Source organism: Sminthopsis crassicaudata, chromosome 1 (assembly GCF_048593235.1).
Source record: "Sminthopsis crassicaudata isolate SCR6 chromosome 1, ASM4859323v1, whole genome shotgun sequence".
In the NCBI taxonomy this organism is placed as follows: Eukaryota; Metazoa; Chordata; class Mammalia; order Dasyuromorphia; family Dasyuridae; genus Sminthopsis; species Sminthopsis crassicaudata.
Window position 1 is genome coordinate 439,484,344 of NC_133617.1, and position 230,105 is coordinate 439,714,448.

Consider the following 230,105-nt stretch of genomic DNA (forward strand, 5'->3'; position numbering starts at 1 on the left):
GGAGGAACAGACGCCGGCAGACTTCACCCCTCCCCCCACGCCTGGCTCTTCTCATACACGCCAACCGGGTGCCTAAACCCTGTGTATGTATGCGCAAATATGTATGTGTGTGCGTGTGTGCATGCGTGTCTGTGGTGGCTGCTGCTCCAGCTGCCGGGCCCGAACTGCTCCCCTTGTCCGCTCGTGATTCACTGGGGCCCTGAGTGGCTGCTGGTTGGCTCGCGCGCTGCTCCAGCCTCCAATCCCCCGTGCCTGTCCTAATTTCCTGATCCAGGGAACCTGCTGCCGCCGCCGCCGCCACCGCAGCTGCTGTGCTCTCCATACAGTAATTACTGTACCCTTCTGACTGTTCAGACGTGCCGTGGCCAAAACCAGCTACCGGTAGTAATTACAGAGGGCAGCTTCAGTCATTCTCCTGACCACCACCACCACCATACCTTCTGCCGGGCTTCCATACAGCTGCCCATACAGCTTCCATACAGGTGACTGCTGGGTTTTACCTACTGTTTTATGGATCAGCAAGCATCCTTCTACCTTCCTTTCCTTCATCTTCCAGGCGCTCTCCCCGACCCACAAGAGTGCTTAGTGCAAGTAGTATGGTAGGTAGCCTTCTTGTGCTCCCACGTTTTGGGTGATGGAGAAAAAGGGAACAGTCCATTTGGTCTAATCTTGCATGGGGAAGAAGATGCCTGTTAAAAGTACATTTTGGAATGGCAATTTACTAAAAATAAATGTCTTTGAGTTTCTGTGAGCATGTGGTTTGTTCTCTGTAATAGAAAAAAGACTAAAATAACTCAGGCTGGTATGGAGGAAGGTAATTGCTAGCTATGCATTCTCTCATCAAAGATTTTAGTTAATTGCTAATTGCATAAAATGATGGTTGGAGGTGCTGTAATTAAAAACTTAACCTTTTATTGAAAGGGGGAGCAGATAGATTTGTGCCCGACATACTTTGCTACATTCAATTACAAGGCTTTACAAATAAAATGAGTTTGGGAAGAGCCCTATTAAAATTTTTGTTCTCTCCTGATTTCCCTTAACTTCTTTCTTCCGTGTGACTTGTCCTGCTCAGCTGTGGCTCACAAGCAAAGTACTAGCGTTTTAAAGGACAACGCATCCTGCAAGCCTTTCATAGAAAAGAGATTCTATTATCGAGAAGATCTTTGAGAGTTTAATTAAAAAGAGTGGTGCAATTCTTACTAAGCTAAGCATTGAGTTTTCTGGAAACAAGTAATAGTTGAAACTTTTAAAAACATAGTCACTTATGTGGGGTTTGTAGAGTACCTTATTTTTTATTATTATTTTTTAAAATCATGTCAGGAAGGGGGTATTATGAATAACATACCTAATTGCTCAGTAGAGACTGAGAGGACATTTACTTACCTTAATGAAGCCAGAATATTCATTTTGGAGCTGATGAAGATTATGAGGTTTTAATTTCATAGATCTTAAATTGAATGTGGCTATTCTTCCTTACTGTATGTTCAGTTGTCTGGCAGGAGCTGTTCCTTTTGCCATTTATTTTCTGACTTTTCTCCTCCCCCCCCCCTCTCTCCCCACCAATTATTTTTAATGCCCTATATAATTAAGGTATGATTTAAATACTTGAATAATGGTAGATTTTAGAGAATACAGTAAAAATTCAGTTTTGAGATGAAAATAGAACATAACATGTTAGTGAGAGAAGAGGTTAGAATCATTAAATCAGCTTTTAAAACTTACATATCTTTCTATTACTGGTCAGATAGTTTTATATAAGTTAAATTCAAAAACAACTCTCATTTTCCTAGGGGAAAATATGCCTAGGAAAGAGACAATTTTGAGAGTTACTCTAGGAATAGTTTGTACTGCAGACTTTTAGTACTTTATCTAAAATTAAATATGCACTAAGGACTGAAATCTGATAAACTACCAAAAATAGTTTCTAACTAAACAGTTTCATTTGTTAAAAACCCCTAAAGATGTTAAAGTTCACACATCAATTTCAATCTCTTTACTTTGTAACCTAATCCGAAGCAAACAAAGTTTTCAATTTTACTATTGATTTGCTTTGTAATGGGAATTTGTAATGGGAATTCAACTTGTTTTTTGGTACTTTAGTTTTTCTCATATGTAAATTAAAAATCTAATCCAATAAAGGTCTCAATTTTAAATGCATAGAAAAAGGTGAAGACTTTATTGGTTTTGAATTTGACTTTGATTCTTAGCCAAATTCAAGTACATTTTATTTAAAGAACTGATGAATTAGCATTGCAAAAAAGGAAGCTGTAATTGGGCCATTCTAACCTAACATCACTGTCTTTTTTTTTTTTAAATGAGATTTCTATGCTAGTAGATTAGGGAACTGTTAATGGCTTGGTATCTTTGAGTTTCAGGAAGAAGTCAGGACAACTAAAGCAAATTGAGAACTGGATCAGACCGTTCTGGAGATGTAACAGTCTTTGGCTTTGTGGAATTCAATGTTTTTTTGAAGTTCAATTCCATTAGATGGAATGTTTATCAGATTTGTAGATGTCATGAAGCATTGTAAGAATGTTGAAGACACTAGAAGGCAGGATCCAAAAAGATTTTGACAAACTAGATTGACAAGCAGAATCCAATAAGATGAATTTGAATTGGGTTGAATGTTGAAAATCCTATTTGTGAATTCAAAAAACGTACTACAAAAATATAGAACATAGAAGACCTGGCCAGCAAATAGTTCCTATACAAGAGATTTTTAGGAGTTAAAAGGGGTGCAACAACAGCAGCAACTAAGGTGATTTTTAGACTTAATTAAGAGAAGTTGTTTTCACAACAAGGGAGATAAAATTCTCCTATTGAATTTTGTTCTGAATAGGCCACATCCAGAGGATGGCATTCAATTCTGTTTAAAATCATTTAGGAAGGGACCCAAATAGTGTGAGGATTAAGTGCTATACCATAGTAGGGACAATAGAAAGGAGGAGGAATGTATAGCTTGAAGAATGGAAGTTGCACTCCAGTGGGACATGATAGTTGCCTTCAAATACTTAAAAGAGCTTAGGTAATTATTCTTCCTGGTTTCCGAGAGTGAAGCTAGGGGCAATTGTTGGACATTGCAAAAAGGCATAGTTAATTCAATTTAATGGACATTTTTAAACATTTTATTAAAGAGGGCAATATATTTCCAAGTATGGAGTTGGAAGGGAAGAGAGTAAAGCTTGAACAAATTCATAGATGAGAGAGATGGAATGTTGAATTTAAAGAGTACCTAGCTCAGTCTGACTGGAAATAAGAGCTAGATTGTGAACAGGATGGGATAAATATAGAAATGTGAGGAGAGAAATGACATACTGAAACCTATGCTTTATTGAGATTGTTTTCCCAACTATATAGAGGATAGCTTAAAGAGAAGGAGAGAATGGCAACAGGGAAACCAATTAGAAGGTCAATACAACAGTCCAAGTGAGAGATGAGGGCCTTAGCTAGGGTGGCTGGGAGAGCAGAGGTGATAAATGTGAGAGATGATTTGGAGGTAGGATCACTACAATATGTTTAATTGGTTATTGGGACAAAGATGGTGAGGTCATGAATGTAATGACTAAGGTGGTGGTGCCCTTCACAGAAATAGGGAAGCTTAGAGAAGAGAGGAGTAGGTTATAAGAAGAGTTTCCTTTTGATCATTATTTGGATATCTAGTGGATACATATTTAGAGTTGCCTAGCTAGCAGTTCTCAATGTGGGAATAAAATTCTAACAAGAGATAGATAACTTTTGGAGCCATTTTCATGAATATAATTGAATCATTTCAAATGGTTGAGATTACCAAAGAGGGGAGTAAAGAGAAAATGGAGGCCTGGAAGCTTAAAAGAAAGGAGATGGATGATTCAGCAAAGAAGACTGAGAAGGTGGGAAGATTGAGAGAATGAAATCATGGAGGTTAAAGAAGGAAAGTATAGGAGGAAGAGTGACCAACAAGAGCAAAAGCTGCAGAGAGGTCAAGGGGCATATGGACAGAGGAAAGACTGGTAACATTTTGAAATGTGGTGGTATCTAAAAATAGATTACAAGGGGTTTTTAATGACTGGGGTAAAGAAATGGAGACAGGGAATGGAAGTAGTTAAGGAAGTTGAAAGTATTCAGAAGAAATAATGAAATAGCTTTTGAGAGGGGAGCATTATAGGGAATTGATCATCAGCAGGCCAAATGGAGAATAAGCTTCCTGGAATAGTATTCTTTTCACAGGATATTTTCCAAGTTTAAACTTTTGCCTATAACCATATAATATAGAGAAGATTCAGATTCAGGTTTGTTGGACTGGATGACTTCTGAGATTTCGTCCAATGCTTTGATTCTAAGAAAATTAATTAGAATGAGTGCATTCAATTAATACACTAACCACATAAATGGTTTAAAATATGAAGTTGTCCCTGTGATATCAGTATTAATGACCTGGCCTAAGAATAATGAACTCTGTGCTGCCTGATTATTTAGATATGAGTTATTTAACAGAATTTACTTGAGCCAATTTCTAAATGCATAATATATATTCATCCTTTTCAGCCTGTGCCCAGAGGCTCCTAAGATGATGAACAAATAAGTGAAATATTGGTAAGGAATATGCCATTACAGAGTGTTGATAATAATCATATTCTCCTATAATTCCTCATCAATACTTCTCCTTTTCCTCCTCAATCTTTCCCATCCCCCCAATTAAAATAAACAGAATATGATTAAGGTGTAGCTTTAGCCTGTGTTTGGGTTAGGGCTAATGAAAAATATTCTGGGTAAATCTTGCCCCAAACTGTTGGACGAGATTTGTGTATATTATTTGATCAGCAAAAGCAAATCGTCTTGAAAAGTTTTCCTGTACACTGTGTGTAGGAGGAGAGAAATAAAGTAAGGCACCCAATATTAAAATGTGCTCTCTTGAAGTATCTGGAATGTTAGCATGATTTTAATGGGTTACAAACTTTGTTATACTATGTAAAGTTAAAGTTCTTTAGGGAAATTTGGGGTTTCTTTAAAGTAATTGTAAGAATTATTCTTGATCACTTTTCCCCCTGTGTTCGTTTGTTTTTTCTTCCCACTATATCCACCTTTTATAGTACAGATTTGAGAGTTTTTTTTGTTTTTGTTTTTGTTTTTTAAATTAGGCGGTGATGAGGGAATCTTCTAGAACTTTGATTTTACTGGTGTAAGAAGATCTTGATGAAGAAGCCCATAGAGCTCCACAGCCATTATTAAATTCACTAATTTTAGAGAATTTCAGGAGAGGGGGGACTAATGGGTAAACTGATTTACCCCATATTACAAGACAGTATGTATCAAAAACCTAGGTTTTCCTGACAAAAGAAATTCAGTTCTTTATTGGGTCAGGTGACCTCCCTTAAAACGTATCATTTGTTTTTACATTACTTTCATTTCTAAAAATATAATTCTCACAAAGTGTCATTTTCAAAACTAAGTATTAAAAGGGAGGTGCAATTCAGCAAAACCATATCAACTCACAGTGCTTGCCTATGAGAGAGAAGAAAGGAAATTCATCTCTTCTTACTTACCCAAGCTTACTCATTATAATTACAAAGTGTTCAATTGTTTTTTTTGTTGTTGTTATTGTTTCTTCTTTTTACATTTCCATCATTATAGATAATTATTTTCCTTGTCTTGCTTACATCACTTTGTATCAGTTGATATATTTCCTCAGTTTATCTGTAGTGAATATCATATTCACTATTTTTTTCTTTTCTTTTTCTTTTCAAAACATGTGCAAGGATAATTTTTCAACATTGACCCTTGCAAAACCTGGTGTTCCAATTTCCCTCTTTTCTCCTACCTCCTTCCCTAGATGGCAAGTAATCCAATATATGTTAAACATGGTAAAAATACATGTAAATCAAATATAGGCATACATATTTGTACAGTTATCTTGCTGCACAAGAAAATCTGACCAAAAAGGAAGAAAAATGAGAGAGAAAATAAAATTCAAGCAAACAACAACAAAAGAAGTGAAAATGCTATGTTGTGATCCATATTGAGTTCCCACAGTCTTCTCTTTGGGTGTAGATGGCTTTCTTCATCACAAGATCATTGAAACTGATCTGAATCATCTCATTGTTGAGAAGAGCCACGTGCATCAGAATTGATCATCATATAATATATAATCTTGCTGTTGCCATGTACAATGATCTTCTGGTTCTGCTCATTTCACTTGGCATCAGTTCCTATAAGTCTCTCCAGGCCTCTTTGAAATCATCCTGCTGATTGTTTCTTATAGAACAATAATAATCCATAATATTAATATACCATAACTTATTCTACCATTCTCCAGTTAATGGGCATCCACTCAATTTCCAGTTAACATTCATTATTTCTTATGGTGCAATGTAACATTACATTTATGTACTATAGTTTAACCATTCCTCAATTAATGAGCACCTATTTTGTTTTCAATTTGCTGGTACTATAAGGTGTTGCTTTAAGAATTTTACTATTCTATAGGGCTCTATTTGAAACCCTTCTATCATTGGTCTTCTTGGGGTATATGCCAAGGAGTGAATGAAATCTCTGGGTCAAAGAGTATGGACATATTAGTTTCTTGAAAAAAAATCGAAATTATTTTTCAGAATGGTTGGAGGCAGATATCTTTTAAAAAATGAAATCAGCAGTTAAATTCACTCTTTTTAGGTAATGCCCATTCAGTTGTCACTCTACCCTTAGCTTTTCTAACATAGATAATTCTAGAGTCTGAATGAAATTAAGTCTAGGGAGTAAAGTAGCATTGAAGTCTGAGACATTTTGGAAAACATGCAGAAAAAGGTTTATTGAACAGATGGTGAATGGTGGAAGGCTAGTAAGCAAATTTTCCCCTGGGTTCTGAAATGGGTGAAGTGTCATAGAAGATTTATGAGGAAGGACTGGTAATATTTCTTTGGAATGCATCTGTGATAGTTTTTTTTTGAGGGGGAAGGGAAATGTTGAAAGTGGATTTAGGACTTGGTTTAAGTTGTCATGGACAGATTTTATTTCTCTCTGATGAGGGGAAAAAATGTGAATTGAGTTTTACTTGAAATAATGACTGATTTTTGTGAGCAGATTTGTAGCAGTAAAGAAATTTAACAGACCTGGGGAATGCAATGTAACTATGTTTCATCTAAACTTTAAATGAAAATTTATCAAGATTGTGTTATCAGACTAGATTTAATTAGCCTTTTTTTCTATATATTATAGATGTTTTGTTGCCTTTTGTTGTTGTTGATGAAGGGATTGTCTCTTTGGAAATCAAACAATTGTGTCAGTCTTTTTAGGGATACAAATTCTAATGATTACATTCTGTGATTTGGGTTCAAATTACATTGTCCCCTTTTTTGATAAAAATTAATTTATGTAAAATTTGGGATTTTTAGAATATAATAATTTAAAAATCTTATGCAAATAAGCTGGCATGAAAAACTGACTTTATGTGGCCTATGGAGCTAATTTTGATAACATAACTTAATTGCTTCTATGGTATCTTTATGTAGATAAGAATCATCTGTAAATTATGGGTAATAGAGCAAGTTTTCAAGTATTTGGCTATGGCTTATGGAAGCAGACAGTTGATATTCCTAATATGTTTTCTCATTCTTTTTGTCTCTCCCTCTCCTCCCCCTTTTCCCCCTCTGTCTCCTCCCCCTGTCTTCCCTCCCCTCCCTGTCTTCCCCCATGTCTCCCCCTCTCTCTTCCCCGTGTCTCCCCCTCTCTCTTCCCCGTGTCTCCCCCTCTCTCTTCCCCGTGTCTCCCCCTCTCTCTTCCCCGTGTCTCCCCCTCTCTCTTCCCCGTGTCTCCCCCTCTCTCTTCCCCGTGTCTCCCCCTCTCTCTTCCCCGTGTCTCCCCCTCTCTCTTCCCCGTGTCTCCCCCTCTCTCTTCCCCCATGTCTCCCCCTCTCTCTTCCCCGTGTCTCCCCCTCTCTCTTCCCCGTGTCTCCCCCCTCTCTTCCCCTTGTCTCCCCCCTCTCTTCCCCTTGTCTCCCCCTCTCTCTTCCCCTTGTCTCCCCCTCTCTCTTCCTCTTGTCTCCCCCTCTCTCTTCCCCTTGTCTCCCCCTCTCTCTTCCCCTTGTCTCCCCCTCTCTCCTCCCCCTGTCTTCCCTCCCCTCCCTGTCTTCCCCGTGTCTCCCCCTCTCTCTTCCCTGTGTCTCCCCCTCTCTCTTCCCCGTGTCTCCCCCTCTCTCTTCCCCGTGTCTCCCCCTCTCTCTTCCCCCTCTCTCTTCCCCCCTCTCTATCTCTTCCCCCCTCTCTCTTCTCTCTCTCTTCCCCCTCTCTGTCTCTTCCCCCCTCTCTCTTCTCCCCCTCTCTCTTCCCCCCTCTCTTTTCCCCCCCTCTCTCTTCCCCCTCTCTCTCTTCCCCCCTCTCTCTTCCTCCCTCTCTGTCTCTTCCCCCCTCTCTCTTCCCCCCTCTCTCTTCCCCCCTCTGTCTCTTCCCCCCTCTGTCTCTTCCCCCCTCTGTCTCTTCCCCCCTCTGTCTCTTCCCCCCTCTGTCTCTTCCCCCCTCTCTCTTCCCCCCATCTCTTCCCCCCCTCTCTCTTCCCCCCTGTCTCTTCCCCCCCTCTCTCTTCCTCCCTGTCTCTTTCCCCCCTCTCTCTTCCCCCCTGTCTCTTTCTCCCCCTTCTTTCCTCCCCTCTTTCCCCCTCTCTTTCCCCCCTCTCTCCCCCTCTCTCTTTCCCCCCTTTCTCCCCCTCTCTCTTTCCCCCCTCTCTCTTCCCCCACCTCTCTCCTTTGAGCTCTCTCCCCTCTCCCCCTCTATGTGTCTCTTCCTTTGTTTCTCTGTCTCTCTGGAAGTGGGAAAATAACACCTGGTTCAGGATACATATGGAATTACTTATCCATTTTTCCTAAGGAAATTTGTAATGTACTTAACTTCAATCATGTTTCTTAATGTGTGTTTGATTTCATTTCAAATTTACTTCAAAGGATCTATGATTCCATGGCCACTCCTTCTTCTGAGGCAAATCATAAGTCTTCTCTGCTTTAGTAAGTAATTCCATGATTTAGTAAGTTTTGGGGAAAAAGTAAATTTATGTCTGTCTCTCTCTCTCTAGTGGTAAACCTTCTAGTAATTGAGTCTTTCCAGATTTAGTAGGTATAACAGAAAGAGCCCTGGGTTTGGAATAAAGAGAACTGATTTCAAATCCCTATTTTGACCTTTCCTTTTTTGGGCATAAACATTACTTCTCTGTTTTAGATACCTCATCTATAAAATGGGAATAATAACATATAATCTTTCTCATAAACGTGGGTTAGTGGCTGGTATAGTACATCAGCAAAACGAAACTTTTTTATTTCCCATTTTAATATTTATTTCATTTTATTCATTATTATTTTTTTTTCCCCTGAGGCTGGGGTTAAGTGACTTGCCCAGGGTCACATAACTAGGAATTGTTAAGTGTCTGAGACCAGATTTGAACTCGGGTCTTCCTGAATTCAATGCTGGTGCTCTAGCCACTGAGCCACCTAGCTGCCCCCTTAATATTCATTTTAAACAAGTATAAAATATGGAAAGGGGAAAATACTGTCATGTACAGAGAAGATGCAATGAAAAGCAATAAATTTCAATCTTTCTGATTTTTTTTTAAAGTCGTAATTTTCAGGTCATCTGACTATTTTATATCATTTTTCCTCAATTTATTCTCCAAATAAACTTTTTTTTTGTGTGTGTGTGTGTAAGCTGCTTTGCATTCTCTTCTATTTTTTCATTCTTTTTATTTTGTTTTATTACTTTCGTGTCTCTCAGAATACATTAGCTTGGATTGCTCATTCCCCCACCTCCAATTTTTTCTTAATCTCTCATTTAATTTTAAAATCCCTTTTAATGTCTTCCAAGAAATCTTTTTTGTGCTTGAGACAGATTGACATTTGTTATTGAAGTAGGAGTGCTTTTTTAACTCCATTGTCTTTTTCTGAATATGGACCCCTATCTTTTCTCTATCCCCATGGTAGCTATCTATAGTTAGATTCTTTCTCTTTTGTATGCTGATTTTTATTTTATTTTGTTTTTAACAGCTATTGGTATGATTAAATTGTAGTCTTTAGACATGGAGAATAATGCCCAATGCCTCAGGTCCTTATTGTTATTTTCTGAAATCTACCCTGGGGTTTAACTTTGTACTCTCCTCTCTACTCCTAAGTCATGGCTAGAGAACTGGTTCACAATGTCTTCCAAATGAACTTACTTCTTGTGGTTCCTCTGGAGGCTGCAAACTCCTATTGTCCTCTCTTCCCTGGACTGAAATCTAAACAGACTCTGCTTTGTTATATGTGCATACAGCCAGTAAGTTCCCTGTCCCTATGCCACTGAATTGAATAGCTCCTTCTGCTATATTCCCTCCTGAGGATCATCCAGTCAGCACAATTGTGCTAGACATTCCTCAACTGTGGACTATCCTTCAGTCTTCTTTTCAGCCATCAGAACCCCAAATTTATCATGAGATGAAATTTTCTAAGGGTGAGGCTACCTGTCTTTTTTTTTTTTGTGGAGGAAATTTGGAGAGTCAAAACTTCTGACCTACTCCATTTCCTCGGAATCCTCTTTTACAATACATTTTTTAGCCCATATTTGGAGTCTTTCTAATTTGGTGAGACCTGTTAGAGCTTGTTCTGCCAGCATACTTTTGAAAATTGACTATTGTCTTCATGCTACAGTAAAGTATTAGAGCAGGTCTTAAAGCAGAAGCTCATTATGAGATTGTTTTCAATATATAGTTTCATATTCCTAGTCTTCTTGCTAATTAAAACTACAGTTATAATGCCAAATATAGTTCATTATAGAGTCACATTTGAAATTCCTTATATGTGGAGATACATTAAGTAAGACATTAGGAAGTGGGATATGTGTATGTTTGTGGGGAGGGGGTGGTGGTGGTGATAGTAAGAAAATTTGACGCCATATGTCTATTTGATGGATTTTGTCAGTTTTAGTAGTGCTTTTTAGAGTAATAATATAGACGAATGGGTGAAATCTATGAATTTAAACCTGAAAAATTTTCAGGGGAAAATCTGATTTGAAATTGCAAAAAAAGTTTAAGTAGACTTTTTGAAATGAACCATTGACTCTTGATGTTTGAAGGGACTTTAGTGGTCTTTTAATCCAACACACATCTAAGCAAGAATACTCTCTACAATTTTTCCAATAAGTGGTTATATAGCCTTTATTTAAACACTCTTAGTAATAAGGAAATGATTACCTATTAAGACAAACCACTGACTTTTGTATGGCTCTGATTATTAGAAAGATTTTTTTTTCCCCTACTCTCTTCTCTCTCTCCCCTCTCCTTTGCTCCCTCCTCTCCCCTTGCAAGTTGTGCTGTCTTTTAAGAGCATATGGCATATGAGCCCTTTGATCTCAGAGGCGAGATGAATGAGATGGAGACTCATAGGGTATGAAAAGAGCTCCAGTTTATTATGCCATACAGCCCTGTTGATATACATTTTGCAAGCATGATCAGCACATGGATAGTAGGCAATTCTAATCACCATTCAGAGAAGCAGCTCATCGGCTTTGCGTATGCATGGTATCTACCAATGGGAGGAGAGCTAATCCAGCAATTCAGCAGCTCCCTCTCAGGCAAAAGGCCCTGTTCTGGCATCCCTGTTCATGTAGCCACTGGCTGTGACCCTTGGCTTACACTTGTTCCCACGATCACAAATCAATGCTCCTTGCTCAACAAGAGCATTTCTGCAATGTGGCAGAAAACTTATTGTGCATCAAGGGTCAAGGTGGCCTTGGTACTCCCTTTCAGCAGAATTCCATATTCTTGCACCTGCCATTTCTACTTTTCCCCCTCATACTCACTCTAATTCTCTTAACCCTTTTTTTCTTATTTCTCCATCTTCCATCCTTCGCTCTTATTTATAGACTTTAGGACGAAATAAAACAAGTCTGAAAATATAGTTTAAAACATAAATACTTAATAATATGCTAGACATTGTTTTAAATGCTGGGGATACTTCCTGTATTCAAGCAGCTTATGTTTTAATAGCAAGACGCTTAAAAGGATTATAAAAGGTGAGGTAGAGAAAAGGAAAGACTTGTGAGTCAGTCAATTGGAGCATGACTTGGAAGACCTTGAAATATGAAAACTTCAAATATTTCAAGATACCTATTAGCTTTTCCTTCTCTCCATCCTAATATCCCATCAAATCTTGTTTTTTCCAGTATAAAACTCCTACTTTGAGGACTCAGAGCTAGAATTAACCTTAGAAGTCATCAAGTCCAACCCCCTCATTTTATAGATGAGGAAATGGTACTTTTGTCCATGGTTATGCCACCTGAAGATTGTTATGTCTGTTATGTTATGTCTGAAGAAGGACTTTTTTTTTTTTTTTTAGGACCAATAGGATTTTGGGATTTAGAACTGGAAAGGACCATGAAGATCATTTTTGTCTAACTCCCTCATTTTACAGAAAAAGAAAAGAATGCTCAAAAGTACAAAATGATTTGCATAAATCACATAGATAATAAATGAAAAACATTAAATTTGAACTCATGTTCTTAAACTCTAAATCTGGTGTAATTTTCTCTCCTTTTATATATGCTGCTGCATGTTTGCTTGTTCACTAAAAACACATTTTTTTTTCAAGTAAACTGTTTTGTAATCATATCCCTTTCATGTAGTACTTCTGGAGTTTAATTTTTATTAGTCTTAAATTTTTTCATCTTATTTGACTAAACTTACTGCCCTGACCTGCTAAGACCTTTCTGGATATTGTTTCTGTCATCCAAGACATCTGTCTTTTTCCCCTTCAGCCTCCAGTCCATGTCTTTCTCAGATTTGGTAAGCATATCATGTATGATATAAGCATTGATAAATATATTGAATGCTAAGGAGTCAAGGGCAAGCCCTTTATTATTTTATGAGATGTTCTACTCTAATGCTAGTTCATTGATCAAGATTAACTTCTATGGTGCAACTAGTTTTGGATACAATGTACTGTACTCATCCAATCCATAGTCTCCTGTCTCTTTCATAAAGATATTAGAAAAGATTTTGTCAAATGCCTAGACAAGTAACAAGTCAGTCTTTGTCCTCTGGATAACTGTGTAAGACTATAAGTATCAGAAAACCTGTACTGAGTTTTCTCACTTGAGAGTTCCCTGTTGTTCAGTTCAATCAGTATGACTTTTTATGATTTCTTGAACCATAACACACCTCCTTTGTCCCACCATCTCTTGAAGTCCAAGTTCATGTTAATTGTTCCTTAATACTATCTACTCATCTAATCCTCTGCTATCCTTTGCTATTCCTTTTGCCTTCAATCTTTCTCAATCCCCCCACCCAGTTTTCCCAACTTTCTTAGGGTCTTTTTCAATGAGTCCCATCTTCAAAATATTTGTTTCATTATTTTACCTTCCAATAAATAGCCTGAATTAATTTCTTTAAATATTGACCAATTTAAAAAAAAGACTTCTGGCCAAGATGGTGGCATGGAGGCAGATAGCTGCTTGAGCTCCGCATTTTCTCTCAGAACTTACTTCATGACAAGCCTCAGAATTAATGTTTGACTGGAAAAAAACCCCACAAATAATCACCAACAGAAGACATCCTTGAAATTCGCCAGAGAAGGTCTGTGTTTCCTCGGGGGAGGAGATGAACAGACTGGGCACAGACTGAGGGCAAGCAGAGAGAGCAAAGCAGGCAGCTCACACAGCTCAGACCAGAGTGGGGAGGAGTACAATCTCTTCCATTTCTACTAAAAGACTTTTACCCCAGTGTGGATGTTCCATCTTGGCAGCAAGCCAGGAGCAGCAGAGAGGGTGTAAACACCAGAGTTGAAGAATAAAACCCCCGGAAAGCTAGCGTCTCTCAGGACCTGGCCACCCCCACCCCCCACCCGTAGTGACTCAGCATGTTCTTAGAGCCTCCAAGCACAGACACAGCTCAGCCATCACTGTCCTGTTAGTGCCTCACTGCTGTCTCCCGAAGTATGTAGAGAAAACCTGGTAACACCATCCAGCCCCATCCCCCCCCCCGCCCAGAAACAGACCAATTGTTTCTCTTGTCAATTTGTTTTCTTCAAGTCCCATGCTGACACAATGAACAAAAACTTTAAAAGGGCTCTAACCATTGACAGCTTCTGTATGGAGAGAGAGCAGACTTCAAACACTGAGGAGACTAAAAGCAGTCTCCAGAGGAATCCCCTAAGGGGGATATGATCTGGTCCTCAATACATAAGACTCTCATAGAGGAAATCAAAAAGGCTCTCACAAGAGAGCTAGAAGAGAAATGGGAAAAGGAAAGGGAAGTGTGGCAAGAGAGTCTGGAGAAGTCATCCCAGGCATTTAAAGACAAAGTGGATAAAGAAAACAAATCATTGAGAAATAAAATTAGTGAGTTGGAAAAAGAAAACAGCTCTCTAAAAAAATAAAGTGGATGAAATGGAAAAAAATTCCATAGAAGAAAAAAACTCACATAAAAACCCAATTGGACAATTACAAAATGATATAAAAAAAGTGAGTGAAGAAAATACATCATTGAAAATTAGACTTGAACAAGTAGAAATGAATGACTCAAGGAGAAACCAAGAGGTAGTCAAGCAAAACCAGAAAAACGAAGCAATTGAAAAGGATGTCTATTGGAAAGACAACAGACCTGGAAAACAGATCCAGGAGAGACAATTTGAGAATAATTGGACTCCCTGAAAAATGTGAGGAAAAAAAAGAGCCTGGACACTATTTTCCAGGAAATTATCAAAGAGAACTAACTACCCAGATGGTTTAGAAACAGAGGGTAAAATAGACATTGAAAAAATTCATCAATCACCTACTGAAAGGGACCCTGAAATCAAAACACCAAGAAATATACTGGCCAAATTCAAGAACCACCAGACAAAGGAAAAAATATTGCAAGCTGCTAGAAAAAAGCAATTCAGATATGGAAGCCACAATAAGGATAACCCAGGATCTAGCAGCATCCACAATAAAGGAACGAAGGGCCTGGAATATCATATTCCAAAAGGCTAAGGAAGTTGGTATGTAACCAAGAATGACTTACCCAGCAAAAATGAGCATCGTTTTCCAGGGAAGAAGATGGACATTTAACGAAGTAAATGAATTCCATCTATTCAAGATGAAAAAACCAGATCTACACAAAATGTTTGATCTTCAAGTGCAGAACTCAAGAGATTTCTAAAAAGGTAAAAAGAAATCTTGAGAACTATATTTCTGCCATAAAGATATGTAAAGAACACATGTATAATTTGTCCTAGAAGCAAGAGGTAGAAAGGAAATTATATCATAAAAAAGGGTAAAGTGGTGGCAAATGAAGAGGCAAAGGTAACCTATTATATCTGAGAGAAAGAAAGGAGAGAGATGAACATAGTGTGTATCAATTGACATATTCAATTTATGGTGAAACTTCTTCCACTTCATTGAAAAGTGAGTGGGAAGGAGTAAGCTAAGGGGAAGGGAATACAGAAATTGTGAGGAAAAGGGGTAAAATCGGGGGAGGAATATTAAGGTGGTAAAAAGGGAGGGCTGTAAAAAGCAAGTGGTGTTCAGAAGTTTAATACTGGGTAGGGGAATAAGAGGGAAGGAAAGGAGAAAAGCATAAGCAGAGGTTAACAAGATAGCAAGCAATATAGAATTTGTCATTCTAACTATAAATGTGAATGGGGTAAACCCCCCCCCCCCCATAAAGAGAAAGCAGTTAGCAGACTGGATTAAAAGCCAGAATCCTACTATATGTTGTTTACAGGAAACACACCTGAAACAGGGTGATACATTCAAACTAAAAGTAAAAGGGTGGAGCAGAATCTACTATGCCAAAAAGCAAAGCCAAAAAAGCAGGGGTAGCAATCCTCATCTCAGATCAAGCAAAAACAAAAATTGATCTAATTAAAAGAGATAAGGAAGGGCATTATATCTTGCTAAAGGGTATCATAGATAATGAAGCAGTGTCAATATTAAACATATACACACCAAGTGGTGCAGCATCTAAATTCTTAAAAGAGAAATTAAGAGAGCTGCAAGAAGAAATAGATAGCAAAACTATAATAGTGGGAGATCTGAACTTGCACTCTCAGAATTAGATAAATCAAACCACAAAATAAATAAGAAAGAAGTCAAAGAGGTAAATAGAACACTAGAAAAGTTTGATATGATAGATCTTTGGCAAAAGCTAAATGGAGACAGAAAGGAGTACCCTTTCTTCTCAGCAGTTCATGGAACCTATACAAAAATTGATCATATACTAGGACATAAAAACCTCAAAATCAAATGCAGTAAGCAGAAATAGTAAATGTATCCTTTTCAGACAACAATACAATGAAAATTACATTCAATAAAAAGCCAGGGGAAAATAGTCCAAAAAATAATTGGAAACTAAATAATCTCATACTAAAGAATATTGGGTAAAACAGCAAATCATAGACATAATTAATAACTTCACCCAAGAAAATGACAATAATGAGACATCATACTAAAATGTGTGGGATACAGCCAAAGCAGTAATAAGGAGAAGTTTTATATCTCTAGAGGCCTACGTGCATAAAATAGAGAAAGAAAAGGTCAATTACAACTAAAAATGCTAGAAAAGGAACAAATTAAAAACCCCCAGATGAACACAAAACTTGAAATTCTAAAAATAAGAGGTGAGATTAATAAAATTGAAAGTAAAAAAAAAAAAACTATTGAATTAATTAATAAAACTAAGAGTTGGTTCTATGAAAAAACCAACAAAATAGACAAACCCTTAGTAAATCTGATTAAAAAAAGGAAAGAGGAAAAGCAAATTGTTAGTCTTAAAAATGAAAAGGGAGTACTCAGCACTAATGAAGAGGAAATTAGAACAATAGTTAGGAACTACTTTGCCCAACTTTATGCCAATAAATTCGATGACTTAAATGAAATGGAAGAATACCTTCAAAAATATAGCTTGCTCATATTAACAGAGGAAGAAGTAAATAGTCTAAATAGTCCCATTTCAGAAAAAGAAATAGAACAAGCTAGTAACCAACTCCCTAAGAAAAAATCCCCAGGACCAGATGGATTTACATTTGAATTCTACCAAACATTTAAAGAACTAACTCCAATGCTATATAAACTATTTGAAAAAATAGGGATTGAAGGAGTCCTACCAAATTCCTTTTATGACACAGACATGGTACTGATACCTAAACCAGGTAGGCTGAAAACAGAGAAAGATAATTATAGACCAATCTCCCTAATGAATATGATGCTAAAATCTTAAATAAAATATTAGTAAAAAAACTACAGAAAATCATCCCCAGGATAATACACTGTGACAAAGTAGGATTTATACCAGAAATGCAGGACTGGTTCAATATTAGGAAAACTATTAGCATAATGGACCATATCAATAACCAGATTAACAAAAACCATATGATTATCTCAATAGAAGCAGAAAAAGCATTTGACAAAATCCAACATTCATTCATACTAAAAACACTTGAGAGTATAGGAATAAATGGACTGTTCCTTAAAATAATCAGGAGCATATATTTATAACTGTCAGTAAACATCATATGTAATGGCGATAAACTGGAACCTTTCCCTGTAAGATCAGGAGTGAAACAAGGTTGCCCACGATCACCATTACTATTCAATATTGTACTAGAAATACTAGCCTTGGCAATAAGAGCTGGGAAAGAGATTTAAGGAATTAGAGTAGGAAATGAGGAAATCAAACTATCACTCTTTGCAGATGACATGATGGTATATTTAGAGAACCCCAAAGACTCTGCTAAAAAGCTATTAGAAATAATTCAGAACTTTAGCAAAGTTGCAGGATACAAAATAAATCCACATAAATCCTCATCATTTTTATACATTACCAACAAGATCCAAGAGCAAGAGAAACAAAGAGAAATTCCATTTAAAATAACTGTCGATAATATAAAATATTTGAGAATATATCTACCAAAGGAAAGTCAGGAATTATATGAGCAAAATTATGAAACACTTGTCACAAAAATAGTCATATTTAAATAATTGGAAAGACATTAAGTGCTCTTGGATAGGCCAAGAGAATATAATTAATTAAGGGCAATTTGCTGATAAATAGTTAAAGATTAGCCATACTGTGATAATTTTGGAGAAGCTAAGCTTGCTAGCTCTGAAAGATAGAGAGCTTAGGCCATTGAAGAAAAAAAAGGAAGCAATTTCATGGCATATGGTTACTTTACCTGTAGCAGAGAGCTGTAAGGGAAGAAGAGAAAGGTTTATTTTCTCTCTAAGAAACCTTGCAAAAGAGCTGCTCATCCAATGCAGGATACTGCATCTAGCAGAGTGAATAAGAGAGAGGTAGGAATATATCCTGAGAGGAGAGGATAGAATCAATTGTGAATTCAAGGAGAAATTATCCCTGCCATTTAGGAGTTAAGCTATGGAGATAAAAAGGCTCAGGTAATCTGACTTATTCACCCAGGAGAGACACTCAACCCCATAATTTGAGAATACTGTAAGAGAAGAGAATATTTGGATATTTTCTTATTTGAATTTTCTTGATATTTTCTTATTTGAATATTATTTGAATTTTTCTTAGTTAATTATTCGTTTTAAACTTTTTGTGATCCCATTTGGGGTTTTCTTGGCAAAGGTACTGGAGTGCTTTATCATTTCCTTTTCCAGCTCATTTTACAGATGAGGAAGATGAGGCAAACCTGGGTAAGTGACTTGTCAAGAGTCAGTAAGTGTCTGAGGCAAGATTTGAATTCAGGAAGATGTCTTCCTAATTTCAAGATCAGCACTCTATACTGTGCCACCTAGTTGCCTTGTAAATTTGTAGGGTTGACTTTCTTTGGCCACCTATGTTCCCTGTGTATCTAAGTATGATTTATATTTTGTGTATTTGTGTGAGAGGATGCTAAGTTTTATGGGGGAGGTATGTTTTTTAGTTATTATTTTATCTTAATAAATGCCTTTTCTGTAATGAATGAATGAATGTAATGAATTTTCTGAATGACTATTGAAGGTAAATACAATGGTGAGGAATCCTGAGATTTAGTTTTTTTGTTTGTTTTTTGTTTTTGTTTTGTTTTGTTTTCCCTGAGGCTGGGGTTAAGTGACTTGCCCAGGGTCACACAGCTAGGAAGTATTAAGTGTCTGAGACCAGATTTGAACTCAGGTCCTCCTGAATTCAGGGCTAGTGCTCTATCCACTGTGCCACCTAGCTGCCCCTTGTTACATCTTTCTTGAACCAACTTTCCTTATAGTGTTTGGCTGTGAGCTCTAACTATGCTTACCTAGAATTCCAGAAATATGCATTTTCATATAGAAGCCCAATATTATCATATCTATTGAACTCTAAAATGTAGTGGTCATATTTTTTGCTGTGACAACCAATTCCTTTTTATTTCTCAGAATTAGTCTTAGAATGTTACATGTTCTCTTCATTTACTCTATACTTTGAAAGATGGATGAGATATTGGAAGAAGGAATGACAGGGATAACCAACTACATTTCTCTCTTTTAAACTCAAATGACACTTATTTTAAAAACTTATTTGGCACTTATATTATACTATTGTGCATTCCCAGTTAAATTTTGACTTGTATGGGTCTATCTTATATTATCTTTATCATCTCTCAATTATACCATAAACTTTTAATTTTATTATTATTATTTTATTTATTATTATTTATTATTTTATTTATATATTTCTGTGTCTTTCATTCATCATATTCATTTGACTTATTATACTTTTCTGTGTCTTCTATTCAAGTTGTTACAATGTGGAAAAGGTAAAAATACTGCAAATAGATTCATTATTCTTATTATGCACGTACTCCTCATAGATTACCTTTATATAGTTTTAACTTTTTTAACTGTAAATGTTCCTCAGAAAGTGGAAGCTAGCTACAATTACACTATTATGTGTCTTCCTGCTGACTACCTGACAGGCGGAAAAGCATATTGCTAACCTTATTTCTTTAGAATTAGCCAAGGTTTTTTTTTTTTGTTGTTGTTGAGTACTTTATATGTATACCATTCTTGATAACTGGGATCCATGTTGGCAAAAGGAATATATTTTAAAGCTATTTTTATGTAGAAATCAAAGCTCTGCTTGCTGTGTAGTTATTGACATTTTTTTCTGTCATGGAAATTTATTTTGAATATTCTGCCAGTAATTTGTCAATTGAATGTCACAAACAAATTAATTTGTGAAGTGTTTAATTTATTGCTAGTATTTACAGTATGGTGAAAAGAGCATTACTAATAATATATGTAAAAAGACAGAATAAATAGATGCAGAATGAAAGTTAAGTGGACAAGAATTTAGTTGGGAAGTGCTTTTTAGAGAAATTAAGATTTAAGTGTAATTCTTTTTAAAGGAACACAGCATGGGAAAGGGGGAGTATTATGAACCTAAGGCAAATCATGAACTTATCTGATTGCTAGTCTGATTAGATAGTAAGGAGAAAGGAAGGGAACAAGCATTTATTAAGTGTCCACTGTGTTCCAGAAACTATGCTAAACATAAAAACAAACAAAAAAAACCCCACCTCACTTTATTCCTCACTAACACATAAGTGCTATCATTATTCCATTTTCTATATAAAGAAACTGAGACAGAGGTTAAATAATTTGTTCAGGCTCATACAAGTAGAGTTTGAAGCTTGATTTAAACTTAAATATTCCTAGCCCCAGATCCATTGCTCAATCCATTGCGCTACCTAGCTGAATAAAGTCAAATGGTAACTCAAGAGGAAATAGGCTAAGGTACCTAATGATACCTAATGGCAGTATACTTACAGTGAATGAAATTCTAGATATGAAGTCAGAGAACTTGGGTTCAAATCTTGGCTTTGACAATTATTACCAATGAAATCTTCAGTAAGTTATTTAACCTTTCTAATATTCAATTATTCATTTATAAAATTATGGGATTGGATTAAATGACCTCTAAGATTTCTTCTACATCTAAATGTATGATACTATGAATTTTGAGTTCTCAAAACTTTTTACCTAACTGATGAATCCAATCAGAGGGTGTATATTTCCAAAGCATTGTTTTTTTCTTTAATATTTTGTTTGCTGTTTAAAAACAAACACTTGTCATTTCCCAGTTATTCTCCCTTCCATATAGATGCATTTCCTATTAAAAAAAAAAAATCAGGTCAGACAAGTAGAATGATACAGTGATTCTATTTTATTCTGTACTTGTATCCACAACTTCTGTACTGAAAGGTGAGAGACATTCTTCACCATCAAGACCTTTGGCATAATAATTGATCATTTTCTCAAGCACAATTGTTATGGGCCAGAACTTGAAACAAGGAGCTAATTCTTATGTACTTAGTTTACACCTTTAAAGGAGTTCACACCTTTAGAGAACATATATGAGGAGGAGTTCATAAGTCCACTAAAGGACAATCCCACTCTTGGATTTCTGGAGATTCACAAGTCAGAAGCCCACAATCCCACTCTTGGAGGCAGAGTTAGATTCATTCCAACTTCCACCTTTGTGCTGGCTGGAGCCATTGGGAGGATAAGAGGCTGAAGGTGGAAGAGACCAAGGTCTAGAGGCAAGCACTCTTGGAACCAAGGAGAAAGATAAGTCTCTATTAAAGCTAACCAGAACCCAGGAGAAGAGACAAGAATAAAAGGAACAATAAAGGATTTGGATTTTAACTCCTGGATGCATTTGAGGTGATTATTGAACTGAACTGAAACTAAGGCTGCCTCTAGAAGCCCTCCAAGAAACCTGTTCCTAAAGAACATTATATTTAGAGAAGAACATTACACACAATCATATTTCTTTACCTTCATATATCATAATTTGTTCAGCTTTTGGAGTACCATATTTTATCTAGGTTTTTCCTATTATAAAAAGTGCTGGCCTAAACACATAAACACATATACATATACATACATGCACATTTATGCACATGTATATATGTGGACATATATATATATATACACACACACACATATGTATATATACATATTTTAAGACAGGAAAATTATATAATTTTCCATCATTTGACTTACTGGGTGTATTTGTCCAGTCATAGTATCAGTTAATTAAAAGTTTGTATAGTTTAGTCATTTTTATTTTAGTATAATTCCAAATTTATTTAATTTAGTATAATTCCAGATGATTTTTTTCAGAATACTTGAATTTCAGCTCCTCTAGTCTTATTATTATTATTATTATTATTATCATTGGTATCTGCTAATCTAATGGATTTGTAGTAAAATTTGAGTTTTAATTTTCTTTTCTCATCAGTGACTTGCTGAATTCTTTCAGATAGTTGTTGTTTGCCTTTCCTCTTGAAAACTTCTTGTGCATATCCTTGTACTAATCCCTTAGAGTGGTTTTTGTTTGTATATTTAAATCAGTTCCCTGTATAATTTAGACATTAGAGTTTTACTGGAGATTAACTATAAAATTTTTTTCCCTTTCATTTAAAAGCTTGTCTTAGATCTAGCTGCTTGTTCATGCAAGCAAAATTGTCCATTTATATTCTTACATCTTTTTTTGGTTAGTTAAAAAGTTAGTTAAAAAGTCTTCCCCTAGCTATAGTTGTGGTTTCTTTGCTTTTCCCAGGGAGTTGAATAGAGAATTAAGAGTTTTGTTTGTGTATTTGAAGGAAATTTTCACTAATGAAAATTTGCTTGTTTTTGAATTTGGAAGAGATGATTCATCAGTGTCATAGAAGGGGGGTGGAATCTAAAGGCAAAGGAAAAGGAGGGTCAGGCTGGAGGGAAGGGATCTGATATTATTATACTTGAGATCTTTTTTTTTGTCTTATATTTTCCTCCCTTTTTCTTCTGTTTTTCTCTATCACTCTTCCTTTTCCTGCTTCTCAGAATTTCTTTGTAATAGAGGCTTATTGTCTGTTTTAGTGCGATGAAAGTGATAAATTTATATAAGAGGAGTCTCAAAAGAAGAGTTTGATAATCCCAATCTCCAATTTGTAGACTATTTGGGAACTTTTTTTTTTTTTAAAGTAAGTCTTGTGATGTTCATTACCTATTTAGAAGATTTTTTCAGTTCTTTCTCAAACCCTTCTTGAGATAAATAGTTTGGAGAGTAATAGCTATAGATTATTAAAAATTCACCCATCTCTTCTTTTTTTTCACTTTAAAAGATAACTGACATTCCAGGGGCTTGATAAAATATAAGACTTGTTTCTGAGGAAGAAAATGTGGGGTAATACACCAAACCAAATAATCACAATTTTCAATAGATAATTCTCTAATATGGAGGGTGCTAAATTGTTGGCAAGTGCTAAATTGTTGACAGTCCTTAGTGGTAATGCTTCCATGAAGCCTTCATGTCTGAAGAAAGAGTCTAAACAAAAACATGTTGGGTATTTAGTACACAATGAGAAAAAAAAATTCTGAATTGTTTGCCACCTTTTTTCTTAGAAAGCTCAAAGTACTCTGTTAACATGACCTCATTAGTCCTGAGGAGGAAACTCTAGAATGACTATGAAAGTAATTATCCAGGGAGAAACTGAAGCAGACTAGCTTTGTCAACAGATTGATGGGAAAAGCCACAAATGAGTGGGATTATATGTCTTTGGCATTCAAGATTGGTGGTGGTAAAGGAAACCTCTTTGCTTATATATGCTGCATAGCTGAACTAGCTTTATAAAGTTTATTTATTTGAATTAGAAAAGATAATTTACAAAATAATCTTTTCTCCCTCCTAATGGCAATTAACCTTTTATGGGTTAAAAAAAAGTTATACTTAGGATTTGTGTTTTTAATTTTGACTTTTTCTAATAAAGGTAGCATGATACAGAAGCCTCAGTTTCTCCGGCATTTCAAAGAGAAAAGTGTAGTTTTCTTATCTGTAAAATGAGGGGATTGGACTAGATGATGTCTAAGATCCTTTCTGATTCCAAATTTATTGTTCATTGTGCCAAAGAACATTGGGAAAATATTCATAATATCATTTGCAGAATTTAGATCTGCAGGGACATCAGAGAATAGCTAGTCTAAAATTTTCTTCTTAGAGATTGAGGATTGAGACCACATAGAATTGAAGTGATTAATCTGAGGTCTACACTGCTATCTTGCACTTGAACTGGTATGTTGGATTCACATGGAGATAATTACTAAAACTCCTCTTAGGATGTTAAGGATGGTTTACTGCTACAAATCATGGGCCCCTACCAGTGTGCTGGCTTTCATGATTATTAATTATCCATTAGACAGACAACTAACTTTTAGAAAGAAATATTTGTGAAAGTGATATTATAAGAATAATTGATATTACTCATCCTTTACCTGCTTCCCAAAGTCTGTAGCATACCTTACCCTCAGTATATGTGGAATCTAGGGTAAAGTGGGCTCAGGCTTAGAGAAATATATGGCAAAGGGATCATTCACAGCTTCTTATTTCTGGAAGTCCTTTTTCCCATCTTTATGGGGTTGATTGTGGAAGTTTTCCTTAAAAATATCGCATAGCTTTTATTCAGGACTCCTTGGAGAATCTAAGAAGCTACCTTTCTTCAGAATTCCTCCATCAAGTTGCCAGATGCCTAAATAATGCCTGATTTTTTTGAACTGGTTTTATTTAGAAACCATAGGATATAACTGAATTACCTTAGCCAATCACAATATATATCTTTTGTCCTCTTTTCTTCTTCTTCTCCTCTTCCTCCTCTCTCATTTTTCATTTTCTTTTCCAGCTAATTTTACAGATGAGGAAACTGAGGCAAACAAGGTTAAGTGACTTTCCCAGGTTCACATTGCTCATAAAGTATCTGAAATCACATTTGAACTCAAGAAGAAATCTTCCTGACTTTAGACCTAGCATTCTATCTGTTGCTCACCTATTTGTCCCAAGGCTTAGCATCTTATTATTTCATCTGTGATCTGGATGATTGATTTATGCCTTACCCTTTACAGATAGAGCTTGGATTCAGACCTAGGATATCTAATTTCAAAACCAGGATTCTTTCCATAAAACCTTACTGTCTTTTCTTCCTACACCATTACTATTAGGGATAATGCAGGGAAAGACAAATTCTGTAGTATAAAATTTGTGAGATATATATGCACATACATACATATACTGACACTGAGCATTGAAAGAAAATCACAGAAAAGGAAACTGGCTTGTAGACTTCTTCATTATAATTTTTTCAATTCAGTCAATTTCATGGGAAATTTTGCTGAAAAAATATTGGAAATTATTATGACTAAGTAGAAGCAGAAGGTAATTGCCAGGTTCTTCAAGTCTATTCCCACATTTCTGTAGATCATTTCAACTGACTTTGGTGACAGCTGGGTTTCATTGTATTTACATCTGCCAGAATACCCTACCTACTAGATTAGCTAGATGATCAGAATCATTATTTTCCAAACTGCTGAAGAATATTTGGAAAGAAACATCATTAATCATTTAAATAAATCTGGCACAGTTACAAATCCTTATCCTGAATTTAGATTTAATGATAAATATAATTCTTAAACTATCAAAGAATTGAACACTTTATTTTATTCAATAATCTCTATTTGGATTCTTCTTTCTTCAACCCCCCATTCAAAACTGTAACATTTGTTTCCCTCTTAAAGTACCCCTTTGTTTCTCATGTTTTATATGCATGGTGGTACTGTGGGAGACTGTTTAAAGAGGAGGCTGCAATATTTATTACCATTGGTTCACCCTTTCCCCTGATCTATAGGATACACTGTTGCCAGATCAATCTTTTTAAAATATTCAAGGCAATCCAAACCCTAGCTCTTGTCTATTTATCCAATTTTTTTTGTAAACTATGATTTGCCTAAATTAACCTTCTGGTACAACCATAAGCTGGTTCACCAAACATGTTATATTTTCCAAACATGTGACAAAATATTTTCCAAACATCTTTGTGCCTTTACTCATCAGTTGTCGTTCTCATCTTTCTTCAATTGTATCTGTGCCTTTTCCTTCATGTCCAGGCTACCTCCCACTTTTCTATTTGGCCTTTCCTTATCAATCTTGGTCTAAAGCAATCATTTTCATCTAATTCTGGTGTTCTTGCTTTTCTGATTTATTTGACACAGTACATATTGCCTTTTATTATATTTACTTTTTATGTGTATTTTTATTATCATCATTTATTATTAGATAGGTGATCCTATACTCTCAGACCATGTCAGAAGAAAACAAGTTATGGCAAGACTAGTCAGGATGGAAGGGCTTCAACTATAAGATCAATGACCTAGTGAAGACCAATATCATGACCTATTGAGAGGCACTGGGGGATAGAGGAAGACTTGGGAGAATTAAGTTTGAATGCTGGAAGTAATCTGATATTCTAACTACTTGATGGTGATTAAATCTGGACTTTGTTTTTCTCATCTATTAAAAAAAGGGGGGATAATACTTGTATTACCTTCTTTTCTGAGATATTCTAAAAAATAGTTTTTAAAGCTTAAAATGAAAGCTAAATATGTGCTGCTTTCATATTTTAGAAAGAATAAGTATTGTGTAGGAATAGACTTAGTGTCTAGCCTCTTATATTTGCTCTGGAATAAAGGCTTTAAAGTTTTCTAAATTTCATTTTTCTTACCTGCATTATCCAGTTTACAGGGCTTATAAGGATTGGAACTGGCACCTGTGATTTCATTTTTGGAAGTAACTCTTGGATAAGGACATGCTTTCTACCAATGAGAGTAGGCATCTTCTCTGCAACCTAGTCTAAGAGAGGTGTATAGAGGATTGGAGGCCAGGTGTCTTGCTTGGGATCACCCAGCTTGTATGTGTTAGAAATAAGACTTGAATTCAAGACTTACTGGCATTTTGCAAGCTACTGCATTTGAAAAGAGAAAGTAACCAATAATAGGCGGAAAGAATTAGTGTTTGACCTGTGTGATGACTGTTGTATGAGCTTCTCCAAGGGCTATATATGGTTCCAGATACTTTTTAGGATAGACTCCAGGGAAGAAGAAAATGTGTCCAGGGACATATTATATAACATGTCCCTGATTTGCCATTTTGCCTTCTTATGGTCTTAAGAGATTTTGCCTAGAATGAGATCAGACCCTCTTATTTTGGTTGAGCTGAGATCTTATCTTAATCTCATTTTCTACATTGTCTGGTATATTTTAATCTGTAATGTCTCTAATTTGTTTGCAGATAAGTAGATTTACTGGCTATTTTATATTTATGATATTCTTTTATGTAACCAGAATTTGATGGGGAGAGCCAACCCCAAGGATGTAAGTTAAGGACTAGCAATTAGGGAAGCAGAATTTATTCTGAACCAAAATGGTACCCTTAGATACCCTTAAGGAAGCAGGAAAACCAGACAGAAAGAATTCTCTTCTAAGACCCCTCTTGAAGCTTTAAGAAAGGAGCAAGCACCTAGCCACAACCTTTCCCTTACTCCCTTGAAAATAATCTCTTTTGGAAACGGGAGGATGAAATTCTGGACCTCTCTATCAGTGCTAAACACCAATCTCATGTCTACATATTTAAACAACCTATTTGGATACAAATACATTTGACCTGTGCATGTGCTCTTTCTTTTCAGTTAGCTTGCAAGCCTTTTGCAAAGTACTTGACACATGAAAAAAATAATTGTTGATGATAGTAAATGTTCAAACTATATTAGTGCCTGTAAATGTCTGTGAAAAGCATGTTTTCTTGTATGACAATAGTATCCTTTATTCTTGGTAGTATTATGCCATAGTTCCTCAGTTTCTCTGGCATTACAGTAGCTGTTTAGCAAACATCAAATGTGGGCAGTTCATTAAAGAACAATGATTATCTATCTGAGGGAGGAAAGTGTTCCCTTCTTCCAGTCAGTCTCATATTTTCTTTAAATGATAAAATTTAAAAACAAACAAAAAACAAAACCTACATCATTTGGAATACATGTACAGGTCCCTTCAGATAGAAACTTAAAGCAAACTAGATTAGAACATGTATTGTCATAAAGACTGTCTTTATATATGTTTTTGAGGGGAAAATGCAAAACAAGCCTGATGTAAGTCTCTGATTTATGATGTGTTTTTGCCACTGCCAATATATAAATTGATTTAGCTGTGCCACTGTCTCTGTAATTTCTTTGATGGAGGATGTTAACCTTAAACAATAAAGACCATAACTACTCATATTTTCACTCATTCTGTACTAGACATTTAAACTTTAGAAATGATTGTATATTTGCAAACAAATATTCAATGTGTTCCACTGTCTTGGGAATGTAAGCTCCCATAGGGAAGGGATTATGTAATGTATTAGTGCTGGGGACACTTTGTGAGAGCAAAGTGTCTATTCTCAACCCATGAAAAGCAATTGTTTTATCCCCCAGGGCTTGATGAAGGGCTTGATGTCATCCTTAAAGCACTTTTACTATTAACTCTAGTCCCCAAACTCTGGAGGATCCCCATGGATAGAAGTGTGTAATTAAATATGAATTTATTGATTCCTTTTGTTTTTTCATTGTATTTGTTTCTAGTTATATTATAGTATATCTCCCTTCCAGTGAACTTTTTCTTTAAAAGAAAGAAAACAAAAAACTTTGGCAAACCCAACCAGCCCATTTACTTCATCAGAATGTATATACAACACTCTTCACCCATAGCCTCTCACTTGTCCAGGAAAAGGAGGGTATGGGATCATAAATGTAACTTGGAAAGAACCTGAGAGAGCTTTTAGTCCAGCCTCCTCATTTCACAGGGGAGGAAACTGATGCCTATGAAGATTAAATGAGTTACTCCAGATCATACAGGTAAGCAACAAAAGTGGGATTTGAACTTGGGTTTTCAGATGCTGAATCCACTATTCTTTTCATTGTATCATGTTGTCTCTTCCAAAGTCCAGTTTATTTGTTATAATTATGTCATATTCAATTGTATTGTATTATTTTCCCATTTATATTGGAGTAAGTTTTGCTTACTTCTTTTGCTCAGTGTCATTCCATATTTATCTAAATTCTTCTCATTTACTATTTCCACTACATTTATGCTCCACAATTTGTTTAGCTATTCCTTTTTCAATAATTATCTAATTCCCATTGATTTTCTACCACAAAAATTTGATGAAAATTTTGGTTCATATGAGATCATTTTTGATTTTGACATCCTTGAAGAATAGTAATATTGTTAGTGAGAGCTCTGGATTAAAGTAGTATAGACATTTTAGAAACATCTCACCTCACCCCCTGAAAAAGTCTAAATTGTTTTCCAGAATGAATCTATTTATAGTTCTGTCAACAGTATTAATACTATTTGAGTGGTCTAGATTCCTGGTGGTCTAGAGGTTAGTGGCTATGAGAGAGAGTTATCAAGAATCCCCATTAAATTGGCAGCAGGTTCTAGGAGTGAAAGAATTCACTCATTCCCAAATATTAGTTGTAAAATGAAAGTTTATTGTTAGGTAGAAATCAGTTTACCCAGAGACTGACTTCCATAGTGGCAGATCTATGGAAAATAAAGTTTTGCGCTGAGAATGCAGTTCTCAGGGGACAGAAAATTCCTGGCAGCCGAATAAGCTACCGAGATCCATCTGTATAGACTTTAGTTGATGGAAGCTCATTATATTGGTTGTCTTGGTGGGGGCTGGGACAATCGGAGCAGATCAGAACCAGTGGGGGCTGGGAGAGCCCAAATTGGCTCAGATCCAGTGGGATAAGCACGGATCTCCTATTGGAATTCAGAGGGATGCTTTTGACCAGGATTTGTAATTGAATCAAACGCTCTAGCATCCTGGACTGGGGAGGATATGCCTCAGCCAGGAGGGGGTGGGAATCTGAAAGGAATCACAGATCAATCTGAAAGGAATCAGAAATCAATAGGAAATACAATTTTGAGTATTATTAGTGTGCTTAGTTTTTTTGTAGCCCCTCCAACACTGACTTTTGCCATTGTCAGTTTTCTGAATGAAACATTTCTGGATGAAAAATTTTGCATTTTTTATTAGTTTGAAGCAATTTTCTTTCCTTCTTTCCTGCAATTGGGGTTAAGTGACTTGCTCAGGGTCACACAGCCAGGAAGTGTTAAGTGTCTGAGGTCAGATTTGAACTTGGGTCCTCCTGACCAAGGCTGGTGCTCTATCCACTTCACCACCTAGTTTGAAGCAATTTTCAAATTAAAAAAAAAATAATTTATAATTCTTCTGAGAACTATTTTCCTCTTTGTCCTTGGAGCACTGATATTAAAGTTTTAACATTTCATATGATCACAATTGTCTTTTATTTTACATGATCTTCTCTATCTTTTAAAAAATTTCTCCCCCAATCATAATTAAAGAAAGGAAGAAAGGAAAACAAGTATTTTAAAGTATCTACTATGTATGTCTGAAGACATTGTGCCAATTGCTTTAGAAATGTTTGAGGCAAAAAGACCTACCCAAATTGACTACTTAGAGATCACTCATAGAAAGCAGAATTATTTATTAGAATCTTGATAAGCAGACCCCATCTTGGTCTGTGAGCCTAATTTCATGGCAGGAGAGAGCCACTCCCATGAAAATGTTCACAATATTTATACATTTCAGACAAAGAACCCCCCAAATCCCACCCTCTATATGGTGTGATTGGTCACATAAGTCTATTCCCCATTTGGTCAGTGGAATGCAGTAGATGTCTAGCTTTCTCACCAGTGTTCTTCTTTGAACAATAGAATATAGTCTAGACCTTATCTAAAATTACATGCTTCCTCACCAGGGATCTTATTTTGGACAATGGAATGTAGTCCAGGCCTTATCTGAAATCACATGCTTCTTAAACTGAGGCCTTTAAAGCTTTAGATAACAGTCCTTGATCAATATGTGCTTAATCTGTAAATTCTTCATCTTTTTCCCCCTTTTCTCCCCACACAATCCCCCCTGTTATTCATAAATATATCTATATCTATATCTGTATATATAGATATTTCCTTTACAGAAGAATGAACATAGAAGGTCATAGAAGATAAAATGGACAATTTAGATTGGATAAGATTAAAAAGGTTTTGCACAAATTAAAATAATGAAAGTAAAATTAGAAGGGAAACAAGTGGAAAATATTTCCAGCAAATTTTTTCTGATAAGAAAAAAAATCCAAAACATATGTGGAACTGATTCAAATTTATAAAAGGGAATTTATTTCCCATTAGATAAATGATGAATCAAAGCTATCAGTCATATGAGAAAAAAAGAAACAAACAAAAATTTGTTCAGAGAAAGATACAAAAGTTTAATCAGAGAAATGCAAATTAAAGTTACTGAGGTGCTACTTCATACAAATCAGATTGAAAGGGCTGCAGAAGAGAAGAACTTATAATGGATTGTTGATGGAGTCGTGAAGTAGTTTAAGGGAAACAAAACCACAATAACTTGAAACTATTATTTAAAACTCACTAAATCTTGCACCTCTCTGAGATATCACTACTAGGCCAGTATGCAAGAGAGATCAAAGAAAGCCTATGAGGACCTCTATGTTTTAAGAAACTTTTTTTTTTTTTTTTTAGTGGCAAGGAACTGGAAACTAATGGTGTACCCATCATCTGGGGAAGTGGCTGGAACAATTGTGATATATTAATATAATGAGTTATCTTTGTATTTTAAGAAATGGACAGTTTTATAGAAAGTTGGGAAGAATTCAAGGCAAAATCGAACACTTTATTCAATGAAAATGTTATATTGTTATACCATTGAAAAATTCAAGAACTCTGATTATTGCAGTGAGCAACTATGATTCCAAAGGACCAGTGATGAAACATGTTACTAACTTTCTGATAGATATACTTGATTCAAGGTGCAGAAGTACACAAGTTCATTGTGGATATTTGTTTTGCCTTATTTTGTGTATTTATCATAGTTTTTTCTCTTCTTCTTCTTCTTTTTTTTTTTTTTTTTAACCTGGGATGAAAAGGAATAGATTCAAAGAAAAAGGAAAAGGAAAAGAACAAAATGTAAGGCCAGAAGAAATCACAGACAAGAAGGAATGTTTTGGATCTACATTTTGAATTAATTACATACTGCAAAATAAAAGTAATGGAAAGTCTCAATCTCATACACAGTTCTTTCCTTCTGTTCTACAATGTTTATGGAAATAATATTGTTTTGTATGTACTTTGTAATTTTAGAAAAATGTCTTTCTCTTACTGCAATCGCTAGCATTTCTGGACCTCTGCCAAAAAATAAGGGCTCGAAAATGCTTCCTTGTTTTACCCTCTTCCTTACTAAAAAATTTTCTAGTGTTCTTGTATTGCAAATAATTCTAGCTTTTGGTTTTAGATACATAGTTAAAAGTAGTAAAATGATTTTTATATGCCTGTGCTTTGTTTTTTTGTCATAAATGGGAGCTGCATTTTTGTGAAAAAATTTGTCTTTGTAAAAGTAGTGATGTGGTTTTGGCTGTTTTTGTTTTTAATCTGATTATGTTGCATTGTTAATGTTGAATTCATGCAAACCATGGTAAAATTCATCTTGATTATAATGAATATATTTTTAATCTGTTATCTTTTAGCTAGGATTTTATTTGAAATATTTATATTCATGTTCATTAATGATAATGAATTCTAGTTCTTTCCATGCTTTTGCTCCATGGTTTAGGTATTAAGACCATATTTTTCCCATAAAAGGAATTTAGTAGAATGTTTTATGAATCACTGAGAATATGTGAAATAGGGCAGCTAGGTGGTACAGTGAATAGAGTACCAGCCTTGGAGTCAGGAGGACTTGAGTTCAAATCTAACCTCAGACACTTAATACCTCCTAGCTGTGTGACCCTGGGCAAGTCACTTAACCCCAATTGTCTCAGCAAATAAATAAATAAAAAATAAAAAGAGAGAGAGAGAGAGAGAGAGAGAGAGAGAGAGAGAGAGAGAGAGAGAATGAGAATATACATGAAATAAAGGTATTAATGGGACTTCCGGCCAAGATGGCAGCTTGGAGGCAGACAGCTGCTTGAGCTCCATGTTTTCTCTCAGGACTTACTTCATGACAAGCCTCGGAATTAATGCTTGACCGGCAAAGAAACCCACAAATAATCACCAACAGTAGACATCCTTGCAATTCGCCAGAGGTCTGTGTTTGCTTGGGGGAGGGGACAAACAGACTGGACACAGACTGAGGGCAGGCAGCAGGAGCTAGACAGGCAGCTCACACAGCCCAGACCAGAGCGGGGAGGGGTGTGATCACTTCTTCTGCAAAACCACTTTTACCCCAGTGTAGAAACTGTAAACACTGGAGGTAAAGAAAGCTAGTGTCTCTCGGGACCCGACCACCCCCACCCCCACCCAGAGTGACTCAAAATGTTCTTAGAGCCTCAGAGCACAGACACAGCGCAGCCATCGCTGTCGTGCTAGTGCCTCGCTGCTGTCTCCCTCAGTCTATAGAGGAAGCTCATTAACACTGTCCAGCCCCATCCCCCCCCCAAAAGACCAATTGTTTCTCTTGTCAATTTGTTTTCTTTGATTCCCGCTTGCTCTGACAAAATGAACAAAATTTAAAAGGGCCTCTAACCATTGACAGCTTCTGTATGGAGAGAGAGCAGACTTCAAATATTGAGGACACTAAAAACAGACTGTCCTCAGAGGAGTCCCCTAAGAGGGAGATGATCTGCTCCAAAATACAAAAGACTCTCATAGAGGAAATCAAAAAGGCTCTCATAAGAGAGCTAGAAGAGAAATGGGAAAAGGAAAGGGAAGCTTGTAAAGAGAGCCTGGAGAAGTCATTCCACAAATTTAAAGACAGAGTAGATAAAGAAATCAAATCATTGAGAAATAAAATTAGTGAATTAGAAAAGGTAAACAACTGTCTAAAAAATAAAATTGATGAAATGGAAAAAAATTCCATAGAAAATAAAAACTCAATTGGACAATTACAAAAAGATATAAAAAAAGTGACTAAAGAAAACACATCATTGAAAATTAGACTTGAACAAGTAGAAATGAATGACTCAAGGAGAAACCAAGAAGTAGGCAAGCAAAACCAGAAAAATGAACAATTGAAAAGAATGTCTCAAGTACCTTATTGAAAAGACAACAGATCTGGAAAACAGATCCAGGAGAGACAATTTGAGAATAATCAGACTCCCTGAAAAATGTGAGGAAAAAAAGAGCCTGGACGCTATTTTCCAGGAAATTATCAAAGAGAACTGCCCAGACGTTTTAGAAACAGAGGGTAAAATAGACATTGAAAAAATTCATCAATCACCTACTGAAAGGGACCCTGAAATCGAAATACCAAGAAATATACTGGCCAAATTCAAGAACCATCAGACGAAGGAAAAAATATTGCAAGCTGCTAGAAACAAGCAATTCAGATATGGAGGAGCCACAATAAGGATAACCCAGGATCTAGCAGCATCCACAATAAAGGAACGAAGGGCCTGGAATATCATATTCCAAAAGGCTAAGGAAGTTGGTATGCAGCCAAGAATAACTTACCCAGCAAAAATGAGCATCGTTTTCCAGGGAAGAAGATGGACATTTAACGAAATAAATGAATTCCATCTATTCAAGATGGAAAAAACCAGATCTACACAAAATGTTTGATCTTCAAGTGCAGAACTCAAGAGATTTCTAAAAAGGTAAAAAGAAATCTTGAGAACTATATTTCTGCCATAAAGATATGTAAAGAACACATGTATAATTTGTCCTAGAAACTAGAGGAGGAAAGGAAATTATATCATAAAAAAAAGGGTAAAGTGGTGGTACTACATCTCATGAAGAGGTAAAGGTAACCTATTATATCTGAGAGAAAGAAAGGAGAGGGATGAACATAGTGTGTATCAATAGACATATTCAATTTATGGTGAAACTTCTTCCACTTCATTGAAAAGTGAGAGAGAAGGAGTAAGCTAAGGGGAAGGGAATACAGAAATTGTGAGGAAAAGGGGCAAAATAGGTGGAGGAACTTTAAGGTGGGGGAGGGATACTAAAAAGGGAGGGCTGTGAAAAGCAAGTGGTGTTCAGAAGTTTAATACTGGGTAGGGGGGTAAGAGGGAAGGAAAGGAAAAAAGCATAAGCAGAGGTTAACAAGATAGCAAGCAATATAGAATTAGTCATTCTAACCATAAATGTGAATGGGGTAAACTCCCTCATAAAGAGGAAGCAGTTAGCAGACTGGAGTAAAAGCCAGAATCCTACTATATGTTGTTTACAGGAAACATACATGAAACAGGGTTATACATTCAAACTAAAAGTAAAAGGGTGGAGCAGAATCTACTATGCCAAAAAGCAAAGCCAAAAAAGCAGGGGTAGCAATCCTCATCTCAGATCAAGCAAAAACAAAAATTGATCTAATTAAAAGAGATAAGGGCATTATATCTTGCTAAAGGGTAGCATAGATAATGAAGCAGTGTCAATATTAAACATATACACACCAAGTGGTGCAGCATCTAAATTCTTAAAAGAGAAATTAAGAGAGCTGCAAAAAGAAATAGACAGCAAAACTATAATAGTGGGAGATCTGAACTTGCACTCTCAGAATTAGATAAATCAAACCACAAAATAAATAAGAAAGAAGTCAAAGAGGTAAATAGAATACTAGAAAAGTTTGATATGATAGTTCTTTGGCGAAAGCTAAATGGAGACAGAAAGGAATATACTTTCTTCTCAGGAGTTCATGGAACCTATACAAAAATTAATCATATACTAGGACAGAAAAACCTCAAAATCAAATGCAGTAAGGCAGAAATTTGGGAAGAATTCAAGGCAAAATCGAACACTTTATTCAATGAAAATGTTATATTGTTATACCATTGAAAAATTCAAGAACTCTGATTATTGCAGTGAGCAACTATGATTTCAAAGGACCAGTGATGAAGCATGTTACTAACTTTCTGATAGATATACTTGATTCAAGGTGCAGAAGTACACAAAGTCATTGTGGATATTTGTTTTGCCTTATTTTGTGTATTTATCATAGTTTTTTCTCTTCTTCTTTTTTTTGCCTGGGATGAAATGCAGTAAGGCCTCATCTCCAAAATATACAGAGAATTGACTCTAATTTATAAGAAATCAAGCCATTCTCCAATTGATAAATGGTCAAAGGATATGAACAGACAATTTTCAGATGATGAAATTAAAACTATTTCCACTCACATGAAAGAGTGTTCAAAATCACTATTGATCAGAGATGCAAATTAAGACAACTCTGAGATACCACTACACACCTGTCAGATTGTCTAAGATGACAGGAACAAATAATGATGAATATTGGAGGGAATGTGGGAAAACTGGGACACTGATGCATTGTTGTTGGAGTTGTGAAAGAATCCAACCATTCTGGAGAGCAATCTGGAATTATGCCCCAAAAGTTATCAAAATGTGCATACCCTTTTACCTAGCAGTGCTACTACTGGGCTTATATCCCAAGGAAATACTAAACAAGGGAAAGGGACCTATATGTGCCAAAATGTTTGTGACAGCCCTTTTTTGTAGTGGATAGAAACTGGAAAATGAACGGATGTCTATCAATTGGAGAATGGTTGAGTAAATTATGGTATATGAATGTTATGGAATATTATTGTTCTATAAGAAATGACCAACAGGAGCAATACAGAGAGGCTTGGAGAGATTTACATCAACTGATACTGAGTGAAATGAGCAGAACTAGGAGATCGTTATACACTTTAACAATGATACTCTATGAGGATGTATTCTGATGGAAGTGGATATCTTCAATAAAGAGAAGAGCTAATACAATTCCAATTGATCAATGATGGGCAGCATCAGCTACACCCAGAAAAGGAACACTGGGAAATGAGTGTAAACTGTGAGCATTTTTGTTTGTTTGTTTGTTTTTTGTTTTTCTTCCCAGATTATTTTTACCTTCTGAATAAAATTCTTCCTTTGTAACAACAACAACAAAATTTGGTTCTGTACATATATATTGTACCAAGCATATATTATAAGATATTTAATATTTATGGGAATGCCTGCCATCCAGGGGAGGGGGTAGAAGGAAGGAGGGGTAAAATTCTGAACCAAAGGGAGTACAAGGGATAATGTTGTAAAAAAAAATTACCTATGCATATGTACTGTCAAAAAATGTCATAATTATAAAATTAGTAAAAAAATAGTAAAAAAGAGATAAAAATATATAGGTATTAATTGTTCTTTAAACATTTTATGGAATTCATATGCAAATCCTTATGGACCATGATTAGCTTTTGCCAACCTTTGGTACTTATGACATTTTCCAGTTGCACTTTCTGAGATTGAGAGTTTTTTAAGAAAAATCTATTTTATATTTTGTTGGACATTTTGTATTTTTTTTTACATAACCACTAATTTCCTCTAAGTTATTTATTTTATCAATATATTACTGTTTCCTAATAGATTCTGATTAATTTATGCCTTAGAAAGATGATTTTCATCTCAAATATTGAGTCAGAGTTCTTTTTTTTTGTTACATTTTCAAAGAACCAGCTTTTAGTTTTGTTCACTAGTTCTCTAGTCTCTTAAAAATTGTTCCTCCAAATGAATTTATGGCCAAAGAAGAACTAGAGATCATTATTGATCACAAAATAGAAAATTTTAATTATATCAAATTGAAAAGTTTTGTACAAACAAAACTAATTCAGACAAGATTAGAAGGGAAACATTATTGTTCTGATAAAGGCCTCATTTCCAAACTATATAGAGAATTAACTCTAATTTATAAGAAATCAAGCCATTCTCCAATTGAAAATGGTCAAAGGATGTGAACAGACAATTCTCACAGAAATTGAAACTATTTCTAGCCATATGAAAAGATTCTTCAAGTCATTATTAATCAGATAAATGCAAATTAAGACAACTCTGAGATACCACTACATACCTGTCAGATTGGCTAGAATGACAGGGAAAGATAATGTGCAATGTTGGAGGGGATGTGGGAAAACAGGGACACTGATACATTGTTGATAGAATTGTAAATACACCTAGCCATTCTGGAGAACAATTTGGAACTATGCTCAAAAAGTTACCAAAATGTGCATACCCTTTGATCCAGCAGTGTTACTACTGGGCTTATATCCCAAAGAGATCTTAAAGAAGGGAAAGGGACCTGTATATGCAAGAATGTTTGTGGCAGCCCTTTTTGTAGTGACCAGAAACTGGAAACTGAGTGGATGCCCATCAATTGGAGAATGGTTGGGTAAATTGTGGTATATGAATATTATGGAATATTATTGTTCAGTAAGAAATGACCAACAGGATGATTTCAGAAAGGCCTGGAGAGACTTACATGAACTGATGCTGAGTGAAATGAGCAGGACCAGGAGATCATTATATACTTCAACAACAATACTGTATGATGATCAATTCTGATGGACGTGGACATCTACAACAATGAGATGAACCAAATCATTTTCAATAGAGCAGTAATGAACTGAACTAGTTACACCCAGCGAAAGAACTCTGAAAGATGACTATGAACCACTACATAGAATTTCCAATCCCTCTATTTTTGTCTGCCTGCATTTTGGATTTCCTTCACAGGCTAATTGTACACTATTTCAAAATCTGTTTTTTTTTTGTACATATATTGCATTTATCATATACTTTAACATATTTAACAGGTCAACCTGCCATCTGAGGGAGGGGCTCAGAGAAAGGAGGGAAAAAGTTGGAACAAAAGGTTTGGCAATTGTCAATGTTGTAAAATTACCCATGCATATATCTGGCAAATAAAAAGCCAAATATATATATATATATATATATATATATATATATATATATATATATATATATATATATATAGTTCTTCCAGTTTTTTTTAGGATTTCTTCATTTGTACTTAAGTGTTTCTATTTTTAGAAAATTTGCATAGCTTATTTTTCATATTTTTCTGTTTTGATCATGTTTTCAAATATATATATATATACATTCACACATATATATTTGTATGTGTATGTATTTCCTATTTAACTCAAACCCTTAAAATGCTAATTTATTGTAGCAACATTATCATTCTTTTACATAGTTTTAAATTTGTCTATGATTTATTCTTTGAGAAGTTCATAATTCAGTATGTTATTATGTCTGTCTCCTTTGTAGGTCTATATTTTTTATAGATATAAAGAGAAAGGGGGAGAGGAAAGGAGGAGAGGATTACTTTTATTGTGATTTTGTCTATAAAGGAAGTCTAATGTTTTTGCTTTTTTTTTTTTTTTTTTTTTGTTGCTGAGGAAGTAATTGAGGTTGTTACTTGCTCAGGGTCACACAGCTAGCAAGTGTTAAGTGTCTGAGATCAAATTTGAACTCAGGTACTCCTGACTTCAGCTCTAACCATTGTGCTACCTAGCTGCCCCATATTTTTGCCTTTTTTACTTTTATAATTTTGGGTTCTAGCATTTGTTCTGTTTTTTTTTTAAAGGTACCATAGGTGTAGAGAAATATGAATATTCTTTAATTTATCTACCGAATAGCAAGAGAAATTTCAGATCTAACTTCTTCAACAAGTCATTTTATAGTTTATCTTTGTTTATGTATCTGTTAGATTTCTCTAACACATATTGATTGTGTGATCCTGAGTAAGTTACTTAACTTTTCAGATTCCCAGGTGACTCTTTAAAACTTTAAGTTGAAGAGAAGATCCTGACCTGCATTGGTAGAGGAAATTTCTCATTCAGGGAGTTCCCTGTGCCAGAAAAATCACAAATCTTGATCCTAATGTTGATTCAAGGTCTCTTTTTCTCCATCAGTCTTTACATGCTAAAGAAAATGCTTCCTACTTTTAAAGTAAGTGGGAAAAGGGGACTAATCACACCATCTTGGTATTTTATGGGCTTTTGACAAATAGATGAGGGGTGGGGATCAAATTTGGATAGTCCCTGTCTATAATTTGGATGAGGTAGGGCCTGTCCTTGCCAGGTACTTAGAATTAGTGTATTTTCTTCAAATATCTGCAGTCTTGCTCCCAGCGTGGCTCACAGCCAATATGAGTCAAAAGAAGTTTAGAGAAAAGAAGTGGTTTAGGTTTAAAGATGTTAGAAAGCACCACTTAATTAGCAGCCTGATTAGGGAAGTATTTATGGATAAATTGTAGAAAAATGCTCATTCTTCACCTTTTTCTTCTTCTTAATAAAGGAAGAAAGAATACTTGGCATTCATATGGATCTTTCCTGAAATCAAGGAAAAATTGTATTCGGGATAACAATTGTTTTAGTATATGCATGTGTTTTATGTCATTCTTTTGTGTCCAGGAATTGGAGTTTTCCAGTAGTTAATTCTAAACAGAAGTACACATCAATGTTTATATAATACCTGTCTCTTGGTTGTCAGAGAGCATTTGAAAATTTTATAGGTCACAACATAAAATTTGGAACTGAGTGGCAAATAAAAAAGTCCCTTAATCCAGTTCCTTCTAATGAATAAGTAACCTTGATAACATCCCTGGCAAGTAATCAACTGATTTACGCTTAAATATGCGCAGTGATGGAAAAATAACTATCTTCTGATATATCCCATTCCATTTTTTTTTTTTAGAAACTGTGTTTTTCTTCCCCCCCCCCCCAATCCTGAGTACAAATCAACCTCCTTGTAACTTCTATCCATTACATCTAAAACCCTTCCTCAGTTTGAATCTTTCAAGTTCCTCCAAATAGTTCTCACATAATGCAGCTTCTAGTCTTTTTGCCATCCCAGATGCCCTTAACTTTGTCATTCAATGCCTTTTTAAAATATAATGATAAGAACTGGACATTAGTTTTAGATTTTGAGATGTATCATGTGTGCCATAATGAATAGAGAGCCATCTTCAGGACATCCTGGACTTAAGGAGCAGTGGCAATTGTGGGGAATTCATTTAACTCACAATGTATTAGGTAACTCCCAAAGAATATAAATTACAAAGTACACGTTGGTCTTCTCTGGTAAAGTTTCTTCACTGGGAATTCTTTATGCCAATGAAATCACAGTTCTCTTCTAAAACAAAATTAAGAGTTTGAAATCTAGATCTTTGTCTAGTCAACTGCTTTCTAGCTGTTTCTCTTCACTCCTTAGATTAAAAAAAAGTCAGTTGTACCACTGTAGGACTTCCACTTGATGGACTTGTCCCATTGTTCCAACTAGTTTGGTTTTGTTTATGAATGCTAATTTAAGCATCTAATTTACTAGGTATTGATTCTATTGATTTATGCCATATATAAATCTGCTATTTACTATTTACATCTTTATCTCAATCATTGATAAAAATCTTGACTAAAACAGGACCAATCAACAGCTTTGTGGAGTTCCTTTAGAGACTACTCTGATGGCTGAACTTGAACCATTCATCATTATTATTATTTTGTTTTTTGAGGAGGTAGGGGCCTGGTAAATTAAATCTGATAAATTAAAGTTAACTATAGCCATCTAATTCTCCCAGACTTGAAAGATAGCATGAGTTCATCAACATCTCTGCTAAATTCAGACATATTTAGTGCTATAAATAAAACGAACTTGCTCTTATATGACTGAATCTTAATGAATCTATACTGGCTAATAATGATTGCCTTTTTTTCTAAATACTAAAGAGTCATTCGTTCCATGTCTTTGGTGTTCCATTGTAGTGCTTTTTTTTTCTCTTCTACGTATAGACATCAAACTTACTAGCTTATAGTTTGAATTCACTACCTTTTTTCTTTTGGGGGAAGAAGAGGGATCAAGACAACATTTACCTGTGTCCATTCTTATAGTGTTCTCATTCTCCTTGATTCTTCAGATATTGTAGAAAGCATTTCAGCAATCTCATTTGCGAGATTTTTCAATATATTATCTTCTGTCTAAGTCAAGCTTAAGCTTATCAGAGACAGATGGCTATTTTAAAACCTTCTTTTTCACTTATCTTGATGATCAGCTGTAGTAGTAATGGATTTAGATGTACTGATTCTCTTTGGTTGTATTTGTTTTCCAAAGGCTGTGTTTCTCCACAGGTCAGAAAGAAAAATCTGAACAGGAAACACACCAGAAAGTATGGATGGAGACTAGTGTTTTAATAGATTCCTATAATAAAACAGTTTATGAGTACTTGTTGTTCATATTGTTTACATAATCTTTTTTAAAGGTGGCACGCAGATTTTTCTGTATGAATGTATCAGCAAAATCAGTTAAGACAATTAATTAACTTTCATTTCCAGTTAGGTGGCAAAGTAGAGTACCTGGAGTCAGGAAGATTCATCTTTCTGAGTTCATATCTGGCCTCAGATACTTACTGTGTGACCCTAGACAAATCTCTTAACACTGACTGTTTGCCTTGATTTCTTATCTGTACATCTGTAAAATGAGGTGGAAAGGAAATGGCAAATCACTCCAGTATCTTTGTCAAGGAAACACTTTGTGGAGTCACAAAGAATTAGGCATGATTGAAAAATAATTGAACAATAACTTTCCTTTGGAATGATGGATGAATGGGTTCAAATACGTTGTTCTAAATTGAGGATGGAAAAAGGCCAAGGTCTCCCACTGCATATGGGCCATTGCCAATTGTTTTGACTTATATCTGGCCACTACTGATAATTCTAGAGGAGAGAGTGAGGCTGATGACTTTGCACAGCTCTGCCTTACTGAAATCCAATTTATTTGCAAGTCAAGATATCATCCTTCTCATGCCATTGCTTTTATTTGGTGATGGGCACAAAATATTAACAATAATAAAATGTAGATGAGTGACTTGGGACTTTCCAATAAGTTAATTCCTTAATGATGTTAACTCTTGTCTTTTCTGGAAGGATGATTCTGGAATAAATTTTTCAAAAGTGAAAACTAGAGATATCTAGAATGTAACAATTTTAGGCTTAAAGCTTTTGTTTCTTTTCAAGAAGGCAAAAAAAGTATATAAAATATTTTTTGGTTAAATAAAGCTTTTTTCCCTGTCAAAACGAATAGATTCTGAAAGCCTTTGCTACAATTTGCAATATTTATGAGTGCACAACACACATACACACATATGCATATACAAATAACTCTGGTATCAGCTTTGGTCTTTCCTCTTCTATATTCCCCATGTTGACCTGAGCAGCCTAGTGAGATTACAGGATTTTGATTTTATCCTCCTTAACTTAAAAGTGTCCCCTAAGTGGTTAATAGCTATATCTGAATCTAGTACCAAGCCAGATTCCACATAATAAAGAAAATAGGTTGTGTTCTATAAAAAATCCACAGAAAAGCTACAGTATGATTAAAGAGAATGAATTGAGCACCCCACAAGGGGTGGGTGGGAGAAAACTACCAGGTGTTTTGAGTTACCACACTTTGCCATACACTTTCCAAGCTTGAGCCCATTTTCTCTTGGTTTCTATATGGTGAAAGAGTTTGTGTCAATTGTACCAACTATAATCTACTATAACTAATTATATCTGTCTACCTAATTCTTAGTTGAAAATAGGTTAGGAGAGAAGTACTTCAGTGGGGTTTGTAAGCTAAGCTATATAACATTAAAAAAATTAACCCTGTCTCCATTGTGCCATCTTGATGCCAAGATATCAAAGCAGATGTTTATGTAGTTTATGTAAATCAACCTTATTAGTACCATATCATACTTTGTTTAATTATGTTCTTACCCTCTGCTTAGTATAGTGCAGAGCACATAGTAGAGTTTAATAAATATTTATTGACCTGAACCCCTCAGGGTTATCCTTAGAACCCCAAGGGATTTAGAGTGGCTATTCTCCTCTCAGAGAAGATTTTCTAGACTGTACTTAAGTTAGACTGAAGGAAAAAAAGAGTATATGAGATGCTATTTCTTCTCCCTCCCTAGCCTCCATTAAAATAAAAGCATCTTTAAATTCAGGACTAGTGGGAGGAGGGTTAACATCAACCTAGTTTAACATTCTATCTCCTTGATAAATGTACTTAAGTATTTGAAAGGACACAATGAAATTAGAAACCTTCAATTGATTTAATTAAGTAACTGAAATTAATGAGTGGATGTGTGTTGCCTGCAGTTAGAGACTGCACATTTAACAGTTGAAGAAAGTAAACAATCAATATAGCTTTTGGGATTAGTTTTCCTTTTCTCTCCAGCATTGGAATTTGTATATAAATAATTGGTTTTATTAAGGGAATGTTCAATTTTATAAGAAAGAAATCTATTTAAATTAGCAAAGTGGGTTGAATTTTCAAGATCTACCATTGATAAGCTATTGTCAGGTAGGTGTATCCCATCAAAATCAGAAATTGTAAACATAATACTATACCGTTTCCTTTACCAATCAGATTAAATATAGGGTCAGAGATTTAGAGCAAAATGAGACTTTCTTTAGTCCTTTTTCCATCCAGTCCATTTGTGTTTTGGGGCTCATTTTACAGATAAGGAACTGAGGCAAACAGGATTAAATAACTTGCCCAGAAAGTTAGTCTCTGAGGCTGGATTTGACTCCAGGGTCTATATTTAATCCACTGTGCTATTTAGCTCCCATGGAAGGGACCTTAACATTTAGCTAATGCTAAGAGCATGTTTTTTATTTTATAAATTATGAAATTTAAACTCAGGCAAAATTATCTGTCTATGGTCTACTGGTGCCTACTTCTTAGTATTATTGTTGGAAGAAGTGAGGACAAAGGTAGGTAGCAGAGTGGATGAAGTTCTGGTTCTGGAGTCAGAAAGATCTGAGTTCAAATCTGGCCTCAAACACTAGCTATGTGACGCTGGGTAAGACACAAACTTTGCCTCCTCAGTTTATTCATCTCTAAAAGAAGCTGGAGAAGGATATGGAGTCTCCAAGAATTGGACATGATTGAACAAAAAATATTCTACTTCTAGATTAAGTCTTTTTTTTTCTTCCTCATGATACTAATGTTTTAGCAGACCTTTTTTTTTGCTTTCTTTCAGTTTCTTTCATCATGTTTTTCCAGATTTGTTTGTGGGTTCAGTGTGGTAAGTAGTGATTCATCAATGGTCAAAAGAAAAAAAAATTAGTATTTTCTGTATCATCAGCTTTGAAAAAAAATTGATCATTTATTTACACTTTTATCAAATACCAAAGTGTTGTTATTGTGCATGCCAGAGAATATTAGCAGCTAACAATTGGGTGCTTATACTATGCATAACACTGAATTTTGAGCAGATTTTTTTTTTCTTTGCTTGCTCTTAGTTTTTGATATTTAACCAGGGTTTAGTGATGTTTTTAAATAGATAAAATAAGCATTTGTCAATCATTTGAAGATGACATACTAATTTATATGTTGGAACTTCATAGCTTAATGGTACCTGTGGTATCTAACCCAACTACTTCATTTTACAGGTGAAGAAACTGAGTCACAAAAATGAGTTGCATAAAGTCACCCTAGAACCAGGCTTTAAACTATTTCTACTATATCACATTTCCTTCACTTATTTGCTGCTGTGGGGAAAGAAGCTTGAGAGATAAGAAGAAAATCCATAGGTTACCTCTAGAAGAAATTACCATATTGTACACCACTAGTGGAATGTTTCCTGGAATAACAGTAGAACTATTATCTACTACTATTCTTCTTCATGTACTCTATCTTCCAAGTAAATTGTTATTACTTTAAAATTTTACTATCATTTCTTTCCCCATTCTAGGATTTTGCTCAGGCAGAATGGATTACTACCATTTCTACTTGTAGAAGGTCTTCCTGTTAAGTCCTTCTAATTAGGTGCTATCTTGACTTATCCCATGACTTTAACTTAGAAGATTTTTCCTTATAGCTGACAAAAATTGCTATGATTCCTTAGAAATAATAACTGTAGAAATAAAAGTGGTAGACATATCTTGCTGTTTCTGACCTGCCATATATCCAAATTTCATCACCTTTGAGCATTGCAGTTCATTTTGAATTCTAGGACCTCAAGCAAAATATGAAGTGAGGCCTTTACATTTTTAAAAAATTAATTTGTTTCTTTACTAATTTATTTTTTACTGAATGCCATGAAAGATCCTCTTTCCTTTTTAGTATCCTCACTCCTAATTTGGTTATAGAAGTTGTTAAGAAGTATCTTTATCTATTACTCATTTGTTTGTATGCCAATGTGACAGAGTCCCTCATTATACTCTAGTGACTTTGGCCTTATTTTACCCGAATCCAGTACAGCTTGTGGACACTTAATGAAATAGTTTAAATTATAGGGTTATGCAGGCCATTACCCTAAGTCATCAAAACAGCAATTAACTCATCAGCCATGATATTGGACCAGCTGTTTGTCTGAGACATTATATTAGAATCCAAACTACAGTATGTTTTGTCCTGTCTAAGAATGAGCTTTCATGAGGCAGAACTAAATGATGGTTAGAATCTATCATAAGGAGAAAGATAATGAAAGACAGATTTTTGTTTGATGGCAGAGAGGTAAAAAGGGGAAACCTTAGGGCTTAAATTTACAAATACTAATTATAGGTAAAAACCCATTGTCTTGGTGAGAATTCATAATGTAGAACATTGCATATGATATCTTTTTTTATACATTGATTAGATTTGCTTTTTTTCTCATATTTCTTTTAAAAGTTTTGTTTTAATTTATTAGTATGGTTCCCTAGGAAGATAGGGGACAGAAAAAAGGAAATTATAGCTGATGTGAAAATCAAAGATATCAAAAAAATATATTTTTAAAAAACAGAATATCCATTGTATTTTTTGCTACTTTGATCTTATCCTGAAGTAACTAGAACATTAAAAGATTTATAATAGTTAGGTATTTTTAAGGGTAAAGTTAGCTTTTTTGACTACAAAAGTTAGAACTTTGGCACATCCTGCTACCTTTCCCTGAGCACTTTCAGATATATTTTATTTTGTATAATAATTTCATTCCTAAAGAGTTGTGTGGAAATTTAATTTTCATAGCCATATTCCTAGATTAAAAAGTATTCATGCAGTGCCATGAAAGCTTATCTGAATTTTTCATCTCATGGTGTTCTCACAACTATAAGTATTTACTAAATATTCTTCGATTGGTAGAGGCCTTATGATGAAATAGAGAGCTGGACTTGGTCCCAGGAAGACTTGGCCAAGTCTTGCTCCTGACACGTACTAGTTGTATGATCCTGGCAATATCAGTTAACCTTTCAGTGCTCCAGGCAGCTCTCCAAAAATATAAGAGAAGGTGCTTACTAAATTTTAAGTGGAGTTCCTTATACCATGAGAGGACAGAATCAGTCATTTCCTTTGGTATAATCAAAAAATTCTATGGAATAACATTTTAAAATTATGATTAATTACCTAATTTTTTTAGCTTGATAAGTTTGGTTTCCAATATTCATTGTTTTTTTTTTTTTTTTTTTTTTTTTTCCAGGCAATTGGGATTAGCATTTGAGGCCAAATTTGAAGTAAGGTACTCTTGACTTGAGGGCCAGTACTGTTTCTATTGTTAAACACAGAGAGTCTTTAAAAATTAAGTATTACAACATGATCAATCAGCCAAGAAGCAACCTGATGGGGAAAAGGGATTGCAATTAGGGAGCATAGAGCTGTATGCCACTGGGACTACTGAGATATCCCCTGGAGAAGTGGAATCTGTCCCTGTCTGGCTTATAGATCCCTTGCTTTCAGGCACAGTAGGCTTGACCATTTCACCTTCTGAAAGTGCTTACAAAACAGTGTCCATGCATACACTGATGTGGGAAACTGGGGAATGTGTAGCTAATGTCCCAGTCACTAATACAGGTAGAAAATGTGTGATCTATCACCCCTGAGAAGTAGTAGCATCAGATTTACTGATATGCACTCTTGATAGGCAATCTGTTGATATTTACCCAGATTTTGACTCCCAGCAATAGAATCCAGGAATATTCTGGACTGAAGCTGTTAAAGCTGACCATCCTATGCTCACTATCTATGTAAATGGTATACCATTGAAAGGGTTGGTGGACACAGGTGCAGAGCATACAGTCATTAAAGGTACCAGTTGGCCAAGTCATTGGCCAAAGATTAAGGCAGACACCCATGTGTCTGGCATGGGAGGATCAATAGCAGCTGAACTTATTGCTATCCCTTTAAGAAAGAAATTTGAAGATAAAACAAAGGTTTTTACTCCTTTTGTAGTTAAAAAAAAAATCCCCATCAATCTATGGGGAAGAGACATCTTACAACAATTAGGATTACAATTGAATACTTTTGCTTTTTAGGCAGGGCTGCTGTTGTAGGCCTGCCAACACTCTCTCCTGTTCTCATTCAATGGAAAACTGATACAGCAGAGTGGGTGGAACAGTGGCCCTTAACAAATGAAAAAACTCAGGTCTTATTAGATACAGTGTAGGAGTAACTTGTCCAAGAACACTTATAACTTTCTCTAAGTCCTTGGAATTTCCCTGTATTTGCTATAAAAATAAATCTGGAAAATGGAGGATGTTGAGTGATTTGAGAAAAGGAAATGAAGAGATGGAAACTATGGGAGCTCTTCATCCTGGACTTCCATCTCCTAATCAATTGGCTACAGAATGGCCTCTTTGGATTGTAGATGTTAAGGAGTGTTCCAATTCTATCCCTCTGGATAAGGAGAATATGAAAAGATTTGCCTTTTCAGTGCCTAATGTTCATTTATCTGAGCTTTATAAAAGATTTGGATGGACAGTTTTGCCACAAGGAATGAAAAATAGCCCTACTATGTGTCAAATGTATGTGGCTGTTGCTCTTGCTCTTGCAAGAAAAGCATTTCCAAAATACATGGATGATATCTTGGGGTGTGCACCTGAGGAGCAAATGTTAGAAGCATGCCTACAAAAGACCATAAAAACACTAAGGAATTACCAATTGCATATAGCTTCAAAAAATTCAAAGGCATACTTCTTTTCAAAATTTAGGATATGAAATATATCCTAAAGTGCTTACAGTACAAAAGCTTTCTTTAAGAAAAGAGAAGTTGAACACCTTAAATGACTTTCAGTAATTGATAGGAGATAACTAATGGATGTGTCCAGTGTTAGGCTTAATCATTAAATGACATTTTTAGGGGAGACAATGCTTTAAATTTACCACGCCAGCTTACAAAAGAAGCTCAAGAGGCTTTGAGAGAAGTTGAATTGGCTTTATTCAGTGTATATGAAAGAGTTACTCAGAAACCCTTGGAAATATCAGTTTTTGCTACAAAAGAGGCACTCATAGCAGTCCCTCATCAAGGAGACAGTGTGATAGAGTGGATAACCCTCCTAGCACAACCAACTCAATGCCTTATTCCTTACACAGTGCTTGTGGTTAGAATTTTATTAAAGGCCATTAAGTGAGTAGTACAATTACCTGGGATAAGACCTGATAAGATATACATCTTTTATACCAATGCCCAAATTAATGTACACTGTGAAACCATCCCAGAGTGGCAAATTTTGTTGGCCACAACTCCAAACTTTACACATGGGTCTCTGTTAAAGATAACCCGGATATTACATAAGTGGCCATGGATTTTTGAAGAAAAGGATTCTAAGGTTACTCTTAAAGGACCAACTATCTTTACAAATGCATCCAAACATAACATTTTTGCTGTATACTCTCATGACTTAATTATAAAGAGAGTAATCAGAATTTCCTTTCAGTCCGTTCAGCAGAATGGATTGTATGCAATCATGCTAGCTCTTAAATTATTATCCAGGAGATATAATATCTGATTCAGACTATTCAGTAGGTAGGGTACACAGAATTGCCACAGCCCAAATAAAATTTGTAGCCTCCAATATATACCAGCTCTTTAAAGAACTTCAAGAATAAGTGAGAAATGGTCCAGGTAAGATTTATATTTTGCATGTCCACTCTCATAGTGGACTTCCAGGTCCTGTTTTTTTTTTTTTAATAGAAATTCAAAGGCAAACTTTGTTAGCTAATACTCCTTTATTTCAGGCAGCCCAAAAATCTCATTCTAAATATCATTAGGTTCCTTGACCTTTATATTTGCAATTTGGGATAACAATTTGGAAGCTAGGAGCATAATAAAAGCCTGTACAACTTGTCTTTCTTTCCATACTTCTATGCTCTCTCTAGGGAAGAACCATTGTGGTTTGAGACCCAATGAAATTTGGGAAATGGATGTTACCTATTATAAATTTTTTGGTCATCTGTCTTTTTTCCATGTTGTAGTAGACACCTTTTCAGGATTTACTTTTGCAATACTAGCAGCAAAAGTGACAGCCTGAGTGGTCATTGACTTCCTTATACAAGCTTTTGTAATTACGTGTGTGCTGCAAGCAATAAAAACAGATAATGGACCTGCATAAACATTTTGCACACTTTTGTGCACAGTATCAGATTTACCACATTGCTGGCATACTTTTTAATCCTCAAGGCCAGGCAACAGTAGAAGGAGAAACAGAGATATCAAGATTTTCCTCCAAAAACAAAAGAAATGGGGAGCCACAGGTAACCCTAGAGAACTTTTAAACTTAGCCCTTTATACTATTAATTTTTTGATTTTTTGATAGAGATGCACTGGGTCTGGCAGACAGGTTCCATACCCACTAGAAGGGCAGTATCCAGTGCCAGCAGCTCCAATGTCTTTAGATAATCACCAGGTGATGTGATGAGATCCAGAAAGTGGTGAATGGAAGGGACCAGATAGGTTAACTGCTGGGGGGAGAGGATTCGCTTGTATTTGCTTGTATCTCTAGCAAGATGGAAAAGGAACCCAATGGGTGCCAATGAGTCATATCCGCCTTGTCCATTGGAGAGAGAGAGACAGAAAATGAGAAGATTCTTAAAATGAAGGAGAAGAAACATTGGGTGTTTTCAAATCTGACTACATGTGCCATTGAAAGAACATGGCAGTTAGCCCTACGTGTATGGCAATTGACTCATGAGCATCAAAACTTGTTAAGAAGACTATTGTAGACTTCAAAAACTATAAGAATCATTGGATCCCCTGGCACATGAAATGATGGACAATAGATTGGTTTTGGACTATCTCTTGGCTGCTGAAGGAGGTGTAAGTGTGATTGTTATTTATATACCCTCCTTCTGGGACTCATAGAAATCTTTTATACCATATTGTTTCATGTTGTTACATCACTACTTGCATGTATAATTCCTCTTGCATATATAATTCCTCATGTTGATTCATGTTGTTTGTTATATACTATGATGCAGGTTTTTCAAGATCTGAACATGTGACAACAAGGTCCCTTTTGGGAAGGAACTACCAAAGTGACTTGTCAGTGCTTTTAATGCAGTAAAGTAGGGTAACTGAAAGCTCAATGTTGTCCAAAAAAAATAGTTCTCCTATACATAATTCCACAATTATCATACTGCACAAGAAAAATCAGATAAAAAAATTGGGAAAGAAAACAAAAAGTAAGCAAACAACAACAAAAAAGATGAAAATACTATGTTATGATCCACATTTAGTTTCCATAATCCAATTTTTGGATGCAGATGGCTCTCTCCATCACAAGTCTATTGGTACTGGCCTGAATCATCTCATTGTTGAAAAACGTCCACATCGATCAGAATTGATTGTTGCATAATTTTGTTGTTACTGTGTACAATGTTCTCTTGGTTCTACTCATTTCATGTAGCATCAGTTCATCTCTGTTTTTCTTAAGTATTTCTAATCTTGTGAATATGCTACCACTACAAGATTTATCTTATACATTTACAGTTAACAAGAGATCTCAGGACCTGTCCCCCTTGTTCATAGGAGAAAACTACAACTCAGTAAGATCAAGTCATCTGTGTCAGGTCACACAGGGAGTAAAGGAGAAGGCCTGTAGTTTGATCCCAAGTTCTTGGACCAACTCTAGTGCTATTTCCTCCTTCTAAATGTATGCTTATATTATTTTCTTTTCCAGCTCATTGCCCAGGAGGAAAAAAAATTAGGAATTAATTGTAGAAAGGATATTTTTAATCTTGTAAACTTAGATGATGATTCAAACCTTCTGTTGAATACTTCCTATTTTCTTTGCAATCACTCAGATAAAATCCATTTTTCTTACCACTAAATGTTTTATTACATGTGAGAAACAAAAACAAGCTTTTTTTTTCCACTTGTGAGTGAATCCAATTTAGTCTTGTATTTGAGATTTTATTCACTAATTTTACAATGCATCAAACTTTTATTAATTATATACTTTATACATAGGATTATGTTGAATGCTGGGAGCAGAGAAGAGGAAATACAAAATTCAGATAAAACATAGAATCATAAGATCAAGGCTCATCAGCTAGAAGGCTTCTCAGAGGCCATTTTTAAAAATTGCCCCATTATTTTACAGATGAGAAACAGATCGAGGCCTACTGAGGTTTCACATAGGTAGTAAGTATCAAAAATAAGATTTAATGGCTTGTAGAAACTCTTTTTGTAGTGGTAAGGAACTAGAAACTGAGTGGATGCCCCTCAGTTGGAGAATGGCTGAATAAATTATGGTATGTAAATGTAACGAAATATCATTGTTCTATAAGAAATGATGAGCAGACTGATTAGAGAAAAATCTAGGACTAATATTAACTAATGCTGAGTGAAGTGAGTAGAACTTAGAGAACATTGTATATACCAACAACAAGATTATATGATGATGAACTGAGATGGATTTGACTCTTTTCAACAATGATGCAATTCAAGGCAATTTCAATAGACTTGTAATTGAACCATGCACATCCAGAGAGAATTATGGTAATTGAATATGGATCAAAATATAGTATTTTCACTTTTGTTGTTGTTTGCTTTTTTTTTCTTTCTTTTTCAGCTTTTTCCCTTTTGTCTTGATCTTTCTTATACATCTTGATAAATGTGGAAATATGTTCAGAAGAATTGCACATGTTTAACCTATATTGGATTACTTGATGTCTAGAGGAGAGGAGGGAGGATAAGGAAAAAAATTGGAACACAAAGTTTTTCAAAGGTGAATATTAAGTTATCTTTGTATTTTGAAAAATAAAATTATTATTTTTTAAAAAGAAAGAAATATGATTTGAACCCATGTCCTCAGAACCCCAGCTTCCAGCAGGGAAACAAAGCAGCAATATGGATGACACAGTATTTCATAATAAGGACACTAGAGACAAAGCACAGGATGAATAGAGAACTGGACTCAAGTTGTGAAGATTTAAATTTATTGCTTATTTTTTAGAACATATTAATTTGTATAACTTTAAAAAAGTTATTCAGTTTCTTAATGTCTCAGGCAATTTTTGAAGTCTCTAAGTTATTAAACAGTTACCAATATCCTTTGGCAGAGGAAGTTTTTTCATCTGGAAACTCTATGTTGATGTAATTAGAGGTCTAGACTCTTCCCTTCTACTTTCTCTCAACCCCTAAAAGGAAAATAGTCACAAAACTTTCTACCTGGGACCTTGAGGGAATTCTCCTCCCACTTGTGGTACTCTTCTTTTCTTTTAGATCATCATCTATTAAGACTTTTAAAATTCGACTATAGTTTACTATTCTAGGAATAGTTCATATTATTAACCTTCATGCTGAAGGACTCATATTATGACTTGGGAGCAACACAAAACTTAAGTTTTAAAGGCAAACAGTGAAAACAAGCAATTAATGCATAGGGAGCTCTTTACAGTGATAAGGTGAACAAAACCAGTGAAGCACCCAATATTACAGCAGCCACTCCACAAACTTGCATGTATTGCATTTCTCATTTTTTTCTTTACTGTGCAAAACCAAGAATGTGTAGAGTTGCCAACAAGAAAATGAAAATGAAGTTCCTAATAAGATACTGTGAATTCTTGAAGTCACAAAAATTAAACACACAAATATGGGAAGATTGATTATATTAGGACTATAAAAATGCTTGTTACTTTGAACTGGAAGTTTTTTTTTTAAACTAGTCCTGGGCTTTAAATAATAGAAAAGAAACCAGATATGAGAAGGAAAGAAATTATTCTAAGCATAAGAAGCAAATTGAGCCTACACACCACACACACACACACACACACACACATACACACATACACACACATGCACACACACACACACAAGTGAATACAGAACACTATTTTTTTTTTCTTGTTGGAGTTCAAATGCAGATTGAAGCGTAACTTTTGTCATTATAGCTTTTTATTTACAAGATATAAGCATGGATAAATTTTCTGTATTGACCATTGCAAAATCTTTTGTTCGAATTTTCCCCCTCCTTCCCTCCACTCCCTCCCCCAGATGGCAAGTAGACCAATACATGTTAAATATATTAAAGTATATATTAAATACAATATATGTATGTATGCCCATACAGTTGTTTTACTGCACAAGAAGAATCGGACTTTGAAATAATGTACCATTAACTTGTGAAGGAAACCAAAAATGCAGGCAGACAAAAACAGAGGGATGGGAAATCCCAGAGTTCTTTCACTGAGTGTAGCTGGTTCTATTCATTATTGAACAAATGGTTCAATAATGTTCTGTGTTGTTCTGTGTTGAAGAGAGCCACATCCATCAGAACTGATCATCATATAGTATTGTTGAAGTATATAATGATCTTCTGGTCCTGCTCATTACACTCAGCATCAGTTCATGTAAATCTCTCCAGGCCTTTCTGAAATCATCCTGCTTATCATTTATTACAGAACAATAACATTCCATAACATTCACATACCACAATTTATTCAGCCATTCTTCACTTGATGGGCATTCACTCAGTTTTCATTGGCCAGTATAAAGAGGGCTGCCAAAAACATTTTTGCACATATAGGTGCCTTTCCCTTCTTTAAAATCTCTTTGGGATATAAGATCCAAAAGTAAGCTGGATCAAAAGGTATGCACAGTTTGATAACTTTTTGAGCATAGGTCCAAATCGCTTTCCAGAATGGTTGGATATATTCACAATTCCACCAAGAATGTATCAGTGTCCCAGTTTTCCCACATCCCATACAACATTCAGCGTTATCTTTTCCTGTCATCCTAGCCAATATGACAAGTATGTAGTGGTATCTCAGAGTTGTCTTAATTTGCATTTCACTGATAATAACGACTTGGAGCATGTTTTCATACGGCTAGAAATAGTTTCAATTTCTTCATCTAAAAATTGTTCATATCCTTTGACTATCAATTGGAGAATGGCTTGCTTTCTTATAAATTAGAGTCAATTATATATTTTGGAAATGAGGCCTTTATCAGAACCTTTGTAAAAATGTTTTTTTTTTGTTTGTTTGTTTATTGTTTCCCTTCTTGTCTGCATTAGTTTTGTTTGTACAAAATCTTTTCATGTGATATAATCAAAATTTTCTATTTTGGGATCAATAATGATATCTAGTTCTTCTTTGGTCACAAATTCCTTCCTCCTCCACAGGTCTAAGAAGTAAACTATGCTATGTTCTTCTAATTTATTTATAAACTCATTCTTTATGCCTAGGTCATGAATCCATTTTTGACTTTATCTTGGTGTATGGTGTTAAGTGTGGGTCTATACCTAATTTCTGCCATACTAATTTCCAGTCTTCCCAACAGCTTTTGTCAAACAATAAATTCTTATCCCAAAATCTAAGGTCTTTAGGTTTGTCAAATACTAGATTATTAAAGTTATTGACTATTTTGTCCTTTGAACCTAACCTATTCCACTGATCAACTAGTCTATTTCTTAGCCAATACCAAATGGTTTTGGTAACAGCTACTTAATAATAAAGTTTTAGATCTGTTACAGCTAGGCCACCTTCATTTGATTTTTTTTTTTTTTTTCATTAGTTCCCTTGAAAGTCTTGACCTTTTGTTCTTCCAGATGAATTTTGTTGATATTTTTTCTATATCAATAAAATAGTTTTTTGGGGGGAGTCTGGTTGGTATAGCACTAAAAATATATTAGTTTAGGTAGTATTGGCATTTTTATTATATTTGGTTGACCTATCCAAGAGCACTTAATATTTTTCCAGTTGGTTAGATCTGATTTTATTTGTGTGAAAATTGTTTTGTAGTTTTGCTCATATAATTCCTGACTTTCCCTTGGCAGATAGATTCCCAAATATTTTATACTAGTGCCAGTTACTTTAAATGGAATTTCTCTCTGTAACTCTAACTGTTGAATTTTGTTAGTGATATATAAGAATGCGATGACTTATGTGGGTTTATTTTGTATCCTGTAACTTTGCTAAAGGTATGGATTATTTCTAATAGCTTTTTAGTAGAATCTCTGGGATTCTCTAAATATACCAGCATATCATCAAAGGAGTGATAATTTGGTTTTCTCATTACCTACTCTAATTCCTTTAATCTCTTTCTCAACTCTTATTGCCAAAGCTAGCATCTCTAATACAATATCGAATAGTAATGGTGATAGTGGACAACCTTGTTTCACTCCTGATCTTAATGGTAATGGTTCCAGTGTATTCCCATTACATATGATACTTGCTGACAGTTTTAAATATATGCCCCTGACTATTTTAAGGAAAAGTCCATTTATTCCTATATTCTCAAGTGTTTTTTAAAAGGAATGGATGTTGAATTTTATCAAATACTTTTTCTGCAACTATTGAGATGATCATATGATTTTTGTTAATTTGGTTATTTATATAGTCAATTATGCTAATAGTTTTCCTAATATTGAACCAGCCCTGCATTCCTGGCACAAATCCTACTTGGTCATATGCATGATGCATTACCCTAGGGATGATTTCCTGGAATATTCTTGCAAATATTTTATTTAAGATTTTAGCATCAATATTCATTAGGGAGATTGGTCTATAATTTTCTTTCTCTGTTTTCAACCTAGGTATCAATATTTAGATATCAGTATCATGTCTGAGTCATAAAAGGAATTTGGTAGGAGTCCTTCATTCCCTTTTTTTCCCCACATAGTTTATATAATATTAGAATTAATTGTTCTTTAAATGTTTGGTAGAATTTACATGTAAATCCATCTGATCCTGGGGATTTTTTCTTAGGGAGTTGATTAATAGCTTGCTCTGTTTCTTTTTCTAAAATAGGACTATTTAAGCAATTTATTTCCTCCTCTGTTAATCTGGGAAGCCTATATATTTGAAGGTAGTCATGTATTTCACTTAGGTTATCAAATTTATTGGCATAAAGTTGAGCAAAGTAACTCCTAATTATTGCTCTAATTTCCTCTTCATTGTTGGAAAGTTTTCCCTTTTCATTTTTAAGACTTAACAATTTGATTTTGCTTTTTCCTTTTGCTAATCAGATTTATCAAAGGTTTATCTATTTTATTGGTTTTTTCATAAAATCAACTCTTAGTATTATTTATTAATTCAATAGTGCTTTTTACTTTCAATTTTATCAATTTCTTCTTTTAATTTGAGAATTTCAAGTTTAGTATTTCATTGGGGGTTTTTAATTTGTTCTTTTTCTAGCTTTTTAAGTTGCAAGCCTAATTCATTGATCTTCTTCTCCATTTTATTCAAATAAGCTTCTAGATATATGAAATTTCCCATTATTACTGCTTTGTCTGCATCCTACTCATTTTGGTATGTCATCTCATTGTTGTCATTCTCTTGGGTGAAATTATTGTGTCTATAATTTGCTGTTTCACTCAATCATTCTTTAGGATGAGCTTATTTAGGTTCCAATTACTTTTTGGTCTATTTACCCCTAGCTTTTTGTTGAATGTAGTTTTTATTGCATCATGATCTGAAAATAATGCATTTACTATTTCTGCCTTTCTGCTTTTAATTTTGACATCTTTATGTCCTAATATATGGTGAGTTTTTGTATAGGTTCCATGAACTGCTGAGAAGAAAGTGTACTCCTTTCGGCCTCCATTCGGTTTTCTCCAAAGATCTGTCATACTTAATTTTTCTAATATTCTATTTACCTCTTTAATTTCTTTCTTATTTGTTTTTTGGTTTGATTTATCTAATTCTGAGAGTGCAATCTTGAGATCTCCCACTATTATAGTCTTGCTTTCTGTTTATTCTTGCAACTCTCTTAAATTCTCTTTTAGGAAGTTAGATGCTACACCATTTGGTGCATATATTGATATTGCTTCATTGTCTATAGTACCCTTTAGTAAGATATGGTTTCCTTCCTTATTTCTTTTAATTAGATCAGTTTTTGCTTTTGCTTGTTCTCAGATAAGGATGGCTACCCCTGCTTTTTGGACTTCACCTGAATTATAATAGATTCTGCTTCAGGCTTTTACCCTTACTCTATATGCATCTCCCTGCTTTAAATGTGTTTCTTGTAAACAACATATTGTAGGGTTCTGACTTTTCATCCACCTTCTGCTTTATGGAAGAGTTCATCCCATTCACATTCTTTTTCTTACTCCTCTTACCCTACTTCCCAGTATTAAATTTATGGGCACCACTTGCCTCATGCAATTCTCCCTCTTTAGAATCCTTCCCACCCCCTTTCTCTTTTTTATACCTTCCCTTTATTACTCTTCTCTTTTTCCCTTTTCCTCTCCCAATTTTTAATAAGGCGAGAGAAGTTTCTCTGTAAACTAAATACATCAATTATTTTCTCTTTGAGCCAGCTCTGATGACAGTAAGATTTACACAATGTTCCTCCCTCTCTCTAAATTCCCTCAGATATGATAGCTTTCTTTTGCCTCTTTGTGGGATGTAGTTTCTTTCTTTTTATCCCCTTTTCCCAATACTATCCCCTTTCTATTTATACTTCCCTTTTTAATATTATATCAGTAAAATCAAATTATGCATGCATTCTTTATGTATATCCATAACAGAAATACAGTTCTTAAGAGTTCTTTTTACCTTTTTTCTGCTTCTCTCGAGTCCTATAGTTGGAGGTCAAATTTTTTGTTTAGATCTGTTTTTTTCATTAGAAACAAAATGGAATTCACCTGTTTCATTAAAAGTCCATCTTTTTCTCTGGGAGAAAATGCTCAACTTAGCCAGGTAATTTATTCTTGGCTGCATTCCACATTCTTTTGCCTTTTGGAATTTCAGATTCCAGGTCCTTTGATACTTTAATGTGGAAGCAGCTAGATCCTGAGTGATCCTTATTGTGGCTCCTGGTTTTTGAATTGCCTTTTTCTGGCTGCTTGTGATATTTTTTCCTTAGTCTGGTAATTCTGAAATTTAGCCACAATATTCCTTGTAGTTTTTATTTTAGGGTCTTTTTCAGAAGGTGTTCGATGAATTCTGTCAATGTCTATTTTACCTTCTGATTCTATTACATCTGGGCAGTTCTCTTTGATGATTTCCTGTAAAATAGTGTCTAGGCTCTCTTTTTCATCATAATTTTCAGGAAGTCCAATAATCCTTAAATTATCTCTCCTATATCTATTTTCCAGGTCTGTTGTTTTTCCAAGTAGATATTTAGTATTTTTTTTTCTCTTTTTTGTTCTTTTTCTTTTTCTTTTTTTTTTTTTTTTGCTTTTGTTTGACTGATTCTTGATGTCTCAATGAATCATTCATTTCTCTTTGTTCAGTTCTGATTTTTAATGAGTTATTTTCTTCATTAGCTTTTTTAAAATTTCTTTTTTTATATGTCCAGTTGAATTTTTAAGTGAGTTGTTTTGCTCTATGGAATTTTTTTCCATTTTACTAATTTTTCTTTCTTTCTTTTTTTTTTTTTACTGAGTTATTTTCTTTTTCCAATTCACAAATCCTACTTTCTTGGGAGTTCTTTATCTTTTCCAATTCATAAATTCTGTTTCCCTAGGAGTTCTTTACATTTTCCAATTCACATTTCAGGAAGTTCTTTTCTTTTTCTACTTTATCAAATTTTTCTTTTTGTGAGTTATATGCCTTTTCTGTGCTCTCTTGCAGATCTTCTCTTTCCTTTCCCCATTTTTCTTCTAGCTCTTTTTAAAGATCTTCTATAATTACTTCTAGGAGAGCCTTGTGTGATGGGGACTAGGTTACATCCCCATTTGGGTTTTTTTTTCTGGAGACTGTCTGCTATTAGTCTCCTCGTGGTTGAAAACCTGCTCTCTTTTTGTATAGAAGCTATCTACACTTGGCTTTTTTACTCATTTTTTAAAAAAGACCCTTAGAGTCTACCTTCATGGCAAGGAGGTTACCAGCTTCCTCTGCAGAGCAGGATAGGTATATGGACAGTAGCTGTCCTGCAAACGGGCTGCAAAGAGCAGCTGAGCTGCATAAGTGCTGTGGAAATTCTATTGCCCAGGGCAGAGCCCTCCTGCTGTGCAGATTTGTGGCTGCCCTGGTAGGAAGCCTACCCACCCCACCCCTTCTCTTCCTACTTCCTGCAGATTTGTGGTTGTCCTGGGCAAGCTTGTTGTAGATTGTAGCTCACAGCTGTGGTATGGTCCATGCTGAGTCACTTCCAGTCCTGGGTAGGTGTAGCAAGATCCTGTTAGATTCTGACATTTTTTTGGAGTACACTCTACCTTTGGCCTATTTGTAACTTCTCTGCTGATGTACTGCTTTGCAACCAAAGCAGAGCATTCAACCTGTGGTAGAGTCCTCCTTGCAAAATCTCAACCTGCAGAGAGCGCCCTTACTCCTGTCCATTCAGTATGCTAGCCTCTATGTTCTACCTCCCTGCCTGTGCTGGCCTGCTCCCACAGATCAGGACAAACTTTTTCTGGTGATCTTCCATATTATCTTCAGTTTGTCAATATTCGTGGATTTTACCAGTCAAGCACTGTTTCTGAGGCTGAATTTGGTACTTAGTAGTGAGGGTAGGAGAGGAGCTTAGAATAAAGCATGGTGTCTTTTCTGCCTTCTTGGCTCATCCCCCAACATTGGTTCATGGCAGGCAGTGGGTAGAGACTATAATGATACCCAATTTGGCCTTGATTGCCATACAGAAAAGTTTAGATTTATTGATTAGTTCATAAGGATCCAATGAAGAATTGTTAGCTTTGGAGTGATATTACTTATAAATAAGAAAGATTATTCTGTCAGTAGTGTGAGCTATGGAAGAGAATAGATGTAGGAAGATATGGCAAGAGACTCTGATGTCAGTCTTAGGTCAATGATAAAGAGGGCTGTGTTAGGGGATAGGGATGTATATCTCTTCTAGAAATAATTTGGAGAGTTGTTGCAAAGAAGGAATTCACAGGACCTGGTAACTGGATTTAAGAGATAAGGGAAAAATAAATCAAAGATAACTCCAAGGTTAAAAACATGGATGATAGAGTGATAAAGCCACTGACAAATAGTGGAATTGGGAAGAGGGATATGTTAGGAAAAATAATGAGCTCAATTTTGGATGTGTTCAGTTTTGAGATACTATTGAAATATTTAGGCAATTGGATCACTCAGTGTATAGAGTGGAGGACTTAGATTAGGAAAGGCTTGAGTTTGAACTTTCCTCAGAAATTTACTAGTTTTGTTACCCTGGGCAAGTCATTTAATCTCTATCTGCTTCAATTTCCTCATCTCTAAAATGAAGCTGATAATAGTACCTACCTCCCAGGTTGTTGTGAGGATAAAATGGTTAACATTTACATAGTACTTATAAACTTTAAAACACTATATAAATGCAAATTATTATTATTATTATTGATTTGGAAATATCCAAAGGAAGTTGGAGATGTGATCTTGGCATTTAGATGAGAGGAAAGGACCTAGGGATAAAGATTTTAGACTTAGGTATATACAGGTGGTAATTAAAACCAGAGGACAAAATGAATTATAAAGGGGAAGAGTTTAGAAAAAAATCAAGGCTAATACACTTACAGAACATCCATATTAAAAAGAACAGAAAAGTGATTACAAATCAAAAAAGAAGATAAAGGAGAAATTGGAGAGGTTAAAATACCATCAAAGTACATGTAATCCTTTTGAATCTGAAAGAAGAGAGAGTTTTCAGCAAGAGAAGATAGACAATAGTGTATTGAGGGGGAATATAAGAACTGAAAAAGCAAATCACCACCACCACCACAATAAAAGAAGCTATTCAATTAGACACAAAATGGTCACTGGTAACCTTAGAATAGATTAAATAAGAGTGTGAGGGGTTTAGTTACCCCAGTTGTTGAAAGCTATTCATTTTGCTTAAAGCATTAAAATATCAATTATGTTATTTGTGTAGTAATATATATATATGTATATATGTTTATACATGTATGAAAATATTCTTATAGGTATTTCAGCAAAGATAGATTGTATAGGAACAATATAGAACCAAGAAAATGTAACATAGCAATAATATTTATTAAATTAATTAGGGAAGGATGGAACATATAGGTACAGTGGATAGGTGCCTGGTGACTTTGGGTAAGTCGTGGGAGCTCTGTTTGTTTGTTTCATCATCTGTAAAAATAGCACCTGCCCCACAGAGTTGTTGTGAGGATTAAATGAGATAATAATGCTAAAGAACTTGACTTAGCACCTGGCACATAGCAAATGCTATATAAATTTTAGTTGCTGTCATCATCATTATGATGTAATGAAGTTAAACAAATATTTATCTCATCTACTCTGTGCAAGATACTATTGAGTGCAGGAAATGTGAAAACTAATTTGAAATGGTCTCTTTCCTCAAGAAGCTCAATTTCTATTAGTAAGATATTGGGATACATCAATACAAGGTTAATTGAATAGGGAGAAAGCATTAAAAACAAGGGTTAGAAATCAAGAGAATATTTAGTGGGAAAGGCTACACCTGAACTAAACTTTGAAGGCTTAATATATAAATATTTTGAGAGCTAGAGATAAATTCCATGAATGAGTAGATGCCAGTAATAGGGAAGGTTTGTAGAAATGTGGAAGATGGATTCCTGAACTTGAAGAATAGCTAATAGTTGACTTTGGTTTGAACAGAGCTTGCTTAAAAAGGTATAAAAAAGAAAGGTAAATTAGAATGACATTGTTGAGAACCTTAACAGTTGGATTGAGAGATTTGTATTTAATTCAAGAGGAAGTAGTGGGCCACAGAGAAAGTTGAGCTAGAATATAACATGGAATCCTGCCTTGTGAATATTATATTGCCAGCTAGAGGAGGAGGAGAATTGATTTTCAATGGGGAGAAACTATCAGGAGATTTTCATGGTAACACAAACAAAAAATAACAGAAAATGGCTTGAACTACGGTAGTACTGTGACAAAAGGGTGACATTCATTAAATTCCTACTATTTATTTGTGTTAAGCACTAGAATTCAAATATAAGCTAAGAGAAAGCTTAATGTGAATGGGGGGAAAAGGGATGTGGGTGTCTGCACATAAGAGGAAATTAAAAAGGAATTGGGGTGGACAGGAAAAAAGTGCTTAAAGGTATGTTAGAGAAAGTCTGGAAAGGAATGTAGAGGTGTCCTTTCCTTGAAATGGAAATGGTTCTGAGAGGAACCAGCTGGTCAGAAGAAAAACTACAGAGATGGAATGTCTTTCAAGGTAAGAAGTCCAAGGTTGGAGTGAATTTTTATGATGAGAAGGCTTCTGTGGAATGTAAAAGTAGTTGGAAGAGTCTCAGAATTACTGCCTGGAGAGGAATGAAGTTGAAAAAATATTGTTGGAATAAAATTAAGAATATAGGGCAACCAATTGAATGTGAGAGTGAAGAGATAGAGGAAAGAATGAAGGAGCATAGTTCTTAAATTGCAAACCTAGGTGTTTGGAAGATGATTATGCCCTTTACAGAAACAGGGTGATTTGAAGGAAGAGTAAGTTTAGAAAAGCAAATCATAAGATCACAGATTTAGGCAGAAAAAGAAAAACTTTAAGTCCTTGAGTTCAACTTCTTCATTTTGCAGATGAAAAAACTGAGGCATTGAATAGTTACATTATCCAGGTTCATATAGCTAGTAAGTCTCTGAAGCAGGACTTGAATCCTGTTCTTCCTGCATAGAAATCTTACCCATTTTATCATGCTTCTTCTCCAGTTGATTTTGGGATGCCTACAAGACATCCAAATTGAGATGCCTAATAGACAATATTTTTGCTAAAATAATATGTAATAGTGCTGACTCTAATGGACGAATATCTGCAAATGGATCCAATCTTTTTATGCAAAATAGTTTCCTATCCTATACAACAATAATAAGAGTTTTCTGTTTAAACATTTTAAGTGTGGTTTTGTTTTTACATATTTGTAAATATGTAACTTGTTTTCAAACTGGAAAAGATTCTGTATTACTAAATATGTATCAGAATTTATAGCTCCAGATCACTTTTGGGCTATTGTACATTGTTTAGATCATATAACATCTGAATTGAATTGGAAAAATTGTAAATTATTGCATAGTTTGATGTTTAAAATGTAGAAACTAAGGCTGAGTTTGTTTATAACTGAGATAAGTAAAATGACTTTCTTTTTTTTAGAAATAGTTGGTTTACTGAGCCATGAATACATAGATGCTGAAGACATTATCTTAGATGATAGGTTGCTAGCTTCTGCTTAATATTTTGACTTTGACTATTGGACTTAACATTGTACTAATTTATGCTATTATCCAGGATTTTTTATGTTTCCTGCTGAAACCTGGGCAAAAACTTGAGAATATAAATGATGAGGATGAAAGTTCAAATAGAAAGGGGATATTGTGCATATGTTTTCTAGGGATGGTCTGCCTTCTTTCTTTGCTTTGGAAAAGAATGAGGAATTTGGAAATGGCACTTGAAGCCAGAATCAGCTATGTGAAATTTATAAATCCTCAAGCTGAACAGAAGCAAAACTTGAATGCAAAATAAGTAATGATATTCTTGCTCAACACTATAATCATTGGCTAATCTCAGAGCTTTTGGGAAATAGATGGGTAATAGTTATCTTTCATACTTTACAGATGAAGAAGCTGGAAAAAATAATTAATTTTCTTTGCTTCAAAAGCTCTTATTAAATCCGCACTTCGTCTTTTCCCCCTTAATACAAGCTTTTTGCCTTTGTCGGTATCTAAGTGCCTGGTCTCTTTAACTTTCATCTTTAACTTCTGGTGCTGCCCATTAGGGACTTTTGGGGACAAATCTAATCCTACTCCCATATGATACCTCTTCAAATACCTGAAGGCAATGATCACATACTCTCCAATTCTTTGTGTGACATTTAAAAATCCTCTCACTATACTGCTCACCCTCCTTTGGAATATCCCAGTTTATTAACATTCTTCATATATAGTGGTGTCAAGCCCAGAATACAAGGACCCAGATATGTGGTCTAACCAGGGGGTAGAGTATACTAGAATTAATACCTTCCATGTTCTGGATAGAAATATCATGAATTTTAGTTCGCTTTTCTTTTAAGTTGCCTTATTACATTGTTGCTTTGTTTTTCTTTTATTCTACTAACATGCCCTCAATTTCTCTCACAAACTTGCTTAGACATTGTCTCCTTCATCTCATACTTGTAATAGCTCTGGTATAATGGAACTGAGAAAATAATTTGGAGCCAGAATATCTAGGTTCTAGATCTGACTTTGATAACTCTGTAAACTAGGGCAAGTTATTTTTTCCATCTGGGTCTATTTCCTCATTTAACATTGCCAAAATGGGAAGTTAGATATATAATCTCTGATATTCCTTTCCAAATTCCATGAATTTTTTTAACCTAAGTGTAAGACTATATATTTATCAATATCAGAGTATTTATAATTTCCATCTTATACAATTTAGTACCATGGCCTTTTTGAATGTTTATTTTGTTATTCAGTGAATGAAATATCTTAATTAGTTTTAGCTTTCTAAAAAAAATGATAAGCATGCCATCTATGCTTGCAACCTACTCATTAAAAAAATGCTGAATATCATTAAACCAAGAAAGGATCCCTGGAGATCATTCTTTCAAGTTAAAAATCAATTCTTTCATTACTGCTCTTTGGATTCAGTTATTCATGCAGTGCTGAATCCATTCAACTGTGATATAATCTAGTCTGGTTCTCTCCCTCTCTTTCTATATGTATAGCATGAGAGAAATTTTCGAATGCTAAAATCCAGGAATACTGTCTGTGATTTTCCTGTGATCCATTAATCTAATATCATTATATTACATGGTGTGAAGTTAATCTGATATGTCCTATTGTAGTTAAGCATTATTGGTTATTAATAATTATTGGTTTCTTTTCTAAGTGTCTATATAACCATCTCTTTCCCACACTGTTCAAGTTTATCATTCCCTTCTTGTGTGTCTTGCTGTTAAATTTGTTTAAATTGCTCTGAAAGAGCAATGTTAATAAATGAACAGGGGGAGAATGTATTGCATTATCTAGCTTCATATTTTGCTTATATTTATTAGCTGCCTCTTGTGGATTTGACTTTATCATCTATAAATCAGAGGTATGATTACCTACAATATTATAGAACATAGTAGTTAGCACTAATGTTAAAATATCAGTGAACTCCTGCAATTTCTAATATAAGGCCTTAAATTCTAATAAGATCCCTTATATAAGGTCCCTTATAAAAGATTATTCTGGGAAGTAAAGTAGCAATAAAAACACTAGTTAGATAATAAAGTCAAATCATGCTATTACTTTTCCATTTGAAACTTTTCTACCTGAAACTTTATCATTTACATTTATATCATTTACATTTACTTCCGCCAGCATAGTGGAGAGAATAGGAAACAAGATTCCTTGAGTGATTGTGCTGCCATGGGGCTAAACAGACATTCTTTCCTTATCTCTGAGGGAGCTTCTGAGTGGCTAAGTTATCCTAAATATCCTTGCAATAAATATGTCTTTTCCTTTCAGAGTAAACTCAAAGATGATGAATGCAGATATAATTGATGTATGGGATTTACCTGCTCCCACAAAATTTTTGTGACAATTAAATGAGATATTGTTCATAAAGCACGTTATAAATTTTAAAACATTGTATAAGCATAATCTTTTTTGAATTTCAGGTAGCTTTTCCTCTAAGAATTTGGTAATTTTGCTACTGTGTGTATGTGTAAATCATATTATGTGTGTGTTTGTATATATGTGTGTATATATAAATAGTGAAAAGAAAAAAAAAAGATTCCAACATTATTAAAGAAACTTTTGTTGTTGTTGTTTATCATAGGGAATATGCTCTGTTTTGCAAGAAAGATTCTATGCAAACCAATTAATTTCCTTTTAGGGGGATTTATTGTATTTTAACTTCTTTTCATTTATTGTTCTTTTTGAATAATTGTATGCAATTCAAGCCAATGCTTTAAAATTTGCATTTTTGCTAATATTAAAATATTTTACATGATACCATGTGTATAACCTATATCTGGTTGTTTATCATGCGGGGGTGGGGGGCAGAAAAGGAAGGAAGAAGGAGGGATAGAAATTGGAACTCAAAACCTTAAACAAAAACCCTGAATGTTAAAAAAATTGCTTTATATGTAATTAGGGTACATTTTCTTTCTACTTGTTTATAAGAGTCTTACAGAATTCTAGAATTTGTAAAATATATCTCTGGCTGAGATAATCTTGGAGTTCTTCCATGTCAGCATCCTATATATTCTTTTGATGTTTCAGTTGATAGGTTTATCTGTGATCTGCACTAGATTATCACTACTTCTTAGAAATTATCTTGCCTGATTCTTTGAAATATTGTGTTTATGGTTTGTTTCTTTATTTTTTCTCCTTCAAAGATCAGTAGTTCTCATTCTGAGTTCTCTTCTCCACAATATTTCGGTTTAAAGATATCTGGAGTACTCTTCTGTCTGAGCTGTTTTATTTTGCTATATTTGTTCTGACATTATATAATTCCCCACCCCTCCAACATTCTGCTAAGATTTCTTTGTCATTATTTTTGTTATGTTTCTAAGCTGTTGAATGTTATGTTTGTCTTTTTTTTTTTTTTTACTTTTCTTTGAAAGAACTCATTTTATTTCACCTATCATCTGATATGTCTTCTTTTATATTTATTTCTTTTTTTTTTTTTCAAAGCATTATGGAGTTCCTTGTGTTCAGACAGACCTCCCTTCTGGGAGAGGAATTTTTTGTTGTTGCTGCTGCAGTTTTGTTGTTTTTTATTTCTGTACATTTCTCCTAGTATTGTGTCTTACCATTATTTTGTCTCCATTTTCTTCTTTTAATATTTTATTCTCTTTTTTATTTCTTCATTTTTAATTTTCTTTCAAGTTTTCCCTTTAATTTCCATTCTCTTTGGGGAGAGGGATATTATTTCAATTTATTTGACATATTCGTTGCAACATTCTGGTGATAAAGACAAGTTGGACTAATTTGTAACCACTTGGCTCTCTTGATGGAATTCTTATTCTCTTTGACTTTTTAAGATCTCATACAAAACTTACCACTTAAATTTTCCAATTCATTCAATATTTAGGACAATTGTACCGGATAAGTCATTAATGGTGCTCTTATCACATCTTCATTTTTGTTTTCAATTCCTTGTCATAATTAACATTTTTATAACACAAATACTTTATAACAAAAATACTTTACACATATTATCTCATTTGATCCTCATAACAACCCTTTGAGGTGGGTGGTATTATTATCTTCATTTTACAGATAAGGCACAAAGAAGTCATGACTTTTTCTGAGATCACAGCCTATAAGTGTATAAGGCAGGATTTCAACTCAGGTCTTCTTGACTCCACAATACCACATTGCTGCTTAGCTTATTTGTTTTTGCATTGTGTTCCCCAGACCCAAGGTGAGGTTCCTTGGTGAAAAAAATCAGAAGCAAAATAAGAATTGAGTACTAAGGCATCAGCTCTGGTTCAGACCTTCACCTGTAGGGATCATTTTCTAATCATCTGTTTATATCTGTTCTTGTCAATTAACAGCACAGAGAGATAATCCCCAGGGTAATAAAACTCAATATAAACATCCACATACACTCTAACAATGATGGAAAGGAAATTGCTAATGCTGAAACTAATTGGGTGTTGTTTTAATTAATTGTTCCAATTAGTCTCTCTCTTTTTTTTCAGTTGTGCCTTTCCATAACAATGCCAGTTGGGATGTGTTTGGAAATAAAAATTGCTTTAATAGTCAGGTAGTCTTTGATTAAAACTCTTACTATTTGTAATTAGTTTTTTCCAATAATTTCATTATGACCATGGGATGTATTTTAAAAATTATAGGTAAGATTTTGCTCTCATTAAAATGATCACTCAGCACTTGTTTCCACATACTTTATTTTCTAAAAATAATTTGATTTGCATAGAAATAGGAATAAATTTCATTAGTATAGCAAATTTCCAGAGGAGAAAACTCCTTCCACAAACTCCAAGTGAATCTTTTCTTGCTACTTGCAGTTGTAAAGAATTGTCTGGAGCAGAGATATTAGAATGTCTTATTGCAGCTTAACCCAATATAATTGGGAAGTGTTTATCAGAATAAATAAAAAAAAATAAAATAACATAGATAATGTTAACTTGTGGTTTTCTAAGTCAATATAGATCTTCAGGGAAACATTTCTATTTGAGTTTGACACAAGTGGCCTAGAGCAGGGCTTCTTAAACTTTTTCCACTTTGCAATCCCTTTTTGCCTGAGAAGTTTTTATGGCATATAGATATGTAAAATAGGTATAAAAATCAAACATTTACTGATAATAAAACATAATTTCATGATCTCAGCATTCAGTTATGAGGCCCCATTAGATGATAAGGGGGTCTCGTAACTGAATGCTGGGGTATAGTAACCCTCATTCGCCACAGTTTAAAAAGATGGTGCTTGGAGCACTAAAATTGTAAGTAACTTACTTTGGATTATATAGCTAGTTTGTGTAAGACAGGATTGTATCCTGGTTTTCCTGGCTTCTAGGCTAGTTCTTTATCCACTGTTTCATACTGCCAGTCCAAATAGAAACTTAGATCCTATCAAATGAAGCTTCATTAATTTGGACTTCCCCTAAACAGAAAATTGTTCTGAGTATGATGCACCTTTTTGTTCTTTTTGAAGAAGGCTTGTTAAACAAATGAATTGTGTAACACCAGTAGAAAAAAAAACAGTTTGAGAAACACTAATTTTCATCATATTCAAATTCTGGTTACTTATTATTATTATTATTGTTAAAAAACAATAACCAGTGTCTTGTTAGGGATACTCCTAGAAAACATGTTAATGGGATCATTGATTTAGAATTCCATAAGACCTTGGAGGCGCTTGAGTTCAACCCCTTCATTTTATAGATGATGAAATTGAATTCTGGAGCTATTAAATTATTTACCCAGAATTACATAGCTAGTAAGTGCCATAAGTAGAATTTGAAGTGCTTTCTTTACTGTAAATCAGTACTCTATCTGCTATGCCACCACCTCCCTCAGATTGTTAGTTTAGTTCTAGATACTATGCATTCTATACACTAAAGTATTTTTTCTTTAAAAACTATCCAGGTGAATGATTAGAGAAATGCATATCAAAACAACTCTGAGGCATCACCTCACATCTCTCAAATTGGCTAAGATGACTGGAAAAGATAATGATAAATGTTGGAGAAAATGTGGGAAAACTGGGATGCTGATGCATTATTGATGAAGTTGTGAATTGATTTAACCATTCTGGAGAGCAATTTGGAACTATGCCCAAATGACTATAAAACTGGGTATGCCTTTTGACCCAACAGTATTGCTACTGGATCTGTATTCCAAAGAGATCATAAAAAAAGGAAAAAAATGACACACATGCAAAAATGTGGTGGCAAAGAATTAGAAAGTGAGTTGATGTCCAGCAATTGAAGAATGGCCAAATAAGTCATACTATATGAATGTAATTAAATATTATTCTATAAGAAATGATGAACAGACAAATTTCAGTAAAGCCTGGAAAGACATGAAATGATATTAGCAGAACTAGGAAAACATTGTGCATAGCAATAGCATGATTGCATGACTATCAATTATGATAGACTTAGTTGTCCTCCGCAATTCAGTGATTCAAGACAATTCTAATAAACTTTGGATGGAAAATGCTATCCACATCCAGAGAGAAAACTATGGAGACTTTCTTTTTCTTGTTTTTTTTTTTTTTCTTTCCCATGGTTTTTCCCTTTTGTTCTGATTTTTCTTTTCCAACATGATGCATTTGGAAATTTGTAAAAAAAAAAAAAAAAAAAAGACTGTATATGTATAACTTTCAAAAAAGAAATTAATTTTTAAAAAAGAAAAAAATACTATTCAGATGAATAACCTTAAGTTTTTGACTACATTGATAATAAAGATGATGTGTGAGCTCATTAATTTGCATATTACATTCATTAATAAAGATCCTTAAAAAAATAAGTATTTTGTTGTTTACTTGTTTTAGTTATGTCTAACTCTGATCTTTTTTATCTTTTTTTAATTTTTTTTTTTGTGTGTGTGATTTCATTTGGAGTTTTCTTAGCAAAGGCCCTAGACTGGTTTGTCATTTCCTTTTCCAATTACAGCATACAAAAACAATTTGCTCTCAAATAGAAGTGATGTGATGTGGAATAATTTATCTTGTGATCATTGTTCAGTTAATATATGATTCAGTTAATTATATGATAATTCTATGATTCTGTCAAGTGTTAAAGGGTAGAATTGTATTATAATGGATTTCTAACAATAACATTGGGCTAACCTGATGTTTATGAATCAGTAGGAGTTTTTGAGAACATACACTATGAATTGCACTTTTTTTTGTTTTTTAAAAATAATTCCCTTTTTTGTACTTTATTAAAGATTTTTATTTTCGGAACATATTAATGGATAATTTTTCAACACTTGTAAAACCTTGTGTTCTAATTTTCTCTCCCTTCCCCCTACTCTTTCCCCTTACTCCTTCCCCTAGAAGGCAAGTAATCCAATATATGTTAAATATATACAATTTTTCTATACACATTTCTACAATTATCATTCTGCACAAGAAAAATCAGATCAACAAGGAAAAAAATGAGAAAGAAAATAAAATGCAAGCAAACAACAACAAAAAGAGTATAAAATGCTATGTTGTAATCCACCCTCAGTTCCAACAGTCCTCTGTCTGAGTGTAGATGGCTGTCTTCATCACAGGATCTTTGGAACTGGCCTCAATCATGGGAATTGCATTTTATTAAATATGGTTGATATTATAAAAATGTATAATAACCCCTGCCTTCAGGAGTGTTGCCATTCATTGCCGGTTTAGCATTCACTTGTTAAACAATTAGAGGATAAGGACATAAGCTGTACTATATAACTTGACACTTAATAAGGATAAAAGGAGTCTATAGAAACAAGAGATAGGCATCAGGCACAGAAGCTTCATGGAGGTGATAAGATACGTACTTAACCTTCAATAACAACTGAAAAGATGATATTCCAATTAGGTGAAACAATGAATAGTGGGAAAAGTACACATTCTTGTACTACAAATTTACCCATGTGGATTGAGAATTCAGCATAATACAATAAACAGGTGCTAGGGGACTGTCGAGTTAAGGAAGTTCTTCTCTATGTTTTTAATGTTACCTTTGATTTTTGATTTGATTTAATGGTATTTTATATAGCACTTTTGCTCCTTTGCTGTTGTTGGCCTATACACTAGAGCTGTGCTAGAAATGTACCATAAAGATGATTCTGTCGTTTGCTGAGAACAGGCTTTCTTCTTGAGTACCTGCCATGTGTAGACAGTCAAATGAGAGGTATCCAGGAAATGAGAGTCAAAAAATATGTGAACAGATGTTTATCAAAAAGGATACTGAAACATGGCAAATGTACTCACTGAACAAGGATATTACTATATGTATAGACAGATGGTATATGAAACAAGATAGGTTTATGCCATAGTCTAGATAGTTTCTCATGTCTGTATTTGATGAAATACATTTTTTTTGTACACAAGTACCCATTCTTTGTTTATTTGATAAGATATTTACAAAGTGTACAGGAATTGGCAAATAAAATAAGATACAGTGCTTATCCCCTACGACTTTATATTCTAGGAGAGATGATACACAGGTTTGTCATACAAATTAAAATGTGATGAGTACATAAAAGAGATGCAAAGAAAATATTGCAAGAGGAGGGAAAGAATGTTTCCAGCTTAGGGACATAAATAAAAGGGTGGGACTAACTGAATTGGGTCTGAAAATAAGATTGTATTTCAATAGATGAAGGTGAATGGTGAGAGAAAATAGAGGTAAGAGATAAAGCTGGTGAATATGGACAGTAGCAAGTTGGTGAGAAAACAAGATCAGATGTGAGGAAAGTAGGCATAGGATCTCAGAAGGGAATTTAGAGATCATGTAGTCTGGAGATTTTTCTTTTTTTGTGTGTTAAGGATCCCTTTAGCAGTCTGGTGAAATTTATGGAATTGTTCTCAGAATAATTTCATTTATTGCATGAAATTTAAGAAATAAAATCCTAAAGGTTACAAAGGAAGTCGATATATTTTAAGAGTTTTCAAATTAAGAAAAGTAGTAAGTTCACAGATTCAACAAGTAGTAAATATCAGATTTAAGATCTAGGTCTTGCAACTACAGATTCCAGGTTTTTTTTTTTTTTTTGGACTGTTTCCAAGGCCAGATTGGCTGGCTCATAGAGTGAAAGAAGATGTAAATTAGGTCTAGAAAGATAGGATGGAGCCAAATTTTGAAGTCCTTTTTTTTTTTTTTTTTAAGTAAGTGAGTGATAGAAGAAATAGGACAACTAGAAGAAAGGCATATTAAGAGGACTTTACAAGTATTGAAAGAACAAGTAATAAAGACTTGAAATAGAAAAAGTATGCAGATGCAAGAGAATTGCAGAAAGAAAGTGACAATTGCTGGAATCTAACATTATTTGACATATAGAAGGTGAAAGAGGGAAAAGTTAAGAGTGATAAGTTTTTAAGATAATAGTGCTATTAATAATAGAATATTAAACTTGGGAGGAAGTTTTGGGGATTGAGTAGTTAAATATCTCCTTGTCACTAGAGTACCTCATACTGCCTGAATAAACTATATCCTGGGGTCCTGAAAGCAGATGTTATTGTGAGCCAGTGTTAATTTTAGATAGATCTTAGTAGATCCTGGAACACAATTATTAAATGGATAGTTTATGAGCCCATTTGTGAAGAAAAGAATAATAATTAAAAACCAACTTGTCTTCATCAAGAACAATAGTTTGTGCCAAATTAATGTTATTTCCTTCATTGATGAGATAATAGCGAGTATAAGTTGAAGGGGGAAGAAAGGAGAACTGTAGATCTAAACAGAGAAAAGATCAAAGCACATCATGTAGACCTGTGGACAAGATAGAGAAATGTAGGCTAGATGCTTGTACACTTAAGAGGAATTCAGAATTGGTTATAGGACTGAACCTAAAAAGCAGTAGTTAAGGTAAAGGAGGTCTTTAGTTGAGTGAGTGCTCCAAGAGTCTGTTCTTTGCTTTGTGCAGTCTAACATTTTTGTCAGTGACCTGGATCAGAGGCAAGATGAGATATCTATTAGATTTGCAGATGATATGAAATTGAAGGAGAGAGCTAACACATTGCATGAAAGAGCCATGAAAAGATCTCAACAGGTTAAAATGACATCTTGAATCCAAAAACATGAAATGATATTAATGAGGAGAGACATAAAATTTCACATTTGTGGGGTAAATTTTTCTCAGACCCAATTTAGGATGGAAGATCCTTTGTTAAGAATTTTTATGGGAAATAAGTATGAGGGTTTTATTGGACAACAAACTCAATGTGAGCTAATTGTGATATGGAAACAAGAGTAGGAGGGGGTAGACAGACAGACAAAGAAAGAGACAGAGATAAAACTCTCCTGTGAGGCATGATATCCTGCATGAAGGATGGGAAAATTATGCTAATACTCTGTCCTGAGTACTAGAGCACATCTAGGGTGCTATATTCAGTTTTAGATATAAAATTTTAGAAAGAACATAAAGTAGCTGGGATACATCTGGAAGAAAGCAATCAGGGTGGAAGAGGCCTAAAATTTTTAATATAAAGACTGGAGAACTTGAGAGTAGGTTTAACATGGAGAAGAGAAAGCTTGGGGATAGTGGAGAATCACAATTTGAAAAGCTATTAGAGATAAAATTAGGCTTACTTTGCTTAATAGCTAACATTTATACAGGATATGTCAAAAGTCTTAGTGCATTTAAAAGCTATTTTAAAGCTTAAACACTTCAAGCTACTAAAGTTTTAGAACATATGACTTTTGTGAAAGCCTGTATAATACGTTAGTGTTTGCAAAGTGCTTTATATGTACTGTCTTCTTTGATCCTCAGAAAAACTTTGTGTAGGTAAGTGTTATGATTGTTATCATAATCCATAATATATGGATGATGAAACTGAGCCCCAGGAGTTTTCTGACAAGAAAGGTCAGATAATTTGCCCAAGGTCACATAGCTACTAAGCATTTGAGTAGAATTTGAACTCAGATATTGCTAGATCCAATTTTAATTGGGTATTGTAGTGAGGCAGAGTTCATCTTCCTGTGTGGAAAAACATTAATAATTGGAGATGCACAAACATATGAGGGACTGCATATAGAAGGAAGTAGATCCCACTGCACTGGAACCTTCAAGGACAGAATTGTCCACTTATGATTGTTGTAGCAGCATCTTTTGTTCAGGTATAGATTAGACTAAGTGGCCATTGAAGTCTCTTCCAGCTCTTAAATACTGTATTCCTTAGGTACAGTCCACAACTGAATTCATATTAAATATGAAAGAGACCTGAAGCATTCAGAAGTGGGACATCTATAGAGTTTACTGTCACCAAAATATGTGGAAAGATCATTCAATATTTATTAAGTGACTATTATTTGTTAGGGCAGTAGATGGGAGTGCTGGTCCTGAAGTCAAGAGAACCTGAGTTCAAGTCTGGTTTCAGACACTTACTAGTTGTATGACTTTGGGCAAGTAGTATTCACTGAAATTTATATCCCTAAAAAATAAAAAATTCTGAAAAAAATTAACCCATTTGCTCCTTGAAACTATTGCTTCAATTCTATTCATAGTGAGGTACTGAATATAGTGCTGGGCTTGAACCCCAGAAATTCCTGATGACCACTTATTAACAAATTTTTGAGCAGTACATACCCAAATTTATTATTGTGACTTTCTTTTTTTAAAATTTATTTTAATATATTATTTTCTAATTACATGTAAAGATGGTTTGCAACATTCATTTTTACCAGATTTTGAGTTCCAAAAATTTTTTCACTCTCCTGTCCTTAGCTCCCTTCTCTCTATGCTAACAAGCAATCTGATATAGATTATAGATGTAGATTCATTTTTAACATATTTCCATGTGAATCTTTTTGGGAAAGAAACATCAGAACAAAAGGGAAAAATCACACACATATACACACGCACAAGGGTGAAAATAGTATGCTTCAGTCCACTTTCACTCTCATAGGATTTTTCTTTCTGAATGCGGATGGCACTTTCCCTTCAAAGTTTATTTAAATTGCTTTGGAACACTGAATTACTGAGAAGAGCTAAGTCTGTCATAGTTGATCATCACAATGACAGAATCATTTCACAACTGAATCAAAAATGCATCAGTGTCCCAGTTTTCCCACATTTACTCCAGCATTTGTCATCCTTTCCTGTTATTTTAGCCAATCTGATAAGAGTGAGGTGATATCTCAAGAGTTGTTTAAATTTGCATTTCTCTAATTAATACCACTTATTAGCTGTAACCCTGGACAAATAACTTAATTATATCTCTAAAGGAAGGTTTGAGGGGCAGTTAAGTGCCACAGTGAATAGACCAATGGCCCTGAAGTCTTGAGTACCTGAGTTCAAATTTGTCCACTTAATAGACACTTAATAGTTGTATGACCCTGGACAAGTCACTTAACTCCAGATGCCTCTAAAAATATCAAATAAATGAAACAAAACTTTGCATTTGATGACCTTTAATATATCTTCTAGCTCTAACTCTCTGATTCCATCACTGACCCAGTTGTAGAAATAACCATTTCCATGAATTATGAGCCTATACTAGCTGTTGTCCTCATAACTCATTTTTTTGCAATCTGACTTCTATTCCTACCATTGTCTCTAAGATAACCACCTATTACTTCCTATTATAAAATTCTATGACTTCTTTCACTGATCCTTTGCCCTCATTGCAGAATGTGACAGTGCTGACCACCTTTTTCCTCTTTGATTTCATTTGTTTATGAGTTTCTAAAGGGCAGAATCATTCTTATATCTTTGTTATATTCCCAATAGGTAGCACAGTGCTTAACACATAATTATTGTTGTTCTGTCATTTCAGTTGTTTTACTCTTTGTGACCCATTGGGGTTTTCTTGACAGAGATACAGGAGTTATTTGTCATTTCCTTCTCCAGCTCATTTTGCAGAAGAGGAAACTGAGGCAGAGTTAATTGACTTGCAGAACTAGTAAATGGCTGAAGCTAGATTTGAATTTAGAACCAGTCTTCCTGGTTTCACTCCTAGCAATTTATCCACCATGTCCCTCAGTTGCCTTGGTCATTGAGAAATGACACCAAATTTTAAATGTCAGTCAATGAGCTGAGTTAGGGTCAAAGTCTTACTAGACTTAGTGTGTAGTAAATGCCAGGCACTATGTAGGAAAACAAAGAAAGACAAAAGATAATTTCTTCCCTTGAAGAATTTACAGTCTAATGGGATAGATAACATATAAACAACTATGCACCACCAAGATACAGATAGGATAAATAGGAATAATCAACAGAGGGAAGAGTCTGGAATTAAAGTGATTTGGAAAGGCTTCTTATAGAAGGTGTGATTTTTACCTGAGGCCTAAAACCAGAGAAGCAAGGGAATGGGGATTAAGAGGGAGAGTGTTCCAGGCATGTAGGACAACCAGTGAGAGTAGGTGTTATATAAGAATAGCAAGGAGAGCAGTATTACTGAATGAAAGAGCAGCTGTAGGAGTAAAGATGTAAGAAGAGTGGAAAGGTAGGTATGTGGTGCTTTAAGCCAAACAAAGAATTTTATATTTGAACCTGGAATATAGACTATTGGAGTTTATTGAGTCGGAGGATAATGAAAGCAGCTAACTCCCAGGATTGTCATGAGTATCAAATGAGTTACTGTTTATAGTGTTTGCACAATACCTGGTACATACTAGGCATTTAATAAATGTATATTCCTTTCATTCTGTTTAAGTACTCTTCCTTTTATATAAGTCTAACCATACTAACTTTTTGTTCAAAAATTCTCAGTGCCTCTTTAATTTTTACTGAATTAAGGTCAAAGTCTAGTGGCTGGCTTTCAAGGCTCTCAATGATCTAGCACTCATACTCCCATGTACTCTATATTTTAACAAAATGAGCTTTCATTATCCTTATTTTATAGAGGAAAGAACTGAGGCAGATGGGCTAAATGACTTTCACACTATCACACATCTAATTAAGTGTTTGAGGTTGAATTTGAATTCAGGTCCTCCTGACTCCAGGATTAGTGCTCTATCCCCTGGGGCATCTAGCTGGATCAGAAAGGATTAGAAACTAGTGTTAGGAAGAACAATTAAGAGTCGTTTTAGTAGTTCAGGCAGGTGACAATGAAGGCCTGTAGGAAAGTCTTAACGGTGGAAATAGAGACAGATAATGTGGAGTTGAAATCTACCTAACTTGGTTACTGACTCCAAAAGCTGAAGAAGATTGAATCAAAGAGAATCCAAAGTTATTTAAAAAGGGGAAAGGAAGATTGATGTTGCCATGAGAATGAGTCAGAAGAAAAAATAAGATTGAGGGAACTATGTTAACTTCAATTTAATAAATGTTGAATTTTGATGATGGTACATCCAGGTAGAAATACCATGAAGGCAATTAGAAATTCTTGCTAGTAGCTCAGAAGGGAGGTGGTTGTTGAGTTTATAGATTTGAGTCATAGAAGTGGCAGCTGAAATCATAAGAGCGTCTGATGTCAGAAATGTCCCCATGTTGAAATGAAGGTGATAAATTACTTTTCAAGAGATTTTTATTTTTACAAAGGTATATTTAATACTAGGTTTGTGTCCATTTTATCTTTTTTTTTTTGCTGTTTCATCAGATATCCCTATTCTGTTAACTATTCTAATCACTAATCACACCATCTGCTTAAATTCATAGAAAAAAACAGCATTCTAAGAGCTTTCAGCTTTCTCTACAGGGAATGAATGTTAAAATTAGGTAAGGTAAAGTATTTACTTTAAGACCAATAAACTTTAGTGTTTCATGCTTTTCTCAGCACATATTATAATTATATTGTTAATTATCAAAGTGCTTAGTATGTTCAGGGTTCTGTGTGAGTGCCATAAGGAATACAAAGATGAAGCAAGCTAAAGTCTCAACCTTTTTTTCCAAAGGCTTTTTCTCAGAACTGTAAGTAGGAACTGTTTTGCACGTGAGACAAGAAGGCTTTAATAAAGATGCCCTTGTATGGAGTAGGGGACAGAGAGAGAGTCTGTTTAGGAATAAAGATAATCATCTAGTTGCTTCCAATCCAACAAGCATTACTGAAGAGCCTGTGCCAGGCTCTGCCCTTCATAACCTGGCTTATTTCTATTTATCCATTCTATTTGCACATCATTTTTTCATCCTTTCTGCCTTTTAGGTTGCTTGTCTTTGCTGTTTCTCACACACAACATCCCATCACCTAGTTCTGTGCCCACACTGGCTGTTTTCCCTCCCCTGTCTTTCCCAGCCCCTCAACCTTGGCATGCCCTGCCAACTCACCTCTATTCTTTTAGTCCTTTTGGCCTCAGGACTCAGCTTAAATTCTTCCTTCTACAGGAAGCCTTTTCCACTCCTCACTATGGTGAGTGGTAATTCCTCTCTCACATATCCTTCTATTAACTATATATCTTCTGTGTACCTAATTATTTACATCTTCCCTCACCCATTAGAAGATGAGTTCCTTGAAGGCACAGGCTCTATTTTCATATTTCTTTGTATCGCCACAGCTAAGTGCCTGGTACATAGTAGTCCTTAAAATGTGCCTTGATTAACCTTGGGGAGCAGGGTTTGAGGAAAGGATAAAATAGGCAAACAGATAAGAATATATACAGTAATGTGGTTTGTTATTTCATCATTATTAGTGTGGTTTCTCTATACTCTAATAACTTTTTGAATTTATTTATTTATTTGTTTGTTTATATATTTGTTTATTATATTATATACTATCCCTACCAACACTCATAATGGTTTCTCTATACTTTAATAGCTTTTGAATTGTTTTATTTATTTATATATTTGTTATTATTTTTATCAAACATCACTCTCCAGGTACCTTTTTTGACAATGAACCTCTCTGAATCTAACTTAGCTAGCCATTACATAAAAGACATTTAGGTCTGTTGTAAAAGCTATTCTATGTCTGTGGCATCTATCAAAGCTCATGTTTCCCTGCTATGCTCTCTGAGAATTTAAGATTATTTGCATTTCATGAGGCATTGGAATAGGAAAGGACTAATGAACTAAGAAGAAGTTTATTATTAAATCCATGGGGCTAAAAGGTCCCTTAGACCTTGCCAATTTCTTTCTTAGCACTTTTCTCTGCTCCCTAACTCTTCCCCCACCCCCAGGTAATCTTTCTGACTATTCCTGTTCTCATTTTTGCTTACTTCAGCAGCTGTAAAGAGTTCTCTTTTATTTTGCCAGCTCTTGCATTACTTCCCCACCCCCCAAGTGATTAAGTATGGATTTCAAAATAATCCATTATGATACAAAGGAGAAATGATTTATAATAAATTTTACATAATGAAACTTTTCAGCAGTTTATTCTGAGAACATCATGAAACAACTGACCAGCTTAACTCTGCCCTAAAACCATATAAATGGCTTTAATCTATTCAGAATGAAGGAAACCCTTTAATGAACTCTTTATACATAATCCCTGGCTTTTGGCCAAGTTTGGTCACCATGATCACACATGCAAGGTCACACATGGCATAGCTGTACAAGTTTTTTTTCTTTACCACAACTCATAAAATCTGATGCTCTTGAAAATAGAATATTTTAAAAGCTCATTTCCTGTCATTCTTTACTGCTATAATAATTCAAGGATCAATAGGATTAAAGACTCCAGAAGGGATCTTAGATGAATTAACCAGCTCATTTCACAATTAAGAACCAAGGCTAGAGGTACAAAGTAATTTGTTCAAGATCATGCTAATGTCTGAGTAAGGATTTGAATACATGTCCTCCTGACTCCAAATTCCATGCTCTGTCTTTTGGAGATTATGCTCCAATTTCATTGCTTTTGAGATCTCTGTATTATCAATAAGACAGCAGAGTAAGATTATTTTAGACCTGGAAGGGAATGAATCTGCATTGGCTGAAAATGCTTCCTGAATGGAAACTCCTGGAATCCTTCCTAATATATTTACTGGTTATTTATCCCTGGTCAAGTAATTTCATTTCTTTGGGTTAAATGAGAGGATTGGGCTTGATGACTTTTTATAGTCCCCAATTTTAAATCCATGTCCTATGATCTCCAAACCAATGAAACACAAGTCTGAATGAAAAAAAAAACAACAACAACAACAACAAAAAAAAAAAAACAACCCTTGGTCTTATTTGTGATGATGATAGGGAAAGGGATAAACAATGACAGCAAAGATAACTGAAATGTGAAGAAACCATTTAAAACCATTCACACTTAATGTTAGCTAAATGCCAAACACTTTCCTCATTAATTTTACTGTGAAAGCTATCATCAAGGAACTAATTGACTGCTTATTGCTTTGCTTTATTTCTCTGTATATCCTTTGATAAGCTATTAAGTTTTCAGAGAAGAATTTCTAATCATTCAGTTTAATTTAAAAACAAATTCTTAAAGCCTTGTTAATTTTTGGGAAATACAAGGTTCAAAATGAAATAGCTCCTGTTTTCAGGCAGTTTTAATCCTAGTAAGGAATAGAGCACATACACTAAAATAAACTTTGGAGTCCAAAGATCCACAGAATCACAGATCTAGAACAGGAAGATGGCTCAGGGGGCTGTATAGTGTAATCTTTTAATTTTATTGATGAGGAGATTATAAGCCTAGGGAAATTGCCACTTGCCCAGCATCATATAGATAGGACATCAGAGGTAGCATTTCAACTCACTTCCTCTGGCTCCAGAGCCATTGCTCTTTCCATTGAACCATAAGTTGTTTTTTTTTTTTTTTTTTTTTAACTCTTCTCTCTTATTCCATCCCCTTTCATTCACCCAATTGCCATATCTCTTAATTCTGTCTCTACAGTATCTCTAATATCTTCCCTTTCTTTTTCACTTTTGGTCTGTGCCTTCATTATCTCACATCTAAATTATTGTAATCTAACTGGTTTCCCTGCCACTGTACAATACTGAGTATGTTTATTCTGCTTGCAAAATATTCCCTACATATCTCTATCTGCTAAAATCCTTTATTTCCTTTAGGCTCAACCAGTAATTCCAGGAAATCTTTGCCAGCTCCCTCTAGCTAAAAATGATTCCTCCTTCAAGTCACTCATGTTTTTCTGTTTGTTTTTTTCCTCTATACTTACCACCATTTAAGCTATATATAGTTATTTATGTACAAGTCTTTTCCTCTTACTAGATTTTAAAGATAGAAAATTTCACTTTTTAATTTCCATTTTTTTTTCTCATTAAAGGGGGGGGATGGATCCCTTTGGCCATCTGGCATTTCTTCTTCAGGTGAAGTAAAAGCAAAGCAATAAACATTTATTAAATATTTGTGCAAAGCATTGTGTTAAACACTGGAGATACAAAAAAAGTCCTTATTCTCAAAAAGCTCACCATCTAATGGAGGAAATAATATGCAAACAAGTATAAATGGACAAGTTTTATACAAGATAAACTGGAGTCAATATCTGAAGGATTGTAGTAGCATAAAGAGGAACTGGAGAAAACTTTTTTTTAGAAATTATATTTTAGCTGAGAATTAAGGGAAGACATGATGTTAGGATTAGGAAGAAGAAAATTTCAGATACATGGGACAGCTAGTGAACAGACACAGAATCAGGAGATGGAGCATCTCATGTAAAGAATAATTAATACAGTCTCATTGGATTGTAAAGTACATAGAGGAGACTAAAGTGTAAGAAGGCTAGAAAGGTCAAAAGGGGATGAAGGACTTTAGAAGTCAAATAGATGGTTTATATTTAATCCTGGAATTATATGGAGCCACTGGAGTTGAGGAGAGGGTCACATGGTCTGACCTATGCTTTAGAAGAATAACTTTGATAGTTATATGGGAGATGGCCAGAATGGAAGAGATGAAATAGGGAGACCACATGCATAACACAAAATACATAATATTGTAAATGATGAGCTAGTTGATTTAGAAAAAACATGGAAAGACTTGGTTATGGGAAGGAAGATGCTTCAAAGAGATGATAGAGGAAGTAAGTATAGTACAGTCTTACATATATGTCTATGAATGCATAAGTGTATATATGTGTAGTATCTATTATATAGGTTTTTTGAAATGGAAATGTATTGCTTATATTGAATCCTTTCTGTGTTTTTCTGTATATAAAGTAATTTTTTCTTTCACAATTTGTATTTAAGTTTAAATTAATAAAATTTATAAAAAATAAAAATATAATATGAGAAATACCTATAAAAATAAAAAGAATAAATTTGATAGGTTGAAGTACAAAACATGAATGGAAAGTTTCTTGTCTAATCTGTTCTTAGGATTCTTATCTGTGCCCAGCACCACTCCTTAGTATTACAAAATTAAATAGAGATAATCATTAACCTGTCATAACTATGGGAAAAGAGGCATATAGTAATGTTATTCAGAAGCATGATAAGGTTCCTTCCCATATCTGGTAATTAGCTAGCAGTGATATCATCTTTTAAGGTATTTATATAATTAAAAAATGTATGACAAGAACTTTATTGACCATCTTCAACTTTAAATTCTCTACCTTTCATTCCCAGGCCATCCATCCCTAAATCTTTCTAGATATACTTTAGTTTTTCCTATTTTTTGTGATTTTGCTTTCATATCCACCAACAAGCTACTCTGATTCTCTTAATATCCTTCATGTTCCAATGTTCTGCTCAATTTATTCATCTGTTCTGTCTCTATCTTTTATTAACCAATGTCCTTCCTCTTTGTCATACACATCCTTGATGATGTTATTTATGCAAATCATTGTTGGTAATACCCAAAGGAGACCTATACCTCATTTATAGCTTTCCAACTGCCCTTCAAGTTAATGTGTAATATTTATTTTTCTGAGATCCTGGTATTGCATGATTTGCTGGTGATATGTAGGTAAAGTTGACTTTTCAAAGGCTATATCTGTGGCATACGAATTCTATCAGAATCTATTAATCTAGAAAGGCCTCCTCTGGGAGATTATTGAGAGCCAACATATGGATCACAGACTAATCTATGACCAGAGAGCTGGTAACCAGGTGACTTTTAAAAAGTTTTTTTTTTTTTTTTTGGATGCAAGATATTTTTTATGGTCTTAAAAAAACCTTTTGAAATGGATACAAAATGTTGAATGAAGCAAGACAAATCCTTTCTAGTAGTTAGTGTTGAAGTTGGAATCAGGAAGACATGAGAATCCTGATTTAACACTTACTCACCATCAGTTCTTTCATCTGTAAAATGGGAATGATATTAATAGCAAATACCTCACAGGATTATTGTGAGGATCAAGGAATTAGATTATCTAATGCACTTTGCAAACTTGAAAGTGCTATATAAATGCAAACTATAGTTATTTTTTATGATAGATGAAAGATGTATTTAGGTATTTAATGATATGTTCAGTTCATACATTTTTCAGTCAGGTTTGACTCTTTGAAACTCCATTTGGGATTTTATTGGCCAAGATATTTGAGTGATTTGCCATTTTCTTTCCAGCTCATTTTACAGATGAGGAAAGAAACTAAGGGAAACAGAATTTACTGACTTGCCCAGGGTCACACATCACTATATATTTGGGACTACATTTGAACTTGGGAAGATGAGTCTTTCTGGGCCACTTAGCAAATTACAATGAAATATGCAAGGGCTTTAAAATTTGGATATTTTTAACACTCAATTTAGCTTGAGTTTAGAAGAGATCTTAAATGTGCTCACATTCGCGCCTTCTTCTCCTCATAACATCTCATAATTTCATAACATTTTTATTTTTATTTTAGTTTTGACCACAGATGAACTCATTAATTACAGAAGTTAACTATAAAGCAACTTAGTTAACATGGCCTCTAAGGCTACAAATGACTCTTGTCATAGGGAGGTAGAACTTAACAGGTAACATTTCCAAGTTGGGTTAATTCAGCCTGTCTCAGGAATATCTAGAAGAAATTGATTTGAATTAGATGTATGGTCAGTGAGAGTAAAGTGATATTTATTCATTTTCATTTCAAATGAATAATACTTATCTTCAGTGCAAATAGTAGACAAATTGTGGCTAACTTAACAATAATTAAAATTACTTTTTTAGTGATGTGATCAGAACCCTTATTGAATTACTTCAATCAAAAGTAAAGATCTGTGACTCCTTGCTTCTTCCTTAAATATGAGACAGCAGTTTTTCCTTCTAAAAGAATGAAGGTTCTTAAAAAAAAAAACAACAAAAAACAAAAAACTTGAATCTTCTATTTAAAAGCTATAAGGGATAGCAATGGCTATCTAATCAAGCTAAACTCCAACAGGAAACGTCATTATAACAGGCTTGAACAATAGTCATCCAGACTTGCTTGAAGACATTCAAACAGAAGGGCAGAATTTCTTATTGGAATTTAGCTTGATTAGATGGCCACTGCTAATCTTTGCAGCTTTCAAATTGAAGATTCTGGTTTTTTCCCATAACTTTTGCTCATTCCTGAATTCCTCCTTACTATCACAGTCTTTTTAGAGAAGGAAGGACAAACAACAATTACCCTTTGAAGCCAAACAAAACAAGCTTAATCTCTTTTCCACATGAATAGTTATTCTACATTTAACAGTGTTCCTGTTTGCTTTGAGTCTTCTCTTTTCTGTAGTAAATATGTCTTGTTCTTTCAAATGATCCTCATAAGATGGACTTAAGTCCTTTTGCCACCTTGGTTTTACAATCCAGTTTATTAATGTTCATCCTAAACCAAGATTCCCAGAATGGAACTTAATATGCATCATGCAGTCAGTCCAGGAAAGAGTACAGAGTATTGCTTGATCACCTCCTTATCTCTGGAAGCTAGACTTCTCAGTAGAACCCAGGAGTGCATGCCACCACTTTGCTGACCCACTTTGTTGAATTTGTGGTCCACTAAAATTCCCACATATTTTTCAAATTGGTACTTAGCTATGTCTTTCTCATTTATGGCTATGAAGTTGATTTTTTAAATTCTTTAAGACTTTACAAGTATCTTTTACTAAATATAATCAACATAGGCCACTAATCTGTCAAGATCTTTTGGAATACTGATTTTGTCATTCAATGTGTTAGCCATCCTTCCCAGCTTTGAATCATCCACAAATTTGATAAACATATCTCCTATGTCCTTATTCAAAGTACTAATAAAAAATGTTAAGCAACATAGGATCAAGTGTAGATTCCCGTGACATTTTTTTGGAAGTTATTTCATTATTTATTTCACTTATTTATTTCTTGGCAAATTGACATGGAACTATGAATGACTCCTCTTTGAATATGACCATTTCTCCACTTGCAAATCATCTAATTGCATTATTGTTGAATACACACTTATTTCAGAGGGGCAGAGCCAAGATGACAGAGAGGAGACCCAAGTTTGAGTTCTCCCAGATGTCCCTCAAATTAACAGTAAATCAAGGCTCTGAACTAGTTTTGGAGCAACAGAACCCACAAATATTTAGAGTGTAACAAATTTCCAGCAGAAAATAATTTGAAAGAACTTCAGAAAACATCTGTTTCAATCGGGCACAGAGGAGGCAGACCAAGCACAAGGCAGTACAGAGACCCAGTGTGGTGTGGGTTGGATATTCCAGAGAATCTACCAGGAGGAATCTGTAGCAGTGTTGGCTACTCTGTTCTGAGTTCCTCCCCCTACTATTTCTGTATTCCCTTCTATTTAGCCTAATCTTCCCTTTTTGCTTTTCCCCTCCCACTTTTCAATGAGGTAGGAGAAGTTTCTCTGTAAATGTCTAATATTTTCTCTTTGAGCCAAATCTGATGAGAGTAAGATTCTCACAATGTTCATCCCTCTCCCTTTTTGCTTTTAGATATAATAGGTTCCTTTGCCTCTTTGTGAGATGTTGTTTCCTTCTTTTTACCTCCAGTTTTCCCTTTTTCTAGTATAATCTCCTTTCCACATCTAATTCCTTTTTTATATTATAACAGTAAAATCAAATTATACATGTGCTCTTTATGTATTCCCATAACAGAAATACAGTTCTCAAGAGTTCTCTTTAACATTTTATGCCTCTCTTGAGTTCTATATTTGGAGGTCAAATTGTTTGTTTGTTTGTTTGTTTTTGTTTAGCTCTGGTTTTTTTCATCAGAAATAAATGGAATTCACCTGTTCATTGAATGTCCATCTTTTTCCCTGGAAGAAAATGCTCAGTTTACCTGGGCAATTTATTCTTGGCTGCATCCAAGTTTCTTTGGAATATCCTTTAAAGTGGAAGCTGTTAGATTCTGAGTAATCCTTATTGTGGCTCCTTTGGCTATTTGAATTTTTTTTTTTTGTGGCTTCTTGTAATATTTTTTCTTTGGTCTGATAGTTCTGGAATTTAGCCACAATATTACTTTTTGTAATCAGTGAAGAGTAGCCAACATTGTGGTAGTTTCCCCAGAGATTTTCTGTTGCTGGAAACAACATCCTGCTCCTGGTCTGCTCAGTGTGAGCTGACCTCTGTGTTCTAGCTTCCTGCCTATGTCTGGCCTCCTCCCTTGCCCACATGATCAAAATAGACCTTTTCTGATGATGTTTGGGATTAGCTTTTGTTGGTAATATGTTTATTCCCAATATTTGTGGGTTCTGACAGTGCAGCACTAATTCAGAGGATGAATTTTTAAAATAGTTTGAGGATAGTAGGCAAGCTCAGAAAGACGTGTGTCCTCTCCACCATTTTGGCTTTGCCTCCTAAATTTTATAATCTAAGTGAAATGGAAGAATGCCTACAATATATAGATTGTCCAGATTAATAGAAGAAGAAATAAATTACTTAATTTTTTAGAAAAAGAAACAGAACAAGCTATTAATCAATTCCTTAAGAAAAAATCTGCAGGGCCAGATTGATTTACATGTGAATTCTACCCAGCATTTAAAGTAGAATTAATTCCAATACTATGCAAATTTGAAAAAAAATAGGGAAAGAAAGAGTCCTACCAAATTCCTTTTATGACACAGATATGGTGCTTATACCTAAACCAGGTAGGGTGAAAACAGAGAAATAAAATTATCAGCCAATTTCCCTAATGAATATTGATGTAAAAATCTTGAATAAAATATTAGCAAAGAGATTACAGAAAGTCATCCCCAGGATAATACACCATGACCAAATAGGATTTATGCCAGCAATGCAGGGCTGGTCCAATATTAGGAAAACTATTAGCATAATTGAATATATCAAAATCATATGATTATCTCAATAGATACAGAAAAAGCATCTGATAAAATTCAATACCCATTCCTATTAAAAACACTAGAGAGGATAGGAATAAATGGAGTTTTCCCTAAAATGATGAGTATCATCTATTTAAAACTATCAGCAAGCATCATATTTAATGGGGACAAACTAGAACTATTCCCAATAAGATCAGGGGTAAAACAAGGTTGCTCACTATCACCATTCAGTATTGAATTAGAAATGCTAGCTTTGATAATGAGAAGAAAAAGAGATGAAGGTAATGAGGAAACCAAATTATCACTCTTTGCAGATGATATGATGGTATACTTAAAGAACCCTGGAGAATTAATTAAAAAAAACTACTAGAAACAATTCATAAGTTTAGCAAACTTGCAGAATACAATCAGCATTTTTATATATTGACAATAAAGTCCAGCATCAAGAGATACAAAAAGAAATTCTATTTAAAATAACTGTTGATAATATAAAATATTTGGGAGTTTATCTGCCACAGGAAAGTTGAGAATTATATGAACACAACTACAAAACACTTTTCACACAAATAAAATCAGAGCTAATCAATTGGAAAAATATGAAGTGCTCATGGGTAGGCTGGGTGATTATTATAACAATGACAATACTACCTAAATTAATCTACTTATCCAGTGCCATACCAATCAAACTCCCAAGAAATTATTTTACAGATATAGAAAAAATAATAACAAAGTTCATCTTTAAAGATCAAGAATTTCAAGTGAATTAATGAAAAAAAATGCATATGAAAATGGCCTAGCTGTACCAGACCTAAAACTATTTTATAAAGAAACAATCATCAAATTCATTTAGTATTTGCTAAGAAATAAAGTAGTCTATTAATGGAGTAGATTATGTTCACAGGACAAAATAGTCAATGACTATAGTAATCTAGTGTTTGACAAACGCCAAAACCCCGGCTTTTGGGATAAGAACTCACTATTTGACAAAAACTGCTGGGAAAATTGGAAACTAGTATGGCAGAAACTAGGCAGAAACACTTATTAACATAGTACACCAAGATCAGGTCAAAATGGGTTCATGATGTAGGCATAAAGAGTGATATTATAAATAAATTAGAAGAACATAAGATAGTTTACTCTCAGACCTGTGGAGGAGGAAGGAATTTGTGACCAAAGAAGGACTAGAGATCATTATTGATCACAAAATAGAAAATTTTGATTATATTGTTAAAAAGTTTTTCTACAAACAAAACTAATGCAGATGAGATTAGAAGGGAAATAATAAATTGGTAAAATATTTTTACATTTAAGGGTTCTGATAAAGAACTTATTTCTAAAATATATAGATAATTGACTCAAATTTCTAATAATTTAAGCAATTTTCCAATTGATAGATGGTCAAAGGATACAAACAGACAATTTTCAGATCAAGAAATTGAAACCTTTTTTAGTCATATGAAAAAGTGCTCTAAATCACTTGATCAGAGAAATGCAAATTAAGACATCCATAGGGTACCACTATACACCTCTCAGATTGGCTAAGATGACAGGACAAGATAATGATGACTGTTGGAGGAGATATGGAAAAACTTGGACACTAAGACATTGTTGTTGGAATTGTGAATGGGTCCAACCATTCTGGAGAACAATTTGGAACTATGCCCAAAGGGTTATCAAACTGTGCATACCCTTTAATCCAGTAGTTTATGTCTCAAAGAGATTTTCAAAGGAGGGAAAGAGACCTACAAGAGGAAAAATGTTTGTGGCAGCCCTTTTTGTAGTGGAAAGAAACTAGAAACTGAGTGCATACCCATCAGTTGGAGATTGGCTGAATTAGTTATGGTATATGAATGTTATGGAATATTATTATTCTAGAAGAAATGATCAACAGGATGATTTCAGAGAGGCCTGGAGGGACTTATATAGATTGAAGGTAAGTGAAATGAGCAGAACCAGGAGATCACTGTACATGGCAACAACAAGATTATATGATGATCAATTCTGATGGACGTGGTTCTTCTCAATGATGAGATGATTCAGGCCTCCAATGATCTTATGATGATGAAAACTATACTCACAGAGAGGTCTGTGTATGGATCACAACATAGCATTTTCACTCTTTTTATTGTGGTTTGCTTGAATTTTTTTTCTCTTATTTTCCTTTTTGATCTGATTTTTCTTAAGCAGCAAAATAATTATATAAATATATATGCCTATATTGGATTTTATATATATATATATATATATATATATATATATATATATATATATATATATATATATATACATATATATATGTATATATATATATATATATATATATATATTTTTTTTTTTTAACCATTTTAAACATATATTGGATTATTTGCCATCCAGGGAAAGGGATGAAGGGAAAGGGGGTGAGATTTGAACACAAGGGTTTTCAAGGTTCAATGTTGAAAAATCATCCTTGCATATGATTTGAACATAAAAAAAACCTTAATAAAAATAAACACTTATTTATTTTATCTTTTCCACAAGAAATAAAGCAGAATGGTATAGGATAAAGGTCGGTAGACACTGATTATATCTGCTGCCTTGATTTCTTTCTAGTTCAGTTCTGCTTTCTTTGTTGTTTTAATATGTGAAATGATTTTTGTAATACAGATTCAGAAGATTCAGAAATACTATATAAAATATTTTTGTTGTGGTGGTGTTTGGTTTTGGTAATCATCCTTTCCTTTTCCAAATGGTCACTAGCTATCAGAATAGTCTAGTCTAGACTAGATTTCAAGGTTCAAGGCTCATTGGCCTATGATTTTTTAGACTTTGTTCTTCTTTTATTGAAAAAAAATTGGACAGTTATCTCACTTCTCCAGAACTGCAGTGCTCTCCTACTTATGTTTTTTTTTTTAAATAATTTAGAATTCTTTAGACAAAGACTGGTATTTGAGGACATAGTTTATCTGGGTTAAGTGACTTATATTTACCAAGGGTTAAACTAGATGTATTTCCTTACTTTAAGGAGGCCTCATGATATAGTAATAAAAAGCCTTGGGTTCAAATACTGCCTCTTTTAGGACCTATGTAATGGATGTCAAACCATTTGATCTCTCCTGACTTCAGTTTCATCATGTATAAGACAAGGAAATGGGAAGCAAGTTGGCAAATATTCCAAAAGATGGGAATAGTCAATGTTGAAGAAGTCAAGTTAATAAATCTTCATTAATGCCAGGCTTGTATTGCCTGGAAATACAACTACAAGCCAAACCACAAATAACAACAGCAACAAAATGAAATAGCTTCTCCTATTCAAGGAATTTATAGTTTAATGAGAGAATACAGAGCATAAAAGGAAGCCAAAAAATAGGGGTTAATAGAATCCAGGGGTTTGGTTTGAAGTAGCTATTTTTATTGGGACATAGTAGGTAAAGTCAGGAAAGGAATCCAGAGAGGAATGATGACATGGTTAGACTGGGCACTTAACTCAGAATGACAATTTCATCTTTATATCTTGAGAGGCACATTTATAGACTGTTGGATAGAGTGGTGAATTGTTCCACCCATTTTGGAAAGCAATTCGAAGTTATGTTAAGAAAGGAACTAAAATGTCAGTGTTGACAGTGTTCTTTAATTCAGAATTTATATTGCGAGACATATAGCCCAGCAAAGTCAACGATAAAAGAATATACAGCGAAATACAAGAATTTTCTCTAGTCACAAAGAACTGGAAAGCAGATTCTAATTGGATCATGGAAGGGTAAAAAAAGGTTGTGGTATAGAAGTGATGAATATGGTTGCAGAGAACCAATGGAAGACTTAAATGAACTAATGCAAAGTAAAGTAAGAAGAACCAGAAGAACAATATAAATGACTACAATATAAATGGAAAGAACAATAAACATGCCAAAATTGAGTATCATTGGCTACAAAGACCTATGAGAAGACAGTTCCCCCTCTTCTGGACTTTTTTGCAGATATGGGGGTTTGCTATAGGTTTGGAATCCAGCGCATAATGTCAGATTTCTTCAATGTATCAGTTGATTTTTCTGCAATCCCTTCCTTTGACTTTATTTATTTGTTGTGCATTTTTGCTTTTTTATGAAGCTTGATTCTCAAGGAGAGGTGGTTTTGATTTAGGAGGAGAGAGGATATCTTTGGATATATGGGTAATATAAAATATATACTTAGGCCAGATTAATTCTAAGGTTCATTTTAACTCTAGATCTATGATACTTGATTTATAACCTCCCCCCACTTCATTAGCCTTTTTGTTCTGTCCTGAACAGTGCAAAGGTCATTCTCCTTCAAAAAAATAATACTAGCTAAACAAGAACTGTATAGCTCTTCTAGCTTTCTCTTATTAAATAGCAAGAAGTCCTATGAATAAAACGACATGCCTTTTATCATGCTTGTTGAATTTGTTATGCCACTATGAATTTAATAAGTAACATGGACCAAATTGAATTAGGATAGCATGTACATTTTCCTGGAACTAATGCAAAAAAAAAAAAACCCAAACCCAACAAACTAGGCAGTGCCACTAAAATATATATATATATATATATCTGCAGTTCCTTTCCTTTTTTTTTTTTTTTTTTTTTTTTTAACTGAACCTTATGTCTGAAAAAACATTAAAATGCTGAGATGAAGAGTGGGGTAGAGAACAACCATACAGGGAATTGAAAGGGAGAGATATGAAAGCTCACCATCTATAAAGGTAGTGAATATGAATTTATTGCAGAAAGAAAATAAAAGAAAAGGAAATAATATTGGCTGAGGGGATTAAAATTGTTAGCTGTTCTTTGCACTGGTGAAATCTCCCATATATTTTTCTGATTTGTTTGGATATGAAAAAAAAATAAACAACAAATTTTCAATGCAAGAAGGAAATAAAGAATTTATGTGGTGAATAGCACTTTAGGAAAACCTGAAAGCCTAGAAAAGACCACAATGTTATTGACTCATGAGACTAAAAGGTATTTAAAGCTCCTACCTGGCTTATCTCCTTTCCCTACTTGCTCTTCTTTGGACTACATCTGAAATCCTATGTATTAGTAGTAATAATTTAGGTCTTACTTTTTGTTTTTAGTTTGATTTCTTCCCTCCAATATTCATTTATTAAAAAAGACACTTTTTTTGTTTGTTTTGGGCTTTTTTTTTTTTTTTTTGTTCTTTCCTTTACTAATGCTATTCCTTCTGTCTGAAAACTTGCTTCTCATTTGTTATGTAAAGAACTATTAGATGAGTCCCAAGTTCCCTTGGCTTTAAATCCTATGATATCATTGGATTTCTTCTCTACGAATCTTCTGACATCATCTCAATCCAATATGTAATATCTGTACAAAAGAGTGGCACCTATAATGTTGGATTCTATTGTGTATTATCTCATCTCTAAAATATCATAAACTCCTAAAAAACAAAAACAGTCCTTTGCAACATCCATATAGCTTGATAATATTAATGCATGATGAAGAGGAGGAGTTAGAAAAGAGAAGGGAATATCAAATATGCCAAGAGCAATTTAGGTGATGCAGTGGATAGAGCATAGAGTCTAGAGTCAAAAAGTGATCTTTCTGTGTTAAAATCCACCCTCAGGCACAAGCTGTGTGACCCTGGGCAAATCACTTAATCCTATTTGCCCAGTTTCCTCATTTGTCAAATGAGTTAGAAAAGTAAATGGAAAACCACTGCAGGCTCTTTGCCAAGAAAACCCCAAATGAGATCATGAAGAGTTGGCTATGACTAAAAAATAATTTAATATAGTACTAGGCACTATGATAAATGCATTACAATTATCATCTCATTTGATCTTCAAAACAACCTTGGCAAATAGTGTGCTTTTATTATCCACATTTTGTAATTGAAGAAGCAGAAGTCAACAAGTTTCCAAGGTCACACAACTAATAGTGGTTGAGGTAAAATTTAAACTAAATTTGAGTAGAGCTCACAACCCACCAATTGATCTCAGAAAAGTGTTTTTTTGATCTCAGAAAGGCTAAGTTGTATACCCAATGGATCATGAGAAAATTATCATGAGAATTACCATGAGAAATTATTTTCAAAATAATTTTGAAATTGAATTACTAATAATAATGGCCAGAAAAGAAACACAGTAAAAATTTTCTTTTATTAAACTTAGTATATATAACCATGCCAATAAATATAAAGTATTATTGTACAAAAAAAGGTAATGATTAATAGTTCTTAATTACATTGTTACTTTTTAAAAAATATTGATTTGTTGCAAGAATGAGAAATAATAGCATACTTTCCATTTTTGATTTAACTTCCACAAGCTTGTCAATAACTTCATCAACATTGATCTTCTGTACATATTTATATTCAAAAGTTTCTTTCCCACAAAGCAATGGATAGACAACTAGTTAAGAAAAGTCTCAAACATAGGTATGTTTTGTAGAGATTAATAAAAAAAAAATTCTTCATAAGTGAAAGTTAATAAGACCAAAATATCTGTAAAAGATGCAATTTAGACAAGTAGTAAATCCTATCACTGATGATACATTTCATTTTCTTTATTCTTCATTTAAAAAAAATAACTCTTAAGAAGAACAAATGTCCACTTTAAAGATAATTGTTCTAATTCAGTAAAATATTTTGTTTGAATTAAAATTTCCACTTACACAAAAAAAAAATTTACATTACTCAGGTTACACACTGGTTTGATCTTTAAATTTCAAACATGAATAAAAACTCCAAAGTAGTCACACAAAATGACATCGGAGGACATGGAAGTTCTGTTTTTGCTTTCACAATCACTGTGCTATCATTGTTTATTATGAATCTTCTGTTTGAACATAAGAATATATTGTACCATGGGGGTTGGAGGCACAAACTGTGCCCTTAAAACTAGCTTGAACAATTATGAACTGTTCTGAATTTTTTTATTGAAACACATATCCGTCATTTGAGTCCCTGTTATTTAGAACTGAGGGCAACAAAAGATATTTATTTTGGGGAGGAAGGAGTATATTATCACTGACATCCTTTGTGCTTACCCATATGAGATGATAATAAAAAGTAGATTGATAATAAAAAAAACAAGTTTTATTATTGTTTTAAAATTCTCTATTGTCAATGTACTCTCTTATTGCTTGCACCTGGGTCTGACTGCCCAGCCCTCAAGGTACATTGGGAAGAAAAGACACCTAACCTTTGAATCTATTCTTTCAATTGCAAATATAAGTAAAAATTAAATCTCAAGAGGCAGAAACAGTTTTGTCTTTGCACTCCCACTTTCTAGCATTGTGCCTTGGACATGGTAATTATTTATTAAATTTTTGTTAAATAGGACTGCGGAAGTGAATGTTGTTCAGGACTGATGTCAAATTGAAAGATGGTGACTTGTCTTAAATATTGCACAGAAGGGGATTTCTACACAACCCATATACAGCATTTTTGAATGTATCTATTACTACTAAAGCAAGAAAGAACCTAAAAGATCATCTAAAATTCATATCCTGAGGTCCATGAACTTTTTTTTAGTTGAAATATGTATTTCAACATAATTTGTAATCCTCTGCATTTTCTTCTATACATTTGTTGTTGTTGTTGTTTTGAGAAGAGGCCCATAGACTTCATAAACTAGCAAAAGGGTTCATATCAGAAAAAAAGGTTAAGAATCTATTTGAGTTGACACTTATCAGTAAGGAAATTGAGATTTAGTAATTTGTTCAAAATTTCATTTCTGGCTAAGTGGAATTACTGGGATTAAAGCTAGATTTCTTGGTTGCATGTCCATTTTTCTCCCTCTACATTGTAGATCAATCAGTCAACCAACAGATAATTATTAAACACCTATCTTGTGCCAAGTACATTGCTATGCACTAGATATACAAAGACAAAACTGAAAAAAGTCCCTGCCACCAAATAATTTACATTCTTTTGGGAGAGACAAATGCCCATATAAAAAGATGTACAAAATTAAAAGATAATAGGGGATAGGGAGAAGGTTTCCCACTAGCTGCAAATATAAGAGAAAGGCTTTACATTGAAGGTGCCATTTGAGCTAAACTCTGAAGAAAATTAGGGACTTTTAAGAAGCAAATGTGAGGGAGGGGGGAATTTATACAAATAGCCCAAAGTCCAGGCACAGAGGTGATAGAAAGTAGAATCTGTCACATGACAGACTCTTCTAATTCTTGCTCCCTCTCATTCCTTTTAGGAGGCAATGAAATATTTTTCTATTGTATGAACTGTATGAACTATCCTTAACAGAAGACCTAATCAAGTAAAAATTAATTTTTGCTAGTTAATAAGTATAAAATATCCTAATTCTTTCTGAAGCAAATTTGACCCTCAAAGGCATCTCTAGAACTTGATATGAAATCCTTGACCAAATCCTAGTTCTGCATGGGTACACCATATTCAAAAGAAATTGGATTGGTAAAGGGTAGAGAGAGAGTGAAAGAAATCCAGGAAACAGTTAAGAAATATGAAAAGATTTGTGAAAAAGGCTGATAAAAAGAGAAGCAGAAATAATTTTGTCATCAGAGTATACAATAGGTCACATAGACATATGAGGAACTAGGGAAAGAAAGATCATAAACCTAGCATGTTATAGTGATACAGGACTTCAATTATTCAAATATCTTTGGGAATTCTATCTCTTCCCAAAGCAGAGTAAGTAATGATTTTTTTTTTTTTACTTGCCTTAGTGATAATTTCATCCTTCAAAAGGCAGAGTAATCAAAAAGAGATAATTCTATTCTGAACATGATTTGTGCTATTAAAGATTAGGTGGTTGCTTAGGTGAGAATGATGGGAATCCTAGGGGGAAGTGATAACTCTTTCCTAGAATTTGAGATAAAGGAGAGGCGATCTCCTTTATTATTATAGTGTGATATGTACTCGAGATTTTGGGAATGCAGATTTCAAAGGATTCAGAGAAAAGATAGTTAAGTTCCCACAGATTGTCAGCCCAGAAGAATGGGAGATGTTCAAAAAAGAAAATTTAAAGAAACAAAGAGAAAGAATGTGGGATTTGTCTGAAGAAATAGTTAATACATAATAACTTGTTTTAAAAAATGTATAGAAAGTTGAAAGAAACTCTAGGTACAGAAGATGAATATAATAGCATGGTACAGTTCTATAGGAATATCTCAAAAATGAAAAAGCTCCAAATAAAGGGTTGTTATGATATTCGCACACATGTATTGTACCTAGACTATATTGTAACACATGTAAAATGTATGGTATTGCCTGTCGTCGGGGGGAGGGAATAGAGGGACGGGGGTAATTTGGAAAAATGAATACAAGGGATAATATTATAAAAAATATATATATATATAATAAAAAAAATAAATTAATAAATATAGTTTTATGGGGGGAAAGAAAATAAATAAACCTTGGTTTAATGTAATTAAAAAAAAAAAAAAAAAGAAAACAACCAGATTACTACCATTATAGATGAACAGGATAAATGTAGACTCTTAAAAATAAAACTAAAACAATTATTAGGAAAAAAAAATAAAGGGTTGTTAAGAACATAATATAATTAACATAAGATAAATAACAGAACATAATATAATAATCATAATATAAATAACATTCTGTTAAGAACATATTATAAAATTTAAAATGTTAAACAATATCAGGACAAAAAGGAAAACCAAAGAAGAGTTAGGACTTTTATTTGGGGTGGATACGATCACAATAACTGAAAACAGAAGACAGCTTATTGATTGTTATTTAGCTTTTGCTTTTTCTGCTGAAGAGAATGACTTTTACATTGAAAATGACAGGGAAAAATAATTAACAGGTAAAAATCATCTAGTGAGCCTTAATGAAGTCAAATTATCTGATTCAAATGAACTTTTTCCTCAGATACTGAAAAAAAAAATAGGCAGAAGATACAGTCAATGATAATTCAAAAGATCAAGGGTACCATAAGATAAGGGAAAGACCTTTCTTATCTCTAAAAAGGGGAATAAAACAAAGACTGAAAATTATAGACCAGTAAATTTCTGTCCATGGGAACATTCTACAACATATCATTAGAAAGAATATTGACAAATTCCTACAAAGTGATTACAAGAACCAACTTGGCTTCATCAATAACAGGTCATGCAATAAGCCTCATTTTGTTTTTTGATAGAATTATTCAACTAGCAAATAATGAAAATATTTTGAATATAGTTTTCTAAAGTTTTTAGAAAAACATTTGATATTATTTCATACTTTTCTTATAGAGAAAATAGATAAAATTATATTCAGAAGTAGTATGTCAAGATTCAAAAAGTAGCTATTAATGGTTTAATGTCAATACAGTAAGAGGCCTCAGCATATCTTTGCTTAGTTCCATGCTATTTATTATATTTACCAATGACTTTAAGAAAGGCATAGATAACATACTTAGGCAATTTTAAGATGACACAAAGGGACAGCTAATTTATTGAATGATAGAAACAGGATCCAAAAGGAAGTTGATAAACTAGAGAATTGGATGGAATCTAATAAGATAAAATCCAAAAGAGATGAATGAAAGATTTAAACTGTGATAGAAAAGATAAATTTCACAAATAAAAAGTGGGAGTGGAAGAATAGTTAGACAGCAATTGTTCTGAAAATAAGATCCAAGTTTTTCAATATGAATGTGACCAAGTAGTCTGTGAGGGATCTTATTAGTTTGGTGTAAATGTGGAATGAAAAGATTGGAAGCTACATACTTTGTATGATTTGTATGAAATGCATATTGTTATCTGCTGAAAGATGGAATAACTGACTGATAAAATGCATGGCCTTGGCTTTGCCAGCTCTCTAAAGCATAGAGACTGTGATATAATCATGAAGGAGTTCACTCGGACTCCTTTGAAAAATGGAGACATTCTCTAACATCTTCTCTGAGAAGATGCCTCTCGATGTGTCTCACTTCATCTGAGGTCTCCTACAATTGGTTTCATCCAGGGGCTTGATCTCTAGAATGAGAGGAAGGGGACCTGACTATGAGAGAAAATAAAAAATTAGTACTTTTGCTGAATTTTCTTTTTTAAAAAAAATTGAATAAATCACTTTTTTTGAAGCAAAAGACAAAAAGCTCAATAAATTAATTGCCTGGTGTATGAAAGTAATGTTATTTTGGAGTAAACAATAATAGGAGCATCCTATCATACTTTTCCCTTGTCAGGTCTCACCTATCATGTTCATTTCTAAATATTACAGGTTAACAAGAACATTGATAAATATGGGAAGTGACTAGGATGATAAAAAGCCTGGAGAATGTGTTTGATATCAAGAAAAGCTGTCTAAAAGTGGTATGGGCTGCCTCAGGATAGTCAATTCCTGCTCTTTGAATATGCTCCTGCTAAGGCTGGATATTCATTTGTCAGGTATGTTATGGTGGTCAGTTCTTTCATGTATAGGTTGAATCATATGGCCATTGATGTTCCTTCCAACTTTTAAGTTTTGGGTTCTGTGTGATTGGAAATGGGGCAAATGGGAAGGCTACTGTAAACTGAGCATTCCTTTGATAGGATTTAGCTGTTGAGAAATGAATGATTTTTCAAGGTATAGATTTTATTTCTATGTTTTAGTGCTATGGAGTAGGGGCAAAGGCAACATAACTTCTGCTTTGGCTTCACTTTGGGTCAATGTACTTTCCCAAACTAAAGTCAACCGAAGTAAGTTCTCAGCTTCCATTTCTTACAAAGAATTTACTACAGTACTTTATGTTCAGATTCAGGAGAGTAGTCTTTAATATATCCCTTGAAATGAAATGAAAACTTTAGAAGAAAAAAATGGAAATTCTAGAATCCAACTTGTTTAAATGTGGGTCATGACTCCATTTATGGTCTCATAACTGAATTGCAAGTCATGAAATTATGATGTATTATCATTAATGTTTGATTTGTATACCTATTTTATATACCTACATTCTTGGGGTCATGTGCAAGTCATGAAATTATGATGTATTTTCATTAAATATTAGATTTGTGTACCTATTTTATATACCTATATACCTGGGGTCATGTAAAAGTTTCTTGAGCAAAAAAGAATCGTGAGTAAACAAAAGTTTAAAAAGCCTCATACATGTGTCATGCAGGTCTTGAGATATGCAGAGTAGTAGACACAGGAGTAAACAGCTGACTAACTGTTGTTGTCATCAGTTTAGATTGGTCAATTCATAGAGTATTTATTAAGTCCTTTATCATGTGATGGGTATAGCGCTAAACACTAGGGTCACAAATACAAGAAAACAAAATGGTCTCTACTAGTGTCAGTGACTTTACATACTAATAGAGTAAGACAAGCAGTAGTAATGGGAAAGAGAGGGGCCGGGGGATCAGGAAGGGATAGCAAGAGCAAGGTGGCCAGCAAAGAGGTGGAGCAAGGGAGGAGAGCGAGATTAAACCTTTTTGTGTTGAAGTTTGAGAAGTAGTATATGAGCTAATTTACCAAATTACATATCAGTAGTGAGAAGAAAGATAACTATCTTTGCAAACAATATCATTCTCTCTCTCTCTTTCTATCCTTCTCTTCCACCTCTCCCCACAAAAAAAGGTATGTGTAACAGAAGAGGTCATGTTCTGTCCCTGAGGAAAAGCGGGAAAGGAAGTCATATACATCATCACCAATAATGTTATTGGTTATTAGCTAACATTTGTATAGTATTTTTAGGTTTTCAAAGAACTTTATAAATGTTATCCCATTTCATCTTTACATCCCCTGTACATCCTTACATCAAAGAACTTTATAAATATTATTCCATTACATCCATCCCTAAGAGGTAGGAACTATTATCCATTTTATATAGATAGATAGAGGTTAAATGACTTGTCCAGAGTTGCACAGTATTCAAGGCTAAATTTGAACTCAGATATTCCTCTCCAAGACCAGGACTTTATCCACTTTATCATCTCACTTTTTTTCCCAAGTGGGAACCCACTCTTTTTTAAAATTAAAACTTTTTTATTTTATTTTATTTTAATATGCAGGGTTTAAAAATTTTTTTTATTTTATAATTATAACTTTTTTTTTTTGCCAGCACATATGTATGGGCAATTTTTTACAACATTATCCCTTGCACTCACTTCTGTTCTGATTTTTCCCTTTCTTCCCTTCACCCCTTCCCCTAGATGGCAGGCAATCTTATACATGTTAGATATATTATAGTATATCCTAGATACAATATGTGTGTGCAGAACTGAATTTCTTGTTGCACAGGAAGAATTGGATTCAGAAGGTAAAAATAACCTGGGAAGAAAAACAAAAACGCAAACAGTTTACACTCATTTTCCGTGTTCCTTCTCTGGGTGTAGCTGATTCTGTCCATCATTGATCAATTGGAACTGAATTAGATCTTCTCTTTGTCAAGAGTACATCCTCATACAGTATTATTGTTGAATTGAATAATGATCTCCTGGTTCTGTTCATTTCACTCAGCATCAGCTTTTTAATTTGATGTAATCAAAAATTTCTATTTTGTGATCAATAATGATCTCTAGTTCTTTGGTCACAAATTCTTTCCTCCTCTACAAGTCTGAGAGGTAAACTATCCTATGTTCCTCTAATTTGTTTATGATTTCGTTCTTTATACCTAAATCATGGACCCATTTTGATCTTATCTTGGTATATGGTGTTAAGTGTGGGTCTATGCCTAATTTCTGCCATACTAATTTCCAGTTTTCCCAGCAGTTTTTGTCAAATAATGAATTCTTATCCCCAAATTTGGGATATTTGGGTTTGTCAAACACTAGACTATTTTGTCTTGTGAACCTAATCTATTCTACTGATTAACTAATCTATTTCTTAGCCAATACCAAATGGTTTTTATGACTGCTGCTTTATAATATAGTTTTAGATCAGATACAGCTAGGCTACCTTCATTTGATTTTTTTTCCCATTAATTCCCTTGAAATTCTCAACCTTTTGTTCTTCCATATGAATTTTGTTGTTATTTTTTCTGAGTCATTATAATAGTTTCTTGGGAGTCTGATTGGTATAGCACTAAATAAATAGATTAGTTTAGGGAGTATTGTCATCTTTATTATATTCGCTCGGCCTATCCAAGAACACTTAATATTTTTTCCAATTATTTAAATCTGACTTTATTTTTGTGGAAAGTGTTTTGTAATTTTGCTCATATAATTCCTGACTATTCTTTGGTAAATGGATTCCCCAATATTTTATACTCTCAACATTTGTTTGGAATGGAATTTCTCTTTTTATCTCTTGCTGTTGCATTTTGTTGGTGATATATAAAAATGCTGAGGATTTATGTGGATTTTTTTTGTATCCTGCAACTTTGCTAAAGTTGTGAATTATTTCTAATAGCTTTTTAGTAAAATCTCTGGGGTTCTCTAAGTATACTATCATATCATCTGCAAAGAATGATAATTTGGTTTCCTCATTACCTATTCTAATTCCTTTAATCTTTTTCTCAACTCATTGCTGAGGCTATTGTTTCTAATACAATATTGAATAGTAATTGTGATAATAGGCAACCTCGTTTCATTTCTGATCTTACTGGGAAAGGTTCCAGTTTATCCCCATTACATATGATAAAGCTTTTTATTTTCAAAACACATACATGGATAATTTTCAACATTCACCCTTGCAAAACCTTGTGTTCCAAATTTTTACCCTTGCTTTTCCCCATCCCTTCCCCTATAGAGCAAGTAATCCAATATATGTTAAACACATGCAATTCTTCTATATATATTTCTACAAATATTATGCTGCACAAGAAAAATCAGATCAAAAAGGAAAAAAATGAGAAAGAAAACAAAATGCAAGCAAACAAGAACAAAAAGAGTGAAAATACTATGTTGTGATCCACACAGTCCTCTCTCTGGTTGCATATGGCTCTTTTTATCATAAGACCATTGGAACTGGCCTGAATCTTCTCATTGTTGAAGAGAGCCATGTCCATTAGAACTGATCATCTTATAATCTTGCTGTTGCCGTGTACAGTGATCTCCTGGTTGTGCTCATTTTACTTCACATCAGTTCATGTAAGTCTCTCCAAGCCTCTCTGAAATCATCCTGCTGATCATTTATAGAATAATAATATGCCATAACATTCATAGTTTTATTCAGCCATTTTTCAATTGATAGTCATCCACTCAGTCTCCATTTCTTGCCACTACAAAAAGGGGACATTTTCACACATGTGGATCCTTTTTCCTCTTTTATGATCTCTTTGGAATACAAGCCCAGTCATCTCACTTCTTAATATAATGCATGGTATATGTAGCTTCCTAGGAAGATCAGAAGACAGCAATTTTGAGGAGTTGTGCTAAAACCTCCAACAGCAAGGATTTAAAAAGAAGGGAAGCCCAGTTTTAAGAAACATAATTATTGATAACTGTCTACCTTATCTCATAGTAATTTCAAATCAGTTTTTATTCTAAACTTATGTTATCTTTGGCTATAATAGATAACACCTCTGCCCTGGCAGGGAGATAAAGTATTTTTTAGGCTCTTTCAATTTTTTAATTGTTAATAATTTATATTGGTTAAACTTCCTAAGGAAACAGAGTAATCTATGTTGCTGTCTTCTCTTTTATCTATTTCCCATTTTTTAAAAATACCAATGGTTTCTTTAAATAGGTTAGAGAATTATTTTAATTGTATGTCATAGTATCTTCCCATTATTTTTCTTCAAATTCATGATTGATTTTTATCTTTGTTCTAATAAGTAAAAGGTCCAAATTGTACATAGAGATGATTCTGGAGTGATCTATTTCCTTTCTCTTAAAATTGATTTCATTTTTGATGATATATTCTCCATTGTCTTCTTGAAGAGAGCATTAATGATAGATAGACATGAAACTTCTGAAAGACTATTAGCAATTAGCAAAGACTATTATTATTTTTAAATTTTCTTATTTCTAAGTCATATTTTTCACTTCTTGCCATATATTTGTGTTTTCATTGCAGTTACTACATCATAAAATATTTGCTGATATAATTCAGAAGAACTTACTAAGAGCTTTATGGAATATTTCTTCCTTTTCATTGTCTACTTTAAGTGCTGCAGTACAAGTTGTTGCTATGTTCATAGCTATCTTTTTTTATAAATACTTTTCAAATGTACTGAAACAGATAACTTGTTTATATGATAAAAACCAGCCTCATCATCTCCTTTGTTTTCCTCTCCAATTTAACTAATTTCATTTTGTCTCCGGTTTTTTCATAGTCAAAATATCAGTATTTATGTGATTCTATTCCTCCATTTGCATTAGTTGTAGATTAAGGATTTCAATATTTATTGCATCAAAAATTATTTTTATGCATCAATTATTTAAGAAGTTTTGAGTATTTATTCTGCACCAGAAATTATGGCCTGGGAAACAGAAAGACTGAATTTGTGTCTCACCTCTGACTTTTATTGAATATGTAACTCTTACTGAATTGGGCAACCTATTACTGAGCAAATCACATAATCTCTCTAACATTATGACATAGAGGGAGTTTTCATTAGTAGAAATTCATTATGCCAATGAAATCACAGGTGTGATCCCTATCTTTATGAATCAATTCTGAAAACTATGATTTGATAAGTCCTGACCTTATTTCTGCTGTTCTGTCACCATCATCACTACAAAAGTGAGAGGGAGCTGTAGAGAACTAAGGATCATTTTGTATTTTTCTTTGTCTTTTTTATATTCTTTTTATTTTTTTTATTATAGCTTTTTATTTACAAGATATATGCATGGGTAATTTTTTAGTGTTGATAATTGCAAAACCTTTTGTTTCAACTTTTCTCATCCTTCCACCCACTCCTCCCCCCATATGGGAGGTTGACCAATACATATTAAGTATTTTAAAGTATAAGTTAAATACATATATGCATACATGTCCATACACTTATTTTGCTGTATAAAAAGAATCGGACTTTGAAATAGTGTACTTGTGAAGCTTGTGAAGGAAATAAAATATTCAGGTGGACAAAAATAGAGGGATTGGGAATTCTATGTAGTGGTTCATAGTCATTTCCCAGAGTGCTTTCGCTGGGTGTAGCTAGATCAATTCATTACTGCTCTATTGGAATTGATTTGGTTCATCTCATTTTTGAAGGACACGACCATCAGAATTGATCATCACATAGTATTGTTGTTAAAGTATATAATGATCTCCTGGTCCTGCTCATTTCATTTAGCATCAGTTCATGTAAGTCTCTCCAGACCTTTGTGAAATCATCCTGCTGGTCATTTCTTACAGAACAATAATATTCCATAATATACATATACCATAATTTATTCATCCATTCTCCAATTGTTGGGCATCCACTCAGTTTCTAGTTTCTGACCACTACAAAGAGGGCTGCCACAAACATTCTTGCACATGCTTTTCCCTTCTTTAAAATCTCTTTGGGATATAAGCCCAGTAGTAAAACTGCTGGATCAAAGGGTATGCAAGTTTGATAACTTTTTGAGCATAGTTCCAAATCATTCTCCAGAATGGCTGGATGTATTCACAATTCCACCAACAATATATCCCAGTTATCCCACATCCCCTCCAACATTCCTCATTATATTTCCCTATCATTCTAGCCAATCTGACAGGTGTGTAGTGGTATCTCAGAATTGTCTTAATTTTGGTATTACATCTCAATGAGGAAAATTATTATTTGTTTCTATAATTTGCTGTTTCACCCAATCATTATTTAAGATGAGATTATTTAATTTCCAATTACTTTTTGGTCTATTTACCCCTAACTTTTTGTTGAATGTAGTTTTTATTGCATTGTGATCTGAAAAGAAAGCATTTACTATTTCTGCCTTCCTGCATTTAATTTTGAGGTCTTTATGTCCCAATACATGGTCAATTTTTATAGGTTCCATGAACTGCTGAGAAGAAGGTATACTCCTCTCTGTCACTATTCAGTTTTCTCCAAAGATCTATCATACCTATTTTTTCTAATATTCTATTTGCCTCCTTAATTTCTTTCTTATTTGTTTTGTGGTTTGATTTATGTAATTCTGAGAGTGCAAGGTTAAGATCTCCCACTATTATAGTTTTGCTGTCTTCCATTTCTTCTTGCAACTCTCTTAACTTCTCCTTTAGGATGTTAGATGCTATACCACTTGGTGCATATATGTTTAGTATTGATAGTGTTTCATTGTCTGTGCTACCCTTTAGCAAGATATAGTTTCCTTCCTTATCTCTTTTAATTAGATCAATTTTTGCTTTTGCTTGATCTGAGATAAGGATGGCTACCCCTGCTTTTTTTTACTTCACCTGAAGCATAATAGATTCTGCTCCAGCATTTTACCTTTACTCTGTATGTATTTTTAAATGTTTTTCATGTAAACAACATATTGTAGGGTTCTGACTTTTGATCCAGTCTGCAATCTGCCTCTGCTTTATGGGATAATTCATCCCATTCACATTTACAGTTAAAATTACTAATTCTGTATTTCCTGACATTTTATTATCCCCAGATTATGCTTTTCTTTTTCTTGTCCCATCCTTACCCCCTTTCCCAGTATTAAACTTATAGGCACCATTTGCATCACGCAGCTCTCCCTCTTTAGGATCCCTTCCTCCCTCCTTTGAATGCCTTCCCCTTTCTTGTAACCTTTCTTATTACTCTTTTCCTTTTCTCTTTTCCTCTCCCACTTTTTAATGGGGTGAGAGAAGTTTCTTCATAAAACAAATTTTTTGTTTAGATCTGTTTTTTTCTTTAGAAACAAATGGAATTCATCTGTTTCATTAAACGTCCATCTTCTTCCATGGAAGAAAATGCTCAGCTTAGCTGGGTAGTTTATTCTTGGCTGCATTCCAAGTTCTTTTGCCTTTTGGAATATCAAATTCCAGGCCCTTCAATTCTTTAATGTGAGCAGCCAGATCTTGAGTGATCCTTATTGTGGCCTCTTGGTATTTGAATTGGATTTTTTGGCTTTTTGTAATATTTTTTCCTTAGTTTGATAGTTCTGAAATGTTGACACAATATTCTTTGGAGTTTTTCTTTTTCAGAAGGTGTTCGATGAATTCTTTGAATGCCTATTTTACCTTCTGATTCTATTACTTCTAGATTCTTTGATGATTTCCTGTAAAATAGTATCTAGGCTCTTTTTTTTTCCTCATAATTTTTGGGAAGTCCAATGAGCCTCTTATTATCTCTTCTAGATCTATTTTCCAGGCCTGTTGTTTTTCCAAATAGATATTTTAACACTTTTTCTAGTTTTTCAGTTTTTTGGTTTTGCTTGACTGATTCTTGATGTCTCAATGAATCATTCTTTTTTCTTTGTTCAGTTCTGATTTTTAATGAATTATTTTCTTCATTAGCTTTTTTTACTCCTTTTTGTATATGTCCAATTGAGTTTTTAAATTAATTGTTTTTCTCTATGGAATTTTTTTCTATTTCACTAATTTTTTTTAAACTGAGTTCTTTTCTTTTTCCAATTTATAAATCCAACTTTCTTGGGAGTTCTTTATCTTTTCGAATTCACAAATCCTGCTTTCCTTGGAGTTTTTTAACTTTTCCAATCATGTTTCAGGAAGTTGTTGCTCTTTTTCCTTCCCCATTTTTTCTTTTAGTTCTCTTTTAAGATTTTTTATAGTTTCTTCTAGGAGAACCTTTTGTGTTGGGGACCAGGTTATCTCCCCCCTTGGGGTATTGTCTGGAGACTGTCTGCTATTAATCTCCTGGGATTGAAACCTGCTCTCTTTCTGTATAGAAGGTTTAGAGTGTCCTTTTGATTTTCTTTACTCAGTTTTTTTTTTTAAAGGTTTTAGAGTCTACCTTCAGGGCAAGGAGGTTATCAGCTTCCTCTGCAGAGCAAGGATAGGTATATGGACAGTAGCTGTCCTGTCTATGGGCTGCAAAGGGTGGCCAAGATGTGGGGGTGCTCTGGGAAAATCTCCACCCCAGAAGTGACTCTTATTCAGACCTGGGTATCAGGGGCAGAGCTGTGGAAGTGTCCTTCGAGGAGTCCCGCTGAGGATTAGTGACTGCCTTGGGACTAGAGGCTGAGCAATGAAAGTATCACTGCCCCTCCCCAAAAGCCTGCTTTGAGTATTAGCAGTTGCCCTATCCCTCACAGCACCAGAAGTGTCTCTGCCTGCAGGGGCATAGTCAATCTGGGAAATTCCACTGCTCTAAGCCACGCCCCCCACTGTTCAGATTAGAGGCTGCCCCGGGCTGTGCCCCTCTGGCTCCACAAAAGCCCCTAGCTGCAGAATGCCAATGCAGAGCTGTGTTTTGGTGTATGCTGAGTCACTTCCTTTCCTGGGTGGGCATAGCCAGATCCTGTTAGGCTCTGGCATTCTTCAGAGTACCCTCTCTCCTAGGCTCCAATTTCTCTGCTGGTCCACTACTCTGGAACCAAAGCAAAGCAGTCAGGCTATGGCAGAGAGCTCTATGTAAACCTTCCAACCATGGAGGTTGCCCCACTCCTGGTTCTATCCCTGCCTGTGCTGGTCTTTTCCTGCACCTCAGGACAAACCGTTTCTGGTGGTCTTCCAGATTATCTTCAAATAATGAGTTGTTGTATTTCCAGTCTTCATGAATTTTACCAGTCAAGAGCCATTTTTGAGGCTGATTTTAAAAATTGGTAATGAGGGTATGAGAGGAGCTTAGAAAGTTGCATGTGCCTTCTCCACCATCTTGGCTCTGCTCCCTCCCCCTACCTTTTTCTTTGTCTTATACAAAGTTTTACATATGTCCCATCATATCTGGAGGTAACTCTGATTTCTCAAATGGTATACCAGTGCAATGAAATGCCTGCTATTGGAAAGGCTTTAATTATTATCTTCACAACTGACTATGCTTACTTTCAGAGGAATATTTTAGCTAAATATGAGGTCATTAAGAAGCTACATCATGAAGTAAGGGATTTTTTGACTATGGCAATTCTTGAGAGAGAGAAAAAGAAAATATATAGCAATAATTTCTAAATAGTCCTTGATTAAAAACAGAATTATAGAATCTACATTGGCAGACAATAGATGTCAATCAACACCCTGTTCTTACAATTTCTTGATATCATTAATAGAGATTGTTTTCATTTCCATTTTTTTCCCTAGCCTTGGACTAGAGTGCCTTGAGCTCTTACCATTATTCATAATTCATTCATAATTACTTGAAGCATCAATGAGTTTTTCTGACTGACCCATGTCTCTTGTTCTCTATCCTTTTAAAACTGTTTTTTTTACCCTTCATCATAACTTCAGGTCTTTTCCTGGGTTTGCTTCTAACTCTCCAAATTTATTCTTCATATTTCAACATCATTCTCACCCTGGAAAATCCTTCTGTCCCTCAGATTCCCCACACTGCTGAGTTCTTCCTGAGCCTGCATTTTGTGGAAGTTTACAAGCATCCATGTAACTCCCCTTTTCACTCCTTTCCTTGTCCCCCTCTTGACTCTCCAGACTTCTTCTCCATCTGCCACTGTGGCTATCTTTGGCTGGAAGATCCTACTTCCAAAGAGAAAGGTAGATTAGAGAAAGAAAGAACCCGTTAAAATGATTTCTAAGAATGGAATTTGATTTTCTTGATAACAGCTTAATATAAGAAGAATAAAAAATCTATTGTTTGAATAATACTCTTGGAATGACTGTATTCAAAGAATAGTTTGTTACTAATGTTTCAATGTTCACTTTATAAAAGTGCCTCAGAGATCTAACTTGGCCATATGCTTTTAAAAATTATCACCAGTGGTTTGAATAAAGACATACACAATTTACAGATGATGCAAAATTTATGAAGAATAGATAGAATGGTAGATGACAGTATTAGGATCTAACCAGTGAGAAATAAGTGAGAATAAGGAGTAGAATGTAAAAATGATGATATTTAAAATTATTATAAATTGTAAAACTATCAACAAAATCAATCAAAGAAATATATAAATTATGTGTGTAATCTTAAATAGAAGCCTTAGGATATAACTATATGTAGAACTTCACAAATTTACAACTAAAAAATGAAATTATTTTGTGTATATAATAACAACAATAGCTCATGTTTATGTAAACAGTGCCTACATGGTTATGAATTATTTTACATGCATTATCTCACTTGACCCTCATTACAACTCTGTAAGGTTAGCACTAGTTATTTCTGTTATCATTGCCTCATTTTACAAATGTGAAAAGTTAAATGATTTGTTCAGGATTACACATATTGAAAGAATAGAAAGAGGCATTTGTAAAAAGGGATAGCCTAACATTCTACCCACAATACCATGTATTTTTGTTCTTATTTTTCTTCTAGGTCTTTTTGTTCTAGCTTTTGTTCTTATTTCTCTTCTAGGTCCATCTAAAGCTCTACTAATAAGATGAATGACAATAGAAATAAATGAAGTTATGCTTGGGTTTAAGAAAAAAAAATCAATTTTAGTGTTCTCAGACATCAGTTTCTGTGGAAAAAAATTACAATGGATAGCAAGGTATGTATGAATTAGTAGTGTCACAGTTATACCAATAGTCATAGTGTTCAAAATAAGTATGATGATAATCCATGTTATCTGGTATTCTGTCCTAGTTGGACTGTCTGAAAGATTTTTTGGTTCTGGAAAATATTTTGGGAAAACATTAACAAAACAGAATGAGACTAGAAAAGAACAATAAAGATGAAAAGGAAAGTTAAGTAGCACAACAGATGGAGTCTACAATTAGGAAGGCCTGAGTTCAAATTTGACCATAACTTATACCTCTGCCTCAGCTTTCTCATCTATAAAATGGGGGTAATAATAGCTCTAACCTACCAGCATTGTTGTGAGAATCAAATGAATTAATAATTGTAAAACACTTACTGTTTTGATATGTAGTAAGTGCTAAATAATAAATATTCATCATTATTATTAATCCTGTTATACAAAGATCAGTTGAAGAAATGAAGGTTATTTAATATTTAAAAAAGATCGATAGTGTTTTTGAAAAAATATCATTTATAAGAGATGTGAATCATGTAATCTTTTGATGCTAAATAACAGAACCAGTAGTGATGGCTCTGCCACAGAAATTGGAAAAAAGAAGAAGAAACTTCCTACCAAAGCTGTGGAAGGAAATGTACTTTCCATCTCTGGTGGTCTTTTAAATGAAAGTTGGATGACCTCTTGTTGGAGATGTGTTGAAGGGAATTAGTCAATTTGAAATGAATGTCTTTTGAAGTTTGTTTTATCCAGCTTTGAAGCCCTATGGTTCAGCAATAATCCTTCAACAGAGTTATCTTAGGGGGAATTGGCCTTGGCAAATTAAAATGAGAAACATATTTCCAACTTTCAATCTCTAATTCCCAAGATAATAGGAAACCTTTTAGATAAAACTGGAAATAATTGCTTTATTATTCTTTTTTAACTGCTTAGAAAATTTTTAGGTCATGGATCCCAAAGCTATGGTATTTGCTATCATTGACTGATAGCTAAAGTTTATGTCACTAATCAGGCCTATGTGCAGTTCTCAGATATTACAGATCACTTGTGAACTCATGTCATAGAGAAGTGTGCTCTGCATGGCTTTGTGGGGAATACTATGTCTTTTCTTCTGTTGCCCAATATCTCTCAGATTTTTCTATTTCTTGTCTTACATTGACAAACATGTAAATAGGCTGTATGATTTTTAATGTTTCCTAGACAATTGATGGAGACCTAAAAGGGTTTTGTTGTTGTTGATGGGATCACTGTTTTATTTTTTGTTTCATCTGTACTTTTGAATCCCATGTGAGTTTTCTAGGTCAATATTAGAGCGATTAGCCTCCAGCATCTATGAATAATTATTTCATATATTATTTCAAAGCAGGCTTGTTTGTGCATTGGCAAAACCATTGGTACAGTTCTTTAACCTATAACAAATAAGCAAAAACATTTATAAAAACTTTCAGAATATTCACTTAAGTATATAGTTGTTAACTTATGAATAAAATCAGAGGGAAAAAAGGCAAAAGTGGGAAGATAAATATTAAATGTTGTTTTTCATTCCTTGTTTTTCAAAGAAGACCAATAACATCATGGGGTTATGTCTTGACTTGTTTGTAAAGTGGATTCAAATGAAGTAGAGCTATGTAAAGTTGTCATTTTCATTTTTTCTTTCTGAGTTATTGAAGTGCAATGGCAGGACAAAAGTCAAGAGAATTAGTGATGGCCCAGGATGGTGTAGATAATCTTGGAGTCTTTGATGTCTGACCAAGCTCTAGGCACTACACAAATACTGTTTCAGACTTTTTCATGGTCACTGAGACAAATTTGTTCTTATTAACCCATTCCACTGGGAGAAGTCCTCACATTCTTTGAGTAGACATTCTTCTAACTCACTGACAAAATCAAGGCATATAGATTAATTTCAACCTGATTTAGCCCATCTGACAATATGGTTTTACTGGGATGTGGCTACTACTCATGCTATAGCTTCTTGGAGTCACAAGTGAGAGTTGGGCGAAGGTGGACGCCAAAGGAAAATGAGTAGCCCTGAAAAGAGTTTGGCAAGCTCTCATATCAGAGATGTTAGTCCTCTTTGAACATCCCTTGAATCTCTCAGATATTAAAATCTCATATAATTATTCTTAGATCTGGTGATCCAATTTGCATATTTGTTTTCCCCTATTCTTTTTCTTTTACTTTTTTCCAATGGTTTGTTAGGAAGGTTATTCTTTAACATGTTCTATTAATTCATGGAACCATAGACTTAGAACTGTAATGAACCTCAGAGATCATCTATTACAGCATCCTTATTTTATAGATGAAGAAAACAAGACCCATGAAGATTAAATATCTAGGCCAAAGTTGCAGGGCATTAAACTGTTGAGCTGGGATTTAATCCCAGATCTTTTGCTCCAAACTTAGTTTTTATTAATACCATATTGCTTCTCATTTAACAAAACAGGCTGCAGCTTCCTTGCCTATTTCTGTATCAACAAATTGGGTGATTATTTGCAATGTTTTCTTTTGGAGTCAAGGAAATCATTTTGATTTGTGCCAAAGCACAACTTCTAGCTTATAGTATTGTTTGCTTAGAGATAACTTTCAAGTCCAGAAGAAGAAATGTACTATAGACATAAGGAGCCTCTCTACTTACCAGTATTTTCTTAGTCTTACCTTGATACAAGTGGTATATCTCCTGTGGAGCTCAGTGTGATCTCAGCTATGATAGAATACCTATTATAAACACCTGGGCACATTTAAAGTTCTATGAGACTGACTACAACATTCAACTATTAGACTTTTACTCAGAAAACATGGGTACTCAATGTACTATGTGAGGTGTTGACATAAGAAATTGAAATCAGGAAGAATAAATGGTCCAAATAAAATTTAGAAAGAAAAAACACATCCTAATTTTTTAAAGGTATTTTTATTTTTATTTTTTAAAATAGTTTTTATTTACCAGATATATGCATGGGTTATTTTACAACATGGACAATTGCCAAACCTTTTGTTCTAATTTTTTCCCTCCTTATTTCCCCCCCCCCAGATGGCAGGTTGACCATTTAAATATATTTTTAAAGGCATTCAATGATTCATTGTCAATATGATGTAACAAGATTCTAAGATTCAAAAAAGCATAGAAAAAATTGCAAAAAAATTAAAATTACATATAAAAAAGTAATTGATGAAGTAATAACTCTTGACTCATATGCTTCCTCCCTCTCCAAAAATATCTTTATGAGAATTGTTTCTGCATTAATTGATATCTAAAAATAAATAAATGAAAGGAACAAGCTGACTTTTTTCCAAATTGTTTTTTATAGCTGATCACATGCTACATAATTGACTAGCTAGATGTAGATAATAAATTGAATGTCCATTGGTAGTTGATTAAAACAAAATAAAACAAAAAGCTATTTTATTCTCTAACCCTTATGTCAGAAGTTCTTACAATAAGAAGGTCCTTTGTTCATTTTATAGGATTATTATTTTTTACTTCTTTGGCTCATAGCCTCATTTGAAAAGTCAATACCAACACCATTCAGTATGCTGACTGTTGGGGGCTTTCTAGAGCCCCCAAGTTGGGGTGCCAAAATGTACTGTGCTTTCTAGAGCCCTCACGCTTGGGTGCCAAAATATACCATCTTAGTGGAAGAGTGATAAAGACAGGAGACCCACAAGGATGCTGGAAATATGGAGTCAGTTTATTCCAAATTTTCTCCCCCTTATATACCCTAATACCCTTATATAACCAAAGCAATACTGCGTGGGACCATATAAAGACCTTGTTATTTTATGTAGATTGACACCTGGTATCACTCTTTGCCACCTGGTATAACTCTACTTCAATTACAACACAGGTTGTCACTGCCTCCTGCCTTCTCAGAAAAGCCGAGAACCCTTAGGAGAGATGGGGAGCCTAATCATTGTTAGCAGGTTCTCTCTGGGCTGAAGGGTCTTATACATCACCCAGAGTTCCCCCACCATCTGTGGTCCTCTACAGCTGACATCCTGGTAAACATACTTTTCACAAGAAGTAGAGGAGAAAGTTTTATTTAAAGATAAGAGAAAAAAATTTAAATGGAGTGTGTCAGATTTGGAGTCAAATAAGCTCAAATTTTAGTTCTGTGGGTTTCTAACTATATAATCTTGGACAAATGTAATCTCCTTGGGATTCACCTGTTAAAGGGGATTCAATTAGATGACTTCCAAAGTTCCTTTTAGCTTTAGATCAGTGGTTATGTCATCTTAATATGAACCCTCTAATAATGATTTTAAAGATTTTTGTAGATTTTTTTTTTTGCCAATTAGGCAATTGGGGTTAAGAGACTTGCATTTGCCCAGGATCACAGAAGCTAGGAAGTGTTAAATGTATGAGAGGAGATTTGAACTCTGGTCCTCCTGATTTCAGGACTGGGGCTCTACCCACTGCACCACCTAGCTGCCCCATGAATTTCTATCATGTAAAATAGGCTCAGTAGTTATCACCAAATGTTGCTTTGCCATCCAAGTATTGATTCTCCTAGAATTTTCTGCCAGCAGATGATCTAGTTCTTCAAACCCCCATGGAAGTAACATCAGAGATTGCTCTCTAATATGACATAGTGTGTGTCAAGGGTAACTTTCCCATTTGCTTAGCTCCTTCTGTTCTTCTCCATGACTCCTAGCCACTCGTACAATTCTGCATTGTTCCCCATAGATATCACTAATCTTTTCTTTCTATTGCAACTCTTTTTCTTGCTTGTTGAATGGTTTTAGTCATGTCTGAATTTTTGTGAATTCATTTGGAGTTTCTCTGGCAAATATACTAGAGTGTTTTATCATTTCCTTTTCCAGCTTATTTTATAAATGAGTTGAATGAGGTGAATAGAGTTAAGTGACAGCTAATGTCTGAGTTCAGATTTGAATCCTGGAAGATGAGGCTTTATGATTCCAAGTCTAGTGTACTTTCCACTGCATTACCTAAGTATGATTGCCTTCGCTTCTCTCAAGCAATCAATTCACATTTATTAAGTGCTAGGCATTATCCTAGGTGCATGGATGTACATAGGGCTAGAGGCAGGAAAGGAAAGGAACAAGCATTTATTAAGCACCTATAGTGTGCAAAGCACTATGCTAGGTGCTTTATGAATACTCTCATTTTATTCTCACAACAACCCTGGTAGGAAAATGCTATTATTATTTCCACTATACATTTGAGGAAACTAAGAAAAAAGGTTAAGTAACTTACTCAGAGTCACACAGCTGTGTTTGAACTCAATTCTTCCTGACTATCCACTCCACCATCTAGCATCTGAAGACACAAAGATGAAAATATTTCCTGTCCTAAAATATCGTGTAGTTAATCAGCAGAGTAGTCTCATACATATATGACTATGATATATTATATCTATTTATATGTCAGTAAACATTTATTAAGCACCTACTATGTTAAATATTCTAGGAAAAGCTCTGGGGATAGTTACAAAGACAGTCCCTATTCTCAAGGAACTTAACAATCTAATGGGGGACACAACATGCCAACAAGTAAATACAAAGCAACTATGTACAGAATAAATGGAAAATGATTAACCAAAGAAAGGCACTAGAATTGAAAGGAGTAAGGGAAGGCTCCTGGTAGAAGATAGGGTTTTAGCTGGGACAAAAAGGAAGTCAGGAACGTCAGAAGTTGATGTGAAGGAAGGAGAATGTACCAGATATATGAGATGGCCCAAGAGAATGCCTGAAGTCAAGAGTTAGAGTATTTTATTTATGAAAAGGCTTTAATTTCAAAGAACATGCTAGTAGTTGAAGGGAGGGAAAAAATCCCATTAGTAAATCTTTTTGACTTAACAAAAAGTTTTTACCTTGCCTAACCAATGTTTCCCTGTTGTTGGATACAGTCTTCACCACAGGAAAAAAAAAAAATTCTAACGTTTCCCCAGTCTGGACTAAAAATCATTTTCCCCTGCTCTAGTGATATGGAACCAGATAAGTGACTTCTCCCTAGGGCTATTCTCCTTTATTATCTATGGTCCTGCCAAACTGTGACCTCACAAAAGTTTGTTCAAGGATATTTTTGTTACACTTTAGTTTCAAGAGAATTCTTGTCATCAAATCTAGGTTCAGATATTGTGACTAACTTCAAATCAGAGAACAAAAAAGTTTAGAAAGAAATAGAGGGGCAGTGGATAGAGCACCAGCCCTGAAGTCAGGAGAACTTGAGTTCAAATTTGGTCTCAGACACTTAAAATACTTCCTATGCTGTGTGGCCCTGGGTAAGTCACTTAAGCCCAATTGCCTTGGGGGGCGGGGAAGAAGAAGAAAAGAAAAAGAAGAAAATACAAACAGTAGTTTTATTACTATCTTATTAACTGTGCAAATTTGTAGTTTCATATACAAATCCTCCTTTTTTGTTCTTTTTATTGGAATGCTATTGATGATTAAGTTCATAATTAAAAAGAAAAATCTAAAAATCTTTGTTCTTTCACTGCTGCCTAAATAATATATACAGAGTGCTTTGCAATTCTTAAAGGACTATATAGATATTTGATATTGTTTTTTATTATTGGGTACCCTCCTCTCAGCCCGACACTTCTGTCTGGTTCAGAGTCTATAAAATACCCTAATTTCTCTCTCATGTTAAGATTTCTCTTAAGCAACTGTGTGTATTTAGATTATTCACAGTTATCAATGGTCTTGACACTAATCATTCCTATTCAGGAGCATGGGAAAAACTGTCTATGCTCCAAAATGAATTTTTTCAAGGTACACCCTTTATTTTTGATAGGACAAAAGCCTAATACGCAATTTTATCCCAAGGAATGAAATATGGTCCTCAAAGTTCTCCTCTCTAAAGCATAAGTTGAGATATATATAATTCCATGATAGACATAGATAGCTTTTTCTTTTAAATTTATTTTTATCACTAGCTTTTCTTTTGTATCTGATATATTTCCTACTGTATCTTTCTCTCTTTCCCTTCCCAGAGATCCATCCCTTATAAGAACCATAAAATTAAAGAAAAGGAGGATGAAGTTGTCCAAAAAACCCAGCCAAACTGGGATTAGTACCTCAATGAAATCTGATACTATATTTAATATTTCTACTCCTGAGGATTCCTCATCTTTGGAAAGGAATAAGGAAGGCATTGTCTCTTGTCTCTTCGTTGGGATTTTTGGTTTTTATGATTTTGTGGCATTCATTTTTTTTATTATATTGTGGCTGTTGTTATTTCCACATCTTTATTCTAATCATTTTTTTATGTGTGTATGTATGCATATATATATATGTATGTATATACATATATATGCATATCTATATAGTTCTACTCACTTTGCCTTTAATCAGTGAGGTAAATCTTTCCAGTTTTTCTTTATATTGATTGTATTCATAGTTACAGCATAGTAATATTCTATTACATTCAGAAGATAAATTTCTCTGAGTATCAGCATCAAAGAAAGTATCAAAGGTTTCCCAGTGTGACAGAGGATGCCCTGAACAATGATCAAATGGAAAACAGATTTTTCAATAACTGTTAAAGTTCTCCAGATGTTCCTATTTGTGACTGGCACCTAAATGATGACATTAAACTTCACAACACTACAGAACCGCTCCAAAGAACTCATTACTCAATATTAGCCTAGATATCTACACAAGGAAAAAAAAAGTCAACAACAAGGTGAATACAGAAAAAATTGCTCATGCAATTGAAAGCAACTCAACAACTCATGTTATTAATATAAATCTTGGGCCAGGAATTAAGAAAGCCATTCAGTAAGCTGGAGAATGAATAGGAGAAGAATGTATGAATTTAGGAGGGTTTTGATGATCCTAAGTTATTGGTTGTTCTAAGAACTCAAATTTTTCACACATTCTTCTAGTGATGCCACATGACAGTTATAATGGAATACCATGATCTAGACAGAATCAACATTGTAGATGATGCAAAGGGTCGTAGAAAGCAACCTCCGCTCTTTACAATCACCTCCCTTATCGTGTATTCCACTGCCAGCTTCCTGTTGAATCTTGCTGTACAAAATCCCACATGTCCATTCACTTCTCCATTGCCATTTTCATTCAGTTCAGATCTCTTGCCTGAACTATTGCTATAATTTTTCTAACTGAATGATTTCCTTCTATTTAGTCTCTCCCTTCCAAGTTTTCCTCTAACCAGTTGTCAAAATGGTATTCCTAAAGCACAAGTATGACTAGATGTTATATGACTGTGCTCAAAAAGATAAAACACAAATTGATCATTGGGTATTTGAAATCCTTCACAATCTGCTTCCAAACAAAAGGCAGTTTATCATGAATTGTTTCCTGATTTTTCCACTCCACCCCAAGCTGCTAATGTCTTCTCCCCAATATTTTTATACATATTTAGCACATAACACAATTCCTGGCACATAGTGGTCATTTAATAAATGCAATAAATTGGCAAAATAAAAATATTTTTAAAAATGTATATATATTGTTTCCCCTAATAGAATAAGCATTTGAGAACAAATGCTATACCACAGAAATAAAGTTAAAGCACTTATTAAACACTCAGTATATTCCAGGTACTGTACAAAGTATTAGGAATACATAAACAAACAAAAAGATTCTAATGGATGGCGAGGGGGGGGGGATCACACACAAAAGGGAACTAGAAGTAGGTAGGACAAAGTGGAAAAGTAGTCCAAAGTAGGAGTCTGAGAGAGTTTAGAAGTGAAATCAGCATCAAGTTGAGAGAATATCCATAATAGTACAATCATGAAACCATCAGTATACAATCACAGAAAGATTTAAGGGATTATCATAGATCAAAAAATTTGGCATCAAAATAAGAAAGAGGAGGTCAGGATAAGCAGGCATTTTTCTGGATGAAGCAAGATTTCTCAGAACATTCCTATGGCTGGCAATATTAAACGTCTTTATAAATTATCCAGAAGTTGGAGCTCAGGGTGACGTTCCACATTTGTAGATGACAGTAATTTTTTTTTTTTTTTTGTCACAAGGAAGCCAGAAAGAATAAACTATAGGAATATATTATGGATTTGTGTGGGAAGCATTTCTAGACAGGTAAATGCAAAGTAATGCATTTAAGAACAATTATAGGTATAAATAAATATAATTAATAATATTATAGGTATAAATAAATTTATAGGTATAAATAAATATAATTAATAATATTAATAATATATAATTAATAAGAATAATTATAGGTATAAATAAATATAATTATAGGTATAAATGAATGATTCTTAGTTAAAAGTTATAATTAAGATTGGTTGGTTTCGCCTTTTATCCTCAAAAAAAATACAATAATATATTCCTCAGTATACCCCCAGAAGGTATTGAAACACAAAATAAAGTGTGTGTGTATGTGTGTGTGTGTGTGTGTGTGTGTGTGTGTGTGTGTGTGTGTGTTAGCCAGATTTGTGATTTAGTAGGTACAAGATACTCTCAGTAGGAAAACTGTCTACTAAGGCAGTTCTGCCTCTACTTTAGTCTTTTTATAGTCTTAGAAACTATGAGAGAATTGCTTAGAAAATGAATTGACTTGCTCAAGATCACCTGGACCATATGTTTTGGAGGCAGGATTTGAAGCCAGGCCATCACTCTAGGCTTTATATTATGTTGTGTCCTAAAATTGTTTTTCCATTATAAAAAGTCATTTTGTGTCATCAATCATGCACTTCAAAAAAGCTGTCCCTGTAAAGGCAGCTAGAGGGACAAAGGAGTTGCCCTGGGAGGATACACTGAAAAAATAAAGGACTCTTTTGCCTAACTTTGAGATAGGATACAATCAAAATATTGAAAACTAGGAAAAACTTCAATAAAGCGAGCATGTTCTTGTTCACTAAATCTTGAAATGTCAAGGAAAAAAAGATGAGGAATTTGTAAACATGGATGAAATTTTTGATAAATACAAGAAAGCACTAAATATTGCAGGTGCAGGCCTAGAGGAAGACTTGGGTTCAAATTTAGCTTCAGACACTTACTAGCTAGATGACCCTGGCCAAATTATTTAACCCTGTTTATTTTGGTTTCTTCATCTGTAAAACGAGTGTGGAAGGAAATAGCAAACCACTCTTGCGACTTTGTCAAGAAAACCCTAAATGGGGTCATGAATGGCTGGACACCCTTTAACAATGACAACAGACTTCTTGCAACAGGCAATGTATTTGTAGAATTCATTCTGTAATAGTTGGTATAGTCAGGAAACATAAATGAATTCTAAAAGGTTTTTGTTTTGCAAATGGTAGCTGATTGATGGTGCAATTTATTTCATTTCATTTAACTGATTTTGACAATTTTATAAATGACAGAACAATGATTGGGTTCTAAGAAAGTTGGACTAATTGAGCCTGCTAGACAAATGAGTTTGGAGCTCTGAACTCACAGGCTAAAATTGATGGGAAGTTTGTCCTGAGCCCTGAACCAATATGGTGAGCTCCTAGAAGGAGAGGGCTACCAGTATATCTAATGAGAAGAAAACTGACACAGGTCAGAAACAGAGCAGCTCAAACTTCTATGCCAGTCAACACTGGGATCAGAACCTTGAGTGGATGTTGCATTGCCAGATTGGGAGACATAATAAGAGCCAGTGGAAAAAAAGGAAGAAAAAAAAGAAGGAAGGAAAAAGAAGAAAGGGAAGGAAGGAATGATGAAAGTTGGACTATAATACTAATATCAGAGAGAGAGTAGTCATGACCTTCCACAATACATTCCTTAGAATTGGTGTTGGAAATGAAATGTTGGATTGGTTAGCCACGAATAGCACCCAATATAGAGACTTTTATCTTTCTATGTAGACTTTGAAACAATACCAGAGGATCAAAAATAACATAAGGTTTATAACTGTTAAAGAGTCATTTTGGTATCTTTTTCTTGCTAGATTTTAGAAATAAAGATCTTTGAGGGTAAATATGGTGTTTTATACTTCTGCCAATGCAAGTTTTTTATTAGTATGTACTCATTATATATTTGTGGGGTTTTGTTTTGGTTTGGTTAGGAAACAGGTAAAATAAATTGCTTACAAGCTATTTGTAGACTGATTTCTTGTGTCATTTTTTACACCTGTTAACATCTGGTTAGGGAACTAAAGCCCAATTTAGGCCAATATCAAAGGATGAATAGGCTATTTGCTAATCAGGTAAATATTATTGCTGTAAATGAAACATGATTGAGGTACTTTTCAGAAAGAAATTTTAACTGCATTCAGAAAATGTCAGGTTTTTAACATAAGCAGCTAATTAGGCATCATCTTCAAGCTTGATGAGAGGTCCCAGGACAATAACTAAATCAAATATCACCAGCTGTTGGGTGAAATTAAAGGGAGAAATATATCGATACACTAGGGGAGTCTTAAACATTAAGCATTCCAAAAGTAAGGGATCACAGAAAGGGGAACGTGGAATTAGATTTGAGTCTGAGATTCTAAAAGCTAGGGACATAACTTCCCTTCTGGTCATGAGTCAGGGAGACTGTTAGGAAGGATTATTTTTAATGACTATGCTGTACACAGCAACAACAAGATAATGTGATGACCAACTGTGATGGACATGGCTCTTTTCAATAATGAAGTGATTCAGGCCAATTCCAATGGGCTTGTGAAGGAGAGAGCATCAGCATCCAGAGAGAGGACTAAATTAGTAACCATCTGGAATTGCATAGGGGAAATGGTAAATCTGAGAACTTAGATTCAAATGCCAAAATATGCCACACTGACTATATAACTTTTAATGAGTCATTTAAACTTCATCAGCCTCAGTTACATCATGTGTAACATGAAGAGATTGGAACAAATGATCCCAGAGTTCCTTTGTATCTCCAAATTCTGTGATTGATGAAACACTGTAGTCTGTGATGAGAGAGTCTAAGATGGGTGTCAATCAATTGAGAAACTTTTATGTTCTAGACATAGTGCCAAATACTTGGAATACAAAAAGAGGCAAAAGACAGTCCTTGCCCTCAAGGAACTTATAATCTAATGGAGAAGGCAACAACAACAAATGTACACAAACAAGTTACATAGAGGAAAAACAGGAAACAATGAAGAGGAAAACACTAGAATTAAGAGGGATTAGGACAACATTCCCATAAAATATAGAATTTCAGCTGGACTTAAAGGAAGCCAAAAGAGCCAGGAGGAGATGAGGACAGATAGCATTCTAGACATCTGGACTATCAGAGAAAATGCTTGGAGGCAAGAGATGTATTTGATGAGGTATGTGATCCAATTAAGATTATGGTTTTAAAAAAAGGTCTACATATTGGAAGAACCCTGCTGAAGGGGGTAGGGGGAGTAAAATAGCCCCCATAGGTATTGTCCTATGTAGTTATGATTCTCCTATTCCAAATTCTATTCTTCATCTGCTGCAAGGATTAAAATAGGGGAAGTATACTAGGCATGAAGTATTGCATTCTTATATACTCTTAAAATAATGATAATAGCTTTTTATTTTCAAAATACATACAAAGATGATTTTCTTTTTTTAATTAAAACTTTTGTTTTCAAAACATATGCAAAAATAATTTTCAACATTCATTCTTGCAAACCTTGTGTTCCAAATTTTTCTCCTTCCTCCCCTAGATAGTAAGTAATCCAATATAGGTTAAACATGTGCAATTCTTCTATATATATTTCCGCATTTATCATGCTGCACAAGAAAAATCAGAGCAAAAGGTAAAAAATGAGAAAGAAAAAAACAAGCAAGCAAGCAGAAAAAAATAATGAAAAAACTATGTTGTGTTCTACCTTCACTCCCAATAGTCCTCTCTCTGGATGCTGATGCTCTCTCCTTCACAAACCTATTGGAATTGGCCTGAATCACTTCATTATTGAAAAGAGCTATGCCCATCACAGTTGATTATCACATTATCTTGTTGTTGCTGTGTACAGTGCTTTCTTGGTTCTATTCACGTCATCTAGCATCAGTTCATGTAAACCCTCCCCAGATTTTTCTGAAATCAGTTTGCTGATTGTTTTTTATAGGATAATAATATTCCATTACATTTATATACCATAACTTATTCAACCATTCTCCAACTGATAGGCATCTACTCAGTTCTCATACACTTTTGATGTTATTGCTGTCTAGCATGCCAACTTGGCAGCAGTGACAGGAAGATTTTAGAGAAAACAGTATGGCATAATGTAAAGAGTGTTAGTGTTCAATTACCCTTTCTGACATTTTCTAACTTTGTGATTATTAGCAAGTCACTTTTTTAAAGGGGGGGAAAAGTATTTCTAGCACTTGTCTTTCAAGACTTTTATGAGATGCTATTTGCTATTACTCCTTCATGATAGCCCACCTTTCCTCTGTATAACTTTGCACAGGTTATCATCTAGACTTAGAAATCATTTCTGCTGCTTAGAATTCCTTTCCTTCAGTGTTCAGCTCAAGAACCATTATCTGCATTGTCATTCTTGCTCTCCCCCCATCCAAAGTTATTAGTCTTTCGGTAAAATTACATTTTATTTACTCTGTATATATTTTGTATTCACTCACATAATACCTTACCCACCCATCCCTGTGTCTCATACTGCAAACTCCTTCTGGTCAAAGACAATGACATTTTTGTTTTTGTATCACCAATATCTAGAACTATTGACTATTTGCAAAGCTAATTTTAAACTTTAAAATGCTGTATGTATATGCTGTATAAAAACACAACATGGGGATAATAAAAACCAACCTTGTCAACAGAAAAACTTAAATTCAGGTCTTGGTACTGACATACATGGGCTATGCAATTCTAAGAAAGCCACTTAATCTCTTAATCTACCAAGAAACTCTCTAAGACTAATATTGCAGAGCAGTTACTGCTTTTTCATTAAGAATTTCCCATGGTCAAGTATTATTTAGAAGATGGGTAAGAATTCAGTTAGGTAAAGATATGGAAAGAGATCCAGTTATATTTATCTATCAAAAACATTTTAAGCCACCTACTAAGTTCTAGATATTGGTGATACAAAAACAAAAATGTCATTGTCTTTGACCAGAAGGAGTTTGCAGTATGAGACACAGGGATGGGTGGGTAAGGTATTATGTGAGTGAATACAAAATATATACAGAGTAAATAAAATGTAATTTTACCGAAAGACTAATAACTTTGGATGGGGGGAGAGCAAGAATGACAATGCAGATAATGGTTCTTGAGCTGAACACTGAAGGAAAGGAATTATAAGCAGCAGAAATGATTTCTAAGTCTAGATGATAACCTGTGCAAAGTTATACAGAGGAAAGGTGGGCTATCATGAAGGAGTAATAGCAAGAAGGTTGGTTTGGTTGGAACCTACAATGAAAGGAAAAAAAATATTCAGTAAGACTGGATTCAAATTGTGAAGGGGTTTTAAATGCCAGACAGACCCTACAGGTAATACAGAGCCCTCAAAACTATGATTGGAAGCTGCACGAAGGGATCGGAAAGGGGAAACTAGAGACCCCAAAATAAGTTAACAATTATGATAGGTAAAAGGTAGTAAGAGCTTTATCCAGATTGTTGGCAATTTTTGAGTAGAAACAAATGAAAAGGTATAAGAGATATTGTAGAGATAGGAATGACAATTGTTTATCCTTTGTTCTTGAAGAAAATGAGTAACATTATGAGGGTGATATTGTGACTTGCAAATGGATTGAAGTAAGGCAGGGCTGTTCTTAATCATTAGCCTCCTTTTCTCCTCCAGAGTCATCTGAGACCAGTGGCGAGACATAAATCAAGATGACTGGTGATGGCCCAGAAGAACTGACAATACTTGGAAATTAAGTAGGTTTGTGGGCTGAGGGAAAATGGGGCATCAAGGATGACATGGAAGTTGTAAACCTAGATGACTGGATGGTTGGAATGAATAAGGTAAAGAGAAGTAGGAGGGTGAAATATATTTTTAGAGATTGGACAGGACATTAATTAGGATGGAATACATAGTGTGAAGGGAGTAGTAGGAGATGAATTTGGAAAGACAGAGAGATTGCAAAGTTTATGGACCCAAAGAAGCCTATAAGCATAAGAGGGCCACTGAAGAATTTTAGAGGACTGGTGACATTACCTCTATGTAAGAAATGATCAAAATAACAGCTACCATTAATTTTGTTCTTTTAAAGTTTGGAAATATGCTGTCTCCTGAATCTCACAACAATCCTGTGAAATAGAAACTAAAAGAAGAATATTCTAGCAACAGGATGAAATAGTGTGATTAGAGAGGAAAGAAAGTAAAAGTTGGGGACTGGACCTGTGATTTCACTGCTATAGTGAAGTCATGCTAAGGTATCTTCCTTGCAATTTTTAATCTCAGAGAATTTCCTATATCACTGAGAGATCATTATTCATCATGTCACGATGCCTCTCCTAAGATGGGAGCAGATCTTGCCAAAACAACTTTGGAGGTCCTGTTTTTTGGTGGGTTGATCATTAGGTATTAGTGTGGTGGCAATAGAAATAGAAAAGAAATGTGAATATGTGTGGGTAGAATCTACAGTACTTGGTAATTGGTTGAATTTGAGAAGTGAGGGAAAAGAACCAATAAAATAAATAATATTATTGTAAGTATAGTGGACTGGGTAATGTAGTGGACTGAAGTAGTGAAGGCAGATGATGAAGGAAGAGTTCATTGGGAAGAAAAAGAAGCTTAACTTTGGAAAAGCTGACAATCTAAGGTAGAGTAGTTAGTTAAATATGGACCTATGGGCAGCCCAAGAGTTATGGATCCAGAAATTAGAATCATTCAGTGCTGGATATCTAAAATTGGGAGTTATGTGCATAAAGATGGGAATTGAAGACATGAGAATGCAAAATATGGATAGACAAATTGTTCAGAGAAAGAAGAGAAAAAAGATTAAGGACAAATTCTCAGAAAACTGAGGAACTCACTTTATAAAGTAAGAAAAAAGATAAGAAGCCCCTAGCGAAGACAAAGGGAGAGAGGCTAGAGGACAAAGAAGAGAATGTAGTACTTACCAAAAAAAAAAAAAAAAAAAAAAAAAAAAAAAAAAAAAAAAAAAAGAGAGGATTGGAAACAAAATTGCAAAATGTTGAAATAATGGATAGTGGGGCAGTGGAGGCATCGGGTGTAAACATTTCCTCCCCTTCCCCAGGAAATTTAATAGGAGTAAAGACAGGTAAAAAACAGTGGCTAGGTGGGCTAGAAAGCTCAAGGGAAGAAGGGAAAGCTGTTTTTTTTTTTTTTTTTGTTTTGTTTTGTTTTTGTTTTTGTTTTTTTAAATAAAAGCTCTCAATAGACATGTTTTAGGAAAGAGACAGAGGAAAAAGAAACCGAAGCTGTGTAAGAATGAGGGGATGATTTTTGGAGCAATCATGAGGAAATGGGATCAGGGCACAGATAATGGGAATAATCTTAGAGAGGAATATATTTACTTCCCTAGGAAAAAAAAAAAAAGAGAAGTTTGAGTAATGGGAAGGGGCTGAGGGAGCTCACATCAGATGGCTTCAATATTCTCAGAGAAATAGGAATCTAGGTTATTTGCTGTAAGCAAGGAGGTGGGTGTGATAAGATAAGAAGAAAAGAAGTTTGAACCTAGTACTAAGGGAAATGGGGCAGAGACAAAATAAGGGAAGACTTTGGTAATTTAAAAAAAAAAAGAGCAAAACTATTTTTAGTAATTAGTAATGGAAGAAAGCAGCAGTCAACTTTCCTGATTTTCTTCTTTTGAAGCAGGAGTGGAAGAAAATCAGATTGTGGGAGTTGCTAAAAGATGAATAATTACAGGTTAAAAACATTAGAAGATTAATGATCTCAGAAAATAGCTTCTGAAACATTAGAGTGGCAGGTCATGTGGAAGGGCTATATATGGAGGTACATGGATTCAGGGTGAATTCGATGGATTAGGATAATGTGGAATGGGTTAAGGGATCACCAGAGCTCAATCTAAGGATAAAGAATAGTTAGTCTTGAGAGAAAAAAATAAAACGGGTGAAAGGATAGAAGATTGTGGTAGAAATTCAACAATCTGGATATTGGAAGGGGTACAACTCCAAGAAAAATTATGTCTAATAATGTTAATGGGTGCCTTAGTTGAGGTGGTAAGTAGGCAACATAATACAGGGAAAAAAAACCACAAACTTGAGTTCTAGTTTGGAGTCATAGGTGCAAAGAAAAAAGGTGCAAGCAAAAAAAGCCATTTTATACTATAAATTCCATTTTTAAAAAAGATCAGATTAAATATCTTATTGCTTCTCTTGTATGCCAATTGTAAAGACAAAGATATAAGCAAATGCAGCTAATTGAGGAGTATGTACAGGCTTTGGTATTTCAGAATGGAGACATAAGAGAATGAGAGATACCGTTTATTAAAAACAAAACAAAACAAAACCAAAAACTAGTTCCATGCTATGGTGGACAAATGGTCAAAAGATACAATCATAAAATTTTCTACACTGGAAACAGATATTACTAATGATCATTTGAGAAGTACTCAACCTTACTAATAACCACAGAGATGCAAATTAAAACAACTTTGAGGTATTACCTTATACCCATTATACTAATAAATATAACTTGTGCCTCCACCCTCCCATTTCTGGGCTCACTTATGGAATAAATATAAATAATAAACTAAAACCCTATCTAAAAATGTAAAAATCATTTTTAAATTTCGGGCTACATAAAAATGGGTGGCTTGTGGGAATTAGTTTGTGGCGTGAAGTTTGTCAGTCTCTGAGCTAAATGTATCACCTTTCTATCAGGAGGTAGGCAGTATGTGTAATCATCTTTCCTTTGAAATCATCCTCTTTTCAGTGTTATTATTATTTAAATTGTTCTCTTAGTTCTCATTTCATTCATTACCAGTTTATAGGAATCTCCAAAATTATTCATTTTTATATTGTTATAGTGCAAATTGTTCTGCATTTACTTAACTCTTCATCGGTTCACAATTCCTTTGATGTCTCTTTGAAATTATCTATTTTCTCATTTTTTATAGTGCAATACTATTCCATCACATTCATATACCATAACTTTACTCAGTCATTCCTCAATTGATGAGCACCTCTTAAGTTTCTAGTTATTTTATTTTCCGTACTACACAAAGAATTGCTCTAAATCTTTTTTTTTTTTCCTTCACAAATAACTTTTTTTTTTTCTTCTTTGATCTCTTATGGGCATAGGCTTAACAATGATGGAAGTAGATCAGATGGCATGAATTATTGTCTATAATTCCATGTTGCTCACAAGAATGGAAATTACTTTCTGAAATGGATCCATTAACAGTTTGCCAAGTTCATCAATGTGGCTATTTTCCCATAGTCCCTCCCTTCAACATTTGTCTTTTTTTTTTTTTTTTCTGTCTTCTTTGTTAATTTTATAGGTTTGAGGAATTGCTTTCATTTTGATCTTTCCATTTGGTAGTGATTTGGAACATTCTCTTTTTCCTCCTCAACCCCCCCCCCATCCTGAGTGTGTTTCTTCTCTTGAGAATTTCCTTTCCATATCTTTAGATCATTTATCAATTGAGGAATAGCTCTTTTTCTGATAATTTTGAATCAGTTTCAGTATATATCTTGGAAAAGAGAACTTTATCAAAGAAATGTGTTACAAAGATTTTTTTCCAGTCAATTTTCCCATTTAGTTTTATTGAATTTGTATAAAAACTTTAAAATTTTGTTATCAGAGTTATCCATTTTATTTTCTATTATCCTTTCTATCCCTTCTTTGACCATGAACTTTTATCCTAGCCATAGATCTAATAGATATTTTTCCCATGTTTGTCTGATTAATTTTTTTTGTTACATAAAACATAAAATATATCATGGAGGCATGTTTTGTACTGTGTGCAAGAGCACAGAGCTGTTATATGTGATTATTGTCACTGGACAGATTTACAAGGACCAAGTTGAAGGAGAGACCTTAGGGACAGTTAATTCTTTCCGTGGGTGACATGGTCTGCCATCCCCCTTATTAAAGGGAATCATGATTGAGAAAGTTTTCTAACTTTGCATACCTAGATTAAATGAAGCTGGCTAAACTGATTATCAAAGCAACTAGGTGGCCCTGTGGATAACATGCTGAGCCAGGAGTAAGAAAGATTCATCTTCATAAATTGAAATTTGGTCTCAGATAATGACCCTGAGAAAGTACTTAATCCTGTTTGCCTCAGTTTCCTCATCTGTAAAATGAGCTCAAGAATCAAATGGCAAATCATGTCAGTATCTCTGCCAAGAAGATGGAGTGAGCCAAATAGAGTCACAAAGAGTCAGATTTTACTGAAACTATTTAACATAAACCACAAACTAATTATCGTTAGGAGAGTTCATCGCCTAAATAAAACTGATAAAAACAGTTATTGGGTACATAAGAATTTCCAGGACATAGGGAATCAATCTGTGGTCAAACATTTCTGTTAGCTAGGATCTAGTAATGAAATGTATAATGCAGGTGTTGGATGGTGCTTTTAGTATTGCTATGTCTTTAAAGATATAATTTGGAATTTTGTCCAAAGTCAACTATCCAGAAGAGTATGGAGAAAATTGTGGCCTGGCATCACACTTGTTCTCTTCTTGAAGGTGATGAATTTGTAGACTTTGGAATATTTCCCCTAAACATGTTTAGCACATATTCTTACAACAGTGCTTTTCTCACTCATAAACATTCTGAGTCAGACAAAGGAGGGAGTGCAGGCTGACAGAGAGCCAGCTGCTTATGGTCCATTGTTAATATACAGGAGAAATCCTATGAGGTTTTAAATGGTGCTGACAAGTCAGAGGGCATTGATGATAGCAGCAAAGGAAAAAAAGGAGATTTTTCTTGAAGATGAGGAAATCACTCGGGAGAATGTTGATTTGGCCTTTGATTCAATAATTAATTTTGCAGAAAGACGTCCTTGTTATGCTACTCAGGAGGTCATGCAGCTGTTCACCCTTCACTTAATCTTCATGAGAAAGATGCAAATGACCAAAAAGCAACTGACGAAAGTGGTCTTTTCAAGAAAGCAGTCTTCTCAAGTGTTCTGGGGTCATTACCCATGGAGCCATACCATCTGTTTCGAGAGCTGTTGGCCCAGCACAGCTGAGTCACAGAATTACAGAATATGAGCTGAGAACTGAAAGGGAACTTAGATCCCTTTCATTTTAGATGTAGAGAATCTAAGTCCAGTGAGGCTTTCCCCAAATTACAGAACTGATCAGAGGCAGAATGAAGGGCAGAATAGAGCACCACTTTAGTATTCTTCCCACTGTTACTCTGTCTCTAATTACTGGTGTTTCTGATGATGATCTTGAATCATCAAGAAAAAGTACAACTATACTTGGCACACTCTATTTGAGAAGGCAAGGAAGGAAGTATGTAATTATTTTAGGAAAGTTTACCTTAAATTTTTTTTTAAAGGAGGAGGCTGTGGTTTTTTGAAAGATTAAATTTTAATCACCTGGAAATTAGTTTATCCATAAAAACACCATTTTTGACTTTCATGGCATAGTAGAGCTTAAAGTCATTTTCAAGATAATCTTATCCAACTCCTCATTTTACAGATGAAAAAACTGAGGCCCAGAGATATTGACTTGTCCAAAGTCTCAGGGAATAAGAACCAGAGCTATATACAAAGCTAGATCCTCTGAATCCAATTCCATTAAAATATAGTCTCTCTCTCTTCAGCAATGTTAGAAAATTTAAAAGTTACTCTATTTTGAGAAGAATTTGAGTTTTGCTCATTTCTTTAAAGTAAATAAAGATTCATATTTGAGAGGTTCTTTTTTGTGTCACTTCAATAATGTGCCCATATTCAGAACAAGTCCATGTATCTGATTGAACTAAGCAAACTGTGTCCCACAGATCCTGAAACTCACTCCTCTAAGATTAAAATAATGAATGCTAAAACCTCTGGGATGATCATTACTAGAACACAATGGCAGGACAAAGAAAAAAAACATGCAGCTTTTTACTTTCCTCTTCCTGATATAAGGAATACAAATTTATATCCATATCCCCAGGGGAGGGAAAGATCCTCAAATCAATTTTTAGCAGACACAAAATCCAACAAAGTAATCTGTTCCAGTTCTCATACAAGTTGATGGAGAATTGCTTTCTTGTGTTTGCTTCATGAATATATTGTATTGTTCGTACCCAATGATGCCATAATTGTACAACAGCCATCTCTGAGTTTAGTTTTCTATATGCTTAGGTATGTATCTTAATTGTATCTTCTGGGGGAGGAGAAGTAAAGAAAAATACACAAAAATACCTGTTTTAAGTGAAATGGAATACAGATTTTAATTGAGCCTGACATCCATTGGTATTAACCAGTCCTGATCACCTGACATCTTGATTTCTATGAGCTTGTGAAATAAATTTATGCCAAAGAACTTGGGGCTGGATGGCTAATGTTTGCTACAAATCAACAGGCACAATGGTGACTAATTGACTCTTCTGTGAACAGCAAGGATATATTTTGTTGGTTTTCATAACTTACTGCCTGTGGTAGTATGCCTTTTGGAAACAAACTGTAGAAATCTACATATGATTTCTGAAGAGCAATAATTATGAAGAATCACAACCTTAGAAAGATTTCACTGTGTTCTGAAAGAAATGGAAACTTAAAAACATTCATTAACATTCCATCTATGAATGAGGTTTAGACTTGGGGTACCCAAATAAAATTAAGGTTACTGGTGATTAGGATTTAAATGAGGTCCAGTGGCAGGTTTGGGGTTCAGGGAGTCAAATGGAGCTCCCCTGCACCCTTTGGATTTGGCACAAGGATAGGGAGTTTTGGGGATTTCCTTCGGGCGTTGCAAGAGTCCCCTGTAAAGGAATTTACAGACCTGAAAACCTAGATTGATAAAAGAGGTTTATTATGGGGATTGATAGTAAGGTTAAAGTCCAGTAAAGGAAATAGGTGAGGGTAAAGAGAAGATAGCACTGGAAACAGTATTCCAGTGGGCAGAAAGATGCTGGCTGTAAAATGCACTGGCAAGGTCCATTTGCAAAAGCCTTAGCTCATGGAAGCTTATTATATTGCTTGTCTTGGTGGGGGTTGGGAAGCCTGAGCAGATCATCAGAATGGGGGCTGGGAGAGCTGGGAGCAGATCAGAACCAGTATAGTCTGTGAAAGCCCAAGATGGCTCAGATTGGGGGGGGGGGGGCTGGGAAAGCCTGGGATCTCCTATTGGAATTAAAAGGGATGTTTTTGACCAGGATTTGTGAATCAAAGGTCTTAGCTTCCTGAATTGATAATGCATCAGCCAGGAGGGGCTGGGAGTAATCTGAAAGGACTCAAATTAATCTGAAAGAAACCACAAATCAGTTTCTTAAAGGGACCACGACACTCTTCAAATAGAAGTATAATATTTTCATTTTTTTGTTTGTATTCTTTTTTGTCATGGCTTTTTTCCCTTTTGGTTTGACTTTTCCACACGATGTGGAAATAAGTTTAAAAGAATTGCACAAATTAGATTTATATCGGAGGGCTTGCTATCTTGGAGTGGGGACAAGTGGGGGGAAATGTTTAGAACTCAAAGTTTTACAAAAATGAATACTGAAAACTATTTTTACATGTATGTAAAAATACATGATTAAAAAAAAAAAGAACTTGCAATCCACTAACCTTTATGGACATGTCTCTAATAGGACAAATATTAAGTTCTCTTTTAAATGATTTTTTAAAGGGAAATATTTGTAATAGTAAAGAACTGACTAAAAATATTATAATGTAGCAATATAAGGGAATACTACAATGCAATAAGAAATAGTACATAAGGAGAATTTGGGGAAGTATAGAAAGGCTCATATAAGTTTATATAACATGAAGTAAATAGAATCAGGAAAACAATATACACAATGACTACAACAGTGCAAATGGAAAAAATACAAAAAAACCCTACAAAACAAAATGTCATTTGATTGGAATGATTAAACTCGGCTCTGGGGGGCTGTTGTGATATGGGAGCCACCTGCCAGTGGCTGCAGGAGGTCTAACTCAGATCTATAGAATGGACCTCTTCATGTGAGATGATGATGAAGATACAAGGAGACTGAGAGGCAGTTGTGTTCTCTGACCTCTCTCCTCTTCCCTCTTCCCTCTAATTTATTTCACTCCCAATCCACAAGGAACATCTGCATAAGTAAAGTCTGCTTTGCAACTCCTTTGAGTATTATGATTCACAACTATGGAGGCTCTCAGATAATTGACCTGTCCCTTCACATAGGCATGGTCATTAACAGAGGCGCAGTGGATAGAGTACCAACCCTGAAGTCAGGAGGACTTGAGTTCAAATATGGCCTCAGACACTTAACACTTCCTAATCAGTGTAACCCTGGGCAAGTCACTTAACCCCAGTTGCCTCAGCAAATAAATAAATAAATAAAATAAAAATAAACAAACAAACAAATAAATAAAATAAACTTGGCCTGAAAAAGACATGGGAAAAAAGTACCTCTCCTTCCCTCTTTGAAGATGTGGGTGGGTAGATGGGTACTGTGGACATAGAATGTTGCATATACTGCCAGACTGTTGGTGTGTTGGTAAGTTTTATTCAAATGTCGTCTTCTCTCCTTTTATTCTTTGTAACAAAAGGACGTATTTTTTTTTTTTTTAATTAAGGAAATAGAATACATAGAAATTCAAACCGAAAAGTTCTTTGTAGAACTTGTAGAAATCATCTGAAGCAGAGAGACTGGATTTGGAGACAGAAGACTTGAGTTTGATTATAGTTTTGATACTTCCTTACCTTTGTGATATTCAACAAGTACTTATTCCTTTCTGGACCTCAGTTGACTAATCTATAAATTGAAGTAGTTGGACTAGATGATCCCCCTTTTTGCTTTACATCTGCTTTTTACAAATAAATGAAGACACTATAAAATCCAGAGAAGGGAAATGCCTTTAACTTTCCTGACTTGTTTGTGGCAGTTCCTTCCTGTTATCTCTGAATTTTTTTTTTTTTTATTAAAGCTTACCTTGTTGCCTAGAGACCTTAATTAGCAGATATCAATTCTTAGACTTTAACAAATTCTAGTTATTTTCTTTTCTCTTCCTTTTAGTTCTCTTTTCAGGATTATGAAGTCAGTTTTACTCACACCTATTCTTTCATGTTCACCTTTTTGACATCTGTCCTGCTACCATCCTTATTTGTTTCCCTATTGAGCCTAATGAATTTCTACAATAAACTATGTGCCAGAGAGAGAAAGAGACAGAGGCAGAGACAGAGAAAGAAAGAGAGGGAGATTTCAATCTTTTGTCTTTTTCACATAAGAGTGATGTCTGTCTGATGCCTGCTTCCTCCAACTCTCTCTTCAGGATTTTATACTCTTTTCATGAATCTCAATTATGAGAAATAAGTTCTATTTCCTTTTCCTCCATCTTACTAATTTATTCCTATTTATTTACCTTTTTACCCTTTTCTTTCTCTTTTTTAAACCCTCACAATAGAACCAATCTACCTTTGTTTTCTTTTTTAACTGGCTTAATACCTTTTTGAAGACATTCAGGTTCTAAAGGGATATTTGTTTCCTCTTCCCTTATTGGAAAAGCATCACTGCATCATCAGTAGCTCCATCATCCAAATATCTTCTAATAAATTTTTCTTTCTGGACTTTTGCATTTGTATTTTAAAGTTCCTACTTAGCTTTGGGCTTTTCATTGACATTAGTCTTCTATTCCATTTAAAATCCATTTTTACCTTGGTAGGATGATATTTAGTTTTGAAGAGGAAATTACTCTTAGTTATATGGTTATATATTTTGCCTTTTAGAATAGTGTGTTCCTAAAACTCTTCTTGATGTTAGTAGAAGCTGTAAGTGCTGTGTGTTTCTGACTGCCTTGTCTTGACAATTCAACTGCTTTTTTCCCCTCAGGATATTTGCAATTTTTTTTTTCCTTTGAATAGGGAGCTCTGAATTTAGCTATGACATTCCTTTTGGGATTTTTTTAAGGAAGTGATGAGTGGATTTTCTCCCCCATTTTCATTATGCTTTCTGGTTCTAATAGATTTAGGCAGCTTTAATTTTTTATTTCTTGAAATAAAGTATCCAGGATTTAAAAAAAAATTGTTCCTAATTTTCTAGCTAACATTATTTTGGGCAATTTTGGGTAGATTGATAATTATTTGACCTACTATTAATTTCAAGTTTTTTTAGATAGAGTGGTCAGTCCTGCTTGGTCTTGTTCTAAGTCTCCTGAGTTTCTGTGTTAACTGCTTAATGGACTCCCCGATCTTTTGTAATGCCGGAGAAAATGAAGCAAGATAGCGATTAGAGAGTATTTAATAATTTGTTTAAAGGAAAGATTTACTAAGACCAAATGAATCCATGGTTTGGTCCCAGGGCTAAAAGAGACTATCATCTCCAAGAATCCAGCAAACAATGAGAATTCTCAATGACCTATATACACATGGCTCAGACTCAGGGGGTAGCCTGAGGTGGGGGTGGAGTCAGGGTGCTGAGAGCAAGAATGGGACTCTGACAGTTCGGTTCTGACAGGATGAGAGGAGGCTTGGGGGTAGGAGCCCTGGAGATGAGGAGAGGCATTCTAAATATTCTGAAACATAAGATCTTTTATCCTTATCAAATATTCTGATAAAGAGGGAGGGGAGGTTTTGCAGGACTGAACTTTGAGCTGAAGCAGAGAAACTGAGTCAGGACTAGGTTAGAATAATTATGGAAACTGAGAACTGTGGCATAACACTTTGCGATTCAGAGTACTGGATCTTCAGAGAGAGTCCTAGGGATTTGGGAACCTCTGTATGCCTGGACTAACCTCATCTGAATGTTACTGCTTGTCCCTTGTTCTTGAAGAGGACTATGACATAGGAAGGTAATATCATGACTTATAAGTGAACTAGATGAAGTGAGGAAGAACTATACAAAGCCTTACCATATCTCCCCCCCCCCCCCAGTCATCTGGGTCCTCCAGTTCATTGGTCAGTTCTACTCCCCAGATTTTTAAGGTCCCTGTTTTGAATTTCTGAGAGCCCTGGTGATTTCTTACTGTTTGGAGGCTTTTCTAGGGAGCTCTTCACTCCTTTTGTCTCCAGACACAGATCTTTTCAAATATACATGTTTTTTTCTATTTCTGGTTGCATTGGGAAGCTGTCATATTATTTGCCAGTGATGTTGTTGGTTTTGCTAGTGTTCCCATTTCTTATTGCCCTTGAGCTTCTGAATAATGTTTTGTGCAGTTCTGGGGTAAATGTTACTCACTGTATTCATTGATTTTCTTTTTTTTTCAAATTAATTTTATAATTATAACATTTCTTGACAGTACGTATGCATAGGAAATTTTTTACAACATTATTCTTTGCACTCCCTTCTGTTCCGAATATTCTCCTCCTTCCCTCCACCTCCTCACCTAGAGGGCAGGCATTCCCATACATATTAAATATGTTATATTATATCCTAGATACAATATATGTGTGCAGAACCGAATTTCTTGTTGCACAGGAAGAATTGGATTCAGAAGGTAACAATAACCTGGGAAGAAAAACAAAAAATGCCAACAGTTACACTCATTTCCCAGTGTTCCTTCTCTGGGTGTAGCTGATGCTGTCCATCATTGATCAATTGGAACTGCATTAGATCTTCTCTATGTTGAAGATATCCCCTTCCATCAGAATATATCTTCATACAGAATTGTTGTTGAAGTGTATAATGATCTCTTAGTTCTGCTCATTTCACTTAGTATCAGTTGATGTAAGTCTCTTCAAGCCTCTCTGTATTTATCCTGCTCGTCATTTCTTACAGAGCAATAATATTCCATAACATTCATATATCATAATTTACCCAACCATTCTCCAACTGATGGACATCCATTCATCTTCCAGTTTCTAGCCACTACAAAAAGGGCTGCCGCAAATATTTTGGCACATACAGGTCCCTTTCCCTTCTTTAGTATTTCCTTGGTATATAAGCCCAGTAGTAGCACTGCTGGATCAAAGGGTATGCACATTTTGATAACTTTTTGGGCATAATTCCAGATTGCTCTCCAGAATGGTTGGATTCTTTCACAACTCCACCAACAATGCATCAGTGTCCCAGTTTTCCCACATCCCCTCCAACATTCATCATTATTTGTTCCTGTCATCTTAGCCAATCTGATAGGTGTGTAGTGATCTCAGAGTTGTCTTAATTTGCATTTCTATGATCAATAGTGATTTGGAACACTCTTTCATATGAGTGGAAATAGTTTCAATTTCATCATCTGAAAATTGTCTGTTCATATCCTTTGACCATTTATCAATTGGAGAATGGCTTGATTTCTTATAAATTAAAGTCAATTCTCTGTATATTTTGGAGATGAGGCCTTTATCAGAACCTTTAACTGTAAAAAAGTTTTCCCAATTTGTTACTTCCCTTCTAATCATGTTTGCATTAGTTTTATTTGGACAAAAGCTTTTTAATTTGATGTAATCAAAATTTTCTATTGTGTGATCAATAATGATCTCTAGTTTTCCTTTGGTCACAAATTTCTTCCTCCTTCACAAGTCTGAGAGGTAAACTCTCCTATGTTCCTCTAATTTATTTATGATCTTGTTCTTTATGCCTAAATCATGGACCCATTTTGCTCTTATCTTAGTATGTGGTGTTAAGTGTGGGTCCATGCTTGGTTTCTGCCATACTAATTTCCAGTTTTCCCAGCAGTTTTTGTCAAATAATGAATTCTTATTCCAAAGGTGGGATCTTTGGGTTTGTCAAACACTAGATTGCTATTTTTATTCACTGTCTTGTCCTGTGAACCTAACCTATTCTACTGATCAACTAATCTATTTCTTAGCCAATTTGGTGACTGCTGCTTTATAATATAGTTTTAGATCAGGTACAGCTAGGCCACCTTCATTTGATTTTTTTTTTCATTAATTCCCTTGAAATTCTCGACCTTTTATTCTTCCATATGAATTTTGTTGTTATTTTTTCTAGGTTATTGAAATAGTTTCTTGGGAGTCTGATTGGTATAGAACTAAATAAATAGATTAGTTTAGGGAGTATTGTCATCTTTATTATATTCGCTCAGCCTATCCAAGAGCAGTTAATATTTTTCCAATTATTTAAATCTGACTTTATTTTTGTGGCAAGGGTTTTGTAATTTTGCTCATATAATTCCTGACTTTCCTTTGGTAGATATATTCCCAAATATTTTATACTATTGACAGTTATTTTGAATAGAATTCCTCTTTGTATCTCTTGCTGTTGGATTTTGTTGGTGATGTATAAAAATGCTGAGGATTTATGTGGATTTATTTTGTATCCTGCAACTTTGCTAAAGTTATGAATTATTTCTAATAGCTTTTTAGCAGAATCTTTGGGGTTCTCTAAGTATACCATCATGTCATCTGCAAAGAGTGATAGTTTGATTTCCTCATTTCCTACTCTAATTCCTTGAATCTCTTTCCCAGCTCTTATTGCCGAGGCTAGTATTTCTAGTACAATATTGAATAGTAATGGTGATCGTGGGCAACCTTGTTTCACTCCTGATCTTACAGGGAAAGGTTCCAGTTTATCGCCATTACATATGATGTTTACTGACGGTTATAAATATATGCTCCTGATTATTTTAAGGAACAGTCCATTTATTCCTATACTCTCAAGTGTTTTTAGTATGAATGAATGTTGGATTTTATCAAATGCTTTTTCTGCATCTATAGAGATGATCATATGGTTCTTGTTCATTTGGTTATTGATATAGTCGATTATGCTAATAGTTTTTCTAATATTGAACCAGCCCTGCATTCCTAGTATAAATCCTATTTGGTCATAGTCTATTATCCTGGGGATGATTTTCTGTAGTTTTTTTGCTAATATTTTATTTAAAATTTTCATTAGAGAGATTTGTCTATAATTTTCTTTCTCTGTTTTCAGCCTACCTGGTTTAGGTATCAGTACCATGTCTGTGTCATAAAAGGAATTTGGTAGGACTCCTTCAATCTCTATTTTTTCAAATAGTTTATATAGCATTGGAGTTATTTGTTCTTTAAATGTTTGGTAGAATTCACCTGTAAATCCATCTGGTCCTGGGGATTTTTTCTTAGGGAGTTGGTTACTAGCTTGTTCTATTTCTTTTTCTGAAATGGGACTATTTAGACTATTTACTTCTTCCTCTGCTAATCTGGGCAAGCTATATTTTTGAAGGTATTCTTCCATTTCATTTATTGTATTTATTGACGTAAAGTTGGGCAAAGTAACTCCTAATTATTGTTTTAATTTTCCTCTTCATTAGTGGTGAGTTCTCCCTTTTCAATTTTTAAGACTAACAATTTGCTTTTCCTCTTTCCTTTTTTTATTTAGATTTACTAAGGGTTTGCCTATTTTGTTGTTGTTTTTTAATGGAACCAACTCTTAGTTTTATTAATTAATTCAAAAGTTTTTTACTTTCAATTTTATTAATCTCTCCTTTTATTTTTAGAATTTCAAGTTTTGTGTTTTTCTGGGGCTTTTTAATTTGTTCTTTTTCTAGTATTTTTTATTTGTAAGCCCAATTCATTGACCTTCTCTTTCTCTATTTTATGTAAGTAGTCCTCTAGAGATATAAAATTTCCCCTTATTACTACTTTGGCTGTATCCCACACATTTTAGTATGATGTCTCATTATTGTCATTTTCTTGGGTGAAGTTATTAAATTATGTCTATGATTTGCTGTTTCACCCAATCATTCTTTAGTATGAGATTATTTAGTTTCCAATTATTTTTTGGTATATTTTTTCCTGGTTTTTTATTGAATGTAATTTTCGTTGCATTGTGGTTTGAAAAGGATGCATTTACTATTTCTGCCTTACTGCATTGGATTTTGAGGTTTTTATGTCCTAGTATATGATCAATTTTTGTATAGGTTCCATGAACTGCTGAGAAGAAAGGATACTCCTTTCTGTCTCCAGTTAGCTTTTTCCAAAGATCTATCATATCAAACTTTTCTAGAATACTATTTACCTCTTTGACTTCTTTCTTATTTATTTTGTGGTTTGATTTATCTAATTTTGAGAATGCAAGTTTGAGATCTCCCACTATTATAGTTTTGCTGTCTATTTCTTCTTGCAGCTCTCTTAATTTCTTTTTTAAGATGCTGCACCACTTGGTGTGAATATGTTTAATATTGATACTGCTTCATTATCTATGGTACTCTTTAGCAAGATATAATGCCCTTCCTTATCTCTTTTAATTAGATCAATTTTTGCTTTTGCTTGATCTGAGATGAGAATGGCTACCCCTGCTTTTTTTTGCCTTCATGTGAAGCATAGTAGATCCTGCTCCAACCTTTTACCTTTATTCTGTATGTCTCGCCCTGTTTCAGATGTGTTTTCTGTAAACAACATATAGTAGGATCCAGTCTGCTAACTGCTTCCTCTTTTGGGGGGAGTTTACCCTATTCACATTTATGGTCAAAATGACTAATTCTATATTGCTTGCCATCCTGTTAACCTCTGTTTATGCTTTTCTCCTTTCCTTCCCTCTTACCCCCCTCCTCAGTATTAAACTTGGGAACAACACTTGCTTTTCACAGCCCTCCCTTTTTAGTATCCCTCCCCCACCTTAAAGTTCCTCCCCCTATTTTACCATTTTTCCTCACAATTTCTGTATTCCCTTCCCCTTAGCATACTCCTTCCCTCCCACTTTTCAATGAAGTGGAAGGAGTTTCCCCATAAATCAAATATGTCTATTGATACACACTATGTTCATCCCCCTCCTTTCTTTCTCTCAGATATAATAGGTTACCTTTGCCTCTTCATGAGATCTAGTACCGCCACTTTACCTTTTTATATGATATAATTTCCTTTCCACCTCTAGTTTCTAGAACAAATTATACGTGTGTTTTTTATATATCTTTATGGCAGAAATATAGTTCTCAAGATTTCTTTTTACCTTTTTAGAAATCTCTTGAGTTCTGTATTTGGAGATCCAACTTTTTGTGTAGATCCGTTTTTTTTTCATCAAGAATAGAGGGAATTAATTTATTTCGTTAAATGTCCATCTTCTTCCCTAGAAAAAATGCTCATTTTTGCTGGGTAAGTTATTCTTGGCTGCATACCAAGTTCCTTCGCCTTTTCGGAATATCGTATTCCAGGCCCTTTGTTCCTTTAATGTGGACACTGCTACATCCTGGGTTATCTTTATTGTGGCGCCTCCATATCTGAATTGATTTTTTCTAGCAGCTTGCAATATTTTTTCCTTCATCTGATGGTTCTTGAACTTGGCCACTATATTTCTTGGCATTTTGATTTTAGGGTCCCTTTCAGTAGGTGATTGATGAATTTTTTCAATGTCTATTTTACCCTCTGTTTCTAAAACGTCTGAGCAGTTCTCTTTGATAATTTCCTGGAAAATAGTGTCCAGGCTCTTTTTTTCCTTATATTTTTCAGGGAGTCCAATTATTTTCAGATTGTCTCTCTTGGTTCTATTTTCCAGGTCTCTTGTCTTCCCAATAAGATAATTTTCCATTGTTTCATTTTTCTGGTTTTGCTTGACTGATTCTTGGTTTCTCCTTGAGTCATTCAATTCTACTTGTTCGATTCTGATTTTCAATTATGTATTTTCTTCACTCACTTTTTTATATCTTTTTGAAATTGTTCAATTGATTTTTTTAAGTGATTTTTTTTTCTTCTATGTAATTTTTTTCCATTTCATCAATTTTATTTTTTAGAGAGTTATTTTCTTTTTCCAACTCACTAATCCTGTTATCCTTGGAGTTGTTTACCTTTTCCAATTGACTAATTTTGTTTCTCAATGATTTGATTTCTTTATCCACTCTGTCTTTAAATGCCTGAGATGACTTCTCCAGACTCACTTGCCAATCTTCCCTTTCCTTTTCCCATTTCCCTTCTAGCTCTCTTGTGAGAGCCTTTTTGATTTCCTCTGTGAGAGTTTTGTGTATTGAGGAGCAGATCATATCCCCCTTAGGGGATTCCTCTGGGGACAGTTTTTTTTTTTTTTTTTTTTTATTCTCCTCAGGGTTTAAAGTCTGCTCTCTATCCATATAGAAGCTATCAGTGGTTAGAGCTCTTTTAAATTTTTTGTTCCTTTTGTCAGAGCAGGATCAAAGACAATAAACTGAGAAGAAAAATAATTGGTCTGCTTTTGGGGCGGGAGATGCGGCTGGGTGATGTAACTGGGCTTTCTCTACAGACTGTGGGAGACAGCAGCGAGGCACTAACAGGACAACAATGGTTGTGCTGCGTCTGTGTTCTGAGGCTTTAAGAATGCACTGAGTCACTCCAGGTGGAGGTCGGGGCAGCCAGGTCCCGAGAGACGCTAGCTTTTCAGGGGTTTTATTCTTTACCTCTGGTATTTACACGTTCTCTGTTAATCCTGGCTTGCTGCCAAGACAGAATATTCACATGGGGGTAAAAGAAGTTCCACCAAAACAGCAGAGATCGTACCTCTTCCCCTCTGGTCTGAGCAGTGTGACTGCCTTCCTCACTCTCGCTGCTTGCCCTCATCCTGCACCCAGTCTTGTTAGTCCCCTTCCCTGAGCAAAAACAGACCTTTTCTGATGAATTTCAAGGATGTCTTCTGTTGGTGATTATTTCTGGGTTTTTTTCTGGTCAAGCATTAATTCCAAGGCTTGTCATGAAGTAAATTCTTAGAGAAAGTGTGAAGCTCAAGCAGCTGTGTGACTCCTTTCCGCCATCTTGGCCCTATATAAAAGCATCTCATTAATTTTCTTGATCTTTTTTTGACTGTCTGAATTTCAGTTTTTTTCTTGAATAAGTAGTCTGTTTTCCTTCAGAAATCTGTCTTGTTTGGAAGTTCTGGATCTGTGATTTCATTGGCATAAGGAACTCTAGAGATGTAGGTTTATATCTTTTCTGCAACTTAAGTTTTTTGACTTTTGATATGTTTCTTGGATCTTTAAGCTTCAGAGTATTGTTTCATCAGTTGCAGTGCAAGGGACAATATTGGAGTGCCTGAAAACATCAACAGGAATGAGATCCTCTTAAACTTGGAGAGCTATCAGATAAATGTCACTTTCTCTCTTAGGAGAACTTGCTGGCTCAAGATGAATGTTCTAATCAAACATTAGGTTAATGAATCAAAATGGAATCCAAATCAAGCTAAACCCAAAAAACATTCTTAAAATCAGAGATTTGGAAATGGAAGATTTAGAGGTTATTTATTCTAACCCCCTTATTTTTCTGATGATTGGAAAGTGACAAAGGCATAATCTGATTCTAGGTTTTCCTGATTCCAGGTCCAACATTTTGTTATGTTATTTGATTTCACTAGGTCTCATCAATTCATCCAATCAGCAGTTCTTTCTTCAACATTTCTATTTATCAAAAACATGCTGTCCATTGTTACATTCTGGTGAGATGTGGCTTCTCAAATGCCTCCTCCACTGAAATCTTGTGTCCCTAGTTATTTTTCTGTCATCTGCATGTAATCTTTTGTATCATTATTCTTTATATTACAATTATTTTATATTATATTTTCTTTGTATTTTTATTCTATATTAATATAGAAATATTTTATTTCTTTATATTATGATTCTACATTCTATAAGTCTATGTTGAAGCTCATGGAAACTAGAAGTATATATATATTTTTTCCCCTAAATTGTGCATCTCCATCCTGCCCCCATTCCCTAGCAGAATAGTTTTCTCAATAAACATTTTTATTTAAAATATTAATGATGATATCTTAGTATATTTAAGAGAGGATTCTTTCTCTGCTTTCTCTGTTCTATAGTTATCCTATCATTTGCCACTTCCACCCATCCCCTCAAACAGTAGTATTTTAGTTGGTTATAATTGACATTCAGGAGGGGACACTCCCCTTCCAAAATCATTAAAAGGTTGGCTAACCTCTAACCCTCTTCTGAATTTCTCCTTACAATACCATGGAAGCAACTAAACAGTTTCTTTTTGTCTTAATGTAAACATCTGATTTCCTTTTCAGACCAGATACTGGATCTATAAGATACTCTGTAAAAACAAGTATCTCCAGAAAGGTGTTTCTGAGCTTTGAAAGTGAAATTCAAATTGTAGTGAGATGCACAATGACTTGTGAAAGCAAAAAGTGGACCCCAAGAAGGAAACCTTTCTTTACCTCTGAATGCACAGCCAGTAATATGGATCTAGAGACTACAATATTTAAAACTAAAAAAGAGAAGACAGCTCAAAAGCTTGTAATATATATAATCCGGTTTAAGTAAAAAGAAAGTGAATTGGCTGATGGTGCTAATATATTATATCACTTGAAAACAGCTTTCAGTCAATTTTTTTTTGTGAAAAAAAATTTGGTATTTTCTTTATTCTAATGTTTTAACATAGATATTCAGAGGCCAAAGCTGTCCAATGATCTGAATTCTGAGGTTGGGACTTCAAATAATAGACCTTTGTTTCTGGGTTTGACCAACACATTGAATGGGTTCACATAGCTAACATCTAACAGAGAGGGCCAAAGAGAATCTTGAGGCAGGTGTTCAGAGGAATCATATCTTTGCACTTAAGATAATTGCACTCCCCCACACCTTTCATGCTTCTCAATCAGAGAGTGAAGAGCTCTTCGCTCTGCTAGTCAAACTAGTAGAGCAGAAGGATGACACTATGAAGAATAGCATCTGCTTACAGGCCATTGAGAAATACTTTATCATATTCCACCCCAGTACTTCTGCAATGCCTAGATTTTCTGAAATATAAATACTTCATTTAAAAGTCATGCTGGCAATTTCTTCATTAGGCTTAGACAGTTTATTTTCATGGTCATTCTTTATTTCTGGAGACATGTTATCTCAGGAAGCAATTATTTTTCTATAATTTTAAAGGGCTCCTTGGATGCCAGTTAGGGAGTGCAGAGGCTTCTTATAGACTAAATTAGAGAAGTGCATATCCTGACAGCTCTTACTGAGCTGGAAAACTTTGAGATTGGATCTGATGCTCTGGGTCTGACGCAAGGTTAATAAATGTTTAGCAATCAGCTACCCTACAAAATGTACTCACCACACACTTTTTTTAGTTTTATTGGTATTATTAACATTTTCCTATCACTTTCTTAAGTCCAATTTAAAAAAAAATTATAAATCAAGCTCTGATTTGTGATGTTTGCTGAATTGGGAGTCAAAATAAGAATGTGACAATTGGCTTTCACAAGTTAGCTCTTAAAGGAGGGTGTGGATAGAGCACCAGCCCTAAAGTCAGGAGGACCTGAGTTCAAATCTGAACATAGACACTTAACACTTCCTAGCTGTGTGACCCTGGGCAAGTCACTTAACCCCAATTGCCTCAGCCAAATAAAAAAAAAGGAGGGATGGATTCTAATTAGTTGTATTGGAGTAATCCTTTAGACAGTATTGATTAATCTATCAAATATTATTTATTGATCTCTTACCCTTACCCAGCACTGTGCTAAGTATGATGGGATCACTGGGTACATAATAAACATTGGATAAATATTTGTTGATTGGCCCAAGAACAGGAGTGAAACAATGGACATTTTGTAGAATGGTGAAAATATGAGGAAGAGTGAATTATTTTTAACTCATCAAGCCTTCTGTCAGTCAAGTATCTGTTGAGTATTTACTATGTGTTCAGAACAGCTCCAGATGCTGGGATAGGAGTTGCAGTGTTTATGCCAATGTTTCTTCAATTTCTTATTGAGAAGGTTGATCAGATGGCCTTTCTAGGAGGCTTCCACTCTTAAAATATTATGCTAGATCACGTGTGAAATGCTTGAAGTTTGCAAATAGGACGGATTTTTCATTCACCATGTTGCTTCTCAAAAGACAGGGTCCCTCTCTTCAAGAAGTTTATACAGTCTTGCTGGGTAGAAGTATATTTTCTAAACAGAAGGAAAGAGACTCCAGTGTGGGTTGGAATAGTTAGTTGGAAAAGGTTTTCTGAGGGCTAAATTAGAGTCACAGAAGCAGAGTCATAGTTATCTTAAATTTAGAGCTGAAAGGAAACTTACAATCATCTAGTTCAATCTTCTTCAATTTATGGGTGATGAAATAGCAGGCCTAGAGAGTTTACGTGACTTGTGGAAAATCACATGGGTAATAAATGATAAAACCAAGATTCAAACCTTTGGCTTCTGATGCCAAAATCAGTGCTTTTTCTCAGTTCTCATCCATCTTCAGCCTTCTGAAGAAGTTCACTATAAATATGTCTTTGACAGCAGTTAGAAAATTGGGGTATAAGCATGAGGTCAGGAAGAACTGAGTTCAAATACAGCATTAGACACTAAATAACTTTATTACCTTGGGCAAACTTAAATTCTGCCTTAAATCCCCGTCTATCAAATGAGGATAATAATAGCATCTATCTCACAAGACTGGTTTGAATATCAAGTAAGATATTTGTAAAGCTCTTAGTATAGGGATTGGCACATAATAAGGAGTAAATAAGGGTTAGCTGCTATTATTATTATTATTATTGTTATTATTTGTCTCTCTTCTCTAAGTTCTCGTGATACTACTTTTTTCTTTTCATCAGATCTCTCCTTCCAAATATCTCTTGCTAATTGTCATCCAAGTCATGGCTGAATGCAGCTTCACAGCACTCCTGAGTATAGCCTGAAAGAGGTTAAATATAAAGGGAAAATTTAACAAAATAAACCAAAATACATAAAACATAATGTTAATAATTAAAAGGGCAGCTAGGTGCACAGTGGTTAGAGCACTGAGCTTAGAATCAGGAAGACTCCTCTTTTTGAATTCAAATCTGGGCTCAGACATTTACTAGTTGTGTGACTGTGGGCTAGTCACAACTCTGTTTGCTCAAGTTTCCTCATCTGTAAAATAAAATGGAGAAGAACAAGGCAAAATATTCCAATATGTTTGCTAAGAAAACCCCAAATTGGATCACACAAAGAGTTGGATGTGACTAAAAAAAAAGTGACTAAAAAATAACAAATAATTATTTACATTTACATGTTATAAATATGCTAAATATAACATAAAATGTCAAAAAAGTAATAATGAGGTTTTTTAAATCAATATACATTTCACAAGGATTTTTATATATGGTTTAATGGCCCTATTTCTATTTCAATTTAATGGAAGTGTTCACAGGGATCTGTTCTGGGCTTTCTTCTTGCTCTGTTATTTTACTTGGGGATTTTATTTACTCTCATGAGTTAAATTATTAATTCTAAAAAGATGATTCTCAATTGCTTTACCTAACCCTCATCTCTCTGCTAAACTTCACTCTCATATTTTCAACCTCCTATTGAATATTCCAAATTACATGACCCATAGCATCTCAAACACAATGTGTCCATAACTAAATTAATTTTCTTTTTTTGTCCAAATCTTCCCTTCTTCCTAACTTCCCTATTACTGTCAAGAACCATGATCCTCCCAGCCTTGAAATCTATTTATTGACTTTCCCTATTAAAAAATTGTCATGTCCAAATAATTTTACTTTCATAACATATTTCTTATATACTTCCTCTATCCTCTGACACAAGGTCACTCCAGTGGTGCAAGCTCATCACCCTGTACCTCCAACATTATTGCAAAAGCTGACTGATTGATCTGCTTGCAACAAATCTCTCTTAATTTCTAGTTCATCCTCCATCCAGCTTTTCAAGTGACCTTCCTGAAGTACAAGTTTAACTATTTCACTTCCACCCTCATTCCCCTCCCCTTTCTCCATTCAACAAACTCCAGTGGTTTCCTAGCACTTTGAAAATCAAGTATAAAATCCTCTGGTATTTAAAGTCTTTCATATGCTGGCTGCTGCCTTCCTAGTCTTCTTATGCCTTGTTCTCATGTACTCTGCTATGCAAGGAATCTGATCTCCTTTCTGTTCTTCTTAAATTCCATCTCCAGATCCTGAATATTTTCATTAGCTGTTCTTGATTGCCTCAAATTCTCTTCCTTCCTCATCTACACCTCCTAATACCAATAGGTTATTTCAAGTCTCAACTAAAACCCAACATTCTGTAAGAGGCCTTTCCCTATTCCTCTTAATTCTAGTGTCTTCCCCATATTATTATTTCCAATTTATCAAGTCTATAACTTGTTTGTACATAGTAGTTGATATCACCTTTGCAGCATCTCTTGGTCTCTTGGTTATACCTTCATTTCTTTTCTAACACTGTTACCACTCTATCAGATCTCATCACTTCACACTTGGATTCCTGGAATAGTCCACTGGGAAGTCCTCCCTCTCCAACTCTCTCCCCATTCCAATGCCTGAAATTACTTATTTTGTCTATGCAGCATATGCATATGTTGACAGAATACAAGCTCCTTGAGGACAGGAATTAGTCTGTGCATTGAAATGTTGGGCCTGGAATTAGGAAAACCTGAGTTCAAATCCAGCTTCAGATACTTGATAGCTGTGAGACCCTAGGCAAGTCATTTAATCTCTATTTGCTTTAGTTTCTTTGTAAAAATGGGAATAATAATAGCACATACCTCAAAGGCTCTTATGAGAATCAAATGTAAATGTGCTTAGTATTACATAAATCTTAGCTGTTATAATTATCATTCTTTTTTTTTTTTTTTTTTTTGTATCCTTGGTGCCTAGTTCATTGCCCTGCACATGTTATTTAGTCATCATTTTTAGTCATGTCCAACTCTTTGTTGACTTCTTATGGGGTTTTCTTGGCAAAGATACTGAAGTGGTTTATCATTTCCTTTTCCTGCCATAAGTAATTTTGTCCAGGGTCACATACCCAATAAGTGTCTGAGACTGCATTTGAATTCAGAAAGATGAATCTTTCTGACTCTAGGGCTGGCACTCTATCCACTGTGCCACCTAACTGCTCATGCCTACCACACAGGTGCTTAGTAACTACTTCTTGATTGATTGGTTGACTGAGATAGCAAAAGACAGTATGGGAAGAACTAAGATGAGGAAAAGCTGTTACAAAAACAAAGCTGAAAAGATATGACTGATAACAAAGCAAAAGCATTTAAATTTGTTCTAGTTTCTAATTTCAAGAAAATCATAGTGAGTTTTTGACTGTTGGTGTGAATGTATTGAAAGGTATTAGATGAGAGGATTGTATGAGGTCTCAGAGATAATCTAGGAGACTTTCAGGAAATTAAATGTATGGAAATAATTTTTAAAATGTACAGAATAAAATATATTGAATGTGTTGTGGATTTGATTATTCTGCATTACGCAGCCAATTTTTAATGAATGATGACAGAAGATAGGCTATTGAAATGAATTATAGGTAGCATGATAGGAATCAAAGAAGAAGGACAGCTGGGGACAAATTGATAGACCAGACATTTAACTAATCAACTTCTCCATGTTCAGGTAGTTGCCAAGTAAATATCTTCTTGAGTATCCCAGAGCACCATTTTCTCTCTAGCTTACCTGTCTTCCTGTATCCTGGCTCCCTACTTTCCACTGAAAATTATTAAGGACACTTTTTTTTTTGAGTTGACATATTTTTTTTAGAAACTCTGGAGCCAGACATGTATGCAAGAGACACTGAATGTATCAAAGACAAAGTCATTCCATCCCACTCTGAACTGACATAATTTGTTTTTTTGCTTTGCAAAATGAACACCTGTGTGTCCTTAGGAGTCAAGACAGGCACTGCTTGTGCAGCTAGAACCTGTCTACAAAAGCAGACCATGCTATCTCCACAGTTTAGCAATTCCCAAGGGAAAATGACAACTTTTGCCATCACCTTCCTTCTCCCCTTTGGGAGAGATTTGTTTTTTCCCCACCTTTACTGCATCTTTTCTCCTCCTATGCCATGTCCCATTTTGGTGCAGATTTCTGGTATCTCCTCTTTCTTTTTTTCTGATGTTATAAAAATGCAAACTTCTGTATGGATTATGGCTTCTGAGTTCCACATGCATGTTTATTTCTCTTGTGATAAACCTAATTTTCACATAAGTTTTGTAAAGCTGTGATTATCTGTTGAAAAAAGAATAGAGTTAATAGAGTGGCTGTGATATCAGGCTAGGGAGCTCTCCTACAAGGACTTTTATAAATTTCATAGTGGAAAGAGCTGAGACATTAGTGTCCTCATAACAGAGTTGAAGCTCAAGGGTGTAAGTTATTTTCCCAAGGTCACTTTGCTAGTAGCAGGAAAGTTGAGATGAGAACTAGGTAACAATTTCCATTTGGGTTTTCTTCCTATGTGGGACTACAATTGTGATCCGAACCAGTAGGAGTTGTTGTTGACTATGTAATGTTGTTCACCAAAATTGGAGAGGGTAAAGCAGTAAATTGCAGAAAAACTACCTCTTCAAACATCATAAGATAATAGAATCTTGGAGGTGAACAAGTCCCATCTCTTACCTGAAATATGAATCTTTTCTACCTCTGCCTTGAAATTAATCATCTAGATTTTGCATGAAGACCTCAAATGGCAAAGAACTCCCTACCTGCAATCCCTTTTATTTTTAAAGTTTTTAATAAATTTTAGGGTTTTTTTCAAAATCAAATCCATTCATTGCTTTTAAAATCATTAACTTAATGCTGTTGTTTAACTGTTTTAGTCATATCTGACTCTTCATGACTCCATATGGGATTTCTTAGCAGAGATACTGGAGTGATTTGCCATTTCGTTCTCCAGCTCATTTTCCATATGAGAAAACAGGCAAATATGATTAAATGCCCAGTGAATGAAGTTTGATTTATATTTAGTTCTTACTCCACATCTAGCATTCTGTCTATTGTATCTACTAAGAAGCAAACCATAATACCATAATATGAACCAAAACATAAATGTTAGAAGTGATAGGGTAAGCAAAAGAATCTTGCATTTAAAGTCAAAGTTCAAATTCCAGTTCTGATATTTACATTTTGTGTGACTTTAGTCAAGTCAGATGATCTATCAGATGACATCTAAAAAATGAAAGATTTGGACTTGACTTCTAAATTTCTTTCCAGTTCAAAACCTGTGATCCCATGGATCCTGTTTCAATTTTGAACAACTATAATTGTTAATAAAATATGCTCCCTAACTTCTGCCCATTGGCCTTAGTTCTGTCCATGGTCCTAATAGACAATTTTTCAAATGTGTATTTAAAAGGGAATAGTTTTGTTTCAGATAAAAATTAGGGAGCACATAGGCATACATATAAGCTTACTCTCCCTAATAGTTATGTAAGTTGAAAAAATAAATGAATGCATTTAGATAATATTCTTTGATGACAGCTTTTGGGTCAAGTTTGGGATGTTGAAAACACGCCCTACCTACTGAGATTATGGCTAGTCATTATTATTACTTTTTTTACCAGCATTTCTTGGTTTCATTATGAGAAATCAAACACTGGACCAAAAAGACCCTGTTCCAACTGAGTATGACATTTCTTGTATTTGTGGTAATTGAATGTGGAAAATTTATGAATGATTGTCTTTTGTCTTTGTTCACCTAGTATAAGACCCAAATGACAATTTGGGTTATTTGGTACTCTGGCTTTTCTGAATGATTTGCTTGTGATTCTAATCTTCTGTCTGTAATGTGGATATTATAACACACCCCACCATTGAGCTCTCTCACCAGACACTAAGGATAGTACCCAGCAGGCATCCATTCTTACATGAGAGCTTAATAAATACTATCTGATGGAAATTAGGGAACTTAATAATTACTTTCTGATGGTAATGAGAGAACTTAATAAATACTATCTGATGGAAATAAGGGAACTTAATTACTATCTGATGGTAATGAGAAGGAGATGTTGTAAGAACTGATAAGATAATAATCCATGAAGGCTGCTCTCAGAAGGAGCAAATTATGACTCTTCCAAGACAATATTGTTATTGTGGGGAATATGAGCATTGGTTTTTGAGTCAGAGGATTTAGGTTCAAATTCTCCCTTTGTTTTTACTTGTCTGATAGCCAAATCACCTAACTTACCTAGGCCCCATTTTTTTTTTGCTATAAAATGGGGAAATTGGACTAAATAATGTTCATCTTTTGAACCAACCCAATACCATAAAAGGTTCTGTAAAACAGGTAGCCAGTCTCACCACAGCAATTTTGCTTGTTACATGAACATTCATTCATTCAACAAAAATTTATTGGGTACATTATGCCAAGTACAGGGGTAGGTATAAATGGATACCCAGAAATAATACATTTCTTTGCCCTCAAGGATCTTACATTCTTTTTTTTTAAATAAAGCTTTTTATTTTTAAAATCTATGCATAGATAGTTTTCAGCATTCATTCTTGCAAAACCTTGTGTTGCAAAATTTTTTTTCTCCCTCCATTTCCCCTACCTTCTCTACTAGACAGCAAATAATCCAATATGTATTAAACATGCGGGATTCTTCTATACATATTTCCAGAATTATCATACTGTCCAAGAAAAATCAGATCAAAAAGGAAAAAAATGATAAAGAAAACAAAATACAAGCAAACAACAACAGAAAGAGTGAAAATACTATGTTGTGATCCACACTCAGTTCTCATGGTCCTTTTTCTGGATGCAAATGGCTCTCTCTATCATGTGACCATTGGAACTAACCTGAATCACCTCACTGTTGAAAAGAGCCACATCCATCAGAATTGATCATCATTTAAACTTGTTGCTGAGTACAATGTTCTTTTGGTTGTACTCACTTCACTTAGCATCACTTTATATAAGTCTCTCTTGACTTCTCTGACATCATCCTGCTAAGCATTTCTTTTATAGAACAATAATATTCTTTAATATTTATATACTTAACCATTCTCCATCTGATGGACATCCACTTAATTTCCAGTTTCTTGCCATTACAAAAAGGGCTGCTACAAACATTTTTGCACATATGGGTCCTATACCCTTTTTATGATCTCTTTGGGATACAAACCCAGTAAAGACTCTGCTAGATCAAAGGAAAAGCGCAGTTTGATGTAAATTAATTTGCCATAAATTTATAAATCTGAAGAAGTAAATAATTTTTGAATCAAGTGGTGAAGAGCTTTAAAAGCCTAAGCAATTTTTTTTTTTATCACAGAGGCAAAATGGAGTCACAAGAGTTTCTTGATCAGAAGAAAGGTATGATTAGGTCTGTATTTTAGGAATATCACTCTGAATGGGACTTTCTGGAACCAAAATAGTGGAATAAATAGTAAATTGCCACAACTCTCTGATACTTATCTTCAAAACCCCTTAAAATAACACCTTCAAATAAATACTGGATATTATAAATTAATAAATTACTGCTACAGCAGTAAAAAGACTGAGTGAAACAGTCTTTCAGTCCAAGAAACTTTGAAGATCAGCAAGAAAGGACTGTCTCACTTGGGTAAAAGGGGAAAGCTGTCCAGGACAGGAAGCATTCTCTACTCTAAGCAAACTCTAAGTCCTATACCAACAACCAGCAGGAAATCCTTAGCCCCAATGTAGTGGACCAGGCAATGTGCCTCAGCGTAGCCAGAAGAATAGGCAGACTCAAGCTCTGAGAACTGACAACATCCAGAGTCTAGATCTCCACTACTTTAGCACAGCTTTGGGCAAACAGGTGTCAATCCCATGGCTGCCTAAGCAAGCAGGTAGCCATCCATCATTAGCACTCATCTCCTGCCACATGCTTCAGGGAAACAGAAATACCCTGCTGGTGGCCTCAGAACATGACAGACACTAGCACTAGGACTTGGCTCAGCATCAAGGAAGCTACCAGATATCTATGACCTACAGTATTGCCAGCCATGCTCCCACATAGTTCCTCAACATAGCCTATGATCCTCAGGATAAAATCAGTGTAGCACCAGGTAAACAGTCAGGGCCTGCAGCCCTGCCACCAGAAGCCTGAAATAGTTCCCCTTCTATCTCAGGAGCAAAACTTAAATGTAAATGAAAGGGAAAGGGCCAAAAAAGATGAATAAAAAGGAACAACAACAACAACAACAAAATCCTGACCTTAGAAGATTATTTTGGTGACAGGAAAGATCAAGATACAAACCCAGAAAAAGACAACAATGTCAAAATAACTATGGGCAAAGCCCCAAATAAAAATGGAAAGTGTTTTCAAGCCCAGAAAGAGTTTATAGAAAAGCGTAAAAAGGAGTTTTGAAATCATATAAGAAAGGAAGAAGAAAAATTGGAAAAAGAAATGAGATTGATATAAGAAAATTATGAGGAAAGAATCAATAATTTGGGAAAAGAAAGTGACTGCTTAAAACGTAAAATTGGCAAAATGGAAAAGAAGATTTAAAAAATCCACTGAAGATAGCAACTCTTTAAAAAGTATGATTGGCCAAAGGGAAAAGGAAACATAAAATTTAAAGGAGGAAACGAACTCCTTTTTTTTTTTTAATATATGGCTTTTTATTTACCAGATATATGCATGGGTAATTTTACAGCATTGACAATTGCCAAACCTTTTGTTCCAATTTTTCCCCTCCTCCTCCTCATCCCCTCTCCCAGATGGCAGGTTGACCAATATATGTTAAATATGTTAAAGTATAAATAAATAAAATATATGTAAAAAAAGAATCAGACTTTGAAATAGTGTACAATTAGCCTGTGAAGGAAATAAAAAATGCAGGCAGACAAAAATAGAGGGATTGGGAATTCTATGTAGTAGTTCATAATTGTCGCCCAGAGTTCTTTCGCTGAGTGTAGCTGGTTCAGTTCATTACTGCTCTATTGGAACAGACTTGGTTCATCTCATTGTTGAAGAGGGCCACAACTATCAGAATTGATCATTATATAGTATTGTTGAAGTATATAATGATCTCCTGGTTCTGCTCATTTTATTTAGCATCAGTTCATGTAAGTCTCTCCAAGCCTCTCTGAAATCATCCTGCTGGTCATTTCTTACAGAACAATAATATTCCATAATATTCATATACCACAATTTATTCAGCCATTCTCCCATTGATGGGAATCCACTCAGTTTCCAGTTTCTGGCCACTACAAAGAGGGCTGCCACAAATATTCTTGCACATATAGGTCCCTTTCCCTTCTTTTAAATCTCTTTGGGATATAAAAGAAACTAACTCCTTAAAAGTCAGCTTTGGGCAAGTAGAATTTAATCACTCCATGAGACATTAATAATCAACAAATTCTTAAGGATGAAAAAATGGAAAACAACTGACCTGGAAATAGACCCAAAAGAAAGTGACAAAATCACTGGACTACCTAAATGTCTTAATGAAAAGGAAGACTTGGGCAGCATTTTTAAAGAAATTATCAAGGAAAATTTCTCTGATATCTTGGAATCAGAGAGCAAAATAGACATTGAAAGAATCAACTGATCACCTCAGGAATATGTTAATCCAGTTTCAGAACTATAAGATCAAAGAAAAAAAAAACCTCACAGTGGCCAGAAAAAAAAAGTAGTATAGCTTGAAGGAATGTGAGTAGACAGAGAGTAAATTTGAGGGAATGACAAAAAAAAATTAAGTCATGAGAAAGTACATTGGTGCTAAACAAAGAGAGAGGTAGAATAGGGTAAATTATTTCACATGAAGAGGTACAAAAAACATATTACATTGGAGGGAAATATAGGAGGATGAGTATTGGGCCTCACTTGAACCTTATAATCAGTATTGGCTCAAAGAGGGACCAATATACACAAACAGTGGAATGTAGAAACCTATCTTACTTGATAGGAAAACAGGAGGGGAAAAGATTAAGCAAAGTTTGTGTTTTTGTATAAGTGGGGGACTGACAGAAAAGAGGGCAGAGTGCAAGAGGTAGTAGACAGAAGTAAAACATTGTCAATGAGGGAAAGGGAGGGTAAACAGGAGGAAAAATATGATGGCGGGAGATATACAGTTAATAATCATAACTGAAGATGAATAGGATGAAGTCTCCCATTGAACTGATCAAAATCCAGAATTCTACAATATGTTATTATAAAAAATACACTTGAAGTAGAGAGATACATACAGTGTAAAAATAGAGGGCTGTGGCAAAACTTATGTTGAAGTTAAAAAAAAAAGTTACAATCCTGTTCTTAGACAAAGCAAAGCAAAAAGACCCAATTAAGAGAGATAAATAAGAAAACTACATCTTGTTAAAAAGTACTATAGACAATGAAATAATATCAGTACTATATATATATATATATATATATATATATATATATGCACCAAGTGGTATAGCAGCTAAATTCTTAAAGGATAAGTTATAAGATCAAAACAGATATATGATTGAGACATAAAGGGTAACATCATAAGCAATTTAGAAGAGCAAGGAATAATCTACCTGTCAGATCTATGGAGAAGGGAAGAATTCATGACCCAAATAAGAAATTAAGATCATTATGAAATATGAAATAAATATTTTTTATTATGTTAAATTAAAAGGTTTTTGCACAAACAAAATGAAGGCAAATTAATGCAACCAAGATTAGGAGGAAAAGAGAAAGCTGGAAAACAAAATTTACAGCAAGTATCTCTGTTAAAGGCCTCATTTCTCAAATATAAAGAAAACAGAATCAAATTTATAAGAATAAAAGCCATTCCCCAATTGACAAATGGTCAAAGCCTTTTTATAAAAAGACACTTTTCAGAGGAAGAAATCAAAGCTAAATATAGACATATGAAGCAATGATCTTAAAAAATTTTGGATTGGCTAAATGCAAATCAAAACAATTCTGAAGTGCCACCTCACACCTCTCAGATTGGCTAATATGACAAAGAAGGAAAATGATAAATGTTAAAGAAGATGTGGAAAAATTGGGATGCTAATGCACTCAGTGAAGTTGTGAACTGCTCCAACCATTTTGGAGAACAATTGGGAACTATGTCCAAAGGGCAACCAAACTGGAAAGGAACAAAAGAAAAAATCCTGAAAAGACTTGTTGAATTGATATGAAGTGAAATGAGCAGAACCAGGAAAACATTTTATTTTAGTTTATTAATTTTATAATTATCATTTTTTGACAGTACATATGCATGGGTAATTTTGTTTACAACATTATCCCTTGTATTCACTTTTCCAAATTTTCCCCTCCCTCTCCTAAATGACAGGCAATCCCATACATATTAAATGTGTTAGAGTATATCCTAGATACAATATATGTGTGTAAAACCAAATTTCTTATTGCACATTAAGAATTGGATTCCGAAGGTATAAGTAACCTGGGTAGAAAAACAATAATGCAAAGATTTTACACATATTTCCCAGTGTTCCTTCTCTGAGTGTATCTGTTTCTGTCCATCATTTATCAACTGGAACTGAATTGGATCTTCTTTATGTTGAAGATATCCACTTTAATCAGAATATATCTTTTTTGAAGTATATCGTTTTTGAAGTATATAGTGGTCTCCTGGTTCTGCTCATTTCACTCAGCATCAGTTCATGTAAATCTCTCCAAGCCTCTCTGTATTCATCCTGCTGGTCATTTCTTACAGAGCAATAGTATTCCATAACATTCATATACCATAATTTGCCCAACCATTATCCAATTGATGGACATCCATTCATTTTCCAGTTTCTAGCTACTACAAAAAGAGCTGCCACAAACATTTTGGCACATACAGGTCCCATTCCCTTCTTTAGTATTTCTTTGGGATATAAGCCTAGTAATAACACTGCTGGATCAAAGGGTATGCACAGTTTGATAACTTTTTGGGCATAGTTCCAAATTGCTCTCCAGAATGGCTGGATTCTTTCACAACTCCACCAAAAATAATGATGAATGTTGGAGGGGATGTGGGAAAAGTGTCCCAGTTTTCCCACATCCCCTCCAACATTCATCATTATTTTTTCCTATCATCTTAGCAAATTTGACAGGTGTGTAGTGGTATCTCAGAATTGTCTTAATTTGCATTTCTCTGATCAGCAGTGATTTGAATACTTTCATATGAGTGGATATAGTTTCAATTTCATCATCTGAAAATTGTCTGTTCATATCCTTTGACCATTTATCAATTGGAGAATGGTTTGATTTCTTATAAATTAGAGTCAGTTCTCTATATATTTTGGAAATGAGGCCTTTGTCAGAATCTTTAACTGTAAAAATATTTTCCCAATTTGTTACTTCCCTTCTAATCTTGTTTGCATTAGTTTTGTTTGTACAAAAGCTTTTTAATTTGATGTAATCAAAATCTTATATTTTGTGATCAATAATGATCTCTAGTTCTCTTTTGGTCATAAATTCCTTCCTCCTCCACAGGTCTAAGAGGTAGACTATCCTCTGTTCCTCTAATCTATTTATGATCTCATTCTTTATGCCTAAATCATGGACTTATCTTGATCTTATCTTGGTATATAGTGTTAAATGTGGGTCCATATCTAATTTCTGCCATACTAATTTCCAGTTTCAGGAAAACATTTTAAACAGTATTATCAACACAGTATGATGATCGACTATGAAGGACACATCTTCTCAGCAACACAATGATCCAAGGAAAATACAAAGGAGTAACGAGAAAATGCTATCCACATCCAGATAAAGAATTGATGGACTCTGAATGTGTATGAAAGCATATTTTTTAAATTTTATTCTTTTCCATATTTTTCTTTTACAACTCTGATTCATATGGACATATATTTTATATGATAGTAATGTATATCCTATATCCAATTGCCTACCATAGTATGAAAAGGGAAGATGGGGGGAAAGGAAGAAAAATATGGAACTCACAATCTTATAAAGTAACATGTAATTGGGAAAAGAATAAAATACCATTAACAAAGTGGGAGGAGGATTATTTATTATGGCAGCTCTGTAGAGAATGGATTAGAAAAAGGAGAGAGTCAAGGAAGGAAATTAATTACATGCAGGAGAGGGGGACCGATTGTAAAAGTTCATGAAAGGAGTGATGAGAGTCTGAACCAGAGTGGTAGTTGTGTGAATAGAGAAAAACATAAATTTGAGATACACTGTGAAGGTAGCATCAATAAATCTTGACCACCATTTAAATATGAGGGTTGAGACAAAGGGAGAATCCCAATCCCAATTCCCTAGGTATCCTCAAAAGAAACAAGAAAATTAGAACAATAAGAGGATTTGGGGGTTTTGATACGACATGGCTTTAGTTCTTCATCTAATTCTGTTCCACATCTTCAAAGAAGAGGGAAAAAAAACCAGGTTTTCCCCTGTTTTCTCAGGTGCATTCAGTCAACAATGAGTAGAGTGTGAACTTTAGTAGAATGTGTCAGAGTAGGGAATATTTGGTTTTTGTTCAATTGGATGGTATTAAGGCCATCTAGTTCAGCCTTATTTTACAGATGAGGAAACTGAGACTTGACTTGAGTAAATTTAAATGATTTGTTCAAGGTCAATCAATAATATTTATCAAGCAACTACTTAGTGTTAAGCACTAAGAGGCAAAAGATAGTCCCTTGTCCTCAAAGGATTTACAATCTAAAGGTAGGGCAGACAAGATGCAAATGTGAGTGTGTGTGTATGTGTGTTTGTATATATTATATATATATATATATATATATATATATATATATATATATATATATATATATATATATGTTTCAACCTACATGAAGGATATATATGATGATAAATAAATAATAAAATAATTTTAAAAGGAAAACATTGGAATTAAGAAGGGTTAGGTTAGGAAAGCTTCCTGTAGGAGGTGGGATTTTATTTAAGACTTAAAGGAAGATAAGAAGGCTAATAGAACACATAAAGGAAAGAATTCCAGGCATGGGGTAAAGATTTAGATATATGTATATTTAGATAAATATGTTACATGTACAAATAGGATTTTCCTTTCTATCTTTTCTATTTTTCTATCTTCTTTCATCCCCTCTACCCTACCCTTTGTGCTCCTGACTTTCTGAATTTCACCATAATATCCCTGGATAGGTAACTCCCTCGAGGGCATGAATTGTCTTTCTTTTTGCTTTTTTTCATATTATTATCATAGTAAATACTTAATTTACCTTTGACATTCTTGAACATCTGCCTAGCACAAGGATCTCTGAGCAAAAGGGCGTAGACATTTTATGCTGATAGTTTCAAACAAATATGCATCTATTGAATATCCTGATGCATATGGCTCCCACTAGAGTCCTGACCTTAAACTTCATCATGGCCTGGGTAACAATACATTCTTGAAAACTGTGCCAGTGGAATAAATAAATAGCTGTGTGTGTAGTTCTTTAATATTTAAAAAGTACTTTATGTATATTATCTCATTTTGTCCTCATAATGACAATGTGCAATAATTTCTGTTTTATCCCCATTTTACAATGAGAAAATAGAGTCTAAGAGGGTTGAATAACTTGTCCAGAGTCACACAATAAATAAGGGATAAGAGCAGGATTTGAAGTCAGATCTTCTTGACTCATGATCCAATCAATCCTCTCCACTACATCAGCTGGTACACATGAAAGAATAGGGAGAAACTTATTTTTTTTCCAACTCCTATCCTTATATTATACCCAGGGAAAATACAAAGTTCTCTATTATACCAACTAAAAAGTCTTTGAAAATGTTTGGTAATAAACTGCATGTCTGTGGCCAGTCTAGGTAAGTGCAAAGAAACTCATTTCCAAAAGTTTGTCCAGCAGATTCTATATACTTGGGGCTTCAATAAGACCACTTTAAAGGTTCATTTTTGAAAGTTTGAAGAATGAAAATCTGATTTTTGACTCCTAATGCTTGTATAATTTTAGCCAATTTTTTTAGCATCTCTGGACCTCAGTTTCCCCATATGTTAAATGAGGAGGTTGAACTAGATAGCCTCAGGCATATCTGAGCTTTAAATCTGAGCCTAGAGTGTAGGCCTTTGTTCAATTCCAGCCAGTGCATGATGCCAGACATAATGCAAATCAAGTTCTCAAAAGTGCTTCCTCATTACATGTTAAAGCAACAAACATAATAACAAAATAAAAACTGTAACAAGCAAAAAATGGCTCAGGGACTTCTGGCCAAGATAGTGGAGAGGACTCACATATCTGCTTAAGCTCCACATCTTCTCTCAGAATAATTTATTTCATGACAAGCCTCCGAATTAGTTCTTGACTGAAAAAAAAAAAAAAAAAAAAAAACAACCCACAAATAATTACCAAGAGAAGATATCCTCAAAAGTCACCAGAAAAGGTCTGTTTTTGCTCAGGGGTGGGGAAGGTTTTAGATTGGGCACAAACTGAAGGCAAACAGCAGCAGCACAGCAGAGTAAGGCAGGAAGCTCACAGCCAAGCAGACCGGAGCAGGGAGGGGTATGATCTCAGCCATTTCTGTGGAGCAAGCTTTAATACAGTGTTAGCTCCTTTGCCCTGGCAGAAGCCAGTAAACAAGCAGAGAAGCTAAAAACACAGGGGGTGAAGACTATAACCCCCAAAAAGCTAGTGTCTCTCCGGACCTGGCCACACCCACCCACAGTGACTCAGCACACTCTTATAGTCTTAGAGCCCAGATGCAGCACAGCCATTGCTGTCCTGCTAGTGCCTTGCTGCTTCCCTCTGCAGTCGGTAGAGAAAGCTCAGTAATACCATCCAGTCCCTCCACCCCCCCCCCCAAAAAAAAAGGAGATTGCATTTTTTTTTTATTTGTTAGTTTGTTTTCTTTCATTCTTCTTTGACAAAATGAGCAAAAAATTAAAGCGCACTCTAACTATTGATAGCTTCTATATGGATAGAGAGCAGTCTTTAAACCCAGAGGAGACTAAAAACAGACTGTCTCCAGATGAATCCCCAAAAGGAGAAATGATCTGCTCCTCAGTACACAAGACTCTCATAGATGAAATTAAAAAGGCTCTCACAAGAGAGCTAGAAGAAAAATGGAAAAAGGAAAGGGAAGCTTGTCAAGAGGGTCTGGATAAGTCATCCCACTCATTTAAAGATAGAGTGGACAAAGAAATCAAATCCTTGAAAAACAGAATTAGTGAATTGTTCATTAATTCTTCCAGAACAATAATATTCCTTTACTATCACATACTGCAACTTGTTCAACCATTCCTGAATTGATGGATATTTCCTCAAGTTTCCAATTCTTTGCTACATGTGTATGGATCCATTTTCTTTTATTTCTTTGGAATATGAACCTAGTCAATAGTATTGTGGAGTTAAAGTTATATGCACACATCATTTTCACCTTTATTCCTTTATCCATGTTATTGTCCATTCAAGGTTATTTACATATATATATATCACAACACTTACATATGTGTACAGATAGCAGTGCATATATACTCATACTCCTACATACACACATATATACATATATTGAGTTGAACTGAATTAAATTAATTGATTATCATTACAATATTACTGTTACTTTAAACACTGTTTTCCTAGTTCTGTACGCTTCAGTTTGTATCAGTTTTTCCTTTTAAAATTATTTTATTATTTATTTATCATCATATATATCCTTCATGTAGGTTGAAACATATATATATATATATATATGTATATATATATATATATATATATATAATATACAAACACACACACACACACACTCACATTTGCATCTTGTCTGCCCTACCTTTAGATTGTAAATCCTTTGAGGACAAGGGACTATCTTTTGCCTCTTAGTGCTTAACACTAAGTAGTTGCTTGATAAATATTATTGATTGACCTTGAACAAATCATTTAAATTTACTCAAGTCAAGTCTCTGACACATTCTACTAAAGTTCACACTCTACTCATTGTTGACTGAATGCACCTGAGAAAACAGAATTAGATGAAGAACTAAAGCCATGTCGTGTCAAAACCCCCAAATCCTCTTATTGTTCTAATTTTCTTGTTTCTTTTGAGGATACCTAGGGGATTGGGATTGGGATTCGACCTTTACTTCTCCCTTTTTCTCAACCCTCATATTTAAATGGTGGTCAAGATTTATTGATGCTACCTTCACAGTGTATCTCAAATTTATGTTTTTCTCTATTCACACAACTACCACTCTGGTTCAGACTCTCATCACTCCTTTCATGAACTTTTACAATCGGTCCCCCTCTCCTGCATGTAATTATGTGCCAAAATGTTTGTGGCAGTTCTTTTTGTAGTAGCTAGAAACTGGAAAATGAATGGATGTCCATCAATTGGATAATGGTTGGGCAAATTATGGTATATGAATGTTATGGAATACTATTGCTCTGTAAGAAATGACCAGCAGGATGAATACAGAGAGGCTTGGAGAGATTTACATGAACTGATGCTGAGTGAAATGAGCAGAACCAGGAGACCACTATATACTTCAAAAACGATATACTTCAAAAAAGATATATTCTGATTAAAGTGGATATCTTCAACATAAAGAAGATCCAATTCAGTTCCAGTTGATAAATGATGGACAGAAACAGATACACTCAGAGAAGAAACACTGGGAAATATGTGTAAAATCTTTGCACTATTGTCTTTCTACCCAGGTTACTTATACCTTCGGAATCCAATTCTTAATATGCAATAAGAAATTTGGTTTTACACACATATATTGTATCTAGGATATACTGTAACACATTTAATATGTATGGGATTGCCTGTCATTTAGGAGAGGGAGGGGAAAATTTGGAAAAGTGAATACAAGGGATAATGTTGTAAACAAAATTACCCATGCATATGTACTGTCAAAAAAATGATAATTATAAAATTAATAAACTAAAATAAAATGTTTTCCTGGTTCTGCTCATTTCACTTCATATCAATTCAACAAGTCTTTTCAGGATTTTTTCTTTTGTTCCTTTTCAGTTTGGTTGCAAGCCCAGTTCACTGACCTTTTCTTTATTTTTATGCAAGTAGTCCTCTTGAGATATAAAATTTCCCCTTAGTGCTTTGGCTGCATCCCACATATTTTGGTATGATGTCGCATTATTGTCAAAATTTTGGGAAACATCTACCATTTGTTTAATTTGTAGGGAATTCTTCCTAGAGAAGGTAGAATTTCAGAATTTCAGGATTGAAGGATATGACTAGTATAAGGGAAGTGTATCGGTCATGGAATGGAAAAAGAATTGAGGATGGAAGTCAAAATATCAAATTGCAGGGAGTGTGGAGGAATCTCTGAACTATGAGACAGAAGATACAATTTTAGAGTCAGCTTCATCACTTAAAACTTTTGTGATGTTGGGTAAGTCACTTGTCCTGTTTGCCTTAATATATATGTATATGCACATCCAATATGCACACATGCTTATCTATTGTGTAAGTAGCTCAGGTTCTTGAGGACTCCCTTTTCCAGAACACTTTAATTCTCACTGATCTCCAAATCCAGATTTACTCAAAATGGGTATATGGTCTATATAATAGACCACAATAGAATTTAGTAATTTCACTATATTCTCATCTCATATTAGTCTATTGTTTCATAATCATCTTAGCTTCTTGGTTTGATTCTAAAGTCCTTGAGGACAGATTCTGTATCTTATATGAGAAACTAAGGTGAAGAGAGGACAAATGACTTGCCCAAGGTCACATGGCTATCAAATGATGGAGCTGAAACAAGACTGTATCTTTGTGTCTTGGTTCAGAGCACCCCGCCTCCAGCCCCATTCACTTCCCACCTGCAAGCTTTCTTCCATTCTGTGACTATTATGTTTCCCGCTACCATTCTCTCAAGTTATATTCATCACAAAGCTCTTGAAATTCTACCATTTCAGGAAGACTTCCCCACTGATTGGAAGAAAGGTAAGTGTTTTTTCTTAAACTTATCTTTACTCAGTAACTATTCTAAATCTATCAATAATTATACAATTTAATTTAACTCAATAATTTTTGTGTATCTACTATGTACAGCTCTCTCCATTAGAGTCCTACTTGGATCCAATGATCCAATGAGTTCTATGTTTTAAGGAACTGTCTGCCATTATTGAAACCATAACAACCAGGAAGTAATAAATTATTGCATTTTATAGATGAAATTAATGTAAGGACCCTATCTATTCAATAAATTATGTTTAAATTGTCTTCTTTCCCACATCAGGAGCCAAGTTTTAACTATTTATTTGATTAGCACAATCTATGATTGATTAATAATATGGGGAGCAGAAGGACTTGAAAGCATTAAGAGATTGGACTAACCTTTATCTGAAATTCCAAATGAGGTGAAAATATAGTTACTAGCTTCTGTTTTGTAATCCTGGAATTTTTCTCAAACAGTTCATCGGTTTCATTCACTCTTCAAATGTGAATGACAAAGCTCTTATGGATTTCTTTTGAACTTGCCTTTCTATGCTTTGTATTTCAGAAATGCCAATAAAAATGGCTAATGTCTCTCAGTTAAATATTTTTCCATTAGTAAGGAAAGCAAAAATGATATTTTAAATGATAGATGACATTTCTCAAATATTACTTAACATTATAAATCATGTTTTAGGAATATAGGATCATCAGGTATCTGTTGTTCAATCATGGTTTTATACATACATAGAACAGGGGTGCCAGCACACCCAGACATACACTTTTGAGGCTCTCTCTTTTTGTGCCTATGTTGAGGCTGAGAAAATTGTTGCTTTGTTCTCTAAATAACATTCTAATGCTTCATTATCTTATACCATGATCTAAATCTCACTCACCTCCATTTAAAAATTGGTGCCTTTCAGGTTTTCTTTAAAAATAGCATAATCATTTCTTGATGTACTCTAGCCCACTGAGAATGCTCTTATAACAAAGAAAAACAATTTAAAAACTTACTGACAAAGCAACCTTGTTTGAATGTATGCAACATTCCACATATATAGTTGTCTACTTGTCTACCAAAAGGTAGAATCACAACTGCTCATTTCAGTTAATGAGTTGTTACCCTTGAGTGCTATTTTCATTTATACTATTCAAGTTGATGTGTATATTGTTCTTTTGGTTCTGCTTTCTTCCCTCCACATTACTTTACTTTCCCATCTTTCTCTGAATTCTTATTTACCACTATTAGTAGAACAATAATGTTCCATTACATCAGTTTCATTGAACATTATCCAATTGGTGGGTTCCTACTTTGTTTTTAAGTCTTGCTTACTGTAGAGCATCATTATGGGTCTTTTTTGTGTGCTTAAAAGTTGTGATTTCCTTGACTAAGTGAACTCCCAAGTGAAGAAACTCCATACACCAATGCATATTTGTGTCTCTGCATCTTATAATCTTATGTAGGTATTAAGAGATTGTGATTTACCCAATCACACAGTCAGTATATGTCAAAGGCAAGATTTACCCCAAACAACTTCCTGACTTTTCATCTATTATAGGTTTTTAAGCATAAAGTATTGAGCCTGGAATCAGGAAAAAAAGACCTGAGTTCAAGTCCAGGTGCAATACTTACTTTGTTATATTGGGCAAATCACTTACAATATACATGTAAATACATATATTTAAATACATTTTAATTTAAATAATTTAAATAAAATACATGTATTTGCCTCAGTTTCCTAATCCATAAAACAGGAATGATAGCATATACATTACAGGGTTGTTGCAAGGATCAACTGAAATAGTATATTGGAAAAAGACTTAGTGCTTTTAGTACTTGACAAATAATAGACACCATATAAATACTATCACCATCATAATTCTGCCCCTCATGATGCTTTCATTATATATGTAAAGTGTTGTTTTCCCCCTGGAAATGGACTCTTTGGGAGGCCATTCCTGAATTCTCCAGCATTATGTCAACAAAAAATTTAGTAATATGCTCCTGCACTGAAAAGGCTTCTCGAATAAACCTGAATATAATCTGTATATCTATTTTCAAAGGCCGGGTTAAGCAAATCCCAGAGATGTTAATAACAAGAAGGACATTCTCTAGGTAGTGAGGTGTTTTTCCATAGTTACTCATGCAATTGTTTGAGTTTCAGTCAATAATAGTAAAGATAATCCACATAAAGATAATAATGCTTCCTTGAGGTGTAGAAGTATGTTACTTACAGTGGACTAATTATGACTTCATGATAGAAAGAGTGCTGACTCTGGAGTCTGAGATTTTTGAATCATTTTCCAGTTGTATATGATTCTTTTTGATTCTGTGTAGGGTATTCTTGGCAAAAGTACTGCAATGTTTTGCCATTTCCTTCTCCAGCTCATTTTATAGATGAGGAACCTGAGGCAAACAAGGTTAAGTGACTTGGCAAGAGTAATAGAGTTATGTGTCTGAGGCCAATTTTATCTCAGGAAAGTAAATCTTCCTGATTCCAGGCACCCTCTCCATTGTGCCACCTGGAGTCAAAAAACAAGAGTTCAAATTCTACCCAGTATGCTTATTATTTATGTGACTTCAGGCAAATAATTAACCTCTTTAGGCCTTAGTTTACTCATCTGTTGGGAGTTAAACTAGATGGCCTGTGAGGACCCTATGACCTAAAAATATTACTGGAAATCTTACCTAGAATGTTTAAATTAAAAAAATGTGTCTGTTGTGTTTAGTTCTTAAACTAGATATGGTCTGGTAATCTTAGTACTGGATTTGGGATTAGTAAAACATATGAGATTCAAATCTTGCCAGTCAGACCTGCCAGTTTTGTGATCAGGTCATTTAACTTTTCTGAGCCTCAGTTTCCTCATTCATCAAATGGTGTTAATAATATCTTTACAAAGCTACCTGGAACCATCCTTATGAAGTTTCAGTTAGGTAATGAATGGTAAGTGTTCCACAAACATGAAAAGTGATATATAAATACTAGTCACTATTACTAATTCCTTTAAAGCATCAGAAGTTCTTAAGTTGGGATCCAAGAACTTAAAAAAAATGATTATTTCATTTCAATAAAATTGGTTTTGTTTATAATCCTTTATATTTTATTCTATACATTTAAAGTATTTTGAGAAAGGGTCCCTATGTTTCATCAGACTGTTCAGTCTAAAAAATATGCAAAAAGTTAAAAATGCCTATTAAAATAACAAATAGTGGAGGGCATATGGAGAAAATGAAACATTAATGCACCGTTGGAATTGTGAAATATCAATCATTCTCTAGAACAATTTGGCACCATTCCCAAAGGGTTATAAACCCATGCAGCAATACCACTACTAAGTCTGTATCCCCAAAAAGATAAACAAAAAAGGATAAATGACCTATATACATGAATAATATTTATATCAGCTTTTTCCTGGGGGCAAAGAATTAGAAACTGAGAGAATGTCTATCAATTCAAAAATGACTGAATAAATTGTGCTATAAGGAATAATGAGCAGAAGATAGCAGAGTGAAGCCAGGAAATTGCTTGAACTCTCCTAGCTTTCTTTGAAAGACACATGAAACCAAATCTCTGAACGAAGTCTGACAGAATGAAAACACTCTCCAGCTCAAAACTGACTGGAAAAACTTCAAGAAAGGTCCATTTTACTGGGGTGAAAAGGGTGTTCAGCTCAGCCCATACAGACTCTGAGAAGACCCTCAGTCCCGACTCAATAGAGGAGTAGATCAGTGTGACAGCTTCCAGTCCCAGTTTAGAAGGCAAACTCTGGGAAACCAAGCTGTTTCCTGAAAAGAGCAGGCAAAGTTATTCCTTACAAACACAAGGGGCCCCTGTGCTCAAAGCCAAGGCTCATACTGCTTAAGAAGCTTGGGACAGTGCCCCCTTTACTCCAGAAGCAGAGCTCAACCATAAAAGTTTAAAAAAAGGGGGAAATACCAAAAGAAAAGGAAAGAAAATGAGCAAGAAACAGAAAAGTATATTGACCATAGAAAGCTACTATGGTGAAAGGGCAAATAATTCAGACAAGGACAAAATGTCCTCAGGGGAAATCTCAATGAATTGGTCTCAAGCCCAAAGAATGTTCTTGGAAATGCTCATAAAAGACTTTAATAGACAAATACGAGAGAAGAAAAAATGAGAAAGGAAATGAGAGGTATGCATGAGAGAATCAGCAGCTTGGAAACAGAAGGAAAAAATTGTCTGAAAAAAACAACTCTTTAAAAAGTAGAATTAATCAAATTAACCAAAGTTTCTTGAAAAATAAATACAAAAACTAACTGAAGAAAACTACACATTAAAAACTAGAACAGTGCAAATAGAAGCTGATGACTCTGTGACAAAGCAAGAATCAGTCAAACAAGCTAAAAAGAATGAAAAAATGGAAGAAGATGTGAAATATCTCATTGGCAAAAGAGTTAACTTGAAAAATAGATACAGAAGAGAAAGTTTTAAAATTATTGTCCTACCTGAAGGCCATGACCAATAAAAGAGCCTGGATAGCATTCTTCAAGAGATCCTTAAGGAAAAATGCCCCAGTGTTCTAGAAACTGAGGGAGAGATACTCATTGAAAGAATTCCATTGAACACCTTTGGAAAGATATCTCACAAGGAAAACACTAAGGAACATTATTGCAAAACTCCAGACCTACAATCTCAGGGAAAAAGTACTGCAGAGTACAAGACAAAAATAGCACAAATATCAAGGAACAACACTCAGGATTACCTAGGCAACTTCTACAATAAAGAATTAGCATTATACATGGCAACAACAAGATTATATGATGATCAATTCTGATGAATGTGGCTGTCTTCAACAGTGAGATGATATAGGCCAGTTCCAATGGTCTTGTGATGAAGAGAGCCATCTACACCCAGAGAGAAAACTGGGAACTGAGTGTAGTGAATCATCACATAATATTTTCACTTTGTTTGTTGTTTGCTTGCATTTTGTTTTCTTTCTCTTGTTTTCCCCCTTTTTGGTCTGATTTTTCTTCTGTGGCATGATATTAGTGGAAATACGTATAGAAGAATTGCATATGTTTAACATATATTGGATTACATGCATCTAGAGGAGGAAGTGGGAGGAAGGGAGGAAAAATTTAGAATACAAGATTTTGTAAGGATGAATTCTGAAAATTATCTATGTAGATAGTTTGAACATAAGAAGCTTTAAAAAAACAAAAACAATAAAGGATCAGAGGGCCTGGAATACCATATTCTGGAAGGCAAGGACCTAGGGTTACAATCAAAAGTTTACTACCCAGGGAGATTAATAAGAGACTTTCAATCATTTCTATTGAAAAAAAACCAGAACTAAACACAAAATTTAATTTACAAATACTGGACTCAACAGAAGCACAGAAATGTAAGCAGGGAAAAAACATATATATATTTAAAGATTAAATTTTTTATATCTGTAGGTAGGAAAACACTACAATTCTTGAGAACTGTATCTGTCACTGGAGTAGACAGAGGGGCATCATATGTACTGAGAGTGTGGTAGTGAATGAACTCTAATGTGATGACATCAAAGAAAAAGACATTAAAAAGTGGAAACAGGTCTATAATTAAAAAAATAGGAAAGGGGAGGTATAATGGTATAATTCACATGAAGAGGTACAGGAGATCTATTACAATGGAGGGAATGAAAAAGGATAGATGAGCATTGGTCTCATTAGTTTTGGCTCTAAGAGGGAGTAACTTAATCATTCAGTTGGGTATATAAATTTACCTATCTCTCCAAAGAAGTAGGAAGAGAGAGAGGGGAAAAAAGGGAGGGGCAGGATAGAAGGGAGGGCAGAAACAGTAAGGGAAAAGGTAAGAGAAGGGGGAAGGGGAATAGAAGATAAGATAGTGGGTGGAATGGATTAAAAAATTTTGCTAAGAGAAGAATGGGTTGGATGAGTAAAAAAAAAAAAAAAAACTCTACTAAGGAAAAGGTGGGAAGGTGATAGGAGATAAAATAGTGGTGGGGTGGGAAAAAACTGATTTAGGACAGGGTAGAAAAAGAGAACAAAAGTATATACAAAGGTAAAAATAGGATGGAGGGAAATGCAGAGCTGGTAACCATAACTGTGAATGTAAATAGGATGAACTCTCCCATAAAATGGAAGGAAATAGCAGAGTGAATTAAAAAACAAAATTCTTAAAATAAAAAAGAAAAGAAAAGAAATGAGCAGGATGATCTTATAAAACTTGCAAAGACTTCCATGATGCAAAGAAAAGTGTACTGTGTATAAAGTAATAGCAATATTGTAAGATGGTCGTCTGTGAATGACACAACTATTCTTAGCAATATAATGATCTAAGACGACTCTGAAAAGAGTTTTGATGAAAAACTGATAATGTCTGAATATAGATTGAAACATAGTTTTAAATTAAAAAAAAATTCTTGAAGTTTTTTTTTTTTGTTTTTGTTGTTTCTTTGTTTCCCTTTACAATATGACTATTATGGAAATGTTTTGTAGGAATATAGGTTACATGTGTAACCTATAATGAATTTCTTGCATCCTCAATAAGGGAATGGGGAGGGAGGAAGGGAGAAAATCTGGAACTCAAAGTTTTTAAAATGAATGTTAAAATTGTTTTTATATGTAACTGGGAAAAATAAAATACTAAATAAAATGCTAACTCCTTTAAAAAAAGAATGCCTGTTTTAAAGGAAGACTGTTGAAGAAGCATTCTGGTGTTTACACAATGTCTGATCTAACAAAATTATTCCAAGAATAGGAAGATTAATTGAAACAGAAATTGAGTTTGGAAGGATAGGAAAGTGACTTGTAGACATCCATAAATCTATAAAATATCCCACCAATCCTGCCTCTTATTATCAGAATTGAAGATATCTCCTTGTCAGTGAAGAGGGAAGGTTAAAGAAGAACCAACCATTGTTCAGCTACAAATTATAATCAATCATTTAATAACTATTTATTAATATCTCCTTAAGATAATTAAATGATGCAGTAGATAGAGTATCAGGCCTGGAGTCATGAAGACTTGAGTTCAAATGTGGCTTCATACATTTACTAGCTTTGTGATCCTGGTCAAGTCACTTACCCTATTTGCCTTAGTTTTCTCATCTATAAAATGGTCAAGTGAAGGAAATAGCCAACCACTTCAGTGTCTTTATCAGATAAACTGCAAATGAGATCATGAAGAATCAGATATGACTGAAATGACTAAACCACAAGTATCTATTTTGTACCAGGCACTTTTCTAACATCTGGGGACACAGAGACAAAACTAAAACAATTCCTGTCCTCTAGGAGCTTATGTTCTATGAAAAAGGAAGTATTTGTCTATATAATGTATTTCCTGTGGTATGAGTAGTGACATTAGAGTAATATTTGAGCTGAACTTTTAAGGAAACTAGGGATATTCCAGCTTTGATCCTCAGTTTCCCAATCTGTATAATTATAATATTATCTACTTCATGGAGTTGTTGTGAGGGTAAAATAAAACACATTTTTAAGTTTGAGCTATACATTTTCTTTTTTTAAAATAATATCTTTTCATTTTAAAAACATATGCAGATAGTTTTCAACATTCACGTTTTCAAAACCTTGTGTTCCAAAATTTTCTCCCTCCCTTTCCTCCACCCCACTCTAGATAGCCAGTAACCCAATATATGCTAAACATGTACAATTCTTCTATACACATTTCCACATTTATCTTCTGTACCAGAAAAATCAGATCAAAAACGAGAAAAAAAATGAGGAAAAAAAAAACACAAAGCAAGCAAGCAACAACAAAAAAGGTGACAGTATTATGTTGTGATCACATTTAATCCCCATAGTCCTCTTTGTGGGTTCAGATGGCACTCTCCATCATAAGTCATAATTATTGGAATTGGCCTGAATCACCTCATTGTTGAAAAGAGCCACATCCATCAGAATTGTTCATCACATAATCTTGTTATTTCTGTATATAATATTTTTACTTCACCTAGCATCAGTTCATATAAATTTCTCCAGGCTTTTCTGGAATTGTCTTGCTAACTGTTTCTTATAGAACAATAATATTCTATAATATTCATATATCATAACTTATTTAGCCATTCCCCAACTAATGGGCATCCACTCAATTACTAGTTTCTTACTTCTACAAAAAAAGATTTGTTGTAAACATTTTCACATATGATTTCTTAGGGATACAGATCCAGTAGAAACACTGCTGGGTCAAAGGGTATGAACAGTTTGATAGCCTTTTGGGCATAGTTCCAAATTGCTCTCCAGAATGGTTGGATCATTTCATATCATACCATACTCTACAATGTATTAGTGTCCCAGTTTTCCTACATTCCCTCCAACATTTATCATTATCTTCTCCTGTCATCCTAATCAATCTGAGAAGTTTTTGACATTTTCTTAAAACTTTATAATTAACAAAACAATAAATAAAAGCCTGCTTTTAGCAATTGGGGATTTCCCAGTTGTAAATAATCATTTTGAAAATTTAACCATCATCTCTTCAATGTCAGAGCTTGTTCTAGCATCTCCTTAAAAAAAATATATATATATATATATATATATATGAAATAACCCTAAAATGGTCATTTAATCTTCACAACTTTAGTTACTAATCACCTGATTTTTTACTTGCCTGGCCTAATTTCTTTCAGGCCTCTAAAATTCATGAAGTTCTTTGATTTGCAAGTAGCCTTTTGAATATATGGGGCAGGTAGATAATGCAATGGATAAAGTGCAAGGTGTAGAATTAGAAATATCTGAATTTATATTTGGTCTCAGGCATTTACTAGCTGTGTGACTCTGGACAAGACCTTTAACCAATGCTACCTCAGTTTTCTCATCTGTAAAATGGGACAGTGATAATAACACCTACTTCCCAGGATTGTTGTGAGGATTGAGAGAAATATTTATAAATAATATCTGGCACATAGTAAGTGCTACATTTGTTATTCATTAGTGTTCAGTTATGTCCAATTCTTTGTGACCCATTTAGGATTTTTTTTGACAAATATACTGGATATTTCTTTCTCCAGCTCATTTTACAGATGAAGAAACTGGGACAAATAGGGTTAAGTGATTTGTCTAGGATCATACAGCTAATAAGTGTCTGAGGTCAGATCTGAACTCAGGAAGATTTATCTTTCTAACTCAGGCCTGGATCTATATTCCCTGAGCCACCAAGTTCCACAGATGTTATATAAACATTAGCTATTATTCTCTTATTATTGTCTTATCAAAGAGATAGAATTCACTTACAGTGGTAGATTTCGATACCTGATTTATTGCCATTTTAATGTAATACCTTTACAGTTGTACACCATATTTATTGTATTTAAAGATAGTGACAGCCATCAACAGTAATATTTGTGTGGGAAAAAAAAAAAACATTGAAAAGCTCAATTCAATTCAGCTCAAAAATGTTTTCTCTTTATGTGCATTTATATAGCACCTATCTTCCAGTCAACATTCCTGATTCCTTTTACACATCTAGGCTCTTGATGAAGAGAGAGAACTCTCTCAGTATGGCTCAGACAGGTAAAGATAGTTTCTAACAGTTTAAAGTCAGTTTGACACCATTTGCCTAATGTGTGATTTCTTATGTTGCTCCATGAGCTTCATTTCCATGTGCTGCTTTAACTGTGTCATTTACTTAGACAATATAGGGATAATAATGCTATTATTGAAACAGAGTGTGTGTCTGAAAGCACAGAGAAAGGAAGCCTTTTAGAAATGTGTTAACTTTAATAATACCAATAGGGAATGTTGATAGGAATTGTATAATACTTGGATTGGACACAATTTGAGTTTTAGCCTGGAGCTTAGGAAACTGCAACCTGGGCCAGCTCTGCAAGCAACCCCAGGCAAGGATTTAAGTTATTTCTGGTAAAGTATTCATATCATATCCTGGTGACTCTGAACTCCTTACAGAAGTGAAACATAAATACAAATAGAGACTATTATCCTTTCACAGAAGTTCTTAACCCTTTCTGTATCATTGAATCCATTTTGCAGTCTTGTGAAGCCTGGGAACTCCACCTTAGAATTAACTGCATGATTTTCAATTCCTTTATTTTTATGCACTTGCATTTTTTATTTCCTTTTCATGTTAATTTTACCTTATTTCAAAGTCCTATTCTTCCTGTGCAGCAAAAAACAAACAAACAAAAAAACCCCAAAAAACAAAAAACAGCTATGGATGTGTATATATATATATATATATATATATTGTATTTAACATACTTTTAACATATTTACCATATATTGGTCTACCTGCCATCTGGGGGAGGGGGTGGGGAGGAAGGAGGGGGAAAATTGGAATAAAAGGTTTTGTAATTGTCAATGCTGAAAAATTACCTATGCATATATCTTGTAAATAAAAAGGTATAATAAAAAAGAATTAATTACATGAAATAATACAAGATTACAAAGAAAATCAGTTGTATTGAGATATATTTATGAAAAAAATTCTAAGAAGTTTATAGACCCAGGTTAAAAACTCCTGTTTAGTGTTAGGAAGGAAGGAAGAAAAGGAAGGAAGGAAGGAAGGAAGGAAGGAAGGAAGAAATTTAATATTGAGGGGATATACATCAATTGGAGGATGATTCAACAAACTGTGATGTGTGTTTATGATGGAATATTCCTGTTATATGGGAAATGATGACAAGATGCTTTCAAGAAGAAAAACCACCTGGAAAATCTTCCATGAACTTAAGCAAAGTGAAATGTACTATATACAAAGTAATAGCAATGTTCCAGGATGACTTTGTGTTCTCAGTTGTACAGTCATCCATAACTACTGTGAAGGACTTATGATGGAAAATCTTATCCATGCCCAGAGAAGGAATTGTGTTTAAATACAGATGGAAACATTTTCTCTCTTTTTTTAAAATGTAATTTTTCTTGAGGGCTTATTTTTATTAGGTTGGGAGATCTATGTTTTCTTTCACAACTTGACTTCTAAAGAACTGCTTTGTATAACTTCACAAGTAGTTTCTTAAATGTGGGATAAGGGAGAGAACCCAGAACTCAAAAATGTTAGAAAAAAATGTAAAATAAATATTTTTTTTGTTTTGAATGTAACTAGGGGAAAATATTAAATAAATAAATAAATGAAACATGCAATTATTAATGCTAACTCTCCTTTCACCCTGTCCCTCCTCAAAAGTGTTTTGGTAATGACCACTACCTCTTCCCAAATGCCCTCTCTTTTATCACTCTCCCGCTTTCCATATCCCATTCTCTCCTATTTTCCTGCAGGCTAAGAAAGATTTTTGTACTCCTATTGAGTATGTATGTTATTTCCTCTTTGAGCCAGTTCTTATGAGAGTAAAGTTTACTTTCTCTCACCCTCTCTTCTCCCTTTTCCCCTCCACTGTAAAAGTTTTTTTCTTTCCTCTTTTATGGCAGATAATTTGCACCATTTCATTTTTCCCTTTCCCTTTCTCCTAGTACATTCCTCTAATTTTCATCATTAAAAAAAAATAAGATATTTTCCCTTCATATTCAACTCATACTTGTGCCCTGTGTCTATATATACTCCTAACTCTAATTCTAACTAATAACCATGAGAAAGTTCTAACAAGTTACAAGTATCATCTTTCTATGTAGGAATGTAAACAGATAAACCTTATTAAGCCCCTTATGATATTACTTTCCTGATTATCTCCTTTTCCTTCTTCAGAATCCTATATTTGAAAAATCAGATTTTCCATTCATTGAATGAGCACCTTTTCCTCTGAAGGATTATTTATACTCACTTTTGCTGGATAGATGATTCTTGGATATCAAATTCCAAGCTCTCTCATCCTTTAATGCAGAACATGCTTAATCTTGTGTTATCTGACTATGGCTCCACTATTCTTGAATTGTTTCTTTCTAGACCTTTGAAATATTTTCTCCTTGACCTAGGAGTTCTGGAATTTGGCTATAATGTTCCTGTTACCCTTGAAAGACGATATCTAGGCCCTTTTTTGATCATGACTTTTAGATAGACCAATAATTTTTAAATTATCTCTTCTGGGTTTATTTTCCAGGTCAGTGTTTTTTCCAATCAGATATTTCACGTTTTTACTCTTTTTTCATTTTTTTGTTTTGCTTTATTGTATCTTAATTTCTCATAAACTTATTAGTTTCCATTTCTATTCTATTTTATTCTATTCTATTCTATTCTATTCTATTCTATTCTATTCTATTCTATTCTATTCTATTCTATTTGTCTCCTCATTTTTCCTAGCCTTTTACTCAGTTTTTAACTCTTTGTTCCAGGGTGGAAAGTGCATTGTCCCAAGCTTCAGGGTTTTATACAGCTGTTTTCAGAGATTCTTCTAGGAATCTGACCACAAGCATTCTTTTCTGCCCTGGAACTGTTAGAAGTGCCCCCATCCCCCGTGTAGCTGTAAGATCTAGTGTATTGGCCCGGGGTAAGGATGCTGAATGGGCCTTTGCTGAAGAGGCCTGTGCTGGGATTGTGTGCTGGGTTCCTACCCTGGTACCACAAATCCTTTTCACTGACCTTCTGAGTCCTTCCTGGATGAGAGGTCCAGAAACTTCTAGCATCAACTGCTAATTCTGAGGTTCCATCTCATTCACACTATGATCTGGGTTGGAGCCAGAGCTGGAGCTATACTGTACCAGTAATAGTTTTATGTGCTGGCTCCCACCCTGGTTCCACAGACCTTTTCTTATGACTTTCCAAGTCTACTTTGTGCCTCTGAGTTGAGAGGTCTGTAAGTCACTAGTAATGCCACTGATGCAGGGGTCTGCCTGGGGCCAGATCCAGGTTGGGGTGGGGACTGGGTCCAGAGCTGTGTTGGCTTTGCCCAGGACTGCCTGCTGGATTACCATTCTGATGACACAGACATATTCTGCTGAGCTTCTAAGTTGTCTTCTTATGGAAAATGTTTTACTCAGTCTTTTTGGGTGTTCTAATGCTCTAAAATTTGTTTAGTCATTATTTAAAGGAATTTGAAGTGGTTTGGGGAAAAGGTTGGATGAGTTCCTGTCTTTATTCTGCCATCTTGGCTCTTTATCCTGTTTGTACTGCATTTTACTCAAGGTCAAATTCTGGTGTAACATCTTCCATGACACCTTTCTTGATCCATTCAGGGGAAAGTAAACTCTCCTCTTCAGATTTTTCTTAAGATCTTATGTTTCCTGGAACTTTCCTTCACATTTATCTTATACTTTTTAATGTCACTATTATTTGTGTTCCTCCTCTTTCACCTCTAGTTAGATTGTAAGGTTTTTGAGAATAGGGTTTGTTTAGAATATTAATAGATGTTTATTCAATGTCATTGAACAACTCAACTCAAAAACATGGTTGAGGTAGAGGGCAGTTGTAATCCTTGTTAGGAAAATGACTTCAATTCTTCAGTCATTTTTCTTGAAAGCAAAATTTGGTACTCCTACTAATTGTTACAAGTATTGGAACTCATGGGACATCTGTAGCTTTGGCTGTCTACCCAGAATACCTGTAGACAAAACTTCACTCTCTTTTTTTCTTGCTTCTATCCTTTTCTTGCTCACTATCCTTACTTTCTGAAGTCTTTCTAATTCATATATATACACATGAGATTTAATTTTAGAGTAGCAACTGTTTCTGTGGCCCAACAAGAAATCACAAGGAACTGTCTCTTACAGACTTTTCTACCTGGCTGGAAACGTAATTGCTCTGTAACCTGACAAGGAGAGAGCTTGGCCTTCTGTGAGTTGGTGGCAGCAGCCATAAGTGTTGCCAAGAGACCACACAGGAGCATGACCCTCACACTCTCAGAGCAGCTGCTTCTGAAGCAAGATAGTTGAAAGTCCAGTTCCTTAACTAAGCTCCAAACATATCTGTTCCTCAAAGCAGCAGAACCCTCTTTTATATGTATTAATTGTTATTAATTGGTTTTTTAAAAAGCATAATCTGTCTGGAATGGATTTTTCCGTGTTCTAACCCATTCAGAAGCTAAGTACCATAAAGAGAAAATTTATACCCAGCTAGAAACAACTAAGAGAGAAAAATGCCAGCTAGTAATACATCCTTGGGGATCATGAGCTGGGGTTCATGACTTGGGCTTCTGAAACACAGATAAGCTTAGCAATTGATTTTGATTTAGACACAATTTAGCTCTTCATAAGACCTCCCTCTGATTTCTCCGGCTGTTCATTGTCCATGCATCATTTTTGTCAATTTAATTTCAGGGCCAAGCAGGGATAATTTCCTCCTTCCTTTGTGTTTTAGTCAGGGTAATACAGAGTCTCCACAGGGAGACCCAACAGAGAGTCTGTCTGCTGTGGGAGGGAGAATCTCAAATACTCATGATGGACATTTCCTTTCAGGCCAAAATAAAAACTAGATTTTAATTCTCAAGAGTCTCCTAAAACATTGGAATGAATTTTTGCCCCCTTTTCTCCTCAGGGTATTGAATTTCAGCTTGCCTTTTTGCTGTTTGAATCTGAATAAAAATGAAATTCTCCAGATATGATGGAAAAGCCTCTTCAAATCTGTTTAATAGGATGCCTGAAAACAGGGAAGGCCCCTGGGGATATCCTTTTCTATGACATTAACCCACTTTTCCTGGCCTCCAAATAACTGAATGATTCAGTTAAAAGGTGAGGAATTTTAGGTCTTGTGCAATAACTTAAATTATGGACCTATGGTGAGGGCAATAGTTGAAGTCTAAATATCCCTAAATAAGATTGCTAGGGGGAGGAATGCAGAGGGGTATGTGTGTGTGTGTGTGTGTGTGTGTGTGTGTGTGTGTGTGTGTGTGTGCATCATACATTTAAAACTGGAAAGGATTTTTGAGACCACTGAATCCAACCCTTTTATATTTTATACATGAGGAAACTGAGATACAGAATGATTAAATGACTTGCCTAGGGCTAAATTGCTAACATCTGGTGTGGGATTTGAATTCAGTCTTTCTGACTTCATGTGAGAATGTCTAATTCCAAGTTATCTTATCTACTCTATCATGTTGCTCCTTCTTCAACACTTCTTCCATGTCTCTCTAGCTCATTCTCTCTGTCTCTGTATGTGCTTGGCCTATAGTACTAGTGCTTACATGCTTCTTGATTGATCGATTACCTCCTAGCACCAAGACTGGCTCTCCCTTCACCATGACACCCTGCTTCTGATATAGACACTGAAGAAGTAGACCCCTCCAGCACTCTGTCATCTCATTCAAATTCTGGCTGTTTTATCTCATGGCTTCTCTTCCCTAAATCTGAAAGCTCAGGTTGTGCTCAACCTCATCTCCCCCTTACATTGATTATTACATTACACTACTTAGCTTGTCATTATCTATGAAAGGGGAATAATAGTAAAAACCATCTACTTGCCTCTCTGTGGATGTGAAGAGAATGTAAGTAAGATCATCTTAATTAAGTTATGCATTGTAAAGCCAGACACCAGAGAAGTGGCCATCAGAGGCATCAAAGGAAGTTGCCTGAGAAGCAGCATATCACAGATGTTTTGGGATTGATATCAGAGGATCTCAGTTCAGACCCCTGTTCCAGTTCAATCCCTTAATCTTATAGATGAGGAAAATGGGGTCCACAAAGGTTATGCAACTTAATTAAGGATAGAAGATTTCTTTGTCTATTACAATATTGACTGATTCTATGATTTTTCTGGCATAGAGAAACTCCCTCTCTTTTAAAAATTTTTTTGAGGTAATTGGAATTAAATGACTTGCCCAGGGTTGCACAGCTAGTACATATTTTTGAGGTCAGATTTGAACTTAGGTCCTCCTAAATCCAAAGACTGGTGCACTATTTACTGTATGACCTAGCTCCCTGAAATTCCCTCTTACTAGATCAGAATATCCTCTTCATTGTAACCCAAAGGCTTACTGAATTGCTTACAATATTGGGAAGTTAAATGATTTGCCTTCATCACAAGGTCAGTGTTTGTAAAAGGCAGAGCATAAACCTGGTCTTTCTGTCTCTAAGGCCAGCTCTCTTATCTATTACATCAGGTTGTCTCTCATTTAGTAGAGAAAAAAATATCTATTTTCTTATTCTGAATCCCAACCCATTTTAGAGCATGCATTTTCCACTATATTCTTGAATTCATGCTTACATCTCAGTGTCAGCTTAATCTGCTTATTAGTTCACATTTAGGACTGTAGGTTTAAGCATTTACATGTAATCTTTTCTACTTTATTGTGTCTTTTGGTGAAATGCTTTGTAATCAGTTACACATTCCATTGTCTCAGTTGTGTGTTTGGTCCCATAAGATAATTTCCCTTGGTCTTTAATTTGCTGCACCAAGGCTTTATAATTATGGAGGTGACTCGGGATTCCTGAAGTCTATGCTTTGGTAATGCCTAATCTCACAGGATATTAGGCATAAACTGGAAAAATTCTGTGGTCCAGCCTTAGATGATGTATTGGTCATTTAGGGACCAGCTAGCTCAGTTCAGAGAACCTTCTCACCAGACTGCCCACAGGGTAACATTTTTAAGCCTCCACTGTTCTCAAAGACAATAGACTCATTATGTTACTCAATCTGGATTCATTGCCTGGGTTTGAATTTGTTACCTATTTAATTTCTTTGGACTTCAGGAGTTTGGGCTAATTTACCTTTAAAGTCCTTTCTATTGTTGTTGTTGTTGACACAGCTGGTAAATATTTAAGTCTGAATTTGAACTCAGGTCCTCTTTATTCCAGGAGTTGATGTTCTATCCACTGTGCTACCTAGCTGCCCCTAAATTCTTTTCTGGATGTAATATTTAAGGACAGGTTTGCTTTCATTTTTTTGACTTTGATTCCTCAGCTCTAGTACTGACTTTATCCCATGCAAGACGAATTTTGATCTGTGTTTATTTCAGATAAATACACACCAATAAAATCACTATTGTATTTAAAAATAATATTAATGCATGACTTTCTGTGTGACTTCAGTTAAGTTATTTCAGTTTCCTTATCTGTAAAGTGAGGCCATAAGACTGGATTATCTCTAATGTTTCTTGCAGCTCTAATAATCTATGAATTTATGGACTTTGATAACATTTAGTAGCAATTATCTTCTTATGATTTCACATAAGAAAACCTTTAAGTCTTGCTAGAGAGAAGTCTTTATTGAGTTCATAAATAAGATTTGGTGTAAAATCTATACTTACTGTGATCATTGAAATTTTATTACTTCCATTAACTATATATTGTGGATTGACAATATGATATCAATATATTTTGATATTATGAAAAAAGGTTTTCTTGTATATAACACAATCAAGTATTTGTTCCATTTTGTTGTTATTCAGCCTTGTTAGTCATGTCTGATACTTTGTGACCCCATTTGAGGTTTTCTTTATTTTGTATTAATTTTTTTATTATAGCTTTTTATTTTTTATTTTTATTTAATTAATTAATTTATTTTTAATATAGCTTATTATATTTTAAACATATGTATGGGTAATTTTTTAACATTGACCTTTGCAAAACCTTCTGTTCCAACTTTTCCCCTCCTTCCCCCCACCCCTTCCCCTAGAGGGTAGGTAATCTAATAAATGTTAAATATGTTAAAGTATATGTTAAATTCAATCTATATATACATATTTATACAGTTATCTTGCCATACAAGAAAAATCAGATTTAGAAAGAATGTGAAAATAACCTGAGAAGGAAAACAAAAATATAAGCAGACAATAACAGAAAGAGTGAAAATGCTGTGTTGTGGTCCACACTCATTTCCCATGGTTCTCTCTCTGAGTGTAGTTGGCTCTCTTCATCACTGAACAAATGAAACTGATTTGGATCATCTCATTGTTGAAGAGGGCCACATCCATTAGAATTGATCAAAATATAGTATTATTGTTGAAGTATATAATGATCTCCTGGTCCTGCTCATTTCACTCAGCATCAGTTCATGTAAGTCTCTCCAGGTGTTTCTGAAATCATCCTGTTGATCATTTCTTACAGAACAATAATATTCCATAACATTCATATACTACAATTTATTTAGCCACTTTCCAATTGATGGGCATCCATTCAATTTCCAGTTTCTAGTCACTACAAAGAGGGCTGCCATAAACATTTTTCTTCATGTGTGTCCCTTTCCCTTCTTTAAGATCTCTTTGGGATATAAGCCCAGTAGTAACACTGCTGGATCAAAGAGTATGCACAATTTGATAACTTTTTGTGTATAGTTCCAGATTGCTCTCCAGAATAGTTGGAATTGTTCACAATTCCACCAACAATGTATCAGTGTCCCAGTTTCCCCACATCCCCTCCAACATTTGTCATTGTCTTTTCCTGTCATCTTAGCCAATCCAAGATGTGTGTAGTGGTAACTCATAGTTGTCTTAATTTGCATTTCTCTGATCATATGACTAGAAATAGTTTCAATTTCTTCATCTGAGAATTGTCTGTTCATATCCTTTGACCATTTATCAGTTGGATAATGGTTTGATTTCTTATAAATTAGAGTCAGTTTTCTATATATTTTGGAAATGAGACCTTTATCAGAACTTTTGATTGTAAAAATGGTTTCTCAGTTTATTGCTTCCCTTCTAATCTTGTCTGCATTAGTTTTGTTTGTACAAAAGCTTTTCAATTTGATATAATCAAAATTTTCTATTTTGTGATCAATAATGATCTCTGGTTCTTCTTTGGTCACAAATTCCTTCCTCCTCCACAAGTCTGAGAGATAAACTATCCTATGTTCTTCTAATTTGTTTATAATCTCATTCTTTATGCCTAGATCATGAACCCATTTTGACCTAATCTTGGTGTACGGTGTTAAATGTGGGTCCATGCCTAGTTTCTGCCATACTAATTTCCAATTTTCCCAGCAGTTTTTGTCAAACAGTGAATTCTTAGCCCAAAAGTTGGGGTCTTTGGGTTTGTCAAACACTAGATTGCTATAGTCATTGACTATTTTGTCCTGTGAACTTAACCTATTCCACTGATCAACTAATCTATTTCTTAGCCAATACCAAATGGTTTTGGCGACTGCTGGCATTTGAGGTTTTCTTGGAAAAGATGATGTTTTGCCATTTTTTAAATTTAGCTCATTTTACAGATAAAGAAATTGAGACAAACAGGGTTAAGTGACTTCCCAGGGGTTACATAGCTATTATATGTCTGAGGCAGTTCCTAATTTTTTCCTTGTTCATCACACCCTTTCCTCTTGATAGAATGGAAAAGGGTGTTAGTTCTCCTCCCTTCCAAGGCTCACTTCAGGGACTTTGCTATTTGGCTTTAACTCCTTACAATATGCTTTGTCTTTCTGCTTCCAAGCAAAAAAGTATCTTTGCCTGCACCAGGCCAGCTGCCAGTGGCTGCCTGCTATCTCCCAAAAGCTTTACACATGAATTAATGGAAGTTTTTTTTTTTCTTGTTCATTTTGAGACTTGGCATACATAGGTTAATACATTCCACAAGAAGTCATCCAGATTCCTCCACCCTGACAGTGGGCAGGGACCGCACTCATTTCAGAGAACCCCCAGTCCCATCTGCTAAGACTACTCACCCCCCTCTCCTGTTCACAAATGATACTCTCCAGTTGCTGCAGTTGTGGTTCTGGCTCTATAGTACCTACAGGCAGGAATAGAAATGATAGAACTCGTCCACTTGAGGTTCTGATATGATACTCTTTTTCCTGCATTGGACAGCTAGCTAAACTATGGGGCTAATTTGCATGCTATGAACAGAAATCAGAGAAAGAGAACAAATCAGGAAAAGAAGAAAGAAGGAAAATAATCCCAAGAATTATTAAAAAAATTTTAAATCCATCATATTTGTGCTGGTAATAGAAGCTCTGGATAGCAATCATGGACAATACTTGCATGGTCTGACTGTGATGGGAGTCCTTAGTAAGCAGAGAAATAAAGTTGACAAGTAAATTTGAAATCCAAGCTGAGCGAATATATTTGCCTGATTATTTCATCTATATTGCTTTATTGAATTGTATATCTGTCATATCTCCCACATCCCGCTTGATGTACATTTTATGTTGAAGTTAATTTTTAAATGCTGCACTGATATACACATATTAAATCCATGAACTATAATACCTTAGTTTGAGGATTGAGGTGAAGAAGCATTTTAAGGTGGTAAGTCAGTATGATATATTGTTTTTTCATGTTTGTTTTTATCTTGTTAGAAGGGTAAATCTGCAGAAAGGGCCCAGAATCCCCTGATTTATGTGTATCCATTGTGTTTGTTATTCTCTGAGCCTACCCTTTGGAATGGACCCAGAGTTGTCTGCAAGGAATCACTGGATGCTGTTCTTGTTTCATAATAGAGGCCTTTTCCTTCATGCTATCACCTTCTCATTTCACATTTCCTGATTTTGACTGCTTGAGCACTCTCCTCCCCCAAAAATTGAATTATGTTTTTTTGAGCCCAGGTGTAGGAATTCCTGCTGAAGAAGGAATAGGGTTCATGTAATCCCTTGTAATAGTAGAATACTGAAACTATTTCCTTACTAGTTGCTTGAGAGAGAGGAGTAGGAAGGAAATTGCTAAAGTTTTTCAGTGAAGGTATTCATAACATGAGAATAAAGACTGAATCTTACTTAGGTTCATCGATCTGGAACTGGAAGAAAGAGAACATTTAGACTAATTCTCTCATTTTACAGTTGAGGAAACTGAGGTCCAGAAAGTTTAAATGGTTTGCTGCTTAAGATCACAAAGGTAGTGTCAGAGGGAGAATTTGAGCCCAACCCTTTTGATTCCAAAACCAGTGCTCTTTCTATTGTGTCAGATTGCCTCTAGCTTTCAGAAAATAATTTAGAAAGCCACAGCACTGAAGATCCAAGGAACATAGATTTAGAATGGAAAAGGGATCCCTTTCTACCTTTGAGCACAAATTCAAGACCACTTACTCAAGAGAGGATTTTCTGGATTACAAAATGGCAGCAGTGGCTTATCAAGAATTTCCAGAGAGAAAATGATAGAGAGCCGTGTACATTAGCAGCTTTAAGGAGAGTAGCTTAGGCAATATAATTTTAAAGTCAGACCTTCCAGTCACAGAAGAAGAATTTCTTGGGCAGTGCTAGCCTCAGGGTTTGCCTTATGAGAAAGCCTAGATTCAAAAGTTGGGTATCTGGCTTTTTCTTAATATAAAGGAAATTTCCTGAGCATACCTATTGGAAAGTATACCTATTGGAAAGGGAAGTTGTAATGCTGTTGTTATTTGTCCTTTGTTCTCAAAGAGATCCCTGACCTTAGGGAAGTGATGCCATAACAATCAAGTGAAATGGAATTTAAGTGACAGAGGGCTACCAGTCTCACTTTCTCCTCCAGAGTCATTTGAATCCAGTGGCCAGATATAAATCAGGATCCCTAGAAATGGACCTTTTTAAGCTTTAACAGATTCCAATTTGACTTAGGCAATGTCCAATTAGTGATTAAGGCTATGAAGATTTCAGACTTAGCTCCTGTTGTCAGAAGGAGCATTAGCAGGGCATTTAAAGTGATGTCATGATGAGAGCAAAGGAGTTTAACATTGTCATAGTCTATTATTGTGTTATGAAGACTCTGTAGTTCAAATGTAGTTCAAAACATTCAAATGTAATGTTGTTTGCCATCCCATTACTTTCTGAAAGAAATCCAAAACACAAGGTAGGGCCATTAGTTGAGAGAGGAGATTAAATGGCTTCATGAATCCCTGTGGAAAGGACTCACGAGAATATTAGGATCTTGTTGTCTAGCATCCCCAAATATATTTCCTTTCTGGAGAAGTCCAAGCTTTTAGTCTCCAAGTATTAAACATGGATTCACTGAAATGTTGAATTATTGACTGTTTGGAAGTGCCAAACCGTGTTTCCTATATTTCCTACAAAGCAGCATGTGTTTTGGGAGGGTAAATACATGAGTATCTGTGTAAAGTGAGACTGGCCTATAAGAAGGTTATATTCCCTAATGGTACCTCAAATTTATTTCCCTTCTGAAAGGAGTTTACACTATTAGTAGTATCTAAACTTTAGGACTTTGGTATAAAATAGCACTATTGTAGTGAATGCTTATAAACCCCTTCATGTTTGTTTGTTTTTGGATTTGTTTATGACTCTTGTGAGCCCTTTACATTTCCTGTATTTTCTTTAGAGTAAAATAAAAACTATTCTATAGTCAATAAACTATTATCTTGAGTGTTTATATAGTATCTATGAAGAATCTTTTTCTAATTCTGTGAAGACCTAGAAATGGGCTACAATTTGAGATTTTCTAGAATAAGTGCTAGCCAAAGATTTATTTTTATATTATATATGTGCACATATACTAAATACAAATATGTGTATTATATATAAACATGCACATGTGTGCATATGTATACATATACATACATAGATAATTATATAGAAGTAGATATGTATCACCATTCAGTATTCTTTAACAAGCATTTATTAAATATCTACTATATTGCAGGCACTATACTATTTTACAAATAATTCCTACTTTTTGCTGCAATGAGGTTATTTCATATAAATTCAAAGATTAGACGCTTTCTTTTTCTTTTTTTTTTTCCTGAGGCTGGGGTTAAGTGACTTGCCCAGGGTCACACAGCTAGTGTTAAGTGTCTGAGACCAGGTTTGAACTTGGGTCCTCCTGAATTCAAGGCTGGTGTATCCACTGTGCCATCTAGCTGCCCCCAGATTAGAAGCTTTCTACCACAGATTACGTAATTAGGATGTTTTACTTCATATTGAACCCAAATACACATCATTGTAAGTAACTTTCTTTCATCCCTACTAGTTTCTCTTATCGTTGTTTGTCTTTTGTTCTCTAAGAGGAGCATGACATCAAGAAGGGGATGACATGACATGCAAGAAAATTGAATTTAAGTGAGGGAAGGCTGTGCAAACTCACCTGCCTCATATCCCCCTTCAGAGCCATCTGAAGGACATCCAATGGCCAGATATAGATCAGGATGATTGGACTTGGGCCTGGATGCAGTGGATCTTGGCCTTTTTAAGCTAAGGTCTTCAATAGATCTGTTTGACTGAAGCCACATCCATTCAGTGATTAAGATTAAAGCTAGGTAGCATTTCAGCCAATGACCTTTTTTACTTAGCAAAAGAAAAAAAAATCCTAATAAATAAATAAATAAATAAATAAATAAATTTGGAAGGGGTTTCTGGACAAAACAGAAATGAGTCCCTCAGGATCCAAACAATAATCTTCCCCTCTTTTTCTCTTTACTCTCTCTATCCCTCTTTCCTTCCTCCCCTTACCCCTTCCCTTTCTTCTTTCCCTCTGTTCACATAGGGTATCATACTTGTACCTACAGATTTTGTTTTCTTTTTTTTCCTTTGGATCACTGAAATGTTATCTTGGAGTTTCCTGGCTAGATTTCTTTATTAAGAATCCTGCCTTAAACTGACACTACTCTCACTCTCTCTGATTGGCCAACAGTAGATCCCAGACCAAGTCTCACTAGTTTCTACTCCTGTGACCAAGCAGTACAAGTATAATTCCTCTTCACATGGCAATCCATATCTTTTCTGAAGTTTATCTCTTACCAAGTAAAATTTACTAGTTCCTTAAGTTTATCTTTTTAGATCGTTGTATCAAATCCCTTCTGCCTTCTGGTTTTCTTCTTTTAGGCATACTCCAGTTTGTAAACATTTAAAAAATGTGGCATTTGGAATTGGACACATTGCAGATGTTACTCAATCTGGGAAAACTAAAGTCTGACTTTCTTTGGATAAAAATGCTTCCTTTAATGACGTCTATGTTCGTATTAGTTTCTGATTGTTGCCCTGTCACTGTTGAGTTGAAACACTATATAGAGCTTATGGTACATTATAATTTTAGCATCTCCCTAATCTATTTGATTTTTTTCAAAAGATAAATGTAGGTGATAAATGTTCAATTTAATCATTAGATTTGGCCAGAGGTTTGCCAATAAATGTTTACTCTCTCCCAAAAATGTATGAATAACATGCTTTAAGATAAATTTGCATTATTATAATTTTTTCACCATAACAAAATAGGATGTCAAGAACCAATTTGTGGCATTTGTCAATTTTTAAATTGCAAATGTGCACTGAAAATATAACAGTATTGACAAAAACTGCTGGGAAAATTGGAAACTAGTATGACAGAAACTAGGCATTGACCCACACCTAACACTGTATACCAAGATAAGGTTGAAATGGGTTCGTGATTTAGACATAAAGAGTGATATTATAAACAAATTAGAAAAACAAAGGATAGTTTACCTCTCAAATCTATGGAGAAGGAAGGAATTTGTGACCAAAGAAGAACTGGAGTTCATTATTGAACACAAAATAGATAATTTTGATTATATTAAGTTTAAAAGCTTTTGTACAAACAAAACTAATACAGACAAGATTAGAAGGTAAGCAATAAACTGGGAAAACATTTCTAAAGTCAAAGGTTCTGATAAAGGCCTCATTTCTAAAATATCGAGATAACTGACTCAAATTTATAAGAATTCAAGCCATTCTCCAATTGATAAATAGTCAAAGGATGTGAATAGACAATTTTCAGATGAAGAAATTAAGACCATTTCTAGTCATATGAAAAGGTGCTCTAAATCACTACTGATCAGAGAAATGCAAATTAAGACTACTCTGAGGTACCACTACACACCTGTCAGATTGGCTAAAATGACAGGAAAAGATAATGACAAATGTTGAAAGGGAGGTGGGAAGACTGGGGCACTAATGCACTGTTAGTAGAATTGTGAATGGATCTAAACATTCTGGAGAGCAATTTAGAACTGTGCTCTAAAAGTTATCAAACTGTGCATATTCTTTGATCCAGCAATGTTTCTACTGGACTTATTTCCCAAAGAGAACTTACAGGAAGGAAAGAGACCTGCATGTGCAAAAAAATGTTTGTGGCAGCCCTATTTGTAGTGGCCAGAAACTGGAAACTGAGTGGATGCCCATCAGTTGGAGAATGACTGAATAAGTTATGGTATATTAATGTTGTGGAATATTATTGTTCTATAAGAAACTATCAGCAAGATAATTTCAGAGACGGCTGGAGAGACATTGACAACAAGAAGATTATACAATGATCAATTCTGATGGACATGGCCCTTTTCAACAGCGAGATGATTCAGGCCAGTTCCAATGATCTTATGATAAAAAGAGGCATCTCTTCACCCAGAGAGAGGACTATAGGAATTGAGTGTCAATCACAACATAGCATTTTCATGCTCTTTGTTATTGTTTGCTTGTATTTTGTTTTCTTTCTCATTTTTTCCTTTTTGATCTGATTTTTCTTGTGCAGCAAGATAATTGTATAATTATGTATGCTTATATTGGATTTAACATATATGTTTACCATGTTTAACATATATTGGATTACTTGCCATCTAGGAGAGGGGGTGGAGGGAAATGGGAGAAAATTGGAACACAAGGTTTTTCATGGGTCAATGTTGAAAAATTATCCATGCATATATTTTGAAAATAAAAAGTTTTATAAAAAAAACAGAAAAAAAGGAAAATATAATAGGGCTTCACACTCCTGAACTTGGGTCATCATTTTAGACTATATACAACTTTATGGATCCTGTTTTTGTCAAGCTATTCCTCTCAGCTTCGCATTTATTCCCTTAGCATCTCTCTATTGCCTTGCATCATTAACTTACTACAACATATGTAAAATTAACTAGAGAATACTTTAAATATATAAGATGTTGTTACCTCCTCAGCTAGATTACAAACTCCTCAAAGGAAGAAATTATTTCTTATACTCATATAACATCTGGCATCATGCATGTTCAAATCACATGGGTGTTCAATGACTATGCATTAACTAATTAATAAAACTTGGGATATTTGAAACCACTGGGACAAAATCCAATGAGAAAAAATTTAATAGATGTGTCAGGTTATACAAGTTAAAAAAATCAAATTCTCAAGTCCAAAATAGGGGAAGTAAATTTGAATAGCAATTTGTCTGAAAATGAACTGGGGGTTTTAGTAAATTATGAACATAATGTGAATAAGCAATATCATATATAATAGCTAAAATGCAAATGTGATCACAAATGCTTTAAAAGAATCCCACTTCTAAACAGTCCCACTGTTATACTGTCAGCGTACAAATGGAGTTTTTACTTAATCTTAGATGACACAATTTTAGAAAGACATTGATAAATTTCAGAGTATCCATATACTGGTACATAGCAGGGTTAGGTATTTGAAGGGCTGTTGCATGGAAAGGGGATGAAGTTATCCTTGTTAGTCCAAAAGGACAAAAATAATGGAAGCTAGAAAGTGGTAAATTTAGGTTCAATATGAGAAAAAACTTCCAAACAATTAAATCTACCCTAAAGTGGATTGCATTGTCCCAGTTGAATACTTAGAGCAGTGGTAGTGGTAGAGGCCTGGAATCAGGTGGATCTCTGAGTTAAAATCCATTCTCATTAGCTGTGTGACCTGGATAAGTCACTTAACCCCAATTGCCTCCAAAAAACCCCCAATATATTGAGTTCTCTCTCATTGGGGCTCTTTTTCAGGTAGGTTGGGGGAGTGAGGTGCATTCTTGTTCAGGTATGGGCTAAACTAGATGCTCTCTGGAGTCCATTCTATGGAATGCTATATGATTGATTATGGAATTACATTCTGCTGCCAAAGGGAAAGTGTTTCTGTTTTCATTTCTGTCAGCACAGAAGACAAGATATATGAGAAATAGATTACTGGTGTGCATGAGATTGTGAACTGAAGTTAACTTGACTAAATCACTCATCTATATGTCATTGTAATACACAGGCAATTGATATCTGTAGAAGTCTATATGTATTACATGTATGAATGCCTATAAGTCTGTTTGTCTCTCTATCTATCTATATATGAATACAGTTCTCAGTTTAGTTTAGATAAGACTCAATCACCAGAAATTATATATCTATGTAGTTACATCACAAGGCTTTAATACTTATGCCAAAATGGTAGTTGATGCACAAAACACTTTGAACCTCTTCTTTGGAAATTCTATCAGAGACCATTCTTCTTCTTTTTTGAATATTCTTTTGATTAGTGTCACTGGTGATAAATCCTAAATTTTGGAGAACAAGTCTGATTTTTGGAAAAAGCCAAAAGTCATTCATAGTGGTTTGGAATATTGCAATCCTTAAAGAGCAGCCAGATGATGTAGTGGATAGAGTGATAGGCCCAGAGTCAGGAAGGCTTATCTTCCTGAGTTCAAATCTTGCTTCAGGCATTTCCTGGCTATGTAACCCTGAGCAAGTCATACAAATCTGTGCTTTAGTTTCCTCTTCTGTAAAATGAGTTAGAGAAGGAAATGGCAAGCCATTTCCATATCTTTGTTAAGAAAACTCCAAATGGGGCACAACTGAACCAAAGAACAAAAATGTTTAATGCTGCATCGAATTTAAACATTAAAAAATTCTTAGCTTACCAACCACACAAAAATAGGCAGTAACCCTAGATTTGACGCTGGGGTCAAGAGAAGGATTCTTGTTTACCATCCCCTGAGTAAGGGAATGACAATAGATAATAACATGTTTTATTCAAACTCAAAGTAATACTCTCCCATAACTTATTATTACAAATATGTCACTATAAACACCCCTTAAAGAGTATAAATAATAAGTGATAGTAGGATTTCCTTGAACAGCTCTTGCTTAGAATGTACTTCCAAATAGGAGGTCCAACATATTTTGAGTAATGACAGCATTACTAGAATAGATTTCAACATACATTGATGTATCACTTCAACGTGACTCCTCAGCTTGAGTAGAGATAAATACTCCTTTGAATTAATGAAATCTAGCATGTTTGTTTAAAATAAAACAACTGATACTTGTGAGCTTGAAACTCAATAGTTTTCTAATGTTTTGACCACATTTTAAATATATCCAGCTATGATGTTATCAATTAGAAACAGTGAGAACTTAAGGATGGATTTGTAGAGTTCCTCAGGTGTTTCTCATAATAGTAAAATTGCTCATGCCTAAACTCTGACTTGGTCATATATGTCTATAATTTAGTTTTTGCAGTTTCTATGCCTATGAGATAATCAAAGTCCTAAGCAGATTATTTTTTCTCCACTTCATATTCTTCACTGTGAAAGGCCCTGAATTCTCTTAGAATAATTGCCTACTGGTCTGTTCTAGCTTCAAGATTCTTGCATTTCGACATCGGATGAAGTGACACATTCATATGCTAAATATAATTTTGCAAAGTCCTTTGGCATGACAGATGTTTCATAAATATAAGACATTTGGAATAAATAACAATAGTCAAATGCAGCTTTCTTGTTTCCCTTCCAATTGAAAAAATGTTGAGTGAGAATAACAGTTCAGGGAGATTAGTATTAATCTAATTAATTAAAATACACACACACACACTTCAGATTCATTTATTGAAATGAAAAATTGAACTAGAGGTCCTCTAAACAGGACCAGTTCTCCTACCTGTACAAGATTAAATGCTTCACTGAACAATTGAGAATTCATTTAGGTGTGTTATGGAATAATCTATACAACTTTCTGACTTTTAGGAGGTGGTAATTCTAACAGACTTTTTGTTAGGTAAAATGTTGGTTTTAATCTGGATGTGTGATTTCATTGTATAAGGAATGACCAGGAAAGAAATTCTTTCTACTATTGCAAGTTGACAACTTCTATGCAATTTATGATTTTTAGGAGTGACCTGGAGACACTGAAGACAGCTAAGTGACACAATGGATAGAGTGCCAGATCTGAAGTGTTATCCTGGGCAAGTCACTTCACCCTCTTTGTCTCAGTTTCCTCATCTGTAAAATAAGCTGAAGAAGAAAGAACAAACCACTGCAATGTTTTTGTCAAGAATATCCTAAATGGGGTCACCAAAAGTCAGATATGACTGAAATGACTGAACATTAACAACGGGGACACTGAAAGATAAAATTATTTGCTTAAGGTAGGTAAGCAATTTGGAATAGAATCTGGAGTTGAACCCAGATGCTGGCTTTCCATCTAGTAAAGTCCCATCTAAATTATTGAAAAATTTCTGAGTACAACATAAACCAGATTAAGATGCAATTGGGAAATGTGTAAGAAAATAAATATAAATACTATATAGCAGCAATATATGCCAATAATTAAAATTTCGGTATGAACTATACTTCAGAAATAGGCAAATTATACAAATCAGGCCTTGATTCATTGTTTGTTGTTCTTCCTTCTCAATTCCATATATTGTTTTCCCTGATTTCCTTTAAGTCCCAGATAAAACCCCATCTTTTTATAGGAATTCTTTCCAACCTTTGCCACAGTAACTGGCAAATAGTAGACATTCAATAAATGGTAATTGACTGATTGATTATTCTTTGTCTAGTCTTAAGAAAGTTATAGGGAAATGTTAGCAATTACATATTAAACTTATAATGGGCCATGGGTACAGTTTTCCCTTAGAGAGTTGGTTAGTAAATATTTACTAATGCAGCCCTGGTGAGGAGGTGGGTCCCTTTCAAAATTTCTAAATAAGAACATGCATAAGAGAGACACAGGATGAAAAAATATGGTTAAACTTTGTACTATTGGAGGTACTTCTTTCATCCAGGTAATGGGATCATGATTTTGGAACTAGAAAGAATCTCAAAGACCTTTGGTCCCATCCTCTCTGTTTATAGATGAAGAAACAGAGATCCAAGGAAACTGAATGAATGATTTTCACCAAGGGCACACAGAAGAGATTTGAATTTAGACTTGCTGATTATAAAATACTACTTTCATTACCAATTGGTCAGCATATCAATGTATGGCTGGAGTAGACTGTGGGTCAAATCATGTAATAAGAATGAAATCCAGTAAATAGTTTGAGTACTCTGCTCTGAACAAAAATGAGGTTTTGGAGTTATTCGATTGATTTTCTATGAAGGGCATATTAGGTAACATAGATGATTGGAGAGAGGAGGAAGATTGATCCCAGGCTTGATGAATAGAGTGCAAAGAGTGTTTACTCAGATGAGATCACTGATAAATCAAAGCATCTAAATTTTGTGGATGATAATCTAGTCCCATAGCTGCAAAGATTTCTGAATTGGTTAAATGAAAATAAAGTACACCAGGTTTGAAGCACTTCTTAAATATGCAAACTGGGCTAATGCTTCAGTTCCAGTGTTGAAGGTAGGGGAGGTATGTATATTTGTAAGTATGTATATATGTATGTATGTATGTATATATATTTATAGATATACATACACATAGAAATTCATATTTAAGTATATATACTTTTTAATTTATATTTATACATATATAAATAAAATGTATATGTATATAGATTTATATATGCATAGATACATTAATATAAAAAGTATAAATGTATATGTATTTCTATGTGTGTATAAAGATATATATATATATATATATATATATATATATATATATATATATATATATGCAGGGGCAATGTATGTGTGCGTGCGTGTGTGTGTGTGTATATGTCTGTGCATGTATGTGAGTGTGTGTGTATATGCCAGATATGGGTTAATGATTTTCCTTTTTTTTGTACATTACTTACACATATAATATTTACATATATTTACATGTTACTTCAAAGTGAATCAGATTCTGTATGGTAATGATGATTATGATGACTAAATATGAGCCCCTGGAAAAGATTTAGGAAAATATAATTCCTCCTTTCATTGCAGATATCCAGAATTAATGGTATTACATGTATTTTAGATGTGGTTGATATGTTGGTTGGTTTTGCTGAACTGGTTTTTTCCTCTTCCTTTTAAAATCTTTGTATAAGAGAAGGCCCTTTGTGTAGACAAATGGAAAGGTCATATATTTTTAAAAGAATGAAGATATAAAATGTGATATATAAGAATATAAAAAATAATTTGAAGTTAGAAATAAATCTGAATTAACATTATACAAAGATCATATATGTCAGTATATTAAAGTCTAACATGTTCCCAGTGAAACTGATGTAAAAAAAATTCACCCCCCAAAAGAAGTTTTTACCTGATACTTTTGATTAAGAATTTAATTTCAATTCCCCTTCTCCTAATTTTTCATTGATAGTATTGTCAATATATTCTGAGGACTTCATTTTCTGTTATATTCAGGACTAATTTTTCTAAACTACATCTCCCAAGGGGACATAGGTAAACTAGAGAGATGAGAACTCTTATTAGTGAGGAATATACTATAAAATAGGAAATTTTAAAAAGCATGTTCTCCAGTACATTTTTGGACATGTTTAATATGGGAGGTCATTTTTGCTGACTCTGCATATTTGTTACTATGGTTTTATTTTGCTTTTGTTTTTTAAATTGTTTAATGGGGGGGTAGAGATAATAAGTGTTTTAAAAAACAAATACATTTTTTAAATGAACAAAATAGGTTTGTTTTTTGTTTTGTTTTTTTAAGTGAGGAAACTGAAGAGCTCTGAGAATAGTGGGGAAATCATATGGGATAGTTCAACAATAGTTATCTCTCCCTTCCCTCATTCCTCTGACTTTCTGCTGAATTAGAGATAAAGCAAGAAATGTCATCCATCTTCCAGTCTACTGCAAGCGACTTCTGAGAAAAAAATTCCAGGAGGCAGATGATTCTTCACTCTAACATTTACAAGTAGGCCTATGAGTCTGATGTGATCCATTTATGGAAGAAGCAATGAGATTCAAGTGGATACCTAGAAATTTAGAAAATTGAATCCCTTTGGATAAAGATTTAGAGAAGAGCTTACTTTGTCATTGCTTTATCATTTCCTGGAAATTTTGTTTGCACTCTATATTCTCCATTAAATTATTTAATTTTATTTAGGAAGTCATGCAAAACACATTTATGCTCCCCTATCAGATTGAAAGGTCCTTGAGGGGAGAGACTCTCTTGTCTCTTTGTTTTCCCAGTGCTTAGGGATATGCATGGTGCTTGATACATAGTTAACAAACATTTATTTATTAATTGATCAACATTAGCTCATATTTTGATTTAATTGGTGAATTAATTTAATTTAGTACCTTTTGCTATTGAATTTATATGCCTTGTATGAGCTAGCAAAAGAGAATTTTGCAAGAAATGGGGAGCTCAGGCAAGGAGTTGAATAGTTGATTAACTAGAACAGTACTTATGTACCCAGGAATAGTAATAATGATGCCTTGGGGTTATTGGATTGATCCTAATAGTAATAGTTGGTACATCACACTATAATAAAATGTTTTTTTGAGCATGTAAAGCATAGTAGCCCTCAAAATCTCACGATACTGTAATGTTTATCTTATACTGTATTCTCCTTGGATCATACTAACAGAGGAGAAGAAGAAATACTCTTAATTGTTGAGATTGATTTTTATGATAATAGAATTAATCGGGAATGAAGGATAGGCTAGGAATTAATATGTTTGTAGATGAATTCCTAATGTGTAAAACTGCAGAGACTGAAACTTTTTGTGAAATAGCAGCATCATGTTTTTGCCCATTTGGTCATAATTTTGATTCCGAAAAAAGTAGCATTTTCTATGTCTTATTAAATAAAACTTTTATTTGTTCTAAGAAAGATCTATAATGATTCAAAGTACTAGAAGCAAAAGAGATGCCCATCAATTGAACAAATTGATTGAATACATTGTGGCATATGAAAAGAGTGGAATATTGTTGCACCATTAGAAATGACAAAAAAAGATGAGTGAAGAGAATCCTGGGTAGTATGATACAGAACCAGGTGAACAATTAACATAAGGACAATAATATTATTCAAAAGATTTAAGATTTATGAGAAATGTGATAACCAACTATGTCTCCATAGGAATTGTGATGAAATATCTTACCTATCTCCAAAAAAAAGGTAATGGTACAAAATGAAACATATATTTTTTTAATATGGCCATTTAGTGGATTCAATTTGCTTGATTTTGCTGATTTATTAAAAAGGCTTTTTTTCCCCTTTCTCTTCATTTTTCAGTTGGGAGGGGACTAGAAGGAGGAGAATGTTTAACAATACAAATGCCATACTCCCCCCAAAGAGGACCATTGGGAGCAGAATCAGGAGAATATTATATATGATGACAACAGTATTGTGTGATGATCAACTTTGATATACTTAGCTCTTCTCAGCAATGCAATAATTCAAGATAATTCCAAGGGAATCATGATGGAAGATGCTGATCTTATTCAGAGAAAGAACCAAGGAGTCTGAATGCAGCTCAAAGCATACTATTTTCACTTTTCCTTTTCTTTTCTTACTTGTGGCTTTTCCCTTTTGTTCTGAGTCTTTTTTTCATAACATGACTAAGGTGGAAATATGTTTAACATGATTGTACATGTTTAATCTATATCAGATTTCTGTCTTGGGGAAAAGGAAGGGAAAGGAGGGAAGGAAAAAATTGGAGTTCAAAATCGTATAAAAGTAAATATTGAAAACTGTTTTTACATGTAATTGAAAAAATATAATACTATTAATTAAAAACTACATATTCATATCATCTATTCTGTATTGTATTTGTCTTAATTAAACAAAATATTTCCAAATTACATTTAATCTGATAACCCCATATTTAACAGCTCTGATTTTATAACTCTAATAAAATGATAAAGCCTAAATCAAAAATGAAAAAAGAGGACCATTGAAATGTGAAAAAAAATTTATGGAAGAGAACAGAAGAAAGTTCTGAAGGAAGCAAGACAGTTTTTAAAACTTGTGAAATTTATACTTACTTTAATATATTATATGAAATGTAGTTTCAAGATTCTGCATGCGATTCTCTTTTTTGTGTTTTGCTGAATATATAGGATATTCCTTTTTTGATGATTAATTTTTTAATTCAAAATAAAAAAATCCCAGATGGAATAAAATTTAATTGGGGGGGGTATATCACAAGCTCAAGTAAGAGATTTAATCAATGCAGTTTGAAAGTCAATTTGACATACAGAAGTCAAAGATAAAGATGAATGTTAATTTTTTGTTCCTCATCTTTTATACAAAAGATTTTTAATCTGAGGTCTTTAAATTGGTTTTATTAAAGAAAATTGACAACTGAATTTCAATATAATTGTTTACCTTTACAATCCTATGTATTTTATTTTATGCATTTAAACATACTATTCTGAAAATAGTTTCACAGGTTGCATCCAGTTGCCAAAAGGGTCTATGACACAAAAAAGTGAAGAATTCCTTCTCTATCTGTTTAATTTGTTTAATCTTACTCCAAAACCACATTATGCCATGGAGTGGATGACCCTGTTTTCCAGACTATGCCTCCCAAACATAAGCTCCTTTGTGTGGGAAGGGGTTCAAACATATGGTTACAGCAACTATATTGTCCTCCTAAGGACCAGCATTTCCAGAGTCAGAGAAGCTCCTCAATAAAGGGTTTACCACTTTACCATAAATTTGTGCAAGAAGATATAAATTTTTTTTAAAAATGCTTCCTGACTTATATGATGATATCTCATTATTACCCTTTCTCTTTGTTAACTCTACTACATAGCTCTAGAAATGAGATAGCATCATTACTGATACAGGAGTCATTTATGAATCACTTGTCTGTATGGCCATTGCTGTGTGAGATCAAAGACAAAAAATTAGTACAAATCTAGAAGAATGAAATGGATAGAAGACATGTTATATATTTAAATAATTCTATTCTTATTTATTTACATAAACTATTGATTTATGTGAGATTCAGATCAAAGGATATAGACAGAAACTACATAAATTTTATATATCAATTTAACTGGTATAAATTAATTGCCATAATAAAGGAAACCAATAAAAAGAGGAAAGCAACTTAGCAAACTCTTGACTATTTGCTAACCAGGGAGATGTGACATCCAAGGACAACACCAATTTAGAATGTCAACTCATTTTATAAAATTTTTCAGGGAATGATGATGAGGATTAAATGTAGTATCACAGAAGCCATAAAGGATAGCTATTTTAAAGAAAACTGGTCATTTTAAGGACATTTATTATTGAAAATGAAAGGAGCAAAGAAGTAAAATGGAGAAAAGCTTTAAATATTTTTATAGCAATGTTAGCAATCAAGGATAATAGTATCTCTCCATTTGGACTCATATCTTTCTAAATATACTTAAAGTGGAGGTAGAAATTGTACAAAGCAAACAAAATGAGAAAGGTAGACATATCAGACCAAGTGAACAGAGACCTGTGGTGGAGGCAACATCAATAACTATGGACCTACTATGTCTACTTTCAATATCAAAAGTACCAACAATCACATTATTAATAGGGAAGAGGCAGATTTTCATAAGTAGTATTCCAATAGCAGCCTATATCTTTATCATAACACAACTGCTGAAAGATGTAGAAAACATGGGATCATAGAGCTATACATTTAGAGGTCAAAAGAACTTTAGAGGTCAATTAGCTCAGCCTCTTCATTCTATAAAAAGGAATTGTCCAGAGAGGGTTAAGTGATTCTCCAAAGCCACACAGGTAGCAGAGTCTGGATTTGAACCAAGGTTGTTTGATGCAAAATGAAGCAATCTATCCACTGAGTATTGTGATTTGGGGAATTTGCAGCCATAAGAATTATGAAAAATCAACTGGAAAAAAATGAATTGTGAAGAGAAAAAGACATGGATGGTTAATATTCAAGGCCAGCTGGGTTTCAGTATTGACAAATGGATGATGATTATTAGTGCTGAGCAGCCTTACAACATACCAGCCTAATTCCATGCTATGAAAAGGAATTTGGAGACTGTGCCCATGAAAATAATATTATCCAAGCCAAGAGAAAATGCAAACTGGAATATAATGATTTTAGTGAATATTTGCATAGGCAGAAAATGATAGGATGCTTTAGGGAAAATCATGAAGCAGAAAGGGAAACTAATGAAGGAAAGGAAGGATACCCTCCAGTTCACTGATATTCAGGAAAAGAAATGATGAGACTTGCGATGACACTAGACTGTTTCACCCTTTGTGCTGAGGGGGGGTATACATACATACATATATATATATATATATATATATATATATATATATAAATGCTGTTTCTCTAAATATTTTTCCCTTCAAAACAGAAATCTCTTTCTAAAAAAGTAGATCAAAATCCATCCTGTTTTCCCTCTTGTTCTTGATACTTGGTCATAATAGGCAGCTAGGTAGCACGGTCAAAAGAACATAAAATGGGGTACACTGACCAGCTTATTTATTTTGGGCAAATCATCTAACCTGCATTTCCTCAACTTTAAAATGAGGAGTGCAATACATTTACCTCACATGATTGCTGTTAGAACAAAACAAGCAAATATTTGTAAAAGTTCTCAGCACACTGCCCAGTACATAGGAGATACCATACATATATACACATGCATTCCTCTTCCTTCCCCTTTCCATTAGCATAACCACACCAGGCAAGTGTGAGGCAATAGATTTCTCTGCAAATGTATGATCTATGCTTGTAAATTGCATATAATTCTACTTGTGTCTGAAAATAAACTTTTTTTTTGTGAGGCAAACGGGGTAAATTGACTTGATCAAGTTCACAAAGCTAGGAAGTATATCCAAGCCCAGATTTGAACACAGGTCCTCTTGATTTCAGGGCTTGTGTTCTAACCACTATACCATATAGCTGCCCTTGAACACAAACATCTGTCAATTTAAAAAAATATCATCTGTCACTTATATTTAAAATAATATGTAATTTGGCAGACCAATAATACACTGTCTTAAAGATTATCTTCCCAAAAGGTGTCTCTAAACTATAAATCAAACATATTCAAGATTTCTTGAAAGATTTAACAGAGATAACCTTGTTGAAAGACCCTCTGACATAAAACATGGAATTCATATTTGTACAAGATCTTCTTCTCAGAGATAGTATCCAGATCAGAATCCAGGTTGTTAAAGGATTTACTATGGATGATCAACTCCTCCAAATGCTTACTGTTTGCAGAAATGTCATGATGGCTTTATTACATGCTGGAACATTATATATTCTCCTAGAAGAGAGCTGTAATCATTCCAAGTAAGTTGGTCAAACCATCAACAGTGGAAGAATATCCAACTATCTAGCCAAAGAAGACTATCTATTATTATTATGAGAGACAACCTGTAAAACTCATCTGTCAGGTTATGTTTCTTGCACAGACAGGGAAAATTGACAAACTGGACATAGATTTTTTTAAAAAGAGAGAAATATCTGTCTGAGCTTTCTTTAGGCAACTGCAAAATTCTTTTAATGAGTACAATTTTTTTCCAGCCAAGATGGCAGCATGGAGGCAGACAGCTGCTTGAGCTCTATGTTTTCTCTCAGTACTTTCTTTATGACAAGCCTTGGAATTAATGCTTGATCAGAAAATAAACCCACAAATAATCACCAACAGAAGACATCCTTGAAATTTGCCAGAAAAGGTCTCTGTTTGCTTGGGGGAGGGGACAAACAGACTGGGCACAATCTGTGGGCAAGTAGCGAAACAAGAAATATAGTGGCCAAGTTCAAGAACCATCAGACGAAGGAAAAAATATTGGAAGCTGCTAGAAAAAAGCAATTCAGATATGGAGGAGCCACAATAAGGATAACCCAGGATCTAGCAGCGTCCACATTAAAAGAATGAAGGGCCTGGAATATGATATTCTGAAAGGCTAAGGAACTTGGTATGCAGCCAAGAATAACTTACCCAGAAAAAAATGAGCATCGTTTTCCAGGGAAGAAGATAGACATTTAACAAAATAAATGAATTCCATCTATTCTTGATGAAAAAAAAAAAAGATCTATACAAAATGTTTGATCTTTAAATACAGAACTCAAGAGATTTCTAAAAAGATAAAAAGAAATCTTGAGAACTATATTTCTGCCATAAAAATATGTAAAGAACACATGTATAATTTGTTCTAGAAACTAGAGGTGGAAAGGATATTATAACCATAAAAAAGGGTAAAGTGGTGGTACTACATCTCATGAAGAGGCAAAGGTAACCTATTATATCTGAAAGAAAGAAAGGAGGGGGATGAACATAGTGTGTATCAATAGACATATTTGATTTATGGTGAAACTTTTTCCACTTCATTTAAAAGTGAGAGGGAGTAAGCTAAGGGGAAGGGAATACAGAAATTGTGAGAAAAAGGGGTAAAATAGGAAGAGGAACTTTAAGGTGGGGGAAGGATACAAAAAGGGAGGTCTGTGAAAAGCAAGTGGTGTTCACAAGTTTAATACTGGGTAGGGGGGTAAGAGGGAAGGAAAGGAGAAAAGCATAAGCAGGGGTTAGCAGGACGGCAAGCAATATAGAATTAGTCATTATAACCATAAATGTGAATGGGGTCAGCTCCCTCATAAAGAGGAAGCAGTTAGCAGACTGAATTAAAAGCCAGAATCCTACTATATGTTGTTTACAGAAAACACATCTGAAACAGGATGATACATTTAAAATAAAAGTAAAAGGGTGGAGCAGAATCTACTATGCTTCAGGTGAAGCCAAAAAAGCAGGGGTAGCCATCCTCATCTCAGATCAAGCAAAAAATTGATCTAGTTAAAAAGAGATAAGGAAGGGCATTATATCCTCCAAAAGGTAGCATAGATAATGAAGCAGTATCAATATTAAACATATACACACCAAGTGGTGCAGCATCTAAATTCTTAAAAGAGAAATTAAGAGAGCTGCAGAAGAAATAGATAGCAAAACTGTAATAGTGGGAGATCTCAACCTTGCACTCTCAGAATTAGATAAATCAAACCACAAAATAAATAAGAAAGAAGTCAAAGAGGTAAATAGAATACTAGAAAAGTTTGATATGATAGAACTTTGGCGAAAGCTAAATGGAGATAGAAAGGAGTATACTTTCTTCTCAGCAGTTCAAAATTTGATCATATACTAGGACATAAAAACCTCAAAATCAAATGTAGTAAGGCAGAAATAGTAAATGCATCCTTTTCAGACCAAAATGCAATGAAAATTACATTTAATAAAAAGCCAGGGGAAAATAGACCAAAAAATAATTGGAAACTAAATAATCTTATACTAAAGAATGATTGGGTAAAACAGCAAGTCATAGACATAATAGACTCAAGAAAATGACAATAGTGAGACATCATACCAAAATGTGTGGGATACAGTCAAAGCAGTAATAAGGGGAAGTTTTATATCTTTAGAGGCCTACTTGCATAAAATAGAGAAAGAGAGGTTCAATGAATTGGGCTTACAACTAAAAAGGCTAGAAAAGCAACAAATTAAAAACCCTCAGACAAACACCAAACTTAAAATTCTAAAAATAAAAGGTGAGATTAATAAAATTGAAAATAAAAAAATATTGAATTAATTAATAAAACTAAGACTTGTTTCTATGAAAAAAGCAACAAAATAGACAAACCATTAGTAAATCTGATTTAAAAAAGGAAAGAAGAAAAGCAAATTGTTGGTCTTAAAAATGAAAAGGGAGAATTCACCATTAATGAAGAGGAAATTATAACAATAGTTAAGAGTTACTTTGCTCAACTTTATGCCAATAAATTCAATAACTTAAATGAAATGGAAGAATACCTTCAAAAATATAGCTTGCCCAGATTAACAGAAGAAGAAGTAAATAATCTAAATATTCCCATTTCAGAAAAATAAATAGAACAAGCTATTCACCAAATCCTTAAGAAAAAATCCCCAGGCCAGATGGATTTACATGTGAATTCTACCAAATATTTAAAGAACAACTAACTCCAATGCTATATAAACTATTTGAAAAAATAGGGATTGAAGGAGTTCTACCAAATTCCTTTTATGACACAGACATAGTACTGATACCTAAACCAGGTAGGCTGAAAACAGAGAAAGAAAACTATAGACCAATCTCCCTAATGAATATTGATTCTAGAATCTTAAATAAAATAAAATATTAACAAAAAGACTACAGAAAATAATCCCCAAGTGGGATTTATACCAGCAATGCAGGGCTGGTTCAATATTAAGAAAACTATTAACATAATCAACCATATCAATAACCAAATTAATAAAAACCATATGATCATCTCAATAGAGGCAGAAAAAGCATTTGATAAAAGCCAACCTCCATTCCTTCTAAAAACACTTGAGAGTACAGGAATAAATGGACTGTTCCTTAAAATAATAAGGAGCATATATTTAAAACCATCAGTAAACATCATATGTAATGGTGATAAACTAGAACCTTTCCCAGTAAGATCAGGAATGAAACAAGGTTGCCCACTATCACCATTACTATTCAATATTGTACTAGAAATGCTAGCCACGGCAATAAGAGCTGAGAAAGAGATTCAAGGAATTAGAGTAGGCAGTAGGATATCAAACTATCACTTTTTGCTGATGACATGATGGTATACTTAGAGAACCCCAAAGAGTCTGCTAAAAAGCTATTAGAAATAATTCAGAACTTTAGCAAAGTTGCAGGATACAAAATAAATCCACATAAATCCTCAGCATTTCTATACATCACCAACACAATCAAACAGCAAGAGATACAAAGAGAAATTCCATACAAAATAACGGTCGATAGTATAAAATATTTGGGAATATATCTACCAAAGGAAAGTTAGGAATTATATGAGCAAAATTACAAAACACTTGCCACAAAAAGTGCTCTTGGATAGGCTGAGAGAATATAATTAAGATGACAATACTCACCAAACTAATCTAGTTAGTGTTATACCAATCAGACTCCCAAGAAACTATTTTAATGACCTAGAAAAAATAACAACAAAATTCATATGGAAGAACAAAAGGTCGAGAATTTCAAGGGAAGTAATAAAAAAAAGAATCAAACGAAGTTGGACTAGCTGTAGCTGATCTGGAACTATATTATAAAGTAGCAGTCACCAAAACCATTTGGTATTGGCTAAGAAATAGACTAGTTGATCAGTGGAATAGGTTAGGTTCACAGGGAAAGATAGTGAATAAAAATAGCAATCTAGTGTTTGACAAACCAAAAGATCCCAACTTCTGGGATAAGAATTCATTATTTGACAAAAACTGCTGGGAAAACTGGAAATTAGTATGGCAGAAACTAGGCATGGACCCACATTTAACACCACATACTAAGATAAGATCAAAATGGGTCCATGATTTAGGCATAAAGAATGAGATCATAAATAAATTAGAGGAACATAGGATAGTTTACCTCTCAGACTTGTGGAGGAGGAAGGAATTTGTGACCAAAGGAGAATTATTGATCACAAAATAGAAAATTTTGAGTACATCAAATTAAAAAGCTTTTGTACAAACAAAACTAATGCAAAAAAAGATTAGAAGGGAAGTAACAAATTGGGAAAACATTTTTACCTTTAAAGGTTCTGATAAAGGCATCATCTCCAAAATATACAGAGAATTGACTCTAATATATAAGAAATCAAGCCATTCTCCAATTGATAAATGGTCAAAGGATATGAACAGACAATTTTCAGACGAATAATTGAAACTATTTTCACTCATAAATCACTACTGATCAGAGAAATGCAAATTAAGACAACTCTGAGATACCACTCCACACCTGTCAGATTGGCTAAGATGACAGGAACACATAATGATGAATGTTGGAAGTGTTGTGGAAAAACTGGGGCACTGATGCATTATTGGTGGAGTTGTGAAAGAATCCAACCATTCTGGAGAGCAATCTGCAATTATGCCCCAGAAGGTATCAAACTGTGCATACCCTTTGATCCAGCAGTGCTACTACTGGGCTTATATCCCAAGGAAATACTAAAGAAGGGAAAGGGACCTTTATGTGCCAAAATGTTTGCGGCAGCCCTTTTTGTAGTGGCTAGAAACTGAAAATGAACAGATGCCCATCAATTGGAGAATGGTTGGGTAATTTATGAAATATGAATGTTGTGGAATATTATTGTTCTGTAAGAAATGACCAACAGGATGAATACAGAGAGGCTTGGAGAGAGTTACATCAACTGATGCTAAGTGAAACGAGCAGAACCAGGAGATCATTATACACTTCAACAATGATACTGTATTCTGATGGAAGTGGATATCTTCAACATAGAGAAGAGCTAATCCAATTCCAATTGATCAATGATGGACCGAATCAGCTACATCCAGAAAAGGAACACTCGGAAATGAGTGTAAACTGTGAGCATTTTTTGTTTTTCTCTCCAGATTATTTTTACTTTCCAAATCCAATTCTTCCTTTGCAACAACAACAAAATTCAGTTCTGCACATATATATTTTACCTAGGATATACTATAACATATTTAATATGTATGGGAATGCCTACCATCTAGGGGAGGGGGTGGAGGGAAGGAGGGGAAAAATTTGGAACAGAAGGAAGTACAAGGGATAATGTTGTAAAAAATTACCTATGCATATGTACTGTGAAAAAATGTTATAATTATAAAATTAATAAAAATGATACTGTATGAGGATGTATTCTGATAAAAGTGGATATCTTCAAATTTTTTAACAGATTTTTAATATCTTTTCTTTTTACATCTTGTAAATTTCCTCCAACAACCATTTTTTTTCATTCTCCTTTGTACTACATATCCATCCCTTTAAACAATATTTTAAAGAGAAATAATGAGAAAAAATGCAAAATCTATCATCAATCCATAAAGAAATCTTATGCTGAATGTGGCCGTAGCACAATATATTCCCCCACAAACCATCTACACCTTTGTTCCACAGCCATGCAGCTTTCCATTTCTGCACAGTAATGGGAGTGGGGAGGAATGTTTTCATTGGGACCAAGCTTGTTTTTTTTATAATCTTTCAACCTTCTTCAATTCTTTTGTGATTGTTCAGTCCATTTTTTACATCACAAAATGTCAATAATGTTATTCTATGGCTGTAAGTCGTGCAGGCCTTTCTCTATGGTATTAATATACTAAGATGTCAATGGAGAGATGCACAATAGTTGTGATTAGGCTGCAATACATCATGAATAAAAAAGTAAAAGAATAAAAAAAAGAAAATCTCAGGATTCTGAGAAGATGGTGGAATAGGTTAGAAATTTTTTGATTCTTCAAATATCCTCCATTAAAAAAAAAAAGACAAAACCTTCAAGCCAATCAACAAAGCCATAAAGACTGCTGGCTTGAAAGGCAGCCTTATTCTTAGAAACATATTCAAAAATGATATAGGAGTTGCAAGTACCAAGATCATTTGTGGAACAGTATGACATATTAATAGGGGCCCTAGCCATGGCTTAGGAGTGGAAAGGAATCCAAGGCGGGGTTCTGAAACCGACTTCAGAAAATAACAGTGAGAAAGATTTGAGATTTGGGACATCATTCCCTCAACCCTGGGACTACAACTTGATTATACTAATATCTGCTTAAAACAATTTTTTTCAAAAATGAGCAAGCAACCCAACCACAGATAATCAGTATGGGGATAGAAAAGATCTGGGGTCATATTCAGAGGAAGATAATTGAACTAAAAAGTCACTCATTTTCAGTGAGAAATGTCAAATGCTCTCAAGCACAAAAAGAATTCTTAGAAGTACAAAAAAGGACTTTAAAAATCAAATAAGAAAGACTGAGGAAAAATTAGAAAAAAATAAGAGCAATCTAAGAAAATTGAAAAAATTGTGAAAAGCAAGATAACCAACTTGAAATAGAGAATCAAAAACTTAAGGAAGAAAATAGGTCCTTCAAAACTAGAATTTGGGGCATGGGGTCAAGATGGCAGAGAAGAAACACATCATTCTAAGCTTATCTTCTATCCTCACTACTAATTACCAAATTCAGTCTCAGAAATAATGCTTGACTGGTAAAATCTATGAATATTGGGACTACAATAGATTATCCATTGAAGATAATCTGGAAGATCACCAGAAAAGGTTTGTGCTGATTAGTGGGAGCAGGCCAGTGCAGGCAGGGAGGTAGAACCAGAGGCTGGCACGCTGAGTGGATCACGATGTGGGCAGTCTTGTGGGTGGAAAATTTGCAGGAAGGACTCTACTACAACTGGCTACTCTGCTTTAGTTGCAAAGCAATAGATCAGCAGAGAAGTTAAAGCCAAAGGTAGAGTGTACTCCAAAAAATGCCAGAATCTAATAGGATCTGGTTACAACTACCCAATACTGGAAGTGACTCAGCCCAGACCACAGCACAGCTGTGCAGCCCCACTCTACAACACAGGGGCTTTTTCCCAGGGCAGTCACACTTGTGATCACCAAGGGGGACTCTGCTTGGGGCAGCCACTAAATCTGCACATCAGGAGGGCTCTGCCCAGGGCAGTCACAAATCTACACAACAGGAAGGCTCTGCCAGGGGCAATAGAACTTCCACAATGTGGCTGTGCTTCCAGGGCAGAAACACTGCCAGTAAGGGGCTCTTCCCAGGACAGCTGCTGATCTTCATAGCAGGGCATTTCCCAGTGCAGTAATACTTCCTCAGTGTGTGTACTTTTCCTAGGGCAGTGACACTTCTGGTACGGGGCTCTTCCCAAGGCATTTCTGCAGTTTAGCCACTCTTAGCAGCCCATTTGTAGGACAACTACTGTCCATATATATGTCCCTGTCCTGCAGAGGAAGCTGGTAACCTCCTTGCCCTGAAGAATGACCCTATAGGCTTTTTAAAAAATGAGTAAAAATGCCAAGCATAGGCTAACCATTGATAGATTCTATACAGAAAGAGAGCAAGTTTTCATCCCCAAAGGGACTACAGACAGTCTCCAGACAAAACCCCAAAGGGGGATGTAACCTGGTCTCTATTACACAAGACTCTCCTAGAAGAAATTATAAAAGATTTTAAAATAGAGCTAGAAGAAAATTGGGGAAAAAAAAGAGAAGCTCTGCAAGAGAGCACAGAAAAGGCACATAATTCACTTAAAGAAAAATCTGATAAAGCAGAAAAAGAAAACAACTTCCTGAAATGTGAAATGGAAAATGTAAAGAACTCCCAGGGAGTGCAAGGAAACAGAACTTGTGAATTGGAAAAGATAAAGAACTTCCAGGAAAGTAGGACTTGTGAATTGGAAAAATAAAATAACTTAGTAAAAAAAAATTAGTGAAATTGAAAAAAATTCCATAGAGCAAAGCAATTCACTTAAAAACTCAATTGGACATATACAAAAAGAAGTTTAAAAAAACTAATGAAAATAGTTCATTAAAAATTAGAATTGAACAAATAGAAATGAATGATTTGTTTTGACATCAAGAATCAGTCAAGCAAAAACAACAAAAAAATAGAAAAATATATACTTGGAAAAACAACAGATCTTGAAAATAGATCTAGGAGAGATAATCTGAGGATTATTGGACTTCCCGAAAATTATGATGAAAAAAGAGCCTAGACACTATTTTATAGGAAATCATCAAAGAGAACTACTCAGAGGTAATAGAATCAGAAAGTAAAAGAGGCAATGAAAGAATTCATCAAACACCTTCTGAAAGAGACCCTAAAATAAAAACTCCAAGGAATATTCTGGCTAAATTCCAGAACTATCAAACTAAGGAAAAAGTATGACAAGCAGCCATAAAAAGCAATTTAAATATTGAGGAGTCACAATAAAGATCACTCAGGATCTAGCTGCTTCCACATTAAAGGATTGAAGGGCCTGGAATATGATATTCCAAAAGGCAAAAGAGTTGGAATGCAGCCAAGAATAAACTACCCAGCTAAGCTGAGCATTTTCTACCAGGGAAGAAGATGGATATTTAGTGAAACAGGTGAATTATATTTGTTTCTAATGAAAAAATAAGAGCTAAACAAAAAATGTGACCTCCAACTATAGGACTCAAGAGAAGCAGAAAAAGTTAAAAGGACTCTTAAGAACTGTATTTCTGTTATGGACTTACATAAAAAAGTGAATATATAATTTGATTTTACTGATATAAAAAAGGGATGTAGAAATGGAAAGGGGATAGTATCAGAAAAAGGGAAAAGGAGAGATAAAAAGAGAGAAACTACATCCCTTGAAGAGGCAAAGGAAACCTATCATATCTGAGGGAATTTAGGGAGGGAGAGGAAAAATTGTGTAAATCTTACTCTCATCAGATTTGGCTCAAAGAGAAAATAACCTACATATTTGGTTTACAGAGAAACTTTTCTCACCTCATTAAAAATTGGGAGAGGAAAATGGAAAAGGAAAAGAGTAATAAGGGAAAGGTATAAGAAAGAGGAAGGGATTCAAAGAGGGTGGGAGGGATTCTAAAGAGGGAGGGCTGCACGAGGCAAGTGGTGCTCAAAAGTTTAATACTGAGGAGGGAGGTAAGGGGAGTAAGAAAAAGAAAAGCATAATCTGGGGATAATAAAATGGCAGGAATACAGAATTAGTAATTTTAATCATAAATTTGAATGGGATGAATTCTCCCATTAAGCAGAGGCAGATAGCAGACTGGATCAAAAGCCAGAACCCTACAATACGTTGTTTACAGGAAACACATTTAAAGTAGGGAGATGCATATAGAGTAAAGGTAAAAGGCTGGAGCAGAATTTATTATGCTTCAGGTGAAGTTAAAAAAGCAGGGGTAGCCATCCTTATCGCAGATCAAACAAAAGCAAAAATTTATCTAATTAAAAGAGATAAGGAAGGAAATTATATCTTGCTAAAGGGTAGCATAGACAATGAAACACTATCAATACTCAACATATATGCACCAAGTGGTATAGCATCTAACATCCTAAAGGAGAAGTAAAGAGAGTTGCAAGAAGAAATAGACAGCAAAACTATAATAGTGGGAGATCTCAACTTTGCACTCAAACCACAAAACAAATAAGAAAGAAATTAAAGAGGTAAATAGAATATTAGAAAAGTTAGGTATGATAGATCTTTGGAGAAAACTGAATGGTGACAGAAAGGAGTATACTTTCTTCTTAGCAGTTCATGGAACCTTTACAAAAATTGACCATACATTAAGACATAAAGACCTAAAAATTAAATGCAGAAAAACAGAAATAGTAAATGCATTCTTTTCAGATCACAATGCAATAAAAACTACATTCAATAAAAAGCAAGGGGTAACTAGACCAAAAAGTAATTGGAAACTAAATAACCTTATCCTAAAGAATGAAAGGGTGAAACAGCAAGTCATAGACACAATTAAAATTTCACCCATGAGGATGACAACAATGAGACAACATATCAAAAAAGGAGCCAAAGTGGTAATAAGAGCAAATTTTATATCTTTAAAGGCTTACTTGAATAAAATAGACAAAAAAAGAAGATCAATGAATTGGTTTGCAACTTAAAAAGCTAGAAAAAGACCAAATTAAAAACTCCCAATCAAATATCAAACTTGAAATTCTAAAATTAAAAGGAGAAATTAATAATATTGAAAGTAAAAAAATTTTGAATTAATAAATAAAACTGAGTTGGCTTTATGAAAAAACCAATAAAATAGATAAACTTTTGGTAAATCTGATTTAAAAAAGGAAAGAGGAAAATCAAATTGTTGGTCTTAAAAATGAAAAGGGAGAACTCGCCACCAATGAAGAGGAAATTAGAGTAATAATAAGAAGTTACTTTGCCCAACTTTATGCCAATAAATTTGATAACCTAAGTGAAATGGACAACTACCTTCAAAAATATAGGTTTCCCAGATTAACAGAGGAGGAATTAAATTGCTTAAATAGTTGCATTTTAGAAAAAGAAATAGAACAAGCTATTATTTAACTTCATAAGAAAAAAAATCCCCAAAACCTGATGGATTTATATGTAAATTCTACCAGACCTTTAAAGAACAATTAACACTAATGTTATATAAACTAATTGAAAAAATAGGGAATGAAGGACTCTTACTAAATTCCTTTTATGACACAGACATGGTACTGATACCTAAACCAAGTAGGTTGAAAATAGAGAAAGACAATTATAGATCAATCTCCCTAATAAATATTGATGCTAAAATCTTAAATAAAATATTAGCAAAACGATTACAGAAAATCATCCCCAGAGTAATACACCATGACAAAGTAGGATTTATGCCAGGAATTCAAGGCTGGTTCAATATTAGGAAAACTATTAGCATAATTGACTATATCTATAACCAAATTAACAAGAAACATATTATTGTCTCAATAGATGCAGAAAGCATTTGATAAAATCCAACATCCATTCCTATTAAAAACACTTGAGAGCATAGGAATAAATGAATGTTTCCTTAAAATAATTAGGAACATCTATTTAAAACCATCATCAGTAAGCATCATATGTAATGGGGATAAACAGGAATCATTTCCAATAAGATCAGGAGTGAAACAAGCTTGCCCACTATCATCATTACTATTCAATATTGTATTAGAATGCTAGCTTGGGCACTAAGAGTTGAGAAAGAGATTAAAGAAATCAGAGTAGGTATTGAGGAAACCAAATTATCATTCTTTGCTAATGATAGGATGGTATACTCAGAGAACCCCAGAAATTCTACTAAAAAGCTATTAGAAATAATCCACACCTTTAGCAAAGTTGCAGGATACAAAATAAACCCATATACATCATCAGCATTTTTATACATCACCAACAAAATCCAACAACAAGAGATACAAAGAGAAATTCCATTCAAAATAACTGTCGATACTATGCAATATTTAAGAATTTATCTACCAAAGGAAAGTCAAGAATTATATGAGCAAAATTACCAAGCACTTTCCACACACATAAACTGAGATTTAAATAATTGGAAATATATTAAGTGCTCTTGGATAGGCCGAGTAAATATAATAAAGATGACAATACTCCCTAAAATAATCTATTTATTTAGTGCAATAGCAATCAGACTCCCAAAAAACTATTTTAATGACCTAGAAAAAAATAACAACAAAATTCATATGGAAGAACAAAAGGTCAGGAATTTCAAGGGAATTAATGGAAAAAATTCAAATGAAGGTGGCATAGGTGAACCTAATGAAGGTGACCTAAAACTGTATTGTAAAGCAGCAGTCACCAAAACCATTTCGTATTGGCTAAAAAAATAGAGATTAGTTGATCGGTGGAATAGGTTAGGTTCATCTTTAAATCTTAAAAGGTTAATCTTTAGGTTAATCTTTAAAAACTAATGGATACCCATCAATTGGAGAATGCATGAAAAAATTGTGGCATATGAATGTTATAGAATATTATTGTTCTGTAAGAAATAACCAGCAGGATGAATACAGAGACGCTTGGAGAGATTTACATGAACTGATGCTGAGTGATGGATGTGACTCTCTTCAACAATGAGATGAACAAAATCAGTTCCATTTGTCCAATAATGAATAGAACCAGCTACACCCATGAAAGGTACTCTGGGAAATGAGTGTGAACCACTATATAGCATTTCCCATCCCTCTGTTTTTATCTGTTTGCATTTTTGATTTCCATCACAGGTTAATTGTACATTATTTCAAAGTGCAATTCTTCTTGTACAACAAAATAACTGTATGGATATGTATGTATGTATACATATATATGTATATATATATTGTATTTATCATATGCTTTATCATATTTAACATGTATTGGTTTACTTGCCATCTAGGGGAAAGGATGGGAGGTAGGAGCGGAAAAATTTGAACAAAAGATTTTGCAATTGTAAATGCAGAAAAAGTACCCATGCATAAATCTTGTAAATAAAAAGCTATAACAAATTGGCCAAGGGGAATTTGATGCCATTCTCTGATGCCAAGAAATCATAAAACAAAATCAAAAGAATGAAATAAAAGAAGAGAAAGTGAAACATCTCATCAGAAAAAAACAATTGATATAGAAAAAAGATTAAGGAGAAATCATATAAGAATAGTTGGTCTTCCTGAAAAATATATTTTATTTTATTTATTTTATTATTTTTAAAAATAATTTTATAATTATAACTTTTTATGACAGTGCATATGCATAGGTAATTTTTTACAACATTATCCCTTGCACTCACATCTATTCCGAATTTTCCATCTTTCCCTCCACCCCCTCCCTGAGATGGCAGGCAGTCTCATACATGTTAAATGTGTTATGGTATATCATAGATACAATATATGTGTGTAAAACCTAATTTCTTGTTGCACAGGAAGAATTGGATTCAGAAGGTAAAAATAACATGGGAAGAAAAACAAAAGTACAAATAGTTTACACTCATTTCCCAGTGTTCCTTCTCTGGGTGTAGCTGAGTCTGTCCATCAATAATGGGAACTGAATTAGATCTTCTCTTTGCTAAAGATATCCATTTCCATCAGAATACATCCTCATACAGTATCATTTTTGAAGTGTATACTGATCTCCTGATTCTGCTCATTTCACTCAGCATCAGTTAATGTAAGCCTTTCCAAGCCTCTCTGTATTCATCTTGCTGGTCATTTCTTAGAGAACAATAATATTCCATAGCATTCATATACCATAATTTACCCAACCATTCTTCAATTGATGGGCATCCATTCATGTTTCAGTTTCTAGCCACTACAAAAAGAGCTGCCACAAACATTTTGGCACATAAAGGTCCCTTTCCCTTCTTTAGTATTTCCTTGGGATATAAGCCCAGTAGTGGCACTGCTGGATCAAAGGCACAGTTTGATAACTTTTTGGGCATAATTTCAGATTGCTCTCCAGAATGGTTGGATTCTTTCACAACTCCACCAGCAATGTATCTGTGTCCCAGTTTTCCTACAGCCTCTCCAACATTAATCATTATTTTTTCCTGTCATCTTAGCCAATCTGACAGGTGTGTAGTGGTATCTCAGAATTGTCTTAATTTGCATTTCTCTGATCAATAGTGATTTGGAACACTCTTTCATATCAGTGGAAATAGTTTTAATTTCATCATCTGAAAATTATTTATATCCTTTGATCAACTGGATTGATCAACTTGCTTTTTTACAAATTAGAGTCAGTTCTCTAAATATTTTGGAAATGAGGCCTTTATAAGAGCCTTTAATTGTAAAAATATTTTCCCAGTTTGTTACTTCCCTTCTAATCTTGTTTGCATTAGTTTTGTTTGTACAAAAGCTTTTCAATTTGATGTAATCAAAATTTTCTATTTTGTGATAAATAATGATCTCTAGTTCTCCTTTGGTCACAAATTCCTTCCTCCTCCATTATCCTAAATTCCCCTAATTTATTTATGATCTAGTTCTTTATGCCTAAATCATGGATCCATTTTGATCTTTTCTTGGTATGTGGTGTTAAGTGTAGGTCCATGCCTAATTTCTGCCATACTAATTTCCAGTTTTCCCAGCAGTTTTTGTCAAATAATGAATTCTTATCCCAAAAGTTAGGATCTTTGGGTTTTTCAAACACTAGATTGCTATAGTTATTGACTATTTTGTCTTGTGAACCTAATCTATTCCATCTATTTATTAATGATATTTATTAATGATAAATTAGTCTATTTCTTAGCCAATACCAAATGGTTTTGGTGACTGCTGCTTTGTAATATAGTTTTAAATCAGGTACAGCTAAGAAGTCTGATTTGTATAGCACTAAATAAATAGATTTGTTTAGGAAGTATTGTCATCATTATTATATTAGCTTGGCCTATCCAAGAGCACTTAATGTCTTTCCAATTATTTAAATCTGACTTTATTTTTTTGGCAAGTGTTTTGTAATTTTGCTCATATAATTCCTGACTTTCCTTTGGTAGATAGATTCCCAAATATTTTATACTATCGACAGTTATTTTGAATGGAATTTCTCTTTGCATCTCTTGCTGTTGGATTTTGTTGGTGATGTACAAAAAAGCTGAAGATTTATGTGTATTTATTTTGTATCCTGCAACTTTGCTAAAGTTGTCGATTATTTCTAATAGCTAGAGGTTCTCTAAGTATACCATCATATAATCTGCAAAGAGTGATAGTTTGGTTTACTCATTACCTACTCTTTAATCTCTTTCTCGGCTCTTATTGCCAAATCCAGCATTTCTAGTACAATATTGAATAGTAATGGTGATAGTGGGCAACCTTGTTTCACTCCTGATCTTACTGGAAATGGTTCCAGTTTATCCCCACTACATATGATACTTACTGACGATTTTAAATATATGCTCCTGACTATTTTAAGGAATAGTCCATTTATTCCTATACTCTCCAGTGTTTTTAGTAGGAATGGATGTTAGATTTTATCAAATGCTTTTTCTGCATCTATTGAGATGATCATATGGTTCTTGTTAATTTGATTATTAATATGGTCAGTTATACTACTAGTTTTCTTAATATTGAACCAGCCCTGCATTCCTGGTATAAATCCTACTTGATCATGGTATATTATCCTGGGGATGATTTTCTGTAGTCTTTTTGCTAATACCTTATTTAAGATTTTAGCATCAATATTCATTAAGGAGATTGGTCTATAGTTTTCTTTCTCAGTTTTCAACCTATCTGGTTTAGGTATCAGTGCCATGTTTGTGTCATAAAAAGGAATTTGGTAGGATGCCTTCATTTCCTATTTTTTCAAATAGTTTATATAATATTGGGGCTAATTGTTCTTTAAATGTTTGGTAGAATTCACATGTAAATCCATCTGGCCCTGGGAATTTTTTCTTAGGGAGCTGATTAAGAGCTTATCCTATTTCTTTTTGTGAAATGGGACTGCTTAAGCAATTTACTTCCTCCTCTGTTAATCTGGGAAGCCTATATTTTTGGAGGTAGTCATCCACTTCCCTTAGGTTAGCAAATTTATTGGCATAAAGTTGAACAAAATAACTTCTTATTATTCCTCTAATTTCCTCTTCATTGGTGGAAAGTTTCACCTTTTCATTTTTAAGACAAACAATTTGATTTTCCTCTTCTTTTTCTGAACAGATTTACCAAAGGTTTTTTCATGTTTTTTTATAGAACCAACTCTTAGTTTTATTTATTAATTCAGTAGGTTTTTACTTTCAATATTATTAATTTCTCCTTTTAATTTTAGAATTTCAAGTTTAGTATTTGGTTGGAAGTTTTTAATTTGGTCTTTTTCTAGCTTTTTAAGATGCAAGCCCAATTCATTGATGTTCTCTTTCTCTATTTTCTTTAAGTAAGCCTCTTAAGATATAAAATTTCCCCTTATTACTGCTTTAGTTGTATCCTGCAAATTTTTTTATGATGTCTCATCATTGTCATTATCTTGAGTGAAATTATTAATTGTGTCTATAATTTGCTGTTTCACCCAATCATTCTTTAAGATGAGATTATTTAGTTTCCAATTACTTTTTGGTCTATTTACCCCTAACTTTTTGTTGAATGTAGTTTTTATTGCATTGTGATCTGAAAAGAAAGCACTTACTATTTCTGCCTTTCTGCATTTTACTTTGAGGTCTTTGTGTCCAATATCTGGTCAGTTTTTGTATAGGTTCCATGAACTGCTGAGAAGAAAGTATACTTCTTTCTGTCACCATTCAATTTTCTCCAAAGAGCTATCATACCTAATTTTTCTAATATTCTATTTACCTCTTTAATTTCTTTCTTATTTGTTTTGTGGTTTGATTTATCCAATTCTGAGAGTGCAAGGTTGAGATCTCCCACTATTATAGTTTTGCTGTCTATTTCTTCTTGCAACTCTCTTTACTTCTCCTTTAGGATGTTAGATGCTATACCACTTGGTGCATATATGTTGAGTATTGATAGTGTTTCATTGTCTATGCTACCCTTTAGCAAGATATAATTTCCTTCCTTATCTCTTTTAATTAGGTAAATTTTTGCCTTTGTTTGATCTGCGATAAGGATGGCTACCCCTGCTTTTTTAACTTCACCTGAAGCATAATAGATTCTGCTCCAACCTTTTATCTTTACTCTGTATGTATTTCCCTGCTTTAAATGTCTTTCCTGTAAACAACATATTTCTGACTTTTGATCCAGTCTGCTATCTGCCTCTGCTTAATGGGAGAGTTCATCTCATTCACATTTACAGTTAAAATTACTAATTCTGTATTTCCTGCCATCATAATATCCCCGGATTATGCTTTTTTTTCCCCTTGCCCCCTTCCCCGAACCCCTTCCCCAGTATTAAACTTATGGGCCCCACTTGTGTCATGCAGCCCTCCCTCTTTAGTATCCCTCCCCCCTCCCTTTACATCCCTTCCCCATTTTTGTACTTTTCCCTTATTACTCTTTTCCTTTTCCCTTTTTCTCTTCCACTTTTTAGTGAGGTGAGAGAGAATTCTGTGTAAAACAAATATGTTAATTATTTTCTGTTTGAGCCAACTCTCATGAGAGTAAGATTCACACAATATTCCTACCCCTCTCTAATTTCCCTCAGATCTGATATTTTTTTTTGCCTCTTTGTAGAATGTAGTTTCCCTTTTTTTTAATATCTCCTTTTCCCTTTTTCTGATATTATCCCCTTTCCATTTCTATTCCCCTTTTTTATGTTATATCAGTAAAATCAAATTATACATGTAGTCTTTATGTATATCCACATCAGAAATATAGTTCTCAAAGGATCTTTTTACCTTTTTCTGCTTCTCTTGAGTCTTAAGGTTGGAGATCAAATTTTTTGTTTAGATCTGGTTTTTTCCTTAGAAACAAATGAAATTTATCTGTTTCATTAAATGTCCATCTTCTTCCAATGGAAGAAAATGCTCAGCTTAGCTGGTTAGTTTATTCTTGGTTGCATTCCAAGTTCTTTTGCCTTTTGGAATATCCGATTCCAGGGCCTTTGATCCTTTAGTATGGATGCAGCCACATCTTGAGTGACCTTTATTGTGGCACCTTGATATTTAAATTTTTTTTTTCCTGTCTGCTTGTAATATTTTTTGCTTAGTCTGATAGTTCTGGAGTTTAGCCACAATATTCTGTGGAGTGTTTTTTTTTTTAAGGTCTTTTTCAGAAGGTGTTTGATAAATTCTTTCGATGCCTATTTTCCATTCTGATTCTGTTACCTCTGGGCAGTTCTCTATGATGATTTCTTATAAAATAGCATCTAGTCTCTTTTTTTCATCATGATTTTCTGGAAGTCCAATAATCCTCAGATTATCTCTCCTAGATCTATTTTCCAAGTCTGTTATTCCTAGTAGATATGTGATATTTCTTTCTATTTTTTCATTTTTTTGGTTTTGCTTGATTGATTCTTGATGTCTCAGGGAATCATTCGTTTCTATTTGTTCAGTTCTGATTTTTAATGAGTTATTTTCTTCATTAGCTTTTTTAACTTTTTTTTTTTTTTGTATATTTTCAATTGAGTTTAAATTAGTTATTTTGCTCTATGGAAGTTTTTTCCATTTCACTAATTTTTTTTTAGTGAGTTATTTTCTTTTTCTAATTCACAAATTCTATTTTCCTGGGAGTTCTTTATCTTTTCCAATTCACAAATTCTGTTTCCCTGCACTTCCTGTGATTTTTTTTACCTTTTCCAGTTCACCTTTTAGGAAGTTGTTATTCTCTTGTATAGCTTCTCTTTCCTTTCCCCTTTTTTCTTCTATCTCCCTTTAAGATATTTAATAGTGTCTTCTAGGAGAGCCTTTTGTGTTGGGGACCAACAATTGTCAGGAGAATGTCTGCTATTAGTCTCCTTGGGGTTGAAAACCTGCTCTCTTTCTGTATAGAAGCTATCAATCTTTTTAAAAAAATTTTTACTTATTTTTTAAAGCCTGTAGGGTCTGACTTCAAGGCCAGGAGGTTACCAACTTCCTCTGCAGAATAGGGATAGGTGTATGGCCAGCCTGTCTACCAGCTACAAGGAGTGTCCAGGTATGGGAGTGCTCTGGGAAATAGTTCCCCTATGGAAGTGACTCAGGTCTGCACAGCTGGGCTGTGAGGAATGCCCTGCTAAGAATCTCACTGTGCAGATTAACGACTGCCTTGAGGCAAGAGTGTGATCAGTGAAAGTGTCACTACCCCAATCCAAGCCATTGTGGGGCTGTGGGTATTAACATCTGACCAGCTGAATAGCCCTGCTGGGACTGAAGTTTCTCTGCCACAGAAGCAGTCTTGTTGTGGAGGTTCTGTTGCCCCAGGCTGAGCCTCCCATTGTGTAGATTAGAGGCTGCCCCCGGCTGCACCCCCCCTGCTGTGTAGATTTGCTGCTGCCCTGGCTGTGCTTCAGCATGCAGCTTCACAGTTGCACTGGTCTAAGCTGAGTCACTTCCAGTTTGGGGGGGGGGGGAGAGAGACAGTTCTGGTGTTTTTAGAGTAACCTGTACCTCCAGCTCTAATTTCTGTGCTGGTCCCCTGCTTTACAAACAAGGCAAAGCAGTCATCCTATGGCAGGGTCGTTTCCACTGCTCTTCTAGTCACAGAGGCTACCCCTGTCCCTGGTCCTCTCAGGAGGCCAAACTTTCCTATTTCCCTGTCTGCTGCTGGTCTATTCCAGCCCCTCAGACAAACCTGTTCTGGTGGTCTTCCAATTATCTTCAGCTGGTAAATCATTTTACCTTTAATCTTCATGAATTTTACAAGTCAAGCACTATTTTTGAGGCTAAATTCAAAGACTAGTAGTGAGGGCAAGAGAGAGGAGCTTAAAGAGCGTTTGCCTTCTCCACCATCTTGACTCCGCCCCCTGGAAGATCCCCACACACATCGAAAAATATATTTTAAAACGAATCTTGATATAATATTATAAGAAATCATCAAAGAAAATTGCCCTAAAATTCTAGAATAAGAAAGCAAAGCAGAAGAAATAGAAAAAAACATACCAATCAACATCTGAAAGACATCTCAAGAGGAAAACTTACAGGAACATCATAGCCAAGTTTGAAAGCTGCCAGGTTAAGGAGAAAATATCTGAATCAATGAGAAAAAAAATCAAATGTCATGAAGCTACAATAACAATTGCATATGATCTAGCAACTACTATATCAAAGGACCATAAATCTTAGAATACTATATTTTATAGAGCAAAAAAGCTGGGGTTGCAACCAAAGATAACTTATCCAGCAAAGTTAAACATAATACTGAATGGGGAAAAAAGATAATTAATGAACTCAAAATTTTTCAGATTTTATGACAAAAACCCCAGAGCTTAAAGGAAAAGTCAATGGACTCAATAAAGACAAATTGTTTGCTTCATATATGTAATATCTGGAGTAGCTTTCTGGAGGATCTCTGGACAAGTCTTGGTCTTAGGTGGGAAAGTGATGAATGCAGGAGAGCCACCATGAGGATGGTCGAAGATGGTCAAAGATGAAGTTTGGAGTCTGGGTCTGAGAGTGAGCTTGAGCACATACATAACTCTTCTCTCCAGTGCTCTCAGCCCTCAAATACCTTAGTATGATTACATCAATACAGCACATTGAGCATGTGCCAACTGTAGAACCATTACATCAACATATTATCTCATCAATCACACTGAATAAACACCCTGCTCTAAGTATCTTTGTTTCAAGTGGAACACAGGTGATCACACCCTCCTTGACTTCTCAGGAAAAAGTGTGAACATTAAGGGAAATGGGGAGCCAAACCAGATATTGTCAATGGATTTCCTCGGGGCTAAAGTGTCTTATACCTTAACTAGAATTTCCCCACTATCTGTGCCTCTCTATAAACACCCACACCCACCCCATCCCCCCCACACATATAAAATTAGCAGTGCTCTTATGATTGTCATTGCTATTTGGGTAGTTTGAAAGAAAGTCTTAGGCTGAGCTGAGTATAATATGGTGATTCTAAAATATTCTATATCTAGATCTAAAATATTGTAGAATTCTAAAATTCTAAAATAATAAAATAAAATAACATGGTGATTCTAAATAGCTAAACTGTGTGGGGGGTAAAAAGGAGTAATTATCTCATACAAATGAGGCATGAAGCAAAAAGATGATACAGAAGAGGGAAAGTAGGGAGGGCTGGAACCTTACTCTCATTGGGAATGGGTTAAAGAGAGAACAATATATATCTAGAAGGGCATAAAAATCTTCTAACTTTAGAAATAAATAAGAAGACAAGGGAATTGGGTAGTGGGAGAGGATAAGTGAAGGACTTTTAAAGAGCTGGATGGGCTAAAGAATAGAAATTCAAGGTAGTGGGTAGAAGTAAAGCAAAGGAGTGAGGAGAAAGGGGTAAATAGGATGAGGATAGTGAGGAAAAATAGAAAGGAAGAAAATACACAAAAAGTAATTGTAGCTTCAGATGTGAACGGGACAAATTTACCTATAAAATGGACATGGATGGCACATTAAAAATTTGAATTCAATGTTCTTTAAGGAAACATAAAAATGAGAGATATACACAAAGATAAAATAAAGGACAAAAGTAAAATTTATTTTTTAAAAAAAGCAGGAATAGTAATCATGAACTCAAAGTTGAAGTTAAAATAGATTTAATCAAAAGCAAAAAATAGAGAATCTACACTATGTGTCAACAATATGTTGTTGAAGTATAAAAAGGATAATTTTGATTATTGTAAGTTAAATTTTTCTTGTATAAATAAAATCCTTGTAGACAAAAATGGAAGGAATTCAGAAAATTATAAAAACAACAAAAATGAAACACTTCCATAGATAATCTTTCAGACAGGATGTGATTGGGTTGAAATGCTGCTGTGGTGTAGGAAATGGTGAGCTGGTTGATTTAGAAAAAGCATAGAAAGATTCAGACCTATGAAAGAAGATGCTATCTACCATCAGAAAAACAGATGACAGATGGAAATAAGCATAGTATGGTCTTGCATATATGTGTTTGAGTGTATATGAGTATATATCTGTATGTTTATAGATAACTATATGTATGTTTATATATACATACATACAATATATGTATGTATGAATTTCCATGCTTACTTGTAGACTTGTTTAGGAGGAGAAGATGAAGGGAAATAAAAGTGTTCATAGCAAAGAACTAAAGTAAAACAACAAAGAAGCAAAGAAAAGATAGGCAGCTTTAAAAACAATATATAGTCTTTATTATAGATTTTCTGAAATAGAAATGCATTATTTAAATTTAATCTTCTTTTATAGTCTTCTATGTAAAGGACAACTTTTTTCTTTTCTCATTTTTGTTTTAAAGTTTGAAATTAAAAATCATAAAAGATGAAAATAAGTAGGTTGAAGGAGATAGCTTCTGAAGATCTATATTTATGACCCTGTTAATATTGAGTTCTATATTTATGACACTACTATCTTAGAAAATAGATCATCTAATTTCTATTGGACAATCTATGGTGAAAGAAAATCACTATCTTCCAAGAGAGTCTGTTATGTTTCAGATAGTTCCCATTGGTAGAACACATTTCCATATATTGAAAATATGCCAAAATATTGCAAAAAGCCTTTCATCAGTTTTGCACATCAAGGGTAATAGAATCATCACATTTGGAGCCAAATATTACTGTCTCTGAGTACAGAGTAAATAGAAATGGCAATAAAGAAAGGAAGGGAATAAACATTCATTAAATGCTTACTATGTGTGAGGCATTGTGATAAGCACATTATAAATATCTCATTCAATCCTGAAATAATCTTGTGAAGTAGGCATTATATATATTTTATAGTTGAAGAAACTAAAGCAAAAGAGGTTAAGTGATTTTCCCAGGATTGCATACTTAATAAGTTATTGAAGTCAGATATGAATGTAGGTCTTCTTGCAGTGTTCTATCCCTTGTTCCACTCAACTTTCTCTAAAGAGAGGAAAGATGGGAAAATCAGTTGGATTAGATCAAAGAAATATATAAAGGAGATGAATACTGGAAGTATGATTGTGAGGGAATTAAGAGATCAATATACAAGCTATTAGAAGGACTGGGGGATATCAAAGGCATGGAAAAAAGTGTCAAACTTTGTTAAAGTCCTTAAAAAGTGACTAAGATTATAGCAATAATTGCAGGTGCATATGCTTACTTTTCAATATATCCATTTTTTGTCACAAATTGAGGGTACTCTCAATAAGGATATTATTAGGAAGAAATGGACTTTCACAAGTGACATTTACATCTTTATTCTCTCACATTTGACTGAAAGTTGTAAAGAATGTAAGATTTCACTAAAGAGCGGAAAGGGACCTGTATGTGCCAAAATGTTTGTGGCAGCTCTTTTTGTTGTAGCTAGAAACTGGAAGATGAATGGATGTCCATCAGTTGGAGAATGGTTGGGTAAATTATGGTATATGAAGGTTATGGAATATTATTGCTCTGTAAGAAATGACCAGCAGGAGGAATACAGAGAAGCTTGGAGAGACTTACATCAACTGATGCAGAGTGAAATGAGCAGAACCAGAAGATCACTGTACACTTCAACAACAACACTGTATGAGGATGTATTCTGATGGAAGTGGAAATCTTCAACATAAAGAAGATCCAACTCACTTCCAGTTGATCAATGATGGACAGAGGTAGCTACACCCAGAGAAGGAACACTGGGAAGTGAATGTAAATTGTTAGCACTAATATCTGTCTGCCCAGGTTACATGTACCTTCAGAATCTAATGCTTATTGTGCAACAGGAAAATGGTATTTATACACATGTATTGTATCTAGGTTATATTGTAACACATGTAAAATGTATGGGATTGCCTGTCATCGGGGGGGGGAGGGGAGGAAGTAGAGGGGGGGATAATTTGGAAAAATGAATACAAGGGATAATATTATGAAAATATATAATAATAAAAAAAGAATGTAAGATTTCATTACTATTTTTATTTATGAATTACAAAACAACATTCCACTTAGAATAAAACTCCCTTTTATAGGCTGTTTTACAACAAGATATTTCCAATCTACACATTAAAATCAATAAGGAGTCTTTGGAACACATAAGAATAGCAATTATCCTGATCAGTGATCCTTTGATAATAAACATCAGACAAATCATAAAACATGCAGAAAACTCATCATAGTTAAAAGCCTTTGGTGTACAGGAGAATCAGTATAGAATCCAAGTTGATAAAGAGACTTCCCATAGATAGTTTGATGTTCTCCAGACACTTCGGGTTCCAGATGACATGTTGATTATTTCAAACTCCCAGATACTGAAGAGACTCTTGGGAGAGATCTATAATCACTCAAGTTTGGTCTATCTATCCAGACAAAAAAGTCCAAATGGATAAAGAATAATTAGTGCCTAGATTTCAACATGCATATGAATGGACATCCCATAGAGCTTATTCAATAGTGTATATATCTCGGACAGATAGTCCAGATAAACAGTGACATGGGCCCAGAATTGAAAAAAAAAATGGGATGGATTGTTTTCAATAAATTGCAAAATACTTTTATAACACTAGTCTTTCAATAATAGCAAAAAGCCATTTTCTAGGGCAAACATTTTACTGTTGTTGGTGTATGAGACCAAAATTTGGGTTGTTACTTCCTCAAAACAAGCAAAAAACAACCTGGTACTATATAGAGAGCAATAGAATGACCATACTGTGATCAAGCTGCAATATATAACTCATTAATAATTTCAAAAAAGGTGAGAAGTAAAGGATGTCATTAAGAAATTATATTGGAAAAAAGATGAGAATTTGTTGTTTAATCATATGATTATTAAATTGAAGAATGACAAGTAGATAGTCAGAATACTAAATGTTCACTTGTGATGTGGACCCAAAGCAATGAAGGCCTCCAGCACCTTTGATACATATCATGTGGCTAACTTTCAGGAGAACGTAGAAAAGACCCAAATAGAATGGGTAGGCAACAATAGATTGTGATCTGCATCATCAGCAGGAACTCCTCAATCAATGAAATCACAGATCCATTCAAATACTGAACCAAAATAAACTATTATCAAGTTCCTTGTGGGGCTCAATAAATTACTCTAATCCCTTTTACACATGATAACCCATTTAATACTTTAAGGCAGTGATTTTATGCCTCTTAGATCATCAAGAGTTTCTCATATGTATATCCATCTGAAAAAAAATCTTTTGAATTTTGTACAGTATTTTGGTTGGCACAAAATCTCATTGGTCTCCCTACAATTTTCCTAAATAATTCTTTAAATTTCATCTTATTAGACTTGAATGATCTTTTAGGTCCTGATTCTTGAAATTGTGGGACAACTGGAAGAGTCTTCAACATTATACAGTCTAACAATTTTATTATAAACATGAGGAAAAATAAGTTGAGATTTGAACTCAAGTTCTCTAAATTTCATTCTAATGCTTCTCCCAATATACCAAACTTGGCTTTCCAACAGCTTATTCTTTAGCTTATCTGAAAATATATAAATCCAGTTTATGCTATGTGCTTATATTATTTATTTATATTATTATGCACATGGCCAGTTCTTAAGAAATGTTTGTAAGATCGACAAATCATTGCTGCTCTGATACTGCATCAAAAATAACAATATAACTGTAAACTATAGGTTTTTTCTAAACTGTATATTATATAATATGTCATGCTTCAGATCTGCCTTATACAAGTTTTTTTTTTTCTCATCATATACTATCTTTTACAACTTATGACTGAAAAAATGATTTTCCTTGAAATCTTTATGTGCAAACATGACCAGAGGTGGAAAGAAATATATTTTCTTGCTTGCCCAAAATCCAGGTTGCTGTTCATGTGCCTTTAAGGGAATGGGTGGTGCACTGGAAAATGGAAATAAAGCTTTGCCATTGAAATGACAACCATTTAACCCTTCATCAGTTCCCAGTCTTCTGTCTTAATGACATATTTGATATGTTTGAGAGTGAGGTACTTGTCATTCCTGTGATATTTGTATCTATAATAAGAAAAAATTTTAGACTTTCATTTCAGGCTTAGATTTGACAGGCTTAAAAGGAAACAGATTATGACCCTTCAGAGTCCTGAGCAGCTACTTACTGCTCCCAATTTTTTTTTCATCCATTTGGAACATCAAATCAAGCAAATGCCATTGGAAAGCTCAAACTCAGAATTTCAAAGTGACACCCAACTAGTTTTGCCATTCCAAGAAAACTAGAAAAAAGTAGAAGTTAATCAGGTGGAGGATTTTTTAAAATCTGGTTTACATTTCACAAGTAAGAAGTATATTGAGAATCACTGTTTTAGCTTTCACAGATGCCAAGCAAATATTTTGAATCTACACAAAGCATGTTTTGTCTTTTACCTCCAAGAAATAATTAAATGAGCAAGAATCATGCTCTGAAGTCCATTGGACAGTCATAAATCTGTGATGCATGCTGCCCTCTACTCTAACAGAAGGCTTCTTAGCCTTTTTTGTACCATGTCACTCTTTAGTAATTTTTGTGAAGTTGAACTTGTTCTCATAATATTTTTAAACGCATAAAACATATAGACTTACAAAGAAAATAATCAATTATATTGAAATATTTTTTCTTAAAATTAATTGATGGACTCCAAGTTAAAAACCACTGATGACAATGACTATTTCCCCTTTGCTTCAAACATGCGTGGTGTCTTTTCTTTCCTGAAAAATAACAATAGCAACAAAAAAACCCAAACATTATTTGACTCTGTAATCCTCACTAGTTAACACCATCTTTCTGTTCTTTGTGTCTCTGACAAACTTTTGGAATCATTGTTCTCCATCTGCTGCCTCTCTTTCCTAACTAAGCACCTTCTCTTTCTGTTCAGTGAGAACTGGCTTCTGAATCCAGAATTCTACTGATAATACTCTCCCAAAGGCATCCACTTCTCTCTTTCTGGCTGATTCCAGTGACTTCTAGTTCTCGTCCTTGTTGGCTCTTCTGCTGCCCATGCTCTAGTATCTTGGGCTTTGACAGGGCAAAGTTTACTTCATTTTGCTTGATTCCAATCCTGCCCTGTATCATTCCCTTTCTCATCTCCATGCTGCTAACATATGCCCACCATCCCCATCTCTTTCCTACCAGAACCTTCAGTTCTATCTTGGGAAGCTTGGTTCTGAAAAATGAGCTTTCACCTCCTCTTGACCCAAAATATCCTTCATTATCTCTTCCCGGTCATTTCCATATCATGCAGCATCCAGTTTACCCTGAACTTCTCTATCACCTTTCATGTATTATCTTCCCACTACATTTTAAACTCCTGGAGATAAGGGACTATTTTGCTTGCTTATATTTGGAGGTTAGGACATGTATATACACAAGCATCATATAAACTAGAAAAAAAAAAAAGAAAAAAAGAAAGACAAAGAACTCTATTGTTTTTGGAATAAGAAATAAATCACTTTTGAATGAGTGGACCAAGAAGCTATCATGGAAGATATGTTATCTTTTTTGGTGTTTGAAGGTTATAGATCTAGAGTTGAAATGAATTTCACAAGTCACTTGATTCAATCCCTTCATTTTTTTTAAAGTTATAAACTTTGGTCCAGGAAAGGTAAAAATGACTTACCCATCTAAAGTCATATAGGTAGTAAGTATCAGAGACAGGAATTGAACCCAGGTCTTCTGATTCAAGAGACAGTGATCTTTCTACTTAATAGAAGAATTTAATATTTCTGTTCATCTAGATATCTAGGTTCCAAAACTTTTCTTACATTTTTCTTGCCTCCCATATTCAATTGGTCACCCAGTCCTTTTGATTTTTTCTTCACAATGCTTCTCGCCAACATCTTTCTATTTCAACTCCTATTACTGTTAATCAACTTCAGGTCCTTATTGCCTTGTACTTGGACTATCCTGTTATTTCTCTTCCCATCATATTGCCTTTTATAGAGTAGGTATTCAATAAATGCTTTTGGGTTGATTTGATTTGGATTGATTTACAGGTTTTTATGTTCTAGAAAGGAAATACATAAAATAAGTTCCAAAGTCACAGATCAAATAATTCAAATATTTAAATTGTATACAAAATTATCTTATTTACACTGATTCTGGAGTTTGAAAATTTGGTTCAGATTTCTACACTGATGCTTATGATATGACTTTGGACAACTTAAATCTTTTCTGAACATCAGCTTCCTCATTTGTATAATGAAGAGATTGGAGTTGAGGTCATTTTAAGCTTTAAATTCAGTATTTTATGATCTTGCCACCCTAGGGCTTATCCAATACTTAATTAAAAGAGAAGCACATTTTTCTTCTAAAGTTGTTTTTCAATGTTTCATTGCATTTTAATTTTAGAATCCTGGAATTTGAGAAAAATTCAAAACACATTAAATCTAATAATTTTATATTTTTCTTGATTAATGATGAATTTCAACTCGAAGCAAATACTTCATTAATGAATAAGTGTTTCTAAGTAATAATGCTAATAACAAAATGTGCTATAATTTCAGGCCAATTAATTTTTTGAATTACATGTTAATTTATTTCCCTCCCACTTATCTGTTGGGCTTTGCTTTCAGTGTCACAAAACATGTTAAATTTGTGTTCAATTATCTTGTTAAGGACACTATAACATTCCAGAAATCAGTTCAAGAGACCATAATGCTCAAGGGTATAAACACTCCCAACTCTCTCAGGAAAATTAATGCAACACAACTGAGATTGTTTCCAACTTTAGGAGCTTTAAGTGTCAATAATCCAAATCCTTGTTTCCATAATCTATCTGTCATCTCAGGGACTTTGCCCTGCTAGGAGATTGATTAAGAAGGAAATAAGGAATGAAAGAAGAAGATAAGATTCAATTCAGGCTGGAAAGGGTCAGAGGAGAGACGAATAAGGAACAGAATAAATTAAAAAAATTGCAAAAGAGAAAAACAAAGATTGAAAAAATAGGACCATAGATTTAGAATTTAAAGGAGCCTAGCCACTTTCAAGTCTACATCACCACTCCTATTTTACAGATGAAGACACTGAGGAACAAAGAAGTTAAATAGCCTGCCTACAGTCATATAACTAGCAAATGTTTAAGACTGAGCTTTAATCCTCTTCCTAACTCCAAGTCTAGTACTCTGTCCACTACATCATGCTGTTGCTGTTGTTGTTGAATCATCCAATCTTGTTCAACTTTTTGTGACCCCATGGACTATAACATGTCTTCCCTATTGACCATAAGGTTTTCTTGGCAAAGATACTAGAGTGCTTTATCATTTCCTTCTGCAGTGGATCACCTTTTGTCAGAATCCTCCACAGTGATTTGCATATCTTGGGTAACCCTGAATGGCATAACTCATAGTTTCATTGTGTTACTCAAGGTCCTCTGCTATGACAAGGCAGTGATGCAGGCAGCATGCTT

General features: G+C 34.4%; 1 long non-coding RNA gene across 1 annotated transcript; it reads left to right on the top strand.

Moving 5' to 3' along the window:
* Nucleotides 1-319: 319 nt before the first annotated feature.
* On the top strand, nucleotides 320-197,788 carry LOC141550234 (uncharacterized). The gene is made up of 6 exons (XR_012484551.1): nucleotides 320-599; nucleotides 110,062-110,197; nucleotides 124,830-124,909; nucleotides 164,313-164,469; nucleotides 193,016-193,271; nucleotides 197,268-197,788. It is a non-coding gene; the product is annotated as an uncharacterized LOC141550234 (long non-coding RNA).
* The last annotated feature ends 32,317 nt before the right edge of the window (nucleotides 197,789-230,105 follow it).